Source organism: Phyllobates terribilis, unplaced genomic scaffold (assembly GCF_046119375.1).
Source record: "Phyllobates terribilis strain yellow unplaced genomic scaffold, ASM4611937v1 Scaffold_7__3_contigs__length_470593459, whole genome shotgun sequence".
NCBI classification, from domain to species: Eukaryota; Metazoa; Chordata; class Amphibia; order Anura; family Dendrobatidae; genus Phyllobates; species Phyllobates terribilis.
Genome location: NW_027362767.1, coordinates 269,396,155 through 269,684,512, shown reverse-complemented (window position 1 = coordinate 269,684,512; position 288,358 = coordinate 269,396,155). Strand labels below are relative to the sequence as shown.

Here is a 288,358-nt window from a genome sequence, read left to right as displayed (position 1 = left end):
AATCTTGCAGCCTCATCTAGGCTGAGTGGTTTTCTATCTGCCACCCATTCTTTTAAATTACCTGGGAGCTTTGACATAAATTGTTGCAGCATGATTATATCCATTACATGTTCTGCTTCCTGAGCCCTCAGTCCTTCTATCCACCGAGTGCATGCCGTATGTAGTGTCTTGGCAAACTCCCGAAGTGTGTGCGCAGCGGGCTTGTCAGTCTCCCGAAACTTCCTCCGGTAGGTTTCCGGCGTGACCGCATGCCTCTCTAGTAATGTGCTGCAAATGGTAGAGTAACATCTCAGATCCCCAGAAGACAAGTTATTAAAAGCTTCTCTTGCTTTTCTGGTCAGGCCAACACTAAAAAATCTGGGCCAGTCACTGACTGATACCTCATGCAGCATACAGAGGTTCTCAAATAACCGGAGATGTTCATCAATATCCGAGGTGTCCTCATTGAACTGTGGTATATCCCGGTACCTTAAAGATGCGGGCCCATCTCTCCTGTTATCCACTGTCCTCTGCAATGGGGCGGGTTGGGGTACTGCTACATGCACACTCAGATATTTGCTTAACACTGCCGCCCGCTCTAACTCCGTAGCCCGATCTTCTAGCGTGTCCAGCATCCGCCTCAACTCAGTCGGTCGATCCTCCACCATCTGGATGACAGCCCTGGGCTGTTGTCCCTCATCCACGTCTGAACTGACCTCCTCATGTGGTTGTTCCTGGTCCCAATCGTCCAAGCGTTGCATTAGGGTTGCCCGATTGTCCTTCGGCAACCACTCTAGTTCTCTCTCAGAGCAAAGGGCTCTCAGATCCTCTTTCTTGAGCCTCTTGTAACATAGCAACATAGTTTTTAAGGTTGAAGGAAGACTAAGTTCATCTAGTTCAACCCATAGCCTAACTTGTTGATCCAGAGGAAGGCAAAAAAAACCCATGTGGCAAATACTAAGCTCCACATTGGGGAAAAAAATTCCTTCCCGACTCCATACGACAATCAGACTAGTTCCCTGGATCAACGCCCTATCAAGGAATCTAGTATTTATAACCTGTAATATTATACTTTTCAAGAAAGGCATCCATGCCCTTCTTAAATTTTAACAGTGAATCACTCATTACAACATCATGCGGCAGAGAGTTCCATAGTCTCACTGCTCTTACAGTAAAGAATCCCCGTCTGTGATTATGATTAAACCTTCTTTCCTCCAGACGTAGAAGATGCCCCCTTGTCCCCGTCTCAGGCCTCAGAGTAAAAAGATCAGTAGAAAGGTCTTTGTACTGTCCCCTCATATACTTGTACATAGTAATAAGATCACCCCTAAGCCTTCTTTTTTCCACAGTAAATAACCCCAAGTGTAATAACCTGTCTTGGTATTGCAGACCCCCCAGTCCTCTAATAACCTTGGTCACTCTTCTCTGCACCCGCTCTAGTTCAGCTATGTCTTTCTTATACACCGGAGACCAGAACTGTACACAGTATTCTAAGTGTGGTCGCACTAATGACTTGCATAGAGGTAAAATTATGTTCTCCTCATGAGCATCTATGCCTCTTTTAATGCATCCCATTATTTTATTTGCCTTTGCAGCAGCAGCCCGACACTGGCCACTAAACGTGAGCTTGTCGTCCACCAATACACCCAGGTCTTTTTCAGTTACAGTTTTGCCCAGTGTTTTACAATTAAGCATATAATTATACATTTTATTTCCTCTGCCCAAGTGCATTACCTTACATTTATCCCCATTAAAGCTCATTTGCCATTTATCAGCCCAAGCTTCTAGTTTACATAGATCCTCCTGTAATATAAAATTGTCCTCCTCTGTATTGATTACCCTGCAGAGTTTAGTGTCATCTGCAAATATTGAAATATTACTCTGTATGCCCCCTACAAGGTCATTAATAAATATGTTAAAAAGAAGGGGGCCCAATACTGACCCCTGTGGTACCCCACTGTTAACTGAGACCCAGTCTGAGTGTTTTCCATTAATAACCACCCTTTGTTTCCTATCACTGATGGAGTGTGCCATTTCTTCTGCCAAGTCACCTCTCTGTAACTTTCCCTGGTATGCTGTCCAGAGATAGGTGATCCCACCTGCTGCCACCACTTGTAAAGATCTGAGGTTGTGGGTTGTAAGTAATCAAATAGGCAGGTTAACGATGCAACAATATTTTATTGATCACAGCCATGGTAATAAAGCAATTTCAGGTAAATGGCCAAAATACAGTTCTCTCAGTCCTCAAGTTCCCAATCTAGGTTCAGTAGTTCCACTGGCTTTGTATAAGGCATTACTCACTGTCTCCCAACTTTTGGTTGGCCCACAGATTTCGTATCTCCAGCCAGTATAGTCTGTAGCCACAATCCATGATCTTCTAGATGGCCGATAAAACGATGAAAGCACAGGTATCCAGTAGCAGCAGTCCTTTTAGGAAAGTTGAAATCCAAGTGACATAATCCATAATGGTAACATGTTTATCAATCCATCCATCCAAGTCCATGGTCTCCATCCTCTTCCTTCAATCCTTCCACACAACTCTCTCTAAAACATGTCTCTCCTTTCTTCCACTGGGATCAGTCCCCTCCCACGTCAGAAGTGATCACCCCCCCCCCCCCTTAAAGATTCACTGTTCGCTAAAACAATGAAGAATATTCTAGAAGCCTTCATCTGAGACTGCCTGTAAGACCCCCTGTGGTGACGGCTCCACTGTGTCTCAATCTACACTCACCTAATGAGATTATTGGCTGTTGAAACATTGGACTCCTGAGATAAAGATGAGATTAGTGCAATGCTGGACATTTTACAAGCGAATCTTACATACTGACAAGTAAGCAGAACTATATAAAACATAACAAGTAAATCACTAATAAAACACAGTAATAATATTGACAAAAATGGTGGTCCGTTGCTGGAAAAGTATCATAGTCTTTAGTAAGTGAGCAGCTCCTCACAATTAGTAAATCCAGACTCATGAAAAGCTGATGGAAATGTGACAAAGCAATGAAGGAATTGTATATGTTTGGTGGAGTTGCCTTAAAGACGTAGATCCTGTGATCTTCAACTGCCTCACACCCAGTAGACAGGAAAATATCAGGCAAAACAGGAAAGTTGCTTCTGGGTTAAGAATCATCCCTGTAATAACTGGCAGATTGCAGTGTCTCCGCCATTGGCACAGCTACTGTAAGTGTAATAGTCAAAGGTTTATGACAACCATAAGGACTATTTAATAGTTATCACAGCTATTTGCCTCTCATGTAGAAACACATTAGCTGTGTAAGAACTGATGACGTCCCAACTGGGGTTAACATGCTAACTGCTTTATTGTGACTGATAAGACATGTAGAATAGAGGCCACCATGATTTATGCGACATGTCAAAGTAAACAGAGTAAGAGGGTCATGGGGTCAGTAAGCATTTATCAGCAGAATTATTATTGTGGGCTGCCAAAATGAACCTGGAAAGCATTGCAATGAGTTATGGCATCATCATGTTCAATTCCAATGGTCTGGCAATCCAGCTGATAGTCAAATGATCCGGTGTACACATGAAAAATTAAAAAGTTTAAGCTTTAATGCAAAAACTGTTCCTATTTCTAATCATGTAAAAATCTATAGAACAAAGACAAATGGCTTGTGGCTCCAGATATTTTTTTTATCTCATCTATAAACTTTGCTTTGATACAATGAACAAGATATATTATTTCTTCCTCTGCTGGGAAGATAAGGATGACAAAGCTGTGAGAGAATGAGTTGTTTATAATCCGAACTGTGACATCCTTGTGGGTAATATAGTTGTATTGTGGCATCACTGTGTGTAGTGTCATTGTGTTGTGACTTCATTGTATGTATTATCCTTGTACTGTGACATCACTGTGTGTATTATCCCTGTATTGAGAAATCACTGTGTATATTATCCCTGTATTGTGACATCACTGTGTGTATTATGCCTGTTCGGTAACATAACTGTGTGTATTATCTCAGTATTGTGACATCACTGTGTATTAATCCTGTACTGAAACATCACTGTGTGTATTATCCTTATACTGTGTATTACCCTGTATTGTGACATCACTGTGTGTATTTTCCTTGTACTGTGACATCACTGTGTCTATTATCCCTGTATTGTGACATCATTGTGTGTATTAATCCTGTACTGAAACATCACTGTGTATTATCCTTATACTGTGTGTGTATTACCCTGTATTGTGACATCACTGTTTATTTTCCTTGTACTGTGACATCACTGTGTGTATTACCCTGCACTGTGACATCACTGTGTATTTCCCTTGTACTGTGACATCACTGTGTATATTATCCCTCTATTGTGACTTCACTGTGTGTATTATCCCTGTATTGTGACATCACTGTGTATTATCCCTGTTCTGTGTAGCATCGGCGTCTCTGCCCCGTTCTAGGCAGAGACGCCGTCCCTCTCACCTCCCCGCTCCTGGCGCGGCGTCCTCCAGCGCTGCTCTCCCCGCTGCTTCCGGCACGCGCTCCTTACCCGGCAGTGTGCTTAGGGCACGCGCGCTCCCCCTCTCTTAAAGGGACCGCGCGCGTCGTCCTAAGGAGTCCCCGGCCAATTGCCGGAGGACCTCCCATATAAAAGGCACCTCCTCCAAAATGGAGGTGCCCGAGCAATGTTGTAGCACTGTTCACTACTCTGCTTCAGCCCTCAGGTCCCGTTGCCAGTTACCTGTCAGATACCTGCCAGATTCCTGCCAGTCTGCTGTCTAATTCCTGCCTGATATCCTGCTACCTGCCTGCTAGCCTGAGGTCCGACGGTCTGCCTTACTACTCCTGTCAGTCTGTCTAAGGACCAGCTTGCCCGCTCACCTGGGAGCGCACATCAACTACCTGCCTGCTTGCCTGAGGTCCGACGGTCTGCCTTCCAACTCTTGTCAGTCTGTCTATGGACCAGCTTGCCCGCTCACCTGGGAGCGCACATCTGCTACCTGCCTGCTAGCCTACCTGGAGGCTCTGCCGTCACGTGCTGTGACCACCTGCCTGTCCAGTGACTCCTGCCCGCTCACCTGGGAGCGCTCATCTGCTGCCTGTCTGCTAGCCTACCTGGAGGCTCTGCCGTCACGTGCTGTGACCACCCGCCTGTCCAGAGACTTCTGCCCGCTCACCTGTGAGCGCTCATCTGCCGCCTGTCTGTTGGTCTTCCTGGAGGCTCCGCCGTCACATGCTGTGACCACCCGTTTATCCAGAGACTCTCGCCTGCTCACCTGGGAGCTCACGTCTACCATCAGCCGCCACAGGTCGTACCAACCCTTTACCCAGAGACTGCCCCGGTCACTTGCCGTGACCATTTGCCCGTTCACCCAGAGACTGCCCCGGTCACTTGCCGTGACCATCTGCCCGTTCATCCAGAGACTGCCCCGGTCACTTGCCGTGACCTCCTGCCCGTTCTTCTAGAGACTGTCCCGGTCACCTGCTGTGACTGCCTGCCTGGTCGCCACCCGCTCCCTTACAAGGACCGCCCCCGTGTATAGTAGCTCAGAGGTTCCGCCTCCCAGACCCGTTACATTCTGTAACATAACTGTGTGTATTATCTCTGTATTGTGACATCACTGTGTGTTTTAATCCTGTACTGAAACATCACTGTGTGTATTATCTTTATACTGTGTGTGTGTGTGTGTGTGTGTATTACCCTGTATTGTGACATCACTGTGTGTATTTTCCTTGTACTGTGACATCACTGTGTGTATTACCCTGCACTGTGACATCACTGTGTATTTTCCTTGTACTGTGACATCGCTGTGTATATTATCCCTGTAAGGTGACATCACTGTGTGTATTAATCCTGTACTGAGACATCACTGTGTATACTATCATTGTACTGTGACATCAGTGGGTGTATTAGCCCTGTATTGTGACATCACTGTGTATATTACCCCTGTATTGTGACTTCACTGTGTGTATTTTCCTTGTACTGTGACATCACTGTGTGTATTTGTCGCACCCCAGGGGTCTGGTTTTCCACAGTAACAGCAATGTTATGTCTGAGAGCAGGTGGGAGGTCTCTTGGTCAGGGATCCTATGCATGCCACACCTCCTGCCCAGTCCTGGGAGGGGAAGAACTTCCCCTATATAAACCTAGGGCTGAGGCAGGGTGAGTGAGTAGAGAAGAAGCAGAGAAAAGAAGCAAATATAGGAAGAAACAACAGGAGCTCTGTGGGAGCAGTGTTACAAGGAGTCAGGGGCTGGCAGCTGCAGAGCTCGCCCTGACTGAGAAGTTATCACCGGACCCGGAGTCCGAGGCTGTGGGGACTAACTCCTATCCAGCAGCAGAAACCGACCGGCAGGGGATTGCAGGTCCTCTGGCCCAGAAACCCGAAGGCCCCGAGTCACCGGCCATACGGGTGAGCACCACACGGTACACTCAGGGACGTGGGCTACTTATACCCACCTCTAGCAAGGTAGCCAGAAGAGTATCGTTAGTTTGGGAGGCCTACAACTCCGCCTGGCCAGGGGAGATCCCATCTGCTCAAGGACTGACCAGGCCCCAATCGCTAGCCAGTACTCCGGGAGGGTCTATCTTTGTCACCAGTAAAGACCCTGAACTACACAGTACCGTCTCCGAGTGGTTCCTGCTACCCCCATCATCCACGTCGGCTGCCCTGAGGCCATACCCCTCCCGTTGGGGGTTATACTATCACGCTGCACAATCCTACCACCGGCCTCAGCGGTCTGCCCTGCAGCAGCAGCTCCTTAGCTGTACTCAACGGGTGGCGTAGTCATCCAACATCTACTGCTAATACGGCGCCACTTAGTCTGACTCCCTGGGCACGGACCGGATCACCGCCACGAGACTACAACCCTCAACAGATCCGGCTCCGGGTAAGCTCCCGCGTGCGCAACGCAGCGCGACACAGGCCCAGGGGCGCGTCAACTTTTGGCGTAGTCGGCAGGATCTCGTGCCCGCAACCACCGGGTACTGCGTGCCTGAAAAAGACTGTGAAAACTTACCCGTGGTGAAGATTCCCGCCATCCGGCGCCATCTTCCGCTTTCTTCCCGCCATCGGTGGAGTTTTCCCGCCATCCGGCGCCATCTTCGGCCTTCTTCCCGCCATCCGTGGAGTTTTCCCGCCATTGGACGCCATCTTGAGGACGCCGCGCGGGAAGAAGAGGGGCGTGGACTCCGAAAACGCGCGAGAACTGAAGCTCCGCCTCACGTCCGGACGTTGCGTAAGGTCCTGGAAGGAGCCCAGCAGACGCCGACGTCACAGGAGCGCGACGGAAGGTCCTCAACCCTGACGATCCACTGCGGAGCCGCGGCCTACGGAAGAGGATCATCGCAAGGTAGGCCACGGTCCACTAGGGGGGAGAAGGATGTCGGATACGGAGGAGAGCTTCACCGCTCCAACCCCCGCCAGCGCCACCGCTGTTGCGGTCATGCCTTTCACCATGCCCTATATCCCGGAGGCAGCCTGGCTACCCCAGTACTCAGGGGAGTCACATACCCTGCAGGACTTTAAAGAAAAACTGGATAGCCTCTTCCAGGTGTACCCCCTCACAGAAGAGCAAAAAGTAAGCATCCTGGTGGCCCAATTAACCGGGGCAGCCCAAAGGGAGGTAAAGTCCTGGCCACCTGGGGGGAGGACTGTCGCAGGGATACTAACCCGGCTGAGGGACACCTTTGATACCCGCACCTCAGCCGAGATCAAGCTTAGATTCTACGGGTGCAAACAGCGGGCACATGAGAGTATAAGGGACTATGCCCTGAACCTACAAGAGGCCCTGAGAGCCATTAAGCAGACCGACCCTGACGGCGTGGGAGACGAGGACAGGCTGTTAACTGAACAATTTATAGAGGGTTTATATTGCAATGCCCACCGAACCCAGTTGCGGGCAATGGCCTTACAGGACCCTCATCTGGGATTTGCACAGTTCAAGGACAGAGCCATCCGGGTGCTCCGAGAACCGGCACCAGGTGGCGTTGTGACCCACAGACGCCCCACTACCACCTACCACCAGGAGGCGGCGCCCTTGTCGGCAGGGCCTGTGGGAGCTGATGCGCAGGCTTTGAACAATGACTCGGCTCCAGACCTGCACCATCAGGTCCAAGAGCTAGCTAAAAGCGTTGCTGCGCTAACCCGAACTGTGCAGTCTTTACAGGTTTCCACTCCAGGGAAGATCCAGCTGGCATCCGGACCGGAGGACATCCCGTGGCGTCGACCAAGGAGGACCCCACCGGCCAGAGGAAGACCCAGCGACCGATACAACGAGGACGGACGACCCATCTGCCGCCGCTGTAATCAACCCGGACATATGGCAAGGTACTGTCCTTTAAACTGGCACAACCTAGGGTAGAGGGCCAACCCCTAGGAAAAAGATCATCAGGCCCATCAAACTGGCGCGACAAATATGTGGGAGGACGTCCAGTCTTGCCTGTGGTACTGGATGGCATTCCTATGAGTGCCCTACTGGACACCGGGTCACAGGTCACCACCATCCCGTACATGCTCTTCAAGCAGTACTGGAATGACTCGGATATTACCCGCTACCCTGACGACGACTTGAGTATCATCGCCAGCAATGGTCAGCCCGTGCCACAGATCGGATTTAAAGAGGTGACCATTAAAATTGGTAGAGTTGAACTGGCAGCACAGGGACTGATCATTGTAGACATTGACAAACACGAGAGTCACCCAAAGATAACTCTAGGAACTAATGTAATTGAAAATTGTCTTGCAGAGGTGATTTTCCTTTTAAAGCAGGTTGCCAAGAACGCCAGCTCCGGCGAGCAGCGAGTGCTCCAAAAAGAGATCCGGGCACTGATGCGACGGCAACAGGTGGAACTCTCCGGCGGTGAGATTGGTAGCGTGAGAATGTGTGACCCTTTCCCTATTGCCATGCCCCCAAAAAGTGAAATGATGATTTGGTGCCGGGCAGCTATTGGTCTGAGAGGTAGAGATTACCAGGCAATGGTAGAACCAGTTTACTCAGACAGTAGGCCCACCATCTTGACAGCACGGGGGGTGGTTAATGTACGCCATGGGAGGGTGCCCGTTCGCATAATCAATATCGGGAAGAGGGAAGTGTACCTGCCCCGGTATGCCACGCTAGCCAAATTATATACCATTAACCAAAATGCTATACAATCTGTGGAACCCTTGCCTCCATCTCACCCGGAGGAAGGTAACGGCTCTAAGAAAACAATGGAGGACTGGTGTCAGCAACTACATTTGGGTACTGACTCCACTCCCTCACATCAGAAACAGGGAGTCTATCGGGTGGTTCAAGAGTACGAGAGAGTGTTTAGTAAACACCCGTTAGACTTCGGGCGAGTCAAGGGGGTAGAACACCACATCCCCACGGGAGACCATCCTCCCATAAAAGAGAGGTATCGACCCGTACCCCCTGCACACTACCAACACGCCAAGGGGATGCTTAGAGACATGAAGGAGGCTGGGGTGATCAGGGATAGCTGTAGCCCCTGGGCAGCTCCACTAGTCTTAGTCAAAAAGAAAGACAACACCATGAGGATGTGTGTAGATTACCGGAAAATCAACCGTATCACACACAAGGATGCGTACCCCTTACCAAGGATAGAGGAGTCTTTGGCTGCTTTAAGATCTGCTAACTTCTTCTCTACCTTGGATCTCACTAGTGGGTACTGGCAGGTTCCTGTAGCAGAGGCGGACCGGGAGAAGACCGCATTCACCACCCCGATGGGACTTAGCGAGTTTACCTGCATGCCGTTCGGACTCTGCAACGCACCAGGAACCTTCCAACGATTAATGGAGTGCTGTCTGGGCCATAGAAACTTCGAGACGGTCCTGTTGTACCTGGACGATGTCATCGTATATTCTAAGACTTATGAGGACCACCTGAAACACCTGGCGGAAGTGTTCGAAGCTCTGGCAAGCTACGGCCTAAAGGTGAAACCCTCCAAGTGTCACCTCCTGAAACCAAAGGTGCAGTACCTGGGACACGTGGTGAGCGCTGACGGAGTGGCTCCCGACCCTGATAATATCACCGCAATTAAGGAATGGCCAAGTCCCTCCAGTGTAAAGGAAGTGCGGCAGTTCCTCGGGTTGGTAGGCTACTACCGCAGGTTCATCCCCGGTTTCACCAAAAAGGCAGCTCCTATGCAGGACCTCCTGATAGGCCAGTCCCGGAAGGCCAAGAACCAGAAGCCGCCCTTCAGATGGGAGAAGTTGGAAGAGGAGTCCTTCCGCCAGCTGAAGATGGCCCTCACGGGGGATGAAATCCTGGCGTACCCGGATTACAGCCAGCCCTTTATCCTCTACACCGACGCAAGTAACATCGGGCTAGGAGCCGTGCTGTCCCAGATCCAGCAGGGGAAAGAACGAGTAATCGCTTACGCCAGCCGAAAACTGCGACCCACCGAGAGAAACCCTGAGAATTACAGCTCATTTAAGCTAGAGTTCCTGGCAGTGGTGTGGGCAGTCACCGAACGCTTTAAGCACTACCTCGCTTCTTCCCGGTTCGTCGTGTACACGGATAACAACCCGTTGACACACCTGGACACAGCAAGACTCGGTGCCCTAGAGCAGAGATGGATGGCCCGTCTGTCCAACTACGAGTTCACAATCAAATACCGGGCAGGACGCTCCAATACCAACGCGGACGCCCTGTCCAGGATGCCAAACCTACCGGACGTAGGAGAAGATCCAGAGGGACTGGAAGAAGTCGAACTCCCTGCGTTCCACCGGCATGGGACTATCCAGTATTCCCACCGGGTAAGGAGTAAGCAAGCCGCTACGTTTAACCCCTTGCCTCACTACAACTGGGAGGAAACGCAAGACAGTGACCCTGCCGTCCGACTGGTGAAGGAGATGCTGACTCGGCCAGAGGCTCGCCTTGACCCAGACGCTCCGGAGGAAGCCAAGCAACTGTGGGCTGAGAAGAGTATATAAGGGGAAGTTGTGCCGCAGAATGGTTAACTCCCGGACGCATGAACTAATCTGGCAAGTAGTGGTGCCACGAAGAGACGCAGCCATGGTGATGGAGGCATAACACGACGGGGCTGGACACTTCGGATGGAAGAAGCTGGAGTTCCTGCTGCGCGAGCGGTTCCACTGGGTAGGCATGAGGGGAACCATCGAGAGGTGGTGCAGAGACTGTGGCCCGTGCAACCTAAGAAGGAAGGACCGTGCCAGCCAGAAGACTCCCCTGCAGTCCATCGTCACCCGGCAGCCGTTGGAACTGGTAGCCTTGGATCATGTAAAACTGACCCCAAGCAGAAGTGGCTACGTCTACGCACTAACCATCGTGGATCACTACTCCCGGTTCTTGGTTGTCGTCCCTGTCAAGGACTTAACAGCTCGAACAGCAGCGAGAGCCTTCCAGCAGCATTTCTGCCGTCCACACGGGTACCCGGACCAAGTGTTGACAGACCAGGGACCTGCCTTTGAAGCGGAGGTCTTCCAAGAATTCTGCACTCTTTATGGCTGCCGGAAGATAAGGACGACACCCTATCATCCGCAAACTAATGGACTTTGTGAGAAAATGAACCAGGTGGTAATGGATCTTCTGAAAACGTTGCCCCTGGAAGAACGCAGTCTGTGGCCTGAGAAGCTGCCCGATCTGGTGGACCTATACAACCACATCCCGGTAGGTTCCACCTACTGTACCCCGGCTTACCTAATGAGGGCGAGACCTGGTAAGTTACCTGTTGACCTGGAAATGGGGGTCCTGACACCTGAGGACACTTCACCAGAAGCAGACTGGGACACAGAGAGGCAGCAGCAGTACCGGAGAGTACAGGAGAGCGTGGAGCGAAGTCTCTGTCAGGCTAGGGAAAGACAAGAGAAAACTTACAACCAGTATGCTCCCGCTGTTCCCCTGGTACCCGGAGAGCAGGTCTTGAAGAGAAAAAGACGGCTCCACAAGTTGGACGACCAGTGGGAGAAGGACCCGTACACCGTACTGCCCTCAAGCCACGACAACCCAAAGGTCTGTACCATCAGTAAAGACAGAGGGGAAACCACAACCATTGTATCCCGGGATCACCTGAAGAAGTGTCCCGAACAGCTACGGAACCCTGAAGAGGAACAAGAAGACCCTCGACCCGTAGAGGAAAGGGAAGACATGGTTAATACTGTGCTCGGAGACTTCCCTCGGTCTTGGACTCAAGTCAATGGTGCAGTTGTGGTACCCGTACTCACCTTCCTCCAACCAGCATCCCAAGCACCTACGGAGCAACAGGTAGAGCTGGAAGAACAGCCGGTCCAGGAGGCAGAAGACCCCACACCAGCAGACCAGGAGGATCAACCCTCTGCTTGCAGTGAGCCTGCCATATCCCTAGTGAGCCAAAGGGCCCGTAGACCGCTGCCCAGTTTACCCTTAACAGCTCCTACACCCTGTAGTTCAGGGCCAGACAGTCAGCTCCGTAGGTCCACTAGGGCCACTAGGGGCCAGTTACCCGCACGTTGGAGGATTTGAAGTGTATAAATTGTTTTATTTGTGGTTACCTGTTTATTGTTGCTTGTGTATAATTATGTGTTTCTAGTTATTTTTAGGAGTCCTTGGTGGATTTACCGGGAATCCTTTGTACATAGTTGGAGCGTAACCCAGGACGGACTAAAGACTGTTAAGGACTCGGGGCAGGACAGACCCCTACCTGGTTACGTCTCCCTGTTTTGGTGAAATGGACACCTTGCTTTCTTCAAAGACTGCACCCGGTTACGGACATGCCGTGACCACCTTTATGTGTTTCCTTATTGTTATTGTTATATCTTGTTATGTTTTTCTAAAATATGTTTAGTCCCGGAGTACTAAATTTCACTAGGGGGGAATGTGGCACCCCAGGGGTCTGGTTTTCCACAGTAACAGCAATGTTATGTCTGAGAGCAGGTGGGAGGTCTCTTGGTCAGGGATCCTATGCATGCCACACCTCCTGCTCAGTCCTGGGAGGGGAAGAACTTCCCCTATATAAACCTAGGGCTGAGGCAGGGTGAGTGAGTAGAGAAGAAGCAGAGAAAAGAAGCAAATATAGGAAGAAACAACAGGAGCTCTGTGGGAGCAGTGTTACAAGGAGTCAGGGGCTGGCAGCTGCAGAGCTCGCCCTGACTGAGAAGTTATCACTGGACCCGGAGTCCGAGGCTGTGGGGACTAACTCCTATCCAGCAGCAGAAACCGACCGGCGGGGATTGCAGGTCCTCTGGCCCAGAAACCCGAAGGCCCCGAGTCACCGGCCATACGGGTGAGCACCACACGGTACACTCAGGGACGTGGGCTACTTATACCCGCCTCTAGCAAGGTAGCCAGAAGAGTATCGTTAGTTTGGGAGGCCTACAACTCCGCCTGGCCAGGGGAGATCCCATCTGCTCAAGGACTGACCAGGCCCCAATCGCTAGCCAGTACTCCGGGAGGGTCTATCTTTGTCACCAGTAAAGACCCTGAACTACACAGTACCGTCTCCGAGTGGTTCCTGCTACCCCCATCATCCACGTCGGCTGCCCTGAGGCCATACCCCTCCCGTTGGGGGTTATACTATCACGCTGCACAATCCTACCACCGGCCTCAGCGGTCTGCCCTGCAGCAGCAGCTCCTTAGCTGTACTCAACGGGTGGCGTAGTCATCCAACATCTACTGCTAATACGGCGCCACTTAGTCTGACTCCCTGGGCACGGACCGGATCACCGCCACGAGACTACAACCCTCAACAGATCCGGCTCCGGGTGAGCTCCCGCGTGCGCAACGCAGCGCGACACAGGCCCAGGGGCGCGTCATATTATTCCCATATTGTGACATCACTGTATGTATTAATCCTGTACTGTGACATCATTGTGTATAATAATTGTACAGTGACATGACTGTGTATATTACCCCTGTACTGTGACATCTCTTTGTGTATTTTCCCTTGTACTGTGACATCACTGTGTGTATTATCCCTGTATTGTGACATCACTATTAATCCTGTACTGAGACATCACTGTATATACAATCATTGTACTGTGACATCAGTGGGTATATTATCCATGTACTGTGACATCACTGTATGTATTATCCCTGTACTGTGACATCCCTGTGTATTATCCCTGTATTGTGACATCACGGTGTATATTACCCCTTGTAAGGTTGCAGCCGGACAGGTCGTGCACGTGCACATAGGTATGTGTCCCCTAAGGTGCCATGACATAGGACTCGGAAAAGCAAGCTCCAGCACACATAGTGCTGAGAGGTGTTGTTTAATGGGCCCGGATTATAGGGCCGGGTTTTACGAGCAGCTGAAAGAGCTGGGAAAGGGGGGGGGGGGGGAAATCAGCTGCTCACTTACCTCCAGTCCAGGTTTTGGAAGGCCTTATTTAAGACAGCTGTGCCTGTCTCAGTGTGGCTGTGTGTTGTGTAAGGTGAGCAAACCTTGCATGTGCTGCTCAGACTCTGCTGGGGGCAGAGAAAGGCACTTTATTTAAACAGCTGAGGCCGTGCTGTATGGACGGGTTATTTTGAGTTTTGCTCAGTAATATCTTTTTGTTCCAGAAATAGGGTGTTATGTTTTGTTTTTCCTGACTGGTTTATGGACATTTAATAAACCACCAGTTTGTTTTAAACCTGCAGACTGCATTCCTGTGTGAACCTGCGTCTACCCCAGAGCTGATCCTTCACAAGTTGGTGCTAGAAGCGCAGGCACAAATCCCAAGGGGCAGAGCGGCTGCTATAGGAAACCGTATATGTCCTGGGTAAAGGTCGCCAGCCAGGAAGGTTCGTCCGGCAGTATGGAGGCGCTGATAAGACAACTGGTGCAGGCGAATATGCAGCAGCAGCAAGCTCAGCAAGAGACCAACAAATTGTTGATACAGCAATTCCAGCTTCAACAGCAACAAATGCAGCAGCAGGAACAGATGACACTCCTGGCGGATGCCGTCCATGTCAGAGAAACCGCACCACCTCCAGGCCGAAGCGACGAGACCCAGGTGGGGAAAACCATGAGAGGGGCGTTGCAAAAGATGACTTCGGGGGATGATGTCAAGGCATTCCTGGCCGTGTTTGAGAGGGTGGCGGACCGTGAGAGACTACCACCAGAGCAGTGGGCATAAGTTCTAGTGCCATATCTGACCAGGGAACCACAGAAAGAGTATTTTGATTTGGCCCTGCAGGACGCTAAGGAGTATAGTAAACTTAAGCGTAACCCTGGCAGTCAAGGCACAACGGGTCCACCTATGGGACTTCCACAGGGACAAACCTCCTCGGTCACAAATGTTTGACTTTCTGCACCTAGTCCAGAAGTGGCTGCAGCCAGAGACTTGTTTCCCAGCACAGATGGTCGAGAGAGTCGTCATGGATCGGTTTATCCACGCTCTGCCGAAGCTGATTCAGTCCTGGGTTGCCCGGGGAGATGCCGAAAATGCGGTAGAGGGTTCCTTGAGTGGTCAAGCGAGGGTTAGGTCACCTTTCTGGGGTTCCCAAAGGGGGGATGGCTCACAAAAGAAGGGGACTAAATCCTCACTGGGTGGACGTCTAAAGTCCGTGGAGCCGCTGAATCACAAATGGGGAATCAGTCCCATTCCATCCTCTGTTGGAGGTGTCATGCCCCTGGCCATATAGCCACCCGGTGTCCCATGAACTCTGAGCCAATCGACTGCAACATAGGCCGCCGATGCTCCTATTTGGCCTACCTCGCCTGCAGAGCAGTTCCTCAACCTGGTGAGGGCCCTCAGGTATTCAGTGTCCGTAAATGGGATACGAGTTAGTGGACTGTTGAACACAGGAAGTCTAATGACTCTGATAAGGGCCACACTCCCTCATCGGTGGGTTCCTGGGAAGGTGGTGGGTGTCCGGAGTATCAATGCGGACGCTAAGAACTATTCTGTGGCCCAGGTGGATGTAAGCACAGACTGTGGCACCGCGTCTCATGAAGTGGGGGTCATCCAGGACTTATTGCACCCCATAATAATTGGACAGGACTTTGTATTGTTTTGGGACATGTGGAGGAAAGCGGGGATGCCTGCTTGCTCGAATGACAGTCATATCACCCCTAAGGAAACCTCGCCGAGGACCATAGTAGACGAATTTCCCATGTGTGTGCTTGTTGGCGATGAGGATGAGGCAGCATCCCCTGATACCAATATCCCTGAGCTGGAGGTGTCCGAGGGAAACGTTGGAACTGCCCAACTCAGGGATTTAACTCTTAAAGGGACATTTGAAAATGTTACAGTGTTAAATAGGGTGCCTCAAGAGCCAGGGGCCGAAGGTCGGTTCCCTTACTTTGCTGTGAATGGGGATTTGCTGCATAGAGTAACCAAGCCAAGGGGTGAGGTGATAGAGCAGTTGTTGGTGCCAGGGCTCTACAGACGCAGGGTGTTAGACATGGCTCATTCCCATGTGTTGGGTGGTCACCTGGGTGCAAATAAGACCCAGGAACGGATCCTCAAGAGATTCTACTGGCCAGGATGCTACAGGGAAATAATGAGATTTTGTCGTTCCTGCCCCACATGCCAGCTAATCTCCCCGGCGGCCCACTTCCGCAGTTCCCTAATGCCGCTACCTGTCATCGAGGTCCCATTTGAACGCATAGTGATGGATCTAGTGGGGCCCCTGGTCAAGTCCGCGCGAGGACATCAGTATATCCTGGTGGTGTTAGATTATGCTACACGGTATCCAGAGGCCGTACCAAACTCCTCCGCCAGGTGTATAGCCTGGGAGTTGGTCCATATATTTTTCAGAAAGGGGTTGCCTAAGGAGATCCCAACGGACCAAGGGACTCCATTTATGTTGAAGGTCATGAGGGAATTCTGCAAGACACTGCAGATTGCACAACTGAGAACATCTGTGTACCATCTCCAGATGGACTTACTGGTCGAGAGGTTTAACAAAACCTTGAAGGCCATGTTGAGAAAAGCAGTGAAGAAGGATGGCCGAGACTGGAACTGTCTGCTTCCCCATTTGTTGTTCTCCATCATGGAAGTCCCCCAAGATTCCACAGGCTTCTCCCCGTTTGAACTACTCTATGGCTGACACCCTCGAGGACTCCTGGGGTTGGCGAAAGAGTCCTGGGAAGTAGAGACCACTCCCTATAGGAGCGTGGTGGAGCACATTGCCCAGATGCAAGAGAGGATTGCCAACGTAATGGCCATTGTGAAGGAGCACCTCCTCAAGGCACAAGAGGCACAGTCCAGGGTGTATAATAGGTCAGCCAAGTTGAGTCAGTTCAACCCAGGAGATCGAGTACTTGTGCCAGTGCCCACAGTGGAGAGCAAATTCATGGCCAAGTGGCAGGGCCCCTATGAGGTGGTAGAGAAAGTTGCGGAAGTCAACTATAAAATCCAACAACCGGGGAAGAGGAAGCCCTACCAAATTTGCCATGTTAATCTGATTAAATCATGGAAGGACAGAGAATCCATGGAAGCTCCTTATCTGAAGGCTGAGGCTGACGCCGACTTGAAAGAGGTCAAGGTGGCAGAGTCGCTGTCGTGTGCCCAAAAGCAACAGTGCAAAGAGTTGCTAAATCGGAATAGAGACCTATTCTCAGTGCTACCCAGCTGTACTCAGGTCATAGAGCATGAGGTTCTTACGGAGCCTCATGACCGGGTAAACTTGAAGCCGTATCGGATTCCTGAAGCCCGCCGAGAGGTGATCTTGAAAGAGGTGAAGCGGATGCTTAGCCTGGGAGTCATTGAAATTGTATTGTGACATTAGTGGGTGTATTATATTTGTACTGTGACATCCTTTTGTGTATTATCTTTGTACTGTGATATCACTGTGTGTATTATTCTTGTATTGTGACATCAGTGGGTGTATTTTAATTGTACTGTGCTGTATTATCCATGTACTGTGACATTACTGTGTGTATTATCCCTGTATTGTGATATCAGTGGGTGTATTATCAATGTACTGTGACATCACTGTGTATTATCCTTGTACTGTGACATCACTGTGTATATTATCTCTGTATTGTGACATCAGTGGGTGCATTATCCATGTACTGTGACATTACTGTGTGCACTATCCCTTTTTGTGACACCACTGGGTGTATTATCTCTGTACTGTGACATCGTTGTGTGTACTACCCCAGTACTGTGACAGCTGTGTGTGTATTATCCCTTTACTGTGACATCTGTGTGTATTATCCCTATACTGTGACATCTGTGTGTATTATCCCTATACGGTTACATCACTGTGTTTATCTCAGTACTGTAACATCACTGTGGGTATTTCCTTGTACTGTGACATCACTGTGTGTATTAACCCAGTACTGTGACATCATTATGTGTATTTTCCTTGTACTGTGACATCACTGGGTTTATTATCCTTGTATTGTGACATCAGTGGGTGTATTATAATTGTACTGTGACATCGCTGTTTGTATTATCCTTGTACCGTGAAATCACTGTGTTTATTATCCTTGTATTGTGACATAAGTGGGTGTATTATCCCTGTAATGTGATATGACTGTGTATTATCCTTGTACCGTCACATCAGTGTATTAATCCTGTTTTGTGACATCACTGTGTGTAATACCCGAGTATTGTGACATCTGTGTGAGTATTATCACTTTACTGTGACATCAGTGCGTGTATTATCACTGTATTGTGACATCAGTGGGTGTATTATCCCTTTACTGTGACATCACTGCATGTATTATCCCTCTATTGTGACATCAGTGGGTGTATTGTCCCTGTTCTGTGACAACATTGTGTGTATTTTCCTTGTACTGTGACATCACTGTGTGTATTATCCTTGTATTGTGACATCAGTAGGTGTATTATAATTGTACTGTGACATCTCTGTGTGTATTATCCCTGTATTGTGACATCACTGTGAGTATTATCCTAGTATTATGACATCACTGTGTGTAATATCCCAGTACTGTGACATCTGTGTATTATCACTGTATTGTGTTATCAGTGTGCATATTATCCCTGTACTGTGACATCACTGTGTTTATTATCCCAGTGCTGTGTAAAGCAGAGGTCCCCAACCTTTCTGACCTTGAGAGCCACATTCCATCATGAAAGAGGGTCGTGAGCCACATCCAGCTCTGAGAGAGGGCCACAAGCCACATTCAGCTATGAGAGAGGGTCGTGAGCCACATTCAACTCCTGCCCCACTCTCAGTAGTGACACTCAGTGCCCCCTATTACCGGTATAATGACAGCCAAAGCTTTTCCACTGAAATCACACCTAGGCAATATGCCAAGCTCCAGGGTTTCCCATCTTACCCCCATTCAGATCTGTCCTTCTGTGCAGGGCTACACACAAAAATCCCCATCTAAAGATCTAATCTTAATCCTGCTGTACTGTTTGGATCTATTTGACCCGAAAAAAATTTTGTGAAGCTGCAGATTATTTATTATGAGGATCTGCAAATCGTGGTTAAGTGAGTTTGTTTATGGATAGGTGTTGTCATAATGATTGTGTTACATACGTATTGTTCGGGTCAATATGACCCGATAGTGTTTTATACAGATTTCCGGCCGTATTTTCAGTCACATAAACAATTTATAATATCATTGTGGATTATCCTTCAATAGAAGTCTTCAAACAAAGGCTGGACAGACTGAGATGATTTATTGAATCTTGCATTGAGCAAGGGGTTGGACAAGATGACCCTGGAGGTCCCTTCAAACTCTAACATTGCATGAATCTATGATTTATTGCATCTACTATTGTTTGTCAATTTTTCCAGTTCAAGTCAGTCCGTGCACTTGATACATTTGCAAGTTACAGCATATGGATGGGCTTTGAGTACAGGTCTGTTTCGCTGTAGTATATAAGCTCTTATTTTTGCTATACTGGTTAGTGTTTGCTGCAATTTTATTATTGTTGTTTATTTATATAGTGCTATTTTATTCCACAATGCTGATTTTATCCCATGAAAGTGGTGTCCATTATTTCGAAAGTTGTATAAAAATGTGGTAAAGACGTCCATTGAGTGAAACTGAATTGTAAAAGCTTGCCAATGCTTCAGATTCTGAAGAAGATATCCAACTGGAGAAAGTGTCCGCAGATGAAGACCACGTACGTAAGTGGCTGGGAAAGTGATTATCAGAATTCTGATTCTAAAGTTGAATCTGACGAGGCACATGATACCCAGACAACTAGTCTAATGCAAGCAATTCAGTCTAAAAATGTAATTTTGAACTTACAGCCTTCTGCAGGAAAATTGTCCTCTGCTAACATCAGATAACACTCTAATAACTAGCCGCTATTAGAGAAGTTTGGCCTAAATGGATAGAGATTCTTCCAAAATTATACAATACTGGTGAAAATGTCACCGTGGGTGAACAACTTGTGGCATTCCGAGGTAGGTGTTTTCCGTTAAAACAATATATACCGAGTAAGACACCAAAGTACGGCATCAAGATATGGACACTTTGTGATAGCAGCAGTTCATATGCTCTAAACGCTAACGTATTTACAGAAAAAAAGGGTGGAGAAAAACCTGAAAAGAATCAGGGTACGTGAGTTGTTTCAGATTTGACATATGGACTAAGTGTTACGCAAGGTGTGGGAAAGACTTAGTGTAACACAAAGGGAAGAGGGGCCCAGACTCTAGGGAAAGGGGGGAAGTGGAGACCTCCTAGGTTGATCTAGTGTCATTCTGTCTCCCCTAACATCCCTGTATTGGCTCTTCACCAATCGCCGTACGTGTGCCTTGCCCTGTCTTTCCCTGGCGTATGGCTAAGGCTAGGGAAGGGAGGAGATGAGCACTTGTCAATCTCCACTAAACACTGAACAGGGGTGGACAAACAGGGGGAGATTTCTTAGCTTTAGACGAACTTCAGACAAATGCACACACGTCCTCAAGCTCCAGAGAGGACGAAGTACTTCTCTTGCTAAAGGCTTCATAAGTAGGAATGAATACCGACACACCTATGACACTAAGAGGACAAAATGTGACGTGTGATAACTTTTTTACATCGCACCAACTGGGGCAGCTATTGCTAAAACGAAAACTTACAATGCTGGGCACTGTAAGAAAAAGCAAGTTTGTGCTGCCACGAACCCATGGCTTCCACCAGCACTGGAAAAAGACTAAAAAGGAAAGGATGCAGCATTTGTCCATCTTCGCATGATAAAACAAATATTACATGTTCTAGTCGTAGTAAATACTTATGTAGAGCATATGTCAGTTATTTCTATGCAGAATGTAAGAATGCCTGAACAAAGCAATAAGTGAACCTGTACAACCTTTTTCTAAAGAAAATAAAGCAAACTGAAGTTTTGATTTTAATTTATTTTTTACCAACCATGTTCACATATAGTTAAATAATGCAACTGGTATTCCCATAATACGCTTACAGTAGCGAAATGTCAAAATTAACAGACTTAATAGGTCGGGTCATATTGACCCGAACAGTACAAGTGTATAGGCAATACGAACAGAACAGCAGGGTTAATATCTGTTTGCTACACCTGGTGCTAATGCACCAAGTTGGCAGACAGCCACGAGCACCACATTGCTCTCGAGCTACAGGTGTCACGCCAGGTGTGAGTGCACAGAGGGAAAAGGGAAAGGGAGCCCAGACTCTAGGAAAAGGGGGAAAAGGTGACTTTCTAATCTGGACTAGCGTCACCCTGTCTCCCTCTAACGTCCCTATACAGCCTCCGCAGCTGTCGCCAATCACATGCCTCGCCCTGCTATCTCTGGCGTAAGGCTATAGCTGGGGGAGGAAGGAGATGAGCACTACTCAACCTCCACTAGCACTCTAAAGACAAAAGGGGAAGACAACACAGGGGAACAACAACTGAACTTTAGAAGAACTCCAACAGGGCACACGGCCTAAGACTCCAGGGAGGACGTAATGCTGCTTCAGCCAACTTCCAAGTAGAAATGAGTATAAGCGGCGACGCACACCTAGACACACCTAAACACACAAGGTATATATACACCCAGACTAAAGGGAGGTAGTCGCTGGGTCCTAAACACAGCCTCCTATCTAGGCAGCTGTCTGCATTGCCAAACGTGGAGATCTCCTGCAAACCAATGCAGGGCGACTGTATCACCTCTGACACACCCGTGACAGTACCCCCCTCTATGAGTGGCCTCCGGACACTCAGGACCGGGTTTCTCAGGAAAAGAGGTGTGAAAAGAGCGAACCAATCTGGGAGCGTTCACCTCTGACGCTGAAACCCACGTCCTCTCCTCTGGACCTCAGACTTTCCAGTGCACCAAGTATTGCAGAGAACGACGTTGGAAACGAGAATCTACTATCCTCGAAATCTCGAACTCCAAATTACCATTAACCATTACTAGGGGCGGTGGTAGAGGTGAGGGCTCAAGACGTTCTATGTACCTTTTGAGTAAGGACCTGTGGAACACATTGTGAACCTTAAGAGCCTGAGGAAATTCAAGACGAAACGCTGCTGGGTTAATGACGGCGGTAATTTTGTAGGGACCAATAAACCTAGATCCCAGCTTCCAAGAAGGAACTTTCAATCTTATATTCTTGGTAGACAACCACACAAAAGTCATTCACATTCAGGTCCGGACCTGGCAAGCGTTTTCTTTCAGCCATACGTTTATACCTTTCACCCATGGTCTTCAAATTACACAGAACACCCTGCCACACCGAGGAGAGCGCTGAAGCAAACCGTTCCTCTTCAGGAACTCCTGAAGCTCCTCCCCCACTGAAAGTACCAAACTGTGGATGATAACCGTATGCACCAAAAAACGGTGATCTGCCAGTGAATTCTTGACAATTATTATTGATGGCAAATTCTGCCAGCGGTAAGTAGGATGCCCAATCCTCCTGATTTTCGGGGACGAAACACCTGAGGTATGTCTCCAAGTTCTGATTGACCCACTCGGTCTGATCATTCGACTGAGGGTGGAAGGCAGAGGAAAAGGACAGCTGTACCCCCAATCGAGAACAGAATACCTTCCAGAACTTGGAAATAAACTGGGTACCCCGATCAGACACCACATCGGAGGGAACCCCGTGAAGCTTCACAATCTCATTTATGAACACCTGAGCAAGTGTCTTAGCATTGGGAAGTGCAGATAAAGCGACAAAGTGAACCATTTTACTGAACCTTTCTACTACTACCAAAATCACCGTTTTGCCTGCAGAAACCAGTAGGTCAGTAATAAAATCCATGGACAAGTGTGTCCATGGCCTGCTAGGGATAGGTAGCGGAAGAAGAGTACCAGACGGACGGGTGTGCGAAACCTTAGAAAACGCGCAAATACTACAAGCAGCTACGTGTTCAATTACATCTCGATGCAACCCCAGCCACCAAAAAGGACGAGAGAGGAGGTCCGCGGTTGCCTTACCACCAGGATGCCCAGCAAGCACAGAGTTATGATGTTCCTTGATAACTTTACGGCGCAGATCAGGTGGTACAAATAACTTTCCTGAAGGACAGGAGGCAGGGGCGTCTCCCTGAGCCTCCGGCACCTCACCCTTCAGTTCAGGAAAAAGAGCAGAAATAACCCCCTTTCTGCAATATCGGGGCAGGATTCTCATGGTCCCACCAGGGAAGCTCCGGGACAAAGCATCAGCCTTGATGTTTTTGACCCCTGGAAGATAAGTGACAACAAAATTGAACCTAGTAAAAAACAGGGACCATATGTCTTGCCTAGGGTTGAGACGTTTAGATGACTGGAGATATGACAGGTTCTTATGGTCAGAAATAACAGTAATAGGATGGACAACCCCCTCCAACCAGTGTCACCATTCCTTGAACGCCAATTTTATCGCCAAAAGTTCCCTATTAATCAAGTCATAATTTCTCTCAGCCGGAGACAATTTTTTAGAAAAGAAGGCGCATGGACTCCATTTACCAGGGGACGAAGCCTGAGACAACACAGCCCCAACCCCGACATCCAAAGCATCGACCTCCACAATAAAGGGTTGAGAAACATCGGGTTGACTAAGAACAGGTGCAGTGGCAAAATGATTCTTTAGGGAAGAAAAAGCCTGGAGGGAAGCCTCCAACCAGCTGGAAAAATCAGACCCCTTCTTAGTCATGTCAGTAAGGGGTTTCACTACCACTGAGTAATGTTGGATGAATTTCCTGTAAGAATGAGTAAAGCCCAGAAAACATTGTAGGGCCTTCAGGTTCTCGGGACGTTCCCAGTCAAGGACTGCACGAATCTTCTCCGGATCCATCCGAAAACCTGAAGATGACAACAAGTACCCCAAAAACTGCACCTCCTGAACAGCAAAAACACATTTTTCTAGTTTGGCATAAAGTTTCTTATCCCTTAATATCTGGAGCACCTGTTTAACATGCCCCCGATGGGTCTCAAAATCAGGTGAATAAACCAAAATATCGTCCAGATAGACCACCACAAACCTCCCCACCAAATGATGAAAAATATCATTTATGAAATGCTGGAATACCGCAGGTGCATTGGTCAAACCAAAAGGCATAACCAAACTCTCGAAATGACCTTCCGGGGTATTGAACGCTGTCTTCCATTCGTCCCCCTCTCTGATTCTAACCAGAGTGTAAGCTCCCCTTAAATCCAACTTGGAAAATACCTTAGCTCCCACAACCTGGCTGAACAAATCAGGAATCAGAGGAAGAGGGTATGGATCACGGATGGTAATTTGATTTAATTCCCGGAAATCTAAACAGGGACTTAGACCGCCATCTTTTTTCTTCACAAAGAAGAACACTGCCGCCACGGGCGGAGATGAGGGTCTAATATGTCTCTTCTCCAGACTTTCCACAATGAAAACCTTCATGGCTTGTCTCTCAGGGCCAGAAAGATTATATAGTCTGGACTTTGGTAGTTTAGCTCCGGGGGTCAGGTTAATAGGACAGTCATAAGCACGATGAGGAGGCAAATCCTGACACCCCCTTTCAGAAAAAACGTCCTCAAAACCAGACACAAAAGCAGGCAGCATCCCCGTAGAGACAGCAGCAGTGGAAACATTCAGTTCTCATGGCAGTAATCTCCCCATTCAGTAATCTCCCCGGTTTGCCAATCCACTAACGGATTATGTTTAACAAGCCAGGGAATACCTAAAACAACCGGAGTAGGGAGATTTTCCAAAACATAGCAAGGGACAATTTCACAATGAACTGACCCCACCCTCAGTTTTACATTATGTACAATCTGAATAAATGCTTTCTGTGCAAGTGGCGCCGAGTCAATGGCAAAGATGGGAATAGGTTCAGCTAAAGCACATCAAGCGAGATCATGAGTTTTCACAAACTCAGCATCAACCATGCTAACCCCGGCTCCACTGTCAAGAAACACATAAGTTTTTTCAGTTTTGCTCTCTAGCACCACCTCTGCTGTCAGGACAAAGTGGGAACTGCAGTTTGGCCACAAATGCACCCCTTGTTTATCAAAGTCCAGACTACCGAGAGTTAATCGAGTCTATTTTTGTTTAGGAATTGAAGGACAGGTCCCAACAAAGTGTCCCTTTTTCCCACAAAAAAACGTACACCTTTTTTCTTGCAAATCTCCGGGGAGATGTATGATGTAGAGACACCCCCTAACTGCATAGGTTCCTCCACCTCCCCCAGTACTGGTTCACCCCCAGACCGCTCCCTTGGCAAAGGTACACAACGCCGACAAGAAGGCCCCGGAGTAGAAGGTTGCACCCGTCTATCCCAAAAGGCGCCTATCCAGGTGTATGGCCAAAGACATGGCAGCCTCCAAGGACTTAGGGGTATCATATAAAGCCAGGGCATCTTTCAACCTTTCAGTAAGCCCCTCACAAAATTGACTTTTAAGGGATGAGTCATTCCATTTGGAATCTGCTGCCCATCTACGGAATTCCGAACTGTACGTTTCCACTGACCGAATACCCTGCTGAAGGCAACGTAGCTTAGACTCAGCCAAAGCGACTCGGTCAGGGTCATCATAGATGAGGGCAAGAGCTCCCAAAAAAAACCTCCACAGGCTGGAGACAAACTGAGTCCTGCAGTAACGAAAACGCCCATGACTGAGGATCGCCCTGAAATAGAGAGATCACAGTACCAACCCGTTGCTCCTCATTACCGGAGGAGTAGGGACGAAGTTTGAAGTACAATTTACATGCCTCCTTAAACACAAAAAACTTGTCCCTACCTCCTGAAAACCTGTCCGGGAGGGCAACCTTGGGTTTAGGCTGGACAGGCCTACCTGCAGAGACCCCCACATTGGCGGCCTGTAACCGCTGCTGAACCTCACAACGGAGGTCATTCACCTCCAAGCTCTGCAACTGACCCCATACTAAAAGGAGTAAGGAAAAAAAAAGTGCAAGCCCAAAAACACACAAAAAAAAAAAATGTCAATCTTGTGCAGTTTTTTTTCTTTTTTTTTTTCTTTCCCCAAAACGTGCTCGGCCGGTTATAATGTCACGCCAGGTGTGAGTGCAACACAGAGGGGAAAGGGAAAGGGAGCCCAGACACTAGGGAAAGGGGGAAAAGGTGACTTTCTAATCTGGACTAGCGTCACCTTGTCTCCCCCTAACGTCCCTATACAGCCTCCGCAGCTGTCGCCGATCACGTGCCTTGCCCTACTATCCCTAGCGTAAGGCTATAGCTGAGGGAGGAAGGAGATGAGCACTAGTTAACCTCCGCTAGCACTCTAAAAACAAAAGGGGAAGACAACACAGGGGAACAACAACTCAGCTTTAGAACTCCAACAGGGCACACGGCCTAAGACTCCAGGGAGGACGTGATGCTGCTTCAGCCAAGTTCCAAGTAGAAATTATATAACCGGCGACGCCCACCTAGACACACCAGGTATATATACACCCAGACTAAAGGGAGGTAGTTGCTGGGTCCTAAACACAGCCTCCTATCTACGCAGCTGTCGGCATTGCCAAACGTGGAGATCTCCTGCAAACCATTGCAAGGCGACTGTCTGTCACCTCTGACACACCCGTGACAACAGGTTTGGGACCCCTGGTGTAAAGCATCTATACACTATGGCAATATAGACTTTGTGTAGAAGTGAGGGGACAAAGTGGGGAGAGTGCTCTGGAAGCGATTAACCATAGATGTCTGTGTTACATTCTGAAGGGAGGAATCATGCCTGGAAGAAGTTATAGCGGTCTATGCCGATTGAAGAGGAAAAGAGAAAATGAGTGCCTGTAATTGGAGACGTCATTGTCGAGTCACTGGATTTACCTGTACTGTGCACACATATATGCTTCAGTGTGCCTGTATACAACTGGTATCTTTAACTGGTTACTTTATGAGGGCGATATTAGTATTAGTGACAGTGGTTTTCGTTAATGATTAGTATGGTGGTATTATTCTGTTACTACAGTATGTGTTTGCAATTTAAGATCATGGTGTGGCTGTATTATTTATCGTTTATATGTGGTAGTATTGGTACATTTGCCTTGTTATAGTGGGCTTTGTTCGGTAACAGTATGGTGGAATTATATTTAGACTATAAATGGTGGTAATACAAGTGCTTCTCACTAAATTAGAATATCATCAAAAAGTGAATTTATTTCAGTTCTTGAATACAAAAAGTGAAACTCATATTATATAGAGTCATTACAAACAGAGTGATCTATTTCAAGTGATTATTTCTGTTAATGTTGATGATTATGGCTTATGTGGCGCCCCTGAGGGTTCAGTCGCCACAGGGGTACTGCACCTCAGCTTGAGGTGTGGTATCTCCTCTTCCAGGTAATGATGGAGCACTTCTCGGGACCCTACTTCACCACTCAACACTACACCACTCCTGTCCTGTAGGGGGCCTAAATGCACCAGGGTGCAGCCCTGGCCCGGGATACAGGAGATGGGGGGAACCAAAGATAGGGGGAACCATGTAGTGGGTGACGGTGGAGGACACACTTTTAAGAAACACTTATTCTTTCATATTTAATCTACGGCCATCTTGGGTTCAAGGTCTTTGATTGTGATCTTCATCAGTGATGGTGGTCTCCGTCTCTGATTGTGGTCACCCACCAGAGTTCAGTAATAGGCCTCATCCGACTGAAGATACACGATCCTCGTTCTCTGGCCTTGAGGCGAGGAGCGGGTCAGAGTTAACCACTGTCTCTACCCGGTCAAGGTCCCTACCTAAGAAGGCCTGGAGGGGAGCAGAGGAGACAAGCTCCACAGGCAAAAGGATCCCAGGGGGATACGGACGGAGCGGCATACGCCACCTGTATTTCTTACTCTGGCCTAGTCAGAGGGACTCCTGCTGCAAGAGGGGTGACCGGCCCCCGATATCTGACTTTGTTACTTGAAATCTCAGTCAGAAAAGCCCGGAGGCTTAGTGGATCCCAGGAGGGATACGGACGGAGCGGCATACGCCACCTGTACCTCTCTACCTGCGTTTATCCAGTGGGACCCGGCCTTACACCTAGTTCTAACAACACATACAGTCAGGAGAAGACTTAGTGGGAGAACTCACCAAGGAGGGGAACAAACACCAGAGGGGTCTCGACAGGTGCTCCTGATCTACCTGGAAAGTGCTGGACCCCCTTCCCGGTGGCCGCAGTACGCCGCGAGGAGCAGAGGGAAGCTTTGCGGCTAAAGTTCATCTGAATGTGAGTAAAAACCCTGGATAACTTCACACCCCACTTCAGCCAGTTATTTCCAGCGCGGCACTGCACCCGCCATACCACTCAACCCTGAAAGCCCATTAAATCTTTTATGTGACCGCCCTGGGCACGGACCGGGTCCGGGCCACGACTGCAACCCCGAGACACCTACACTGACCCGGCTCCGAGTAACCCCATTTCCCAGGGAGGGCTGTGAGCGTCACACTTACAGCCAATGAAAACACAAAAGTCATTATCTCAGTAAATTAGAATACTTTATAACAGCTTGAAAAATGTTTTTAAAATACGAAATGTTGGCCCACTGAAATGTATGTTCAGTAAATGCACTTGTGGCACCCGAGGGGTCCGGTTACCACAGTAGCATTGCCTCCCTCACAAGCGGTGATGCCATGCCTGGAAGCAAACAGGGGTCCCCTAGTCAGGTATACTAGCATGCAACACTTTCCTGGCTCCAGACTAGCAAGGGAAGCTCCTCCCCTTTGCAACCGGAATCTGGAGGCAGGGTTAGTTAGAGATAGTGAGGAGTTGAATACAGGACAGCAATGAGGAAAGACCTGGGGAGTGAAGCTGCACAGCAGTTCACCCAAGAGAGGAGCGTAGAAGAACCGGACACCGAAGTCCGAGGTTGTGGGGCACTGAAGGCCCAGCAGCAGAAACCGGAGGGCAGGAGACTGCAGGTCTCCTGGCCCCATCAGACGCCCGGAGGCTCAGCAGCACCATAGGGCCCAGCACCGCCACGTGGGAGCGACCCTCCAGGAAGGCCCGAGCTGCCTGCCATACGGGTGAGCACAAAGACGTTTTACTCAGGGACGAGGGCCACAGCATAGCTATAAGCAGCAGGGCCAAAGAGATTAGCGCAAAGGGAAGGCCTCCAACTTCACCTGGCGAGGTGGATTCCCAACTTGCTTCCAGGCCGACTGGACCTCTACTACCAGCTAGTACCCGTGCCCCGGTCTGCCTAACCACCGCAAGTAAAGATAAGAGGATACCGCCATTAAGTTGTGGACTGATTATTAACTGCGCCATCCCCTGCACTAGACTGCACAGCAACATCTATAACATCACCATTTCCTGCCCTGGAGCTAAGCTCTGCCTGTGGAGAGCTGAACCAACTCTGCTGCGTCATCATCAGCTCCAGAGGATCTTCACCGCAGCGGCGGCTCCATATAGCCGCATACCACAGGTGGCGTCACGAACATTATATATAGAAACTCTATTCCCTTTTCTTTAAAACCTCTTGTATTGACCGCCCTGGGTCACGGACCGGGTCACCGCCCCTGTGACATCCCCCAGCATCGACCGGCCCAGCTACCGAGTACCCCACGGCCCAGGGGGCGCGTCAACTTGACGTCACGAACAGGATTCGAAGCCCGGTATAAATGGGTCCTGTGTGCCACAAAGACTGTGTATAACTGTATAAACTGCAGCCGCTACTGTAGCACATGCAGAGTTAATGATATGTGGGGTGTCCCAACGTGGGCGGAGCCTAGGAAACGGCGCCAAAATAGGCCCCTCCCACTTGCATAGACAGTACCAGAGCTGTCTGTCACTCAGGCTGAAAGGTGCCAGCCTTCCCCTTTGCATCAGACTGAGGGGGGAGATTGTCGCCTCCCCCTGCAGAGGGCTGTGTGATCCCATCCATCCATCCCAGCTGGCGAGACAAGTACGTGGTAGGACGTGACAAAAGAGAAAAAATATTCAGCTCACCTGATTGCTGTAGGCTTTAAATGAAGGGAAGCACGGATACGTGTGGCCTCACGTGTTTGCACAGAAAAAGAAGAGAGGAGAAACCAGCTTCCAAAAGTGCAAAAATTTATTGAGATTAATCCACGCAGTTTAAAATATCCAAGTTACATAGGGGAATCTCACATAGAAAAAAAAACGCAACGCGTTTCGAACACAGACCTGTGTTCTTTGTGTAACTTGGATATTTTAAACTGCGTGGATTAATCTCAATAAATTTTTGCACTTTTGGAAGCTGGTTTCTCCTCTCTTCTTTTTACGTGGTAGGACGACCAGTCCTACCTGTAGTGCTGTTATGATGTGCAACAAGAACTAAGGAAAGATAGGGGAAAGCTGTCCCTACAGTAAGACTAAGCTGAATCCCTACGATGTAGCGGGCTGCCTGTTCCTAGTGAACAGACCCACCTTCGTCCTCGGCTAGTCTGAACGAAGACCTATAGAATTAAGGGAGGGGTCCCTAAAAGAGCTAACGACTGGGACAAAAATGGGACACCTCCTAAACAGAAATTGTTGTAGAACACAAAAGACAAACTGACAAAAAGTACTAGAGGTCCAAGAGGACCAAGCAAACTGACAGAGACAGGCACCAAAGCACCAGGCTAGCAAAACAGTCAAACAACACTGAAGTCCAGTAAAGCCAGAAGGGCGGAGCTGGAATATATAGGCAGATGGTCACGTGACCGCAAAACACAAGATAGAAAAAACTAAAAAACTAACAGGAGGGTTCTAACAGTACCCCCTCTTTTATGAGGATCCTCCGGATCCTCCAAGCCCAGGCCTATCCGGAAAACCTCCTGTGGAAAGCTTTAACAAGCCTAGGAGCAGAGACATCATCCGTCCTTACCCAGGAGTTGTGTAGCCCAGGGGATGGGGAGGACTCGGCGCCCGGGCCTTGTTGTGGCCTGACCTTGGGGGATGTCACAGTAGTCGGCTCCCGGGGCCGTACCCTGGGCCTCTCTTTTAACCCCTTAACCCCCGAGGGTGGTTTGCACGTTAATGACCTGGCCAATTTTTACAATTCTGACCACTGTCACTTTATGAGGTAATTACTCTGGAACGCTTCAACGGATCCCCCTGATTCTGAGACTGTTTTTTCGTGACTTATTGTACTGCATGATTGTGGTAAAATTTCTTCAATATCACTTGCGTTTATTTGTGAAAAAAATGGAAATTTGGCGAAAATTTTGAAAATTTTGCAATTTTCAAAATTTGAATTTTTATGCCCTTAAATCAGAGAGATATGTCACACAAAAGAGTTAATAAATAACATTTCCCACATGTCTACTTTACATCAGCAGAATTTTGGAACCAAAATTATTTTTTGTTAGGGAGCTATAAGGGTTAAAAGTTGACCAGCGATTTCTCATTTTTCCAACAAAATTTACAAAACCATTTTTTTAGGGACCACATCACATTTGAAGTCACTTTGCGAGGTCTTTATGACAGAAAATACCCAAAAGTGACACCATTCTAAAAACTGCACCCCTCAAGGTGCTCAAAACCACATTCAAGAAGTTTATTAACCCTTCAGGTGCTTCACAGGAATTTTTGGACTGTGGAAGGAAAAAATGAACATTTAACTTTTTTCACAAAAATGTTATTTTAGACCCAATTTTTTTTATTTTCACAGGGGTAACAAGAAAAAATGGACCCCAAAATTTGTTGTGCAATTTCCCCTGGGCACGCAGATACCCCATATGTGGGGAAAAAACACTGTTTGGGTGCACGGCAGGGCTCGGAAGGGAAGGAGCGCCATTTGACTTTTTGATTGTAAAATTTGCTTGAATAATTAGCAGACGCCATGTTGCGTTTGGAGAACCCGTGGTGCCCAAACATTGGAGCTCCCCCACAAGTGACCCCATTTTGGAAACTAGACCCCCCAAGGCACCTATCTAGATGCATAGTGAGCACTTTGAACCCCCAGGTGCTTCACAAATTGATTCGTAAAAATGAAAAAGTGTTTTTTTTTTCACTTTTTCATTTTTACGAATCAATTTGTGAAGCACCTAGGGGTTCCAAGTGCTCACTATGCATCTAGATAGGTGCCTTGGGGGGTCTAGTTTCCAAAATGGGGTCACTTGTGGTGGAGCTCCAATGTTTGGGCACACAGGGCTCTCCAAACGCAATCTGGTGTCCGCTAACAATTTGAGCCGATTTTCCATTCAATTTGTTAGCGGACACCATGTCGCGTTTGGAGAGCCCCTGATGTGCCTAAACAGGGGAGCTCCCCCACAAGTGATCCCATTTTGGAAACTATACCCCTCAAGGATTTTATTAAGGTGTATAGTGAACATTTTGAACCCAGAGGTACGACACAGAATTTGATAAAATTAGGTCATCATATTGAATAAGTTGTCATTAGTCTTGAGCGCAAGTGCTCGCTACTTGAGTTTGCATCGGGTACTCAGGTATGCACCATGTACTGCGTGTGCTGGAGTGACATGCTCGAGTCCCCGCCCGGATGTTTCACGGTTATTAGACACCCAAAAAAAAACATGCGGGGATCGCTCGTGCATGGCAGGCAATCCCCGCAAAGTTTTTTGCCCCGTGAAGCATATGGGGCGGAGACTCGAGCATGTCACTCAAATACCCACGATACTCAATGCATACCAGAACACCCGATGCAAACTCAAGTAGAGAGCACTTGCGCTCAACACTAGTCGCCATATCGTCATCTTTTTTTCTTACTTTTGAAAAAAATCCCAACCCCATCACAATCCTAACCCCAACCCCAGCCCTAACCCTAACACAACCCTAACCGTAGCACAACCCTAACCTGAGAGTTTATTTTTTACGCCGTTCCTCGTGCGGTATAAGTGATTAGACGACCTTATTCTTCGGGTCGGTGAGACTACAGCGATACCAGAATCATATGGGGTTTTTATGACTGACAGCTGTCACACACTAAAAGTCGCATTTTTTGTAAAATCTAGTTTTTGCATCGCCATATTTTGAGAGCTATAATTTTTCCAGATTTTGGCAGACAGTCATTTGACGGCCTTTTTTTTGCGGGTTGAGTTGACGTTGTTATTGGTGGCATTTTCAGGCACGTGACATTTTTTGATCGCTTTCTATTCCGATTTTTGGGAGGCTGAATAAACAAAAACCAACAATTCAGGAATTGTTTTTTTTGTATTCTGTTCCGCGTGTGGTAAAATTGATAAGGCAGCTTTATTCTTCGGGTCAGTACGTTTACAGCGGTACCACATTTATATCGTATTTCTATGTTTTGCACTTTTACATAATAAAAGCAATTTTATAGAAAAAATAATTTTTTAGCATAGCTTTATTCTGAGCGCTATAACTTTTTTATTTTTCGGCTGATGGAGCTGTATGGCGGCTTGTTTTGTGCGGGAGGAGATGACGTTTTCAGCGGTACCATTTTTATTTATATTTGTCTTTTTGATTGCGTGTTATTCCATTTTTTCTTTGGCGGTATGGTGATAAAGCATTGTTTTTTGCTTCGTTTTTTATTTATTTTTTTTACCGTGTTCACTGAAGGGGTTAACTAGTGGGACAGTTTTATAGGTCAGGTTGTTCCGGACGCGGTGATACCAAATATGTGTACTTTTATTGGTTTTTTTTTTTTTTTTTTATAATAATATTTATTGATGGGTACATTATATTTTTATTTTTGGTGGATTATTTTTTTTATTTATTTTTTTTTTTTATATTTTTACAATTTTTTTTTTTTTTTCCACTTTCTGAGAGTTTTTATACTTTATTACTTTGTCCCACTGTGGGACTTTCACTTTTTTTTCTCTGATCGCCTGCATGGCACAGGAATGCAGCACCATCCCTGTGCCATGCAGGCTGTCAGCGCTGGACAGGGAGAAGATTGTTTGGAGATGCACTGCGCATGTCCAAAAAAATCTTCCTGCTGTCTGGTGACCCGGATGTTGTCATGACGACATTGGGTCGTCATGGCAACATCCTGGAAGCCACGGCAGTCAGCGCTGGAAGCCGGAAGAGGAGGTGAGTATCTGCGATCACCTCCCCTTGCCACCGCAATGCTGCGATCGACTTCGATCGCAGCATCGCGGGGGTTAATGTGCTGGGAGCGGTGCAGGACCGCTCCCTGCACATAGTACCGGGTGTCAGCTGTGACAATCAGCTGACACCCGGCGGCGATCGCACCCGCACAGCCTGTGTGCGCGCGCGATCGCCATGACGTACTAATACGGGTCTGGCTCTTAAGTCCCAGGGCACAGACGCGTATTAGTACATCAAATGTTGTTAAGGGGTTAAAAAGTGGATAACTATGTATAAGTTCGTGAAGCCACCTGTGGTGTCTGGTGAGGATCACCAGCGCTGCGGCAGCCCACTGAGGCCGGTGTTAAGGCAGCCTGGGTGGTATAGCTCCCCACAGGTGCAGCATGGATGTAAGGATGCAGGACAGATGGGACCCAGCCGGGCCAAAGTAAGAACAGGGACAGACACGATAGTCACTTCAGTACCTTTTACTGATGGAAATTCAGGCACATCCCGGAGCACTGTAGGGTGAAGGGTGCATATCAGGATCCTCCCCAGTGAGCGGATATAGGGCCTCCTGTTTCTTGCCTTTGTGTAGTAAGTTTCTGACCTGCCTGGAGCTAGGCCTAACTTTGTCGCTGTCCTGCACCGGCTGACTTTGTGGTAGGGCCTTCTCTTGGAGTACGCGCTCCCAGCTTGCGGGGCCTCCGTGACTCCTGGCTCTGGTACATATTAGCTCTTGGGTGATCCTGGGACTTGAAGTCTTCCAGGGGTCTCCGCTTGTCTCTACAGGTTGGGGTATACGACCCTGTAGACGCGGACCCGGTGTCCGGTATATATTTTTCTGGGGTGAGCTTGTACAGCTCCTCTGCCTCCAATGTTACTCACTCCTCTAGCCTTCGGCCTACTCGGGGCCCTCACTAGGCTATACACACTGGCAGCTAGCTGGCTGCTTCTTCTGCCGCTCTCTGAGTGTCGGCACGCTCCTAGCTCACTAACCTGAGCTACAGCTGAGTCTGACTAAACTGACTGAGCTCGACTCTGTATTCAGATCTGTACTTGCTGAACTCTTCAGAGGAACTTCTAGACTAGACTGAACAGCCTAGCTCCACCTTCCCTATTTATATCCCTAACGGGCTCCCTCTGGTGGTCTGAGGTGGAAGGTGGAGGTGTGTGTGTGCTGTGGGGGCCTCTTGTGGAGGAATCCGTTTATGCACCCCTCTAGGATCTGTGGCTCCAGGGCGCCACATTGTCTTCGGGACCGAAACCCTTCCAGGAGACAAGATACTGTAATCTCCCTCTATGCCATCTAGAATTCAAGATACGCGAAATTTCATATTCGCCGTCTTCCACCACAGGAGGAACTGTGACAGTGACGTCCCTATCACATACGTCAGCCTTTTTCAAGAAGGAAACATGAAAAGCACAGGATTAATCTTCCAGGAAGTAGGGACATCCAACCTAACAGCAGACTGGTTAACAACCTGAAGCACTTTAAATGGACCCACAAACTTAGGACCCAGTTTTTTAGAGGGATTCCTCAACCGCAGGTTCTTCGAGGACAACCAAACCATGTCACCCACAGTAAACAAAACCTCTTTACGTTTCCTGTCAAAATACTTCTTGGACTTTTTGTTAGCCTCTTGAAGGTTACAACGTACATAAGTCCAAACTCTCTCCAAATCACCGGAAAAATTCTCCTCCTCAGGCACCACCGACCCCAATTTGGAGAACAAACCAAAAGACGGATGTCTCCCAGTACAACAAAAAAAAGGAGAACACCCAGCAGAGGAGAATGTATGATTGTTAAGAGCAAATTTTGCGAGAGGCAGAAACTCCGACCACACCTCTTGATTGTCCGCCACAAAACAACGCAAAAACTGCTCAACATCCTGGTTCTTTCTTTCAGTCTGTCCATTAGACTCAGGATGATAACCAAATGAAAATGACAAATGGACTCCCAACCTGTCACAAAAAGCAAGCCAAAAGCGTGCCACAAACTGAGGTCCTCTATCAGAAACAATATCCGTGGGAACGCCATGGAGCTTGACAATCTCCTTAACAAACGCCTTAGCGAGTGTCTTGGCGCAGGGCAACTTAATGAATGGAACCAAATGACACATCTTACTAAAACGATCCACGACCACCCAGATGACAGTAAAACCCTCGGACACGGGCAGATCAGTAATAAAATCCATAGTGAGATGCGTCCAAGGCGCACTAGGAACCTCCAGAGGGCAAAGCAACCCCGCAGCAGGAGTATGTGAAGCCTTTGACCTAGCGCACACAGTACACTGACGCACCCACTTGATGACTTCCTTCTGCCATACAGGCCACCAAAAACTGCGACTGATCAGTCTCTTAGTCTCTGAAATTCCTGGATGACCTGCCAACAGAGACTCATGACACGCCACAAACAAATCTCTCCTAAAGGCTCTAGGCACAAACAACCTCCCATGAGGAGTGTTAGATGGAGCATCATCTTGAGCTTTCAGAATCCCATTCTCCAAAACGGAGTCCAATGCAGCCACCACAACTCCTTTCTGTAAAATGCTCTCCTCCTCCTCGGCACCGACCGTAGGAGAGAAGCTGCGAGATAAAGCATCGGCTTTAACATTCTTAGTACCAGGGATATAGGCAACAGAAAAATGAAACAGAGAAAAAAAAAGTACCCACCTAGCTTGACGGGCATTCAAGCGCTTGGCAGCATCCAGATAGATCAAATTCTTATGATTTGTGAAAACCTGAATAGGAAATCTAGCGCCTTCCAAAAAATGACGCCAATGTTCAAAAGCGAGTTTAATAGCCAGCAACTCCCGATTTCCAACATCATAATTCAGTTCGGTTTCCGAAAATTTTTTCGAAAGAAGGCACAAGGATGTACTCCACCCTTGTTCTCCTGAGACAAAACTGCTCCGACCCCCACCGATGAAGCATCGACCTCGACCAAAAAAGGCTTGGTCTCATCAGGCTGCATAAGGATAGGGGCAAAACTGAACCTCTCTTTGAGATACTCAAACGCTTCAATGGCCTCAGTAGTCCACTGGGCCGTATTCGCACCTTTCCTGGTGAGATCAGTTCGAGGTTTAACAATTACATAAAATTCTTAATGAATTTCCTGTAATAATTGGCAAAACCTAAAAATCTCTGTATAGATTTCAAACCAATAGGCCTAGGCCATTCCTGCACAGCCTGAACCTTCACCGGGTCCATCTCAAAGCCCTCGCTGGAGACAATATAGCCCAAAAAACTAATTTTCTGCACAGCGAACTCACATTTCCCCAGCTTAGCAAAGAGTGAATTATCACTCAATAACAGCAAAACTTCACGTACACTCTGCCAATGGGACTCCAGATCTGGTGAATAAATCAAAATGTCATCCAAATACACAACCATATTCTTACCAATCAGAGGTCTCGGGATGTCATTAATAAGGTTCTGAAAAAATGCAGGTGCATTAGTAAGACCAAAAGGCATCACCAGATTCTCAAAATCACCTACCGGAGTGTTAATAGCAGTTTTCCATTCATCACCCTCCTTCACACGTAAAAAATTGTATGCCCCCCGGAGATCAATTTTGGAGAACCACTTGGTTCCCACTAACTGGTTAAACAAGTCACGAATTAACGGTAATGGGTAGGAATTGCGTACGCTAATCTTATTAATTTCACGAAAATCCAGACATGGACGTAAACCGCCGTCCTTTTTTTTTTAACAAAGAAGAATCCAATTGCCACAGGCGACTATGAAGGTCTAATGTGACCAGCAGCCAGGCTAGTCTGTATGTACTCCTCCAAGGCCTTTCTTTCAGGGATAGTCAGATTAAACAAGTGACTTTTGGGAAGAGTAGCACCCGGAACAAACTCAATGGCGCAATCATAATCCCTATGAGGAGGTAAAACTTGCGACTCCTACTCAAAAAAAACCCTCTAAAAATCTTGAATAGGTACAGGTAATTCCACTTTTTCCACAGCCGCAATGCGACCATTACAACATTTATCATTGCACTTCGGACTACAAGACTTAATCACATTAGTAGACCAGTCCAATAAAGGATTGTGCAGTTTTAACCAAGGCAATCCCAGAACAACTGGAGAGGGTAAATTATCCAAAACAACCAAGTCCAAAATTTCTTGGTGAACTCCATTGATAGTGAGAGGAAATGCAGCAGTCTTGTGAGTAATACATTTCAAAGGAGTGTTATCAATTGCAACCACAGAAATAGGTGATGACAAAGGTTTGGATTTCAATTTAAGGTTTTCCAAAAACCCTTTATCAATCACATTAAGTGTTGAACCACAATCCACAAATACCTGAAATTCAAATCTCCCTGCAGAGTAGTACTCCCAAAAAGAAATACTCCTGCAGAGTGTAAGCAAGCTATAAGGGCGTAACTGACCTTTTTTTTTTCTTTACTTAAACAACGCTCACAATACTTAATCAAATGGTCACCTTTACCACAATAAAGACACAATCCCTCGGCGAATCTCCAGTCTTTTTCCTGAGAGCGGAGTGACATCCCCCCAACCTCCATCGGTTCCCCACCGTCAGAGCAGATTTTCTGGGGACTAGGACCTGACATTACAAGAGTCTTTATCTCATTGAGCCTGCACCTCAGTCTCCTGTCTATACGAATAGCTAACTGTATAGCTTCCTGCAGAGTCTCAGGTGCAGGGAATGCAATTAGCAAATCCTTAACCCTTTCACTCAGACCAGCAAGAAATAAACATCTCAGCACCGAATCATTCCACTTAACTTCTAAAGCCCATCTCCTGAAGTGTGTGCAATAATTTTCAACATCATCAGACCCCTGATTCAAACGTCTAAGTTCTGATTCAGCAGATGAGATTCGATCAGGATCGTCAAATAATAGCCCCATAGCAGAAAAAAAATCTTCAACAGAACTTAAACACGGATCATTAGGCTGGAGAGAAAACGCCAAACCCTGTGGTTCTTTGAGCAAAAGTGACATAATAAAACCAATGCGCTCAAACGAAAATATAACAAACAAGCATTTTTAAAGGAAAAAAAATCTTGCTGTTTACCATAAAAAACATCAGGCAGTCCTACCTTCGGTTCCACAAAATGCGCTCCAGGACAGCTACTCACGTGTTGCTGAAGCTCGGCCACCTCCAGAGACAATCCCTGCAGGCGTTGAGCCAACTCCTGGACGGAAACCATACTGATCCCCGAATTTCTTTCCTTTTAGTTTTTTTGGGCTGGACTTACTGTTATGATCTGCAACAAGAACTAAGGAAAGATAGGGGAAAGCTGTCCCTACAGTAAGACTAAGCTGAATCCCTACGATGTAGCGGGCTGCCTGTTCCTAGTGAACAGACCTGCCTTCGTCCTCGGCTAGTCTGAACGAAGACCTATAGAATTAAGGGAGGGGTCCCTAAAAGAACTAAGGACTGGGACAAAAATGGGACAACTCCTAAACAGAAATTGTTGTAGAACACAAAAGAAAAACTGACAAAAAGTACTAGAGGTCCAAGAGGACCAAGCAAACTGACAGAGACAGGCACCGAAGCACCAGGCTAGCAAAACAGTCAAACAACACTGAAGTCCAGCAAAGCCAGAAGGGCAGAGCTGGAATATATAGGCAGATGGTCACGTGACCGCAAAACACAAGATAGAAAAAACTAACAGGAGGGTTCTAACAAGTGCTTGATGGCATCCCGATGAATGTGTTGCTGGACACGGGTTCCCAGGTGACAACGATGCCATATATCCTTTATAAACGATACTGGACTGACTCAGACATTACCCACAGTCCAGATGAACAGCTTAGCATCTATGCCAGCAATGGTCAGCCCTTGCCTCAGGTGGGGTACAAAGAGGTGACCATAAAGGTTGGCCGAGTAGAATTGCCATCGCAAGGAATGATTATTGTTGATATTGATCGCCGAGAAAGTCATCCTATGATAACCTTAGGCACTAATGTGATAGAGAATTGTCTTGGGGAAATTATTGTTTTGTTGCAACAGGTCGCAGAGACTGCCAGTTCCAGTCAGCAGCGAGTTCTGCAGAAGGAGATCAGAGCCCTGATGCAGAGACAACAGGTAGAGCTGTCTGGAGGAGAAATTGGCAGTGTCAGAATGAGTGATCCATTCCCCATTGCAATGCCCCCTAGGAGTGAAATGTTAATATGGTGTCGGGCAGCAATCGGTCTCAGGGGTCAAGATTATCAGGCCCTGGTAGAACCCGTGTACTCTGATAGAAGGCCCACCATCATGACGGCCAGGGGGGTAGTCGATGTCCGCACGGGGAGAGTACCGATATGCATCCTGAATTGTGGGGATAAAGAGGTCCATTTACCCCGGTATGCTACCCTTGCTAAGCTGTTCACTGTCAGTAACAACGCAATAAAGGCAGTGGAACCCTTGCCTCTGTCCAAACTGGTGGAGGATAATGGCTCCAAGGGGCAGATGGAGGATTGGTGTCAGAAGCTACAAGTGGGCACTGACTGCACCCCTTTGCACCAAAAGCATGGTGTATACCGGGTGGTCCAAGAATACGAGTGAGTCTTCAGCAAACACCCACTAGACTTTGGGCAGGTAAAAGGGGTCCAACATCATATCCCCACAGGAGATCACCCGCCCATTAAAGAGAGGTACCGGCCTGTACCCCCAGCTCACTATCAATGTGCCAAAGGAATGTTACGGGAGATGAAGGAGGCTGGGGTGATCAGAGACAGTTGTAGCCCCTGGGCAGCTCCATTAGTTCTCGTTAGAAAGAAAGATGGTACAATGAGGATGTGTGTTGATTAACCGCATTACACATAAGGACGCCTACCCATTACCCAGAATTGAGGAATCATTAGCAGCATGGAGATCAGCTAACTATTTCTCCACTTTGGATCTCACCAGTGGGTACTGGCAGGTTCCCGTGGCAGAGGTGGACAGAGAAAATACCACGTTTACAACACCAATGGGCCTCAGCAAGTTCAACTGCATGCCATTCGGGCTCAGCAACGCCCCAGGAACCTTCCAGCGGTTAATGGAGTGTTGCCTAGGACACAAAAACTTCGAAACCGTCCTACTGTACCTAGACAACTTAATCGTCTACTCAAAGACATATGAAGACCACCTGGAGCACCTGGCTGAGGTGTTCAAAGCACTATCTGGTTATGGCCTGAAAGTAAAGCCGTCCAAGTGCCACCTGTTAAAGCCCAATGTGCAGTACCTAGGTCAAGTGGTAAGCGGCGAAGATGTAGCACCAGACCCTGAAAAAGTCACTGTGATCAAGGACTGGCCAAGACCCTCCACTATCAAGGAAGTGCGGCAGTTCCTCGGGCTGGTAGACTACTACAGGAGATTCATCAAGGGTTTCACCAAAATAGCGGCACCCATGCAAGACCTCTTAGTGGGCCAGTCCAAGAAGGCCAAGAACCCGAAACCTCCATTCAAATGGGGTAAACCAGAAGATGAATCTTTCACTCAACTGAAAATGGCTCTTACTGGAGAGAAGTCCTGGCCTACCCCAACTATGGCAACCCTTTATAGTCCATATGGATGCCAGCAACGTGGGATTGGGAGCGGTGCTGTCCCAGGTACAGCAGGGCAGAGAGAGAGTGATTGCCTACGCCAGCAGGAAGCTCCGTCCTACAGAAAGGAACCCCGACAACTATAGTTCCTTTAAGTTGGAGTTTTTAGCCATAGTCTGGGCTGTAACAGAGCTCTTCAAACACTACCTCGCCTCTTCCAGATTAACTGTCTTCACAGACAACAACCCGCTGACGCACCTGGAGACTGCGAAGCTTTGTGCCCTAGAGCAACGATGGATGGCCCGACTGTCTAACTACGAGTTTACCATCAAGTATCGGGCGGGGCATAAAAACAGCAATGCTGATGCGCTGTCCAGAATGCCCAACTTGCCAGAGAAGAGGGGGAGAAGACCCGGAATATCTGGAGGAGATAGAGCTACCTGCTTTCCATCGCCACTGGGTTGACCCAGTGCTCCCACTGTGTGAGGGACAAGCACTCCGCCAACAGAGAGGCCACGTTCAACCCATTGCCCCACCATGGATGGGCAGAGACGCAGGATAGCAACCCGGCTGTCCGCCTGGTAAAGGAGTTGCTGACGCAAGCTGACTCGCACCCTGATCCAGATGCTCCACAGGAGGTCCAACAATTGTGGAAGGAAAAGGGCAAACTGTTCATCTACGAGGGAAAGCTGTGTCGAAGAAGTATCAACTCCCGGACACATGAACTGGTCTGGCAGGTGGTGGTCCCGAGGCGGGATGCGCCAATGGTCTTAGAAGCGTACCACGATGGAGCAGGACCCTTCGGGTGGAAGAAGTTGTAAGTCCTGCTACGTGAGCAATTCTACTGGGTTGGCATGAGGAAAGCAATCAAGAGATGGTGTCGAGAATGTGGTCCATGCAACCTGAGACGGAAAGACCCTGACAGCCAGAGGGCTCCCCTGCAGCCCATAATCACCAAACAACCACTTGAACTGGTAGCCTTGGACCACGTGAAGCTAGCCCCAAGCCGGTCAGGCTAGGTCTACGCTCTCACCATAGTAGACCACTACTCTAGGTGCTTGGTAGTAGTGCCAGTGAAAGATCAGATGGCTCAGACGGCAACCAAAGCGTTTCAACAACACTTTTGTAGCCCACAAGGTTACCCTGAACGAGTGCTCACCGACCAAGGTCCAGCCTTTGAAGCAGAAGTGTTTCAAGAATTCTGTAACTTGTAAGGCTGCAAGAAAATAAGGACGATGCCGTATCATCCCCAGACCAACGGGTTGTGCGAAAAAATGAACCAGGTGGTAATAGACCTGTTGAAGACGTTGTCCCTTGAAGAACGTAGCCTGTTGCCAGAGAAGATACCAGATTTGGTGGACCTATATAACCACATCCCGGTGAACTCCACCAACTGTACACCCGCTTACCTGATGAGAGCAAGACCTGGCAAGTTACCCATTGACTTAGACATGGGAGTCTTAACTCCTGAGATGGCATCACCAGATGCAGATTGGGATACAGAGCGGCAGCAACAATACCGCAAGGTGCAAGAATATGTGGAGAGAAGTTTGTTCCAGGCGAGACAGAAGCAGGAGAAAACTTACAATCACTACGCACCTGCAGTTCCCTTATCACCTGGAGAACAGGTACTCAAGAGGAAGAGACGAGTCCATAAATTAGATGACAAGTGGGAGGTTGAGCCATACACCGTCCTACCCTCGAACTACGATAACACCAAAGTGTGCCTCATCAGTAAAGATGGAGGGGAAACTTCAGCGGCAGTCTCAAGAGACCACCTGAAGATATGCCCTGAACAGTTGAAACACAGGGAAGAAGACCAAGACAGCCCTCAGCCCATAGAAAAAGTGAAGGAAACGGTCCAGACAGTCCTTGGAGCATTTCCCCGGTCTTGGACGCAGGTGAACAGAGCAATTGTGGTACCGGTCGTGACCTTTCTCCAAGCGGCCTCACCGGAAGCTGCAGAGGCTCCAGAACAGCAGAGAGACCAATCGGCCCCACAGACAGATGCTTCATCAGCAGATCAGGAGAATCTGCCCTCTGCTAGCAGTGAACCTGTCGTATCCAGGGTGGGCCAAAGAATTCATAGATTACCCAGCCTACCGGTGTTACCTCAGACTACCTGTAGTGTAGTTCACACTGAACCCACCACACCAGGGGTAGACACTAGGGACCAGGGTAGGTCAGTGACAACAAATGTACTACGTAGATTGACCCGAAGTACTAAAGATCAGCTCCCTGCCCGCTGGAGGTACTAAAGTGTATGTTATATATAGTTGTAACCGTTAAATAATCTTGGATATATATAGTTGTTAAATTTATGGACAATTGTACCACAGGACTAGGTGTGGTCAGGACAATAATGAAAATAGTTAGTAAGTGGCCTTGAAAATAAACCGCAGGCATGGCCGAAGACCAGGCCCAACGACAAAGTGCCCTGAAGCCACGCCCAGGGACGGTACACAAAGTGGGTTGATGCGGTTCCCACCAGCCAAATTTCAATTATCCGGAAAAAGACAATCCCCGGATTGTGCCATAAAGACTAAGCGCCGCAGTGACTGCTTAAATTTTTCGTTGGGTTTTTTGTAATTTTTGACTTTGTAAACTATTTGTAATGTGAATTGTTATTGTTCATTGTTAATTCAAAAAGGTATCCTCAGTCCGGTAGTACTGAAGTTAACTAGGGGGGAATGTGGCACCCCAGGGGTCCGGTTGCCACAGAGGCATTGCCTCCCTCACAAGGGGTGATGCCATGCCTGGAAGCAAGCAGGGGTCCCCTAGTCAGGTATACTAGCATGCAACACTTTCCTGGCTCCAGACCAGCAATGGGAGCTCCCCCCCTTAGCAACCGGAATCTGGAGGCGGGGTTAGTTAGAGTTAGTGAGGAGTTGAATACAGGACAGCAACGATGAAAGACCTGGGGAGCGGAGCTGCACTGCAGTTCACCCCAGAGAGGAGCGTAGAAGAACCGGACACCGAAGTCCGAGGTTGTGGGGCACTGAAGGCCCAGCAGCAGAAACCGGAGGGCAGAAGACTGCAGGTATCCTGGCCCCATCAGACGCCCGGAGGCTCAGCAGCACCATAGGGCCCAGCACCGCCACGTGGGAGCGACCCTCCAGGAAGGCCCGAGCTGCCTGCCATACGGGTGAGCACAAAGACGTTTTACTCAGGGACGAGGGCCACAGCATAGCTATAAGCAGCAGGGCCAAAGAGATTAGCGCAAAGGGAAGGCCTCCAACTTCACCTGGCGAGGTGGATTCCCAACTTGCTTCCAGGCCGCCTGGACCTCTACTACCAGCTAGTACCCGTGCCCCGGTCTGCCTAACCACAGCAAGTAAAGATAAGAGGAAACCGCCATTAAGTTGTGGACTGATTATTAACTGTGCCATCCCCTGAACTACACTGCACAGCAACATCTATAATGTCACCATTTCCTGCCCTGGAGCTAAGCTCTGCCTGTGGAGAGCGGAACCAACTCTGCTGCGTCATTATCAGCTCCAGAGGATCTGCACCGCAGCGGCGGCTCCATATAGAAGCATACCACAGGTGTCGTCACGAACATTATATATAGAAACTCTATTCCCTTTTCTTTAAAACCCCTTTTATTGACCGCCCTGGATCACGGATCGGGTCACCACCACTGTGACATCCCCCAGCATCGACCGGCCCGGCTACCTAGTACCCCACGGCCCAGGGGGCGCGTCACACTCAATATGTAGTCGGGGCTACTTTTGCATCAATTACTGCATCAATGCGGTGTGGCATGAAGGCGATCAGCCTGTGGCACTGCTGAGGTGTTCTGGAAGCCCAGGTTGCTTTGATAGCAGCCTTCAGCTCGTCTGTATTGTTGGGTCTGGTGTCTCTCATCTTCCTATTGACAATACCCCTTAGATTCTCTATGAGGTTAAGGTCAGATGAGTTTGCTGGCCAATCAAGCACAGTGATACTGTTGTTTGTAAACCAGGTATTGGAACTTTTGTCAGTGTGGACAGGGGCCAAGTCCTGCTGGAGAATGAAATTTCCATCTCCAAAAAGCTTGTTGGCAGAGGGAAGCATGAAGTGCTCTAAAATTTCCTGGTAGACGGCTGCGCTGACTTTGGTTTTGATAAAACACAGTGGACCTACACCAGCAGATGACATAGGTCCCCAAACCATCACTGATTGTGGAAACTTCACACTAGACCTCAAGCAGCTTGGATTGTGTGCCTCTCCACTCTTCCTCCAGACTCTGGGACCTTGATTTCCAAATAAAATTAAAAATTTACTTTCATCTGAAAACAACACCTTGGACTACTGAGCAACAGTCCAGGTCTTTTTATCCTTGGCTCAGGTAAGACGCTTCTGGCGTTGTCTATTGGTCATGAGTGGCTTGACACAAGGAATGCGACACTTGTAGCCCATGTCCTGGATACGTCTGTGTGTGCTGGCTCTTGAAGCAATGACTCCAGCAGCACTCCACTCCTTGTGAATCTCCCCCAAATTTTTGAATGGCCTTTTCTTAACAATCCTTTCAAGGCTGCGGTTATCCCGGTTGCTTGTGCACCTTTTTCTAGCACACTTTTTCTTTCCACTCAACTTTCCATTAATATGCTTGGATTGTCACGGGTGTGTCAGAGGTGAAAGACAGTCGCCCTGCAGTTGGTTGCAGGAGAGCTCTATGTTTGGCATTACAGACATCTTAGAGGCTGGCTGTCTCTAGGACCCAGCGGCTACCTCCCTCTGGCTAATTAGCTCCCTGGCCTGAGTGTATAAATGCCTGGTTTGTCAGAGAGGGAGGTCCCGGCGATATTCATTACTACTTGTGAGGCTTTAGCAAGACCAGTACTTCGTCCTCTCTGGACCTTGAGGCCGTGTGCGCATTTGGCTGGAGTCGTCTAAAGCTAAGCAATTTCCCCCTGTTTGTCTAACCTTGTTGGCTATAGAGTTTAGTGGAGATCGACTAGTGCTCATCTCCTCCCTTCCCTAGCCTTAGCCATACGCCAGGGAAAGTCAGGGCGAGGCAGGCGTGCGGGGATTGGTGAAGAGCCAATATAGGGATGGTAGTTGAGACAGGTTGACACTAGACCAGACTAGGAGGTCTCCACTCCCCCCTTTCTCTGGTGTCTGGGCTCCCTTTCCCTCTGTTTTGCACTAAGTCTTTCCCACACGCTGCGTGACATGGATACAGCACTCTGTGAACAGCCAGCTTCTTTAGTGGCCTTTTGTGGTTTACCCTCCTTGTGGAGTGTGTCAATGACTGCCTTCTGGACATCTGTCAAGTCAGCAGTCTTCCCCATGATTGTGGAGCCTACTGAAAAAGGCTAAGGGACCTTTTTAAACACATTGGAAGCCTTTGCAGGTGTTTTTTGTTAATTATTCTAATTTACCGAGATAACAACTTCTGTGTTTTCATTGGCAGTAAGCCATAATCATCAACATTAACAGAAATAAACACTTGAAATAGATCACTCTGTTTGTAATGAATATATATTCACTTTTTGTATTGAAGAACTGAAATAAATTAACTTTTAGCTGATATTCTAATTTAGTGAGAAGCACTTGTATATGGTCTTTGTGTGGCCATATTATTTTGCCATTGGATAGTGATATTGGCAATAATTATCTTGGCATAGTGCATTTGTTCAGTAACAGTATAATGATAGTACAGGTATCTGTTATTTGGGGAGACTGTTATTTAGAAGTATTACTTAAAAATTTAATTCTTCCTGCATGAGCTATTTATATTATGTTTGTATTGATATATTTTTTATTTATTTTTATAAGTGGTAACCATGACAAAATTTGCTCTGGAGTTCATAAGACTTTAGTTATGCTACTTGTCAGACACAATCACAGAGAAATAATGATAACAGCCCTGTTTGGTGTTCTGTCCTCCCTTCATAACTAGAAAAGAGTCATATTGGCTCGCAGAAACAGTCCAACCTGACCCTAAAGTCATCGACAGAAAATTGTGTTCTGCGGCCTGTAATTATGGTACATGCCGACCTTGTCAGATGAATGAAACATCAGGAATGTAACACAATAAACAGCAACAGATCTGTCTGCAGCTAAATACTAAGGCCAGGACTTATTCCTGTTTATCACAACGTACAGGAGTTTCCGCTGTAACACATTTGTTGGAAAATGTATACCAACTTATCGTTTTAAATGAAAATTTCACCCACAAAAATAAAAAGAAGTGTGTGAAAACCAAAAAGCTGAGAACATTATACTTTGTGTCCCTCTTTGTGAACTCTTCAATCTTTCATTTTTTTGAGGAAATATAATTTTTTGCTGCTACCCTATATTTTCATAACTTATGTATTTTTATTTCTATATATTATACGAGTGTGTGTGTGTGTGTATGTATGTTTATGTGTTCACTATTCTCAAGATCTTTGCTAACAGTCAGTGAGTGGAAACATTCAAGCCTCCATTCCAATCATGGGCTTGGCTAGTTACTATGTATAGATCCTGAAGTGATAATTGAATGTAAGGTTGCAGAATGTTTCATGATACAGTGAATAAAAAAAGCTACCTTCCCATAATAATAACTGGACCCTAAGTGCAAAGAGAAAATATTTCTCAGAGGACCAGTAGGATTTGACAGGAATCATTTTAGTTCATTGTTCTAACCCTGAGGATACAAGCTTTACTGGACTATTCTACACTAGATTTAATAGGCCGGTGTTGTTACCGTCTGCTGCCCCTTGATGAAGGAGGGAATTCTGGGTGTGCCCACCAGTCTCCTTGGTGGGACCACAGCACTGTCTTGTTGAGAGAGTTAAAAATATTGATGTCTCTGAAGATAAATGAAATAAAAATACCCAATGTTCCTGCTTGCTGTAGTAAACAAGGCTGTGTGTTTTGAGAGCTGCTGTCAATAGAAATTACCAGATAACAAAAAGCTGGAATGGTGAAGTCTGGCTGCAGCAAGCACTTAGGCGAGCTGGGTCTATTTCTGACTCTCGATGCCGCTCTGTACATTCTTTTTTTTTTCGTTCCCATCTCTCTCGTTCTTTCTGTGCAGTGCTAAGTGTTGAAGCATTTAGAGAAGCAGGCACAAAACACTCATGGCTCTGTCATTGCCATCCTCTGCTATGCCAGGCTATTTTGGGCTTGTTTTCCTACTGGGAAAATGACATTTGGTAGCTACTTTTTTTTAACTCACTGTCTCCCAAGAGCTGCTTGTATTGCATGGTAGAAGGGACAGGGTATTGATTGGAATCAATGATGTGTATATATATGGAGAGTCAGGGAAGCTGAATACAATGGTATGAATATGATTTTCTGCAACCCATTTCACATATAGATAAGGGGACCTACTAAGGGGATCTCACTACATACAGTTATACAGACACCACTGGGGAGGCTCACTATATACAGTTATACAGCCACCACTAGAAGGAGCTCACTACATGCAGACTTATACAGCCACCACTAGTGGTAGCTCACTATATACAGTTATACATCCACCACTAGAGGGAGCTCACTACATAGTTATTGTAGCGCCGGCATCCCTGCACGCTTCCCATCCTCCTCCCCCGGCAGGGACGACGACTTACTCACCGCCCCGGCCCTCCGAGCGCACTGCCTCTTCCTGCTCCTGCTTCCCGCGGTCTGTGCACGCCTGGCAGATCCCCGGGTACTGTGCTTAGGGCGCGCGTGCTCCCCGTCTCTTAAAGAGACAGCGCGCCGTCCTAAAGTGTCCACAGCCAATGGCTGGCAGCCACTTATTATTTAAGGCACCTCCACCTGTTGAGAGGTGCCTGGGCAACGTGAATACTCTGCTTGTTTGCATGCTTGCTAGTTCTCAGGTCCCCTGTTCTAGTTTATCTTCCAGTACCTGCCTGCATCTGCCGTGCCTGCCTGTATACCAGCTGTCCCTGCCTGCACCTGCCGTGCCTGTCTGTATATCAGCCGTAGCTGCCTGCATCTGCCGTGCCTGCCTGTATACCAGCCTTACCTGCCTGCACCTGCGTGCCAGTCTGTATACCAGCCGCACAAGCCTACATCTGCCGTGCCTACCTGTGTACCAGCCGTACTTGCCTGCACCTGCCGTGTCAGTCTATACCTGCCTTGTCTTCCAGTATTCCTACCGTGCCTGCCTGCTCCAGCCAATTCTAACCGTTCCTGGCTGTTCCACCTACCTGCCCCTTTGGGGGTCAGCTGCCATGGTCTGTCCTGGAGTAGCACTTGGCGTCCATCCGGCGCCAAGTCTAACTCCACCATCAGGGGCTCTAGCAAAGAGCCAGGTGTTGGTCTAGCCACACCCCTCCAGGCTCTCCTCGGTCCACGGCACAGTGGTTCCACCACTATTCCCCGTTACAGGTATACAGTCATCACTTGAGGGAGCTCACTACATATGGTTATATGGCCACCACTAGGGAGAGCACACTACATACAATTATACAGCCATGACTAGAGGGAGCTCACTGCATGCAGACTTATACAACCACCAGTAGAGGGAGCTCACTGCATACAGTTTGTTATAACTATAATTGTAAAAATGTATCAATTCTCATATTAACATTGAACCGTGGATTAAGTGGAGCAAAAAGCTGGTTATTGGCATTTATATGACCCTAGGATTGGGCTGAGACCATCCAACTCCTCCTCTCCTGAAAAGAGGTAATTAAAGTTGGAATCTGATGGATAGCAGATACCCCAGCTTGCCTAAGAATGCGGAGGTGTTATGCACATGTGGCAGTAAACACAGGCTAAAAGGATCTAACTATGAATAAAATGCAGAAACCCCACCCAGTTCCTGTACAGACTAAAGTATCCAGTAATGCAGGCTTTAACGGCTTTGGCGCAAGCTGGATAACCCCTACAGTTAAAACTAGAGGTGACCACTCGGACCTGGCTCCATGAAAGGCCGTCGAGTAATTCTTGTACCTTCTAAGAAACCAGGGGAATGTGAAGCGTAGAAAATAAACCCCAGCAGCACACTTATCTGACTGGCCAAGATTACCAGGAGAAAGGTAGGTTGAGAACTCCAAGGTGAATCCACTAAAGACTATCACCAGCAGAGGAGACCAACGGGGGGGGGGGGGTTTAAATTGTAGCAGGGGGGGGTTTAAATTGTAGCACCTGAAGTGATAGGCCAGATAACGAATGAAAAACACCTACTGTCTGAAAGGAATGGACAAAGGCTAAAGGTAATTAGTACCCAGAGATCAACAGAACCTGTTGCGGCTCAGTGGACAGAGACGCCAACAGAAGAGCACAGGACCGCTAGATTAAATCTTGAGACATGACAGGAGGGTGACAGATTTATGGCCTTGTCTACATGTGTCTCAGAATTTCAAACAGACTGATGTGAGCATCTTTGTTTCTTTGTTCCAGTCAAATTATTATGAATCTTGACGTTTTTAGGAATGGCATAGATATGATAGAGATGAAAGTCATATTTTCAGAGTCGTGACGAAGTGGCGAACGTAACGCACTGTCTTACGTCACTGGGTTGGGACCATAACACCTTCAAATTAATGTCGACCAGATGGATGATGCTATCCATGCCATGTTGCCTATCTATATAAAGATGAAATCGTGATATGAAACATGACAGTAATATCTCCCACCTGAGACCTCCAGGGGTGAAGATATCGTTGAATTTGGGAGTCTCGTAATTTTTTACCACTGAGCCACATCCTATGGCTTTCTGAAGACCAGCCATGTTGTGAGTCACCGGAGGGGAGGTATGTGGGTGTAACTTGTGTTTAAAAAAAACAAATGCCAAATTATCATTTTTGTCAGTCCTGAAAAATGCAGTTTACTATAGTTATGTACGCTGCCCCACAAAACCGAGGAGCTCCCCTTCATAAAATCCAAAGCCAACCCTGCGACATCAGGTTTTAGTACATTTCTTCTATTTATCCTTTTTATTTTATATAATTGTATATGCTGTATTGTTTTGTCCATTCTGCAACATCTTTTGTATATTTTATAAACACTGCCTACCTTTTATCCGGATTAAATATATAAAATGTAATAGGTTCGTTCCTCTTGCTCTATAAACCGCACCCCTAAAGCCATACACTACCCAGGGGCGTACATAGGAATCATGGGGCCCCATAGCAGAAGTTCTAATTGGGACACCTCCCCCGAAATAAATGTAAATAATTGTCGGGGTCACAGAAGAGCAGATCTCACAACCTTCCAGCCTTTACATAGTAATTTTTCTCCTGCTGAAGTCCTAGATTCCTTTTTCATTGCCCCATAAAGTGTGATGCCAACAAAAGTGCCCACCCTAAACACAGTATGATACCCCCATGGTGAATTCCTCCACATGGACAGTATAATGACCCTACTGTACTCCACCTCAACTCCCAGGGCAAAGTATGGAGACCCCAACTGTGATCCCTACACAGCTCTCCATGCAGTATAATGGGCCTACATACAGTATAATGACCCCACACCTCTCCACACTCCACAGAGTATAATGCACTCCCCATGGTCCTCCACACAGTATAATGCATTCCCCATGGTCCTCCACACAGTATAATGCACCCGCCATGATCCTCCATACAGTATAATGCACTCGCCATTGTTAGAATCTATGTTGTTTTACTATCGGCCATCTTGTTGTGGTTTGCTGGCTTCTAGTCTTTTCCTCTGGTGCTGGGTTTCTTGGTCACGTGATCTCTGAACTCTTTATTACCCAGTACCTGGCCCCCATTCCCTGCTGGACATCAGTGTTGTAACGCTCGTGCTCTGGCTAAGTAGCCTGGTTTACTTCTTCTTGCTTTGGACAATTGTTATCCTGGGACTTCTTGTTCCACCAGTTTTGTTTCCTTTCATTTTTGTTTCTGCAACTAACTTTTCTGTTAGGAGGTCTCCGGCTTTTGCTCCCAGTCCTTAGATCTTTAAGAACCCCTTTCCCTTTCCTACAGGTCTTCGTTTGAGTTCAGTGCAGGAGTTTCGCTGGGGTTATTCATAAGGAATAGGGCACCCCAGCGTAAGGTAAAGCTGAGTCTCAGTGCAGGGACAGCTTTTACCTCGTATTCCTTAGTTCTAAGTTGCAGAACATAACAAACATGGTCCTTCATACAGTATAATGCACTCACCATGGTCCTCCACACAGTATAAGACACTCGCCATGGTCCTCCACACACTATAATGCACTCGCCATGGTCCTCCACACAGTATAATGCACTCGCCATGGTCCTCCACACAGTATAATGCACTCGCCATGGTCCTCCACACAGTATAATGCACTCGCCATGGTCCTCCACACAATATAAGACACTCGCCATGGTCCTCCACACAATATAAGACACTCACCATGGTCCTCCACACAGTATAAGACACTCGACATGGTCCTCCACACAGTATAAGACACTCGCGATGGTCCTCCACACAGTATAAGACACACGCCATGAACCTCCACACACCATGGTCCTCCACACAGTATAAGACACTCGCCATGGTCCTCCACAAAGTATAATGCAGTCCCTATGATCCTCCACACAGTACAATGCAGTCCCTATGGTCCTCCACGCAGTATAATGCACTCCATATGGTCCTCCACACAGAATAATGCATCCCCATGGTTCTCTATGCAGTATAATGAACTCCCTATGGTCCTCCACGCAGTATAATGCACTCTATGGTCCTCTGCATAGTATAATGCAGTCCCCATGATCCTCCACACAGTATAATGCACTCCCTATGGTCCACCACGCAGTATAATGCACTCCCTATGGTCCTCCACACAGTATAATGCACTACCTATGGTCCTCCACACAGTATAATGCACTACCTATGGTCCTCCACACAGTATAATGCACTCCCTATGGTCCTCCACACAGTATAATGCACTCCCCATGGTCCTCCACACAGAATAATGCACTCCCCATGGTCCTCCACGCAGTATAATGAACTCCCCATTGTCCTCCATACAGTATAATGCACTCCCCATGGTCCTCCATGCAGTATAATGAACTCCCCATGGTCCTCCACACAGTATAATGCACTCCCTATGGTCCTCCACAAAGTATAATACACTCCCCATGGTCCTCCACACAATATAATACACTCCCATGGTCTACCACACAGTACAATGTACTCCCCATGGTCCAGCACACAGTATAATGCACTCCCCATGGTCCTGTACGAGGTATAATGCAGCCCCCCATAGGGTAAAATGCAGCCTCCCCCCTACCATAGGGTAAAATGCAGCCCCAGTCCTCCAGTATTATCAGTACACACTGATTTAAAAATAAATAAATAAATAAATAAATACACACTTATCACTCCTCATACTTCGCTGCTTCAGTCTCTGCAGCGCGTCTCTCTCATCACCTCAGGAGCTGACAGCTCCACTGTCGGACAAAGTGTGGAGCGTCTTCATGCCGCTGCGTCAGACGCAGAGGAGGAATGATGGGAGAGGGAGTGTCACATGATGCTCCCTCCTCCATCATTGCTTTCAACCAGGGCCGGCTCCAGGTTTTCGTGGGCCCCGGGCAAAAGAGTCTCAGTGAGCCCCTTTAACACATACCATCATTCATGATGCACAGATACGGCAGAAAAATATAGGTATACAACATAGGTCCCAACCTGTCCCCTCATCCTTCATATATGCAAACACACACACAGTACGCAGACACGCACGTACACACACAGTATGCAGACACGCACACATACAGTACGCAGACATGCGCGCACACACACAGTACGCAGACGCGCGCACACACACAGTACGCAGACATGCGCGCACACACACAGTACGCAGACATGCGCACACACAGTACGCAGACATGCGCACACACAGTACGCAGACATGCGCACACACACAGTACGCAGACATGCGCACACACACAGTACGCAAACATGCGCACACAAACAGTACGCAGACATGCGCACACACACAGTACGCAAACATGCGCACACACACAGTACGCAAACATGCGCACACACACAGTACGCAGACATGCGCACACACACAGTACGCAAACATGCGCACACACACAGTACGCAGACATGCGCACACACACAGTACGCAGACATGCGCACACACACAGTACGCAGACATGCGCACACACACAGTACGCAGACATGCGCACACACACAGTACGCAGACATGCGCACACACACAGTACGCAGACATGCGCACACACACAGTACGCAGACATGCGCACACACATAGTACGCAGACATGCGCACACACACAGTACGCAGACATGCGCACACACACAGTACGCAGACATGCGCACACACACAGTACGCAGACATGCGCACACACACAGTACGCAGACATGCACACACAAACAGTATGCAGACATGCACGCACACACAGTATGCAGACATGCACGCACACGGTATGCAGACATACGCACACACACAGTATGCAGACATACGCACACACACGGTACGCAGACATGCACGCACACGGTACGTAGACATGCACGCACACGGTATGCAGACATACACACATGCACATGGTACACAGGGGCTCTCCAAACGCAACATGGCGTCTGCTAACAATTTGAGCCGATTTTCCATTCAATTTGTTAGCGGACACCATGTCGCGTTTGGAGAGCCCCTCATGTGCCTAAACAGTGGAGCTCCCCCACAAGTGACCCCATTTTGGAAACTATATCCCTCAAGGATTTTATTAAGGTGTATAGTGAACATTTTGAACCCAGAGGTACGACACAGAATTTGATAAAATTAGGTCATCATATTGAATAAGTTGTCATTAGTCTTGAGCGCAAGTGCTCGCTACTTGAGTTTGCATCGGGTACTCAGGTATGCACCATGTACTGCGTGTGCTCGAGTGACATGCTCGAGTCCCCGCCCGGATATTTCACGGTTATTAGACACCCCAAAAAAAACATGCGGGGATCGCTCGTGCATGGCAGGCAATCCCCGCAAAGTTTTTTGGGCCGTGAAGCATATGGGGCGGAGACTCGAGCATGTCACTCAAATACCCACGATACTGAATGCATACCAGAACACCCGATGCAAACTCAAGTAGAGAGCACTTGCGCTCAACACTAGTCGCCATATCGTCATCTTTTTTTCTTACTTTTGAAAAAAATCCCAACCCCATCACAACCCCAGCCCTAACCCCAACCCCAGCCCTAATCCTAACACAACCCTAACCGTAGCACAACCCTAACCGTAGCACAACCCTAACCGTAGCACAACCCTAACCCTAGCACAACCCTAACCGTAGCACAACCCTAACCCTAGCACAACCCTAACCCTAGCACAACCCTAACCCTAGCACAACCCTAACCCTAGCACAACCCTAACCCTAGAGTTTATTTTTTACGCCGTTCCTCATGCGGTATAAGTGATTAGACTACCTTATTCTTCGGGTCGGTGAGACTACAGCGATACCAGAATCATATGGGGTTTTTATGACTGACAGCTGTCACACACTAAAAGTCGCATTTTTTGTAAAATCTAGTTTTTGCATCGCCATATTTTGAGAGCTATAATTTTTCCAGATTTTGGCAGACAGTCATTTGACGGCTTTTTTTTTGCGGGATGAGTTGACGTTGTTATTGGTGGCATTTTCAGGCACGTGACATTTTTTGATCGCTTTCTATTCCGATTTTTGGGAGGCAGAATAAACAAAAACCAACAATTCAGGAATTGTTTTTTTGGGTTTTTTTTATTCTGTTCCGCGTGTGGAAAAATTGATAAGGCAGCTTTATTCTTCGGGTCAGTACGTTTAGAGCGGTACCAAATTTATATCGTATTTCTATGTTTTGCACTTTTACATAATAAAAGCAATTTTATAGAAAAAAATATTTTTTAGCATAGCTTTATTCTGAGAGCTATAACTTTTTTATTTTTCGGCTGATGGAGCTGCATGGCGGCTTGGTTTTTTGCGGGACGAGATGACGTTTTCAGCGGTACCATTTTTATTTATATTTGTCTTTTTGATCGCGTGTTATTCCATTTTTTGTTTGGCGGTATGGTGATAAAGCATTGTTTTTTGCTTCATTTTTTTTTTTTTTTTTCCGTGTTCACTGAAGAGGTTAACTAGTGGGACCGTTTTATAGGTCAGGTTGTTCCGGACGCGGCGATACCAAATATATGTACTTTTATTGTTTTTTTTTGTTTTTTTGTTTTTTTTATAATAATATTTATTGATGGGTACATTATATTTTTATTTTTGGTGGATTCTTTTTTTTATTTTTTTTTTTTATATTTTTACAATTTTTTTTTCCACTTTCTGAGAGTTTTTATACTTTATTACTTTGTCCCACTGTGGGACTTTCACTTTTTTTTCTCTGATCGCCTGCATGGCACAGGAATGCAGCACCATCCCTGTGCCATGCAGGCTGTCAGCGCTGGACAGGGAGAAGATTGTTTGGAGATGCACTGCGCATGTCCAAAAAAATCTTCCTGCTGTCTGGTGACCCGGATGTTGTCATGACGACATCGGGTCGTCATGGCAACATCCTGGAAGCCACGGCAGTCAGCGCTGGAAGCCGGAAGAGGAGGTGAGTATCTGCGATCACCTCCCCTTGCCACCGCAATGCTGCGATCGACTTCGATCGCAGCATTGCGGGGGTTAATGTGCTGGGAGCGGTGCAGGACCGCTCCCTGCACATAGTACCGGGTGTCAGCTGTGACAATCAGCTGACACCCGGCGGCGATCGCGCCCGCACAGCCTGTGTGCGCGCGCGATCGCCATGACATACTAATAAGGGTCTGGCTCTTAAGTCCCAGGGCACAGACGCGTATTAGTACGTCAAATGTTGTTAAGGGGTTAAAAAATAAAAAACTCAAACTGCACTCAAAATGCATGTTCCAAATTATTATGCACAGCAGAGTTTCCAACCTTTTCATTTTAATAAAGAACAAAAAAAATGGTCATTTTTGAAATTATAAGCATTAGCAGGTTATTACAAACTGAAATCAAACAGTTTTCAACTCAAAACTTTATTCTAGGTGATGTTACATTTGCACATAGGACCCCTTGTTCGAAAGGAGCTTCTGAACTCTCTCGTCCATTGAATTTGTCAGGTTTTGGATGGTTTCTGCTTTAATTGTTTTGCATGAGGACAGAATACCCTCCCAGAACAGTTGCTTAGATGTGAACTGCCTCCCGCCATCATAGACACTCCTTTTGATGATGCTCCAGAGGTTCTCAATGGGGTTGAGGTCAGGGGAGCATGGGGGCCACACCATAAGTTTGTCCCCTTTTATGCCCATAGCAGCCAGAGATGCACATGCGTTATGTGCAGCATGAGACGGGGCATTATCATGCATGAAATGATCTCGATGGTCCAGATGGATGGAGTGGAGGATGGCTGGTTGATGGACACCCCATGCAAACACGGCTACGGCGCTAACAAGGAGGAGGTGGAGTAATGTTTTGGGCTGGAATCATGGGGAGAGAGATTGTCGGCCCTTTTAGGATCCCTGAAGGGGTAAAGATGAACTCCATAATGTATGTTGAGTTTCTCAAACAGCACTTCCTTCCATGGTTCAAGAAGAAGAACCGTGCATTCCGCAGAAAGATCATTTTCATGAGCCGTTCATCTCCCCGCTCAGCGACGCAGGACTTCAGAAAAACATGGCGGCCGTTAGCGGCTCATCTGCAGGACGGAGGTCAGTGGCGATGCAGCCGAGAGATGACCGGCGCGAGGTGCTCATCTCCCGGCCGCTAGCAGCAGAAGGACCCCGACCGGCGGCGCCGCTGACCTCTATGCGGCTACCGTCGGGAGATCAGCGGATAGGGCCGCTGATCTCCCGACGGCAAGTGTGAAGGGAGGACCGGGGGGCGGCGCTGCCGGTCAGGATACTTCTGCTGCGAGCAGCCGCTCACCTCCTGGCCTCTCGCAGTGGAAGTAGCCGCACAGGCAGCGCCGCTCCCCGGTCCTCACTAATACTATTCGCTGATTGGTCGCGGCCTCCTCCCGCGACCAATCAGTGATCTTGGCGCAAAATTTAAACACCGCTGTGCTGATTGGTCGCGGCCGCTGCCAATCAGTAATCTTGGCGCCAAATTTAAACACCGCTCTGCTGACTGGTCACGGACGCCAGCCGCGACCAATCAGCGAGGTTGGCGCCAAATTTTAACGCCGGCGGCCACGACCAATCAGCGATTTTGGCGCCAAATGTAAACACCGCTCTGCTGATTGCGCCTGGTCGGCCGCATACATGTTCTACAATACCCGATGCGTTCGAATCGGGCCACCATCTAGTAAATATATAAATACAGTCATACACACAAGACACATTGGAAATATATTTAATATGGGGATTGGGGACAGTACGCAGACACGCACGTACACACACAGTATGCAGACACGCACGTACACACACAGTACGCAGACACGCACGCACACACAGTACGCAGACACGCACGCACACACAGTACGCAGACATGCACGCACACACAGTACGCAGACATGCACGCACACACAGTACGCAGACATGCACGCACACACAGTACGCAGACATGCACGCACACACAGTACGCAGACATGCACGCACACACAGTACGCAGACATGCACGCACACACAGTACGCAGACATGCACGCACACACAGTACGCAGACATGCATACACACAGTACGCAGACATGCACACACACAGTACGCAGACATGCACACACACACACACAGTACGCAGACATGCACACACACACAGTACGCAGACATGCACACACACACAGTACGCAGACATGCACACACACGGTACGCAGACATGCACACACACACGGTACGCAGACATGCACACAAACAGTATGCAGACATGCACACACACGGTACGCAGACATACGCACACACAAACAGTATGGAGACATGCGCACACACACAGTATGCAGACATGCGCACACACACAGTATGCAGACATGCACGCACACGGTAAACAGACATACACACATGCACATGGTACACAGATATGCACACATGCATTACGCAGACACGCACATACACAAAAGGATACACAGATACGTACACATACAGACATACGCACATATTTGAACGCTCTTAAAAACACATAAAACAGACAAATATATAAATACAGTCATACACACAAGACACATTGGAAATATATTTAATATGGGGATTGGGGACAGTACGCAGACACGCACGCACACACACAGTATGCAGACACGCACGCACACACACAGTACGCAGACACGCGCGCAGACACACTGTACGCAGACATGCGCGCACACACACTGTACGCAGACATGCACGCACACACACAGTACGCAGACACGCACGCACACAGTACGCAGACACGCACGCACACAGTACGCAGACACGCACGCACACAGTACGCAGACACGCACGCACACAGTACGCAGACACGCACGCACACAGTACGCAGACACGCACGCACACAGTATGCAGACACGCACGCACACAGTATGCAGACACGCACGCACACAGTATGCAGACATGCGCGCACACACACAGTACGCAGACATGCGCGCACACACACAGTACGCAGACATGCACACACACAATCATCAAGAGAATGCCAAGAGTGTGCAAAGCAGTCATCAAAGCAAAAAGTGGCTACTTTGAAGAACCTAGAATATAAGACATATTTTCAGCTGTTTCACACTTTTTTGTTAAGTATATAATTCCACATGTGTTAATTCATAGTTTTGATGCCTTCAGTGTGAATGTACAATTTTCAAAGTCATGAAAATACAGAGAAATCTTTAAATGAGAAGGTGTGTCCAAACTTTTGGTCTGTACTGTACATTCACTGTGAGCGCCCTAATATCCGGCCTAGTAGTGAAAGTGGCCGCGGCCTCGTCCATCAATCGTCAGCCAATTGCGTAATTGTCTTGACGACTGGAGGCGGTGGAGTGCTGGTTCGTGAGCATCTGCACGTTCTCCCGACTATCGTTCTTGACACAGTTATACAGCCACCACTAGGGGGAGCTCACTACATACAGATTTATACAATCACAACTAGGGGGAGATTACGACATACAGATTTTTACAGACACCACTACAGATAGTTTAGTACATACATATTTATACTGCCACCACTAGGAGGAGCTCACTATATGCAGATTTATACAGCCACCCTTAGAGGGAGCGTAGTATATACCTATTTATACAGCCGTCACTAAGAGGAGCTCACTACACACAGATTTATACAACCACAAGTAGGGGGAGATCACTATCTGCAGATTTATACAGCCACCCCTAGAAGGAGTGTAGTATATACATATTTATACAGCCACCACTAGGAGAAGCTCACTACACACAAATTTATTCAACCACAAGTAGGGGGAGATCACCACATACAGATTTATACAATTATACAGCCACCACTGGGGGGGACTCACTTCATATAAATTTATAAAGCCACCACTAGGTGGTGCTCACTACATACAGATTTATACAACAACTAGGGGGAGATCACTACCTACATGTTCATACAGCCACCACTAAGGGAGCTTAGTACATACATATTTATACAACCACCACTAGGAGGAGCTTACTACATACAGATTTATACAGCCACCACTAGGGGAGATCACTATAAACAGATTTATACAGCCACCACTAGAGGGAGCTTAGTACATACATTACATATTCACACAGCCATCACTGGGGAAGGCTCACTGTGTATTTTGTTTATACAGCCACCGTTGACCTCAATAATGAAACTTTAATAAGCTCATAAGCTCCCTCTAGTGGTGAATAAAGACATCACACAATGTTATTATGTAAGGAGCTCTTTGAAGATGTTTTGGAGCTCTGTATCAGAGTATCTAACTTCTCAGCCTATAAAGTATTTGGAAGAAATTAATTAACAAAGGATTTTGAGTCTATTTTGATAAAAAGAAAGAAACTTACTGAGAGAGATTTATAAATATACAGTGAGCCAGTATTTTATCCCACAGAGCTCTGCCTACTTTTACCAAGGATCATTTTTTCAGTGCGTAGATAACCTACTTAGAGGGCCAGAAAAAAACTAAAAAAATGGTGCGAACAAGGTGCGGTAAATAGTTTATGGCCTAAGTTTACAAAGCAGCGTACAGTAGTTTTTAACATAAAGTGAAGCTAGGTTTATCACACGTCATCACTTGTCCTTTTCTCATTGTTTGACAACTTTTGAAATTTCTCAGCCAATCCACATCTTTTTGACCATTTTATGCCAATTTTGTGTCTGTGCTGAGTTTGAAAACAAAGGTGTAGTTAAAGATAAAAAGAATTTACACATTTTATAACCCCTTCCCAATCAGTTGATTTTCCATTTTTTTCTCTTCCCTCCTTCTTCTAGGAGCTATAACTCATTATCTATTCTGTCGGCATCTCCATATGACAACTTGTTTTTGCAGGATGAGTTATAGTTTTGAATGACTGACACTTCCATTTTAATATTCAATGTACATGAAAAACAGGAAAAAAATCAAAGTGTATTAAAATTGCACAAAAAAAAAGTTATTGTTCATGGTTTCATTTTATGATGTTCATTGTGTGGTAAAAATTACCTGGCAATATAGGTCAGTCCAATTACAGCGATACCAAACTTTTATCGTTTTTTATTTTTATTTTAAGGGATGAAAAAATATCTGTTTAAAAAAAATTGCTTGTATCACTATTTTCCAAAACCTGTAACATTTTACATTTTCTGTAGTTGGAGCGGTACGACGGCTTGTTTTTTTTTTGGGGAAAAAAAAGTAGAAAAGGCAATCGACCTATGTAAAGGCTTTCAGTCGATTGTATAAAGCATAGCATTTATTTAGCCATTAAAAAGATGTTCCAAAAACATAGTCTTTTCACAGATTATTTTGCCCATCGTGGAGTTGGTTACACGAAAGGGGAAATGCTCTGAATTTTATTACTCCTTTCACCATTTTTTATAGATGTGAACTCACCTTTATGATGTCCTGACCATTTTATGAGCCATTTCCAGTCACAACTTTTTATAGACGCCATTTTCAGTCACTATAAAGGAAAGAAAAAACGAGGCTTATGATACGTCAAAAACAAAACCAACGTGACTTATCTTCTCATAAACCTGTGCTCTACATATAGATAAAACTACCAAATCAATCACTAATCTATACCCGACCTCCATTATTGACTTCTCTGAGGTAAAGAGTCAACTCAATATACAAAATGTTCTCAGATATATGACAGAATCATCTCCAGGATAGGCCTGAATGTAAGAATGACGACGACTACCTCATTATTTTATCTGTCACCTGTCTTACCGCCATTGTTTTCTCTGAGGTTAAAATTTCCCTTAATAGTAAAAATCTTCGCAGAGATCAGACAGAATAATCTCCATAGTCTAGTCTGAACGTAATAATAACAACCACTACCACTACTACCTCATCATCTTTCCAGTCAGCATCTTCCCACCATCTTCTCAAATCTGCAGCTCCGCCCCCTTTACCTCAGACAGTAAGGTTCTAATGTGTGCAGTTTCAAGTCCCCCCAACTCTCCTGTTGTTTCTCATTGGACTAATTCATAGGTCACAAAATCCAGGTCGGCTGTGGGCGGGGCGTAGAAGTAGGTCTTACCAGCATGTTATGCCCCGCCCTCAGCCACGCCCATAGTGTCCTTAGGATTTGGATATGAAGTCATCCAGTCAGGAAATACTGGAGAGTGGAGGGACTTGAAACTGCGCCTGACATGAAAACCGGGCTGTCTGAGGTAAAGGGGGTGGAGCTACAGATGGTGAGAAAATGGCGGGAAGACGACCACAGGAAGTTGTGGCTGGCAGGTTAGATGATGAGGCATACCTCATAACTTTTGCAGAAGAGAAAGCGAGACAAACCATGCCACGCGTGAAGCGCATCACATCAACGTTTGACCACGTCCCTAGCCACACCCCAAGCCACAACTATTCACCATTTCTTTCTAAAAAAAAAAAAAACAAAACAAGTTTTTTTACGTGTGATTTTTTTTTTTTAGGTTTCACATAGAAGCCTCTAGAAAAACAAAAAAAGCGCAGTTTAGCAGCGTCTTTACACCACACGGGGCACAATTCTCATGAAATCACATCTACTTTGCTTGGACAGTTAAACACCACAGAATTTCTGTGCAAAAAAAAAAAAGCAGAAAAAATGCAGCACTTACCCTATATGTGAACATGGTCTAAATGTCCAAGCAAAGTGGATGTGATTCCATGAAAACTCCGCCCTCGGTGCATGTAAAGACGCCGCTGAACTGCGATTTTGATGCATTTTTTCTCTATAAGCTTGAATGACGAGCCTGAAGAAAACGCTTATTAAAAAAAAAACTCTTGCATTTTTAATGCTTTTCTGTAGAATTTAAAAAGGCAATAAAAACGCAGCATCACATCTGCACCCAAAAAACATCAAATAAGGGGGAAAACGCATAAAAGAAATGCCGCAAACATGCTATAATCAGAGAACATTGTTACTTTGTCGTATGGTGCGGAAACGTGCTGAAAAAAAGTAGTTTAAAAAACGCAGCATTTACGCTACATGTGAACACGGCTTCAGCATTACATTATATTTTTTATGTGTTTTATAGAGAGAAAAAAAAATAGCGCTATTTACTGATCACCATAAATAATCTGATGACTGTGTTGTGCGGGTTGTTACAATTACAGGGACACAAATATGTCTGTTATTTGCTGATTTGTGATGTTTATTTTATTTTTTTAAAAGCGCAGTAAAAATAGTATAATTGTAATTGTTCTTATTATTTTCTAATACTTTTGTAGGAAGAAAAAAATGTGAATATTCCTTTCCTTCCAGAAAACGCTTAAAAAACGCTGGGTAATACGTGCCCCATGGTCCACAATGACAATCCGCATGTGCTGTGCACATGTTACGGAAATTTCCGCAGCGGATTATCATTGCGGAAAAATATGCAGCATGTCCATTATTTTTGCAGAAACGCAGCGTAATTGCCACCATTGACTTGCATTAAATTGCATAATATCCGCATGACTACATGTGCACATGCGGATATTAAGCGATTCAATGTGCGGATGGTACCCGGGTCTGGAGAAGAGGAAACTCTCCTCCAGACCTGGGTACCATAGTACCTGTTAAAAAAAAAGAATTTAACCCCTTCGCAACCTTGGGTTTTGTCGTTTTTTGCTCCCCTTGTTCCCAGAGCCATAGCGTTTTTATTTTTTGGTCAATATGGCCGTGTGAGGGCTTATTTTTTTGCGGGACGAGTTGTACTTTTCAACGCCATTACTAGTTTTACCATATCGTGTACGGTAAAACGGGGAAAAAATTCCAAGTGCGGTAAAATTGCAAAAAAAGTACAATACAACAGTTGTTTTTTATTTTTATTTTTTACCACGTTCACTGAATGCTAAAAATGACCTGCCATTCTTATTCTCCAGGTCATTACGAGTTCGTAGACACCAAACATGTATAGGTTCTTTTATATTTAAGTGGTGAAAAAAAAATCCAAAATTTGGTAAAAAAAAAAAAAAAAAATAGCACCATTTTCCGAGACCTGTAGCGTCTCCATTTTTCGTGATCTGGGGCTGGGTGAGAGCTTATTTTTTGCGCGCCGGGCTGACGTTTTTATTGATAACATTTTGGGGTAGATCCGATGTTTTGATCGCCCGTTATTGCATTTTATTGCAATTTTGCGGCGACCAAAAAACGTAATTCTGTCGTTTAGAATTTTTTTCTCGTTACACCGTTTACCGATCGGATTAATTCTTTTTTTATATTGATAGATGGGGCGATTCTGAACGCGGCGATACCAAATATGTTTATGTAGGGTTTTTTTATATATATATATTTTATTTTGAATGGGGCGAAAGGGGGGTGATTTAAACTTTTATATTTTTTTGATTTTTTTTATATTTTTAAAAACTTTTTTTTTTTCACTTACTGCATGCTTCAATAGTCTCCATAGGAGACTAGAAGCAGCAGTTGTCTGATTTTTCTCTGCTACATACAGGGGACGAGCAGATCCCCTGCATGCTGCAGAAATGGTCCTGTGCTGTGAGCGCCGACCACTAGGTGGCGCTCATAGCGACCAGATCATGACAACCACAGGCATCTGCTGCAGACCCTGGGTTGTCATGCCCACCCATCGGTGACCCGCGATCACATGACGGGGTCGCCGATGGGCGGGGCTTATGACGCGCAACCCGGAAGCGCGCGTTAAATGCCGCTGTCGGAGATTGACTGCGGCATTTAACATGTTAACAGCCGCGGGTGGATCGCGATTCCACCCGCGGCTGTTGCGAGCACATGTCAGCTGTAAGAATCAGCTGACATGTGCTCATTTCAGTGAGGGCTCAGCGCAGCAGCCCTCACTGAACGGGGGGTACGCAAATGTGCGTACTAAGACGTCATGGGTTGGAAAGGGGTTAAAATAAAAAATAAACATTATACTCACCTTCTGATGGCCCGTGGTCTTCTCTCCGGTGCGTCCTGGCTCCCCAGCGGCTCGCAATGGTGTAAAAGGACCTTCCATGACGTCATTTAGTCATGTGACAGGTCAGGCGACCGCTGACGTCGGCGGTCGCGTGACCTGTCACATGACTAAATGACGTCATGGAAGGTCCTTTTACACCATTGCGAGCCGCCGGGGAGCCAGGACGCACCGGAGAGAAGACCGCGGGCCATAAGAAGGTGGGTATAATGTTTTTTTTCTTCATTTTTTACCATTTTTATTATTTTTTTAACTATTAACTTGGTCACACTATATAAATCCATTCCGGTTGCATGGATTTATATAGTGTGACCAAGTTGTCAAGCACTTTTCCAAGTGATGCTAAAATCGCTTGGAAAAGCGCTTGATAACCTGCATGCGAAAATGCATGCAAAAGCGCTTGACACATGCGTTTTTCCTGCCAGGGAGATGCAGAGAAAATCAGCATCATTTCTGCATCGTGGGCACTTAGCCTAATACTGCTTCTATGTACAAGAGTATAACTACTATAATACTGCCCCCTATTTACAAGAATATAACTACTATAATACTGCCTCTATATACAAGGATACAACTACTATAATACTGATCCTATGTACAAGAATATAACTACTATAAAACTGTCATTTATGTATAAGAATATAATTACTGTAATACTGCTCCTATGTACAAGAATATAACTACTTTGGTAGATCGACTCACTCGGCTGCTTAAAGAGTTATTTACTGGAACACTTTCCGTTTAAGTTTTCAACTGGTTACATTAAAACCGTACTGCATAAATCAGTCCAAAATTAGGTAAAAAAACATGGGCCTTCTGGCATAACAGGAAGAACAAAATAGCATACAGTACAATTCTCTTTAACACAAGCACAGCTCTGGAGATCTCATCTTCAGACACACCAAACACTGAATGAGTCCAAAGGCTCCATATTTACATTCTGGACACCCTGGGGTGGAGATATGGTGAACTGCCTCCCACCTACTCTTCAGCTGTTCACAAAAACCCAGCCCTTAATATGGCCGATTAACCCCTCTTAGCACTTATGCTGAAGCATTTTCCAGGTTCATATCACTGAGGCTAACATCCTGAGTGACACAAATCTCCCCTCCAGTATTTTACCAGTGACCTTCTCACACTACTATAATACTGCCCCTATGGACAAGACTGTAACTACTACAATACTGCCCCCATGTACAAGAATATAACTACTATAGTATTTCCCCCTATGTGCAAAAATATAACTACTATTATACTGCCCCTATGTACTAGTATAACTACTATAATACTGCCCATATGTACTACTATAACTACTATAATACTGCCCCCTATGTACAAGAATATAACTACTATAATACTGCCCCCCATGGGCAAGAATATAACTACTATAATACTGCTCCTATTTCCAAGATTATAATACTTTTTATCTGAATATAGTTACATTTCAAATGTACAGTATTTTCTTTTTATTATAATGGTTATTGGGATCAATAAGTAAAAGTAATTTGTATCACTGTCATCATCTATGAGGAATCATTGTTTCCTGTTCCCCATGCAGCAGTAATGTGTGTGTGAGTTGTAACAGGGTCCGTGTTGCTCTATAAATTTATATCCTTGCATATGGCACATGAGATCGGAGCAGCCGTCGGGCTAATTTACTCAGCACTGCTCAATCATCTCTGTTCTGTGTGACTCCTGCTGCGATCTTCCTCTTCACTCTAGTGCGTAGGTCTCGTTCCCAGCCCCGGCAGACAGAGACGCTGAGAACAGGTGGATTGTTCTGTTATTACCACATCTCAGCGTGGCAGCTTTTCAATATTTGCAGACGGTAGCGTCTCGCAGCATATGACACCATTCAGGATAATCGCGCATTGCGCAGGGAATGATTCCCCACCGCACACTGTAATAGTAAAAATTATTAATAACAATCATGGCGTGGGAAGCAGGAGTTGTGTTTAACCTTTAAACTGCTGGATTAAATTGCAATCTTTAGAAAAGTAATAATTTTAAAGGGGAAATCCACATTAAAAAAAAATCATTTTAATAAGACACAAATGTAGAAATTGCATTGGAAGTTTCCAGTGATGGCTATGTAAGTACCATGGTCCTTTCAGTTTAGGAATGTTTGGAGATCTATGACTACTATCAATGGTTTTAGAGGCATAAAGAGGCATGAGAGAATTCTTCCTGCCCTTAGAAACCCCTAAATGGAGCTCCCTGTAGGCAGAGATATATGATAAGATTCTGTCTGCATCCACCAGTAGGGGGAGCTCCATGTGTGCAGAGATACATAAGATTCTGTCTGAATACAGAGATACATGATAAGAGACTGTCTGCAGCTATTAACTAGGGGGAGATCACTGATTACAGAGATACATGATGCCTGAGTACAATGGGCTCCGGATGCTGCTGGCAGAGATAATTGGATAATCTGGAAGATTTTATCGGAAAAAGATGGCTCCAGGTATTACACTTATATAATATGACATAAAGTAGCACAGAATTTTGGCCCTGTGTCTCTTCTTATTTTGCTTGCTCTTATTTGACACTGATGACCAGGAACAGTGCTGGGATCTTGACGAGGCTGAAGTTGGTTTCTTATTTGTCCAGTTTCTTATTTAGGACTGAAGTTGATTTCTTATTCGGCAGTTTCTTATTCTGCAATTTTTTTTCTCTTTTTTACAGGTTTAAAAACAAAAATAAAAAAAAAAAAACAATAATAAAATACAATGCAGCAGGTGCCCTCATGTGAATATACTTAAAAGCAGCTACAAAAATTATAGGACTGGTGCAAAAATGGGCATCAAAGTATTGAAAGAGTTAATTGACTTTAGGCCACTGATCTCACAATGGAGACACACAGATAGTGATGCCCCACATCTAACTCAGGTTACTCCAGCCTGGCCCAAATGGGTTCTGGGCATCAGAACTGGTATCAGAGTGGACAAATAGCCAATTCTCCCAGATTTGAATAAGTGACTGGTGTTTTTAAGGGGTTAAATGACTTTGGGCCACTGATCTTACACCACCATTACATAGATTGTGATGCCACACATCAAATTCAGGTCACCGCAGCCTAGGCTAAACGGGTTATGGGCATCAGAATTGGCATCCAAGTGTGCAAATAGTCAATTCTCCCATATTTGAATAAGTAACTGGTGTTTTTAAGGGTTTAAATTACTTTGGGCCACTGATCTCACAATGCAGCAAGGTGTCCTGATGTGAATACACTTAAAAGCAGCTACAAAAATTATAAAATTGGCACAACAATGGGCATCAAAGTGGGCACTGATGGGCAGTATTGAAAGGGTTAAATGACTTTAGGCCATGACCTCACAATGCAGACACACATATAGTGATGCCCCACATCTAATTCTGCTCACTCCAGCTTGGCCCGAATGGGTTCTGGGTATGAGAGCTGGCATCAAAGTGGGCAAATACAATTTTTTCCCAGATTTGAATAAGTAGCAGATGCTTTTAAAGGGTTATATGACTTTGGGCCACTGTTCTTACAGCACCAGCACAAAACAAGAAGACTCACATCAAAAACAGTTTTTTTTTTAAGGCTAACGGAGTGGTTACTGGTTACAGATCGAAAAAGCTGGCATCAAAGTGAGAAAATTGCAAATTTGTACTGATTTGAATAAGTTACTGGTTTGTTTTAAATTTTAAAGGGGTTGCCTGGTCTTAAGCTACAGGTCTACTGTCATTATATGTGACCACAGACATGTGAATCCTCACATCACGTATACTGTTCACTGTGAGCATTCTCCAGCGCCGACACTAGGAGCGGCGGGCATGTGACCGCAAGTATGTTATTTGCATACATTCGGTCACGTGCAGCATAAATGGGCGCGGCCTCGCTCAATACAAGTGTGTAGAGCGAGGCCAGACATATCTAGTCAGAATGTGGCCGTAAGTGAGCAAATCACATTCTTGCGGTCACACTCCTGCCGCTCCTGGTGCTGGCACTGGAGAATGCTCACAGTAAGCAGTACGCATAATGTGAGGATTCACAAATCTGTAGTCACATAGAGTGACTGCAGACTTGTAGCTTAAGACTGGACAATCCCTTTAACTCTTAAAATAAACCAGTAACTTATTAAAATCAGAGGAAAGTTACAAATTGCCCTCTTTGCTGTCAGCATTTTTGATCAGTTACCAGTAACCACTCCTTTAGCCTTAAAAACACACCCTGATTCTTATGTGGGTCTTCCTGTTTTGTGCTGGTGCTGTAATACCAGGTCACTTAACCCTTTAAAAACATCAGTTACTTATTCAAACCTGGGAAAAATTGCTATTTGCCCACTTTGATGCCAGTTTTGATGACCAGAACCCGTTCGGGACAGGCTGGAGTGAGCTGAATTTGATGCGGGGCATCACTATCTGTGTCATGGTCATGTGAGATAAGTGGTGCAGAGTCATTTAACCTCTTAAAAACACCAGTTACTTATTCAAATCTCTGAAAATTGCCTATTTGCCCACATTGAAGCCAGTTCTGATGCCCATAACCAATTTGGACCAGGCTGGAGAGAGCTGAATTTGATGCGGGGTGACGATGGTGTGAGATCAGTGGCCCAAAGTCATTTAACCCTTTAAAACATCAGTTACTTACTCAAATCTGTGGCTATTTGCCCACTTTGATGCCAGTTCTGATGTCCAGAACCTGTTTAGGCCAGGCTGGAATGACCTGAATTTCATGTGGAGTATCACTATCTATGTGTCTCCATTGTGAGATCAGTGGCCCAAAGTAATAATAATCTTTATTTTTATATAGCGCTAACATATTCTGCAGCGCTTTACATACATTATCATCGCTGTCCCCATCAGGGCTCACAATCTAGATTCCCTATCAGTATGTCTTTGGAGTGTGGGAGGAAACAGGAGAACCCGGAGGAAACACACACAAACACAGGGAGAACATACAAACTCCTTGCAGATGTTGTCCTTGGTGGGATTTGAACCCAGGAGCCCAGCGCTGCAAGGCTGCAGTGGTAACCACTGCGCCACCCTTTCAATAATGCTCTTCAGTGCCCACTTTTATGCCCATTTTTGTGCCAGTTTTATAATTTTTGTAGCTACTATTAAATGTATTCACATCAGGGCTCCTCATTGCATTGTGTTTTATTATTGTGATTTTTTTATTTTTATTGTTAAAACTAACTTCAGCCCCAAATAAGAACCTGGATGAATAAGAAACCAACTTCAGCATTGTGGGATCATGGTGGTGAGCATCTGTCCTGAAAAATAATCCTAAAAGCAAAGGGGGGTGGGTGCACAGAGAGATGCCAGGGGTCTACTACATGAGTGATTACCATCTCCAGGGAGCCTCTGGCTAATACAGCTTAATGTTACTTAGTAGCTAATAGGAGCTGACACATTGCTCTGGGAGACGGGTCCAGCAGCTCAATTAACTAATTATCTTTTAAGTCATTTTCTCTGGAAAGGCGATCATAGCAGAACATTGGAATTGTTGTTGCATTATACATTTTGTTGGAGATATTGTAACATGACCCGCAGTCCTATGTAAACGGAGCTTCATCATTGTATAATGAAGTTCTGCACTTTTCTAATAGACTTTGGTCCCTATTCGTTTGCATTTTTTTAAATCATTTTTTTGTCCTGTCTTTCTTTTTGCACTGGCAAATTTTGTGCGAAATTAATGAAAATGGTACATGATTTTTATATGAATTTGGTGCGAATTCTAAGATTTTTTTTTTGTTCTTTTGTGCCTTATTTTGTAAAATTTTGCACAATCCTTTCTATAATCTTCAAGATACCTCATGTTAAATTTCAACTGCACACACACAAAAAATACAGATATTTTGATTTGGACTCCACTAGGGTATGAGAGTACAAGTGCACAAAAATGATGCAACATTTCAAAAAGTGTCAAATTATGAATTAGCCAAAAAATACCTGGATAATGAAAACCACATTCATGGTGTCAAACAAACCCAAAACATGATGAGGACTGAAAAAACTAGCATAACAATGTCACAAGAGCCATAATGAATTTGGCGCAAACATAAAAGTGCCTAAAACCCACATTTAAAAAAATGCACAAAATGATTAATCAGGCCCTTTGTGTTTCAATACCTGTTTTACATCTATAAACTATAGGTAATTATATACAATTCTTCTCATAGCTAAGGATTTGTTACAATTATATTCACATGTAAAGCGCTATGGATTAAATGGCACTATAATAATAAATAATAATAATTATATCTAGACAATAAAATCTTCTGTAAAGTACATATGCTGGACTCCAGTCTAACTCTGTTTAGACTGCGTTCACATTGTTTTAATGTCCTCAATTTAACAAACACAGAGAAAGGGTCCTGACATGTACGTCGGATATATGGTGTTAGAACCCTCCTGTTTGTTTTTTCCATCTTGTGTTTTGCGGTCACGTGACCACCAAACTTTATATTCCAGCTCCGCCCTCCTGGCTGTGCTGGACTTCAGTGTTGTTTGACTGTTTCGCTAGCCAGGTGCTTCGGTGCCTATCTCTGTCAGTTCGCTTGGTCCTTCTGGGACCTCTAGTACCTTTTTGTCAGTTTGTCTTTTTGTGTTCTGCAACAAATTCTCTGTTTAGGAGGTGTCCCATTTTTGTTCCAGTCCTTAGTTCTTTTAGGGACCCCTCCCTTTATACTATAGGTCTTCGTTCAGACTAGCCGAGGACTAAGGCGGGTCTGTTCGCTAGGAACAGGCAGCCCGCTACATCGTAGGGATTCAGCTTAGTCTTACTGTAGGGACAGCTTTCCCCCTTCTTTCCTTAGTACATGTTGCAGATCATAACATTAAGTCCAGCCCAAAAAAAAAAAAAATTAAAGGAAAGAAATTCGGGGATCAGTATGGCTTCCGTCCAAGTTTTGGCTCAACGCTTGCAGGGATTGTCTCTGGAGGTGGCCGAGCTCCAGCAACACATGAGTAGCTGTTCTGGAGCGCATTTTGTGGAACCCAAGGTAGGACTGCCTGATGATTTTTTTTCCTTTAAAAATGCTTGTTTGTTATATTTTCGTTTGAGACCAAGGTCCTCTGGGAATGAATCACAGCGCATTGGTTTTATTATGTCACTTTTGCGCAATGAACCACAGGGGTGGGCCTTTTCTCTCCAACCTAATGATCCATGCTTAAGGTCTGTAGAAGAATTTTTTTCGGCTATGGGTCTATTATATGACGATCCTGATCGAATCTCATCTGCTGATGCAGAACTCAGGTGTTTGAATCAGGGGTCAGGTGATGTTGAAAATTATTGCACACACTTTAGAAGATAGGCTTCAGAAGTCAAATAGAATGATCCTGCTCTGAAATGTCTATTTCTTGCTGGTCTGAGTGAAAGGGTTAAGGATTTGCTAATTGCATTCCCCGCACCTGAGACTCTGCAGGATGCCATGCACTTAGCTGTTCGTGTGGATAGGAGGCTGAAATTTAAGCAGAATGAGGTAAAGACTCCTATAATGCCAGGTCCTAGTCCCCAGAAAATCTGCTCTGACGGCTGAGAACCGATGGAGGTTGGGGTGAAGTCGCTCTCCTCTCAGGAAAGAGACCAGAGGTTCGCCGAGGGATTGTGTCTTTATTGTGGTAAAGCTGACTATTTGATTAAGTATTGTGAGCTTCGTTTAAGTAAAGAAAAAAAAAAGGTCAGGTACGCCCGTATAGCTTGTTTACTCTCTGCAGGAGTATTTCTTTCAGGGAGTACTACTTTGCAGGAAAATTTGATTACATTTCAGGTATTTGTGGATTGTGGTTCAACACTTAATATGATTGATAAAGGGTTTTTGGAAAAACTTAAATTGAGATCCAAACCTTTGTCATCACCTATTTCTTTGATTGCAATTGATAACACTCCCTTGAAATGTATTACTCAAAAGGATGCTGCATTTCCCCTCACTATCAATGGAGTTCACCAAGAAATTTTGTACTTGGTTGTATTAGATAATTTACCCTCTCCTGTCGTTCTAGGATTGCCTTGGTTAAAACTGCACAATCCTTTACTGAACTGGTCTACTAATGTGATTAAGTCTTGGAGTCCAAAGTGCTATGATAAATGTTGTAATGGTCGCATTGCGGCTGTGGAAAAAGGGGAATTACCAGTACCTATTCAAGATTTTTGGAGGTTTTTTTCGGAGGAGGAGTCACAAGTTTTACCTCCTCATAGGGATTATGATTGCGCCATTGAGTTTTTTCCGGGAGCTACTCTTCCCAAGAGTCGCTTGTTTAATCTGACTATCCCTGAAAGACTAGCCTGGCTGCTGGTCACATTAGACCTTCTAAGTCGCCTGTGGCAGTTGGATTTTTCTTTGTTAAAAAAAAGGACGTGGGTTTATGTCCATGTATGGATTTTCGTGAAATTAATAAGATTACCGTATGCAATTCCTACCCATTGCCGTTAATTCCTGACTTGTTTAACCAGTTCGCGGGGTGCCAAGTGGTTCTCTAAAATTAATCTCCGGGGGGCATACAATTTGTTACGAGTGAAGGAGGGTGATGAATGGAAAACTGCTTTTAACACTCCGGTAGGTAATTTTGAGAATCTGGTGATGCCTTTTGGTCTTACCAATGCACCTGCATTTTTTCAGAACCTTATTAATGACATCCTGAGACCTTTGATTGGTAAGAATGTGGTTGTGTATTTGGATGACATTTTGATTTATTCACCAGATCTAGAGTCCCATTGGCAGAGTGTACATGAAGTTTTGCAGTTATTGAGTGATAATTCACTCTTTGCTAAGCTGGAGAAATGTGAGTTCACTGTGCAGAAAATTAGTTTTTTGGGCTACATTGTCTCCAGCGAGGGCTTTGAGATGGACCCGGTGAAGGTTCAGGCTGTATGTTCTGGGTGTTCTCCTTTTTTTTGTTGTGCTGGGAGACATCCGTCTTTTGGTTCATTCTCCAAATTGGGGTCGGCGGTGCTGGAGGAGGAGAATTTTTCCGGTGATTTGGAGAGAGTTTGGACTAATGTACGTTGCAACCTTCAAGAGGCTAACAAGAAGTCCAAGAAGACAGGAAACGTAAGGAGGTTTTGTTTACTGTGGGTGACATGGTTTGGTTGTCCTCAAAGAACCTGCGGTTGAGGATTCCCTCTAAAAAACTGGGTCCTAAGTTTGTGGGTCCATTTAAAGTGCTTCAGGTTGTTAACCCGTCTGCTGTTAGGTTGGATGCCTCTACTTCCTGGAAGATTAATCCTGTGTTTCATGTTTCCTTGTTGAAAAGGCTGACGTATCTGATAGGGATGCCACTGTCACAGTTCCTCCTGTGGTGGAAGACGGCGAATATGACATTTCTCGTATCTTGAATTCTAGGTGGCATAGAGGGAGATTACAGTATCTTGTCTCCTGTAAGGGTTTCGGTCCCGAAGATAACTCCTGGGTAAGGGCGGATGATGTCTCTGCTCCTAGGCTTGTTAGAGCTTTCAACAGGAGGTTTCCGGATAGGCCTGGGCTTGGAGGATCCGGAGGATCCTCGTAAAAGAGGGGGTACTGTTAGAACCCTCCTGTTTGTTTTTTCCATCTTGTGTTTTGCGGTCACGTGACCACCTGCCTTTATATTCCAGCTCCGCCCTCCTGGCTGTGCTGGACTTCAGTGTTGTTTGGCTGTTTCTCTAGCCAGGTGCTTCAGTGCCTATCTGTGAGTTCGCTTGGTCCTTCTGGGACCTCTAGTACCTTTTTGTCAGTTTGTCTTTTTGTGTTCTGCAACAACTTCTCTGTTTAGGAGGTGTCCCATTTTTGTTCCAGTCCTTAGTTCTTTTATACTATAGGTCTTCATTCAGACTAGCCAAGGACTAAGGCGGGTCCGTTCGCTAGGAACAGGCAGCCCGCTACATCGTAGGGATTCAGCTTAGTCTTACTGTAGGGACAGCTTTCCCCCTTCTTTCCTTAGTACTAGTGATGAGCGAGTATGTTCTGTTAACCCTTTCGGTGAGTATGCTCGGGCCGAGCACCGAGTAGTTACAGCTGCTCGGTGTTATGTTTGAATCACTCCCGTGTGCATGATTTGCGACTGTTTGACAACTTTAATACATGTGAGGAATGTGTAAAAAATAGACATTTCTTACATGTACTAAAGCTGTCAAACAGTTGCAAATCATGCACACGGGAGTGATTCAAACATAACACCGAGCAGCTGTAACTACTCGGTGCTCGGCCCGAGCATACTCGCCGAAAGGCTTAAGAGAACATACTCGTTCATCACTACTTAGTACATGTTGCAGATCATAACATATGGAGGCTGTGATGGAGGAATGGCATCGGTCACCCATGGTCAAACATCAAATCTGTGTATTGGTTAGTCATGAAAGCTATTAACTCCTTAGTGACTGAGCCAATTTTGACCTTAATGACCAGGTCAAATTTTTGAAATCTGACCAGTCATTTTATGTTGTAATATCCCTGATATTACAATGATGCCATTGATTCTGAGTTAATTTTTTCGTGCAACATTGTACTTTATGTTATTGGTAAATTTAGGTTGATATGTTTTGTGTTTATTTGTGAAAATATTGGAATTTTGGTGAAAATTTTGAAAAATTTGCAATTTTCAAACTTTCAGTTTTTATTTCCTTAAATCAGTTTGTCAGGCTGTACAAAATAATTAATAAATAACATTTCCCGTATGTCTACTTTATATCTGCATAATTGTTCAAACATCATTTTATTTTGTTAGGATGTTAGAGGGGTTAAAAGTTTAGTAACAATTTCTCTTTTTTTTTTCAAGAAATTTCAAAACCTGTTTCTTTATGGACCTACTCAGATTTAAGTGGACTTTGAGGGGTTTATATATTGGAAACTTTACAAAAAATATACCATTTTAAAAAATACACTACTCAAATACTTCAAAACTGCTGTCAGGAATTTTTTAACCCTTCAGGTGCTACACAGAAATTAATGCAAAGTGGAATGAAAAAAAAAATTTAATTTTTCCTCCAAAATGTTTTTTTAGCCCCAATTTTTTTCACTTTTACAAGGAATATCACGACAAAATGGACCCCACAATTTTTTACCCAGCTTTATCTGAGCAAGCTAATGTTGTCAGAAACCTTTTTTTAAACAAATGGCAGGGCTCGGAAGGGAAGGAGCACCATTTGAATTTTGGAACACAAATTTGGCTGAAATAGATTGTGGGCGCCATGTCGCATTTGCAAGGCCCCTAAGGTACCTGAACAGCATAAACTCCACCACAAGTGACCTCATTTTGGAAACTACACCCCTCAAAGATTTTATTCAGGGGAATAGTGAGCAATTTGAACCCACAGTTACTACACAAAATTTGATAACATTAGGTCGTCATAATGGAAATTTTTATTTTTTTCACGAAAATGTTTCTTTAGCCCTAAGTTTTTCACTTTTGCAAGAGGTAAAATAAAAAAGTGGACTTCACAGTTTGTTACCCCTTTCTTCTGTGCATGGCGATACCTCACATGTAGTCAAAAGTTCTGTTTCTGCACATGGCAGGGCTTAGAAGGGAAGAAGCGACATTTGGTATTTGGAATGTAAATTTGTCTGGAATAAATTGCAAACACCATGGTCTCATTTGCAGAGCCTCTGATATACCAACCCCTACAAGTGACCCCATTTTGGAAACTAAACTCATCAAGAAATTCATCTAGTGGTAAATGTGGATGTGAAAACAAAAATTCATTTTTTTTCACTAAAATGTTGTTTTTAGTCCCAAATTTGTAATTTTCACAATGGCTAACAGGAGAAAATGGACCCCATAATTTGTTATACATTTCCTCCCAAACGCAATTGTGGCACCCCAGGTCTGGTCGCCACAGTGGCAGCAATGTCATGTCTGAGAGGAGGTGGGAGGTTCCCTGGTTAGGGACAATTAGCATGCAGCACCTCCTGCCTTAGTCCAGGGAGGGGAGAAACCTTCCCTTTATAAACTGGATCTGGGGCGGGGTTAGAGAGACCAGTTAGAGAGAAGTTCCAGACAAGTTGCAGATAGGAACAGGTCAGCAGCAGGCTGAGGAGTCCCTGTAGGCAGAGGAGGAACACGAGGCCAGGAGGGGAGCTAGAAGAGCTCATCCTGGCTAGAGACTTACAAAGCCGGACACTGGAGTCCGAGGCTGTGAGGGTTATAAGCCCAGCAGCAGAAAACCACCACGCAGGGGACTTCAAGTCCTCTGGCCCAAGGAAGCCCGGAGGCTCAGCCACACGAGAGGGACCACTACTGCCCCGGAGGGGTGAGAGGTACGGAAGGCCCGAGTCGCCAGTCATACGGGTGAGAACAACACGGTACACTCAGAGACGTGGGCTACCACTACACTACAGCGGGATAGCCAAGAAAGAGTGGAGTCAGCACGGTAGGCCTACAAACTCCCCCCGACCAGCGGGATTTCCCAGTTGCTCTCAGACTGACCAGGCCTCCATTGTTAACCTGTATTCCGGACGGGTTCCTTAATACCGCCAACAGTAAAGACCCTGAATTGCATGACAGACTCCGTGTGGTTACTGCTGCTCCCGCGCACCATCACCACCAACATCCCTATTTGCTGCCCTGAGGCTATACTCCTCCTGTGGTCAGTTATACTATCCTCTGCTGCACCCACAACACCAGCCTCAGCGGTCTGCCCTGCAGCGGCGGTTCACTATGACCGCAATCCACGGGTGGCGTAGTCGGACATTCAGCATATAGACTGCCATTTGGGTTGACCACCCTGAGCCACGGGACCGGGTCCCCGCCACGCAAGGACTACAACCCCCAGCATCCACAACGGGGCCGGTTCCGGGTATCCCCACACACACACGGCCCAGGGGGCGCGTCACAATACTATCACATATGTGGTCAAAAACTGCTGTTTGGATACATGGTAGGGCTCAGAAAATAAAGAGCGTTATTTGATTTTTGGAGCGTAAATTTACCTGGAATAGATTGTGAATGCCATGTTGCATTTGCAGAGCCTCTGACATACCAAAACAGCAGAACCCATCCCCCTTCCCACAAGTGACCCCATTTTGAAAACTTGATGCCTCAAGGAATTCATATAGTGATGTACTGAGCAATTTTAACCTACAGGTAATTCATGAAACTTTATAACATTTAGATGTGAAAACAAAAAAAATATTTTTTTTTCCACTAAAATACTGTTTTAGCATCAAATTTACAATTTCCATGAAGGGTAATAGGAAAAAATGGATCCCATAATTTTTTTTCCAATTTCTACCAAACACAGTGATAACCCATATGTAGTCAAAAACTAATGTTTGGGCACATGTCAATACTCAGAAAGCAAAGAGCGCTATTTAAATTTTGGAACGCAAATTTGGACACAGTGTTGCATTTTCAGAGCCCCTGAGGTACAAAAAAAGAAGAAACATCCACAAGTTACCCCATTTGGCAAACTAAACCCCATAAGTTTTTCATCTATTGGTGTGGTGAGCATTTTTAACCCATAAGTTGCATCATAGAATTGGGCCGTAAAAACGAAAAACTTAGGGGTTTTCGCTAAAATTTTACTCTAGCCTAAAAGTGTTAATTCACACAAGGTATAATAGGAGTAAATGGACAGGACATTTTGTTATGCAATTTTTATCGAAAGTGGCAGTACCCCATGTGTGGTTGCACACTACTGTTTGAGCACACAGCAGGGATCGGATAGGAAGGAGTGCAAATTTTAGAACACAGATTCCCTTTGAATAGATTGTGAGCACAAGTAGGCAAGCCCCTGGGGTCCCACTACTGACCCCATATTGGAAACGTCACTGCTTAAGGAATTCATCTAGGGATGTAGTGAGTATTTAGAACCCACAGGTGCCTCACAGACTTTTCTAACATTGGGACCTGGAAATATAACATTTTAGTGGTAAAAATTATTATTTTTTTTATTGCTGCAAATTTGTCAGTTACACAAGGGTTAATAGGTGAAACTGGACCCCACAATTTATTGATGCCCTATATGTTGTCAGAAACTACTGTTTAGCCACATGTCAGGGCTGAGAGGGCAGGAGCGCTATTTGGCTGTTGGCGCAAAGATTTTGCTAGAATAGTTTGAGGGCGACATTTGCAGAGCCCTGAAGGTGCCAGAACAGCAGAAAAACCTCATTGAAGAAATTGTACCTCTAAATGAATTAATCTACGGCTGTATTGACTATTTTGTAACATCCACACTGTGCTTTTTTTCTGAAGAATTGCAAATCTGCCAGTTTAGTGCCCATACATTGTGCCTAGCTTGTGCTTCTGGAGGCATGCACACCATAAATTGTTAAGTGTCTTCTCTCCACTGCAGTAATGACAAACATGTGGCCACTTACTGCAGTTTAGGAACAGTGGGGCTCAGAAGGAGGGGGGAATTTGGATTTGGGAGCACAGATTTCACTGGAATTTAACTGAGGGGCAGGGGTGTACATAGAAATCATGGGGCCCCATAGCAGAAGTTCTAATTGGGCCCCCCCCCAAAAAAAAAAAAATATAACAAAAATTAAATAATTGTCGGGGTCACCGAAGAGCATATCTCACAACTATCCATCCTTTACATAGTAATTTTCCTCCTGCTGAAGTCCTAGATTCCTCTTTCATTTCTACCATAAAAAGTATGATGCCAACAAAAGTGCCCCCCCTAAACATAGTATGATACCCCCATGGTGAATTCCTCCACATGCACAGTATAATGACCCTACTGGGGAAGATAGTGCAGATAGTGACCTGGGCACAAATAAATAAATTGGGGGTGGGGTTAGAAGAGTCAATATAGTAAGAAGGAATAGAGGTACAGAGGGAAACATAAAATGCATGTACACTAATGCAAGAAGCCTCACCAACAAAATGGAGGAATTAGAATTAATTTTGTTGGAAAATAATTATGACATGGTGGGGGGATATCTGAGACGTGGCTGGACAGGAGCCATGACTGGGCAGTTAATTTACAGGGCTATAGTCTGTTCAGAAATGACCATACAAACAAGCGAGGGGAGGGGGTGTGTTTACATGTAAAATCATCCTTAAAACCCATCTTGCGTGAGAATATATGTGAATCTAATGAAAATGTAGAGTCCCTGTGGGTGGAGACAAGGGGAGGGGGAAAAAATAATAAATTACTGATTGGGGTTTGTTATAAGTCTCCAAAAATAATGGAAGCAGCTGAGAATATCCTCATTCTGCAAACAGATGAAGCAGCGACTCAAGGAGAAGTCATTATTATGGGGGACTTCAACTACCCTGAAATACGTTGGGGAACAGAAACCTGTAGTTCAAGCAAAGGTAATAGGTTTTTGACAACTTTGAGAGACACAGAATAATAAGTTTTCATTTATCCTTTAATTAGATGTGTAGTAGAGGGGTTACAAGGACACTAAACTTCAGGAAGGCAAATTTCCAATGGTTGAGAGATGATCTTAGTGCAATTAACTGTGACGATATCCTGAGACATAAAACTACACAAAGCAAATGGGAGACATTTATTAGCATCCTGAATTGGACCTGTGCACAATATATACCCTATGGGAATAAACATGCTAGAAATAGGAGGAAACCACTATGGCTAAATAGAGCTGTAAGGGGCGCAATAAGTGACAAAAAAAAGCAGGTAGTGATGAGGCATTAAATAAATACAGAAAATTAAATAAATTCTGTAAAAACCAAATCAAGCCAGCAAAGATTGAGACAGAGAGACTCATTGCCAGAGAAAGTAAAAATAATCCCAAAATATTTTTTAACTACATAAATAGTAAAAAACTAAAAAATGATAGTGTTGGCCCCCTTAAAAATAGTTTGGGTGAAATGGTGGATGAGGATGATGAAAAAGCCAATATGCTAAATGATTTTTTTTCAACAGTATTTACACAAGAAAATCGCATGACAGAAAATATGATTAGTGATGACAAAAATTCTCTATTAAATGTCACTTGCTTAACCCAGCAGGAAGTACGGCGGCGTCTAAAAATCACTAAAGTTGACAAATCCCCGGGCCCGTATAGGATACACCCGCGAGTACTGCAGGAATTAAGTAACGTCATAGATAGACCATTATTTTTAATCTTTAAAGATTCCATAATAACAGGGTCTGTACCACAGGACTGGCGTATAGCAAATGTGGTGCCAATATTCAAAAAGGGGACAAAAACTGAACTTGGAAATTATAGGCCGGTAAGCTTAACCTCTACTGTGGGTAAAATCCTGGAGGGTTTCCTAAGAGATGCAATACTAGAGTATCTGAAGAAGAATAACCTCATGACCCAATATCAACATGGGTTTACGAGGGACCGTTCCTGTCAAACTAATCTGATTAGCTTTAATGAGGATGCAAGTTCCGGACTGGACCAAGGAAATGCAGTGGATGTTGTGTATATGGACTTTTCAAAAGCTTTTGATACGATTTCACACAAAAGGTTGATACATAAAATGAGAACAATGGGGATAGGGGAAAATATATGTAGGTGGGTTAAGAACTGGCTCAGTGATAGGAGACAAAGGGTGGTTATTAATGGAACACACTCAGACTGGGTCTCAGTTAACAGTGGGGTACCACAGGGGTCAGTATTGGGCCCGCTTCTTTTTAACATATTTAATAATGACCTTGTAGGGGGCATACAGAGTAGTATTTCAATATTTGCAGATGACACTAAACTCTGCAGGGTAATCAATACAGAGGAGGACAATTTTATATTACAGGAGGATCTATGTAAACTAGAAGCTTGGGATAATAAATGGCAAATGAGCTTTAATGGGGATAAATGTAAGGTAATGCACTTGGGCAGAGGAAATAAAATGTATAATTACATGCTTAATTGTAAAACACTGGGCAAAACTGTCACTGAAAAAGACCTGGGTGTATTGGTGGACGACAAGCTTACTTTTGGTGGCCAGTGTCAGGCAGCTGCTGCAAAGGCAAATAAAATAATGGAATGCATTAAAAGAGGCATAGATGCTGATGAGGAGAACATAATTTTACCTCAATACAAGTCACTAGTGCGACTACACTTAGAATACTGTGTACAGTTCTGGTCTCCGGTGTATAAGAAAGACATAGCTGAACTAGAGCAGGTGCAGAGAAGAGCGACCAAGGTTATTAGAGGACTGGGGTGTCTGCAATACCAAGACAGGTTATTACACTTGGGGTTATTTATTTTGGAAAAACGAAGGCTTAGGGGTGATCTTATTACTATGTACAAGCAAGTATATGAGGGGACAGTACAAAGACCTTTCTACTGATCTTTTTACTCTGAGGCCTGAGACGGGGACAAGGGGACATCTTCTACGTCTGGAGGAAAGAAGGTTTAATCATAATCACAGATGCGGATTCTTTACTGTAAGAGCAGTGAGACTATGGAACTCTCTGCCGCATGAAGTTGTAATGAGTGATTGAATACTAAAATTAAAGAAGGATGCCTTTCTTGAAAAGTATAATATTACAGGTTATATATACTAGATTCCTTGATAGGACGTTGATCCAGGGAACTAATCTGATTGTCGTATGGAGTCAGGAAGGAATTTTTTTCCCCAATGTGGACCTTGGGGTTTGCCACATGTTTTTTTTTTGCCTTCCTCTGGATCAACATGTTAGGCTATGGGTTGAACTAGATGGACTTAGTCTTCCTTCAACCTTAAAAACTATGTTACTGTGTATGTTACTATGTTATTGTACACCAGCTCAACTCCCAAGGCAAAGTATGGTGACCCCAACACAGTATGATCCTCCGACTGTGACCCCCACACAGCCCTCCATGCAGTATAATGGGCCTACATACAGTATAAAGGCCCACACTAGCCCTCCAAACAATAAGATGGCCCCCACACAAACTTTCACACTGGATAATTGCTTGCACACAGTATAATGGCCCCACATAACCCTCTAAATATTATAATGGCCCCACATAGCCTTCCATATAGTATAATGCACCTCCCATGGTCCTCCATGCAATAAAATGCACTCCCATGGTCCGCCATACAGTATAATGCAACCCCATGGTCCTCCATACAGTATAATGAACCGCCATGATCCTCCATGCAATATAATGTGGCCCCCATGGTCCTCCATACAGTATAATGCACCCCTATGGTCCTCTATACAGTATAATGCACCCCCATAGTCCTCCATCTGCCGATACAGTTGAATGTGGGTCGGGGGGCGGTTATGGCTGTGCGGGGGCACTGACATCAGGCCCCCTTGGCTCGCAGGCCCCATAGCAGTCGCGTGGCCTGCCGCCATTGGCGGTACGCCACTATTGAGGGGATAGGAGCCTTGTTGTTTTTCCAGAGTCTTTGTTTTACAATTAATGTGGGAACCCCTATAGTTCCAGTGACAGACCTTAGTGGGGGCTAATTTTGGTAGGGATTCTACTGTTAACATTTTGGGGTACATAATATTTTTTGATCGCTTTGCAGATGGAGTCGCTGATGTACAGTGGGCCTTGCAAATAACATATTCTGGCATGGACGATAATCGCTATGCTGTGACAACATTTTAAACGCAAATAACAACTTGTTGTTTTTTTTTTACAAAAAATAGGGAAGGGTGGGAGGGTACACAACGTTCAAGGTAAGGTAGCCTTTGGCGCCTTTTCCCTCCTTTGTAAAACTTTAAAATGCCACACCACTTACATTTGATGCAGCCCCTACATTTTCCCACATGTTTAATATTAACCCCTAACTGAGTTCCTTAGGGTATGTGCACACGGTCCGGATTTGCTGCGGTTTTGATGCTGCAGAATTTCGGCACCATTTCCGCACCTAATATGCAAATTAGGTTAATTGCAGTTTTTGGTGCGTTTTTTTACATGCTGTTTTGCCACATGCGTTTTTTTTATGCATGCGTTTTTCATGTCTACATGTCAGTTCTTAATAAAGGCTATTGAAATTTGCAGAGCTTCAGAGAATAGTTTTTTTTTTAACAAACTTTATTGATCATCATGTAGCGTTTTTGTGTGCGTTTCCGCTGCGGAAACACTATTGAAACACAAATGCGGTTTTTTGCATGCAGATTTTCCTCATCTCATGCAAGTCTATGGGGAAAATCCGCATGCTTTTTCACAAGAGAAATTGACATGCTGCGGTCTGGAAAAACGCACCTCATGTCAGTTTCCGTGGGTGATCTGCAGGTGCACAAAAACGCATAGTGGGCATGGGATTTCCAGAAATCCCATTGACTATGCTGTAACATCTGCCGCTGCGTATTTGATGCTGCATAAAAACTCAGCGTCAAAACCGCAGCAAATCTGGACCATGTGCACATACACTTACAGTCTTAGGCCCTATCCTTACACAGTGCAGGGCCTGCTATAAGCTTAGCAGTATTGTCTGGTAAGGTCTGAGGTAGTTTCATATCCAGCTCCAGAATCCTATGCTACTGTCCTATCTCGCTAAACTTTAAACTGCAGCTCTGCTTGAGTAGCAAATGATACATTTTGAATGGAGCTGTGCTTTAGAGCTCAGTTTAGTGGACTTCATCAAGATTAGCGCTTTACACACCAGTGCTGGAGTAAGATGTGCCAAATTCATTAAGAAGTGTGTGCCTCCGCCAGAAATTGTCTCTTCAGAGAGGAAGAGGACTAGAACTCTAGTGCCACCTACATGAAGTAGCAATCCTAAAAGTCAATAGTGACCCTTTAACGAGCCTTATCACATGACTTAGGATAAAAGCCAATACCGGAAACTCAATTTGCAGACACTGTGTTTCGGGGTACTGCCCCTTGTCAGTGCAAAGTGTGAGTTCTGGTTTGGCTGGATGAGAGGTGTCAGACCGGTATCTAGGGGTAATATTTCTCCTTGCGGAGAGTGGTGTGTTAAGCACGTCAGGTGAGGAGACTTTTAAAGCCTCAATGCTCCTCTGGGAAGTATGCAAATTGTCTCTTCAGAGAGGAAGAGGACTAGAACTCTAGTGCCACCTACATTACACCAGTCAGGAGCTGACATATATTTATGACATAATTTGTACCCCTTTTGTGGTGTAAATTATGATGAATTTGCCAAGTACAGTTCCTTGGTGAAATTATGTCTGATTATGGTTATACAATGAATCTAGCAGAAATGGCGCCAGTAATAGCTTTAAAAATAAACCCTCATCTACAGTTGGAGAGCTTAGGAAAATGCTAGGGTATGTGTCTCATTATCGGATATATATTAAGAATTTCTCTCTGATTGTGATCTCCTATCTGCAGAATAAAGTTCACTTTCAACCATAGAAACGAAAGCAAAGAAAGGGAACAGACCTAAACTGAACGGCAAAGGTCAAATTCCTGCCCATCAATTGGATTGCTCATCATCAAGAAATACGGAAAACACTGATTCAGCCCCTAGTGATGGGGTATCCTGATTTTAACCTGCTATCAATACTTCATTGAGATGCATCCAGGAAGAAATTGGTGCCATCAGAAGCAAAATGGCAAGTTGAGAGTTATCGATTAGGAAAACTTGCATTCTGGTAAAGTTGAAATCTTAATGAAATTGGCAATATGCAAGTATTTTAGAGATTACGCGTACTGAAGTCCATCATTTGTGCTATACATAGACAAAAATCCACATCTCATCACAAAATTAAAATGGTCATAGGTTACTGATGGGTTGTCTAGAAGGCCAATGTATCCTAAGAAGAACATTCAACAATGTGCTTAAGAGGTCATCCTGAAAGCTAGTGTTAGCACCGTGCAAGCAATTCAAATGCAAAAGAAAGAATGCATACCATGCTGGTGTCCACAAACCATAAAATGTGCAACTATGGAAGTTAAACTAATAGTGTTACAGCAAACACCAATCATCTTCTAAAAATAATCAATGGGAAAAGCTCAAGAAGAAGAAAAGATTATAATGTTTATCGGGAGTGCTGCACTACAAAAGCCATAAAAGATTTCCAGGTAAGATGGAGCAAAAAATACACTTACCTGCTTAAGTCAAGGTCACACAAGCATAGATTCTCTCATGCGAGAGAAACGGATTGATTATGTAAGTTACACTCTGATCAAACTCTGATCTCTGATTAGAGTTTGATCCGAGTGTGAGCTTAGTGAGATCCAACATTCTTGGATGAGAGAGAGTAGCACACTTAAGGAGAAGATGGAGAACAAGACTCCATTGTGTGAGTCCACGTAAATTGGACTGCACTTTGATGTAATCCGATGCAGTCCAATGTTTTCCACGCACTCATAGACTTGAATGGGAGAGGACTATCCGATTTGTGCAGCAACTCATGGCTTGCTGTAATTTTTTTCTCATGCCGAATCAGCATGAGAAAAAACACTGATCAGCACTGCCTCACAGAATAACATTTGCCCGAGTGCTATCCAATAAAACATTTATATTGCACACGTCCTTTGGGCTCACTCGCACTAGTGTATAACATGGCCAAGTGCTATCCAATGTTTTATTGAACAGCACTCGGAACCAATGTTATACTATGGGGCAGTGCAGATCTGCAATTTTTTCTACTGACCATATCGGTCTGTAGAAAAAAATCCCAGCAAGCTGCAAGTGACTCCGCAATTCGGATCACGCGCACACGTTCAAGTCTATGGGTGCATGTGAAACATCGGCCTGCAGTCAGATGACATCCGCGGGGATTCAGACAATGAAGAAGATGGAGAAATTAAGTTCTCTATCTTCTCCACACCTGTGCTCTGATTTTCACATGCGAGAAAATCAGATCACAGCAACCGACACTCGGCCCAAACTCGGAGTAGAGTTTGAGCCGAGTGTCATTAGCATAATTGAGCCGATTCTCTTGCAAGAGAGAACATACGCTCGTCTGACCCCGGCCTAATTCTTAAAATGGCCTAAATTATCCCACAATTCAGATGGTACTCTGTATAGGAAGACTTTGCAATATTTAGAGAACTCTACAAGCAAAGGGGACATTTGGGAGTAGAAAGAACTGTCAGTCTTGTCAGAGAATGTTACTTCTGGCCATACACGCAGAAGATTTTTGAGCATTATTTCACCAGAGAATGTAGCTGTCTAAAGGATAAATGTCCCTAAGAGCCAACTAGAGCACCATTAAGAAACATTGTCACAACTTATTCTTTTAACATGGTATCCACTGACCTTTTTGCGTGTAGAAAAGTGTAAAGCTCTTTATGAGTACATCCTTGTTAGGTATGGATCATTGTTCAAGATTTGCACATGCATACGCTACACAAACAAATATGGTAGGAAACAAATATCTAATGATTTTGCTCTAACATTTGGCTTTCTAGCTAAGTGAAACCAGTATGTTTGAGAAACATCTATTTGTCAGGCTTGGAAAATACTGCACAATTCAGAATTGTCATACCAAAGCATATAGCACAGAAGGTAAAGGACAGGTGGAGCGTTTCAATTGTCAACTATGGCAATTTTGTAGACAATGAATGGCGTGTAGGTCGAATATGTGAGCCTTCACTTTATTAAAGATGGAGCTCTGCAGATCTTGGACCCCAGCAATCAGTAAGTTATCTCTCATTCCGTGGATGGGTGATAACTTTATATTTTGGGAATAACCCTTCAAGTCCCAGTGAAAATTGGAAAAACTATTTGTCAAAAGTTGCCCATTCTTAAAATTCTACAAATTATGAAGCAAGATCGAATTCCCCATTCTCTCTATTGTATGGTCAATTTTCATGACTTCTGAATTACAAAAAGTTTGACACCCCAGTGTGAGAAGTACAAAACATACTCAAATTATGTTACTGCATGGAAAAAGACTGTCAGAAACCTATCAAATAGCCTCAATAACAGCAAACAAATCTGCAGTCAAAAGCAAAGAACACTTTGACCGCAAAAAGTCCCAGAGCAGAACTTATTCCAGGAAGTTGTGTCATAGTAAGGAATTTAAATGAAAAAGGTGAAATGGGAAAACTTTGCTCTCATTGGGAAGATGAAATGTATTTGGTTGTTAAAAGGAAACATGAAAACAGTATGAAGTGAAACCAGAGTCAGGAGGTAACAGATCAAAGATCCTGGATCATAATCTTTTATCAACTTATGACTATCTTCCACTTGAGCAGCAGACTGCTGAGATGTCAGATCTACAGAGACCCTCCAAAAAGAGACAGTATGAGCCAAAATCACATGTGGAATGTGAGATTGACAGCTCTGATGAACAAAACAAAATGTGTTCACCAACTTCAGATGACAACTCTATAGCACAAAGCAGTAAACTGAATCCAGAAACAGCCGAATATGAACAACAGTTAATCAGAAATTTTGGTATCACTAGAAAGCCTGCTGTCAGATTATGAAGAACCAAGAGTTCCAGCACTAGAAAAAGCAGATACTGCAGATCTGTAGCCATTGAGATCTTCTGTTGTCAGAGAGATGAAAGCTTTCTTACAATTCTATCAGTGAACCAAGTAGGGTTCAATAACCTTCAATGCTCATGTGACCGTGTGTGGTTCGACACATGTCATTAACTTGAGTTACACCTCATGTGACATGGTGGGTCCTAGCTAAGAACGGCAATGCTAGAGACCCAGAACAAGAAGGTAGAAGAGCCGATCTGAGGAGAGGTATGGATAGAGCCAAGTAGAGGTGAATATACATTTTTTAAAGAAGTACTCCCATCAAAGTTTTTATCCTCTTAATATATTGCAGTCATAATATTATATAGCACTGTGTACTTACAATTGCTCATTTTGCCTTTCTACCCAGTTAATTCTTCTCTTTTCTCTGCTCTACATAGAAACAGGAAGTCTCTTGTCCCTGGATGACTTATTCCCCTCTTCAACTCCTGACCCAGCTGCTCCACTCCTCCCCTCTGCCAGGGACTTTTGCAGTGACTCATGACTTGTGTAGAGAAAATTAACCTCCTGTTTCTACATAGAGCTTAGAAGGATTTTGCTAATCACGTTTTGCTAATTAGTTTTCAATCACATGATTTAATAGCCCTAATAAAAAACAGAAGAATTAACTGGATAGAATGGGCAAAATGAGCAACTGTAAGTACACAGTGCATATAATATAATGACAGCAATATATTAAAGGGGTTTTCCCACAAACAAAAGTTAATTTTAATAAATAAATCTTGGAATAATAATAATTTCCACAATTGGATGTGTTTAAATAAAATGTTCTTGTGCTGAGATAATTCTATAAATGTGCCCCTGCTGTGTACTGTGTAATGGCTGTGTCTTAAAGTACAGGAACATGGTCTGATCATACCGCAGCTACTTGTTCAGGCTGGCCTTTGATTCTCCTGTCCTAAGCATGACAGCTGCATAGAAATACATGCGGTCACACTCAGGTTAGGAGAGCCATCTGCCAGTCCGAGAATTGTGATGCGATCCTCGCGCGAGTAATATGGCAGTCTGACTGCACCCTAAGAAAAGTAAGACCTGATCAATCTCTAACTCTTACCAAGGGGTTTAGGCATGGTAAACAACATTGTTATGCATGGTGGCCCAATACTACTGAAAACCAGTGTTAAGGCTGGGACCTCTATGTCTCATATCTAGCAATGTACTTAGAAGCAACTTGTGACATTTTCCATGGGAGTATGTCACAATGAGGCATTGACCTCTATTGAAAATTTAGCCACAATCTCATTAGCACAACATTGTGTAAGGATTTATTTATTTTACTCACTTATATAGCACCATCAATTCCACAGTGCTTTACAGACAATACTGTCCCCATTGGGGTTCACAATCTAAATTCCCTATCAGTATGTCTTTGGAGTGTGGGAGGAAACTGGAGTAAACCCTTGCAAACACCGGGACAACTTACAAACTCCTTGCAGATGTTTTCCTTGGTGGGATTTGAACCCAGGACCCCAGTGCTGACCACTCAGCCACTGTGCTGCCCATGGTAAAAATGTGGAGTGTCAAGGATGACATTATTGAGTGGGGGACATCTATAGCTATCTGAAGAACAACATACAGGTCTTGTTATTACCAGAGTGGGACCAGTCGCCTTAGAGGAGTCTTTCTGGTGGGAAACTGACCCACTTAGACACACCGATCCAGGCCATTAAGTGACCTCTGATCGGCTACTTATAAGACCATTAGCAGGAATTTACTGGCCTGTGTACAAAGCCCGACAAATCAGTGATGGGGACAGATTGATTGCTGACCCAAATATGTACAACTTCATGTTATCTGCTGCACATATAATAGGATGATTGCAATATAAAAATGTTGATGATTGCCGGCCTGATTACACAGGCCAATAATCGTTATTGAGTGTTCCTCATATTATTACCTTGGTTAAATGGGCCATAATTGTTCTGCATACCAGATTACTAGGAGAAAGAAGGTCCTAATCTTCATCTTTGTCTCAAATTCTTTATTTATTGCAGATGAATGGGAGATTAAAGAATCTAAATGCGAACCACGCCAGTGTTAATGCATTAGGTCTGCAACATCTGGCTAAGCAGGAATATATATATATATAGGAATTATGTATATATAAATTCTTTTTGCAAAACAACAAGCCAATACATTCCCTATCTTTCCCCAGCAAAGAGTTAAACAAGTCCAATCACACATCCCTTCACATCCAGCAAGAGTCATTCTGTGCCCTGTGCTACGTTATTCCCAATAATAGCTGCACTTATCATTGGCTGCAAGGCAAATATGTCCTAACAGAAGAAGCAAATCGCATACTCGAAAACATGAAAAAATCTGCTCTAATGAATAGCACATGGTGGTAAAGAGGCCCCAACAAGAAAGAAAAATACATCTATCTCACTGCTCCAATAAAAACAGCAAACTGTCTCCTGCTAAAGCAATCCAATGGGATTGTGAGCGGCAATTAAATAGAGGTATTCAGCAATCGCCCGGCTATTAACCCCTGATGAGCATGGAAGCCTCCAACTGCTCTGTTATTTTAAAGTTATCACTTTCCCAACAGTATAATGTTGCCAATAAAGATTACAAGGCAACTTCTAGCTAAAAAGAGCATTTATATTATAATAGAAAAAATTGTGGAGCTTCTTAAATTGAGGTGTGCAATTTGGGGGTTTCCTACAATTTCAGTATTTTTTTTTTACTTGCGCTACCAATTTTCACTATTTTGCCTGTAGCGGGTATTTTCAATAGACTCTATTGCAACATCGGCCCCTGTTTCAAAAATCTGCTTTCTCTAGCAAGCAATAGTAAGCAATACTCCCCAAAGGGCAAACATTTCATCAAGAAGAAAACTTGAAGACACATATGTACATAGTTTGCACAATAGTACACGTCACACATATATATACACATTAGATGTATATACTTATTGCACACGTGGCATATTTTCCTGGAATTTCTATCAAAGAACACTAAAAAAAACACCCTGAACATTCAGAGCCATAAAAGCCCTATTTTTTTTATTTTTGCATAAACTTTATTATTATTATTATTATTATTATATGAGAATAATGAGGTCTTGTTTTTTTGTAAGACGATCTGCAATCTTTTTTAGGCATCATCTTACCGTACACTTATATATAAGTGTTACATTTATATTAACTATTATTATGCTTTCAATGAAGGAAAAAAACGATTGCGCCATTTTTATTTACAGGATTTAACGTAAATAATACTTTGGGTATCAAATTGCTCCTTGTTATTTACCAGATTGCAAAAAAAAAAGTGTATTACAAATATGTTTTTTTCTAATTGTTTTTCTTTATTTTTTAACTTTATAGAGAAATAAAAGAGAGTTTTGTTTTTCACCTTTTTTAACCCATATTGTACTGGTATTTAGGGATGGAGCTCTATATACTAGTACCTTATGCCGGTAAAGAAAAAAAAATACCATTAGATCTTTAGGCAGAGAAAATTCTCTTACACTTGATGAGGACCTTTCACTGCATTTTTTAAATTACACTGAGTACCTAATCTGGTTCACTGATTCTGAATCAGCTTTTCTTTTTATTCCGTGTGTCACACTGTTCCACAGTTATACCACCTTATAATAAAGATGCAAATTGTTTTTTTTTAAAGCAAACTGGGCATATACTAGAGAACGTTTGTCATAGAGGAGAAGAAGCAAACACTTGCAGAGAAGTTCTGTGGTACATGACCTCTTGGTTATAGAAAAGTTTGCATCTTTATTACCGGGAGCCATAACTTCGGAACACAGGGGAGCAGAAAAAAAAAACTGTTCCAGAATCAATGGTACAGCAATATCTGTAGGAGGTGCTAAATTTAAATTAAAAAATCCAGTGAAAAGTCCTCTTTAGTGCAGGCTGTGGCTCACTGATAATGTTTCTGCCTCCCATGCTGGAGGTTCTTCCTCAACCTTGTTAGGACCCCATTCCCCAAGGAACCCTGTACAGCTGAATCAGTTGGAAATGTGGAATGTCCGCCCTTGTATCCAAGGGTGTCATATATTTATGCTTCATCTGATAAGTGTGTTACTTGTAAAATATGTCGACGTTACATAGCCTCTTGCATTATCATATACTATTGCTGCAGTGGTCATCAATTGCAATAATTTCCAGCTAAAATTTTCAAGCTCCCAACCTTTTTCATTATTGTCGAGAATTTATAGGATACAGTTTCATATCTATACTAAAAGATGTGAATAATACTGCATATTTCAAGGAAAGTCCAACTGCTATGGAGCCACGCGTTTCTCTGAGTTGACTCCCAGCTCCATCCCAAATTGATGGGGTTAAGTGAAGGTCTGTCGATCGCATGTTTTTAGCTGTGATTCTCCCTTAATATTTTATATCTCTCCCCATAGGCCACACACCACAGAAATCTCTACAATGTGACCTTTTCCCACTTTGCTTCTCTATTTCCCTTTTACATGAAAGGATTTAAGTAGGAACTAGTGTTCGTCACACAATGCCTTCCCGACCCCGGTGTGACCTCACCATGAAATCTGGAGTTCATAGCCCCAGCCTTGAACCCTGTTCTGTGTTTTCATTTGGCCCCTGTATTTCCTGGGGTCAGGATGCCACCGCTCCATTAGCGAGAGGCATGCATGGGGATCATTTGCCAGAAATGACATCCTGGGAAAATTGTGATGAATTTATGGATTGGAGAAGCCAAGGGAAGGCACAGTAGTGAGAGGCCGGCCTGAAGTCTGTTGTGTCCTGCTGATCACACTCCGCTATAAGCAATGCTATGTACAATAAAGAAGCTACACACGGCCACCATGTACTCACTGTACTGGCCGACATCCAGGGAACCTTGTAAAACATCCAGCAGATGTTGCTTTAAAAACTACTAAAATATCTGGAATTTGTAAACTTACAATTATATTTTGGTTTTATAGCTGCAAATTACCGTACATATTTTACAACTGTATATAACACAAGGGACTAGAACTGAGCATTTTATATGTTCCAGGGCTCAATGTATATCTGGCACCGGATACTGTAAGAACCACCAGGTCATTACCATCAGTAAACTCCAATTGTAAATGAAACTGTATTAGGAAATGAAAAATGATGCATAGAACCACTAGACCACCAGGGAAAAATCACTCTCTTGGGCAGGAGGACCTTGGAGAGTGTACATACTACATATACCATTTGGGACCAAGAATTGTGAAATTTATATGTTTTTGGATTCAATGTATTTCTGGAACTAGACACTGTAAAACCCACCAGGACATCACTGATCAACCTATGTCAGTGGGCAGAAGGAACTTGTGCTTACACAGTACATACTGCGTGATCAAAGGATCACCATTCTCTGTATCAATGGGCATATATGACCTTGGCATTATAGTGTAGTTGGACTACGATCAGGGAATGTTTGACTAATGTACCACTGGACCATCAGGGAGCAAAAACCCTACAATCATCTATGTGCCACGTATCAACAGGACCGTTATGCTATACATGCGATTGGTCATTATAGACTAGGCATCTTATATACCATTATGTCATCAGAGATTACATGCTGTTTAGAGAATGGTGACTATACCCCCAGCTCACCAGGGAACAGTTATTATATAGACCGTGACTCTGATCCTGTTTGTGTATTGTGCATGCAATAGGGCACTGTATATACCGCTAGAACACATCCTTGCTTTGGATGTGACTAGGGTTATACCTCTTGCATATGATTATAAGATCGCCCCTGGGCCCCACAATGTTCAAAGCCCAGGGGCCCATACATTACACTGGGCTCACACCTTATAAAACCTGTAATGTATCCTGCGCTGAAGGCCCCCGCTAATAAGTCACAGACATTGTTAGTCATGTTAGGAGCATGGCAATCTCTTAATTAAGTGCTCCCTGCCATTCTGGACTAATGGGAGTTAATTACTATGGTAATCAGCTAATGTCCTGTTCACCGCCAGGCGCTCTTCGCTCTTTTTCCACTAATTTGCAGAAGAGTTAATAATGCGCCATTAGAGGCTTAAAGAGTTTATTTTGGGCTAATAAAGCCGTGGAAACGTCTGCCGAATGGAAACTTTTAAAGAATTAAATCTTTATGTTCGTCTTAAGTAAGAAAAAAAAAAATCTCCCCGACTTTACATGAAATAATGATGAATAAAATTAGGTCATACTCCTCGCAGATGCCAAGAGTCTGATTAAATGAACTGCAGGAAAATCTGTTTACCATACTAAGAAAAAAAAATTCGGCCCTCCCAAACATTTTCCATGGTTGCTAAGGAACCTCACGGAGAACGCATCGCTCCTAGGAATCTGCTCTGCCAGAACGGCTAGTCCTATACATATTCATACCACATCAGTAAGAGGAAAGTGGGACTGATTAAAGCTATAGGAGCAGGGGAGAGGCCTTAAAGCCCCCAAAACACACCGTTCCCCAATATCACCCGATATCAGAAGTGATGTCGTAAAGGTGATCATTGTTCATATACATTCACCAAACCCAAAATGTGCCAAAGCTGCTCACCCATAAATATCATCTTCAGATGGATCTAATCAAAGAAACTGAAGGGAAGGTTGACTGTAAAGTAGGAAATGTAGTGTATTATTTTCTGTTATCAGCATTTCAGGCTGGAGAGGGCTAACTGTAGGACAGTTGAATACAATCTATTGTTCTCTGTTATAAGGTAACTGATAACCAATATTGTCGGTATTAAAAGTGTCACAGGGATTGTCATCCAGCTTTCCCAGACCTCTGAATGACTCTTTATTCAGTGATACATCTTATATGCCATACCGTTGCATCAAGAATCTAGTGTGACGATCCTACAGGAGTTATTATGGCGGCCATAATGCTGGTGAATGTGACTGACTGTAATCGGTCCTGCAGAGCCTGGTGTAATCAGTGGGGTGCTGCCCTCATACTTTTCAGACTTATGACTAAGGCTATGTTCACACATAGCCTTTTGACGCAGCGTCTTACAGTTCCAGCAAAGTGAATTGGATTTATAGAAATCTCCTGCCCACTGTGCTTCTTTTTAATGCAGTGTAAACTGACCTGCGGTGCTAATTTCAAATCCACAGCATGTCAATCTCTCTTGCAGGTACGCTGAGTTTTCTGTGCGGATTTTCCCTATAGACTTGCATTAGGTGAAAAAATTCTGCAGGTAAATAATGCACATGCATTTATTGCATTTCCGTGGTGAAAACGCATCAAAAACGCATGTCATTTGCACCTAAATATGTCAATAAAGTTTTGTCAAAGCCAAATACCAGGAAGTATCAAAAACAAAGCAGCTTTATTTAAAGCATGACAAGACAAAAATCGAAGCATCAAAAACGCGATAAAAAAGCAGGTTCAAAAGCTGCACAAAAAAAAACGAAATAAAAAAGCAAGCAACCTACTGTAATTTATATAATGGATGCAGAAACTCTGCAACATCAAAAACGCACCATAAGCCCATTGTGGGAACATAGCCTTAGGTCTTGGATGGAAGTGCACTGGGAAGTGTCCATGCACTTGTACTCCTTCCATTGTTCCCTCAGTGCACTTTCAGCTTGGTTTGAATATGGTCTCTATGCTAGATTTTTTTCAGGACTGGCATACCAGATTGAAAAAGGTTCCTTATTTTTAGGGGACAAGCTCATACACCGCCATGCCACTACTTCCAAATGTTCTGACTGGTTCCTTATAACATTATATGAGTATGAGAAGTTGTCTCCCTTTAAGAGACTTTGTCATCATCGTCTCAATTAAAGGCGCAAGATTCGACATGAGAGTTAATCCATCTCTGCTCGACTCTCAGTGATCGATACAGATTCTTCCCAGAGGGACGAACGCTTCGTGAGCTAGTGAAGAATTCTTGCATTTAAATGAAGGGACTTCAAAGGAGGCTAACGTCATATAAGATCCAGCCGTATTTATGTAGGACAGAAGCGAAAAGCCATTGTTATCCGACTGCTGAAGTTTTTTGGAAAATAGACCTGAGAATTCTGCCTAGAATATATATTTTGTTAACCACTTCATGGCGTCTGTTATGGGGCTGTTGGGACATAAGACATCTTCAGCTTCTTATTCTTCCTCGTGTTAACAGGATTAGATTTGGGTTACATTTTGTAAATCCAAAACTCTTCTTTCTTAATGTTCCATAAAATCCCAACATCTAATTGTTAAGACATATTCAAGAAAAAGCTCAAAGTTTTCTTTCTGCAAACATAATTTTCATCTTGGGAGGTTTGCAGTGCCTATATATGTACAAGTTGATGTAAAGGTTTAGTATTTTATAGTTACAGCAACACAGTATTTAAGGAGAGGAGTGTGCAAAGCTTGTGAATAGTGTAAAAATTTGAGTTCCATATTAAAGGTCACAGATGTAGCGTTGCATATTGAAAGGAGCAAGATCCACAGCAGCACAGGATATTTAAAGGGGTTGTCTGGTGCAAATCGATAAGTCTGCGACTGCAGACTTATGAATCCCTCCCTCACACGCACTGTGCACTGCGGGGATTCACCAGTTACTGACCTGGGACCGAAGGGTATGTATGAGTTATACATACCCCTAGCCAGTGGGCATGGCCTCGCTCTCTATACACTTGTATGGAGCGAGGCCATGCCCACTAGTTGACCACGCCCACTACATAGCCGCATCACTAGACAGGGCGTGGCCTCGGCTCAATACAAGTGTGTGAGGCCCTCCCTGAGAAATGGGGTTACTCGGAGCCGGGTCAGTGTAGGTGTTATGGGGGATGCAGTTGTGGCCTGGACCCGGTCCGTGCCCAGGGCAGTCACATAAAAGGATTTTAATGGGCTTTCAATTAAGAGTGGTATTTTTCGACTACGCCACCTGCGGTTTCCGGTGATGGGCACCAGCGCTGCTTCAGTCCACTGAGGCCGGTGTTAGGGTCAGCTAAGATGGGACGGCTCCCCAAAGGCGGAGCAGGCCTCAGAGCAGTGTGAGGAAGAGAGTGGTGGGTGCAGTGCCGCGCAGGAAATAACAGGCTGAGGCGGTGTGTGAAGTCATCCAGGGTTTTTACACACATTCAGATGAACTTTAGCCGCAAGGCTTCCCTCTGCTCCTCACGGCGTACTGCGGCCACCGGGAAGGGGGTTCAGCACTTTCCAGGTAGATCAGGAGCACCTGTCGAGACCCCTCTAGTGTGTGTTCCTCTCCTTGGTAAGTTCTCCCACTAAGTCTTCACCTGACTGTTTGTGTGGTTAGAACAAGGTGTAAGGCCGGGTCCCACTGGATAAATGCAGGCAGAGAGATACAGGTGGCGTAAGCCGCTCCGTCCGTATCCCCCCCTGGGATCCACTAAGCCTCCGGGCTTTTCGGACTGAGACTTGAAGAAACAGAGTCAGATATCGGGAGCCGGTCACCCCTCTTGCAGCAGGAATCCCTCTGACTAGGCCAGAATAAAGAATACAGGTGGCGTAGGCTGCTCCGTCCGTATCCCCCTGGGATCCTTTTGCCTGTGGAGCCTATCTCCTCCGCTTCCCTCCAGGCCTTCTTAGGTAAGGACCTTGACCGGGTAGAGACAGTGGTTAACTCTGACCCGCTCCTCGCCTCAAGGCCAGAGAACGAGGACCGTGTATCTTCAGTCAGCTGCGGCCTTATGCTGAACTGGCGGGTGACCACAATCCGAGACGACCACAATCACAGACGAAGATCACAATCAAAGACCTTGAACTTAAGATGGCCGTAGAGTAAATATGAAAGAATAAGTGTTTCTTAAAAGTGTGTCCTCCACCCTCACCCACTACATGGTTCCCCCTATCTTTGGTTCCCACCATCTCCTCTATCCCGGGACGGGGCAGCACCCTGGTGCATTTAGGCCCCCTACAGGACAGGAGTGGTGTAGTGTTGGGTGGTGAAGTGGTGTCCTGAGAGATGCTCCATCCTTACCTGGAAGAGGAGATACCACACCTCAACTGAGGTGCAGTACCCCTGTGGCGACTGAACCCTCAGGGGCACCACAAGTGCATGGAGCGAGGCCTCGCTCAGCAGCCGGGGTTATGTATAACTCATACATATCCTCTGTTCCCGGGTCTGAAACTGGCGAATCCCCGCAGTGCGCAATGCGTGTGCGGGGGGGGGATTCATAAGTCTGCAGTCACACAGAGAGACTGGATACTTATTGGTTTAGACCGGATAACCCCTTTAAGTAGAGAAATGTGTTGAGCTTTTCAGAAGTTACAGACCTATAGAAACATGGTGGAAGGAGCGTGGTCAACAGCATTAGAGTACATCTGGAGAAAAATGTTCTGAGAGGTTACAGTCTGAGAGTTAAAAAGTTGAAAAAGCAGGGCCCCAAGTACAAGAGAATTTTTGGAAAGTAAGGCCACGTTCACATGTTCAGTATTTAGTCAGTATTTTACATCAGTATTTGTAAGCCAAAATCAGGAGTGGAACAATCAGAGGAAAAGTATAATAGAAACATGTCACCACTTCTCCATTTTTCACCCACTCCTAGTTTTGGCTTACAAATACTGATGTAAAATATAAAACCAAATACTGAATGTGTGAACAAGGCCTAAGAGTAAGGCTGGCCATACACATTAGATGGCTGTCAGCCAAATGGTTCCTCGGCCTATCGTTTGTCCAGCAGCCATCTCGGCTGTCTCTCCCATACATAGGTGTCCTCGTTCAGTTGAATTGTAATGTGTTCTCTGTGAGTAATCTGCCAACAGACTCTCTGCTGGTGGCTTATCTCCTGGAGAGCAAAAGAATTGTCAGTCCAAAATCTGACATGAACCACCGACATCTTCCCTGACCATCAGCCCCTGTACACATTAGGGTATTGGCTGAGCACATTGATATCAGCGGGGACTGTCAGACACTGGTCTAATGTGTATGCGGGTCTTCATGTTGCACAAAAATATTGCAACATTTGAAGTTTTTTTACACCATAATTCTAATGAAAATATATTCATGAATCAGGCCCTAAGTGTTACATAGTGGAAAAAAACAGAGACTCCGGTAGCACAAAGTATTTCAGGAAAGGAGTGTGCAGTACATGTTAATCAACTTATATTAAAAGGTATCAGAAGTGTCAACAAGTGCAAATTTTTATTCTTATAGCATCTAATTTTTTTGGCCCCATTGGGAAGTTGGCGGTGGGAGGAAAATAACATCAAAATCTTGATCCTCGTGTAGCTGCAGATTTCCTGAGGTGGGTTCAATGCGAATCATCAGCCGGCTTTATAATATAGATTTTCTAATAGCAAGTACCAGAGGTGAGAATTGAAGTCCTTCATCAATCCAGGAGTCCCTTTCTTATCCTTCCTGATCTCTCACCTCAAGATCTTTCTACTGAAAGACAAGAAAAGTTACTGCATACAACTTCACAACGAAAAGAGTGAACCATTAGGCTATGTTCACACAGGCTTTTTTTGAGGTTTTCAAAAGACACAATTTTTTTTTCAAGAAGAAAGTGCTTCAGGAAACGTTCCATTTTGGATTTTTTTTTATTTTGTTCCTTTCATGAAGTGTTTCTTGAAGTTGTTTTTGAGCACCTTTTGGAACATTTTTTTTCTGAAGCGTTCTTTCTCTTTGCAGTGGTTAGTTTGGAGAGGTTTCCATCAGGTGCTGCTTTTTAGGGTTTGCTCACACTAGCGTATAAATCGGATCATAGGCGGATTATAATGAGGGCAATCTGGGCTACCCCCCGGGGCTCCAGGGGGCCCGGGGCTCCGGGGGGTCCATGGCCAGATTGCCCTCATTATAATATGTGCGGCGCCGTGGCACATACCGGCAGTCAGAGGTGGGGGGGCCCCCGGACCGCTCCTCCAGCAGCGGCGCACCGCCACTGCTTCTTCGGCCGGGCCAGCACTGCACCTGTTAACTTCCCTGTGTGCTGGCCTGGCCGCGTCACTGCTAGGAGACACGGCCCTGTGCGCGGCCGTGTCTGCTAGTGTGACCTCATGCAGTGCGCGCTGCACTGCTGCACCGGAAAGGAGCTGGAGAACTGGAGCTGAGCAGGGGATGGTGAGTGTGAGTGTGTGTGTGTGTGTCAGTGTGTGAGAGTGTGTGTGAGTGATTGAGTGAGTGAGTGAGTGTGTGTGTGCAGGCAGATATCATTGTGTGATGTCTGTTTATATATATTTTTGTGTTTGAAATGTGTTTATGCGTGTATGTATATGTCTGTATATGTTTGTGTGTGTGCGTGACTGCGTGCGGCCTCCCACTGTGTATAGATGGCGCCGTGCGGCCTCCCGCTGTGTATAGATGGCGCCGTGCCGCCTCCTGCTGTGTATAGATGGCTACGTGCAGCCCCCTGCTGGGTATAGATGGCTATGTGCGGCCTCCCGCTATGTATAGATGGCTACGTGTTGCCCCCTGCTGTGTATAGATGGCTGCGTGCGGCCTCCTGCTGTGTATAGATGGCTACGTGCGGCCTCCTGCTGTGTATAGATGGTTACGTGCGGCCTCCTGCTGTGTATAGATGGCTACGTGCGGCCTCCTGCTGTGTATAGATGGCTACGTGCGGCCTCCTGCTGTGTATAGATGGCTACGTGCGGCCTCCTGCTGTGTATAGATGGCTACGTGCGGCCTCCCGCTGTGTATAGATGGCTACGTGCGGCCTCCCGCTGTATATAGATGGCTACGTGCAGCCTCCTGCTGTGTATAGATGGCTACGTGCGGCCTCCTGCTGTGCATAGATGGCTACGTGCGGCCTCCTGCTGTGCATAGATGGCTACGTGCGGCCTCCTGCTGTGCATAGATGGCTACGTGCGGCCTCCCGCTGTATATAGATGGCTACATGCGGCCTCCCGCTGTGATGTGCGGCCTCCTGCTGTGTATAGATGGCTACGTGTGCTCAATATTAAGCCATACAATTAATGAAGGCTATGTGCCCACGATGCAGAAATGCTCCGGATGTTTTTTGAGCGTTTCTGCTCTCCCTGGCAGAAAAAACGCATGCGGATTGTACATGCGTTTTTCCTGCCAGGGACATGCGGATGTGAAGCGTTCTTCACTTGCATTTCCGCATGCGGGTTGTCAAGCGCTTTCCAAGCGATTTTAGCATCACTTGGAAAAGTACTTGACAACTTGGTCACACTATATAAATCCATGCAACTGGCATGGATTTATATAGTGTGACCGTAAAAGAATGGTAAAAAATAAAAAATAAATATACAGTTAGGTCCATATATATTTGGACAGAGACAACATTTTTCTAATTTTGGTTCTAGACATTACCACAATGAATTTTAAACAAAACAATTCAGATGCAGTTGAAGTTCAGACTTTCAGCTTTCACTTGAGGGTATCCACATTAAAATTGGATGAAGGGTTTAGGAGTTTCAGCTCCTTAACATGTGCCACCCTGTTTTTAAAGGGACCAAAAGTAATTAGACAATTGACTCCAAGGCTATTTCATGGACAGGTGTGGGCAATCCCTTCGTTATGTGATTCTCAATTAAGCAGATAAAAGGCCTGGAGTTGATTTGAGGTGTGGTGCTTGCATTTGGAATGTTTTGCTGTGAAGTAAACATGCGGTCAAAGGAGCTCTCCATCCTTAAGCTGCAAAAACAGAAAAAAACCATCCATGAAATTGCTACAATATTAGGAGTGGCAAAATCTAAAGTTTGGTACATCCTGAGAAAGAAAGAAAGCACTGGTGAACTCATCAATGTGTAGCACCCTGAGGATTCGGCTGCTACAGGGGTATTACACCTCAAGCCAGAGGTGTGATATTCCACTCCCGGGTAAGGATGGAGTGTGGAACTGAGCTCAGTAAGCTGCATGCACTACACACATCCCATTTCCGGGGAACAGACCGATGGTACTCCCACTAGAGAAATGTGCAGGTACGACAGTGTCTGTTCCTGGCTGGAGTGGGAGGGGGGTGGAACATCCCAGTAGTGTAGGGGCAGATAGGGGGAGCAGTCTGGGTAGTGCTAGGAGCTCATTGGGTGCTGGTCACCTGAGCTCACACATAGAGGGAGTATATAAGGTGGGAACCATCTTAGATCAGGGTCAGTCTTTTGCAGAGTGAGGTCAGTATGTCAGAGCAGAGGAGAAGAGCAGCTCCAAGGCCAAGAGAGAGAGAGAGGAGAAAGAAAGACCCAGAGGGGGAGAAAGAAGGAACTCCAAGAGCCCAAATTAGACCAGAGGGTGAAGAGTTGGCAACAGGGTACCGGATCCCAAGCTGGCAGAGGCTACAGCACACCTTAGCCAGGAACCGGAGGTCGTGGGCAGGACCGATCTGCCACGATCACCCACTAAATCCACCCGGAAGGCAGACCAGGAATAGGGTCAGGGAACCCAGAGACAAGGGTTTACCACCAAGAGGCCCGAGGGAGCCGGACATAGGTGGATCCCTGGTGGGGAAGGCCAGAGAAGAGGACAGGACAGAAAGGGAGCTCAGGACCACGCTCCAGAATCACCTGGGGGTTGGCTGAGTCCAGGACCTGGTGGACGCAGCACGGCTCGGGTGGTCACTTAAGGCCGGAGTGACCAGAACAACTGCAGTAAGTAAACAAACCCTGAACTGCACAGCCCGACTCTGAGTCTCATTTCCATCCTCGCTGCACCACCACAACCCCCATCCTCTGCAACTGACCCCCTGAGGCTATACCCCTCCCGTTGGGGGTTATACTACCTGAGCTGCACATACATCACCAGCCTCAGCGGACCCTGCTGCAGCGGCGGCCGTATTGACCGCAATTCAACGGGTGGCGTAGTCGACACAAAAGAACATCTAGTAACATCATAAGGACTGCCACACACTGAGCTTGACACCCTGGGCACGGACCGGGTCACAGCCACTCGGAGACTACAACCCCCATCTGATCCGGCTCCGGGTATCCCCAACAACACTGGCCCAGGGGGCGCGTCAACTTTGGCGTAGTCGGCAGGATCACGTGCCCACAACAACCGGGTACTGCGTGCCTGAAGAAAAGTTCACCGTTACCTTAAAAAGAAGTCTCCTGCCGGTTCTGGAGGGTCCCCGCCAACGGACCCCATCACAGGTCGTTTCCCGCCGGTTGTCCGCCATTTGCAGCTTTTTCCCGCCATCCATGGAGTTTCCCGCCACTGGGAGACGATTCCCGCCATTTCCGAAGATTTCCCGCCTTGGAAGAGCGGACGCCATTATGGGCGTGCCAGAGGGTGGCAAGAGGTCACCTCCCATCGTGGGCCAGGTCGAAGAATGGCGCCAAAAGCGGAAACCGCCCCCACCAACAGAGACTGTGATGCTGGAAGTGTCCATCAGCGTAAGAGAACTGCCCCTGGAACTGAAGCTGCCCCGGGACCACCCTCGATGTGGGCGGAGACAGAAGAAGAGAACAAAGATGGGTGTCGCCTGGAGCAGTCTGGAGAAAGCGCACCCGGAGACAAGACGTCTGGAAGAGAGTCCAGAGAGAGCCTACCCGGAGATGGAGGGAGAGTCAGGCAGCACCGACCCAGTGGTCAGGAGCCTGTTGCAGGTCGCCACTCCAGAAGGCCTGCTGGAGATCCTAGCACAGCTCCCCCGAGACCGGGAGTGTGCACAGACCGCGTTGGAGAGCCTCGCACGGAGGATGGCCCGGGTGCAGCGAGAGACGTTGGCGGAGTGGAGCCGAGAGATGGCCCAGCAGACCGAAACCCGTCAGTGGAGCACGCCACCCGAGACGAGGAGACAGACCGCCTCTGAGGATGGCGCAGGAGGAATGAAGGCAGGAGACGGCGCCGAGAAGGGAGCTGAACGGACGGAGGCAGGTAAAGGGGACGTCTCTACCCCGAGCCGGGAAACCGCGTGCCTGCCCCAGCTCCCCGTCGCAGAGCCCGAAATTCCCCCTGCCGTGCCCGTCGCTGCACCGTCACCGCCGCCGACTAGGCCTCAACCGGAAACCGCGGCCGCGACCCCTGTGACGTCACACGCCTCGACCTCGAGCGTGGCCAAGCAGGAAATACCACCGGCCTGGTCGCAAGGCCTAGTACCCTCGGGCGCCGCAATACCAACAGCGCCCCCTACCTCCGCGGAGCCACCGGCCTGGTCGCAGGGCCGAATAACCCAGGGCGCCGCCGTTCTTACGGTGCCCTTTGCCTTTAAGGTGCCCCAGGCCTGGTCGCAAGGCCTGGTTAACCCGGGCGCCGCTACCAGCAGCGCGCCCTCAACATCTAGAGTGCCGCACCTGGGTGAAGATCTATTCGCCCAGCATACGTGCCCGGATGGGCAGCCCTTCATATGGCCCCAGGAGTACATTCAGCTGGAACTCCAGAGAGCAAGGCCCATGTGCGAGCCCCTGATTCCGGCTCCGAAGCCCGTAAAGAGGACCTCGCCCCCGCTGGAGGAGGCACAGTTCGAGTGGGACCCCACCGGAGAAGACCTCATGGGGTTCACTCTGGAGACTCGGGCGGCCGCAGCAGAGCGTGCAGAGTGCTGCCGGCAGCAGCTCGAGGTCTTTGAGAGGGAGCGGAGAGAGAGGCGGGTCCGGGAACAGCAAGCGCAGATAAGGAGCGCGGAGCAGAAGAGCCGGACCAGGAGGAATCCCCGTGCAGCTCATGGTCCCCCTTCCACCGGGACTGTGATAAAATTCAACATGCAGCACGGATGGGGCTTTATTAGAGACCATCAGACCCCCGGCGACGTCTTTGTAACCCGCAGAGACGTAGAAAGCCATCTGCCGGAGGGACACAGAGGTCGTGACCTGTATGTAGGGGACGAGGTCACCTTCACCCGGCACAAGTGTGCCAAAGGACCCTACGCCCTCCATGTGCATCGCCTGACGGAGGAGGAGCTGCGGTGTGAGGAGGAGCAAGAGGACCCGGACGGGTCTGAAACTGAAACCAACCAACAAGAAAGAGCAGGAGGACTCCGTCGTTGAAGTACGGTAGAGAGAGACTGTATAAAGTTACCCGTCAGGGTATAAGAACTGTTACTTAGTTAAAATATAGTCCCCGTTGGGACCAGCCAAGAGTGAACTGTTAACCCCGTGTGTCCCTATTCCCACTGACCGAGGACTGAGAGCGGTCAATCCTCCCTAATACCTGGCCGAGGACTGAGAGCGGCCATATTCCCCTGGTATATAGTTGCGCTTCCTAAAGCGCCCCCTACCGGTTTTATAGGAAACTGTTTTATTCCAAGAGAGACTGTCGCACTTTACCCGGTCACAAGTTGCACCGTGACCGGAGGAACCAGAAACAAGAATGTTTATATGAAAAGTTTATTGCTGCTGATGATGTTTTATATGTTTTATATGTTTATGTTTTATGAAAAAAAAAAAAATGTATGTTTGTGGATGTTTATATCTTACAGCCCGAGGACGTGCTGTGATTTACCAGGGGGGAATGTAGCACCCTGAGGATTCGGCTGCTACAGGGGTATTACACCTCAAGCCAGAGGTGTGATATTCCACTCCCGGGTAAGGATGGAGTGTGGAACTGAGCTCAGTAAGCTGCATGCACTACACACATCCCATTTCCGGGGAACAGACCGATGGTACTCCCACTAGAGAAATGTGCAGGTACGACAGTGTCTGTTCCTGGCTGGAGTGGGAGGGGGGTGGAACATCCCAGTAGTGTAGGGGCAGATAGGGGGAGCAGTCTGGGTAGTGCTAGGAGCTCATTGGGTGCTGGTCACCTGAGCTCACACATAGAGGGAGTATATAAGGTGGGAACCATCTTAGATCAGGGTCAGTCTTTTGCAGAGTGAGGTCAGTCTGTCAGAGCAGAGGAGAAGAGCAGCTCCAAGGCCAAGAGAGAGAGAGAGGAGAAAGAAAGACCCAGAGGGGGAGAAAGAAGGAACTCCAAGAGCCCAAATTAGACCAGAGGGTGAAGAGTTGGCAACAGGGTACCGGATCCCAAGCTGGCAGAGGCTACAGCACACCTTAGCCAGGAACCGGAGGTCGTGGGCAGGACCGATCTGCCACGATCACCCACTAAATCCACCCGGAAGGCAGACCAGGAATAGGGTCAGGGAACCCAGAGACAAGGGTTTACCACCAAGAGGCCCGAGGGAGCCGGACATAGGTGGATCCCTGGTGGGGAAGGCCAGAGAAGAGGACAGGACAGAAAGGGAGCTCAGGACCACGCTCCAGAATCACCTGGGGGTTGGCTGAGTCCAGGACCTGGTGGACGCAGCACGGCTCGGGTGGTCACTTAAGGCCGGAGTGACCAGAACAACTGCAGTAAGTAAACAAACCCTGAACTGCACAGCCCGACTCTGAGTCTCATTTCCATCCTCGCTGCACCACCACAACCCCCATCCTCTGCAACTGACCCCCTGAGGCTATACCCCTCCCGTTGGGGGTTATACTACCTGAGCTGCACATACATCACCAGCCTCAGCGGACCCTGCTGCAGCGGCGGCCGTATTGACCGCAATTCAACGAGTGGCGTAGTCGACACAAAAGAACATCTAGTAACATCATAAGGACTGCCACACACTGAGCTTGACACCCTGGGCACGGACCGGGTCACAGCCACTCGGAGACTACAACCCCCATCTGATCCGGCTCCGGGTATCCCCAACAACACTGGCCCAGGGGGCGCGTCAAATGCAAAAAGACCTGGGCGCCCACAGAAGACAACAGTGGTGGATGATCGCAGAATAATCTCCATGGTGAAGAGAAACCCCTTCACAACAGCCAACCAAGTGAACAACACTCTCCAGGAGGTAGGCGTATCAATATCCAAATCTACCATAAAGAGAATACTGCATGAAAGTAAATACAGAGGGTTCACTGCACGGTGCAAGCCACTCATAAGCATCAAGAATAAAAAGGCTAGACTGGACTTTGCTAAAAAAACATCTAAAAAAGCCAGCACAGTTCTGGAAGAACATTCTTTGGACACATGAAACCAAGATCAACCTCTACCAGAATGATGGAAAGAGAAAAGTATGGCGAAGGCGTGGTACAGCTCATGATCCAAAGCATACCGCATCATCTGTAAAACACGGCGGAGGCAGTGTGATAGCTTGGGCATGCATGGCTGCCAGTGGCACTGGGTCACTAGTGTTTATTGATGATGTGACACAGGACAGAAGCAGCCGAATGAATTCTTATGTATTCAGAGCCATACTGTGTGCTCAGATCCAGCCAAATGCAGCCAAACTGATTGGTCGTCGTTTCATACTACAGATGGACAATGACCCAAAACATAAAGCCAAAGCAACCCAGGAGTTTATTAAAGCAAAGAAGTGGAATATTCTTGAATGGCCAAGTCAATCACCTGATCTCAACCCAATTGAGCATGCATTTTGTAGCGTCGGCGTCCCTGCCTCCTGCTAGGCAGGGACGCTGTTCCCCTCACCTCTCCGCTCTGTGCCCGGCGTCTTCCTCCCGCTCTGCTGGCAGCACGCGCTGCTTCCCGGCCACGGTGCTTAGGGTGCGCGCGCGCGCTTCCCCTCTCTTAAAGGGGCCGCGCGCGCCGTCCTAAGGAGTCCCCGGCCAATGGCCGGAGGACTTCACCATATATAAGGCACCTCCTCCAAAATGGAGGTGCCCGAGCAATGTTGTTGCAAAGCTTTCACTCTGCTTCAGCCCTCAGGTCCCGTTTCCAGTTACCTGCCAGTCACCTGTCAGATTCCTGCCTGTTACCTGCCAGTCACCTGTCAGATTCCCGCTTGATACCTGCCAGATATCCGTTTACCTGCTTGCAAGCCTGTGGTCCGACGGTCTGCCTTCCGACACCTGTCAGTCTGTCTATGGACCAGCCTGCCCGCTCACCTGGGAGCGCCCATCTGCTGCCTGCCTGCTAGCCTACCTGGAGGCTCCGCCGTCACTTGCCGTGACCACCTGCCAGTCCAGAGACTCTTGTCTGCTCACCTGGGAGCGCTCATCTGCTACCTGCCTGCTAGCCTACCTGGAGGCTACGCCGTCACTTGCCGTGACCACCTGCCTGTCCAGAGACTCTCGCCTGCTCACCTAGGAGTGCTCACCTGCTACCTGCTTGCTAGCCTACCTGGAGGCTCTGCCGTCACTAGCCGTGACCACCTGCCTGTCCAGAGACTGTCCCTGTCACTTGCCGTGAGTACCCGTCCCTCTACCCAGAGACTGTCCCTGTCACTTGCCGTGACTACCTGCCCTGCTATCCAGAGACTGTCCCTGTCACTTGCCGTGACTACCTGCCCTTCTACCCAGAGACTGTCCCTGTCACTTGCCGTGACTACCTGCCCTTCTACCCAGAGACTGTCCCTGTCACTTGCCGTGATTACCTGCCCATCTTCCCTGGGAGCCATCCGCTTCCTTACAAGGACCGCCCCCTTGTATAGTTGCTCAGAGGTTCCGCCTCCCAGACCCGTTACAGTTTGCTCGGGCCATGGAATCCGGTGGCACCCAAGCTCCCTCGCTCTCGGACCTATGTCATGAACTATCCCGTCAGAGGTCCCAACAGGAGTCCATCCTGAGTCACCTGCGGAGTGTCAACTCTCGCCTGGACACTTTGTCTGCTCCACCTGCAACCACCGCTAGTGTCATGACTCGCAACCCGGCAGCGCCGCTGCCCACCAATACCATGGTATCCTGTCCCGGACCCCGGCTTTCTGCACCTCCTCGTTTCGGAGGTGACTCCGCTCAAGCTCGGGGCTTCATAAACCAGTGCACCCTGCACTTTGAACTCTTGTGCCACCAGTTTATCTCCGACCGGTCCAAAGTAGCCTTTATCATGTCCCACCTCACGGGGGAGGCTCTGGCTTGGCTAAATCCTCTGTGGGAGAGAGGAGATCCCCTGGTGTCCGACCTGCCAGCCTTTCTCACGGCTTTCCGGAAAGTCTTCGACGAACCCGGACGGAAGACCTCATCCGCATCGTCTCTGCTACGCCTCCGTCAAGGAGATCTCACCGTGGGCCAATATGCCATACGGTTCCGTACCCTTGCTTCGGAGCTGGCCTGGGATAACGACGCTCTGGTGTCTGTCTTCTGGGAGGGTCTGTCCGGCCGTATTAAAGATGAACTCGCCGGTCGGGACATTCCTACCACTCTCGACGACTTAATAACACTGGCCACCCGGATTGACATCCGATTCCAGGAGCGCGCCAAAGAGGTCACCCGTGAGAGGAGGTTTCCACGTCTAGCCCCCACCTTCCAGAAACCCGTCACTCCCTCCGTTACTCCCCAGGCACACTCACCTGAGCCTATGCTGGTCGACCCGACCAAGATGGTCAAAACCCGTCAAGACTTACGCCGTGCCGAGGGGAGCTGCTTCTACTGTGGCAGTAAGGAGCACCGGATCCGTTCCTGCCCAGAGAGGTCGGGAAACGCCTGTGTCTAGGATCGCTCAGAGAGGTCGCCCTAGACAAAAGTAAACCCTCTCCATCTCTGATGCTGTCAGTCTCTATCACCTGCGGAGAGAACCGCTATTTCGAACTGGCTCAACTTGACTCAGGAGCTGCTGGAAATCTCATTTCTCAGTCTCTGGTAGAGAAATACCGCATTCCCACCAAACCTCTGGCAGTACCTTTATCTGTCGCCGCCGTGGATGGGGGCCTCTTACCACATCCCATCCAACTCATCACCGAATCCATAACTCTGCAGGTGGGAATGCTGCATTCTGAGAGCATCTCCTTTCATGTTCTGCCTGGACTCCCTCACTCACTCTTGTTAGGCCTACCTTGGCTCCAGAAACATGCACCCGTGCTTGACTGGCAGACCGGAGAAGTCCTTCGCTGGGGACAGGACTGCCATAGGACTTGTCTAGTTCCCGTTCATCCTGCTCATCCTTCTCCTACCCCAGTCAGTCTACCCGGTCTACCGGTTCCCTATTGGTCTTATGCGGATGTCTTCAATAAAAAAGAAGCAGAGACATTACCCCCTCATAGACCATACGATTGTCCAATCGACCTGATACCCTGCTCTACTCCTCCCCGTGGGCGTATCTACCCTTTGTCCGCAGCGGAGACCCGGTCTATGTCAGAATATATTGAGGAGAATCTGGCCCGGGGATTTATCCGGAAATCTACCTCCCCGGCGGGAGCAGGCTTCTTCTTCGTCAAAAAGAAGGACGGCTCACTCCGTCCCTGTATAGACTATAGAGGCCTTAACCAGATCACGGTGAAGAATAAATACCCCCTGCCGCTCATTCCGGAATTATTTGACCGTCTGAGGGGGGCTAGAATCTTCACCAACCTGGACCTCCGTGGGGCGTATAACCTGGTCCGTATCCGTCAGGGGGATGAGTGGAAGACGGCATTCAACACCCGGGACGGCCACTATGAATACCTGGTAATGCCCTTCGGTCTCTGTAATGCTCCTGCCGTCTTTCAAGAGTTGGTCAATGACATCTTCCGTGACCTTCTCTACTCCTGCGTGGTGGTGTACCTGGACGACATCTTGGTCTTCTCTCTGGACCTTCCTACTCACCGGAGGGATGTTCGTCAGGTCCTGCTCAGGCTCAGGCAGAACCACCTCTACGCTAAATATGAGAAGTGCATCTTTGAGCAGACCTCTCTTCCATTTCTGGGCTACATAATCTCTCAGACCAGCCTACAAATGGATCCTGAGAAACTGTCTGCCATCCAGAAGTGGCCCCGACCAGAGGGGTTGAAGGCTATTCAGCGGTTCCTGGGCTTAGCCAACTATTACCGCCTCTTCATACCGCACTTCTCTTCCCGGACTGCCCCTATCTCTGCGCTCACCCGTAAGGGTACTAATCCCAGAAGATGGCCGCCCGAAGCTGAGGAGGCCTTTCTTTCCTTAAAACAGGCCTTCTCCTCCGCCCCGATGCTGCATCGTCCGGACGGCAACAAACAATTCTTCCTAGAAGTTGACGCTTCCTCCTCCGGAGCCGGGGTGGTACTTACCCAAAAGTCATCTTCCGGAAGAATGGTAATCTGCGTTTTTTTCTCCAAACTCTTCTCCTCTTCTGAGCGCAACTATTCTATTGGAGACCGTGAATTGTTAGCCATTAAGCTGGCACTGGAGGAGTGGCGTTACCTGCTCGAGGGGGCTCTTCACCCGGTAATAATTTACACGGACCACAAGAACTTAGCTTACCTTCAGAGCGCCCAGAGACTTAACCCGCGCCAAGCCCGGTGGTCCTTGTTTTTTGCCCGCTTTGATTTTGTTCTTCATTTTCGCCCGGCAGACAAAAACATCAAAGCTGACGCCTTGTCCCGATCCTTCCTGGTATCTGATCTAGAGGAGGAACCTAAGCACATCATTGATCCCGCCAGAGTAATGCAAGTGGCTCCCGTGAATCTAAATCGTCTTCCTCCCGGTAAGACGTTTATAACTGTACCTGATCGGAAGAAGGTCCTACACTGGGGTCACTCGTCTAAGCTAGCTGGCCACGCCGGTCAGAAAAAGACCCTCCAGCTCATTACCCGGCATTACTGGTGGCCTACCCTGCACAAGGATGTAATAGACTTTGTTTCTGCCTGTGTGTCCTGCGCCCGCAACAAAGTTCCGAGACACCTGCCTGCCGGGCGCCTTCTTCCTCTTCCAGTACCTGCTGCCCCGTGGCAGCATATTGCTATGGACTTTATAACGGATCTTCCTGTCTCTGCCGGTTGTACGGTCATTTGGGTGGTCGCTGATCGCTTCTCCAAGATGGCGCACTTCATTCCCCTGCCGGGTCTCCCGTCTGCACCCGAACTGGCTAAAGACTTTATCCGCCACATCTTCCGTCTCCATGGCCTGCCCCTCCACATCGTGTCAGATCGTGGGGTTCAGTTCACCTCACGCTTCTGGAGAGCCACATGTAAGTTGCTTGACGTCACTCTGGACTTCTCCTCCGCTTACCATCCACAGTCCAATGGTCAAGTGGAGCGGATCAATCAGAACCTGACCAGTTACCTCTGGCACTTCATTAATGCCCACCATTCGGACTGGGTGGATCTCCTACCATGGGCCGAGTTCTCTTATAATAATCACGAGAGCGAATCTTCCTCCAAATCCCCGTTTTTTGTAGTCTTCGGTCAGCATCCTCGGATCCCATTTCCCGTCTCCACCTCGGTGGTCAATCCGGCTGCGGAATCTCTCGTTCGCAAATTCTCCTCCATTTGGGAGAGTACCCGATCCGCACTCCTTCAGTTGTCCGAACGGATGAAAAAACACGCTGACAAGAAACGCCTGGATCCTCCACAATTCCGTCCTGGAGATAAAGTCTGGCTCTCGTCCAAATATGTCCGGCTCAAGATTCCCTCCTACAAGTTAGGGCCTCGGTTTATCGGCCCACTGGAAGTTATCAAACAGATCAACCCGGTGGCCTATAAATTAAAACTCCCGGCCAACTTTCGGATCCCTAACTCCTTCCATGTATCTCTCCTCAAACCCGTGGTACTTAACTCTTTTTCCAAGTCTACAGGTACGCCTCCTGCTCCGGTTTCCGCTGAGAACGAGTTTGAGGTAGAGAACATTCTGGCCACCAAAAGGGTAAGAGGAAAAACCTTTTTTCTGGTAGATTGGAGGGGGTTTGGTCCTGAGGAGAGAACGTGGGAGCCCCGGGAGAACATCCATGCCCCTCTCATCCTTGATAAATTTCTCTCTGGCCTAAAGAAGGGGGGGGGGGGGTATTGTAGCGTCGGCGTCCCTGCCTCCTGCTAGGCAGGGACGCTGTTCCCCTCACCTCTCTTCTCTGTGCCCGGCGTCTTCCTCCCGCTCTGCTGGCAGCACGCGCTGCTTCCCGGCCACGGTGCTTAAGGCGCGTGCGCGCGCGCGCTCCCCATCTCTTAAAGGGGCCGCGCGCGCCGTCCTAAGGAGTCCCCGGCCAATGGCCGGAGGACTTCACCATATATAAGGCACCTCCTCCAAAATGGAGGTGCCCGAGCAATGTTGTTGCAAAGCTTTCACTCTGCTTCAGCCCTCAGGTCCCGTTTCCAGTTACCTGCCAGTCACCTGTCAGATTCCTGCCTGTTACCTGCCAGTCACCTGTCAGATTCCCGCTTGATACCTGCCAGATATCCGTTTACCTGCTTGCAAGCCTGCGGTCCGACGGTCTGCCTTCCGACACCTGTCAGTCTGTCTATGGACCAGCCTGCCCGCTCACCTGGGAGCGCCCATCTGCTGCCTGCCTGCTAGCCTACCTGGAGGCTCCGCCGTCACTTGCCGTGACCACCTGCCAGTCCAGAGACTCTTGTCTGCTCACCTGGGAGCGCTCATCTGCTACCTGCCTGCTAGCCTACCTGGAGGCTACGCCGTCACTTGCCGTGACCACCTGCCTGTCCAGAGACTCTCGCCTGCTCACCTAGGAGTGCTCACCTGCTACCTGCTTGCTAGCCTACCTGGAGGCTCTGCCGTCACTAGCCGTGACCACCTGCCTGTCCAGAGACTGTCCCTGTCACTTGCCGTGAGTACCCGTCCCTCTACCCAGAGACTGTCCCTGTCACTTGCCGTGACTACCTGCCCTGCTACCCAGAGACTGTCCCTGTCACTTGCCGTGACTACCTGCCCTTCTACCCAGAGACTGTCCCTGTCACTTGCCGTGACTACCTGCCCTTCTACCCAGAGACTGTCCCTGTCACTTGCCGTGATTACCTGCCCGTCTTCCCTGGGAGCCACCCGCTTCCTTATAAGGACCGCCCCCTTGTATAGTTGCTCAGAGGTTCCGCCTCCCAGACCCGTTACACATTTCACTTGTTAAAGACTAAACTTCAGACAGAAAGGCCCACAAACAAACAGCAACTGAAAACCACCACAGTGAAGGCCTGGCAGAGCATCAAAAAGGAGGAAACACAGCATCTGGTGATGTCCATGAGTTCAAGACTTCAGGCAGTCATTGCCAACAAAGGGTTTTCAACCAAGTACTAGAAATGAACATTTTATTTAAAATTATTTAATCTGTCCAATTACTTTTGGTCCCTTTAAAACACGGTGGCACATGTTAAGGAGCTGAAACTCCTAAACCCTTCATCCAATTTTAATGTGGATACCCTCAAATGAAAGCTGAAAGTCTGAACTTCAACTGCATCTGAATTGTTTTGTTTAAAATTCATTGTGGTAATGTCTAGAACCAAAATTAGAAAAATTTTGTCTCTGTCCAAATCTATATGGACCTAACTGTATACTTACCTTCTGATAGCCTGCCGACGTCAGCGGTCGCGTGACCTGTCACGACTAAATGACGTCACCACAGGTCCTTTAGTCTACCGCGAGCTGCCGGCAAGCCAGGACGCATCGGATAAAGACACCGGGGGCCATCAGAAGGTAAGTATAATATTTATTTTTTTATTTTATTCTTTTTTTTACAGGTTCTATGGTACCCGGGTCCGGAGGAGAGTCTCCTCTTCTCCAGACCCGGGTACCATCCGCACATTGAAACGCATGGAATCCGCATGTACAGATGCAGTGATGCGGATTCCATGCATTCCAATGCAAGTCAATGGCAGCGAAAACTCCGCGCTTCCGCAAAATAATTGGTAGTGCTGCGGATTTTTCCGCAATGATAATCTGCAGCAGAAATTTCCGCAGCATGTGCACAGCACATGCGGATTATCATTGGGGAGCATGGCAGACCTTCTACCAAGCGTTTTTTAAGCGTTTCTGCAGCGGAATTGTCACTGTGGAAATGCTTAAAAAACGCATAGTGGGCACCCAGCCTAAAAAAAATTATTATAATTAATATATTAATACTGTGCCAAATTAATTTCACGTGAACTATCACATGATCTATCACAGGGGATCATGTGACATGTGATACATCAGGTGTGTGTGTGTGTGTGTGTGTAGTGGGGGTGGGGGGCCGCAAAAATCAGATTTCACTCTGACCAATGTTTTCTTTGTTGTCCTACAGCAGCAGCACCAATGGGGGATTTTATCCTCCTGGAACAAAGGACAGATGATAGCATTTAGTTTAAATTGTCTTCCGCCTAAATACACCTACTAGTTCCCCTCCTTCCCTTGTATTTTTTTCTTCTGTCTACCTGAAGGAACAGTGGTCAGAAGGTATCAAAAGTCTCCTTATCCAGATGGTTGAGGCAGACTATTAATATTTGCTGTGAGCAAGCAGGCTGTTAATGTCTCTAGGCTATAAAAGCCCACTCAACTAGAGCTACAGTATGTCCACCTCATGGGCGGAAAGAAGTTGCATACCTATTGAGCAGATCTGTTGTACAGCCTCTTGGAGTTTGGGCCTTACCTTCATGGAACATTATAGGCTGGACATCCAAGGTTCTGGAGAGTCAGCCTTTGGTACAGCTGTTCTACTATCCGCGGTTAACAGTACCCACCCAAAGGATGGTTAATTGCTATATCCCTATTGGTGCTGCTGCTATAGGACAAGTAAAGTGTAATTTCTTACTGTAAATTCTCTTTCCTTTAGTTCAAAGCAGCAGCACGAACTTTCCTTCCCAATAAAGTTGTGTGTTTTCTGCAGTTTTTCTAGGCCTAAGGCATGTTCATTTATATGTGATAACTACACAAAGGAAATAGGGTAACTAGTAGGTGTATATGACGCGCCCCCAGGGCCGTGGGGTACTCGGCAGCCGGGCCTCTGGTTGCCTGGGGATATCACGGTGGCTGGCCCGGTCCGTGACTCAGGGCGGTCAGTAAAAAGGGGAACTTCTATTTATATGGGGTTTTTGGGAAAGTTTGTGACGCCACCTGTGGATTGCGGCTAAAGGGTGCCGCCGCTGCGGAGCAGTTCTCTGGAGCTGGTGTTACGGCAGCAGGGATGATGTGGCTCTCCACAGGTAGAGCTAGCTCCAGGGCAGTGTAGGATTTGTAAGGTGCGCTGGGCGTTGTAGTGCAAGGAGGGAAAGATGGCGCAGATGATAGAAGGGACGGAGGCAGTGCGGTGCAGTCATTCGAGTCTTTACTCACAGTTCTTATGACGGTTCCACTGGTGCACTGTACAGGTGTCAGCCTCCCACGTCGCGCTGCGTTCACCAGGCAGGGGTTCAGTACTTCCTCAGGTAGATCAGGGGTACCTGGCAGAACCCCACTTTCACGTGTTCCTAGCTAGACCAACTTCACACTGGGTCTTTCTCCCTCCTGCCCTGCGCTGCCCACTCTCAATCCTGTTCGGGTGCTCTGAAGTCCCTCCTGTCCGTCGGATCCCGGACCTGCTTGACCCTCCTGGGGATTAGAATGCGGCCTACGATCCCTCTGTCTTCTGACAAATTCGGGGCGTACGGGTGCCTTCCTGCACTCGCCGTACCCCCTTGGACCCCTTCTTAGAACGGAGCCTACTCCCTGCTCCCCTCCTGGGCCTCTGACACTGGGCCCTACTTGTGGAGCAGAGCTCCTACTGAGACTCTGCTCCCGGACTGTTCTTCTGAACTGTCCCGAGGTGTTCTTCTGAACTGCTCTCCTCTACTCAACTTCTCTGCCACCCTAAGATGGCCTCCCTTTTTATACTCCTACCAAAGTGCTCCCTCAAACTACTTCCTCCACCCACACCCACTACTGGTTCCCCCTACCTTTGGTTCCCCCCACTCCAGCCAGGGTCAGGTCTCAGCAGGAACATACATTGCGTCTTGCCCTTCCAGCTGGCCTGGAGCAGTGTAGTGTTGGATGCAGGTGTTGGGGTTCCGGGCAGCACTCCCTCCTTACCTGAGAGAAGGAGACACCACACCTCTGGGTGAGGTGCAGTACCTCTGTGGCAACTGAACCCTCAGGGGCACCACATATATAGACAGAAGACAATTTAAACTAATTGATATCACCTGTCCTTTGTTCCAGGAAGATAAAAATCCCCCTTTGGTGCTGCTGCTTCGGACTAAAGGAAAGAGAATTTAGAGTAAGAAATGACACTATTCATTGAATCTGCTGAGGAAAAAATTGCAGCATGCTGCGTATGGCCATGTATATCGGACGAAACTCTCTAATGTAAGTCAATGGGTCTGAGAAAAAAACGGACGACACACGGACCATCCATATGCCATCTGATTTTTACGCACCCATCTCAAAGGAACCAAGAAATTGCATCAGCCAAGCACACGAAGTTCACAGGCAGAACCCTCAGAATACATAGATAAATGAATGGATAAATAGAATAGATAGATATCCTGTTGATATATAATTTCACAACCTCCCTACATGTTATAAACTTGCACCCTTTAGTATCTTTGGGCTTTACCAGCAGCCACTCCCGGTTCACCCTGCACTCCATGAGAACTGGCGGCTCTGAACAGCGGTGACGTCAGTACCGTTACCCCTCATCAGAGTCGCCAAGTCATGCTGCCCCCTGTGCGACTCTTATGAGCAGTATCGTTACTTTCCTCACTGCTATTCAGAGCTGCTGGAAGTGGCTGCTGCTAAAGTCTGTGGAGCCTCAGAATGAGGCTCCATAGGCTTTATACGACAGATTCGAGGAATGTTTTAGAAGTCCTGGCTTACGTCGAACCTGCGTGGGACCATGTTTTTTATAATAACTTGGTGAATGAGGGACAGTGTCTCATTTTTTTGTCTCTCTCTGTTTATGTTTTTCAGACATCCATTTGTGGACTACGTTGGATCCCATGTACTATGGCAGACCTGCATGTTTTTTTTTTTTTATAAATTGGTGAACCAGGGAAAGTGTCAGATAGTGTTCTTCAAATAAAGTATTTTTGTGTTTTTTTATTTTAACTACTGGCTTAGCAATGGGGGTGTCTGATTGACATCTCTCCATTACTAACACCAGGGCTTGATGTCAGCTGTGTTTTTGGACAATTCACAGCTGACATCAACCCCAAGCCCCATTACTCCGATTGCGAAACACCAGGGCAATCATGAAGAGCAAAGGCAAAGCGCCAGAATTGATGCATCTAATGTGATGGGCCACTTCTGGGGCAGCTGCGGGCTTGTATTTTTAGGCTGGAAAGAGCACAATAACCAGGGACCTTCCCAGCCTGATAATATTAGCTCACATCTGTCTGCTTTACCTTTGCTGGCTTCATAAAATAGGGGGGACCCATGTAATTTTTTTCTATTAATTATGTATTAGGTTAAACAAGCCAAGAAAATCTGTAAAATAAACTCCACATGAAAGGCACTAAAGGGTGTAAGTTTACAATATGTAGAGGGCTTGTGAAATTATATATCTGCAGAATATCTACCTATTCTGTCTATTCTCTTTATCTATTTATTATCTAATATCTTTCTATCATCTATATATGTATATAAGATTGCTTAATAAAGTTTTGTAATCTAGCTTTAAGTTTACATAGAGTATTACAGCATGTAAAAGATTATGTAACAAAGCGAATAGCATACGGATGTCATACGGATGCTAGGTGAGAAAAAAAGTCGCACACTTGCATAGCACTTGCACGATAAAAGGTAAACGATACGGATTCCATTTGTCCAACTTTTTGGAATGAATATCGGAGCGATTTTTAATACGCTGATTGGAACGAACCCTAATAAGTGACATGCACTTTCAAAATCTCTTCAAGAAAAAAAATAACAAAAAAAATAAAAACCTCCTTATATGAACAACAAAGCAGATTTTCTATAGAAATACACAGGAAAAGTTTTCCAATAGTTTTTTTTTTTTATTTTTGAGGAAAATTCTGTGTGAATATAGCCCCATATGATGGCCTCACTGAGCTTTCTTCACATCACCCACACTGATATTGTTTTGTCAGCCCCTAAAATCACAGCAGCACAGCCTACACTGCCAACTGATTATACAGCACTCACACATCTAGAACATATCTATAGTTATATTTACCCTGATCCATGAACAGAATTCCAGATATGCAGTGAAGACTGACACCGAACAAGGCTGAGCATAGAGTACCTAACGTAGCAGATTTATATGTTAATAGGAGTCTATGGAAATTCCAAGTAGAACTTTCATGGAGGCTATTGGTGTCATTTAGAATCCGTGAACAGCTATTTGGGCAATGTAACGGCAGCACTTTACATTTTGCATATAAAATGTATCCTGGATGTATGTTTATTGGAAACAGTTTGATACATTTCATTCTCTGCGTATCACAGCCCAGGAATCTAGCGACTTTCTTTTGACTCAGGGAAGATTCCAGAAAAAGACAATAAAGCTTGAATAAAGAAGGAGGCGGAGGAGCTGGACCTGGGAGGGGATCACTTCTGATGAGTCCAAGAGATTACAGGAGTCTGGGAAAGTAGTCGGGAAGTGTCTGTGGGATTGCTGGGATATGGGATTGTTAATGGGATTTCCTTCCTAATTGCACAGTAGCCAGCCCAGTAACATTGGGCTGCTGTAGGCGGTATCATCCATCATGGCTGGAGGCTGCAGGGGGTGACATGTGAGATGTGGCCCTCTGATAAATTGATTAGTGAGATTAAAGAGCTGTGGCTGGTAAGTGATAAATCTCCTCTAAGAGGCCAAAGTTTGAGGGCCCCCAACTAATAGCCATAAAGGGAAGCAGCAAAAAGGTTTAGTACCGGACCCCATTGCAGTAGTGTGGTCTGTTTCTGTGGAAGGCAGGCACTGGGGCAAGTCATTTAGTATATGAAGATTGTCTGGCGTTCTTCAGTGTGCAATATGACACAAATTATCAGAATCAATTCCACTTGCAAAAAGACTGACTCCTGTAATCATACTACATGGAAGAATTGCTAAATGTGTAATTCCCTAATATAATAATGGTATCAAAGCAAAGTGGACACATTATGGCTTACAAAGAAAAAGAATGCATTGCTGTAGAAACGCCAACATTTTTTGCCCTGGAATGAAATCCCAAACTAGAGAAGGGTGTAACTGCATAACATCGAAGATCAGCTCAACACTTCATCCCAGATCTCCAGCATTTACACTGCACAATCATTCCTGTCTTCTCAGCTCCCTATTATTATCAGCAGGACAAAGACTGCGAAGGGTCCATTTACATGGCCCAACCAAAGGCACTAAACGTCCGCCAATTGGAAACCTTTACTAATCGGCGTTCATTTAATAGCTTGTTTGTGTACTGAGCGATCTGTAATAGACCTGTAATAGATCGCTCGGAGCATATAGGCGGCCATAGTTCTCAGCAGTGCTAGTCCTGATTACACAGGGTGATGCACTGAAAAGAATGATGATCTTTTGCGCTGTACAAAAGATAATTTCACCAGATGAGCGAGCATTTTGCTTGTTCATCAGCAGATTGGCAGCCTGTTTACACAGCAAGATAATCGTGCAACAATTATTTTTTAGTGTAAATGCAATTGAAATCTTCAGACTGTCCGGACTTGGACTGAAATTCAGCCCGAGCATTTGAAAGCACATCAGGCCATGCTGGCCCTCCCCTTACTTAGTCGGGGGTCTCTATTATTAATATTATACTGCCTAGAGGAAATCAAGATTTACTACAAGACCAATATTTCCAATAATACAGCTTTAGAAAATTTACTACCAATAATAACATTGCAATATACAAGTGCATCTCATTAAATTAGAATATCATCAAAAAGTTAATTTATTTCAGTTCTTCAATACAAAAAGTGAAACTCCTATATTATAGACAGTCATTACAAACAGTGATCTATTTCAAGTGTTTATTTATGTTAATGTTGATGATTATGGCTTACAGCCAATGAAAACACAAAAGTAATTATCTCAGTAAATTAAATGCTGTATAACAGCTTGAAAAATGTTTTTAAAATCTGAAATGTTGGCCTACTGAAATGTATGTTCAGTAAATGCACTCAATACTTGGTCGGGGCCCCTTTTGCATCAATTACTGCGTCAATGCGGTATGGCATGGAGGCGATCAGCCTGTGGCACTGCTGAGGTGTTATGGAAGCCCCGGTTGATTTGATAGCAGCCTTCAGCTCGTCTGCATTGTTTTGTCTGGTGTCTCTCATCTTCCTCTTGACAAGGTCAGGCGAGTTTGCTGGCCAATCAAGCACAGTGATACTATTGTTTGTAAACCAGGTATTGGTACTTTTGGCAGTGTGGACAAGTGCCAAGTCCTGCTGGAGAATGAAATTTCCATCTCCAAAAAGCTTGTCGGCAGAGGGAAGCATGAAGTGCTCTAAAATGTCCTGGTAGACGGCTGCCCTGACTTTGGTCTTGATAAAACACAATGGAGCTACACCAGCAGATGACATGGCTCCCCAAACCATCACTGATTGTGGAAACTTCACACTAGACCTCAAGCAGCTTGGATTGTGGCCTCTCCACTCTTCCTCCAGACTCTGGGACCTTGATTTCCCAATGAAATGCAAAATTTACTTTTATCAGAAAACAACCTTGGACCAGTGAGCAACGGTCCAGGTTTTTTTCTCCTTGGCCCAGGTAAGACGCTTCTGGCGTTGTCTATTGGTCATGAGTGGCTTGACACAAGGAATGCGACACTTGTAGCCCATGTCCTGGATACGTCTGTGTGTGGTGGCTCTTGAAGCAATGACTCCAGCAGCAGTCCACTCCTTGTGAATCTCCCCCAAATTTTTGAATGGCCTTTTCTTAACAATCCTTTCAAGGCTGCGGTTATCCCGGTTGCTTGTGCACCTTTTTCTACCACACTTTTTCCTTCCACTCAACTTTCCATTAATATGCTTGGATACAGCACTCTGTGAACAGCCAGCTTCTTTAGCAATGACCTTTTGTGGCCTACTCTCTTTGTGGAGTGTGTCAATGACTGCCTTCTGGACATCTGTCAAGTCAGCTGTCTTCCCCATGATTGAGGAGCCTACTGAAACAGACTAAGGGACCTTTTTAAATGCTTAGGAAGCCTTTTCAGGTGTTTTTTGTTAATTATTCTAATTTACTGATAATGACTTTTGTGTTTTCATTGGCTGTAAGCCATAATCATCAACATTAACAGAAATAAACACTTGAAATAGATCACTCTGTTTGTAATGACTCTATATAATATATGAGTTTCACTTTTTGTATTGAAGAACTGAAATAAATTAACTTTTTGGTGATATTCTAATTTAGTGAGAAGCACTTGTAACAAATACCACCAGACCATAACCAAATCTTACCAGCACATACAGTAGTGATAATACCGCCATACTGACATTAATCAAAACCACTGTACTAGGCCTGGTATTACCACCATACAGTGACCATATAATGGTAATATCAGTTCTACTCCAGTGTTCTGCAGACCAAATATTTATATGATAATGTACAGGTTCTCACTAGCGGTGTGCTTGTCTAGCATAGTCACTCATTTCCTTTCTCTTTTTCATTTGGTCCAGACTACCATGACCACTTCTTCCACAGAGACATCTATAGCTTACTGCTTTTTTAACCCCCTCCTCACATTTTATCAACTCAACACAAGCCATGTTGTGCTATAACCAGTGCCCTAGACAGTAATATTCCCTCTGTACTTCTTTGTAGTAATAATGCTCCCCTAGACCTCCTTATAGCTATACAGCACCCTATATAAATAATGTCCCCCTGTGTCTCCTTTAATAATAATCCCCCTGCGACCCCTTATAATAAGACCATGTACCTTCTTATAATAACACCCCCCATGCTTTCTTATAAATGCTTCCTGTGCTTTCACTATAATGATAATGATCTCCCAGTGTGCCTCCTTATCATAATGACCCCCCAAGCCTCTTTATTGTTATAATGCCACTGAACAGGGGTATACACTGGCATGTAAAAGTTTGGGCACCCCTGGTTAAAATTACTGTTATTGTGAACAGTTAAACAAGTTGAAGATGAAATGATCTCTAAAAGGCCTAAAGTTAAGGATGACACATTTCCTTTGTATTTTAGGCAAAAATATACATACTGTATAAGCCGAGTTTTTCAGCACATTATTTGTACTGAAAAAGCCCCCCTTGGCTTATACTCGGGTATATTTTCGAGTATATAGAAATTCCGGTGGTGGATAGTGGTGGTGGGCGGGGGAGGAATTTGCGGTGGCGGAAGAGCAGGTCACATGCAGTAGCCGCTGCTGCAGCTACCACGTGTGCCTGCTGCTAAAGGGAAATTAATATTCACTCTTCTCCACTCCCATGGGTCTGGAGAAGAATGAATATTCATTATCTTTAGTAGCGGGCACAGAGGAGCGCTCAGCCGCAGCTTATGCTGACAGTGCCCGCTACTAAAGAGAATGCATATTCACTCTTCTCCATGCACATAGTCCGGGCATGAAGAGGAGTGAATATGCCGGCAGCTCACTTCAGCGTCTGAGGTTGCATGGCAGTGATGCCATGTGCTGCTCAGATGCTGACATGAGCTGCTGCAGCAGAACAGGACCCAGCGCTGAAGCAGAGGTGAGGAAGGAAGGTGAGTATAAGTGTTTATTTTTTTTATGTGTGCAGTGATGGGGGTGCCATACATATCAGGATTGGGGGATGAAGGGGCCATGCATACCAGGATTGGGGATGAGGGGCCCATGCATGTCAGGATTGGGGATGAGGGGTGCCATACATACCAGGATTAGAGGATGAGGAGGCCATGCATACCAGGATTGGGGATGAGCGGGCCATTCATATCAGGATTGGGGATGAGGGGTGTCATACATACCAGGATTGGGGAGGAGAGGTGCCATACATACCAGGATTGGGGATGAAGGGGCCAGGCATACCAGGATTGGGGATGAGGGGTGCCATACATACCAGGATTGGGGGATGAGGAGGCCATGCATACCATGATTGGGATGGGGGGTGCCATGCATACCAGGATTGGGGATGAGGGGCCATGCATATCAGGATTGGGGATAAGGGGTGCCATACATACCAGGATTGGGGATGAGGAGTGTCATGCATATCAGGATTGGAGATGAAGGTGCCATACATACCAGGATTGGGGATGAGGGGTGCCATACATACCAGGATTGGAGATGAGGGTGCCATCATACATACCAGAATTGGGGATGAGGGGGCCATGCATACCAGGATTTGGGATGAGGGGTCCATGCGTACCAGGATGGCGAAATTTACCAGTAGCTGCTGTATTTCCCACCCTAGGCTTAAACTGGAGTCAATAAGTTTTCAAATTTTTTTGTGGTAAAATTAGGTACCTCAGCTTATACTGGGGTCAGCTTATACTTGAGGCTATACGGTACATATATTGTCATTTTTTACATTTACAAAAAGGAAAATGGGCCAATGCAAAAGTTTGGGCACCCTTAGAGATTTGTGTGCTCAGATCATTTTGACCAACGTTTTAGACCTTAATTAGCCTGTTAGGCTTATGGCTTGTTCACTATCATCGTTAGGAAAGGTCAGGTGATGCAAATTTCCTAGCTTTATTAATATCCAGCCTCCTCTAGCCTTCTGCCAAAAAACAGCAGCCATGGTTTCTTCTAAGCAGCTGCCTAGCACTCTGAAAATGAAAATGAAAATGGTGGAGGCACACAAAGCAGGAGAAGGCTATAAGAAGATAGCAAAGCATTTTCAAGTTACCCTTTCCTCAGTTCGAAATATAATTAAGAAATGGCAGTTAACAGGAACAATGGAGGTCAAGATAAGGTCTGGAAGACCAAGCAAAATTTCAGTAAGAGCTGCTCATAGGATTGCTAGAGACTCGAGGCGAATCAGAACCCCCGCGTGACTGCAAAAGACCTTCAGAAAGATTTAGCAGACTCTGGAGTTGTGGTACATTGTTCTACTGTTCAGGGGCACTAATACTGCCCCTATGTACAAAAATATAATCACTATAATACTGCATAAAAAGGAAAAAATCCAGCTCAATGAACTTGTGAACAAACTTCTTTCTTTATTCACCAAAAAGTGCTCAGAGGAGGACAAACAGAGCCAGTGATGGTTACATGATATGTGCATCGACGCGTTTCAGGTGATTGCGCACCCTTAATCATGAGGACTTTTATTTGTTTCACTATAATACTGCCCCTATGTACAAGAATATAACTACTATAATACTGACCCCTCTGTACAAGAATATAACTACTATAATACTGCCACCTATGTACAAGAATATAACTACTATAATACTGCTACCATGTACAAGAATATAACTACTATAATACTGCTTCTATGTACAAGAATATAACTACTATAATACTGCCCCCTATGTACAAGAATATAACTACTATAATACTGCTTCTATGTACAAGAATATAACTACTTTAATACTGCCCCTATGTACAAGAATATAACTACTGTAATACTGCTCCTAGGTGCAAGAATATAACTACTATAAGGCCACAGCCCCACTATCAGTATTTGGGCAGTATTTTTTCTCAGGAATGGTAGACAAAACCAGGAGTGGGTGATAAATGCAGAATTGGTGACTTGTTTCTATTATACATTTTCTCTGATTGTTCCTCAGCTGGGTTTGGCTCCCAATCCTGAGACAAAATACTTACTGAATACTGACCAAATACTGATAGTGGGGTCGTGGCCTAATACTGCTCCTATACACAGGAATATAACTACTATACTTCTGCTCCTATACACAGGAATATACTATAATACTGCCCCCTATGTACAAGAATATAACTACTATAATACTGCCCCCTATGTACAAGAATATAACTACTATAATACTGCCCCCTATGTACAAGAATATAACTACTATAATACTGTTCCCTATGTACAAGAATATAACTATGATAATACTGCTCCTATACACAGGAATATAACTACTATAATACGGCCCATAGGTATAAAAATCATCTCTGTCCCATTGCACACACGTTTGCGAGCAGCAGGGATGAGCCAGGAGACTTATGATGTGCAGTATATCAGGATGAACACACAGCAATCATCTCTCTCCAGTATTACAGAATCTTCAAAGCCTTCTCGCTGACATCCATAGCTCAGATTCTCTGGCGTTTGTTTTTTGTCTTGGTAAGTGTTGAGGATTAGGAAGCTTTGAGGAGCTGCAGTCTTGTCTGTCTTATCTCATTTCTCTCTATGGAGTGAGGTAATTACAGGCTTGTCACACTAAATCTTGGTTCTGGCTGCTGACAGTTCAGCTGTCACATAGTCTTCACCCGCTCCAAAACACATCCAGATGTTTGTTAGATTGGGAACCCCAAATCTGGGCCAAAATACTTCACATCAGACAAAGAGCAACCTCTTATTAGCAGTGCAGGTGAATGCAATATATTGGCCAATGTTATAAGCCTATGAAGTTTCGTAAAGGGAATGTGCAATCAGAAAAGTACATATTGTTTAAATCAGGATTTTGTGTTTAATCATTTTTTTTTGCCAATTATTCACCCCCATCACAATCTTTATCAAAGGGAACCTGTCTCATTGTACTTGCAGTTCAATCTGTGGACAGCATGGTATAGAGAAGAAGCTGAGCAGTATGATATATAGGTTTGTTGGAAAAGATTCCAGATAACTTGTATTTAATTCTCTGGTGTGTTATGTAGAGTGGGCGATCCAGTTAGGGCAGTCCTGCTAGTGATTGACAGCTATCTATGCAGGCAGACATACTAGGAAGACTGTCAACTGTCAGTCATTGAATTGGCCCGCTCACTGGACTCATATACATACAAACACCATGGATTTCAATGAATAAAATAAAAGTTTTGCTGAAACTATTCCCACAACAAAACGTCTATCAATCTGATCAGCTTGTCTGGCTCTATAACATCCTGCCTGCAAAACAGATACCATTTTTACAAGACAGATATAAATAATATTTCAAAATACAAATGATAAATCTTGCAATGTAAATTTTGCAGTTTTCGCACTGGTCATTGGGCCTTTTTTTAGACTTATGCTCCCTGTTTCAGGAAATTAACATTAGCTGCAATAAACAGACTCAGAACGCTATATTTTGTATTATAGCATCTAATGATCATGTGCAAAGGTTATTATGGAGGCAGGGGGAGCCGTGACATCGCTTATTAATAATAGCGGATCTTGTGGTATCAGCTTTTTAAAGAGGTGTTATCATTATACAGGAGGAGGGGGAGACGAGCTGTGACATAACACAATATCCAGCATTCACAATTGGTGATCTACTGAATACAGAGGTGTTATCATTATACAGAAGGAGGTGAGCCTATTGTGATTGGTGGATCCTGTTATTTCCTGTGTATAGACGTGTCATTAGTCATTGTACAGGAGGAGGAGGTGATCTATGATATCACCTATTGTGATTGGTGGATCCTGTTATCTACTGTATATAGAGGTACATGATACAATGTACATGTACAATGATGTCATTGTACAGGAGGAGGACGTTATCTATGATATCACCTATTGTGATTGGTGGATCCTGTTATCTACTGTACTTAGAGGTACATGATACAATGTACATGTACAATGATGTCATTGTACAGGAGGAGGACGTTATCTATGATATCACCTATTGTGATTGGTGGATTCTGTTATCTACTGTATATAGAGGTACATGATACAATGTACATGTACAATGATAAGTCACTGTACAGGAGGATGAGAGCTGTGATATCAGCTATTGTGAATGATGAATCATTTGCTATATATAGAGGCATTACCTGTGATTGTAATCCTGCCTCTGATGATAAAGAGTCTATAGAAAACTGTTCCTAAAAGGAGAGGAGGTATGAATCTAAATTAGCCATAGAGATCATGATATGAAAAGAACAAAAACTAAACACAAAACCGGATTTAACCAATCAGTCATTTAATGATGACACATTTCCCATACACATTACATGTTTGACATATCTGTCGGCCAACCATCCGGTGTGCGGAGGGCTCTTTACACATCATTTTGGGGGAGAGACACATCAGGCACATTTAAACACAAAAAATTATAATTTCTTCCACCGAGAGATGAGCCACTTCTGGAGGAGCCTGGGGGGACATCGGTGTCTAAATCCCTCTTCCCATGGATAACACACATTCTCAGCCAGCAGCTATTGAAGGTGTATGGGCACTTTGTGACAGGAGGGGTAGATGTTTTTGCCACCTTGAAACAACTTATGTCACATATCTCCAGTGCTGAGAACCTCCAGAGACATACTTCTCTCATCTGTGAGTGTGCAGCAGTTTGGGGCAATGCAGGAATCTCCCAGCCACATTCCAGCATAGGTGGCATTCCTTCCATCACTAAAGAGCAGCATTTTCTTCCTTGGGCTCACAGTAGAGTCCACCACAGGGAGGATATCATTAGTAAAGCAGCAGAATATTCCGAAAGTGCAACCAAGCCAAGATCCCACCCCTCCCCCACCCTGCAGTTAAAAGAGCAGCTACAGGGCAAAGGTGAAAAAGTTCAGGGGGCTCATGAGTCTAGTTATCAGCCTCATAGAGGTGGATGGTGAATGAATGGGGGATAACACAACACTGCCATCTTGTGGTAAAGTAGTGGTAAGACAGCATAACATCAAATTCATTGCTTTATTATAATAACACAGGTCTGTAAGGGTAAAATTGTTTGAAAAGTAAGAGGTGATTTTTATATACTTTCAATCGCTGAACTCAGTAAAAATATCGAAAAAATTCCATCACGCACAGTTTTTTCACAAACTTACTAGGCTTTTTCTTGCACCATATTTTGACCCCTTTGAGTGACCTTTAGTGGATGATTTTGGTGTCATTAGATTGGTTAGAAATGTTTTTTTCATGGTACAAAAACAGAGAAAAGGAATTCCTTCCATACTTCTCTGAAGACGGTGCTCTACTGTATTGCATTGATGTTCCTGGACTGATAGACAAATGTAACATTGAGAACAATGTGAGCGAATGGAGACTCTTTGTTGATTCAAGATTAAGTGGAAGATAAATGCATAGGAAAGTCATAGGAAACTTGCCGTAACCTGGTATTCAGCTCACCCATGTACCGAGGATCTCCTCTGCACAGACAGTCTTGTAGTATAGCAAGGAACAATGAAGAGAAAAAGAAGGTACATCCAGCACTGGGTCCTCATAAAAAATTATTCTTTATTGCAAATCCATAAAAACTCCAGATATAGAGTAATGGCATACGCGTTTCAGACGGTTACGTCCTTAGTCATTGCATGTATGCAATGACTAAGGACGTAACCGTCTGAAACGCGTATGCCATTACTGCAATGACTAAGGACGTAACCGTCTGAAACGCGTATGCCATTACTCTATATCTGGAGTTTTTATGGATTTGCAATAAAGAATAATTTTTTATGAGGACCCAGTGCTGAATATACCTTCCTTTTCTCTTCATAAATGCATAGACACCTATTTAGCCGCTTTCAGTTGCCTGAATTCAGAGAAAACACAATTTTAGCTCTATGTAAATGCAGTATTAAGTGTGCTTTTCGTGAGAAGGCACTTAGAGGGGTTTTCCCATGACCAGAGGACCCATTTTACTGTTGCCCCTGTTCTCATCCACCACAGCAGTCTAGGTCTGCCCCTCTGGTACACCAATGGTTGTAGCAAACAATGAATTTTTGCTTCAGTGTTAGGCTATGTGTCCACGTAGCGTTTTTGCGGCGTATTTACGGCCGCGAAAACGCCGTGAAAACGCTTGTAAAACAGTCTGCCATGCAAAGCAATGTGACTTCGGATGTGCTGTGCACATGATGCGCTAATTTGCGCGCCGAATTCGCATTGGTTTGCAAAACGCAGAATGACCATTTCTACTGCGATTACGCTGCAGCGTAATCGCTGTGCGTGTGGTACCTGGGATGAAGAGGAGACTACAACTCCTCTTCATCCCGGCTACCATGCGGTGAAAAAAAGAAATAAAAGTTGAAAATAAACAAAACCTGTATATTCACCTCTCCAGCGGCCCCCGGTCTCCTCCAGTCTGCTCCCGGCCGCGTCTTCTCTCTTCAGCGTCCCGCAGTGTACTGTCAGGACCTGCGGTGACGTCATTTAGTCACCTGATGGTCACGCGACCGCTGACGTCGGCGGTCAGGTGATGGTCGCGTGACCATCAGCTGACTGACGTCACCGCAGGTCCCGACAGTACACTGCGGGACGCTTACGCGGCCGGGAGCAGACCGGAGGAGACCGGAGTGCAGACCGGGGGCCACCAGAGAGGTGAATATACTGTTTTTTTTTATTTTTAACATTTTAATTCTTTTTTTTTTTACTATAGATGCTGCATTTAAAGCATCTAAGTTGTTCACATATTATAAATCCATGCCGGTTGCATGGATTTATATTGTGTGATCAACTTGTCAAGCACTTTTCCAAGTGATGCTCAAAATCGCTTGGAGAAGTGCTTGAAAAAACGCATGCGAAAACGCATGTAAAAATGCTTCTCTCTGGCAGAAAAAACGCATGTAAATCTGCATGCGTTTTTTTCTGCAAGAGAGAGGCAAAAACACTCTGCATCAAATCTGCTACGTGGGCACATAGCCTTAGGAGGTAGAAAGCAGAGACCTGGGAAACTTCCCAGTTTTCTGACCCCTCAGGGCCTGGTCAGAAAGAGCTGCAGTGCTCAGAAACACACTGCCAAAGCGACCAGAACAAACCTAGTGCTGATTTCCCCTCTAGTCTCTGTGTGCCGTCTAAGTCTTCTTCTCATCGGCTAATGCCCACAACAGAAGCAATTCTACAAGGCAATCATAGTAAGAGGCGTCATTATGTTCTGCCATTATAGTAAAAGCAGCAATTACCTGTGCAGGTCACAGACTGCGTGTTCCAGACACGATACAAAAACGCAGCCACTTTATCAACGAGAATAAGAGATTAAAGAATGTTCTTAGCTCAACTGCAGGAGGAAAGAGCCGCCGGTGCCGTGTGCGGAGTGAAGAAATTAACTTAAAGTAAACTCCACAGCACTTTACATCAGACTTCAGTGCAAACTTTACCAATTGTGTGCTGGATCCGGTGTTTACTACTCCATTCACAGTCAAAACTAATCAGCTGGCTTCCATTGTTTGCTCCATTATGAAAGCTGCTTTGGATGTGATTGGAAACATAGCCATAAAAATTAAGACTGATACATCACTGGAAATATAATGGCAGCCAATGAGGCCAGGAGCTTAGTTGCTCAGCAAAAACTTTAAGAATAAGTAGTGTGGTGGTCTCTGAACCCTGGAACCTGAGGGGATTAAACCGCACTTCACTCACATCATAACCGGTCAGCAATGATGGCGAGGGGCCCGGTAGCCAATACTGAAGGTGGGACAATATTTTTAATTTGCAGAAGTGGAAACAGAAAAAAATTCATTTTTCTGGTCGTAAATGAAGAAAATGATTGTAAAATAAAATGGAAATAGATTCATGTAACAAATAGTATAAAATACTTTATTGGGACATAAAAAATAAATAAACCATCAGTAAATAATGAAAAGTAGTATCCAGCAGCCTCATACCACACATCCTTATTATTAAAAAAGAATTCCCCTCCTGCACCTTGTGCCCTGATTTGAAGTAGTGCCTAGCCCTCTTTCTCATATTCTATAAGAATATAGGAGTCCCTTGCTGCACTGGGTCCAGGGGCAGCAAAACAATAGAGGGAGCCCATGAGAAGTAGGGAGCAAGAACTCTGTTACCTATAAGCCTGCATAGAGACCACCTACATAAAATGAGAGCACCATAAGCAAACACTGGGTTATAGGATTACGTACAGGGCCCAAATTGTCAGGTCAGCCTTTCCTGTCAGGTGTGGTGTACCGAGAAACGCCTTACTGTGGCTACCAAGTACACATGAATTGGCCAATTTATGCGCTAAGATTTCACAGTTATTTCTATTTTCTACAGCAGTAATGCTATTCAAATTTCATATATTTCATGTTCGCATACTTAATGTTGCAGAGTGCTACTTGATTTGTTAGTTAGAGAACACAACCACTGGAAAACCATAGAAGAGCACTAGTATATAGAGCTCCAGTCTGTGGCATAAGATCCAAGATATGGAAATTAGCACTAGGACCGTAGAATGGCAGACCATGGGGGTGTGTGTGTCGCGCAGTTGCAGACACCTCAGGTAATCGTCAGTCTACTCTCTCCTTGCTGGTACCCCTCTCAATATTGATTTTATCTGTGGTTCTACTATTTGGGACCCATCCTATGTATATCTGGGATATTTTGCCTAATAGAAGATTACTCTCATATTTACTATTGCCAACATAGTGTATCAAGGACAGTATATAATGAAATTACAAGTGTATACAGAAACTATGTTGTAGGCAGGTAATGTAGGGCAGCGGGTTGTTCCTACGCATATCTATTTTCCAATTACTTTTTGTGGGCTGATATATAGTACACGGACCTTTCTGCTCAGATCCAACTACCTGTATACTACGGGTATCTTAGGGAGTTAATTACATGTGACATCATGTCTGCTCATTTTGTCTTTTACCAGGATTATTTTAGGATGAATCATGTCATTGTATCCTGCCCGTGCACTTTTTCTGTTTTCTGTAGTACCACTTTGCAATAAAGGTATTTTATTCATTAATATTACTGACAGGTTTCTTTGATGTACTCTTTGGGACCTTTAGTTCAGCTTGTCCTTTTTTTGTTATTTATTTGTTAGCTGTATATGGAGGTAGCTGCTCCTAGTAAGCACCTGTACACACCTATTTCTCTTGTTTTGGATGTGCCGGTCTGTTTTTTTCTGTGTATATGTAGCGGCGTTCTGACTGAGCACTCCACCTATAGGCCACAGGCGGTTTTAATTGCAGCAGGATCTTGCTTTCCCATACACATGCAGACTTTTGTCTCTTAGAGAGAAGTTCACATTGGCAGGGTCCTGGTATCGAGAAACGCCTCATTGTGGCTACCAGGTACACATGAATTGGCCAATTTATGCGCTAAGATTTCTCAGTTATTTCTATATTCTATAGCAGTAATGCTATTCAAATTTCATATATTTCATGTTCGCATACTTAGCGTTACAGAGTGGTACTTTTTTTAGTTGTATATGGGGGTAGCTGCTCCTAGTAAGCACCTGTACACACCTATTTCTTGTTTTGGATGCGCTGGTCAGTTTTTTCTGTTTAGGTGTGGTGTACCAGCAGGGGACCTCTTTGTGATTTTTGGGATCCTGTGTGTACACCCCTGTGGGTTACAAGACATAGAAGCCAGTAAAGATCAGACCTCATAAGACTCCCTGAGAGAGGCACAGATGTCAGCACTTTGCAGCATAAAGAGCTCCATGTGTAAACTCCATTATCAAGAACCTAAACTCACTTATGTACAATCATCCTCTGTCACTGTGTATTAAGGCTCTGAATGCAGGATTTACTATAGCACCAAATGTCTGTCATCATTGGGGTGCAGCCTCTTCTGCTGCAGGGAGGTGCCCGGCCCCCAGACCTATGACTGGCACATAGTCTCAATGACTGGTAGGAGAGGGCCAGTACCTTATAGGTTCCCTTATTGCTACTGGCACGGTGTATAACATTAAAAAACAATTGTCCATGTCTAGTCTTTACATAGAGGGAGGTTGCTGTATATGGACGATGGACTCCACAGTTTAGTAGGTCCTTGACTAGCCAAGGTGGTGACCTTGGGATCAGTAAGGATATGGAGAGACAGAGATGAAGATGATGAAAACGCTCTGATACCGTAACCCCTGCTGCTCGCTGTGAGACGCCGCCTGTACTTTTATTCGGTAAACTCCTGAAGTGTCCAGAGAACGTAAGGTGTAGATGATACCATGACCTCCATCATCACGAAGTGCAAAGGGGCTGCCCAAATCTTGTTCCACCGAAGTGAATGTCGTTTGGTTTTGGTGAACGCCTCCTTCAGAAAAGGCGCTGAGGCGAACGACATCTTGATTTGGAGGTATCCCAAAAGGCAGAGTCAGCAGCTTGTACTGCAAAGTATAGGGGCCACCCGAACTGCAGTCTGTTAGACACCGGCGATAACATGTCCTATAGAAGGGGGGAACAATGCATTAATTTATGGAGTCACTGTGGACATATATTACATTACTTATCTTGTACCAATCCTGAGTTACATCCTGTATTATACCCCAGAGCTGCACTCACTATTCTGCTGGTGCAGTCACTGTGTACATACATTACATTACTGATCCTGTACTGATCTTGAGTTACATCCTGTATTATACCCCAGAGCTGCACTCACTGTTCTACTGGTACAGTCACTGTGTACATACATTACATTACTGATCCTGTACTGATCTTGAGTTACATCCTGTATTATACTCCAGAGCTGCACTCACTATTCTGCTGGTGCAGTCACTGTGTACATACATTACATTACTGATCATGTACTGATCCTGAGTTACATCCTGTATTATACCCCAGAGCTGCACTCACTATTCTGCTGGTGCAGTCACTGTGTACATACAGTGGTGGCCAAAAGTATTGGCACCCCTGCAATTCTGTCAGATAATACTCAGTTTCTTCCTGAAAATGATTGCAATCACAAATTCTTTGGTATTATTATCTTCATTTAATTTGCTTGCAAGGAAAAACACAAAAGAGAATGAAGCAAAAATCAAATCATTGATCATTTCACACAAAGCGCCAAAAATGGGCCAGACAAAAGTATTGGCACCCTCAGTCTAATACTTGGTTGCACAACCTTTAGCCAAAATAACTGCGAACAACCGCTACCGGTAACCATCAATGAGTTTCTTACAATGCTCTGCTGGAATTGTAGACCATTCTTCTTTGGCAAACTGCTCCAGGTCCCTGATATTTGAAGGCGCCTTCTCCAAACTGCCATTTTGAGATCTCTCCACAGGTGTTCTATGGGATTCAGGTCTGGACTCATTGCTGGCCACCTTAGAAGTCTCCAGTGCTTTCTCTCAAACCATTTTATAGTGCTTTTGGAAGTGTGTTTTGGGTCATTGTCCTGCTGGAAGACCCATGACCTCTGAGGGAAACCCAGCTTTCTCACACTGGCCCTACATTATGCTGCAAAATTTGTTGGTAGTCTTCAGACTTCATAAAGCCATGCACACGGTCAAGCAGTCCAGTGCCAGAGGCAGCAAAGCAACCCCAAAACATCAGGGAACCTCCGCCATGTTTGACTGTAGGGACCGTGTTCTTTTCTTTGAATGCCTCTTTTTTTTTCCTGTACACTCTATGTTGATGCTTTTTCCCAAAAAGCTCTACTTTTGTCTCATCTGACCAGAGAACATTCTTCCAAAACGTTTTAGGCTCTCAGGTAAGTTTTGGAAAACTCCAGCCTGGCTTTTATATGTTTCGGGGTAAGAAGTGGGGTCTTCCTGGGTATCCTACCATACAGTCCCTTTTCATTCAGACGCCGACGGATAGTACGGGTTGACACTGTTGTACCCTCGGACTGCAGGGCAGCTTGAACTTGTTTGGATGTTAGTCGAGGTTCTTTATCCACCATCCGCACAATCTTGCGTTGAAATCTCTCAATTTTTCTTTTCCGTCCACATCTAGGGAGGTTAGCCACAGTGCCATGGGCTTTAAACTTCTTGATGACACTGCGCACGGAAGACACAGGAACATTCAGGTCTTTGGAGATGGACTTGTAGTCTTGAGATTGCTCATGCTTCCTCACAATTTGGTTTCTCAAGTCCTCAGACAGTTCTTTGGTCTTCTTTCTTTTCTCCATGCTCAATGTGGTACACACAAGGACACAGGACAGAGGTTGAGTCAACTTTAATCCATGTTAACTGGCTGCAAGTGTGATTTAGTTATTGCCAACAACTGTTAGGTGCCACAGGTAAGTTACAGGTGCTGTTAATTACACGAATTAGAGAAGCATCACATGATTTTTCAAACAGTGCCAATATTTTTGTCCACCCCCTTTTTTAGGTTTGGTGTGGAATTATATCCAATTTGGCTTAAGGACAATTCTTTTTGTGTTTTTTCCTTGCAAGCAAATTAAATGAAGATAATAATACCAAAGAATTTGTGATTGCAATCATTTTCAGGAAGAAACTGAGTATTATCTGACAGAATTGCAGGGATGCCAATACTTTTGGCCACCACTGTACATTACTGATCCTGTGTTACATCCTATATTATACCCCAGAGCTGCACTCACTATTCTGCTGGTGCAGTCACTGTATACATACATTACATTACTTATCCTGTACTGATCCTGAGTTACATCCTGTATTATACTCCAGAGCTGCACTCACTATTCTGCTGGTGCAGTCACTGTGTACATACATTACATTACTGATCCTGTACTGATCCTGAGTTACATCCTGTATTATACCCCAGAGCTGCACTCACTATTCTGCTGGTGCAGTCACTGTATACATACATTACATTACTGATCCTGTACTGATCCTGAGTTACATCCTGTATTATACTCCAGAGCTGCACTCACTATTCTGCTGGTGCAGTCACTGTGTACATACATTACTGATCCTGAGTTACATCCAGTATTATACTCCAGAGCTGCACTCACTGTTCTGCTGGTGCAGTCACTGTGTACATACATTACATTACTGATCCTGTGCTGATCCTGAGTTACATCCTGTATTATACTCCAGAGCTGCACTCACTATTCTGCTGGTGCAGTCACTGTGTACATACATTACATTACTGATCCTGCACTGATCCTGAGTTACAACCTGTATTATACTCCAGAGCTGCACTCACTATTCTGCTGGTGCAGTCACTGTGTACATACATTACTTATCCTGTACTGATCCTTAGTTACATCCTGTATTATACTCCAGAGCTGCACTCACTATTCTGCTGGTGCAGTCACTGTGTACATTACATTACTGATCCTGTACTGATCCTGAGTTACATCCTGTATTATACCCCAGAGCTGCACTCACTATTCTGCTGGTGCAGTCACTGTGTACATACATTACATTACTTATCCTGTACTGATCCTGAGTTACATCCTGTATTATACCCCAGAGCTGCACTCACTATTCTGCTGGTGGAGTCACTGTGTACATACATTACATTACGTATCCTGTACTGATCCTGAGTTACATCCTGTATTATACTCCAGAGCTGCACTCACTATTCTGCTGGTGGAGTCACTGTGTACATACATTACATTACGTATCCTGTACTGATCCTGAGTTACATTCTGTATTATACTCCAGAGCTGCACTCCCTATTCTGCTGGTGCTGTCACTGTGTACATACATTACATTACTGATCCTGAGTTACATCCTGTATTATACTCCAGAGCTGCACTCACTATTCTGCTGGTGCAGTCACTGTATGCATACATTACATTACTTATCCTGTACTGATCCTGAGTTACATCCTGTATTATACTCCAGAGCTGCACTCACTATTCTGCTGGTGCAGTCACTGTGTACATACATTACATTACTGATCCTGTACTGATCCTGAGTTACATCCTGTATTATACTCCAGAGCTGCACTCACTATTCTGCTGGTGGAGTCACTGTGTACATACATTACATTACTTATCCTGTACTGATCGTGAGTTACCTCCTGTATTATACTCCAGAGCTGCACTCACTATTCTGCTGGTGCTGTCACTGTGTACATACATTACATTACTGATCCTGAGTTACATCCTGTATTATACTCCAGAGCTGCACTCACTATTCTGCTGGTGCAGTCACTGTGTACATACATTACATTACTTATCCTGTACTGATCCTGAGTTACATCCTGTATTATACTCCAGAGCTGCACTCACTATTCTGCTGGTGCAGTCACTGTGTACATACATTACATTACTGATCCTGTACTGATCCTGAGTTACATCCTGTATTATACTCCAGAGCTGCACTCACTATTGTGCTGGTGCAGTCACTGTGTACATACATTACATTACTTATCCTGTACTGATCCTGAGTTACATCCTGTATTATACTCCAGAGCTGCACTCACTATTCTGCTGGTGCAGTCACTGTGTACATACATTACATTACTTATCCTGTACTGATCCTGAGTTACATCCTGTATTATACTCCAGAGCTGCACTCCCTATTCTGCTGGTGCTGTCACTGTGTACATACATTACATTACTGATCCTGAGTTACATCCTGTATTATACTCCAGAGCTGCACTCACTATTCTGCTGGTGCAGTCACTGTGTACATACATTACATTACTTATCCTGTACTGATCCTGAGTTACATCCTGTATTATACTCCAGAGCTGCACTCACTATTCTGCTGGTGCAGTCACTGTGTACATACATTACATTACTGATCCTGTACTGATCCTGAGTTACATCCTGTATTATACTCCAGAGCTGCACTCACTATTCTGCTGGTGCAGTCACTGTGTACATACATTACATTACTTATCCTGTACTGATCCTGAGTTACATCCTGTATTATACTCCAGAGCTGCACTCACTATTCTGCTGGTGCAGTCACTGTGTACATACATTACATTACTTATCCTGTACTGATCCTGAGTTACATCCTGTATTATACTCCAGAGCTGCACTCCCTATTCTGCTGGTGCTGTCACTGTGTACATACATTACATTACTGATCCTGAGTTACATCCTGTATTATACTCCAGAGCTGGAGTATAATACATTACATTAATTATGATGTATTGAACATCACTGAAAAAGAGAAAAGGCAGCCATACTTGCACTACCATGTCCAGACACAAATGCCCAAACAGGATGCAGCAGGTCCCCCGTGATAAAGGGGGGCAGCACAGGTGCAAAATACTAATAATGCAACCACTTACTAACACATCAAACATCCATGGGTTGGGTGCACAGTATTATAATTGCACACAGGCTTGCATAGGGTGTCATTCACACCATTACGCGACATGCACCTCTATCCGTATAACAGCCTATTACCAACAGTAAAAGAAATGCCAAGCGAGCTCGCCGAAAGGGTTAATGATATATACTTGCTCAACACTAGTCCTGATCAATGTGGCTGCAGCATTGTATGTGGCTCTTACCCTGGGCTGGGGCCCTTGGTGTAGGACACAGGGCAGGGGGTGTCCAGACACTGGTAGCCTCCTCTGGTGTTGAAGCACATCTGGTTGGCTCCGCAGCTGATTCTCTGCTCTGAACATTCATCTATATCTGGAGGGAGAAGAAAGATTGCAAAACAGTATATACACACTGCCTTCATGAACTCGATGTTCTCCTGAAATACTCCATACATTATGGAATTCGCAGTGTATGACCTTTCATGATTACTTCTCCTCTCCTGACATGCTTTGTGCTGCTGGGTATCCTGCTCCTTCATCTCTTAATCTTATGACCTTCTGCATAATGAACATTAACATATATCCTGAAATACTCTGTGCAGCTGTGGACCACTTTCCCTGTCATATGCAGCAATGTTTCTGGGTAAACACAGGATTTTGGGTTGCACTAACGCATGGCATTTACCTTGGCAGTTCCTGTTGTTGGGCAGCAGCCGGTACCCTGACGGGCACAGACACTGGTAGCTGCCCTCTGTGTTTCTGCATTCATGCTGGCAGGGACTGCGCTGGCGGCATTCATCTACATCTGTAAGAAGGGAACAGAGCATGACCCCTGACCTGTACCCCACGGGAATCATTATTTGTAGTGGTCACAGCTCATAGATGGTGGGACATCTCCCAGTTTACCTGCACAAGCCCCATTCCTGCGGACATATCCTGGTGGGCACCGGCCTGGGCTGTTTTGGCCAATCAGGTTGCCGTTTTGGCTGTAGGACAGCCAGGTGTATACGTTGTTCCCATGAATACGTCCATTGGTGACCGGCCGCTCATATTGGGCTCCCGTGAGACCAATGGCAGAACTATTACCGAGCCTCTCCAGTCCTGCACATGAGCGCCCATCCCCCAGGAGCTGTTTGCCAGGTGGGCACAGGCATTTGTAGCTGCCAGCGAGATTTTGGCACTGATGTGCACAGGGTCTGGGCACCTGCTGGCACTCATTAATATCTGGGTGCAAAGAACAGTGAACATTTCATACTCGTACATTCTCCAAAACCACAGGCCCCAAAAATCCTATATACCCCCAAGTGATAGTCATAAATACACCTACCTAGACAAGGCCTCCCAACACCCTGGGTCCTGTACCCCCGAGGACATGTGCAGCGGTATCCACCCACAGTGTTCTCACACAGCTGGTTGTAGCGACACATGTGGGACCCATCCCGACATTCATCTACGTCTGAGAAAGTAAAAGAGAAATTATGATTATTGCTGATGGACGTATCATTGCCAACAGCAACAGTGAATGAAACGCAACCATAGTTCTCCAAAAGGTGAAACCAATATGAAGAGCGTTTCCCTAATGGGGCCCTCTAGCAAAACAGACTAATATATGAGAAACATGTGCTTCCTGTAGCCACCATCAGGGGGAGCGGCCCTAGCGCTGGCTGTATATACATACGTATTTATGTAGTGAGCTCCCTCTAGTGGTAGCTGCAGGTAGTCTCTAGGATTATGTCATGGAAAACTGCATGATATGCAGTTGCAATCATAATTATCCCACCTCCATTGAAAATTTGGTTTATTACATAAATTTACAAACTTTCTGCTGTTTGCAATAAACCAGTAAAACAAAAACAATGTAAATTGCTGAAAAACTAATATAAAGAGGTTTCTCCAAATTCAACACAAAATCACAATTTTACTGACTCAGACAGTCTCAGGATTAATCTCCCATTCATGACCAGCGTCTTTAGTATTTACTGCCCCTCTGGCTGTTATAACCTGCTGCCCCACTGGCTGTTATGACCTGCTGCGGATGGGATACATATCCAGATACCGGCTTCTGGCAGCTTTCCTGAGGAATCTCAGCACATCCCTCATGAATAATGGCAACCAGGTGATTAATATTACCGCACCTGCAGCCGCCACTTTTTTCACATCCCACCAAACAATTTCTATGGGGTTCATGTCAGGTGACTGATGGCCACTCCAGAATCTGCCAGGACAACTTCTAACATAAAGCCTTGGTGGACTATGAGATGCTGGGATCATTGTCCTGAAGGAAGGTCCTCAAAGAAGGCATGAAGCTTTTATTCTATGATTTCTTGATACTTGTTTGAATTCATCTTGTCAAGTACATACTGCAAGTTTCCAGACCCAGAACATTGCCGAGCCCTCGCTTCCCTGCAGGCAGGGTGTTCTTTTAATAATGATAATAATAATTTAACCTTTATTCTTCCTCCTCCAGACACCGCTGATCAATAGGCCTTTAAAGTGACTGTTTTGTTTCTTCACTGCACAGAACAGAATCCAAGAACCTCTGTGGTTATATACAGGTGCATCTCACTAAATTAGAATATCATCAAAAAGTTGATTTATTTCAGTTCTTCAATACAAAAAGTGAAACTCATATTATATAGAGTCATTACAAACAGAGTGATCTATTTCAAGTGTTTATTTCTGTTAATGTTGATGATTATGGATTACAGCCAATGAAAACACAAAAGTCATTATCTCCGTAAATTAGAATAATTAACAAAAAACACCTGCAAAGGCTTCCTACGCATTTAAAAAGGTCCCTTAGCCTGTTTCAGTAGGCTCCACAATCATGGGGAAGACTGCTGACTTACCAGATGTCCAGAAGGAAGTCATTGACACACTCCACAAGGTCCCAGAGTCTGGAGGAAGAGTGGAGAGGCCACAATCCAAGCTGCTTGAGGTCTAGAGTGAACTTTCCACAATCAGTGATGGTTTGGGGAGCCATGTCATCTGCTGGTGTAGGTCCACTGTGTTTTATCAAGACCAAAGTCACCGCAGCCATCTACCAGGAAATTTTAGAGCACTTCATGCTTCCTTCTGCCGACAATGTCATTCTCCAGCAGGACTTGGCCCCTGTCCACACTGCCAAAAGTACCAATACCTGGTTTATACACAACAGTATCACTGTGCTTGATTGGCCAGAAAACTCGCCTGACCTTAACCCCTTAGAGAATCTATAGGGTATTGTCAAGAGGAAGATGAGAGACACCAGACCCAACAATGCAGATGAGCTGAAGGCTGCTATCAAAGCAACCTGGGCTTCCATAACCCCTCAGCAGTGCCACAGGCTGATCGCCTCCATGCCACATTAATAATAATAATAATCTTTATTTTTATATAGCGCTAACATATTCTGCAGCACTTTACATACATTATCGTCGCTGTCCCCATCGGGGCTCACAATCTAGATTCCCTATCAGTATGTCTTTGGAGTGTGGGAGGAAACTGGAGAACCCGGAGGAAACCCACGCAAACACGGGGAGAACATACAAACTCCTTGCAGATGTTGTCCTTGGTGGGATTTGAACCCAGGACCCCAGCGCTGCAAGGCTGCAGTGCTAACCACTGCGCCACCGTGCCGCCCTACATTGCTGCATTGATGCAGTAATTGATGCAAAAGGAGCCTGACCAAGTATTGAGGGCATTTACTGAACATACATTTCAGTAGGACAACATTTCGGATTTTAAAAACATTTTTCAAGCTGTTGTTATAAAGTATTCTAATTTACTGAGATAATGACTTTTGTGTTTTCATTGGCTGTAAGAAATAATCATCAACATTAACAGAAATAAACACTTGAAATAGATCACTCTGTTTGTAATGACTATTTAATAGGAGTTTCACTTTTTGTATTGAAGAAATGAAATAAATTAACTTTTAGATGATATTCTAATTTAGTGAGATGTATCTGTATATAGTTTGAGCTCATCGGAGGCAACTTTTATTTTGCTTTTTGGTCAGTAGAAGTGACATCTTGGAGTTTGGGCATGGAAATCTTTAGCGTTTAGTACAGGTCTCCCCAGGAATCCAGTGGCAGCTGGTGAGAGCGTCCTCTTCTTGCCCACATCCAAAATGACAGCTGTTCATAACAGCCAGAGAGACAGCAGGTCACAACAGCCAGAGGGGCAGTAGGTTATAACAACCAGGGGGGCTCTACTACACTGGTCAGGTGGGTGTCAGTATAAGTGTCATTTTGTGGTGAATTTGGAGAAACCACTAGATGTATTCGTTGTTCAGATATTTTCATTGTTCTTGTTTCATTGGTCTATTACAAACAGAAGAAAAATTGCACCAATAACCAAATTTACTTTGGAGGGGGGATATTTCTTTTTTCAGCTGTAGCTGATTTATGCCCTGGTTGAGCTGGTCTCCATGGTCGGCAGAGAGTGCATGTATTAGTTTTCTCCTCTCACCATTGCAGGCTCCAGATTCGGCTCGTGTGGTCCCCGCGGGGCAGCTGTCCATACATTTGTAACTGCCCAGGGTGTTCTTACATTGTTGCTGAGATTGGCAGACTCCTCGTAGACACTCATTGATATCTGACGTCAAAGACAACATCACATAAGATCACAGAGGCAGTGTCGTCCCATAATAATCATCTTCCATCCATTAGAACCAGCCTGCATCAGGTGATTCAGAATAAAAATTGAAATGGTGTTCTAGTTTTATATAAATAATTAATCAAGGTGAAATGGAACCAGAATCGTGAGGCTGAAAACCATTCTGACTTGACTGTACTCACAGCTGAGGGATTGTTACAGTTGCACCCAGTCCTGTCAATCCTCTGTGATCAGACACATTGAAATAAACCATCAGGACAGGAGAGATTTCTGCTGCTGATGTGTTTACCTCACAGAGGAGTGTAACAAACCCTCAGCTTTGAGAAGTAAGAGGCCAGGCTTCAGTGTGGATAGACACAAGTGTTGCTATTCCCTGACAACAAGACATTTTGTTTCAAACCAGACAACCTGGTGTGGGAACCCGTGATCTCCCTCACCTATACACCGGGTGTCCTTCAGCTCATAGCCAGGGTCACATGCACAGTGGTACGAGCCAATCGTATTCAAGCACCTCTGCTGGCACGCAGAGGATTGGCTGCACTCGTCCACATCTAGAAGAGATAACAAAGTACAGACCAATCGGACGTGGCGGTCTCTCAGCACCAGGCGTAGCGCCACTGTCTTCTCTGCCCCCCTCTAACTTAGAAAGTTGCAAAACTTCAACCCATCTCTCATTGAATCTAAGGCATTTTGCATTTCAATCCTTTTGCATGATCAACATTTATACTTGCAGTAAGTGAACAGAAACATTCTTCTTTACATCCCAAGTCTAAGAAATACAGTGGGTACGGAAAGTATTCAGACCCCTTTAAATTTTTCACTCTTTGTTTCATTGCAGCCATTTGGTAAATTCTAAAAAGTTCATTTTTTTTCTCACTCTGCACCCCATCTTGACTGAAAATAAACAGAAATTTAGAAATTTTTGCAAATTTATTATGAAAGAAAAACTGAAATATCACATGGTCATAATTATTCAGACCCTTTGCTCAGACGCTCATATTTAAGTCACATGCTGTCCATTTCCTTGTGATCCCCCTTGAGATGGTTCTACTCCTTCATTGGAGTCCAGCTGTGTTTAATTAAACTGATAGGACTTGATTTGGAAAGGCACACACCTGTCTATATAAGACCTCACAGCTCACAGTGCATGTCAGACCAAATGAGAATCATGAGCTCAAAGGAACTGACCAAGGAGCTCAGAGACAGAATTGTGGCAAGGCACAGATCTGGCCAAGGTTACAAAGGAATTTCTGCATTACTCAAGGTTCCTAAGAGCACAGTGGCCTCCATAATCCTTAAATGGAAGAAGTTTGGGACCACCAGACGTCTTCCTAGACCTGGCCGTCCAGCCAAACTGAGCAATCGTGGGAGAAGAGCCATAGAGAGAGAGGTAAAAAAGAACCCCAAGATCACTGTGGCTGAGCTCCAGAGATGCAGTAGGGAGATGGGAGAAAGTTCCACAAAGTCAACTATCACTGCAGCCCTCCACCAGTCGGGCTTTTATGGCAGACTGGCCCGACGAAAGCCTCTCCGCAGTGTAAGACATATGAAAGCCCGCATAGAGTTTGCTCAAAAACACATGAAGAACTCCCAGACTTTGAGAAATAAGATTCTCTGGACTGATGAGACGAAGATAGAACTTTTTGGTGATAATTCTAAGCGGTATGTGTGGAGAAAACCAGGCACTGCTCATCACCTGCCCCATACAATCCCAACAGTGAAACATGGTGGTGGCAGCATCATGCTATGGGGGTGTTTTTCAACTGCAGGGACAGGACGACTGGTTGCAATTGAAGGAAACATGAATGCGGTCAAGTACAGAGATATCCTGGATGAAAACCTCTTCCAGAGTGCTCTGGACCTCAGACTTGGAGAAGGTTCACCTTCCAACAAGACAATGACCCTAAGCACACAGCTAAAATAACAAAGGAGTGGCTTCAGAACAACTCTGTGACCATTCTTGACTGGCCCAGCCGGAGCCCTGACCTAAACCCAATTGAGCATCTCTGGAGAGACCTGCAGATGGCTGTCCACCAACATTCACCATCAAACCTGACGGAACTGGAGAGGATCTGCAAGGAAGAATGGCAGAGGATCCCCAAATCCAGGTGTGAAAAACTTGTTGCATCATTCCCAAGAAGACTCATGGCTGTACTAGCTCAAAAGGGGGCTTCTACTCAATACTGAGCAAAGGGTCTGAATACTTATGACCATGGGATATTTCAGGTTTTCTTTTTTAATAAATTTGCAAAAATTTCTACATTTGTTTTTTTTTTCAGTCAAGATGGGGAGCAGAGTGTACTTTAATGAGAAAAAAATGAACTTTTTAGAATTGACCAAATGGCTGCAATGAAACAAAGAGTGAAACATTTAAAGGGGTCTGAACACTTTCCATACCCACTGTAAATCTAATCATCACACAAGAGCAGGGCTCATTACAAGAGAGAGCTCTGATACTGCAATGTCCCCGGCTTCTGTGTCAATAGAATGGGATCTGCCTAGGCATGTTATCAATTAATAAGTCCATTCACTGACAGCAAGTTCCTAACCATTGGAATTTTTACACTTGAAGGTGAAGCCTCTGCATACAGAAGAACTACATGATTTCTTCCACTTTCCATACTATTCTCATTAAAGTCTCGCACCGACCTCGCCCCGTCCCTGATTGATTCATACCCTCACAGAACGACCCCACAGCATTAGGTCGAAAGCCGGGTCCGCAGCGCAGCAGACAGCGGTGTGATCCGGGGGTGTTGATACATTCCTGGCCGGGGGGGCATTGGTGACTTCCTAGCCTACATTCATCCAGATCTGTAAGAAGAAAAAAAGTCATGCAAAATGAGATGAAAAAATTTTGCAGCACCACATAGCATCACATACAACAAGATAATTGCACAATACTCCCTCCCAATAGATTTTGTCTCAATTCCTTTCCATACATGAGATCTCTGCTTACTATCAGTGAATAACACCCTTGTATCCATCCTGAAGCCCCATCCTAATCATGTCCAGCTGGATTCCAGTGCACGTTACAATGTATACATGTGTAGACAGGAAGCTTCTATTCGCTGACAGCAAGCAGAGATTTTTAGGTTCCTAATATGGGCCACACCGGTCTCCAGTAGATATATATCTCCCCACCTCGGCAGTTGCGGGTATCCGGCGCCAGAGTGTAACCGGCGGGGCAGGAGCAGGAGAAGCTTCCCAGAGTATTCTGGCAGGTGTGAGAGCAAGGCCGGCGGAGGTCACACTCATCTATGTCTGCGAGAGAGGTCACAGCATTAATATGGCCTCAAATTAGTCCAGATGATGGATACGTTGCTCTCATTATCTATAGACTGTAGGAAAACACCCATCATCTCTGTATCTAAAGCTCTTACCAGTACAGTAGGAGTCTCCGGACAGTACAAAGCCCGCAGGACACGCTCCCCCATTCAATCCTGTAAGACGAGAACACAAGGTGTAAGCTGTGAATATTAAGTCATACTGACCCCATTGTACTCCCATGGATATATATAGAGATGATCAGACTGAAAACCACCGTTCTTTACCCAGCAGGTTGCATTTAATGATGTAGAAGAGAAAAAAGGGTTTGTAATAAAAAGTAAAGTCTGTTTCATTAACCTCCTTGAAGTGAAGCTGTGAGCTGAAATTGCAGTTCTTCCAGTTCAGGAATATATGAGGATTGGAGGGAGCTAACGTGCAGCCTCTGGGCATTCTTTATCTGACGGCCCAGGGGTGGGTTGTACTCCACCGTGTGGTTACAGCGGAGGGAGAGAAAACTGCCATCCTTGGTGAAGGCTGGTGAAGCCCAGGCATTGATCTGTCCCGCGCCTGTCTGCACATAGGTCTCTGTGAACTCCTGGGGAACAGACCAATATACGGAGGTCAGGAGACCACACTAAATATACAGCACAGGTCCAGATCACGCTCTTTGTCTCCCCCCAGCCCTCGGTCTTGAGTTTATGACATCGCCGTTACCTGAAAGACGATATCAGAAGAGGCGAGAGACTCCGGTATAAATCCATTGATCACTATATCAAACCACAGGGTCCCGTCAGAGTCCAGCCCTCGAGCGATGTGAGTGATCCGCAGCTGTTCGCCTGAAGCACAAGATTATCAATGACCTTCTAATCTCATGATTGATGCCGGGAGGAGACTTAAAGGGGTTTTCTGTATATTAAAGCTCTACGTATAGAAAGGACTCCACCACACAGACAAGTTCCATTGGAGGCTGAGGACTTACCTGTTGCAAACTCCACCTGAGACTCTTTCCTAAAAACTCCTTTTGTGAGGCTGAAACCATTAATGGTGCCATCATAGGGGAATGCAGCAGACCAATATAGGGGGGCGATCATGGAAACCAGCACTTTCATCAGGGGTCCTGGACGGTAACATATAGAAATTACTGTCTTTGTGGATATAAGGCAAATGTCTGGATGAGCAGCATTACCTCTACAGCGCGGTAGGTTTGCACATAACGATGGCTGCACTGACCTATGGAAGGCGGGATGTTCTCAATGCTGCTGCTGATTGTGGTGGCTCGGGCAAGTGGGTTCTCCGTCATGTTGGCACTGAGTGACGAGAGTCCGAAATCCTGATCGTTAACGATGCCAATTAGACTGGCGCGAACTCTAGAGGCAACAGCTGAGAAAGGGAAAAGCAGTCATCGAATCAAGAAGAATTCAACAACTTTCTAATTTACTTTGTGTTTCTTTCAATTATTCATTGTTACAAGAGCTTTGCTTGCTGCCAGCAAATGGAAACTTTCTTGCCTGTATCCAGAGACATGGCACACCCCTGCAGGTAAATATGAATTTACTGTCCAGAGTCCCAGAGTGTCTATCAGCCATATCCTCCTTCTTCTCCTCTCGCTTCCTCAAGCTCAATGTGGACAAAACTGAACTTATCATCTTTCCTCCATCTCACGTATCTTCCCTACCTGATCTATCTATCACAATAAACGACATCACGCTTTCCCCTGTACCGGACATCCGCTGCCTCGGAGTAACCCTTGACTCTGCTCTGTCCTTCAAACCCCACATCCAAGCTCTCACCACCTCCTGTCGCCTCCAGCTCAAAAATATTTCCAGAATCCGTCCTTTCCTCAACCCTCAATCTACTAAAATGCTCGTGTATGCCCTCATCATTTCCCACCTAGACTACTGCAACATCCTCTTCTGTGGCCTACCTGCTAACACTCTTGCACCTCTCCAGTCAGTTCTTAACTCTGCTGCCCGACTAATTTATCTCTCTCCTTGTTACTCCTCTGCTTCCCCCCTCTGCAAATCCCTTCACTGGCTCCCATTTTCCCAGCGTACCCAATTCAAACTACTAACACTGACCTACAAAGCCATCCATAACCTTTCTCCTCTATACATCTCTGAACTAATCTCCCGATATTTTCCCTCACGTAATCTCTGGTCCTCCTAAGACCTCCTTCTCTCCTCCACACTTATTCATTCCTCAACTAATCACCTCCAAGACTTCTCCCAAATATCCCCCATCCTCTGGAATTCTGTGCCTCAACACGTCCGACTATCCACCACACTTTGATCCTTCAGACAGAACCTGAAAACCCATATCTTCAAGAAAGCTTACAGCCTGCCATGACCCCGCTACCTCCTCAAAATGACAGGATCTGCTGTCTTACCAACACCGGACTTGTGCCTCACCAACACCGGAGCTGCTGCAACCCCCCACCTACTGTCGCCTTCCCCACCATCCTGTAGAATGTAAGCCCGCAAGGGCAGTGTCGTCCTCCTTCTGTACCAGTCTATCATTGTTTATTTGTTACTGTAAGTGATATCTGTATTTAGTATGTAACCCCTTCTCATGTACAACACCATGGATTCAATGGCGCTATATAAATAAATAATAATAATATACGCTCAACAGTAAGAGACAGGAGCGTCCATCCCTCCCACTGCAGCAACACTGGCATGTTCAGGCGGCTTTTTGGCTTCTAAGAAACTATTTATTAGGAGAGTGATAACAATGGCAAATATTCCTTTTCTTCATGGTGATTGGATCAGTTTCTCTGTTATTCATCTCTCCATAATAATGACTGTGATACCTCGGCATTGAGGCAGCTGACACGTCTCTGTTTCTGTGTCCTTTCCGAAACAGGATTTCCCCCCATTTTGTGGCGGTGGGGAGAAGCAGGATCGGGTGCGCTGTCTGGATCCTTCGCCACAGGATGCCGAACACTGGGACCAACTGCTCCAACCAGTCCACCCTCCGTCCACTGAGAGGCAAGGAAAGAAATCCCTAAATTACATATCAATCAGGTGCAGCTGGGCAATGCGTGTCCTCACTGCAGCATGCGGTACCTGGGCAGAAAGGCAGGCTGCAAGCTCTCACATCCACGTCTCTCCCCATGCATGGTCTCCCTCCATTGGCTGGAGGGGGGTTATTACAAGTGCGGACTCTCTCTTGTACGCCCTGGCCACAGGTTCTAGTACAAGGACCCCATTCCTGCCATTCGGAGAAGCCCCCATTAACTGGATGACGACAGAAAGAGCAAATTCAAATTCTATCACAGATACAGCACTTACTGCCAAAACAACGCAAACCATTATGTAACCCCACAAGTCAATTGGGGTTCTTTTGTCCCTGGTGGCATCAGTTATGCAATGGGGGTGGCGCTGCATCATGTTTTCCAGTATAATCAGAGACCACTAATGTGGAAAGGGGGCAATACTCTAGAGCTGAACTCTCAATTCTGCTGGTTGTTACTGAAAACAGTCAGCAAGTTTGTAAACTGCCACCCCAAAACAATAAGTTCCTGTAATGTAGAGGGTAGCTCATTTTTCCTACATTACATGACTATAGAGTGCCTGGTATAAAGTCTTCACTATTCAACATGAAAATCACCATTGATGCAGACACTGAACAAGCAGAGAATGCTGGGAGATTTCAGGTCTGAAGCTGCAACATTCTGAATATGTCGGAGGCAGTAACTCAGGATCAGTAGAAGTAATGGAAAGTAATAATAAAATGATTCTACTTTTATCTTAGTTCAGTTTGGCTTCACTATTTATTACCGTAAACTCGTAGTTCCACCCCGCGACGAGCCATTCCTGCAGAGTTAGAGACTGTGCAGAGATAATATCCCGAATCCTGCAGAAGAGTCTGTGGGATGCGCAGGGAGCCGTCTTCAAGAAACTCGAGTCTGGAACAAGAGGTGAAGTCTTTTTAGTATTATATGCGACGGTTGATGGAGAACTCTCAGGGACTGCAGTATTTTACCTGGACATCTCCTTGGAGAGAAGGCTGCCGTCCTTTTTCCAGGTCACGGCTGCCTGGGGGAGCCCCTCAGCCCAGCACGGTAGTAAGGCTGTTTGGTTGACAGAAGCACTGACCACGGAAGGTCCCGGTAAGATGGAAGGTGCAACTACAATGTAACGTGTCACGTGAACATCTTTGCTGTGAACATATAAGACATGGTGATACAACCGGTGGTATTGTGTACACTTACTGTGTATTTCCACAATGAACTTCAGGCTGGTGCTGCCTATTGGGTTGGAGGCGATGCAGGAGTATTCCCCGCTGTCAGAGGCCTGCAGGCTGTGAATCTGAATGTAACGGCCCTTAGACAAAATCTGGACACGTCTGTCCATCTGCAACAACAGGAAAAATGTGCATCAATGTAATTTTATTATCATATCTAGAAATATATGGACCCCATAGGACACAGCAGTCAATAGGATCTCTGTGTAGAACGCTCCCTTTTTAACTGATGTTATAAGGGAAGCTTCACTGCTGCCCTGCCAGGGCTTTTCACACAGTGACAGGTACTTTTATGTGTCACATTGCTGAAATCATGGAGACATCAATTATCCTCATCATACCTGGAGGGGTGTTTCTTCTCTAAACCACTGAATAGATGGCACAGGGTCTCCTTCTACTCTACACTCCAGGACCAGCTGTCCTCCAATGGACACTGAGAGTGAGCGAGGTTCATCAGGACCAGTGACACTGGGAGGTACTGTAAAAAAAAGGATTCAGATCAGAAAAAAGAGCATCACGGCTCGGCTTTGACTGGCACTTCAGAGCCATAGACCTGAGGTGCGATACCATACACACCCTGTGAACGGGGGGGCAGCGCTGTTTTTGGAAGAAACTTTTAGAAAACAGCTCCACTTTTTGCATTTGAATTGTAGAAGATATGCACAAGATATTTCATTAATTTACAAAAAAAATATTCACCTTTCAGTCGCACCCAGGTTGCCCTGGTGTCTCTTCCGGCCGTGCTGCTTGCCACACAGACGTAGATTCCAGCATCTTCAGCCTAAAGCAAAAGATATATACCATTGTAAATCTTACATCCTCATAAAAAGGACGAGTAGCCAAGAACCATGCAATAAACTAAAAGGTGCATTATAAAACTACTAACCGCATACAAGTGAGTGCAGACACGGTCATAGGAAAAGCTTTACTACAGTCCCTCCAGGACCTCTCACACAGTGACATGATTATGCATTGGCTCTAGGATGTGTCAATCAAAAGCAACTCACACTGTGATTGGCAGGAGGAAGAGGGGTCCAGGGGACTAAGAAAACAAGCAGCCTGTCCATCATGATATACCACAAACATCTCCTGCTGTATAGCATAAAGCTGCGCCTTGTGGCCTTCATACACGTTACATAGCTGATAATCATCCGACAGCTATGTGTCCCAACTATGGAGTGTTCCTATACGCAGAAACGAACAGCTTCAGCTGAGCGTTCCTCTGTTCTCTATGACAGCGGCTGCCAGACTCCTCTGTCCTCCTCCTCTACACTCCTCCAGCACCAACATATTTCTAGCAAGAACAAAAGGATCATACTGTGGAATTCAGCAGGCCAGATCCTTCTCTACACTGAAATTATCTGGTGTCGGAGAGTCAAGAGGTACAGTTTAGACGATTATTATTTAAAGTGTGTGGGAGCCTTTAAAACAGAAAGATGTCCCTATTTCCCTCAGAACCAAACTGTGCTGCATTGATTGAAAACAGGTTCAAGACGGGACACGAGTAGGAATGAGCAGACCGGTGGAAGTTCGAGTTCAATGAGTTCGGCCGAACTTTAGTCCAAAGTTCTATTCGGGTACCAGAACTTGACCCCGGACCCAAATCCCATATAAGTCAATGGGGACCCAAACTTGGGTGCTGTAAAATGGTCGTAGTAAGGGCTAGGGGGCTGAAGAAGGAAGCAAAATGTAGGTAAGGGAAGGACAATTGCCCTTCAAGCAAATGTGGATAGGAAAATTACTTAAAATAACATAGCATAAAAAAAATAATAATCTTGAACCAGGAGGCGGAGGTCCAAGTGGAGGAGTGCCTTGCATCAGTAGTTTACTGTATTTGTTAATAAATAAAAAAATAAATGAAAAAAATAATGTGGGGTTCCCCTTATTTTTTAATAACTAGCCAAGGGAAAGCAGACAGCTGTGAGCTGGTCTTATTATGCTGGGAAGAGGCCAATATCCATGGACCTTCCCAGCCTATTCTTATTAGCCACCAGCTGTCTGCTTAGCCTTAGCTGGTTAATAAAAATAAGGGGGGGGACCCCACATCATTTTCTTTAGGGTCCCCTTATTCTTAATAACCAGCAAAGGCAAAGCAGACAGCTGGGGGCTCATATTAATAGGCTGGGAAGATCCATGGATAGTAATAATAATAACAATAATTTTTATTTATATAGCGCCAACATATTCCGCAGCACTTTACAATTAAAATATTGTCCACTTCCCAGCATAATAAGACCAGCTGTCAGCTGTCTGCTTTCCCTTGGCTGGTTATTGAAAATAGTGGTGACCCCACATTGCTTTTTTAATTATTTATTTATTTTACACTGTCCCTCACGCAAGCAGCGTTGCCACCCGTGGTCCGGCGGTTATACAGGACGGGTCACGGGTGGCACCGGCCAATCACTGCCATGCCAATACTTGGCATGGCTGTGATGGCTTTGGAAGTGCCCACAGCCTAAAAGCTTGTTGATTGGCTGCACTGCAGCCTTTCAACAAGCTTTATTAAGTATCCAAACAGTAACAAAGACTTCCGGGAGAAGTCCATGTTCAGAGTTCAGCACCGGACACTAGGTGTCCAGTATGAACCCCGAACTTTACAGTTCGGGTTCTCTCATCCCTAGACACAAGGCTTTTATGGACCTTTAATGGACCCAGGTCTACGCACCTTCACTCTTTCGATTCTTAGGACTGTCCCGTTTCTTGCAAGCAAATTTGGCCGTGATAAAGGTCGTCCATCTTTTTCCCAAGTCACTTCTGGAGTGGGAAAGCCGACTGCATTGCACGTCAGTTGCAGAAGTTCATTCACGGCAACTGCGACCTCTGTTGGGTTAGGAGGACCCTCGATCGTCGGTGGTTCTAGGACGCAGAACATGAACACCCTGGTTATCGAACTGTATGATTCTCAGATATAATATAGACAGCGTGCATGTCAAAATGATCTGTCCAAGGAACTGGAGGGAGGAACTGATGTAGTCAGGGGCTGAACAAATCAGATATTTGAAAAGTTTATTCAATGTACTTACCCAGCACTATGAGACGGAAGTGTTTGCTGACCTTTCTGGCCGCATTGAGGGCTGTGCAGGAGTACAGCCCCGATTCCCCAGCATGGACGGACTCCAGGTAGAGTCGGGTTCCTAGCCCGTTGGGCAGGAAGTTACTCTGAAGATTTAGCGGCTCGCCATTTTTCTCCCACGACAGTGAAGGTAACGGAGAACCATGAGCTTCACAAGTGAATGTGACAGAAGATCCCTGGATAGCGGTGACCTCCTCTGTACTCTCCGATTGCTCCACCACTGGAAGGGCTGACAGTGGCACATATAGTATAGTATTAGAACACATGTATCATGAAGGGGCAGCACCGGTAAAAACATAAAATGGATGGGTAAAGTCTGTTTTTCTAGTATCACGGCTGCTTTAGATCACGCCATAAAGAGAAATTGTGCCAGTCTCCAAAATACTGAAGTTTGACAGAGTATTGTACTCTGCTCTCCTAGCTCCCCAGCTCAGTAGCGCCACCAATTGGTCATTTGCAGACATTCTTGTGATGTTGTTTCTAATAACATTGAGCAGAATTGTGACTGCAGCTTTGAAGCATAACCCACAGAATACATCTATTCTACAGCATGAGCCTCAGAATTATCACTGTAGGAAGCATCTACAGCTAACTAAACCCTTTATGGTACATGCACAGCTCAGTACTTACTCTCTACCAGAAGGGTGAAGCTCTTCTCTGCTGTTCCAGCGGGGCTTGATGCTAGACATGTGTAAACTCCTGCATCTGACACTTGCACCTGGGATATCCTGCCAGAGAAAAGGAACAATACGTATCAGGACAAAGAAGCATGCCTCCTAGAGAGCTTGCATGTTACAATGGTTATGCTGATGCTTTTGCACTCTTTCACATTAGTTATAGCACCCAGAGGTGCTCACAATAGGATGTAAGCATGTCACTCCTGCTCTGCACAAATATTGTGCTGAATGTAACCACTGCGCAGCACGGTGGCTCAGTGGTTAGCACTGCAACCTTGCGGCACTGGGGTCCTGGGTTCAAATCCAACCAAGGACAACATCTGCAAGAAGTTTGTATGTGAGCCCCAATGGGGACAGTATTGTCTGTAAAGCGCTGTGGAATTAATAGCGCTGTATAAAAGAGTAAAATAAATTAAAAAAAAAGCAGCTGAATCCGATTCCGTACCGGAGACTTCGCCCTCCTGAAGAGATTCTGAAGAAGCGAGAAGCAGGCAGCTGATTTCCATCCTTCATCCAGGTCAGCTGCATGGGCAGGGAGCCGCTGGCATGGCATTCAAGGGTCACCTGTGATCCAGGAACACTGCTGAGAGTCTCCGAGACATTGTCACCAGATTCAAACACTGGAGGGGCTAAAAGTGCCAAGATAAAATAAAAACACATTTCAGACATAAATAATTTTTCTGACCTTTCCCAATGATGGTGGCGACATCTGACAATAGTCATCTCACTCACCAAGAATGTTCAGGACAAAAACCTTTGTGTCTTCTCCTGCGATGTTACGTGCCAGACATGTATAGCGCCCGGAGTCAGCGGCTTGAACGGAGGTGAGGACCAAGGATCGTCCGTCTGGAGAAAGCCTGGGAAAACAGCACAAGGAAATAAACTTACAGGCAAGTGTGCGCTCAGCTCAGTCCTACCGATTCCTAATCTATGCATCTCCATAGGATCGGTCCAGTAAATGAAGTTTAATTATTGTATAATGAAAAGTTTTGCAATGTTTTATTATTTTGTGTTTTAAAGGCTTGCTCGGGGTTTGTTACAATGTATCAATATAGACAGTCTCTCTGATTTATTGATGCCCTGAAGGAACTAGATCTGATGGAAATAAGATGGTTCCTAAGCACTGACAGCAAGCAGAGATCTGTGAACTAGAAGAAATGTAAAGACAAAGCAAATTTACTTAGAACTGAACAATCCAACTACAATGACACTACAATATCCTCACCGGATGTTTGGAAAAGAGAATAAATCTAGGGGTCCCCCATCCTTCAGCCATAATATTTGGGGTGTCGGAGTGCCCTCCGCTGGACACTCCAGTGTTACTTCCCGTGTAACCTGGATAATCCGCTCACTGGGAAGGTCGGAACCGAAGATTCTTGGGGCCACTGCAAAATAGAAATACTAAGTGATGACACCATATAATGACAGACGTTATAGTTTAGGTGTAAGCACCAGTGTTCATGCCCAACCTTGTATCAGCAGCTGGAAGTCCTTGTGAGCCTCGGACAGGGCGTTCTGTGCCAGGCAGGTGTACTGTCCCGCGTGGGCAGGTTGTACGCGGTTGATCTGTAGGCGGCTTCCAGTTATGATCACTCCCGTCTGACCGGCATTTTCTGCAAACAGTATGGAAAAAACATAATTACAATAATAAAATACCAACACCAAATGTTAAACAGCGGAGGACAGGAAACTACACATTACAGCACAGGGCAATTATAACCTGTGGGGTAATTACATGTCATAAGTAACCTCCACACTCAGAGCTGTGCAGTGGGTGTATCTAATCCTATCCTGTGTGATACTGTCTGCTGAGCTGTGTATCTAATCCTATCCTGTGTGATACTGTCTGCTGAGCAGTGTATCTAATCCTATCCTGTGTGATACTGTCTGCTGAGCAGTGTATCTAATCCTATCCTGTGTGATACTGTCTGCTGAGCAGTGTATCTAATCCTATCCTGTGTGATACTGTCTGCTGAGCTGTGTATCTAATCCTATCCTGTGTGATACTGTCTGCTGAGCATCTAATCCTATCCTGTGTGATACTGTCTGCTGAGCATCTAATCCTATCCTGTGTGATACTGTCTGCTGAGCTGTGTATCTAATCCTATTCTGTGTGATACTGTCTGCTGAGCTGTGTATCTAATCCTATCCTGTGTGATACTGTCTGCTGAGCTGTGTATCTAATTCTACCATATGTGATACTGTCTGCTGAGCTGTGTATCTAATTCTACCATATGTGATACTGTCTGCTGAGTTGTGTATCTAATCCTATCCTATGTGATGCTGTCTGCTGAGCTGTGTATCTAATCCTATCCTGTGCGATACAGTCTGCTGAGCTGTGTATCTAATCCTATTCTGTGTGATACTGTCTGCTGAGCATCTAATCCTATCCTGTGTGATACTGTCTGCTGTGCTGTGTATCTAATCCTATCCTGTGTGATACTGTCTGCTGAGCTGTGTATCTAATCCTATTCTGTGTGATACTGTCTGCTGAGCAGTGTATCTAATCCTATCCTGTGTGATACTGTCTGCTGAGCATCTAATCCTATCCTGTGTGATACTGTCTGCTGAGCTGTGTATCTAATTCTACCATATGTGATACTGTCTGCTGAGTTGTGTATCTAATCCTATCCTATGTGATGCTGTCTGCTGAGCTGTGTATCTAATCCTATCCTGTGTGATACAGTCTGCTGAGCTGTGTATCTAATCCTATTCTGTGTGATACTGTCTGCGGAGCATCTAATCCTATCCTGTGTGATACTGTCTGCTGTGCTGTGTATCTAATCCTATCCTGTGTGATACTGTCTGCTGTGCTGTGTATCTAATCCTATCCTTTGTGATACTGCCTGCTGAGCTGTGTATCTAATCCTATCCTGTGTGATACTGTCTGCTGTGCTGTGTATCTAATCCTATCCTGTGTGATACTGTCTGCTGAGCTGTGTATCTAATCCTATTCTGTGTGATACTGTCTGCTGAGCATCTAATCCTATCCTGTGTGATACTGTCTGCTGTGCTGTGTATCTAATCCTATCCTGTGTGATACTGTCTGCTGAGCTGTGTATCTAATCCTATTCTGTGTGATACTGTCTGCTGAGCAGTGTATCTAATCCTATCCTGTGTGATACTGTCTGCTGAGCATCTAATCCTATCCTGTGTGATACTGTCTGCTGAGCTGTGTATCTAATTCTACCATATGTGATACTGTCTGCTGAGTTGTGTATCTAATCCTATCCTATGTGATGCTGTCTGCTGAGCTGTGTGTCTAATCCTATCCTGTGTGATACAGTCTGCTGAGCTGTGTATCTAATCCTATTCTGTGTGATACTGTCTGCGGAGCATCTAATCCTATCCTGTGTGATACTGTCTGCTGTGCTGTGTATCTAATCCTATCCTGTGTGATACTGTCTGCTGTGCTGTGTATCTAATCCTATCCTTTGTGATACTGCCTGCTGAGCTGTGTATCTAATCCTATCCTGTGTGATACTGTCTGCTGTGCTGTGTATCTAATCCTATCCTGTGTGATACTGTCTGCTGAGCTGTGTATCTAATCCTATCCTGTGTGATACAGTCTGCTGAGCTGTGTATCTAATCTTATCCTGTGTGATACTGTCTGCTGAGCTGTGTATCTAATCTTATCCTGCGTGATACTGTCTGATGAGCTGTGTATCTAATCTTATCCTGTGTGATACTGTCTGCTGAGCTGTGTATCTAATCCTATCCTGTGTGATACTGTCTGCTGAGCTGTGTATCTAATCTTATCCTGTGTGATACTGTCTGATGAGCTGTGTATCTAATCCTATCCTGTGTGATACTGTCTGCTGAGCTGTGTATCTAATCTTATCCTGTGTGATACTGTCTGCTGAGCTGTGTATCTAATCCTATCCTGTGTGATACAGTCTGCTGAGCTGTGTATCTAATCCTATCCTGTGTGATACAGTCTGCTGAGTCGTGTATCTAATCCTATCCTGTGTGATACTGTCTGCTGAGCTGTGTAGCTAATCCTACGCTGTATGATACTGCCTGCTGAGCTGCGGTACCTGCCCCTTATATGACATCCATTTGGACTATCCTTGTGTCTTTACCTATATGTTTGCCATCTTTGAGCCATGTGATCCTGGGAGGGGGGAAGCCTTCGGCCTCACAGGACAGCACTATGGAGTTGCCAATCATCAGTTGGACGGTTTCATTCTGTGGATGAATGATGGATGTCGGCACTGCACACGGAGAGAATAATCACAGGTATCAGAGGTAGCGCCATCTCCAGAAACCTCACATATACAGAGGGACATCCTGACCCGGACACATTGCACTCACCTTGTATGATCACTGTGTAGCTCAGCTCAGCGTCTCCAGCCAAGTTGCTCATCTTACATGTGTAAAGTCCTTTATCTGATGCCTGAGGAATAATAGACAATCAGTAAGGCATATACACATTTTAAGATCTCTGCTTGCTTTCAGTGGATTCTTTATTTATATTCAGAGGCTAAAAACCTGCTCTGGAAATGTGCTGCGCGAAGAGACGCAAGACATGAAATGTCCTCCAGGACTAGATCACAGCAGGTTTTATGCTGCTAAAGGTAAGAAGACTCTTCCCGTTAACTAACAGCAATCAGTGAAAAGTATAAGAGCTGCAGAACAAACAATTAATTATTTGGTAGTAATTATTTTAAGATGAAAACTCTCTCACCTGCACGTCTCGGATCTGGAGTCGCTGACCGCTGTTCTGGATGGAGATGCTGCTGCCCTCGTTGAGTGGTTGCCCGTTTTTAGACCACGTGATGGTGGACTCCAGCATGGCGTCAGGCTCACACAATAATGTTAGGGTGCCTCCAAGACGGAGGGTGGTCTCCTTGATCCCAGGTGGCGGCTCTTTGATACTTGGTGGAGCTGCATATAATAAGACATGGTACCAAGATTTATTCCAACCTCGTTAATAGAAGGTATAAGGCCATGTGCCCACGTAGCGTTTTTGTAGCGTTTTTGTGGTGTTTTTACGGCTGCGAAAACGCTTGTAAAACAGTCTGCCATGCAAGACAATGTGAATTCGGATGTGCTGTGCACATGATGCGCTAATTTGCTCGCCGAATTCGCATTGCGTTGCAAAACGCAGCATGACCATTTCTACCGCGATTATGCTGCAAATTGAGGAACATTGAAACGCAGCAAACCCGCAGGTATATGTGGATTTGCTGCGTTTCAATTAACTTCAATGGCCGTGAATTTGCAGCGTAATCGCGGTGCGTGTGGTACCCGGGATGAAGAGGAGACTACAACTCCTCTTCATCCCGGCTACCACGCGGTGAAAAAAAGAAATAAAAAAGTTAAAAATAAACAAAACCTGTATATTCACCTCTCCGGCGGCCCCCGGTCTGCTCCCGGCTACGTCCTCTTTCCTTGGCGTCCCGCGGTGTACTGTCAGGACCTGCGGTGACGTCATTTAGTCACCTGATGGTCACGCGACCGCTGACGTCGGCGGTCAGGTGATGGTCGCGTGACCATCAGCTGACTAAATGACGTCACCGCAGGTCCTGACAGTACACCGCGGGACGCCAAGGAAAGAGAGAAGATCGCAGGATTGCCGCCGGGAGGAGACTGGAGGAGACCGGAGAGGTGAGTATACAGGTTTTTTTTTATTTTTAACGTTTTAATTCTCTTTTTTTTACTATAGATGCTGCATTTAAAGCATCAGTTGTTCACACATTATAAATTCATGCCGGTTGCATGGATTTATATTGTGTGACCAACTTGTCAAGCACTTTTCCAAGTGATGCTCAAAATCGCTTGGAAAACTGCTTGAAAAAACGCATGCGAAAACGCATGTAAAAATGCTGAAAAAACGCTTCTCTCTGGCAGAAAAAACGCATGTAAATCTGCATGCATTTTTTTCTGCCATAGAGAGGCAAAAACGCTCTGCATCAAATCTGCTACATGGGCACATAGCCTAAGGCTCCTTCCGATGAGCTTATCATACATACGTGGGCTGAACAGGTTAATATCAGGTATCACATTCACCGAGGTTATTGCACAGGGCTGTCCATGGGGGAGTCTTTTCACACGGACTGATTGTCCGTGTGAAAAATAAAGTCTCAGTATGCACTGGGCTCTTCCGGATGAGACTCACACATTCATGTCTATGGGTGCGTAAAAAAAAATGGCTCCTATGTGGATCATCTGTGTTGCATCCATTTATGGATACATTGCTGTTATTAACATAAGGAACTTATAAAAAATGGACACGTGGATGACACTCCAATGGCATATGGATGTAATACAGATGACGATACTGATGGAAATCTGACAAACTTTCAGACGTTCATCTGAACCCAACGTTATGGAAGCAAAGGGTGCAATCGTTCACCCCTTGGCAGCTAGGTCTTTGGAGGATTAAAGGGTCCTCTGTCCCATAAAAGATAAGCAGATCTACCACCTTGGGGGTGGTTATCTGGGCTGAGGTCTATCACTTACCAAGGACTGTGAAATATATAAGTTTTTCTGCAGATCCTGCTGGATTTTGTACTTTGCATGTATAGGTTCCCTGGTTTGAGAGCTGGACGCGAGCGATCTGTAAGACCTGTCCCCCTGAAGAATGAACGGAAGGATAAATATATGGCTAGAAGGTTACTCAGATAGTACATGACAGGGATACATGGGTCAAGAGCGAGCTGTGTATATCAGTATGGAGCTGTCTGCTATGGACAGAGGGTTTATGCAGGGTGCTACACCAGCACCAGCTGATCACCCCAATGCTGTGGCCCCAGGCAATCAGCGGCTACTGCCCCCTCTGCAGTCCTGCAGGATGAGCGAAGTTGCACCCGCTCAATGCCCTGAGTGACATCGAAGGGTTCCCCTACATTACTTCTATAGAGCATAATTTGTTTTGCAATAATATAAATAGTAAAACTGTATAAAATCTGACCAAATTCTTTATATGTTGCAGCAGTTGGAGGGCCACATCACACCTGTGTATGGATGGTTCGGGAGCGCAGCGTATAATGTGTACCTGGCATAATGAGGAATCCTTTGCCGGGCTGAAGGCTCTGCCCGTCTTTGTACCAGGTCACCTCCGGAGAGGGATGAGACTGCACGTCACACACCAGCGAGATGGAGCCGTGCAGGATGGCGCTGACGTTTTCAGTTCTTGCTCCAAGTATTCTGGGAGGAACTAAAAAGAAAAGGACATAAATAATATAAGGCAGCCTGATCCAGCAAGTGGGGCAATACCAACGACCCGAGTGCTGCAGGACAGCAGTGACAGCCATGTTCTCACCATGAACCATCAGGGTGAAAAGTCTCTCTGCAAATCCGGCTGTATTCTCCGCCACACACACATAGCTGTCTATATCCGTCACCTGCACCGAGTGGATCTGTTAGAAGAGAAAATACGACGGCGGTGAGTTCACAGGAACATATCGTGCTAGTGAGGCAGAAAATTATTGAGACTCAACAATCCTTAGATCTGCTAAAATACACATTTCATCACCTGGGGAAGACAAGGCAACTCATCTATACTCGTCCTGAAAACCAGCCTGTACATCTTGTGTGAGGTTGTCGCCCCGACATCATGAAGATCCCAGTCACCATGAGCCTGAACTATGGTCCTACCTGTAGCCTTCGTCCTTCCTCCAGGACTTCATACTGGTCCGCAGTTGTCAGGGTCAGTCCATTCCTCAGCCATGTGATGGTTGGTGGGGGGATGCCTGTAGCGTCGCAGTGTAACTCAGCTGTTTGGTTGTATATAACAGAGACCTCCTGTATCAGTCTGTCCACCTCTTCAAGCAAAACCGGAGGACCTGGAAAAGTCATCATGAGACATGGAAAATGAGGATCCATGGACAGGAGAAGAATCACCTGATCGTCACACTCAGTAATCAAGCAGAATTGTGAGAATGTGATGATACAGTTAGAGAACTGGAAAGGTCACTCACTCAGAACCGCAAGGTCATAATGCAGTCTGTCATCTCCGGCTTCATTAGTCGCCTCACATGTGTATTTCCCAGCATGCTCTGCATGAGCGACGGAGATCTGCAGGATGCGTCCATCTGAAAATGACAGAACATTGCAAGTTAGGTGATCCAAGCAGGGAATAAATACACATCAGGCTTAGAGTCGGGCTGCATAGTCCTTTGAGACAGATTATTTGCTAGGGATGTACAGTCTTTCAATGGGACCTCCAGCGATCTGCATTAATGAGCAAAAACCTGCCAGTGAGGGTTCATTTTCTCTGCAGCGCCCCCAGAGGGACAGTGAAGCATTGCACAGCTCTCAATAAAATCAGTGAATTATCTGTGTCATGACGGACAGGACGGGTACTCCAGAGAGAGATGATGCTCTTTGTAAACGCTCTTCCTTTTTGATACGGCTCCTAAAGAGAAGACTCTCCGTCTTATTACTTTTCTAAAGTGGAGAATCCCTTTAAATCAGTGCTTAGGACCATTTCCTCAAGCCTTCCTTCTATTATAGATGTTGCTATACTGAGCTCCTCTTACCCAGCAGTACCAGTGTCCCGTCGGACTCAGACACCGGCTTTCCGTCCTTGTACCAGGTCAGTGTCGGGGGTGGGATGGCGTTAGTATCACAATATAAAGAGATGGGATTGGAGGCGACCACCTCTCTATGTTCTGTGAGTTCCACATCCTCGTCTTCGCGGAATGCCAGCTCAAAGGCAGCGCTGGAGCCCCCTGGCCTGTGAAATATTGGGGGGACTAGAGGAGAGGCAACACATCAGAAAGGAGAGTAGTATAAAATAGTAAGAACACAAATTGTATCAAAGTCAGAACTAGTCTAATATCCGCCTCTGTCGCATCTGAGACTTATCTGTCCTTGCTCCATACTGTACACTGCAGCCTTGCTTGTTCAGCTAGCTGTTGTGTAGGAGTCGGTCAGCAGGAAGCCAGTGAGCGATAGAATTAATTATGAACCACCCCCCTGGAGACTGTGCAGGGCTGTGGCCTTAATAAAGGGGAGACTGGAAATCATCAATGCCAATAAAAAGTAATGACACCCATTGTATGTATAAATATGGCCGACACTAACCCTGGACATTCACTTGAAACTCTCTCTCGTCTTCTCCAGCGACATTTGTGGCCACACACGTATAGCGCCCGGAGTCGATTAGGCGTATAGGTTGGATCTGGAGCACATGTCCGTCACCTAAGATCTGCCTCGCACCATAGGTTTCCAGCAGCTGAAACGTAAAACCTCATCTTGTTCAATATTAAATGTGATGGACAGCAGAGATGGTGGAATATGTAAGAGACGTCTGACCTGTCCGTCCTTGTACCAGTGCACAATGGGTTTAGGCACCGCCCGCGACTCGCACTGAAGGGTTAAAGTGCTGTTCACCTTGGTCTTCACTTCCTTGGCGCCATGATTCTCCCTGGCATCCCTTGTGATTTGGGGAGGAACTAAGGATAAACATTAGTCTGACATTTTTGTTCCGAATCCCGTTTTGCAGAGCCCTAATAATCAGTGTTACTGTACAACAACCCGGGATGTTAGCCTCTCTCTGCTTATTGTCAGTGAATGGAAATATTCTTTTTTTTACTTCCAGTAGCTGAAAAGTCGCACAGACCTCATTTTATAAAAGGTGAGAAACTGCAACACAAAGGAGGAATATATCACAAGGGAATTATTGAAGTCAGTTTTGCTTGTGGCTACTATGGCAAATGTGGCACAACGTTCGATAAATTACATGTAACACTTCTGTCTCGGGCGGTTTCTACTTTTTACATCACCCTGGAGTGAGATTTGTGACTTTTAAACAAGTCGCACTTCATAAATCTGGTTAAAGGCCCTTCTACACGGGTTCATAGGAACGCTCGTTCCCGATTCTCTGCATTACATGCTGCCGATACCAGATGAACGAGCCAAATGCTTGTTCCATAAGTGATTGGATTGTTAATGGTGGCACAAAATCATCGCTGTTGGCAGCACGGCGTACCTTGTGCTGCCGACATGTATGATGATAGAGTGTAAGTGTAAATGGAGCGCCCTCATATCATCAGAAGGGTGAACTGTGATCCCTATTTTCCCCGGCCACACCGCTGTAGTCTTAATGCACATCGCTTATTTTTTTCCATCAGTGCCATAGATGTGGAGCAGCAGGGCTCATACTTCAACGTCACTTCATTCAAAGTCCATCCATTTGTGGCTGGGGAGAATGGGGTCTCATTCTGGTGATCTATAAGGATCTCTGGAGGTCAGATCCCCATTGATCAAGTGGATGGGTGATAAGTACTTCTGACTGGAATATCCCTTTAAACATCATATACACAGAAACTGGACACCCCTTTAATACGTTATTTGTTGGAAATAACGTAACAACTTACTGAAAACTTTAACTTCATAATTCCGGACGGCTTCTCCGATCTCGTTGGTTACCAGGCATCTGTACTGACCGGCATCTTCTTCCTGAGCATTCAGAATTTGCAGACCATTACCTCCTGGGAGAAAAGAAAAAAAACTAAATGGAAAAAACCCTTCATTTTGAACATACTGCCTGACTACTGAGGTTTTTTTTAACATGGATACAGAACTGAAGCAAAGGCATTGTTACCAGGAATCATCTTTACGTTGTCCGACTCTCGGAATTGTTGGCCATTTTTCAGCCATGTAACAGTCGGTACTGGAAATCCCAGAGCTTCACAGATGAGTGACAGTGGGTTGTTGACAATGACGATGACATCCTCGTCCACAGCATCATCCAGGTTTCCAGAAATGGTGGGACTCACTGGACACATAAGGGGATGACAAAGTTATGTAAAATCAAAGTCCCTTTTATTAGACCTCATTCACATTAACATTATGGTGCCCGCATACAATGTAAACTTACCCAAAACGGTTAACAAAAAATACTTGCTAGTCTCGGCAACAGGATTGATGGCCAGACAGGTGTAATGTCCTGCAGTGAAGACACTGGCCGCTTCGATGAGCAGCTCGGACCCATCCGCTGAGATATGGATGCCGTCTCCTTTGTGAACTGGCTGGGAATCTCTGAACCAGGAGATACTGGGCGCTGGATGTCCTGATGGGGCAGAAAACACTCCAGTGACTACCCCAAGTGTCCGCACCGCCCTTCTACTATCAGACAAAGTAATGAGCTTAAAAACTGTTGTTGAGTGCCAACATTTCTGAACCCATGGTGCATTATAATTATATGGTCGTGTTTAAAAAGTTGAGCCAAATTTTTTGTGCAAAAAAGGAAAATCTTAAATGCCATATGAATTTGGTACAATTTGCACTATTCTTTACTTACTGCCTAAAACTTGCCTTTCAGTCTTCAAAAAAAAAATTAAAAATCCTATTACCTGAAGCTCGGCAGTGGAGACGAATGGGCTGACCTTCCGCTACTCGAAAATGTTTGTCATCTTCATCATCTTCAATGGTCGGTGGGACTGGAACAGAAAAGATACATCATTGGAAAGCAATTCTTGTAAAGAACATTTCTTCATAACTTTTCTTGCACCATCACTGTGTGCTGATTTCTTGCTCTGCAGCCATTTTTAGTAGCCATCACTAGTCACTCAGTCACCCGGGCTGCACTCGGCAGCACGATCTATTCTCTCAAAAATGGTTACACGAGTCAGAATAACCTCGCTAGATATGGTGGTGAGAGAATATGACGTGTGATCATAGTAGACATTGCATGAGATCTGCACACCGGACACAGACGTCACACCTAAGATATCGACCATGAATTTCTTCCTGGCTTCTCCGGCTGCGTTAGACACCACACAAGCGTAGACTCCGCTATCTTCTTTCTGTGCATGTAGCACCTTGAGGACCCGACCGCCTGGTTAAACAAGGGAAATCGATTATCATCACACTATTCAGGGGTTATCACAAGTGCGAATACAGGTATTCGTGCAATCACAGAGAAGAGAGAGTTCTTTACATGACAGGGCGTCTGCTAACATATCCATATATTTGGGGTCAAGTACCCATTGCTGGATTGGACAGTCGGACCCTTGTCCCATAGAAGTATGGTCATAGCCAGGCTTTCCATCACTTGGGCCAATATTTAGTTTACTGCCTTAGCTCTGTATCTAAGTACCCTGACCATAGCAGAATGGGTTGTTGGCACCCGCCCCTTGCACCCAGCAAACGCACCCCACGAGCCACCCCATCAGAAACCTTATTACCAATCTCTATGGACCATCCCGTTGGGTACAATAAATCAATAACATCTTCCAAATTCATAATGCAGACCCCAGATCATAGACAAGGACATTACCTGACTGCACTTGAGTATTCGCCTGTGGGGTCAGCGGGACCTTATCTCTGTACCACATGATTGATGGCGGAGGGATCCCGTTGGCTTCACAGATGAGCGTGACGGGGCCATGCAGAGTGACAGACACATTCTGGGGCTCTGACGGGATGTTTGCAATTTCAGGTGGAACTGGAAGTAGATGGAATATAAAAATGGATGTCAGCGGGAGGAAAAGCATGGATGACGTCCAACGGTAATCCATTTCATCAGTTCACCTTGCACCGTGAGGTCGTACTTAATATCAGTCTGTCCAGCCGCATTCACGGCCACACAAACGTAGCGTCCCGAATTTTGCGGATCAGCGCGGGTTATGGTCAGCAGCTGACCCTTGTTCTTCAAGATCAAGTCTGGTCCGCTTCCTACTGGGAAGCCATCTTTGAGCCACGTCACTGATGGTGGTGGCTTCCCACTGACGATACATTCTAGGGTGATCGGGCCGCCCCTTGTGGCTGATATCTGTCTGGGGACGTGGCTGCTTCCGGTTATTACTGGCAAACCTGGTGACGAAAGTGAGAGATTTCAATAAATCAGTGCAAGTTGTAAAGTGGTTCTCTATCCATTTGCTATAGGGATGCAGCAGTGAGTCAGTGGTGAATTATACCATGGTGATCCATGGTATCACTGCACTGAACTGAAGGGGTAGATTATGGGAACTGAAGAAAGGACAATGCCAAATTTTCCTTGACGCTTACCGTACACTTCCAGTAAGTAATCCAGCTGGCTGCTCCCGGCCTCATTGCTGCACACACAGCTGTAGACCCCTTCATTGGATACTTGGACCCTGCTGATCTGCAGCAATCGACCTCCTGCGGCAACCTGGGCACGCTCCTCATCCATTAAGGAGGACCCTGGAAAATGAGATTTGCAGTGTCTTGGCCATTGCATTATTTTACATTGTAGTGAATGGATAATTTTAGTAATGTGGACATAATATATGGCTTGTGCACTTACCGTTCTTCATCCAGGTGAGCACAGGCAGTGGAAACCCCTGACATTCACAGGTAAAGCTGATCGGCTGCCCCTCAATGACTGACATAGGAGACTCCGGGGTCACAGGGAAATTAGGAGGAACTAGAAAAGAGAGAGATATCACAGCGAGTGAGAAATGTTCTAGTTGACATATATTAATATTTCACCTATCCGGCATTTACCCCAGATGGCGACATTATAATGCTTCTCAGAGCGGCCAGCGTCATTGGAGGCCTCACACGTGTATCTCCCCGCATCCCGCAGCTGGGACTGGTCAATCTATGAGGAGAAGACTCACACTGTAACCGAAGTCATATACTGACCGGAGTAACATATGTACCAGACATAGCACTAGGCGGACACTACAGAGATATACACTTGGGACAGTGCGCCGCTGAGCTGTGCATCTACGCCTGAAGGATGCTATCATGTGTGATACTGTCTGCTATGCTATGTATCTAATCATATCATGTGTGATACTGTCTCCCAATCCTTACCTGTAGGTAGCGCCCGTTCTGTATAACTCGGATTCCTGCTCTTTTAGGAAGTGGCCGCCCGTCCTTCAGCCAGGTGATGGTCGGGGGCGGGATGGCGCTGCTCTCACACTCCAGAGTCACGGCCTGGTTAATGGTGGCAGAAGTATTGAACTCTTCTCCTAGGATGTTCGGGGGAACTGCACAAAATGATGAATGTAACAAACGGTCATTAAGACATGAACCCAGAAGTCTGACAACTCAGCAATGTACAGTCATGGCCAAAAGTATTGAGAATGAGACAAATAGTAATTTTTCCAAAGTTTACTGCTTCATTTTTTGTAATGGCAATTTGCATATACTCCTGAATGTCAAAGAGTGATCAGCTTAACAGCAATTACTGTACTTGCAAAGTCAATATTTGCCCAGAAAATGAACTTTAACCCCCAAAACACATTTCAACATCATTGCAGTCCTGCCTTAAAAGGAGCAGCTAACATCATTTTAGTGATTGATCCATTAACACAGGTGTGGGTGTTGATGAGGACAGGGCTGGCGATCAGTCAGTCATGATTAAGTAAGAATGACATCACTGGACACTTTAAAAGGAGGCTGGTTCTTGGTATCATTGTTTCTCTTCAGTTAACCATGGTTATCTCTAAAGAAACACATGCAGCCATCATTGCACTGCACAAAAATGGCCTAACAGGGAAGAGTATCGCAGCTACAAAGATTGCACCTCAGTCAACAATCTATCGCATGATCAAGAACTTCAAGGAGAGAGCTTCCATTGTTGTCAAAAAGGCTCCAAGGCGCCAAAGAAAGACCAGCAAGCGCCAGGACCGTATCTTAAAACTGTTTCAGCTGCGGGATCGGACTACCAGCAGTGCCGAGCTTGCTCAGGAATGGCAGCAGGCTGGTGTGAGTGCTTCTGCACGCACTGTGAGGCGGAGACTCTTTGAGCAAGGGCTGGTTTCAAGGAGGGCAGCAAAGAAGCCACTTCTCTCTAGAAAAAACATCAGGGACCGACTGATATTCTGCAAAAGGTACAGGGAGTGGACTGCTGAGGACTGGGGCACAGTCATTTTCTCTGATGAATCCCCTTTTCGATTGTTTGGGACATCTGGAAAACAGCTTATTCGGAGAAGAAGAGGTGAGCGCTACCACCAGTCTTGTCTCATGCCAACTGTAAAGCATCTTGAAACCATTCATGTGTGGGGTAGCTTCTCGGCCAAGGGAATCGGCTCACTCACAGTCTTGCCTAAAAACACAGCCATGAATAAAGAATGGTACCAGAATGTCCTCCAAGAGCAACTTCTCCCAACCGTCCAAGAGCAGTTTGGCGCCCAACAATGCCTTTTCCGGCATGATGGAGCACCTTGCCATAAAGCAAAGGTGATAACTAAATGGCTCATGGAACAAAACATAGAGATTTTGGGTCCATGGCCTGGAAACTCCCCAGATCTTAATCCCATTGAGAACTTGTGGTCAATCAAGAGACGGGTGGACAAACAAAAACCAACAAATTCTGGCAAAATGCAAGCATTGATTATGCAAGAATGGACTGCTATCAGTCAGAATTTGGTCCAAAAGTTGATTGAGAGCATGCCAGGGAGAATTACAGAGGTCTTGAAGAAGAAGGGGCAACACTGCAAATATTGACTTGCTGCATTAACTCATTCTAACTGTCAATATAACCTATTGGTACTCATAATATGATTGCAATTATATTTCTGTATGTGATATAAACATCAGACAAACACTAATAAAAACCAGAGGCCAGCAGATCATGTGAAAATATAATTTTGGTGTCATTCTCAAAACTTTTGGCCATGACTGTAGCTATAATGTGGAAGGTGTGTGACCTGCAGACCGGTGTGGATGCGTCTGCACATCATACAGCACTACACTTATTATATTGTGTTAATACCTTATTTTTACTCTTGTATAACGTATGTACATATTATTGCCCCAATTGCTCACCGTACACCTGCAGATCTATGGTCCGGCTGTCCTCGCCTGCAGAATTCACAGCTACACAGGTGTATATCCCTGAGTCGGAGACATGGACTGTGGATATGGACAGGATCCTTCCCTGCTCCAAAATCTGACGATAAAGAAAGAAAGAAAGATAGATGTCCTGATGTGGCGAGGACAGAGCAGCACTATTAACTAATAAAGTCAAGGCTATAACAACTATTGGTGGGAGAGGCAGATACACTGTATATATATTACATACATATATATATTTCTATTATATATCTGCTTAATGTCTTCATCACCAGGTAGAGATAATAAGCCTTGACTAATGTACGGGGTGATCAATCTGGGGTGATACCAGTACTGACCCGCAGTCCAACCCTCGCTGTGGAGACAGGGACTTTATCTTTCAACCACATGAGATTGGGTTGTGGGAATCCCGTGGCATTACATTCCAGCCAGACATGGTCATTCACCAGGAAGGTGGCCAGCTCAGTCATGGACACAATCCTGGGTGGCACTACAGGGGGCAAATGATGGAGGAAATTATGAGATCCTTTATCCCAGGAACCTCAAATATAAATATGTGACCCCCAATTAAAGTTAGACCATCACCATGGACCTCCAGAGTGTAGATCACTTCAGTGCTGCTGGCAGAGTTAGATGCCACACAGACGTATTCTCCAGCCTCCGAGGTGCCCACTCTCTCAATCTGTAGGGTCCTGCCCTCATTTAGCAGGGTGATACCAGGCATGGATGAGAGCAGCTCGCCCCCTCTGTACCAGGACACCACTGTAAGGACAAAACACCGATATCCTCAGTTCTGCCAACATGAAATTATAGAATATTCTAGGACGTCAGATATCACACAGGGCAGTAACGCCACAAAGTCTGGTGATTGGAGACCACCCATGTACATCGTCCTGTCACTTACCAGGTAAAGGGCTTCCTGATGCCAGACACTCCAATGTGGCCGAGAGGGTCTCCACCACAGTAAGGTTCACATCGGAGGGCTCGATATTAGGGGGCACTAGAATAATAGTCATAGATATACTGCAAAAAGAATACTGCTGAGCTGTGTATCTAATGTTATCCAGTGTGATACTGTCTGCTGAGCTGTGTATCTAATGCTATTATTTGTGATACTGTCTGCTGAGCTGTGTATCTAATCCTATCCTGTGTGATACTGTCTGCTGTGCTGTGTATCTAATCCTATCCTGTGTGATACTGTGCTGAGCCGTGTATCTAATCCTATCCTGTGTGATACTGTCTGCTGAGCTGTGTATCTAATCCTATCCTGTGTGATACTGTCTGCTGAGCTGTGTATCTAATCCTATCTGTGTGATACTGCCTGCTGAGCTGTGTATCTAATCCTATCCTGTGTGATACTGCCTGCTGAGCTATTTATCTAATCCTATCAGGTGTGATACTGGCTGCTGAGCCGTGTATCTAATCCTCTCCCATGTGATACGGTATCGCTCACCCAGCACGGTCAGCAGCACGTCCTGCCTCCCCTCTCCGGCCTGGTTTGCAGCCACACACGTGTAGACGCCCTCGTCATCGATGCGGAGTTCCCGGATCTGTCAGAAGATTATACTTCGGTTCCATCACAGATGATATTCATGAGAACACATGTCGCATAGTGTGACTATTCTCCAGGGCATAATGAGAGTAGTAGTACAGGCTCCCAGAAGAGGAGGTTGAGATCATAGAATGTTAGAGTTGGAGGAGACCTCCTGGGTCATCTGGTCCAACCCCCTGCTCAATGCAGCATTCACTAAACCATCTCAGATCGGTATGTATGAGAGGACTGGGTGACATGTACAATATTCATCATGGACCTTAATCTTACTTTTAATGGAGAATTTTTATCTTCGGCCGAGCAAACTGCAAATGTTTCATGAGAGAAATCCGCTGTCACGCTGCACTGCGCTGATTCCCCTGGGGTCTTACCTGCAGACGGGATCCTTGTGCTTCCACCTGCCGCCCGTCCTTCCACCAGGTGACAGTCGGGGGTGGGGTGCCAGACACTTCGCACTCCAGGGTCACAGGCTCACGGAGTCTAGCAGACACGCTGCTGCCCCCAGTGATGGTCACCAGTGGGAGCGCTGGTATAAAAGACGATATTTACTACAGATGGATATACTGGAGGTCTCGTTACATTATATCATCTCAGTAATTAGTGGGGTCAATGACCTGAGACCACCAGGAAGAAGGGGCTGCTGTGAGTACAGACCCTTGATTTGGGTTTGCATTAATAAATGCTGAGAGCAATATATTCTGGGGGTGCAGGATCACTGGGGTTGTGAGAGGTCTTACCTTGTACCAGCACATCCACAGCCGCCTCGGCCGTCCCAGCTTCACCTTCCGCTTTGCACAAGTATCTCCCGCCATGTCCTGGCTGCACACGACTGATAGCCAAGGTTCTCCCGCTATCTAACACTTCCAGCCCGTCCTGATTTGTGAGCGGGTAGCCATTTCTCAGCCACCTGCAGCAAGGAAAAATCCCATAAGAAAAGATTATTCTGCTTCTCTGGTCCTATTGAAAGCATCCACAACAGCTGATAACAGGGAGCAATAGACGGTAATCAGATGCACAGAAAACGCCGATCTCTTACCAGACTCTGGGTGTTGGGTGTCCGCTCACAAGACAGGAGAGGTCCAGGGCCTCATTTACGGTCACAGTCACCTGTCCTGAACCGTCGCCGATCTGAACATTGGGAGGAACTGAAAAGAAATAGCCATTTTTAGAGCTTGCCAGAACTGGGTGTTCGCCCTGTGCGGAGGTTACCCCAATTCAGAGACTATTAGACTATGCACCCCACATCTTACTGAGAACGTCCACAGAGTAGCGCAGGGTGGTCTCTCCCGCAAGGCTGATAGCTATGCAAATGTAATCCCCCTCTGCACTTTCAGTCACTGCTGAAAAATGTAGAGTCCGACCGCCATCTTTAATCTGCAGACCGTCTCTGTTGGACACCAGCAGTCCGTCTTTGAGCCAGGACAGGACTGGAGGGGGATGACCGGTGGCAGAGCAATCCAAGTCCAATGGATGACCCAACGTGGCCTTAATGGTCGGTGGTTTCGCTCCTGCTCCTTCTATATGAGGAGAGACTGAACCCAAAGGAAACAAGTGTAAGTAGATTTCTGTTAGAACAATGCATAGACCTGCAGCTTTCTGATACACTTTATGCTCAATTCTTCATCTACGAGCTGTCATTGGAAAGAAGTAAAGTCTGGATCAAAAACTGCTCACGGCTGAGGGTTTGTTACAATATATTTTTTTAGGAGAATCAGGTTTCTTTGATACAATGAATAAATAGAGGTGATAAATTAGGAAAGAGATTTGTGCTGCTGATGTGCTCAGCTCATAGAGAATCAAAAGGACTGGATGCAATTGTTACAAACCCTCAGCTATGAGAGCTATTAGGCCAGGGTGGGTTTACTGACTGCAAGCAGAGCTCTTGATGGGGGTTAGAAAGTGGCACACAAAGGCTATGTTCACACAGAGTCTTTTCATATTTTTTTTTTTGCAAGTGGAAACCGCTGCAAGGAACGCTCTTCTAGAGAGTTTTTGGAGGAGTTTTTTCTTTTCCTGAAGTGTTTTTTTTTGCAGCCCTCTGATTGGACAGTGCCTAGTTTGGAGAGGTTTCAGGATATGCATTTTTTTCTCCATACATTTATAAAAACCTCATAGGTACAGGAAAGTGGATTTTCCATAGAAATAAAGAAAAGGGTTTTCCGACTGTTTTTAAAGCTATTTTTGAGGAGGATTATGGAGTGGATCTGCTAGAAAAAAACTCCTCTAAAACCCAGTGTGATCATAGTCAAGAGTCTATCAGAACGTTGTGGACCTTTACATGACTCTGAGGTCAGTGACTACAGGCTGAGCTGCTTTTGTAGTGTATAAACGTTTCCCCCATGACCAGGGGACACACGTACCATAAACCTCCAGCAGATAGGATTTTTCTACAGTGCCGGCATGGTTATTGGCTCTGCAGGTGTATGCCCCGGCGTCGGAGAGCTGGACCCTGCTCAGCTGCAGGCTTCTCCCCCCGTCCTTGTATGTGGATTTGGGGCTGGACACAATGGGGCGCTTGTCCTTATACCAGGTGATGCTTGGAGGAGGAGATCCTTTCGCTTCACACTTTAACTCCACAGACCTGTGGAGGAGAGAGGCCACTGACGTTGTCTCATTGGACGACCAGACTGTGGGGGGCGCTATGGAAAGACCAAAAGATACAAATTTTAGTACAGTTGTTTAATAATAGGGGACATTTCCTAGAGTTGTGTATATATATATATATATATATATATATATATATATATATATATATATATATATATATATATATATATATATATATATATATGTGGATTCAATCAATCTGATAATCTGGCACATATCAGGTTTCATTAATGTCGGATTAAAAGGAGCTTCATTGTATTTTACCTTATGTTGCTTTACTGCAGAAAACTGCAGCATGTTATTCATCACATGGCCAGCAGATGGCAGACTGACAATGAGAATCTGACGGAAGCACTTACTGAGGATCTTCAGGCTGAAGTCTTTGACTTGTTGACCTGCGTGATTGAATGCCAGACACTGGTATCTGCCCTGATGCCAGAGCCGCGAGCTGTTCACCCTCAGCACCTGTCCGCCTTCTAGGAGCTGAATCTGAGGGTCCCCCAGTGACAGTGGCCTGCAGCGGAGAGATCACAGTGACATCTACAGATCAGCAGCGAACGTTCACAGTGCTGCACCATGTAAAAATACGTAAGAGATCACATCTGTAAAATAATAAAAAACACTTTTCCTTTTGGACTTCGCAAAGACGTTTGACAGCATCCCATACAGATGCCTAATGAGTAAATTAAGGTCTATAGGATTAGACTTGTAGATCAGACTAAATAACAGCATGAAATGCCAATCAGCTGCTTCTAAGGCCAGCAGGATATTGTTGTGTAGCATAAGAGGTGCAGACTCGTGGGACGGGGATGTGATACGACCACTTTACATAGCGTTAGTGCCACCTCATCTGGAGTATGCAGCTCAGTTCAAAGGAAGGAGGCGCTGGACCTAGAATAGGTACGAATGAGAGCCACAACACTGATGGGGCATGGAGGAGCTAAGTTATGAGGACTAAAGAAATCACATTTATTTAGTCTTGGGAAGGCCACGTTCACACGTTCAGTATTTGGTCAGTGTTTTACATCAGTATTTGTAAGCCAAAACCAGGAATGTAACAATCAGAGGAAAAGTATAATAGAAACACGTCACCACTTCAGTATTTATCACCCACTCCTGGTTTTGGCTTACAAATACGGATATAAAATACTGACCAAACACTGAACGTGTGAACGTGGCCTAAGGGGAGACATGATTAACTGGTACAAGTACATAAATGGCCCATACAAAAAGTACGGTCAAAATCTTTCGCATAAAATCCCCACCGCCTGGAGAAAGAAAGGTTCAATCTTCAGAGTACACAAGGCTTCTTTACCATGAAAAATATTAGGGCTCATACTCATTTGCGAGAAAAAAGACGGTCCGATGTTGTTCCTGAAAAGTAGGACGAGTGTCATGCGAGTAAAATGCGATATTTTTTCTCACATAGCATCCGTATGACATCCGTATGCAATGCGTTTTTTTTCTCTGCAACTATTATTCTACAATCATTTACAGGACCATTTACAGTGCTCTAAGCTACAGAATGGTAATGTATCTGTAAAAATCAGATGGCATAAAGATGGTCCGTATGCCGTCCGTTTTTTCTCTCTGAGCCATTGACTTGCATTGGCAAGTCTCGTCCGAGATACACGGCAAAACGCAGCATGCTGTAACTCATAGATTAACATTGGTCAGAGTGCAATCTGATTTTTTATCAGATTGCACTCGTCCGTTTTTCTCGCAGATGAGTATGAGCCTTAAGACCAAGGCCCCATTATCAGTATTTGGTCAGTATTCGGACAGTATTTTTTCTCAGGAGTGGGAGCCAAAACCAGGTGAGGAACAATCAGAGAAAAGGTATAATAGAAACAAGTCACCAATTCTGCATTTATCACCCACTCCTGGTTTTGGCTCCCACTCCTGAGAAAAAATACTGACCGAATACTGACCAAGTACTGATAGTGGGGCCGTGGCCTTAATTTGAGGAATAGCCGAACTCAGGAGCTGGTTCTCTACTGTAAGAGCGGTGATAACATGACCAGTTGAACTCAGGAGCCATCACAGCAGGAACTGTTGATGATTTCAGAAAAGGTTGAGATGCTTTTTAGATGATTAAAATAACATAAATAATGATGTAAATGTGTAAAGTTTTCTATTTGGTCCAGTGGGATCAGGAGGGGACGCTGAGCTCTTCTGCAGAGCACCGGACCATGCTTTGTGGTTGTTCTCTTTTCTGTCATCTTTTCCCCTTCCCTTGGTTGATATAGATGGACATTTTTTTTCAACTGTATTAGCTATGTAACTATCTGCTGTGCTGGAATATCTGGGTGCCAGTTTGGTCACCATTACACTGGCCACTGGTCTTGTGTTTCCACGGATCAGGGTGGAAGATTATAGCAGGAGAATATGAGGATTTGTCTTGGTGGCAGATGCTTGTACGGCCGCCCCCTCCCTCCTCTGTACAGGGACCACGCGGATAAATGGCTGCCAGGAGGGCCCCTAGGGCCACTCTGTTTTGATGCAGTTTCTAAGGAGGGTCAGATTCCGGATGACAGCAGCTGCCGGATTTCACAGGTGCAGGGTCCCCACAACACTTCACAATCACTCCCATCCTCCTCTGCTGCCCTGTCCTATATCACCCCATTACATAGTGGAAATGCAGCTGGAGACTCCGCTCCGACTCCTTGTGCATTCTCGACAGTCGCCTCAAGAAATCTGCAAGTTGCTTTTTGTGCAGCAGCACATGCTTATGGAATTGGTCCATACACCACTGGAGTACATAGGAGCCCCAATGCAAAAATGTGGGCCCTACTGGTTATTGCATCCATAAAGGGGCGGAATAGCCTGTAGATGTCCACATGGGTATAAATGGATGGAATTAGGAGCAGATTATAATATAATGCGACACATTCTAGTTTAAAAAAAGAAAATGCAAGTTTTAAAACTGGAGAGTGTGTGAGCTGCGAGATGAAGTGAAAGAAAAAAGCCAGAGGAGCAGAGGTGAGAAGGAAAAGTGGGGAAAGAAAGTCCCGAGCCGAATACTGGATAATGATCTCATTGCTTCCTATGGCATTAGTCATGAGCACATATGCAGAGCGCACTCCTCATATGTCAGACCCCTCATATGTCAGACCGACATACATAGCGGATCATGCGGATCCGGCTGTCTCTCTCACCTCCTTAATGACACCTTGATGAGTGAGAACAGGTTCCCATGAAAGAAAGCGCTGTCCTACACAAGGACCAGATGATGAATGCACCCAGATGTGGCTGCTACGGACCATGTGTGCGAGGGTTAACCCTTCCCGAGCACAAAACAAAGAGAAGAAATATGGCACTTTCACGTGGAGCCGTCACACGCCTGCATATGGACTAGCGTAACACTCGGTGGCCCTGCGCTTTCACGTGGCCCTTTACTTAGTGGTCACTTACTGCTCGTCCTTTGTCCACTCCACGTGGGGGGTTGGTAGCCCCGATGTCAGACAGTGCAGCTCAACCTCTGCTCCTTCCTTTACAGTAAGTTCTTGGAGAGATCCCGCTCCAAAAATCGTAGGAGGGACTGAAAATAATAAGAGTAAAATGAAGAAAAAAAAGAGCATAATTAGCAAAAGTCAGTGCAGAAATCAGACTTTATATTGAGACTGGGAAGAGTTTGGGTTACGAAGTTCCCCACAAAGTTACACCGCCACTTGCAGATCATAGGGTGCTATTACAATTCCACAGAAAAAAATGCTAAAGGTTTACTCATAAGCTCTGAGACACAAGCCTTGCTGTTGTGAATTTCTTTTCGATACTCACCGAACACCATAACATTGTAGGTGCGTTGGGCCTTCCCAGCGCGGTTTACTGCTCTGCAAGTGTAGGACCCCGAATCATCCTTACGTGTACGGTGAAATCGGAGAGACTGGCCGGAGGACTGGAAGCTGATCCCCGGACCTTCCGAGAACTGGCAAAATAGAAAAACTTTAGATACCTTGTACTAAAAACGCTGGGTTATAGGAAGCTGCAGTCACAAGAGCTGATTACTCAGTTACTCCATTCATCAGATATATGTGGCCTACACCTTAAGACATTAGCACAGGAACCAAATCATTTTCTTTTCCAGATTGTGTCTCACTTTAATGTTCCACAGAGGCCGTGGCACAAAGGCTGTCTTTACACTGAGATCATTGAGGAGTTTTTGAGAGTTTTCTTTGATTCGGATCCTGATAGAATCTGCTTCACACTAGGCACTGGCCAATCAAAAATGAAAAAAAAAATGCTTCTAGAAAAAAAACCTTACAAAAGCTAATCAGGAAAAGATAAACTCCTCCTCCTAACAAAAACGTTTCTCATCTTCATGCTATGATACTGCATTTGAATATTTTATTAACAGCTATTATATGAAAGGAATATAATGCGTTTCTTGATCCTTATATTGTCTGCTTTACGAAGTATCCTTCTTTCCCCCTTTTTTTCCTATTTGTCCCTTGTTTCCCTATGCTTTTCCTAATGACTTCCCCATTTCTTTTTTGTACCCCATTCCCCCATAATATTTGAAAAAAACTTTCAATAAAAACATAGTGAACAACAAAGTTGTTTCCACTGGAAAAATTCATCATTTTAGAAAGCCTGGAAAAAATGTAAACTTTGTCCGTCAGCTAAGAAAACAGTATGAAAAGAGTAGCTAACTGCAGTATGACCACCTGGTGGAGACATTCCCTTCTCCTATGTTGTGCCGTTTTGCTCCGGGGCCTCTGCCTCCCGCTAATTATCATGACTGTGGTGTTATTACATTGCATTGGGCACGAGTGTTTGGTCGCTCTTACAATCCTTTCGTCTTTGTTCCAAGTCACAGTAGGAAAAGGAACCCCGCTGACTTCACAACCCAATATCAAGGGCTGGTTCGCCATCAGGGAGATGTTGTGGGCTTGTCCATTCTCCAGGATCCTGGGTGGGGCTGAAATGTAAATTATAGGATTATTATGGGACTGTGGAGCAGGGATGATACAGATATGGCAGCCATAGTGATATGCACCCTCACCGTACACCACCAGCTTTGTCTTCCTCCTCGCCGAGCCAGCTTCATTAGTTGCCAGGCAGATGTAGTCACCACTGTAACTTGGGACAGGCGACTCAATCAGTAAGGAGCCGTTGACCAGCTGGGTGACCCCTGGCAGGTTACTGCTGAGGACTACTCCATTTTTTAACCAGCGGATCATTGGAGTTGGAGTCCCTGGAAGGTGGAATAGGGAATATACACAATAGAAGCAAAACTTGAAGCAATGGGCAAATCTCATGTAGGAAGGTGATCCTCACCTTGTACTGGACATGTCATGGTCACCGGGTCATATGTAGTATGTTCCAACAGGATGTCGGAGTTCTCCTTAAAATTTGGTGGCTCTAAACAGAAAACATTGTCACATCGGTGTGGTCTCCATATTGTGTGGTGTCCATACTGTGGGATATGGGGTAACACTTACCTAAAACCTCCAGGCGGAAATCTAGGGAATCTTCTCCGGCGCTGCTGAAAGCCACACAGCGGTACAGACCAGAGTCCAAGAGCTGCACCTCCTGAACACTGATGGTGCCATCTGGGCCTGGCAGGGAGTCCTGGTCTCCTACCCTTAAGGCTACACCGTCCTTATACCAACTGAGCCTGGGCATCGGGTCTCCATGTGCCACACAGGGGAGGGCCAGGGAGCGTCCCAGGAGAGTCTTCAGCAGCTTCGGTCCAGGGTGGACACGTGGGGGAACTACAGGGAAACAACATGTGTCAATGGCCCCAGCGTATCAAAAAAATGTGGAATGGAAACTGATGGAGGAACTGAACCAGTTGTTTCCCACCAGTGTGGTGCTGCATGGATGCAGGTGCCTGTCCGGATCACAACTCCTAATGCAGCATTGAGACCTGCCCCGGAGGAAATGGTGAGAAAGGGTTTTCTGTTTCCTTCTTTACATTAGATGGGATTCGTATATGTATCCTTAATGGTGTGTCCCTGTCTGCTCTGCACCACATCTCTGCTGCTGTCAGTGAATAGAAACATATTTATGTCTGAAGGCTGAAAATCTGTACAGACCTACTATGTCTCACAGCTGAGGATTTGTGCCAATTGTATGTACACTGCTCAAAAAAATAAAGGGAACACTTAAACAACAGAATATAACTCCAAGTAAATCAAACTTCTGTGAAATCAAACTGTCCACTTAGGAAGCAACACTGATTGACAATCAATTTCACATGCTGTTGTGCAAATGGAATAGACAATAGATGGAAATTATTGGCAATTATCAAGACACCCTCAATAAAGGAGTGGTTCTGCAGGTGGGGACCACATCTCAGTACCAATGCTTTCTGGCTGATGTTTTGGTCACTTTTGAATGTTGGTTGTGCTTTCACACTCGTGGTAGCATGAGACGGACTCTACAACCCACAGAAGTTGCTCAGGTAGTGCAGCTCATCCAAGATGGCACATCAATGCGAGCAGTTGCAAGAAGGTTTGCTGTGTCTGTCAGTGTAGTGTCCAGAGGCTGGAGGCGCTACCAGGAGACAGGCCAGTACACTAGGAGACGTGGAGGGGCCGTAGGAGGGCAACAACCCAGCAGCAGGACCGCTACCTCCGCCTTTGTGCAAGGAGGAACAGGAGGAGCAATGCCAGAGCCCTGCAAAATGACCTCCAGCAGACCACAAATGTGCATGTGTCTGCACAAACGGTTAGAAACCGACTCCATGAGGGTGGTATGAGTCCCCGACATCCACAGATGGGGGTTGTGCTCACAGCCCAACACCATGCAGGACGCTTGCCATTTGCCACTGAACACCAGGATTGGTAAAGTCGCCACTGGTGCCCCGTGCTCTTCACAGATGAAAGCAGGTTCACACTGAGCACATGTGACAGACGTGACAGAGTCTGGAGATGCCGTGGAGAGCGATCTGCTGCCTGCAACATCCTTCAGCATGACCGGTTTGGCAGTGGGTCAGTAATGGTGTGGGGTGGTATTTCTTTGGAGGGCCGCACAGCCCTCCATGTGCTCGCCAGAGGTAGCCTGACTGCCATTAGGTACCGAGATGAGATCCTCAGACCCCTTGTGAGATCATATGCTGGTGTGGTTGGCCCTGGGTTCCTCCTAATGCAGGACAATGCCAGACCTCATGTGGCTGGAGTGCGTCACATTGAAGCTATGGACTAGCCCACCCGTTCCCCAGACCTGAATCCGATTGAGCACATCTGCGACATCATGTCTCGCTCCATCCACCAACGTCACGTTGCACCACAGACTGTCCAGGAGTTGGCGGATGCTTTAGTCCAGGTCTGGGAGGAGATCCTACAGGAGACCATCTGCAACCTCATCAGGAGCATGCCCAGGCGTTGTAGGGGGGTCATACAGGCACGTGGAGGCCACACAGAACAAAGTATTCAATGAGAATATTTCATTCATTCAGATCTAGGATGTGTTATTTGAGTGTTCCCTTTATTTTTTTGAGCAGTGTATTTTATAGGCCCTTTTGTCAGCTTCAGACTGACACATTGTAACAAACCGTACAGACAGGAGATGTGCTCCTCTACACAGGTACCTTTAGGTCAGGACTTGCTTCCATTCACTCACAGAAAGTTTTGTAAGTCTAGAAAGGTGCAGAAAATGTTATTTTTGGACAATTCCTTTAATTGCAGCTTTGTAGGATTTTGGCCTTAGTAAGTATAAGGAAAGTTGATGGATAGGAGTGTGGAGGATGAGTGTGAGGACATGAGGGCGGTCAGATGTCGTCGGCACAGGACTAGCTGCCTCTGCATCACCTGCTCGCACTGTTTGGCCTGTGAGACGATGGATGGGAATTCCCCAGGAGATCACGGCTCATACCCTCGGGCCGACCATTATTGGCCTCTGTATTATGGGAAGGGTCCGGCTACAATCTGTACCACACTTACTAATGTAGCAGAGTTACATTAGCGCAGGGCTGGGGAGTTCGCATGTTCTTCTGGGCTTCTACTATGTTATATCTGTTTTCTGGAAAATCTGAGTGACAACCAATATGTCCGCACTGCCATGACGGCTCCCACAGGGGCTATCACCCAGCTTGCCTAAAAAACCATAGGAAAAAAAAAATGTCCTTATAAATGTTCCCTGCTCCATAGTGATAGGAGGGAGCTATCACTGCGGATTTGACTTCGATAGGTCCAGTGTGATTATTGTCAGCCACTTGTCTGGCTCAGTTCCCCCTTTGTGCATGAGTCGATCTGGAGTGTGTCAGACCGTGTGTCAGACCCTCCGACGTGAGGTCCAACCTCGGGATGGTCTACAATAATACCCATTATCAGTGAAGGCAATATCTGTAACTCTCGCATGTCCGGCAAGGTGCCCAGCCAGGAAGTGAAAGGGGTTAATGTGGGATGACGGCATCTGTAGGAAGTGGAGCAGATCGCTGATACTTGTGAGGAGGAAGAGGCCAGATGTCTCCTACTTCTGCTTGGCACTTTTATCCTTTGTGAAAACTTCCTATCTCCCCGCAGTTATGTGATAATTGAATGGCTGGATCTAAGATCTGCAGCTCTGAGGGCTTCTGTCTGACCCCTCAGGAATAATAGCAGCTTCTTATGGGGTCCTGCCAAACCCTCTGCACTCAGCAGGGCTCCAGTGTATTAAAGGGGATCTGAACTTTTACCCATAAATAGGCACTTTGTTATTAAAAGCACCTTTTTTTGCAATGGTCTCTGAATGCAACCTGCAGTGTAAAGAATGGAGGTTTTCAATCTGGCTGCTCCTGGCAACCTTGGCCCAGCATCTTCTTGGGAACCTTGGTCGCTCCATAGACCCCGCAATGCCATGACGTCACGTGAGGCCTCATAATTAGTCAGGACGTTGTGAGGCCTAGGAAGCTACTGGCACGTCCTGGAGATGCCGGGCCGAGGATGCGGGTCACAAGCGTTAAGTCCGGAGCTGAGGTCAGAAATGGACACTACAAATATATTTATTAAGCAGAGTTCATGATTTAGAGGAATTGCTATGCAATTGCTTTTAGTACCTTGCACCTCCAGGCTGTAGGTGACTGATGCATTTCCCACAAGGTTGGATGCCAGACAGGTGTAGTATCCGCTATCCATCACCCGCAGCTCGGACAGTCGGAGCGTCCAGGAAGGAAGCAAGTGATGTCTGTAACGAAAGGGAGCCGAGAAAACGACACGTGATTATTCATCCTGCAGAGCTGACGCTCTAATACTCCTCCCGCATACCCATACACCTGCCAGGTCTAGGCGGTAGATAAGGTAACTATATGTATATAACTACAAGATGTATATTGCAATTACAGGGTTTGTCTATTTTGGAGTTATCTACTAAAAATTTAAAGATTTTTCTGTATTTTCATGACTATGAAAATTGTACATTCACACTGAAGGCATCAAAACTATGAATTAACACATGTGGAATTATATACTTAACAAAAAAGTGTGAAACAACTGAAAATATGTCTTATATTCTAGGTTCTTCAAAGTAGCCACCTTTTGCTTTGATGACTGCTTTGCACACTATTGGCATTCTCTTGATGAGCTTTAAGAGGTAGTCACCGGAAATGGTCTTCCAACAATCTTGAAGGAGTTCCCAGAGATGCTTAGCACTTGTTGGCCCTTTTGCCTTCACTCTGCGGTCCAGCTCACCCTAAACCATCTCGATTGGGTTCAGGTCTGGTGACTGTGGAGGCCAGGTCATCTGGCGCAGCACCCCATCACTCTCCATCTTGGTCAAATAGCCCTTACACAGCCTGGAGGTGTGTTTGGGGTCATTGTCCTGTTGAAAAATAAATGATGGTCCAACTAAACGCAAACCGGATGGAATAGCATGCCGCTGCAAGATGCTATGGTAGCCATGCTGGTTCAGTATGCCTTCAATTTTGAATAAATCCCCAACAGTGTCACCAGCAAAGCACCCCCACACCATCACACCTCCTCCTCCATGCTTCACGGTGGGAACCAGGCATGTAGAGTCCATCCGTTCACCTTTTCCGCGTCGCACAAAGACACGGTGGTTGGAACCAAAGATCTCAAATTTGGACTCATCAGACCAAAGCACAGATTTCCACTGATCTAATGTCCATTCCTTGTGTTCTTTAGCCTAAACAAGTCTCTTCTGCTTGTTGCCCTTAGCAGTGGTTTCCTAGCTGCTATTTTACCATGAAGGCCTGCTGTACAAAGTCTCCTCTTAACAGTTGTTGAAGAGATGTGTCTGCTGCTAGAACTCTGTGTGGCATTGACCTGGTCTCTAATCTGAGCTGCTGTTAACCTGCGATTTCTGAGGCTAGTGACTCGGATAAACTTATCCTCAGAAGCAGAGGTGACTCTTGGTCTTCCTTTCCTGGGGCGGTCCTCATGTGAGCCAGTTTCTTTGTAGCACTTGATGGTTTTTGCAACTGCACTTTGTAGCATCGGCATCTCAGCCCCCTGCCAGGCAGAGACGCCGTCCCTCTCACTGCCGCGCTCCCCACCCGGCATCCTCCAGCGCTCCTCTTCCTGCTTCTGCCGGCGCACGCAGCTTCCCGGGCACTGTGCTTAGGGCGCGCGCGCGCTCCCTCCCTCTTAAAGGGGCCGTGCGCGCCGCCCTAAGGAGTCCCCGGCCAATTGCCGGAGGTCCTCCCATATATAAAGCACCTCCTCCAATATGGAGGTGCCCGAGCAATAGTTGATGCACAGTGTACTTACCTCTGCTTCAGCCCTCAGGTCCCGCTGCTAGCCTGACTACTAGTCCTGCCCGCCAGCCTGACTATCAGTCCAGTCCGCCAGCTTGACCACTCTCCAGCCCAACAGTCTGTCTTCCGTTCACTCCCCCAGTCTGTCTATGGGCTTTGCCAGCCTGCTTACCTGGAAGCACCTGCCTGTTACCTGTCAGCCTACCTGGAGGCTCCCGCCTGTCACTTGCCGTGACCACCTGTCTGCCTACCTGGAGGCTCCTGCCCGTCACTTGCTGTGACCACCTGACAGCCTACCTAGAGGCTCCTGCCTGTCACTTGCCGTGACCACCTGACAGCCTACCTAGAGGCTTCCGCCTGTCGCCTGCTGTCTCTGCCAGTTCATCTACCCGGATCTCTCGTCAGCCTGCCTGCTGTGCCCATCTGCAGTATCGGTCAGTCCCAGCCATCTGACCCGTGGGAGTCACCTGCTCTCTTACAAGGTCGTCCCCAGAGTAGCACCTGGTCCCTCTGCTCGGTCCCTCCCTGGTCACGGAGTCGTTAGCCGCCGTACGACCTAGGTCGGTCCAAGTTGATACTTAGTTACGCCCCTCTTGGTCTCTCCTTGCACCGCAGCACAGAGGTTCCACCACCCGGATCCGTAACAGTTTGCTCGGGCCATGGAACCCGGTGGCCCCCAAGCTCCTTCGCTCTCTGAGCTGTACCAGGAACAGGAAACCATCCTGAACTTCCTGCGGAGTGTCAACTCCCGCCTGGACACACTGACTGTTCCACCTGTGTCCGCCTCGAGTCGTGCGACTCCCGCTCCGGCAGCGCCGCTGCCCACCAATACCACGGCATCCAACCCAGGTCCCCGGCTTTCTGCACCTCCTAGTTTTGGAGGCGACCCCGCTCTAGCTCGGGGTTTCATAAACCAGTGCACCCTGCACTTTGAACTTTTGGCACATCAGTTTCCCTCCGACTGGGCCAAGGTGGCGTTCATCGTGTCTCACCTTACTGGAGAAGCACTGGCATGGCTAAATCCCCTGTGGGAGAGAGGGGATCCCCTGGTGTCCGATCTATCGTCTTTCCTCGTTGCTTTCCGGAAAGTCTTCGATGAACCTGGATGAAAATCCTCTACTGCCTCCTCTCTGCTTCGTATCCGCCAAGGGAGTCTCACCGTGGGCAAATATGCCATACGGTTCCGTATCCTTGCTTCTGAGCTTGCCTGGGACAACGAGGCCCTCGTGTCCATCTTCTGGGAGGGCCTTTCCGGTCGGATTAAGGACGAGTTAGCCGGCCGGGACATTCCTACCACCCTGGATGACCTGGTGTCGCTAGCTACACGGATTGACATCCGTTTCCTGGAACGTGCTAAAGAGACTACCCGGGAGTGAAGATTTCCTCGTCTTGCTCCTACTTTCCAGAGACCTGCCTCTCAATTAGCAACTCCCCCCGGCACGCTCGTCCGAACCCAAGCAGGTCGACCAGACCAAGATGGTCAAATCTTGCCAAGAGTCACGCCGAGCCGAGGGGAGCTGTTTCTACTGTGGCAGTAAGGAGCACTTCATCAGTTCCTGCCCGGTGAAGCCGGGAAACGCCAGTGTCTAGGACCGCTCGGAAAGGTCATCCTAGGCAAAAGTAAACCCTCTCCTTCCCTGATTTTGTCTGTCTTCATCTCCTGGGGAGAGAACCGCTACTTTGAAATTGCACACCTAGATTCCAGAGCTGCTGGGAACCTCATTTCCCAGTCCCTGGTAGAGAAATATCACATTCCCACCAAACCTCTGGCTGAACCATTGGCAGTCGCCTCCGTGGATGGAAGACAATCCTGCTCTTCACAGAACCTATAACCCTGCAGGTGGGAATGCTGCACTCTGAGAGGATCTCCTTCCATGTGCTTTCCGGTCTCTCTCACTCCCTATTGCTAGGTCTACCCTGGCTTCAGAAACATGAACCTGTGCTGAATTGGCAATCTGGTGAAGTTCTCCGTTGGGGGCAGGATTGCCATAAGACCTGCCTAGTCCCGGTCCGCCCGGTTTGTCCTCCACCCACCCCGGCTAATCTACCCGGTTTACCGGCACCTTACTGGTCCTATGCAGATGTCTTCGACAAAAAGGAAGCAGAGACACTGCCACCTCATAGGCCATATGATTGCCCGATCGACCTGATATCCGGAGCCACTTCACCCCATGGGCGTATTTACCCGTTGTCGTCGGCCGAAACCCGGGCCATGTCGGAGTACATTGAGGAAAATCTGGCTAGGGGATTCATCCGGAAATCTACCTCCCCGGCTCTAGGCGGATTCTTCTTCGTCAAGAAGAAGGATGGCTCGCTAAGCCCCTGTATTGACTATAGAGGACTCAATCAAATCACGGTCAAAAATAAATACCCCCTGCCGTTCATCTCCGAGTTGTTTGACTGCCTTAAGAGCGCCAGGATCTTTTCCAAGCTGGATCTACGTGGGGCGTATAACCTGGTCCGGATCCGTCAAGGAGACGAGTGGAAGATGGCATTCAATACCCGGGACGGTCACTATGAATACCGTGTGATGCCCTTCGGTCTCTGCAATGCTCCCGCCGTCTTCCAAGAATTAGTCAATGACATCTTCCGTGACCTTCTATATTCCTGCGTGGTGGTGTACCTGGACGACATCTTGGTCTTCTCTCCGGACCTTCCCACACACCGGGAGGATGTTCGTCAGGTCCTGCTTAGGCTCAGGCAGAATCACCTCCATGCCAAATTTGAGAAGTGCCTCTTCAAGCAGACCTCCCTTCCGTTCCTGGGCTATATTATCTCCCAGACAGGTCTACGAATGGACCCCGAGAAGCTCTCTGCCGCCTTAAAATGGCCCCGTCCGGAGGGGTTGAAGGCGATTCAGCGATTCCTGGGCTTCGCCAATTACTACCGTCTCTTCATCCCGTACTTCTCTTCCCGGACTGCTCCCATCTCTGCGCTCACCCGTAAGGGAGCAAATCCCAAGGTATGGCCACCCGAAGCTGACGAGGCCTTCCTTTCTTTAAAGCAAGCCTTCTCCTCTGCCCCAGTGCGGCACCATCCGGACTGCAACAAACAGTTCTTCCTGGAGATTGATGCTTCCTCATAAGGAGCCGGAGCGGTGCTCACCCAAAGATCTTCATCCGGGAGAATGGTAACCTGCGGCTTCTTCTCTAAACTCTTCTCCTCGTCTGAGCGCAACTACTCCATAGGAGACCGAGAACTGCTAGCCATCAAATTGGCGCTGGAGCAGTGGCGTTACCTGCTTGAAGGGGCTCTATACCCAGTGATCATCTATACTGATCACAAAAACCTTGCATATCTCCAGAATGCCCAAAGACTCAATCCGTGTCAGGCCCGGTGGTCTTTGTTCTTCACTCGCTTCGACTGTATCCTACATTTCCGCCCGACGGACAAGAATGTTAAAGCTGACGCCTTGTCCCGATCCTTCCTGTCCTCCGATCTAGAGGAGGAGCCTATGCACATCATTGACCCCTCCAAACTGATGAGTATGGCCCCCTTAGATCTGACTCGTCTCCCACCCGGAAAGACGTTTGTAGCGGTTCCAGATCGGGAGAAGATTCTTCACTGGGGTCATTCATCTAAACTAGCCTGCCATGCCGGTCAGAAGAAAACTTTCCTACTCATTACCCGGCATTACTGGTGGCCTACCCTGCGCAAGGATGTGGTAGACTTCGTCTCGGCCTGTTCGTCTTGTGCCCGCAACAAAGTTCCAAGACATCTTCCAGCCGGTCACCTCCTGCCTCTTCCCGTACCTGCTGGCCCTTGGCAACACATTGCTATGAACTTTATTACAGATCTCCCTGTTTCTGCCGGCTGTACAGTCATTTGGGTGGTCGCCGACCGCTTTTCTAAAATGGCCCACTTCATCCCTCTGCCTGGTCTCCTGTCTGCATCAGAGCTGGCTAAGGACTTCTTCCTTCACATCTTCCGTCTCCATGGCCTACCCCTCCACATTGTGTCGGATCGAGGGGTTCAATTCACCTCACGCTTCTGGAGAGCTACGTGTAAGCTGCTGGATGTCACCCTGAATTTCTCCTCCACTTACCATCCACAGTCCAATGGCCAAGTGGAGCGAATCAACCAGATCCTTACCAGCTACCTCCAGCACTTTGTTAATGCTCACCATACCGATTGGGTGGACCTCCTACCATGGGCCGAATTCTCTTACAACAACCATGAGAGCGAATCGACTTCCAAGTCCCCGTTCTTTGTAGTCTATGGTCAACATCCCCGGATTCCGTTTCCCGTCTCCGCTGCTGTGGACAACCCTGCCGCGGAGTCTCTGATCAGCGAATTTTCCACCATTTGGGAAAATACTAGGTCCGCACGTCTTCAGACCTCCGAGCGGATGAAGAGATATGCTGACAAGAGACTTCTGGATCCGCCTCAATTCCGTCCGGGAGACAAGGTTTGGCTCTCCTCCAAACATGTTTGGCTCAAAATACCCTCCTACAAGTTGGGTCCTCGGTTCTTCGGTCCATTTGAAGTCCTCAAACAAATCAACCCAGTGACCTACAAGTTAAAACTCCCGGCCACCTTACGGATTCCCAACTCCTTCCATGTATCTCTCCTCAAACCAGTTGTGTTTAATTCTTTTTCCAACAGTCCAGGTACTCCCCCTGCTCCGGTTTCCGCTGAGGACGTTTTTGAGGTAGAGAACAGTCTGGCCACCAAGAGGGTAAGAGGAAAAACCTTTTTTTCTGGTGGATTGGAAGAGGTTTGGCCCAGAGGAGAGAACTTGGGAACCCAGGGAGAACATTCATGGCCCGCTTCTCCTTGAAAAATATCTTTCTGGCCTAAAAAAGAGGGGGCGTAAAGGGGAGGGGGTACTGTAGCATCGGCGTCTCTGCCCCCTGCCAGGCAGAGACGCCGTCCCTCTCACCGCCGCGCTCCCCGCCCGGCGGCCTCCAGCGCTCCTGTTCCTGCTTCTTCCTCTTAAAGGGGCAGCGCATCGCCCTAAAGAGTCCCCGGCCAATTGCCGGAGGTCCTCCCATATATAAAGCACCTCCTCCAATATGGAGGTGCCCAAGCAATAGTTGATGCACAGTGTACTTACCTCTGCTTCAGCCCTCAGGCCCCGCTGCTAGCCTGACTACTAGTCCTGCCCGCCAGCCTGACTATCAGTTCAGTCCGCCAGCCTGACTACTCTCCAGCCCGACAGTCTGTCTTCCGTTCAGTCCCCCAGTCTGTCTATGGGCTTTGCCCGCCTGCTTACCTGGAAGCACCTGCCTGTTACCCGTCAGCCTACCTGGAGGCTCCCGCCTGTCACTTGCTATGACCACCTGACAGCCTACCTAGAGGCTCCCGCCTGTCGCCTGCTGTCTCTGCCAGTTCATCTACCCGGATCTCTCGTCAGCCTGCCTGCTGCGCCCATCTGCAGTATCGGTCAGTCCCAGCCATCTGACCCGTGGGAGTCACCTGCTCTCTTACAAGGTCATCCCCAGAGTAGCACCTGGTCCCTCTGCTCGGTCCCTCCCTGGTCACGGAGTCGTTAGCCGCCGTACGACCTAGGTCGGTCCGAGTTGATACTTAGTTACGCCCCTCTGGGTCCCTCCTTGCACCGCAGCACAGAGGTTCCACCACCCGGATCCGTAACACACTTGGGGACACTTTCAAGTTTGCTCAATTTTTCAGACTGACTGACCTTCATTTCTTAAAGTAATGATGGCCACTCGTTTTTCTTTATTTAGCTGCTTTTTTCTTGCCATAATACAAATTCTAACAGTCTATTCAGTAGGACTATCAGCTATGTATCCACCAGACTTCTGCACAAAACAACTGATGGTCCCAACCCCATTTATAAGGCAAGAAATCCCACTTATTAAACCTGACAGGACACACCTGTGAAGTGAAAACCATTTCCGGTGACTACTGTTATGATAGGCTACAAGCACCAAGGAAAGACAGGAGATCTGTCCCTACAATAGAACTAAGCTAGATCCCTACGATGTAACGGGGAACCTGATCCTGCGATCAGACCCGCTAAAGTCCTCAGCTAGTCTGAACGAAGACCTATAGATGTGAGGGAGGGATCCCTACAAGAACTAGGGACTGGGAGAAAGATGGACACCTCCTAGCAGAAATTGTAGCAGTAAAAAGACAAAACACACAACATAGAACATAAAGGTCAAAAGACCTAGCTAAACTGACTGAGAAAGGTTACAAAGCACCTGGCTAGCTTAAGAGTAGAAATTACAATGAAGTCCAGCATAGCCAAAAGGGCGGAGCAGGATTAAATAGGCAAAAAGGTCATGTGACCAGCAAAATAGAAAAAAAACTAACAGGAGAGTTCTAACAGTACCCCCTCTTCTAAGAGGATCCTCCGGATCCCCTAGGACCAGGCCTATCAGGAAATCTCCTATGAAACGCTCTGACAAGTCTGGAAGCAGAAACATCATCCGCCCTCACCCATGAGTTATCCTCGGGACCGAAACCCTTCCAAGCGACGAGATACTGCAAACTCCCCCTATACCATCTAGAATTAAGGATGCGGGAAATTTCATATTCCCCGTCCTCCACCACCGGAGGAACAGTGGCAGTGGCGTCTCTATCTGATACATCAGCTTTTTTCAATAGAGAAACATGAAACACCGGATTAATCTTCCAGGAGGTAGGAACCTCCAACCTAACAGCAGTTTGGTTAACTAAATGAAGCACCTTAAAGGGCCCTACAAACTTGAGACCCAATTTTTTAGAAGGAATCCTCAACCGCAGATTCTTAGAGGACAACCAAACCATGTCACCAACCGTAAACAAAACCTCTTGACGTTTCCTGTCAAAGCACCTCTTAGATTTTTTGTTAGCCTCCTGAAGATTACCACGCACATCCGTCCAAACTCTCTCCAAATCACCGGAAAAACTCTCCTCCTCAGGCACAGCCGATACCAATTTGGAGAATGACCCAAAAGACGGATGTCTCCCAGAACAACAAAAAAAAGGCGAACACCCAGCAGAAGAGGATGTATGGTTGTTAAGAGCAAATTCAGCAAGTGGCAGAAACTCAGACCACCCCTCTTGATTGTCTGCCACAAAACAACGCAAGAACTGCTCAACATCCTGGTTCTTTCTTTCTGTCTGGCCATTAGACTCAGGATGATATCCGGATGAAAACGACAAATGAACTCCCAACCTGTCACAAAAGGCACGCCAAAAACGAGCCACGAACTGAGGTCCCCTATCAGAAACAATGTCAGTAGGAACACCATGTAGTCTGACAATTTCCTTGACAAAGGCCTTAGCGAGTGTCTTAGCGCAGGGCAGTTTGATGAAGGGAACCAAGTGACACATCTTGCTAAAACGGTCCACGACCACCCAGATGACCATGAAACCCTCAGAGGAGGGAAGGTCAGTAATAAAGTCCATAGCCAGATGCGTCCAAGGTGCACTAGGAACCTCCAGAGGGCAAAGCAACCCCGCAGCAGGAGTATGAGAAGACTTAGATCTAGCACACACAGTACATTGACGCACCCACTTAATGACTTCCTTCTGCCATCCAGGCCACCAAAAACTGAGACCCACAAGTCTCTTGATCTCAGAAATTCCTGGATGACCTGCCAACCGAGACTCATGACACTCAACAAACAAATCTCTCCTAAAGGTCCTAGGCACAAACAACCTCCCATGGGGAGTGTTAGATGGGGCATTCTCCTGTGCTTTAAGAATCTCATCTTCCAAAACGGAGTCCAATGCAGCAATCACAACACCTTCTTGTAAAATGCTCTCCTCCTCCTCAGCACCGACCATGGGAGAAAAGCTGCGAGACAAAGCATCAGCTTTAACATTATTGGTACCCGGGATGTAAGTAACGGAAAAATTAAACCGCGAAAAAAAAAGTGCCCACCTAGCCTGACGGGCATTCAAGCGCTTGGCAGCATCAAGATAGATCAGATTTTTATGATCAGTGAAAACCTGAATGGGAAATTCAGCACCTTCCAAGAGATGATGCCAGTGTTCAAATGCGAGTTTAATAGCCAGCAATTCCCGATTACCAATATCGTAATTAAGTTCAGTCTCAGAAAATTTTTTGAAAAAAAGGCACAGGGATGTACTCCATCCTTGTTTTCCTGAGACAACACCGCACCGACCCCCACAGAAGAAGCATTAACCTCAACCAAAAACGGCTTAGTCACATCAGGCTGCATAAGGATGGGAGCAGAGGTGAACCTCTCCTTTAGAAACATAAACGCCTCAATGGCCTCAGTAGTCCACTGAACCGCATTAGCACCTTTCCTGGGGAGATCGGTCAGTGGTTTAACAATAATAGAAACATTTTTAATGAATTTTCTGTAATAATTGGCGAAACCCAAAAACCTCTGTATCGATTTCAAACCAATAGGCCTAGGCCATTCCTGCACAGCTTGAACTTTCACCGGGTCCATCTCAAAGCCCTCGCTGGAGATAATGTAGCCCAAAAAACTAATTCTCTGTTCAGCGAACTCACATTTCTCCAGCTTAGCAAAAAGCGAATTGTCCATTAATAACTGTAAAACCTCACGTACGCTCCGCCAATGAGACTCCAGGTCAGGCGAATAAATCAAAATCTCATCCAAATACACAACCACATTTTTGCCGATCAAAGGTCTAAGGATGTCATTAATCAGATTCTGAAAAAATGCTGGTGCATTGGTAAGACCAAAAGGCATAACCAGATTCTCAAAATGACCCACAGGAGTGTTAAAAGCAGTCTTCCATTCATCACCCTCCTTCATGCGCAACAAATTGTATGCCCCCCGGGAGATCAATTTTAGAGAACCACTTGGCCCCCACTAACTGGTTAAACAAATCAGGAATCAATGGCAGTGGGTAAGGATTACGTACAGTAATTTTATTAATCTCGCGAAAGTCCAGACAAGGACGTAAACCGCCGTCCTTTTTTTTAACAAAAAAAAATCCAACAGCCACAGGTGACTTAGAGGGTCTGATATGACCGGTGGCCTAACTCGTCTGTATGTATTCCTCCAAAGCCTTTCTCTCAGGAATAGTAAGATTAAATAAACGACTTTTAGGAAGAGTCGCTCCAGGGACAAATTCAATGGTACAATCATAGTCTCTATGGGGAGGCAAAATTTGCGACTCCTCAGAAAAAACTTTCCAAAAATCCTGAATAGGTACAGGTAAATCCCCTTTACCCACAGCAGCAATGCGCCCGTTACAACACTTGTCATAACACTTCGGGCTCCAGGACTTAATTTCATTAGTAGACCAATCCAGTACAGGATTGTGCAATTTTAACCAGGGTAACCCCAAAATTACTGGAGAAGGCAAATTATTTAATACTACCAAATCCAAATTTTCTTGGTGAATACCATTAATAGTGAGGGGAAATTCATAAACCTTGTGAGTAACACATTTCAAGGGAGAGCCATCGACAGAAACCACGGCAATAGGGGATGACAAAGGTTTGCGTTTTAATTTAAGTTTTTCCAAAAATCCCCCATCAATCACATTCAGAGTAGAACCACAATCCACAAATACCCGAAATTCAATCAATTCCTCCTGGACTGAGGTGCTTCCAGAAAGAAATACCCCCTTAGTGTTTAAACAGGCAATACGGGCGTAACTGACCTTTTTTTTTCTTTGTTCATACGAAGCACACAGTTCTTAATAAAGTAGTCAGATTTTCCGCAATAAAAGCACAAACCTTCAGAAAACCTGCGGTATTTTTTCCTGAGAGCGGGGTGACCGCCCCAATCTCCATCGGCTCTCCAATGTCAGTACAGACCCTCTCAAGACTAGGAGCTGACATGGCAAAGGATTTACTCTCATTAACCCTTGCACACAGTCTCCTGTCCACCTGTATAGCTAATTGCATTGCCTCCTGCAAGTTCCCAGGTGTAGGATAAGCAATGAGCAGATCTTTAACCCTTTCACCTAGCCCAGCAAGAAACAAACTTTTCAGAGCTGAATCGTTCCACCCCACCTGAGCAGACCACCGATGGAAGTGAGTACAATAATTTTCCACATTACCTGATCCCTGCCTCAAAAGTCTCAATTCCGTCTCAGCTGATCAGACACAATCAGGATCATCATACAACAACCCCAAAGCAGAAAAAAAACTATCTACTGATCTAAAGCACGGATCACTAGGTTGGAGAGAAAAGGCCCATCCCTGAGGTTCTTTGCGCAAAAGTGACATTATGAATCCTATGCGCTGTGATTCATCCCCAGAGGATCTGGGTCTCAAACGAAAATACAATAAACAAGCATTTTTAAAGGAAAAAAAATCTTGTTGTTCACCAAAAAATAAATCAGGCAATCGTACCTTTGGCTCCACAAAATGCGCTCCAGAACAGCTACTCACGTGTTGTTGGAGCTCGGCCACCTCCAGAGAGAGTCCCTGCAGGCGTTGAGCCAAATCCTGAACCGACACCATGATGGAAACTGGAGGTCTTTCCTTAGAGATATTTTTGGGCTGGACTTACTGTTATGATAGGCTACAAGCAATAAGGAAAGACAGGAGATCTGTCCCTACAATAGAACTAAGCTAGATCCCTACGATGTAACGGGGAACCTGATCCTGCGATCAGACCCGCTAAAGTCCTCAGCTAGTCTGAACGAAGACCTATAGATGTGAGGGAGGGATCCCTACAAGAACTAGGGACTGGGAGAAAGATGGACACCTCCTAGCAGAAATAGTAGCAGTAAAAAGACACACACACAACATAGAACATAAAGGTCAAAAGACCTAGCTAAACTGACTGAGAAAGGTTACAAAGCACCTGGCTAGTTTAAGAGTAGAAATTACAACGAAGTCCAGCATGGCCAGAAGGGTGGAGCAGGATTAAATAGGCAAAAAGGTTATGTGACCAGCAAAATAGAAAAAAAACTAACAGGAGAGTTCTAACAACTACCTCTTGAAGCTCACCAAGAGAATGCCAAGAGTCTGCAAAGTAGTCATCAAAGCAAAAGGTGGCTACTTTGAAGAACCTAGAATATAAGACATATTTTCAATTGTTTCACACTTTTTTGTTAAGTATATAATTCCACATGTGTTAATTCATAGTTTTGATGCCTTCAGTGTGAATGTACAATTTTCAAAGTCATGAAAATAAAGAAAAATCTTTAAATGAGAAGGTGTGTCCAAACTTTTGGTCTGTAGTGTACATCTAAATTCTACTTGGATACAGCCTGTAGTGTAAAGAATGGAGGTTTTATCATGGTTGCCATGGTGACTTCATTTAGGGTGTTACTCTATTGATCCAATTTATCATTATGCTTCTTAGAAAATGTATCGTAATGTATGTAAAATAGAGTACGTATCCTGCATAGATGTAGCCATGACAACCAGAAAGAAAACCTCCATACTTTGCACTGCAGCTGGAAAATATAGCAAAATAAGTTTACGTTACACAGACACTTATCTTCTGATTGTGTCACTAGATAACTAGATATATAGAAAGTTAAAGCCCCTCTAACTCCATATATCCTGGTGCAGGGCCTGGAGTGGGGGATTCAACGGGAATAACACAAATCATAGGATTTCTAGGACCCTCGAGGGGATGACCCACCGCTGAGCCGCATTCCCTAGACACTGAGATTAGTCAGGAATATCCGTGAAGGCATTTCTGAAGCAGATGACGCACACGCGTCCCCGATCAGTGTCCTGTGCGATGGCTGCGTGTATACGCTATATACTACGTGGTATGTAGGGCTGAGATGTTCTGGGGCTGGAGTGTTATCTGCCTACTATAGAGATGTAGCAGAGCGGAGTTTGTCCATAAAACTGCTTGTAACCCAAATAAATGATCACAGAGCACAATCCCTGCTCTTCTACATCTGGATATTTGATGTGGGACAGTGTCAGCCCAGACTATTAGGCCCAGACTAGACAACATCTAGGCCATTTTGATTTTTTCTTTCTGGAATGAAAGAACAGATATTCTGAATCATCGAACAAGTCACAGTAATGCCTATTCCATGCCAGAATATCAGACTTTCCAGATGATGCCGCAATGTTCCTACTTGTTGTGCTCCAGCCTTTCCTTTATACCCGAGCTTGAAGGGGCTAAGCCCGCCAGCGATCTGCCGGCATAAATAAATTATTATTGCCAGATCAAAGCATCCGGCGGGATCCAGATGTCAGACTGAACGTCGTGACTGCTGCTGACACCTGGTGGAGATTCGATAATACGGGCCAAGGAAATGAGACGAATCTGCAGACGATGTTGTACCTGGGGCAGATCCAGAATATATGGCAGTAAGTCTGGGAAGCAGCGTGGCTCACGGAGGGGCAGGAACCCAATGTCACTATGGGGCCACCGGAGCGACAGCTACTCTCATCTGTATCGGCTTGCGGAGGGAGACAATACAGTTACGCCCTGAGCACCCTGCCTCCCCCACTCTTTGCTCTGTATGATGCCAGCGTACCAGCACAGGTGGTGACGTTACCACACCGATCTGACGGCACTTTTCTCTTTATTTTCTGGGGCACTATTTCTTTTTTGTGGGGTTGAATCAGAGAGCATTATTTTGGTGGGGCACTACTGGGAGTATTATTACTCTTTTGGGGCATTAGTAATAGGTTAGGTACACAAAGAGGGAATTACTATTTATCACAGTGGGGGCATTATTAGTATGTGGTGCACAATGGGGGGCATTATTAGTATGTGATACATAGTGGGGGTATTTTTAGTATGCGGGGCTCAATGGGGGCATTATTAGTATGTAGTGCACAATTGGGGGCATTATTAGTATGTGGTGCACAGTGGGGGCATTATTAGTATGAGGGGCAGAATGGGGGGCATTATTAGTATGTAGTGCACAGTGGGAGCATTATTAGTATGAGGGGCAGAATGGGGGGCATTATTAGTATGTAGATCACAATGGGGGGCATTATTAGTATGTGATGCGCAGGGGAGGCATTATTAGTATGTGGGGCAGCAGAGCAGGTATAGTAATAGGTAATAGTCATGTAATCACCTGTATTTCAGCTGAACTGCCATCTACCACTATCCAGTTGCTGTATGGCGGTAACAGCTACACCCTTAATCTTGGTGATTTTTCATTCTGAATTTTGGGATTGATGTTAGATGTAAAACTGTCTTATGGAGTAAAAGATGGAGCAGTGGAACTGCTTTTCTCAGAGAGAAATGTTTCCTAGTTTATAGCCTGTAGATGTATTGGATTGAACTGTGATGTCTTGCAGTCTTATGTTTCTCCACTAGGTGGCAGACGTGTAAATGCTGCTGGGATCTGTAGATGATACAGCCAGTTCAGCAGATCTGTGATTGGATGAGCAGGAGTCATTGTGATCTTGTCAGGTCAGAGCATTTTCTATTTGCATAATTTCGGGGAACGATATCTTGAATTTAGCGAAGGCTGGTGAATAAAGATGTGGGAGTGAAGACATAATATGGCAGAGACTGGGCAACTCTCATACCTCCTGCTGAATGATGACGTTAAAAAAATCCACAAATGTGACGTAAGCTGAATATACATATATGAGTGAATGTAACCATAACTTACCTGGCAGAGACTATGGGGAGGGGCAGCGAGTCCTTCCTCCAGGAGACAGTGGGAAGAGGCGACCCCTGCACGTCACACAGTAAAGTTATCTCTGCTCCCAGGGCGGCAACCACATGGATTGGTGTGCCGAGGTCATGGGATCCATTCAGGTTTATTCTGGGCTTTGCTGAATAAGAGATTTACAGTGATGGGAAAATAGAAAACTGTACACTTCAGAAGGAAAATGTCATTTCTGGTGCATGCAGCACCTCTCCTCACCACTGATAACATTGCATAGACATCAGGGCAACAGCGCCCCCACCACAATGAGCAGTTAATATATAAATCTTAAAGAAGTACTCCCATCTAAGTTTTTATCCTCTTAATATATTGCAGTCATCATATTACATAGCACTGTGTACTTACAATTGCGCATTTTACCTTTCTACCCAGATAATTCTTTTGTTTTCCATTAGGTCTATGACATTACGTGATTAAAAACTCACTAGCTGAATCCATCTAAGCTCTATGTAGAAACAGGAGGTCAATTTTCCCTGTATGACTCATATTTCACTGCAAAATTCAATGGAAGGGGTATGAAGGAGCAGATTGGTCAAGAGTTGAAGGGGGAATGATTTCTGAAGGGACAAGAAACTTCCTGTTTCTACACAGAGCAGAGAAAAGAGAAGAATTAGCTGGGTAGAAGTAGAAAGGCAAAATGAGCAATTGTAAGTACACAGTGCTGTATAATATGATGACTGCAGTATATTAAGATGATACAAAATTTGATGGGAGGAGGAGTGCTTCTTTAACAATCAAATAACTGTTGGACCATGTTTTTCAGAGATTATTTACGATATGTCTCATTATGATCAACGTAAGCTGCTCAATCAAATGAAATAATTAAGGATATTCCTGACACCGTCCCTTTAAATGCAATGAAAATCCTAATAATAAATAGAAATGGGGTCACTTACTGTGCACTATAAGCTGGGACACTCGGCTGGTGGCCCCCACCTGATTTGTGGCTGTGCAGGTGTAATCCCCGGAATCGGCAGCAGAGGGCAGCGTGATGGTGAGGCTCCCGTCCCCGCCGATCTGGTAATAGCCGTTCTCTGGGGACAGGAGGTCTTCCCCCTGACGGTGCAGACAACACATGGAGGATCAGACATGGGACATAGGAACACTGCAGACGGTGTAGATTTGTGCCGGGGGCATCCAGCAATTTTTGCATTTTCTCTCATGGCTGACGTTAGTACATTGAGCGTTTGGTTTATCTGGTTGCACACGATATATCCTGATGTCCACTAACACCAGGAGCTCAGGCAAGAGGGGAAACATGGCGAGGAAGGCGTAACTAATTGTGAGAAGCGCTGTGGATTCGGTGCATGTTCAGTAAAACTTGCGCCAATTTAGTGCCCTATGACTGGCGACGCGGCCGGCTCTGATTACCTTTGTCCAGGTCACCAGGGGCTGTGGGTGTCCTTTGGCGTTACACGGTAATGTGACGGCCCTCCCCTCATGGGCGATATGTTCTGTAGGTCCGGGTGCGATGGCTGGGGCCACTGGGATATGGAAATAACAAAAACATGACATTGATGTTGTGCAGATGCGGAGAACAAGCTTCTTGCCCAGAGACAGGCGTTTAGCTCATCGTTGGGCGATTGTCAGTTGCTTTGGACAATAATGGAGCATTCCCGATTACCCGTAGGCTGTACAGAGACCCTTGTGACCGCTGTGCCCACGTAACGCTGCACATTGTCCTCCCTCCTGGTGGATTTCTATCTCTTAATTTGTGACAAACTTCTCCCCGCAAACAAACAGAACAGTTTGCTCCTCACTTTGGACCTGCAGACGGACGCTGTGATTGGTGGATCCTGCGGCATTGGAGAGTTCGCACACGTAGCTCCCAGAATCCTCTCTGGTGGCCGGTTCCATGCGCAGCCTGCCGGCGTTATCGATGGAGTGACGCCAAGAGAACTGAAGCTGGAGGGGGAGAGGAGAACAGATGGAAGTGCTGCGGCCGCCGCCTGTTTGTGTTTATTCTTCAAAGACGCCGAAAGAAAATGACTGCAGATACCTGGAGCAGACGAGCAACATGGAGATGGGCTGAAGGTATCACTGCGGCAAGGGCACGATGGGAAATGTAACCCCGACACTGCTGGACGGGTACATTGTAGAGGTGCACGAATGGGGTAACGGGGCGTAGAGGGTCCAGAATGGGGCCACAATGCTTCGCTATATGAAATGTGTCACTGCTGATCTGTTCTAGTGCCCCCACGACAACACTGCTGGCCTGTGCATTGCCAGTGAGGATTATCACAGGGACATCACTTGGTTCCTGATCTCCAGCCATATCAAGGCCTGAGTAAGCTTTTTTTTTTTTTTTTTTTTTTTAATAGTACAACACAGCCTACGCCTGCCCAGATTGAATTGGGCTCAGCTCCTGAGTCTACACCATACACCTGTATCCGACCGAGGATGTACCATGGTCACTCCAGGCAGGATGTAGATGTTGGATATGACCCTATGGCAAAGCCGTACTTGGCAGCCAGGAGACAAAGTGTTAAGTCACCATCAGCCCTCCTGTTATGTATGGGTTAATACAAGAGCTCCGATGCTGTCATCCATGGGCTGCATCCTCTGTTACTAAGCAGTGGAGTCTCCCTTTAACTCTGAGGCCTGTGGCCCTCCAGGCCTGGTACTTACAGGTTTCGAGTTCTTCAGCCATCGCTGCACAGGAAGAGGGTTACCAGCAGTGACGGTGCAGGGCAGGGACACAAGATCACCTTCAAGGACTGTCATCTCAGATGGGGCCACAGCGACCTCTGGGGCCACTGGTGAATACAAAGGGTGAAGCAGTTATCAAAAACAAACTGCATTTACTAAACTGCACAGATCGGGTGATATGGGGATCCACCTACCGAGTCCAGTGACCGTGAGCAGGATCTCAGCCTGGATCCAACCAAAGGGGTTCCTGGCCTCACACACATACACGCCGGTGTCCTCGGGTCGGGCAACTTAAAGACAAAAGTGAGCAGAAATGCTCAATGACTGGAGATAGTGAGGACTCGCAGTCTGCACTGGATTCCCATCATCTACGGTCATACCAGCAGCCGCCATTGTGACCGATGCATGGACAGTAGCGCAGCCGTTGGGGCAGTGATGGCTTCACTGGATTCTCGGCACATTAACTATATGGACAGCAGCGTCCGGGGAAAAAGATTACAAATTTTGACCGATTTCTCTCATTTCCAATTTGTTTTGTTGTTCGCAGCCCATTAGAATGTGCCTGAGAGCCAGAGTTTAAAGAGTTAAAACAACTATAGCTGCTTTCTTCCTGAAACCGTGGCTCCACTATATATGACACTATACGTCCTCCACTATACATGACGCTATACGTCTGACGCTGCAATACCGCACACACCCTGTGGACCGGTGTGGCGCTGTTGAAAGACAGGAGCCACATTTTCTTGTAAGCAGTGATCGTACTTCTAATGTAGACGGTGTTTGAGCCGAAGCCGTTGATGATTTCTGTGGTTCCAGTAGGCAACACTGGGCCTTCATCCTGCCGGAACCAGGAGACAGTGGGAACGGGGCTCCCCTCGGCACTGCATACAAGCTGCACACTCTCCCCGACATCCACTTCCACATCCAGAGGGAAATCCACAAACTGTGGTGACGCTGCAAGACATAAAGGATGCACTCAATAAGTGACCGACTCCTGACAACCAATGGCATCTAGTAAACCTCTAGATGCACATTGTCAGACTAAAGTCAGTATCTGCTCTACTGTATGAAGCCTGAAGATGCAGCACTCCCATTCAGCCAGTAAGGGGCAGCACAGGTAACTGTGACCACTCATATTTACTCGCTTTTTGCCAGAATCCACACACAGATCGGCTTACTCCTTTATAGACCCTTTGGACTCATTAAGTGTGGTTGCTCATGTGGAGCCTCAGCAACCAATCATAGCACAGCGTTCACTCGTCCTAATGATAAACCCTGCACTCTGATTGGTTCCCGCACACGTAAGTGTTTTCTGAAATATTCTGTTAGGTAAATCAGCTGCTGAAATCCTTATTTCATGTGACATCACATCCCAGGATCTCGCTGCCAGCCGCCACATTATAGGCCATATAGGTCACCATGGGCTCGCCTCCACCCTATAAACCCCCCGGAGAGGAGACAGGGAAACTACCCCAAACCGTCATGTAACAGCTCCTATGCCACATGTGAACACACTGTTTTATGAAGAACTAAGGTCTGAAGTGAGTGTCCCCATGACAACACTGCCTGTCCGGAACACCAACGCAAGGACCTTGTGTAGCTCCATCCTTATCAGGACCACCGGTAACATCGATGTCCCAATGACTATGCCAGATTCACCAAGAGCTCAGAACAGGAAGTGTTGTCATGTGCAGGAAAGAGATGCTGGTGAATCTGGCAGGAGGTCACAGGGGGCAGACGCCTTTGCTCCATCATAGTCCTATTACCTGCGGACGGGTGACAAAATCATCTCTATATTACAGTGATCGTCCCCCTCTGCTCTGTGCGCTGCTCTCTGGGGGTCTCAGGCTGCTGACAATCTCCTTAATGTGGGGGACCCGGCGTCCAGCAGACAGTGACTCACCCGCCCCCACCACTCCGCTCTCCTGTACTGGTGGGGGCGACATTGTGATGCTGTGATGTCACTTCTCACCGGTTATTAGGGTGATGTCATCGTGTCATGTGTCTGAGTATGTGAGCAGGGATGCACAGCAGGACCGCAGGTGTTACCAAAGGCTTCATTATTAACCATTTCTAGCCCAGTTATACACGGACACCTGCTGTATACAGCGCTGATATCAGGTGACAGGACTGTACGAGGGGCATCAGAGAGAGAGCCTGAGACACCGCAGGGGATGGGAATACATTCTATTACTCCCTGTTATCAGCCATTACTGGGGAGAGGTGACTGTAGGACAGGTGACTACAATCTATTACTCCCTGTTATCAGCCATTACTGGGGAGAGGTGACTGTAGGACAGGTGAGTACATTATATTACTCCTTGTTATCAGCCATTACTGGGGAGAGGCGACTGTAGGACAGGTGAGTACAATCTATTACTCCCTGTTATCAGCCATCACTGGGGGAGGTGACTGTAGGACAGGTGCCTACAATCAGTAACTCCCTGCTGAGAGTAGCACCTGCCTCGTGAGCTCCAGGACTTCCAGGAGGAGGGTCGTCGTCTGCCTCTCTTCTCCCCAGGGAGAGGCAGGCTTACTGGGAGGCCAGCATGGCTTCCCAGCCTTCTGTTCTCCGGTCTATGCCGGTGGGGGACAAGGAGCCACAACAACCGGCCCAAGAGGGAGTGAGGAGATCAGGAACGGTGAGGAAGACCGTACCCACCTACTCCAACCCCAAGACGGTTCATCGCCCGCCCAGAGAGGGAGACCGGGGTGCCCCAGGCTCCAGGAACAACAGCCCAGCAAGATCCTGGGGGAGATGAGCTCCAGCGAGTTCCCAAGTTCCTTCTCCTCCCGAGTGATCGCCATGTTGCGAGAATACGAGGACGCCGATAAAGCACTAACCCAGCTGAAAGAGGAGCTGCGGGAGGCCCGGGTCCTGAAAACCAGGGCGTCCAAGGAAAGACCCGCGACCTCCCAGAGGTTTAAAGCCCTCAGAGACAAGGTGGTCAGGTTAGTGCTCCTCCGGGAGGGGATTGAGAAAAGCGCAGCTCCCTTCCTGGAGAGGTTTAAGAACCAGCGGCGGTTCTCGGAAATGAAGGGGTTAAAAACCTCAGGAGAACTCAGGTGTCCTTAGCAAAGAGGAGGAAGATGAAGAGGTGACTAGAGTCCCAGCTGCTGGAGCAAGCAGGGAGAGTGAGGGGCAGAGCCAGAGACCAAGTGGTCTCCCTGCAGGGCAGAGGACTCCGACAGCAGAGGCTGGAGTGTCGGGGAGGAAGAGGAGGATGAATGTGGATTGCTGAGGGAGATCCGACTGCTGGAGTCTCCTGTAGACCTGACTAAGTTTTCTTTTGGTGAGGACGATCCAGTGGAGGAGACGAAGAAGAAGAAAACCGGAGGAGCTGCACGGGAGGTGGTGAGTTACAAGTATGTATCATTGTCTGATGTTGCGCCTGCCACCTCCTGTGTAGACTCCACCAAACCTAAAAGCATGGGCTCTGCAGTGGGTCCGAGGCAGAGGCAAGGTGGGGAGAGGAGGACGTCCGGCTATGCGGCCATCAATGCGGGGAACAGTGCAGGGGGCGAGGTTGTGGAGGTGCTCACGGCGCCGGACATAGGAAGTTCTGTGGAGTTTCCCTCCTTGCCCTCTGCGGCTAAGTCGTTATCACTGGGGCCGGGGAGGCCGGGAGGGAGGGGGGCGCACGGCATCGGGCAATGCGGCTCCTGGAGCGGGTGAAGTGAGGCGCACAGCAGTGACCGGGGCGCAGTGCGCTTCAACGGAGGAGAAAAAGCGTGCGGATGGGACAGGGGAGCCGTCTGCCAAGAATGTTGCTGCAGACTAGCAGCAGAAAAAAACATCTGCAAGGAATACTGCTGCGACAGGGGGGCAGTGTGCCCCAGCGCCCAAAAAGGACACTAAGGCCCCAAAGTCTGTGGGTACAGGGCGGGCAGCGGTGCCCAACAAACAGTCTGCCCATGATAGGGAACAAAATGCTGCAGTAGGGGGCAGGGCACTCCAGGAGAGGACCTGCAGAAAGTCAGCAGCAACCAAAGAAAAACGGGTGTGGTGCTGCAGGGAAAGGAGTCTCTGGAAGTGCACCCTTCCGCCGATCCAGCAGGTGTGAGTGCAGAGACACCGGACAAAAGGGAAGAAGGAATGGATGTGACAGTGGAAGGTGCAGAGAACAGTGGACTAAATGGTGGTAATGGGGTGACAAGAAAAGGGAATGAAAGTAGTGGTGCAGTGAATGGTGGGAGTAATAGGGGAGTGAATGATAGGAGTAGTGGTGCAGCAAATGATGGGATTAGTGGTGGAATGAATGATGGGAGTAGTGGGAATGGTGGGAGTAGTAGTGGAGTAAATGATGGGAGCAGCACTGGTATTGGTGGGGAGGAAGTAGACACTGGTACCGCTGCCCCCCCAGCATTGGTGGGGGCTTCAGCCTAAAGCTATTCAGGAGCTGTCAATACTGGGAGTAGTAGTGCACCCTTGTCTGGTGGCCCTGGGGATCGTGACTTGCAACAGCAACTCCTAGATGCCCTGAGGAGAGGGGAGAGCTCCATCACTGTAGAGGGGAGGGAGGTTGATCTGTCTTTCTGGATAGAGAGACATGGTCTTTCAGCCTTCCGAGATAGAGGGACAGAGACTGTCTGGTCTCTGCCGACAACGGGGCAGAGGAGTAACCGTAGGAACATGGCCTGTCTCCAGTGGGTAAGCAAGGATGCCTGTCCTGATAGGTCAAAGGTGGTTGAGCTCCTGCTGGGGATGGGCTTTGCGTCATATGACATCTTTGCCTTGATCCATCCCTACGGGACCTCCTACTTCGATGTAAGCTTCATGAGACCGGAGGACCTTGAGGTTTCTGGTCTCGCCATGAGCTGGCTCGGGGTCGCCCCGAATGGCAGAGTTTCTTTCCCCTGGCAATAACCCGCCAAAATTCAGTCAGGAAGGTGACCGTTTTGACTAGTAATAAGTCGCTTTCCTGTATGGACATTACGACCTGGGTGAGTCGATACGGAGAGGTCACCAATATTCCCCAAAAGAATCTCGATGACCATGGTATCTGGTCAGGGGCCTGGACTTTCATGGTGAAATTGAAGGTTTTGGGAAACACTGTTATCCATATCCCCTCATTACCTTTTTGGGGAGGGATAGGATCTTGATTTTCTACCGGGGGGCAGCCTAAGATCTGTCACAGGTGCGGTAGCCCCACATACTTTAGTGCGCAGTGTACCAGACAGAAATGCGCACTGCGTGGGGACCTGGGTCATCTTGCTGCTGCCTGTGACAGGATTAGGTGTAACTTGTGTGGTGACCTCGGTCACCCGTTCAGTCGCTGTCCGCGTTCCTTCGCCAATGCGGTCCAGAAAGCGGCGAGTGCGGGACAGGCGAAAGCTGGGACTAATCTTGCCGGTGAAGGGACCAGCAGAGGCGGGGGAGGCAGGGAACCGGTGAGGAGCAAGCTGCCACCATCCAACATCAGGCAGCAGGAGCAGCGCCGTGAGGACAGGGGGCAGGGAGTAAAGTCCTTAAATTCTGACCCAGGTACTTCACTTGCAGCTGAGGATCCTAAAGACAGCGAATTGAGCGAGGAAGTCAAGAGACTTGAAAGGGAAGAGGCAGAGGATGCCATGTCTTCCCAGGAAACCTCATCTGGTGACAGCCTTGATGAGGGAGCGGGGTAGTGGTCACAGAAAAAGGGTAAAACCTTTTTTATTTTCGAGTCGACAGGTGGTCTTTGGAGGGGATTTCAACAATGTCACAAGATCCTGTGATAGAGGAGGTTCCAGAGACCAGCTGGCTTATGACTGCGTCGCGTTAAACAGGATAGTAAGTGAGGCTCGCCTGTTGGATGTCCACATCCGGCACAACCCGGGAGACACGGGATTCACCTTTTTTTAGAGGTAGTCAGTGCAGGTCTAGGATAGACAGGTTTTATTTGAAGGAGGAGGCCGTCTCTTCACCGTTGTCGGTTGTGGAAGTGGTGTTCTCCGATCACTGTTTGATTATGTTTTCTCTGAACGTTACAGAGACAAATTGTCGGCTCAAATTGTTAGCGGACACCATGTTGCGTTTGGAGAGCCCCTGTGTGCCCAAACATTGGAGCTCCCCCACAAGTGACCCCATTTTGGAAACTAGACCCCCCAAGGCACCTATCTAGATGCATAGTGAGCACTTGGAACCCCCAGGTGCTTCACAAATTGATTCGTAAAAATGAAAAAGTGAAAAAACCCAACCAAGTCGAGCTCTGCAGGTTGGGTTGAGTTTGTTAAATTCTAGCAGGATCCCCAAGAAGTACTGGGACTTGACTTGACGCTGCTTCCAAGGTAAGTTGTATGTGAGGGACAATTTGAAGTACAGGACCTCCGAGGACAGGAATTGCCCCAGTGAGGCTTGTGCTAACATGCTGGAAAGCATGGAGCACTTCCTGCTTCATTGTCCCTTCTTTTTTTTTAATCAGATACTTTTTATTAAAAGACTTTTTTAACATTACACATAAACAATATTGAGGCATCACCCAACTGGCAATGCCCTTCAAAACCCACCCCCATTACACCCCCAAAAACCATATGGCAAAGACAAATTTAATTACAAACCGCATATTATCATATAGCTTATCTAACTGTTAAAGCATTGATAATTTGATCCATGGATACAGAGTATAATATCTAATAGTCAGTGATTAGTTAAGTAGAACCTGAGAGACCACAACATTTCAAACTCAATTGATATTTAAAATGGACATAATATGATAACCATGAAACGTGCTCCATTTACCCCAGATTTTATCAAATTTACGTATAGCCTTCCGCTTTTTGTACACTCCCTCTTCTAATCTTAATAAAAGACGCATTCTATCCAAGAATTCCTGGAACCTGAGAGGGGAGGGATCCAGCCAATGTGAAGCTATAAGCTTTCTGATCTGATATAGAGTCCTCTTAACGGCTATTATTTCATCCTCTTCACATCCTATTATTGCTACATGGCCCAACACACACACTTTAGGATATAAGGGTAGATTACACTCAAACACATTATTAATGTACTGCACACACTCATTCCAGAGTACCGCGACCCTCCTACACGTCCACATCATATGCATAAGATCTGCTCCTTCCTCTCCACATTTTGGACACACACCGTCATTCCTTGCCCCAATGCGCTGTAAAAATTTGGGAGTTCTATATACCCTATGCAATAAGTACAACTGTGAGAGTCTATGTGCCTCACATGTAGATAGTATCGGAACGCTCCCCACCACATCTTCCCATTCTTCCGAGATTATAGTACCAATGTCACGTTCCCATCTCTCCTTAACATTTAAGGGTCTGTCCCACTGAAATTGCTGCATAAGTATCCCGTAGATTCTGGAAATCAATCCCTTCCCACCTCTATGGCATAATAATGTCTTAAACAGTATATGATGTTGAATTTTACTCTGCATATGTCGCGGCTGTACAAACAATGCATGCCTCATTTGGAGATAAAAGTAGAAACTAGTTTGTGGTATACAGTATTCTTCTTTCAGCTGTTGTTCATTGTCACTTTAATACAGAGATGTACAACAGGGTGGGAGCTTCCATTGGTTGGCCGCAGCTGGCTACTCTGTCCTATGCCAGGTGGGCCTATGGAGCGTTCAGGGACCTTGGGAGAAGGGACCGAACCACTTTATTCATAGTAAGCGCAGGTATTTCACGTGGAACGCACGAGTTTTAGTTTCGACGCAGAGTAAAATCCTCCATGTAGATGAAGTTTGTAGGAACATCCTAGGTGACCTGGTGAAGGTACGTTCTCTGGAGTATGAAAGACTGGGTGCCCGGAGGGCGGGCCCGTCTCTGGAGGGGCTTTTCCTTCAGGGTGCCTTAGTCCGGTAGTACTCCTATATCCTGGTGGTGGGCTGATGTCTTTGCACCCTAGATTTTTGTTTTGTATTTCTGTCTCCTGAATAGAAGGTTTGCCGGCATCGAACTTGAGCCTTGGATGGTGAGTGTGTAGGTTGTGTTCTGTATATATTGTATATAATGTATAATAGGGGTTTTTAGTTAGGTTGGGTGGGGGATTTGGGGGTGTTTTCATCAGCGGTGATAAGAGGACTGATCTGGCCTGGCCTAGGCCCCTCCTGGGGAAAAACTTTGGGGCCTGATCTTAGCTCGGAGTATCCTGAACTTTGTGGCCAGAGCTGGATCAGGGGTGGCAGGATGTAACATCCCTGGCGGCGTGCTGGTATGGCTTACCATCTCCCACCATGCAAGACCGCCAACTTACCTATCAGTCCAGGCTGCACACCTTGCTCCATTACTTGCTGTGTGCATGTCTCTTGTCTGATTGCTTAGGGCGGCGGCGCTGTGGCTTCTTGTTTCTTAAAGTTACAGTGTGCAAAGTCCTAATGCGTCCCCAGCCTATTGCTGTGAGTCACTGGATACTTAAACCCCCTCCACCCAGTAGGAGGTGCCTGAGCAACGCTTTCTTTCAGTGTGTTCTGTGCAACTGAGTTGCCAGGTCCTGTCCTGTATCTTGTCCGTTTCCGCCACCCTGGGGGCTGAATACCCAGGCCTGTTACCTGTATCTGTGACTTCTAGTCTGTTTCTGCCTCCCTGAGGGCTGAGTACCCAGGCTCGTTCCTGTAACTTGTTCCAGGTTCAGTTCCTGTCTGAACTGTGTCCTAGCCCGTTACCTATTTGTCTCTATGTCCGATCCTTTCCTTTTCCTGCAGTGTCTGTACCTGCACCTAACTCCAACTCGTTGCCTCTGTACTTCTGTGTGTGAGTTTTGTGTCCACTCGTTACTCCATTACAAGTACCTTGTGTGTATCTGGTTCTGCTTGTCCCGTTTCCCTGCCTCCGTTTCTACCTCCTGTGTTCTAGCTATCTTCCTGTGTTTCCCAGTCTGTTCCATGTGAACAGAGCCCTGTCCTGTCTGCCTGCACCTTCTGCTCTGCGGTTACGCTCTGCTCTGTTCTGCCTCGCTTGTCCTCCGTACCTGCGGTTACACTCTGCTCTGTTCTACCTCGCCTGTCCTCCGCACCTCCGGTTTCGCTCTGCCCTGCTTGCCCTCCGCACCTGTGGTTTCGCTCTGCTTGTCCTCCACACCTGCGGTTTCGCTCTGCTCGCCCTCCGCACCTGTGGTTTCGCTCTGTTCAGTTTGTCCCTCGCACCTGCGGTTTCGCTCTGCTCTGCTTGTCCTCCGCACCTGCGGTTTCGCTCTGCTTGTCCTCCGCACCTGCGGTTTCGCTCTGCTCTGCTTGTCCACCGCACCTGCGGTTCCGCTCTGCTCTGCTTGTCCACCGCACCTGCGGTTTCGCTCTGCTCTGATGTCCACCGCACCTGTGGTTCCGCTCTGCTCTGCTTGTCCTCCGCACCTGTGGTTTCGCTTGCCTCTGCTTGTCCACCGCACCTGCGGTTTTGCTCTGCTCTGCTTGTCCACCGCACATGCGGTTTCGCTCTACTCTGCTTGTCCACCGCACCTGCGGTTTCGCTCTGCTCTGCTTGCCCTCAGCACCTGCGGTTTCGCTCTGCTCTGCTTGTCCTCCGCACCTGCGGTTTCGCTCTGCTCTGCTTGTCCTCCGCACCTGCGGTTTCGCTCTGCTCTGCTTGTCCACCGCACCTGCGGTTTCGCTCTGCTCTGCTTGTCCACTGCACCTGTGGTTTTGTTCTGCTCAGCTTGTCCACCGCACCTGCGGTTTCGTTCTGCTCAGCTTGTCCTCCGCACCTGCGGTTTCGCTCTGCTCAGCTTGTCCTCCATACCTGCGGATTTCGCTCTGCTTGTCCTCCGCGCCTGCGGTTCTGCTCTGCTTGTCCACCGCACCTGCGGCTCGGTTCCTGTATCTCAGTCTATACTGGTCCCTATCCAGCCTGCGTTCCTCCCTGCCAGTATCTGCCTGTCTACATTCCGGCCGTGCCTGCCAGTACCCTCCTGTCAGCATACCAGCCGTGCCTGCCAGTACCCTCCTGTCTGCATACCAGCCGTGCCTGCCAGTACCCTCCTGTCTGCATACCAGCCGTGCCTGCCAGTACCCTCCTGTCTGCATACCAGCCGTGCCTGCCCGTTCCTGCATTCCCCAGTGTGGGTCAACAGCTGTAACCGGGGTCTGACCTGGAGTAGCACCTGGACCACCTCCCACGTTCCTCCTCGGACCACAGAGTCGATTAAGCCGCCATGTGTTCGTGGTCGGATCTGGCAAGGCCCCTAGTCATGCCCCTCCAGGCACTCCTCGGTTCGTGGCCCAGTGGGACCACTAACCATGCTCACGTCAGTCAGTCCGGGCGTGAGCGTAACAGTTTGCTCAGGCCATGGTCCCCGTTGAGCCCCACGGCCCTTCGCTCTCGGAGACATTTGAATCCTTGTCTGGCAAATACGTGCACCAAGGAAAAAATTTTTCTCAAGCTGAGGCCCAGGCGATTTACACACCAGCCCAAATGGAGCTATCAGCACTCGATCCTGCGGATCCACCACGGTACTATGGGGATCCAAAACAAAGTCGTGCGTTTGTGGAACAATGCATGCTGTATTTCAAATTCTATGCTCACTATTTTCCCACCGATTGGGTTAAATTAGCATTTCTGATGTCCTACCTAGCGGGTGATGCCTTGAATTGGATCACCCCCCCATGGGAAGCATGGGATCCTATAGTCTCTGACCTGCAGGCCTTCCTGGTGGCCTTTGTAATGGTCTTCGATGACCCTAACCCTGAAGCTTCTGCTAAAGCTTCCCTTCCCAATATCCTGGAGCAGTCCCGATGGGTGATGCGTGTAGGTAGCCCACCAATTCCCCAGCCTGAAGAGGCTTCTGCCCACGCAGAATCCACACAGGATGACAATGCTCCGAAGAATACTTCTCTTCCCAACCTCAAGAGGCAGTCCAGACGTGCAAGGTGTAGAGGTAAACAGTCACGTCAGGTCCTGTCCTCCCAAAGACCTCCTGTTCCCCAGCCTGTAGAGACAGCTACCCGCACAGAATCCATGAAGGTTGACCATGTTTGTCAGGCAAAGCAGAGGCCGGAACTCAGTCATAAGATCGGATTGCGGACCCGCTGCAGTTGTTTGGGACATCCTGACGGTCTTTGTCCAGCGAAGGTTGGAGAATCCTAAGACATTAGGCCTGTAGGAGAGGCTGCCCTTGGCGTTAGTGTTTCCTCTCCACAGATGACCATGACTGTCTCCGTGGCAAGTGAAGGCCTCGGATTAACCGGAAGTTTCGGGCTTAAAGCCTTGAAGAATCTGTGTCTGATTTCTGTCCAACAACTCTAGAATCCGGTTTGGGCAGTGTCAGCGGAAGGACGAGCCCTACTCAGAAACAGTCAAAATATGTCTGTTCAAATTAAGCTCCAGATTGGAGCATTACACATGAAAAAGTTCACATTCCAGGTGCTGTCTGGTTTACCCACAGGTCGTCCAGAGCCGAGAGATCTAGTGCCCGCTCAGGTCTGGAGATCCTGCATGGTGTTTCCTGGGGGACTGCTGAGGTACAAGGGGTGTCCAGTCCCCATACCTTCAGGACAGTCAGCAATGTCTTCTTCTTCACCAGATCTGCTAGTCGCTGACTCGCTGTGCGCTGAAGTCTCCGAAGGGCGGGAAGCGGAGGCAATGTCCCCACACAGTCTCGACGATTGTACCAATGATCTGGCTTCAGGTACCGCCCCGCCTCGCAGACATGTCATCTCAGAAACCAGACTGAAGATGGTCCCAAAGCAAGTATCCTCTATCTCTAATAAATCTGGCAATAAGTCCATCAAGGCGGTGGCTACCTCCAAGTCTCTGCACTCCTCCAACCAGGCGGAGGACCTCCAGTTGTCTCCTAAATCCTCCGGGGTGCTACCTGATAACAAATAGAGAGAGACTTTCCTACACCCTGTACCTGGTACTTCGCCCACTTCATCCAGTAAGCTTGGCAAAGTGTACGTCAAGGCGGTGGTTACCCCCGAGTCTCTGCACCCCTCCAACCCGGTGGAGGATCTCCAGTTGTCCCGTGAATCCTTTGGGGTTGTACCCGATATTAACAAATGGAGAGAGACTTTCCTGTGTCCTGTTCCTGGTACTTCACCCACTTCATCTGATGCTGAGGATGGCTCGATGGGAGGAAGCATCCTAGTCACCAAGATGGTGAGACCAGTCTCATTCCCTCTAGTGGACAGAAGAGGTAATCTTCTTGAAGAGAAGAATCGGCCTCCAAATTCTCAGCAGAAAATCCTTGCAGACTTGAAGAAGAGGGGGTGTAAAGGGGGGGAGTACTGTAACATCCCTGGCGGTGTGCTAGCATGGCTTACCGTCTCCCACCATGCAAGACCGCAAACTTACCTATCAGTCCAGGCTGCACACCTTGCTCCATTACTTGCTGTGTGCATGTCTCTTGTCTGATTGCTTACAGTGTGCAAAGTCCTAATGCATCCCCAGCCTATTGCTGTGAGTCACTGGATACTTAAACCCCCTCCACCCAGTAGAAGGTGCCTGAGCAACGCTTTCTTTCAGTGTGTTCAGTGCAACTGAGTTGCCAGGTCCTGTCCTGTATCTTGTCCATTTCCGCCACCCTGGGGTCTGAATACCCAGGCCCGTTACCTGTATCTGTGACTTCTAGTCTGTTTCCGCCTCCCTGGGGGCTGAGTATCCAGGCTTGTTCCTGTATCTTGTTCCAGGTTCAGTTCCTGTCTGAACTGTGTCCTAGCCCGTTACCTGTTTGTCTCTATGTCCGATCCTTTCCTTTACCTGCAGTGTCTGAACCTGCACCTAACTCCAACTCGTTGTCTCTGTACTTCTGTTTGCGAGTTTTGTGTCCACTCGTTACTTTATTACAAGTACTTTGTGTGTATCTGGTTCTGCTTGTCCCGTTTCCCTGCCTCCGTTTCTACCTCCTGTGTTCTAGCTCTCTTCCTGTATTTCCCAGTCTGTTCCATGTGAACAGAGCCCTGTCCTGTCTGCCTGCACCTTCTGCTCTGCGGTTACGCTCTGCTCTGTTCTGCCTCGCTTGTCCTCTGCACCTGCGGTTACGCTCTGCTCTGTTCTGCCTCGCTTGTCCTCTGCACCTGCGGTTACGCTCTGCTTGTCCTCCGCACCTGCGGTTTTGCTCTGCTCTGCTTGCCCTCCGCACCTGCGGTTTCGCTCTGCTTGTCCTCCGCACCTGTGGTTCCGCTCTGCTCTGCTTGTCCTCTGCATCGACGGTTTCGCTCGGCTGTTCTTGTCCACCGCACCTGCATTCCGGCCGTGCCTTCCAGTACCCCTTCCAGTACCCGCCTGCCTGCATACCAGCCGTGCCTGCCAGTACCCGCCTGTCTGCATACGAGCCGTGCCTGCCAGTACCTGCCTGTCTACATACCAGCCGTGCCTGCCAGTACCCGCCTGTCTGCATACCAGCCATGCCTGCCAGTACCCGCCTGTCTGCATACCAGCCGTGCCTGCCCGTTCCTGCATTCCCGGTGTGGGTCAACAGCTGTGACTGGGTTCTGACCTGGAGTAGCACCTGGGCCACGTCCCTCCTCAGACTACGGAGTCGATTTAGCCGCCGTGTGTTCGTGGTTAGACCTGGCGAGGCCCCTAGTCACGCCCCTCCAGGCACTCCTCGGTTCGTGGCCCAGTGGGACCATTAACCATGCTCACGCCAGTCAGTCCGGGCGTGTGCTTAACACAGGATAGTTAGTATTGGTGTGTGTGTGTGTGTGTGTGTGTGTGTGTGTGTGTGTGTGTGTGTGTGTGTGTGTATATATATATATATATATATATATATATATATATATATATATATATATATATATATATATATATATATATTTAAAAAATGTCCATGTCACTATTGTATATATTGCTATTTTTGTTTAGCTGTGGTGTGAATGAGGTGCAGTAAGGGTGTGACTGTAAGGTAAGGCAGTGGGACCAGTAGGTTAGTATTAGTTTCCGGTTGTATATACGTTGTGTGTTACATTATATTTAGGTTTAGTGTTTTGTGTTTATAGTGGTTTTATTGTATATAATATTGTACATAGGACGGCGTGTTTTAAGTGTATATAGGACAGTGTGAACGTTGTGTGGGATTGTATATAGTAGTATGAATGAAGCTGGGCCGGTGGTTTTATAGGTTTTATAATTTTTATTTATTGTTTACAAAAAAAAAAGTATATGTATATATACAGTTATATGAAAAAGTTTGGGCACCCTTATTAATCTTAAGCTTAATGTTTTATAAAAATTGTTGTTTTTGCAACAGCTATTTAAGTTTGATATATGTAATAACTGTTGGACACAGTAATGTTTCTGCCTTGAAATGAGGCTTATTGTACTAACAGAAAATGTGCAATCTGCATTCAAACAAAATTTGACAGGTGCATAAGTATGGGCACCCTTATCATTTTCTTGTTTTAAATACTCCTACCTACTTTTTACTGACTTACTTAAGCACTTTTTTTGGTTTTGTAACCTCATTGAGCTTTGAACTTCATAGCCAGGTGTATGCAATCATGAGAAAAGCTACTTAAAGAGGCCACTTGCAAGTTGTTCTCCTGTTTGAATCTCCTCTGAAGAGTGGCATCATGGGCTCCTCAAAACAACTGTCAAATGATCTGAAAACAAAGATTATTCAACATAGTTGTTCAGGGGAAGGATGCAGAAAGCTGTCTCAGGGATTTAACCTGTCAGTTTCCACTGTGAGGGACATAGTAAGGAAATGGAAGAACTCAGGGACAGTTCTTGTTAAGGCCAGAAGTGGCAGGCCAAGAAAAACATCAGAAAGGCAGAGAAGAAGAATGGTGAGATCAGTCAAGGACAATCCTCAGACCACCTCCAGAGAGCTGCAGCATCAACTTGCTGCAGATGGTGTCACTGTGCATCGGTCAACTATACAACGCACTTTGCACAAGGAGAAGCTGTATGGGAGGGTGATGCGAAAGAAGTCGTTTCTGCAAGCACGCCACAAACAGAGTCGGCTGAGGTATGCAAAAGCATATTTGGAGAAGCCAATTTCTTTTTGGAAGAAGGTCCTGTGGACTGATGAAACCAAGATTGAGTTGTTTGATCATACAAAAAGGCATTATGCATGGCGGCAAAAAAACACAGCATTCCAAGAAAACCACTTGCTACCCACAGTAAAATTTGGTGGAGGTTCCATCATGCTTTGGGGCTGTGTGGACAATGCCGGCACCGGGAATCTTGTTAAAGTTGAGGGACGCATGGATTCCACTCAGTATCAGCAGATTCTTGACAATAATGTTCAAGAATCAGTGATAAAGTTGAAGTTACGCATGGGATGGATCTTTCAGCAAGACAATGATCCAGAACACCGCTCCAAATCTACTCAGGCATTCATGCAGAGGAACAATTACAATGTTCTGGAATGGCCATCCCAGTCCCCAGACCTGAATATCATTGAACATCTGTGGGATCATTTGAAGAGGACTGTCCATGCTCGGCGACCATCAAACTTAACTGAACTGGAATTGTTTTGTAAAGAGGAATGGTCAAAAATACCTTCATCCAGGATCCAGGAACTCATTAAAAGCTACAGGGAGCGACTAGAGGCTGTTATTTTTGCAAAAGGAGGATCTACTGAATATTAATGTCACTTTTCTGGTGAGGTGCCCATACTTATGCACCTGTCAAATTTTGTTTGAATGCAGATTGCACATTTTCTGTTAGTACAATAAACCTCATTTCAAGGCAGAAACATTACTGTGTCCAACAGTTATTACATATATCAAACTGAAATAGCTGTTGCAAAAACACCAATTTTTATAAAACAATAAGCTTAAGATTAATAGGGGTGCCCAAACTTTTTCATATAACTGTACCTGTGGTGATGGTTATTTTGTTTCTTTAATTTTCACATTTTTGTTTTTTTTCTCAGTAGGTCGAATCTTCTCCCCTTTCTGGTTGATTTATTTTGCTTCTATTTTCTGTGATTTGTGTCGGGTTTTGTCGTCTTTTTCTGTTCTGCAGTTTTGTTCTTCTGTTTTGTGTCCTGTAATGTTTTCTTCTATAAATAAAAAAGACCTACAATCTATTACTCCCTGTTATGAGCCATTACTGGGGAGAGGAGACTGTAGGACAGGTGAGTACAATCTATTACTCCCTGTTATCAGCCATTACTGGGGAGAGGAGACTGTAGGACAGGTGAGCACAGTCTATTACTCCCTGTTATCAGCCATTACTGGGGAGAGGAGACTGTAGGACAGGTGAGTACAATCTATTACTCCCTGTTATCAGCCTTGTAATGTCCACCTTTTACAATGATCTAGGTCCGGGTCAGTATCTCACCCCCTTCAATGTTCTGAGAATGTGAAGCAGATGGGCGCTGGGGCTGTATAGTCCTCATACAATCTATGACGTACATACAGGCATCTGCCCGACAGCGATGGGTCTAAGAAACTGGATTCAGATGCTGGGAAGTAAACGATATGGCACCACTGTCCGTCATACAGTAACACTGAGCAGATAGATACATATATACTCTGCAAATAGCAAACAGACAGCGCGTCCAGGAGGGGAAGTGGGAGAAAACAGATCTCATGAGCAATGCAACCCTCCCAGCAAAGCGGGCTAATGGCAGATTAATACGGAACCCCGCTTTCATCCCAGATATCCACAACAGAGGTAAAGTTAATCCCCCAAAAATGCAGTTTCACAACTTCTTATACTTCGTGTCATAATTTGTCAACAGTTTGAAGATATTAGTTTGCTGTCAGTGAATGAGAACTTGTGTGTTCACAAGCCGCACTCAGCAGAGGTTTGCTACAGTTGTATCTAGTGTGGACAATCCTCAGTGAGAAGTATTAGGCTATGTGCCCACGATGCAGAAATGCTGCATATTTTTTACGCTTCTCCCTGGCAAGAAAAACGCATGCGGATTTTAAAGGCGGTTTTCCCGCCAGGTAGAAGCATTTGTGAAGCGTTTTTTGCAGCATTTCTGCATGCGGGTTATCAAGCTTTTTTCTAAGCGATTTTAGCATCACTTGGAAAAGTGCTTTACAACTTGTTCACACTATATAAATCCATGCAACCGGCATAGATTTATAGTAGTGTGACCAAGTTAGTTAAAAAAAAGAATAAGAATGGTGAAAAATAAAAAAAATAAAGTTTATACTCACCTTCTGATGTCCTTCGGGTGTTTTGTCTGCTCCGTCCGGTATCTTGCACTGCTTGCGGGGGTGTGAAGGACCTGCGGTGACGTCATTGAGCCATGTGATGGGTCACATGACTCAGTGACGTCATGGCAGGTCCTTCACATCAACGCGAACATTGCAAGACACCGGACGGAGCAGACAAAACACCAGGAAGACATCAGAAGGTGAGTATAAACTTTATTTTTTAGTTTAAATTCTTTTTTTACAGTTTCTATGGTAACCAGGTCTGGATGAGAGTCTTCTCTCCTCCAGACCCGGGTACCATCCGCACATTGAACCGTGTGATATCCGCATGTGCAAATGCAGTGATGCGGATGCTACGCGGTCCAATGCAAGTCAATGGCGGCGATTACGCTGCGTGTCCGCAAAATTAATGGACATGCTGCAGATTTTTGAGCGCAGCATAAACGCTGTGGAAAAATCCGCAGCATGGGCATTGACATTGCGGTTTGTCATTGGGGACCATGGGGGGCGGATTACCAAGCGTTTCCGAAGCGTTTATGTTGCGGAAATTCCGCAGCATAAACGCTTGTAAAACGCTACGTGGGCACCCAGCCTTAGGGTATGTGCCCACGATGCAGAAATTAAGCAGAACATTTCTGCAGCGTTTCTGCATGTTCTTGGAAGTCAAAAACAAAAACGTTTGCGGATTTTACACGCATTTTTGACGCGTTTTTTACATGCAGATTTGACTTGCGTTTTTTAAATGCATTGGGACCTCAAATCTGCGTGCAGAAACGCACAAATAATGGACATGCTGCAGATTTTTCCGCAGGGAAAATCTGCTGCGGAAAATTTCGCAGCATGGGCATAGAACATGCAGATTTTCATTGGGGATCATGGGGCACGGATTACCAAGTGTTTTGAAAGCGTTTACGCTGCGGAAATTCCGCATCAAAAACGCTTGAAAAACGCATAGTGGGCATGCAGCCTCAGCTCTCCCTGCTGCTTTGTTACATTGTATCGGTGCCAGCTGTGGAGCTTACAGAGCTTTGGCTGCACTGGATTCAACTGTATCACTTCTCACAGTTTTTTCCTATTTTATAGGTTTCCATGTGATTTGTTAATCTTGGGGGTAGTACTGCAGTAAGTGCAGCTGGGATTGGGGGGCTGCCCTGCCTGTACCTGGGGGGCTAATGACTGACAGCAGGGTGAATTGTACGGATACCCCGCCAGCAGCTCTCAGCTCTGAATATAGACGCCCTGGTTAAGGGATCTCTGTGCATTGATCCTTAGAGCAAAATTATCCTTAAATCTAGGCTTGTCTTCTGATGTATTATCGCAGTGTGGGAAAAATAAGCGCAGCCCCCGGGGGACACCAAATCTCCCACTTTACTGAGCTTAATTATGTTGTTAAAGTAGTTTTGTGTGGGCCGCGGGTAATGACTATGAGTGGTCTTTTCCTCCTTTCTGGCTTCAAAGCATCTCCCTTCTATTAACTGCTTGTGAAATTGGCGGAGGAGTGTTACGTTGTGATCCAGTGCCCCCAGCATAGAAGATTCGCTGACAACAGGCCCCGGGAGTGTGTGTGGGGGGGGTGCTAAAGTGCTATTTCATCCTCCACTAATTATTTTCAGTCATATACTGTCAAGAAGAGAAGACCCCAGAGCTGAGGATTAACGGTCGCCAGGATAGACCCCGCTAAATGTGCTACAGCCGAGGGCGATACTATGTACAATTGGGACTTGGAAATTACCCCTCACCTCTGAGTCAAGGGGGGTGGTCATTTATTCGGACCTCCTTATTGGACTTTGGTGGGCCTGGCTTAAGACTTGGGCTCTGATCTTGCGATCCCCAGTGGGATGTATGTGCAGGTGCACATGTGGAGTCAAATGTGCACGTGTTTGGCCAAATGAACCATTGCAATTTGATGGATGACATCTAATAAATTCAGTTTGACAAATGATATCTGTCAAATGCAATCTATCCAATTTTGTGTGTTCAATTCAATCTGTTCAATATGATCTGTCCAATGTATCGTGTGCCATACAATCTGTACAATGCAATCTGTTTATTAGATCTGCATTTTGCAATCTGTCCAATATGATCTGTCCAATGTATTGTGTGTCATACAATCTGTACAATGCAATCTGTTTATTAGATCTGCATTTTGCAATCTGTCCAATATGATCTGTCCAATGTATTGTGTGTCATACAATCTGTACAATGCAATCTGTTTATTAGATCTGCATTTTGCAATCTGTCCAATATGATCTGTCCAGTGTATCGTGTGCCATACAATCTGTACAATGCAATCTGTTTATTAGATCTGCATTTTGCAATTTGTCCGATATGATCTGTCCAATGTATCTTGTGCCATACAATCTGTCCAATATGATCTTTCCAATCCGATCTGCCCAGTGCAATGTCTGCAATGCAATCTTCTTACTACAGTCATATTTGTAGATCCTGTTTGTTCCCCCCAGGTGCTGACAGCCGACCACCTGGATGAAGCTGTCAGTGCAGAAGCCATTTCTCCATGTTGCGATCCTCTGTCTCTCAAAGCGCTGTCACCTGGATGAACGCACTTGTCTTTACAATTGGCAGCGGATGCGGTAGCTCATCAGTCAGCGCCAGAACACAACACGCATTCCTCAGAGACAAGCGCATTTATCACAGGAGGGAGAACCTATTACCGTACACGAGGCTGCGGATCTGGACATCTGCACAACTAAATGACTTTCTCTCTTTTTTTTTTTTTGCAGAGCACAGATATTAAAGGCGAACTGCACCAGAATGTAGCATCTAGAAATCTGATGAAAGCCGCATTCACACATTGCTTTATTTGATACATGTGCGATGTGGATCAAACTCTCCAATACAAGACAATGAACAGGTGAAAATCAAAACAAAACTGATATGTTTACTAGATAAAAGAAGCTATTTTTTTTTTATATACACTACGGTTCAAAAGTTTGGGGTCACCCAGACAATTTTGTGTTTTCCATGAAAATGAGTTGCAAAATGAATAGAAAATATCGTCCAGACATTGACAAGGTTAGAAATAATGATTTTTATTAGAAAGAATAATTTTCTCCTTCAAACTTTGCTTTCGTCACAGAATGCTCCTTTGCAGCAATTCCAGCATTGCAGACCTTTGGCATTCTAGCTGTTAATTTGCTGAGGTAATCTTGAGACATTTCCCCCCATGCTTCCTGAAGCCCCTCCACAAGTTGGATTGGCTTGATGGGCACTTTTTGTGCACCATACGGTCAAGCTGCTCTCACAACAGCTCAATGGGGTTGAGATCTGGTGACTGCGCTGGCCACTCCATTACAGATAGAATACCAGCTGCCTGCTTCTTCCCTAAATAGTTCATGTATAATTTGGAGGTGTGCTTTGGGTCATTGTCCTGTTGTAGGATGAAATTGGCTCCAATCAAGCGCTGTCCACAGGGTATGGCATGGCATTGCAAAATGGAGTGATAGCCTTCCTTATTCAAAATCCCATTTACCTTGTACAAATCTCCCACTTTACCAGCATCAAAGCAACCCCAGACCATCACATTACCTCCACCATGCTTGACAGATGGTGTCAGGAACTCTTCCAGCATCTTTTCAGATGTTCTGCGTCTCACAAATGTTCTTCTGTGTGATCCAAACACCTCAAACTTTGATTTGTCTGTCCATAAAACTTTTTTCCAATCTTCCTCTGTCCAATGTCTGTGTTCTTTTGCCCATATTAATCTTTTCCTTTTATTAGCCAGTCTCAGATATAGCTTCTTCTTTGCCACTTTGCCCTGAAGGCCAGCATCCCGGAGTCGCCTCTTCACTGTAGACGTTGACACTGGCGTTTTGCGTGTACTATTTAATGAAGCTGCCAGTTGAGGAGCTGTGAGGCGTCGATTTCTCAAACTAGAGACTCTAATGTACTTGTCTTGTTGCTCAGTTGTGCAGCGGGGCACCCACTTCTCTTTCTACTCTGGTTAGAGTCTGTTTGTGCTCTCCTCTGAAGGGAGTAGTACACACCATTGTAGGAAATCTTCAGTTGCTTGGCAATTTCCCGCATGGAATAGCCTTCATTTCTAAGAACAGGAATAGACTGTCGAGTTTCACATGAAAGTTCTCTTTTTCTGGCCATTTTGAGAGTTTCATAGAACAAACAAATGTAATGCTCCAGATTCTCAACTAGCTCAAAGGAAGGTCAATTTTATAGCTTCTCAAATCAGCCAAACCATTTTCAGCTGGGCTAACATACTTGTGCAAGGGTTTTCTAGGGTTTTCTAAACATCCATTAGCCTTCTTACACAGTTAGCAAACACAATGTACCATTAAAACACTGGAGTGATGGTTGTTGGAAATGGGCCTCTATAGACCTATATAGATATTGCAATAAAAACAAGACGCTTGCAGCTAGAATAGTCATTTACCACATTAACAATGTATAGAGTGTATTTTTGATTCATTTAATGTTAGCTTCATTGAAAAAAAATGTGCTTTTCTTTTAAAAATAATGAAATTTCTAAAAGACCCCAAAACTTTTGAACGGTAGTATATATATATATATGAGAAAACCGTCTACGACAAAGGTTGTAATAACTGGCAAGCAGCCGAAAAATGGATCCAGTGCAAGGAAAAAATATGGCCCTGTTATTCACGTAAGAGAAAAATAACCAGCCCAATAGTGCAGACAGAGGTGACAAACACTCCGATATTACCACTGCAGATATGTAGGCAATTGTGCTTACCACCATACATAGATCTGTGTAAAATTCTGTATGTGGCCATTCAAACCAGAATATACACCTCCATGCTTTACAGTGCAGGCTGCATGGAAAAATCCGGAGAACATGCAAAATAAAGACTAGGCATCATGATGTAATACTCCATTTTCTCACTAAACATCTTTAAACAAAAGTGTCAGGTCCCTTTTAAGAACTGCTAAAATTATCTTTGCAGAAAAGGAAATGAGAGTTTGCACTTTTGGATATTTTATGCTAAGATTTACCGTAGTCATTGAACACCCACAAATGCTTAGAGCCCCAAGGGGCTGCATGAGGAGACCAGTGTTACCAATGGCCTGTGGTAGTTGGGGGCACTGGAGCCCCCGGATACATTTGCGGCCCACGCATTTCTCTCCCAGGTAGGCGATTCTACCTTCTATTCCCTGCACAGGAGCAGAGGCTGAGCAGCGGGGAAAGTGACGTTGTCCAGCTCCATGTGAGAACATAACAAAGCGGCAGCTGGATCATGACACAGCAGGCGAGGAATTTCTGGAAGAAAGATCAGGAGGAGGAAGAAGAGGAAACAGGAAAGTGCAAGGATGAAGTGTGTGGAAGAGATTAGCGAGAAAAAGACATGGAGGACGCCCGCAATGAAAAGCTTCTGCACCGAGAACAAGAAAAAATGCCCCCCGCCTCAGGGAATTAGGAACAGATGCCGGCAGACTCTCCGAGAGGTGGGAAATAAAAATCACAAAGAGATGGCAGCGGCGAGAGCGGCCGGGAAGGAGCCGTCCTCAGTCACCAAATAATCAGAGACTTCATAACAAATGTAAAGAAACAAAGAGAAGCAAAGTAACACTGAGCAGAGTTTATCTTATGTCATCTGTATCCATGGAAATGTATCCTAAACACAGGGAAGTGAGCCAACATGTCCAACCGAAATCATCCCAACTGTGTCACCATCCATATGTCTGACTGCGAAAACACATGGAATCTACTAAAAGAGCAGAGTCACCGGCTACAAGATCCCAAGATACATCCTGTATTGTACTCCAGAGCTGCACTCACTATTCTGCTGGTGCAGTTACTGTGTACATATAGTGGGGGAAATAAGTACTTGATCCCTTGCTGTTTTTGTAAGTTTGCCCACTGACAAAGACATGAACAGTCTAGAATTTTAAGGGTAGGTTAATTTTAACATTGAGAGATAGAATATCCCAAAGAAAATTACATTGTATAAATTAGATAATTGTTTTTGCATTTTGCAATGAGAAATAAGTATTTCATCCCCCTACAAACCATTATGAGTTCTGGCTCCTACAGACCAGTTAAACGCTCCTAATCAACTCGTTACCTGCATTAAAGACAGCTGTCTTACATAGTCACCTGTATAAAAGACTCCTGTCCACAGACTCAATTAATCAGTCAGCCTCTAACCTCTACAACATGGGCAAGACCAAAGAGCTTTCTAAGGATGTTAGGGACAAGATCATAGACCTGCACAAAGCTGGAATGGGCTACAAAACCACAAGTAAAACGCTGGGTGAGAAGGAGACAACTGTTGGCGCAATAGTAAGAAAATGGAAGAAATACAAAATGACTGTCAATCGACATCGATCTGGGGCACCATGCAAAATCTCACCTCGTGGGGTATCCTTGATCACAAGGAAGGTGAGAGATCAGCCTAAAACTACAAGGGGGGAACTTGTTAATGATCTCAAGGCAGCTGGGACCACAGTCACTAAGAAAACCATTGGTAACACATTACGCTTTAAAGATTTAAAATCCTGCAGTGCCCGCAAGGTCCCCCTGCTCAAGAAGGCACATGTGCAGGCCCATCTGAAGTTTGCCAATGAACACCTGGATGATTCTGCGAGTTATTGGGAGAAGGTGCTGTGGTCAGATGAGACAAAAATTGAGCTCTTTGGCATTAACTCAACTCGCCATGTTTGCAGGAAGAAGAAGGATGAGTACAACCCTAAGAACATCATCCGAATCATGAAGCATGGTGGGGGAAACATTATACTTTGGGGGTTCTTTTCTGCAAGGGGGACATGACGACTGCACCGTACTGAAGGGAAGATGGATGGGGTCATGTATCACAAGATTTTGGCCAACAACCTCCTTCCCTCAGTAAGAGCATTGAACATGGGTCGTGGCTGGGTCTTCCAGCAAGACAATGACCCAAATCATACAGCCAAGGCAACAAAGGAGTGGCTCAAAAAGAAGCACAGTAAGGTCACGGAGTGGCCTAGCCAGTCTCCAGATCTTAATCCCATAGAAAACTTATGGTGGGAGTTGAAGCTGTGAGTTGCCAAGCGACAGCCTCAAAATCTGAATGATTTAAAAATGATATGCAAAGAGGAGTGGACCAAAATTCCTCCTTACATGTGCGCAAACCTCATCATCAACTACAAAAAAAAGTCTGACTGCTGTGCTTGCCAAAAAGGGTTTTGCCACCAAGTATTAAGTGTTGTTTACCAGAGGAATCAAATACTTATTTCTCACTGCAAAATGCAAAAAAAAAAATATCTAATTTATACAATGTGATTTTCTTGATTTTTTTGGGGGGGATATTCTATCTCTCAATGTTAAAATTAACCTACCCTTAAAATTATAGACTGTTCATGTCTTTGTCAGTGGACAAACTTAAAAAACAGCAAGGGATCAAATACTTATCTCCCCCACTGTATATTCCATTACTTATCCTGTACTGATCCTGAGTTACCTCCTGTATTATACTCCAGAGCTGCACTCACTATTCTGTTGGTGCAGTCACTGTGTACATACATTACTGATCCTGAGTTACATCCTGTATTATACTCCAGAGCTGCACTCACTATTCTGCTGGTACAGTCACTGTGTACATACATTACATTACTTATCCTGAGTTACATTATGTATTATACCTCAGAGCTGCACTCACTATTCTGCTGGTGCAGTCACTGTGCACATACAGTACAGACCAAAAGTTTGGACACACCTTCTCATTTAAAGATTTTTCTGTATTTTCATGACTATGAAAATTGTACATTCACACTGAAGGCATCAAAACTATGAATTAACACATGTGGAATTATATACTTAACAAAAAAGTGTGAAACAACTGAAAATATGTCTTATATTCTAGGTTCTTCAAAGTAGCCACCTTTTGCTTTGATGACTGCTTTGCACACTCTTGGCATTCTCTTGATGAGCTTCAAGAGGTAGTCACCGGAAATGGTTTTCACTTCACAGGTGTGCCCTGTCAGGTTTAATAAGTGGGATTTCTTGCCTTATAAATGGGGTTGGGACCATCAGTTGTGTTGTGCAGAAGTCTGGTGGATACACAGCTGATAGTCCTACTTAATAGACTGTTAGAATTTGTATTATGGCAAGAAAAAAGCAGCTAAGTAAAGAAAAACGAGTGGCCATCATTACTTTAAGAAATGAAGATCAGTCAGTGCAAAAAATTGGGAAAACTTTGAAAGTGTCGCCAAGTGCAGTTGCAAAAACCATCAAGCGCTACAAAGAAACTGGCTCACATGAGGACCGCCCCAGGAAAGGAAGACCAAGAGTCACCTCTGCTTCTGAGGATAAGTTTATCCGAGTCACCAGTCTCAGAAATCGCAGGTAAACAGCAGCTCAGATTAGAGACCAGGTCAATGCCACACAGAGTTCTAGCAGCAGACACATCTCTTCAACAACTGTTAAGAGGAGACTTTGTGCAGCAGGCCTTCATGGTAAATTGGCTGCTAGGAAACCACTGCTAAGGACAGGCAACAAGCAGAAGAGACTTGTTTCGGCTAAATAACACAAGGAATGGACATTAGACCAGTGGAAATATGTGCTTTGGTCTGATGAGTCCAAATTTGAGATCTTTGGTTCCAACCACCGTGTCTTTGTGCGACGCAGAAAAGGTGAACGGATGGACTCTACATGCCTGGTTCCCACCGTGAAGCATGGAGGAGGAGGTGTGATGGTGTGGGGGTGCTTTGCTGGTGACACTGTTGGGGATTTATTCAAAATTGAAGGCATACTGAACCAGCATGGCTACCACAGCATCTTGCAGCGGCATGCTATTCCATTCGGTTTGCGTTTAGTTGGACCATCATTTATTTTTCAACAGGACAATGACCCCAAACACACCTCCAGGCTGTGTAAGGGCTATTTGACCAAGAAGGAGAGTGATGGGGTGCTACGCCAAATGACCTGGCCTCCACAGTCACCAGACCTGAACCCAATCAAGATGGTTTGGGGTGAGTTGGACCGCAGAGTGAAGGCAAAAGGGCCAACAAGTGTTAAGCATCTCTGGGAACTCCTTCAAGATTGTTGGAAGACCATTTCCGGTGACTACCTCTTGAAGCTCATCAAGAGAATGCCAAGAGTGTGCAAAGCGGTCACCAAAGCAAAAAGGTGGCTACTTTGAAGAACCTAGAATATAAGACATATTTTCAGTTGTTTCACACTTTTTTGTTAAGTATATAATTCCACATGTGTTAATTCATAGTTTTGATGCCTTCAGTGTGAATGTACAATTTTCATAGTCATGAAAATACAGAAAAATCTTTAAATGAGAAGGTGTGTCCAAACTTTTGGTCTGCACTGTACATTGCATTACTGATCCTACACTGATCCTGAGTTACATCCTGTATTATACTCCAGAGCTGCACTCACTATTCTGCTGGTAAAGTCACTGTGTACATACAATAGTGTTCAAAATAACTCATGTGTTTGAACACACTGCTATTAAGCACTAAGTTTTTATTCCCATGCATTGGGAACATTGCACACTGTTTTCTAATTCAAAACATGAGGAGAAGTGTATATAATTTTTAACTAATTTACAGAAAATAACAAAAAATTAACATTGGGCTGTTCTAAAAAATAGCAGTGTCTGCAATTGTCTTTACAAACTCACAATATGTATCTTGAGGATGTAGCATTCCTGTGAATCACTAACCTAATATTTAGTTGTATACCCACAGGTTTTTTTTTAGAGCTGCTTCACATCTATGTTGCATAGAGTCAACAAACTGCTGGCACCTGTCACCTGTTATTCCAGCCCAGGATGCTTTGACTACATCCCACAATTTTTTGGCATTTGTTGGCTTTGCCTCAGAAACAGCATTTTTTATGTCACCCCACAAATGTTCTATGGGATTAAGGTCCGGGGATAGGGATGGCCTCTCCATAACCTCAATTTTGTTGGACTGTAACCAAGATTTTGCTCGTTCTGGTGTGTTTACGGACATTGTCTTGTTGAAACACCCATTTCAAGGGCATATCCTCTTTAGCTATAAGGCAACATGACCTCTTAAGTATTTTAACCCCTTTCCAACATGATACGTACTAATACGTATCTGTGCCCTGGGCCTTATGGACCAGATACATATTAGTACGCATTGGCGATTCCGCCCGCACACAGACTGTGTTATCGCCGCCGGGTGTCAGCTGATTGTCACAGCTGACACCCGGTGCTATGTGCTGGGAGTGGTCCCGCACTGCTCCCAGCACATTAACCCCCGAAATGCTGCGATCGAACTCGATCGCAGCATTCCGGTGGCAAAAAGGAGGTAAGCGCTGGTACTCTCCTCCTCTCCGGCGTACCGTGGTGTCTGTGGCCGGGTCCCGTGGTTGTCATGTGACCCGGATGTCGCCATGACAACATCCAGGTCGCCATGACAACATCCGGGTCACCTGACACCAGGAAGATACTTTGATCATGCGCAGTGCACGATCACAGTATCTTCTCCCTCTGCAGCTGTGACAGCCTGTATAGCACAGGGATGCTGCTGCATTCCTGTGCTATACATGAGATCAGAATGTAAAAAGTGAAAGTCCCATAGTGGGACAATGTGTAAAAGTTAAAAAAGAATCAAAGTGAAAAAAAAATTTGAAAAAATATTTTAAAAAAATTAAAAAAATAATCCCCAGAAAATAAAAATATATTGTATCCATCAATAAATAGTATTATCAAAAAAAAAAAATTTTGGTATCACCGCGTTCGGAACGACCTGACCTATAAAACTGTCCCACTAGTTAACCCCTTTAGTGAACACGGTAAAAAAAAAAAAAAACGAGGCAAAAACAATGTTTTATCATCATACCGCCAAACAAAAAATGGAATAAAACGGGATCAAAAAGACGAATGTAAATAAAAATGGTACCGCTGAAAACGTCATCTTGTCCCACAAAAAACAAGCCGCCATACAGCTCCATCAGCCGAAAAATAAAAAAATTATAGCTCTCAGAATAAAGCGATACAAAAAATATTTTTCTATAAAATAGTTTTTATTGTGTAAAAGCACCAAAACATAAAAAAACTATATAAATGTGGTACCGCTGTAAACGTACTGACCCGAAGAATAAAGCTACCTTATCAATTTTACCACACGCAGAACGGCATAAAAAAAAACAACAAAAAAAAACTATTCCTGAATTGTTGGTTTTTGTTTATTCTGCCTCCCAAAAATTGGAATAGAAAGCGATCAATAAATGTCACGAGCCTGAAAATGGTACCATTAAAAATGTCAACTTGCCCCACAAAAAAACAAGCCGTCACATGACTCGGTCGGCCGAAATATGGAAAAATTATAGCTCTCAAAATATGGCGATGCAAGAACAAGCGTCTTTTAGTGTGTGACAGCTGTCAATAATAAAAACCCGATATAAATCTGGTATCGCTGTAATCACACCGACCCGAAGAATAAAGTCATCTAATCACTTATATGGCATGAGGAAAGGCGTAAAAAATAAACTCTAGGGTTAGGGTTAGGATTGTGCTAGAGTTAGGGTTGGTTTAGGGTTGTGTTGGGGTTGGGATTTTTTCAAAAGTAAAGAAAAAAAAAAAGTGAAGATATGGCGACCAGTGTTGAGCCAAGTGCTCGCTACTTGAGTTTGCATTGGGTGCTTGGGTATGCACAGAGTATCGCGGGTGCTCAAGTGACAAGCTCGAGTCTCCGCCCCATATCTTCGCGGCCAAAAAAACCTGGTGGGGATTGCCTGCAATGCACGAGTGATCCCCGCCTGTTTTTTTTTGGGTGTCTAACAACCGTGAAACATGTGGGGCGGGGATTCGAGCATGTTACTCGAGCACCCGTGATACATGGTGCATACCTGAGTACCCGATGCAAACTCAAGTAGCGAGCACTTGCGCTCAAGACTAACGACAACTTATTCAATATGATGACCTAATGTTATCAATTTCTGTGTCGTACCTCTGGGTTCCAAATGTTCACTATACGCCTTCATAAAATCCTTGAGGGGTCTAGTTTCCAAAATGGGGTCACTTATGGGGGGATTTCCACTATTTAGACACATCAGGGGCTCTCCAAACGCGACATGATGTCCGCTCTTGATTCCAGCCAATTTTGCGTTCAAAAAGTCACACAGTGCTCCTTCCCTTCTGAACTCTGCCGTGCGCCCAAACAGTGTATGTTCCCCACATATGGAGTATCGCTGTACTCAGGAGAAAATGCACAAAAGTTTTTGGGGTCCATTTTCTCCTCTTACCCTTGTGAAAATAAAAATTTGGGGCTAAAACATAATTTTTATGGAAAAAGTTAGATTTTTTTATTTTCATGGCTCCATGTTATAAACTTCTGTGAAGCACCTGGGGGTTCAGGGTGTTCACCACACAGCTAGATAAGTTCCCTGAGGGGTCTAGTTTCCAAAATGGTGTCATTTGTGAGGGGTTTCCACTGTTTAGTCACATCACGGGCTCTCCAAATGCAACATGGTATCCGCTAATTATTTAAGCAAATTTTACATTCCAAAAGTAAAATGGCGCTCCTTCCCTTCCGAACCCTGCCGTGCGCCCAAACAGTGGTTTTCCCCCACATATGGGGTATTGGCGTGCTCAGGAGAAATTGCACAACAAATTTTGGGGTCCATTCTTTCCTGTTACCCTTGGAAAAAATAAAAAAATTGGGGTCTAAAGTAACATTTTTGTGAAAAAAAGTTAAATGTTCATTTTTTTCTTCCACTTTCCAAAAATTCCTGTGAAGCACGTGAAGGGTTAATAAACTTCTTGAATGTGGTTTTGAGCACCTTGAGGGGTGCAGTTTTTAGAATGGTGTCACTTTCGGTTATTTTCTGTCATAAAGGCCCCTCAAAGTGACTTCAAATGTGATGCGGTCCCTAAAAAAAAAATGGTTTTGTAAATTTTGTTGTAAAAATGAGAAATTGCTGGTCAACTTTTAACCCTTATAGCTCCCTAATAAAAAAAAAATTTGGTTCCAAAATTGTGCTGATGTAAAGTAGATATGTGGGTGGGAAATTTTATTAACTATTTTGTGTAGCATATCTCTCTGATTTAAGGGCATGAAAATTTAAATTTAGAAAATTGCAAAATTTTCTACATTTTTGCCAAATTTCTGATTTTTTCACAAATAAACGCAAGTGATATCGAAGAAATTTTACCACTATCATGAAGTACAATATGTCACGAAAAAAACAATCTCAGAATCAGCGGGCTCCGTTGAAGCGTTCCAGAGTTATTACCTTACAAAGTGACAGTGGTCAGAATTGTAAAAATTGTCCCGGTCATTAACGTGCAAACCACCCTCGGGGGTAAAGGGGGTTAATATATGCAAACTGGTCCATAATCCCTAGTATGCAGTAAATAGGTCCGGCACCATAGTAAGAGAAACATGCCCATATTATGATGCTTGCACCACCATGCTTAACTGTCTTTAAAGTGTACTGTGGCTTGAGTGCAGAGTTTGGGGGTCGTCTGACGAACTATCTGCAGTCCTTGGACCCAAAAAGAACAATTTTACTTTCATTAGTCCACAAAATGTTTCTTCATTTCTCTGTAGGCCAGTTGATGTGTTATTTGGCAAATTGTATCTACTTCAGTACATGTCTTTTTTTAACAGTGCGATTTTGCAGGGACTTCTTGCTAAGAGATTAGCTTCACACACAGTACTCACAGGTAACTTGAGACTGTCTTTGATCATCCTGGAGCTGATCATTGGCTGAGCCTTTGCCATTCTGGCTATTCTTCAATCCATTCGAATCCTAGTCTTCCGTTTTCTTCCACGTCTCTCTGGTTTTGCTTTCCATTTTAAAGCATTGGAGATCATTTTAGCTGAACAGCCTATCATTGTCTGCACTTCTTTATAAGTTGTACCCTCTCAAATCAACTTTTTAATGAAAAGTACACTGTTCCTCTGAAGAATGTCTTGAACGACCCATATTTCTCAGGCTTTCAAAGAGAAATGCATGTACAACATGTGCTGGCTTCACCCTTAAATAAGGGCCATCTGATTCACACCGGTTTCTTCCCAGAGTGATTGACCTCACTAATTGAACCCCACACTGCTATTACTTTGAACACTTTCCCTTTCAATTAATTATTCAAATACACAGACTCAAAAACATGCAGATCATGAATGCGAAGTCTGGTGGTTTTCTTAGAATCTACTGCACCAACTGGTAAATTGTTTGACATGTGGAAATATAATTTATACCAAAACAGTGATTAATCTGTTTAGTCATATTGGACTGCTATTATTTTGAACACTACTGTACATACATTACTTATCCAGTACTGATTCTGAGTTACATACTGTATTATACTCCAGAGCTGCACTCACTATTCTGCTGGTGCAGTCACTGTGTACATACATTACATTACTGATCCTGTACTGATCCTGAGTTACATCCTGTATTATACTCCAGAGCTGCACTCACTATTCTGCTGGTGCAGTCACTGTGTACATACATTACATTACTTATCCTGTACTGATCCTGAGTTACATCCTGTATTATACTCCAGAGCTGCACTCACTGTTACAGGATGTAACTCAGTATCAGTACAGGATAAATAATGTAATGTATGTACACAGTGACTCCAACAGCAGAATAGTGAGTGCAGGAGGTAACTTAGGAGCTGTAAGTCATTTGTCAGCATTTTAGGATTGCACCCCTGTACTGCACAGTAGTAGATCAGATACTGAATCTGCAGGTAGATGTGAGTTTTTGGTACCTGGGGGGACAGCACGGTATATTATACACCCCCCAGTTGAATCAGCAGATGATGATTTCCTATCAGATGTGCAGCATCAGCCACCACCACAAATTGCCTATAGATTCTTTCAAGTCTACGAACTGGCAGAATCCTGATTCACCCTGTGAGTTACAAGCCTGTCTGCCGTCCTCATCTGCTGCAGTCTCCGTCCCCCGGGGCCATGTCCTTCCTCTTTCATCGTGTCGTTACAAGCCTACCATTACAGGCTCTAAACCGTTCTCCAGCTGTTCGCCATGGACCAGATTCAGTAACCAGATGAGAAGCCGCGCGTATTGTCAGGAGGGTGATAGGATGTTACACAAAGAAGATGGAAGTCGCGGTGACGTCACTGCTCAGGCATCCTCATCGCTCAGTTACCGGGAAATAATGCCGCATAATGGGGTGATAAGATAATAGCGCCACATGGTAATAAGGAAACCCAGTAAACTAAAAAAGTCCAACTCTCAAAGGCAGAAAAAATATACACTGCTCAAAAAATAAAGGGAACACTCAAATAACACATCCTAGATCTGACTGAATGAAATATTCTCATTGAATACTTTGTTCTGTACAAAGTTGAATGTGCTGACAACAAAATCATCAATGGAAATCACATTTATTAACCAATGAAGGCCTGGACTTGGAGTCACCCCCAAAATTAAAGTGGAAAAACACACTACAGGCTGATCCAACTTTGATGTAATGTCCTTAAAACAAGTCAAAATGAGGCTCAGTATTGTGTGTGGCCTCCACATGCCTGTATGACCTCCCTACAACACCTGGGCATGCTCCCGATGAGGTTGCGGATGGTCTCCTGTGGGATCTCCTCCCAGACCTGGACTAAAGCATCCGCCAACTCCTGGACAGTCTGTGGTGCAACGTGACGTTGGTGGATGGAGCGAGACATGATATCCCAGATGTGCTCAATCGGATTCAGATCTGGGGAACAGGCGGGCCAGTCCATAGCTTCAATGCCTTCATCTTGCAGGAACTGCTGACACACTCCAGCCACATGAGGTCTGGCATTGTCCTGCATTAGGAGGAACCCAGGGCCAACCATACCAGCATATGGTCTCACAAGGGGTCTGAGGATCTCATCTCGGTACCTAATGGCAGTCAGGCTACCTCTGGCGAGCACATGGAGGGCTGTGTGGCCCTCCAAAGAAATGCCACCCCACACCATTTCTGACCCACTGCCAAACCGGTCATGCTGAAGGATGTTGCAGACAGCAGATCGCTCTCCACAGCGTCTCCAGACTCTGTCACGTGTGTCACATGTGCTCAGTGTGAACCTGCTTTCATCTGTGAAGAACACAGGGCGACAGTGGCGACTTTGCCAATCCTAGTGTTCTGTGGCATTTCTTTGGAGGGCCGCACAGCCCTCCATGTGCTCGCCAGAGGTAGCCTGACTGTCATTAGGTACCGAGATGAGATCCTCAGACCCCTTGTGAGACCATATGCTGGTGCGGTTGGCCCTGGGTTCCTCCTAATGCAGGACAATGCCAGACCTCATGTGGCTGGAGTGTGTCAGCAGTTCCTGCAAGATGAAGGCATTGAAGCTATGGACCTGAATCCGATTGAGCACATCTGGAACATCATGTGTCGCTCCATCCACCAACATCACGTTGCACCACAGACTGTCCAGGAGTTGGCGGATGCTTTAGTCCAGGTCTGGGAGGAGATCCCACAGGAGACCATCCGCAACCTCATCAGGAGCATGTCCAGGCGTTGTAGGGCGGTCATACAGGCACGTGGAGGCCACACACAATACTGAGCCTCATTTTGACTTGTTTTAAGGACATTACATCAAAGTTGGATCAGCCTGTAGTGTGTTTTTCCACTTTAATTTTGGGGGTGACTCCAAATCCAGACCTCGATTGGTTAATAAATTTGATTTCCATTGATGATTTTTGTGTGATTTTGTTGTCAGCACATTCAACTTTGTACAGAACAATGTATTCAATGAGAATATTTCATTCATTCAGATCTAGGATGTGTTATTTGAGTGTTCTTTTTATTTTTTTGAGCAGTGCAAAAAAAAAAAAAAAAAGTATTTACAGAAAAAGTCCTGAAAAGTGCAGGGATTTGTAAGAAGGGTCCAGGCTGGAAAATCCTCTGTCTGGTCTACATGGGCGGCACAAACCTCTCTCCTGTGCATGCGATATTTATCTGTCCTGAGAGGCGACGGGGTCTCACTGCTGGTACTCCCATCTAACTCAGTAACAGAGCCCCTTCCGCCAGAGCGGTCAGTGGAGAAGTGTCCGTATATTCGCACCTCTTACCATTCATTTCTTTGGAAGTTCTGGATATTATCGGTTACTCCCATACATAGACATGGAAGTGCCACATGGGCAGACACCTCTCCCTGGACAGCACCGCTGGATGGGCCTGAGATAGATGAAACCAGTATGTATTTGATATTACAGGGGTTGTCCAGGCCCCCACAGATCTTATATCTTAAGCATAAGCCATCAATATGGGACATCCTGCTAATGTCCTAGATGGGATACCCCTGCACGTCCTGCATGAGTGGTTATAGAGCAGGTTTCTCTGAGGATGATGCAGATTCTTCTCCGGTGGTTTACCCCTATACATCGTGTAATTTCACAGCAATATGCCACGTCTGTATACCCCCCTGCGTGCTTAAAGATGGTCATGTCATGCCCCAATTACTGGAATGAATGGAAACCACAGGTTGTAGCAGTGGAGAAATCTGAGAGCCTCGGGTCGGTATTAAGTAAAGCAATGTGCAGGGCTTTTGTTTCAGTTACCGCCTGTGACATTTGAGTTAAAGGGTCAAGAGCAGAACCTTGTAATTATCTTCAGACCAAAACTGTGAAATGTCGGTGTATAAGAGCAGCCTAACTGCACTGCAAGGTCCTGGACGCTCTGGATGCCCTCCGGAGCAGACGGAAATCTGCTGCCAGCTCAGAGCGAGCAGCACAGTCAGGAAACATGCTACAGAATGATCCCAAATCAGTCTCCACTCTGGACGGAGGCGCTTTCCACTTCAGTAGAAGGAGCTTATTCCTCCGCACCCACAGGACAATAAAAGGAGCAGTCCTGATCCCTTCCTACTCCGGCTGTAATGTCCGGGGATTTAAAAGGGAGCTCAGGACGTCTATTTGAAAGTTGCAGAACTTTTCATTCAATGTTTCTTTTTATGAACTTTCTAATAGTTTGTGTTTCACTTCCTTACCATTTGTAAGAGCTGTCTGGGTGCCTGGGAACGACAAATCCCATACCGGCCTACAGAGGTCATGATCAGACAGCTGAGGGGTTGTCACAGTGTATCAGCATAAGTGCTATGAGCCTGCAGTGATGCATTGGGATTGGATTGACTATACAGATACATTGCCGCAAACCCTCCACAGTGTGAGGAAGGCTCAGGACAGGATTTTAGCCTTTGAATTGGAGACGTCTCTCACATATTGTGAAGAATATTGGGTTTAGGTGAATTAGAAAAGCTTTTAGGGTGAAGGATTAAGAATTATGGCTCTCACTTACTTCCCACTTCTACTAGAATGACATCCGATGATGACCCTGCCTCATTGGAGGCCACACAGGTGTAGTCCCCGGCATCCTCCGCAGTCACCTCCTGAAGGGTCAGAGTCTCACCATATGAGCCACTGACGGGGCCTTTAACCTCCTTGTCACCTGAAGATGCAGAATAATTCCCCATTATTAGAGATGCGGCAGATGTCAGTGTGGTGAAATGACGTCAGGGACATGGAGTGCTCACCTTTGTACCACGCCACTAGCGGGGGAGGCAAACCTTCAGTCCTACATTCCAGCACCACGTCATCCCCAATGGCTACATGTGTTGTAGATTTTACAGCAGTTGCTTTAGGGCGTTCTGGAATCAGACAGAAAAGGGTTAATCAGGTCTGTCTGGCGGTGACCGATCATTGCAGTTTGCAAGGCGGCGGACACTTACCTGTGTACATCAGGGTCAGGGACTGCTCCTCTGTACCTAAGCCATTAGAGGCCATGCAGCTGTAATTCCCAGAGTCCTCTGGGCTCGGGTCCTTGATCAGCAGGATGTTGCCTGTAATGATCCTATGTCTGTTTTCAGAGAGAAAATTTAGTTTCAGATGTGAGTACAGACGCAGACTGTACATTATGGGACAAACATTTTACAATTTCCACATTTTTTTCCTGCAGAATTTCATCATGTTGTTTGACGCTTTGTGACATTTTGTACAATAATTTGCAGCGTTATCCGCAGTAATAGTTTATGTATGACTAACGTCACTGACATTTCTTTGCATATGAGAATATCACGGTCCATTGTACTGGATCTGACATTCATACATTTTTTCTGGGTGTGTCCGTTTTTACCATCACACGATGCGGCATCCATTTTTCTCATAAGGAAAAAAAAAACCAATCTTCTCTTACCCAATTACACAGTAAAAAACGGACAACACTCTGAAAACTCACAGATGGTTTTCAGGTACCATCTTTTCTTACTGACCCATTCACTTCAATGGCTACGTGTTATCTGCAAATCAGATCAATATTAGAAATGCCTCCATTTTATTACTCTGGACAATCAGTCCACAATAAAAATGGAATGTGAACATCCCATAGGGTATAATGGGTCAGTGAAAAACACAGATAGATCATGTACATGTGAATGGGGCCTAAGCGACATCTCCACCCTAAATTCTCTTGGTAGAGATAACTGCTACATGAAGCTCAGTCTTGGTCTGGTTGTGCTAGGAAACATCCCAGAAAAAAAACCTACAGTTCCCAACCCTGTTCCAAGACACGCACTTGCCATCATTGTTCAGGAAGGTATCGCCATGCTTCCAATATATCTGCGGTTCTGGATACCCAGAAACATCACAGCGGATCTTCACTTCTCCTCCATGAGACAACTGAAAGGAATTTGATTCAATCTGGATGCGTGGAGGCTCTAGAGGACATGGGAGAGAATATAAGCAAATTTAGAATTTATTTTGCAGTTTTTTTCTAGTGATTCAACCCCCATATTCATTATAGAGTTATTCCCATAAAGTTAATTGTATAGTGGATAACTTGCTGGTCTCTGGGGTTTTTACCCCCAGTAATCCCAAGAACGTGACTGGACCACCGAGAACGGAGATCTGCTCTGCACACCATCCTGAATGTAGCGCAGGTGCACATGCGCGGCCTCCTTTCAATTCACTGTTTATAGGATGTGCATGCGCGGCCTCTGCACTATTCATTATCTGTGGGGTGCACATGCACAGCCTCCTTTCAGTTCATAGTCTATAGGGTGTGCATGTGCAGCCTCTGCACCATTCATTATCTGTGGGGTGCACATGCACAGCCTCCTTTCAGTTCATAGTCTATAGGGTGTGCATGTGCAGCCTCTGCACCATTCATTATCTGTGGGGTGCACATGCGCAGCCTCCTTTCAGTTCATTGTCTATAGGGTGTGCATGCGCAGCCTCTGCACCATTCATTATCTGTGGGGTGCACATGCACAGCCACCTTTCAGTTAATTGTCTATAGGGTGTGCATGCGCAGCCTCTGCACCATTCATTATCTGTGGGGTGCACATGCGCCGCCTCCTTTCAGTTCATTGTCTATAGGGTGTGCATGGGTAGCCTCTGCACTATACATTATCTGTGGGGTGCACATGCACAGCCACCTTTCAGTTAATTGTCTATAGGGTGTGCATGCGCAGCCTCTGCACCATTCATTATCTGTGGGGTGCACATGCGCAGCCTCCTTTCAATTCACTCTCTATAGGGTGTGCATGCACGGCCTCCGCACCATTCATTATCTGTGGGGTGCACATAAGCAGTCTCCTTGCCATTTACTGTCTATGGGTTGTGCATGCGTAGCCTTCTTTCCATTCACCATCTATGGTGCACATGCGCAACCTCTGCTCCATCCATATTATGTGGGGTGCACCTTTCCATTCACTGTCTATGGGGAGTGCATGTGAGACCTCCACTCCATTTTTTGGCTCTGGGTTGCACATGTATGTCCTCCTTTTGCAAAAAAATGGCCAGATTGCAGATCAGTCATACACAAGTCACTATGGCATGTGATTTGCATTGAAGTCTACGGAATCCGAGTCATGTGCAATTTGCGACCAGTGACAGAAAATCCTACACATTTGCATCTCTGTGTCTCCGTGCGACACCAAAGGAAATCATTGCAGGCCATGCCACAATGGGGCACTGCGATCTGAGTGTCACACAATACATGTTGCTGTGTAGCCCAAGTTTTATATTTACTTTGATCCCAACAGCCTAAACTGCAAATACCGACCTTGTACGGCAAGCCAGACGCTGGCGGTGGTGGAGCCATGGCTGTTCCTGGCAGTGCACTGGTAATGCCCTGCATCACTAGACTGCACAGTCTGAATTTGCAGGGATGAGTTTGCCAGGATCCATAGCCGCCCATCCTTCAGTGCTTTTCCATCATGCTCCCAGGTGAGGTTGTAGCGGACATCTCCAAAAACGTGACAAGAGAGGACTGCCAGCTCACCAAGTGACGCTGTGACATTAGGGTGGAGCGAGATCGTGGGCGGAGGATCTACAGCCAAACACAAGACGAGTAATATCATCTGCCACGTAGTCACAGATACGTGTCTGATAATGTAATGTCATCCAAACCGTCAGCTAAAGCAAACACAGATCTGCAGATCACAGCTCCGGGGTACTGCTCTTGTGCACAGGCTTCATATTCTATTCTATAGGTAGCAGAGACTGGGTGACAACCGATAATGGCTGACATGACCTAGCCAGTAGGGTTGTCACCCACTTAGCTACATAGTTAAACTAATGCCACGTGCTCCTTCTCTACCTCTAAGGGTTCGTTCACACTAGCGTATAAGTAATCGGTCCCATTCTCATCTCATCATTCTCAGAGTGGGATGATTTTTTTCTCACTTGTCATCCATGTGCTGTCTGTATACAATCCGTTTTTTTGTCCAAAGCTATTAATCTTTTACAGGACCATTTACAGTTTTCTATCTTACAGAATTGTAGTGTATCCATAATAATCTGATGCCACTCTGATAGTCGGTACAGCATCCAATTTTTTCCTCACATCCATCATATTTTGGAGTGAATTCACAACATGCTGTGAGTTTTTTCTCATGCCGAATACAGCTGAGAAAAATACGCAGATTTGCACTGTCTCATTTAATAACATTGGTCCTAGTGTGAGAAAAACCTAAGTATCAGTCTTCACTGTGTTTCTGGGATTATATTCATGCACTGGGAAGATGGAAGGAGCTCTGCTATCCTGCAGTGAAAATCTGAAATGAAAGTATAACGGAAGCAATTCCATATCTAAAATGTTCTTCTCCACTTACCCGCGATAGATACTTGGGTTTGAGCAAATCTGGCTCCCGCGTTACTGATGGCCGTACACTGATAAACGCCTTCATGGAGAGCAGAGGCAGATGGGATCTCGTAGGTAGCATTACTCGACTCCCTGGTGGTTATAAAACCCGTCACATCACATAATATACAGCATTACCGTCCAACTACACCAGACACTGGGGGTCATGTGTCAGTCGTCCATTTATGATGTGTCTATTTCTCAGACTATGGCATCAGCCGAATCCACAAAATGTTATACAGAAGCCCACAGTCCCCACGGATAGGAACGTGCACTCACGTGAATAGCAGCTCCTCCCCGATCCTCACACCATCCTTGGAGAACCGCACCCTGAAAGGGATATCGCTAATGACCAAGCAGGTTATGGTCACCGCCCGCTGGTGGTATCCCTGGATGAGAGGTGCCACGGTCACGGCAGGAACATCTGCAAGAAAGAATATTCAAGTCATACTGGCAAAAAAAAAAAATAATGACCCATACAACAACCCTGTCTATCACGTGCCACTAAATGCATCCGGCCATAACCAAGAGATTCATATAGATGGATCCTGCTACTGTGATCCGTGAATAAAGTCTGTGAGAACTGCCGGGCGGCCCCCAAATATTTCCAGCGGTCAGCGACATACAAGTGCTTCTCACTAAATTAGAATGTCATCAAAAAGTTAATTTATTTCAGTTCTTCAATACAAAAAGTGAAACTCATATAATACAGAGTCATTACAAACAGAGTGATATATTTCAAGTGTTTATTTCTGTTAATGTTGATGATTATGGCTTACAGTCAATGAGAACACAAAAGCCATTATCTCAGTAAATTAGAATAAAAGCTTCCGATGCGTTTAAAAAGGTCCCTTAGATTGTTTCAGTAGGCTCCACAATCATGGGGAAGACTGCTGACTTGACAGATGTCCAGAAGGCAGTCATTGACACACTCCACAAGGAGGGTAAGCCACAAAAGGTCATTGCTAAAGAAGCTGGCTGTTCACAGAGTGCTGTATCCAAGCATATTAATGGAAAGTTGAGTGGAAGGAAAAAGTGTGATAGAAAAAGGTGCACAAGCAACCGGGATAACAGCAACCTTGAAAGGATTGTTAAGAAAAGGCCAATCAAAAATTTGGGGGAGATTCACAAGGAGTGGAGTGCTGCTGGAGTCATTGCTTCAAGAGCCACCACACACACAGACGTATCCAGGACATGGGCTACAAGTGTCGCATTCCTTGTGTCAAGCCACTCATGACCAATAGACAACGCCAGAAGCGTCTTACCTGGGCCAAGGAGAAAAGACCTGGACTGTTACTCACTGGTCCAAGGTGTTGTTTTCAGATGAAAGTAAATTTTGCATTTCACTTGGAAATCAAGGTCCCAGAGTCTGGAGGAAGAGTGGAGAGGCACTTCATGCTTCCCTCTGCTGACAAGCTTTTTGGAGATGGAAATTTCATTCTCCAGCAGGACTTGGCACCTGTTCACACTGCCAAAAGTACCAATACCTGGTTTACAAACAACAGTATCACTGTGCTTGATTGGCCAGCAAACTCGCCTGACCTTAACCCCATACAGAATCTATGGGGTATTGTCAAGAGGAAGATGAGAGACACCAGACCCAACAATACAGACGAGCTGAAGGCTGCTATCAAAGCAACCTGGGCTTCCATAACACCTCAGCAGTGCCACAGGCTGATCGCCTCCATGCCACATTGCCGCATTGATGCAGTAATTGATGCAAAAGGAGCCCCGACCAAGTACTGAGTGCATTTACTGAACATTCATTTCAGTAGGCCAACATTTCGGATTTTAAAATCATTTTTCAACCTGGTGCTGTAAAGTATTCTAAGTTACTGAGATAATGACTTTTGTGTTTTCATTGGCTGTAAGCCATAATCATCAACATTAACAGTAATAAACACTTGAAATAGATCACTATGTTTGTAATGACTCAGTATTATATGAGTTTCACTTTTTGTATTGAAGAACTGAAATAAATTAACTTTTTGATGATATTCTAGTTTAGCGAGAAGCACTTGTAGAACTAGTAGGGTTAAACCATGTCCACGGCTTCCTCTGAGATAAGCGGCACTAGGAGTCTCAGCGGCCAGATTTGTGGGATGATGGTATTGTAATTGTGTGAAGTAATGGAGCAACATAAATTCTCGTGGTTTGGGTACTTACCTGGTACGATGCTGGTGTAAGCCACATTGGAGAGTCTCTGGAACTTATACCCATTCTGGTCTGTTCCATTAATTTTCATGAAGAAGCTTCCAGAGGGCGCCTGGAACAGAGGCACCGTCCACAGCTGCTTACTGCGCTTGTACGGTAAACGTGCCGCCGGCAGAGAGAAGAAGGATTCTCCAGACACCCGCAGCAGGTCCAGATGGTTCACCTGTCCCGGAGGAGTGAGACCTGTGCAGTTAATCAGCGCAGAGATGGGAATTCCTGAAGAAAATGAATACATTGTTTAATATATCTCAAGTTACAACATCCTGCAGAGGAATCAGTCTATACCTAGGACAAAAATGGATGGTACCATTTACCAGATGATGGGAGGAGTTGTATGAAAACATTGTTCCCTTTCATACAAGTGAAGAGACCTGTATTTAACTCCAGAGCTGCACTCACTATTCTGCTGATACAGTCACTGTGCACATACAGTCATGGACGAAAGTGTTGGCACCCTTGATATTCTTCCAGAAAATTAATTATTTCTCCCATAAAATTATTGCAATTACACATGTTTTGTTATACACGTTTATTTACTTTGTGTGTATTGGAACAACACAAAAAAACTGAAAAAAAGGCAAATTGGACATAATTTCACACAAAACACCAAAAATGGGCCAGACAAAATTGTTGGCACCTTTCCAAAACTGTGGGTAAACAATTTTCTTACAAGCATGTGATGCTCGTTAAAACTCACCTGTGGCGAGTAATAGGTGTGGGCAACATGAAAATCACACCTGAAACCAGATAAAAAGGGGACAAATTGACTCAATCTTTGCATTGTTTGTCTGTGTGTGCCACACTAAGCATGGAGAACAGAAAGAGGAGAACAGAACTGTCTGAGGACTTGAGAACCAAAATCGTTGAACAATATTAACAATCTCAAGGTTACAAGTCCATCTCTAGAAATCTTCCTTTGTCCACGGTGCGCAACATAATCAAGAAGTTTACAACCCATGGAACTGTAACTACTCTCCCTGGACAGCAGAGAAAAACTGATAGAAGGGTGCAACGCAGGATAGTCTGTATCGTGGATAAGCATGCCCAATCAAGTTCCAAAGAAATTCAAGCTCACAGTGCATAAGTGTCAGCGCGAACTATCCGTCAACATTTGAATTAAATGAAACACTATGGCAGGAGACCCAGGAGGACCCCATTGCTGACACAGAGACATAAAAAAGCCACACTGCAGTTTACCAAAATGTACGTGAGTAAGCCAAAATCCTCCTGGGAAAGTGTCTTGTGAAAAGATCAGACCATAATAGAGCTTTTTGGTAAAGCACATCATTCTACTGTTTACCGAAAATGGAATGATGCCTACAAAGAAAAGAACACAGTACCTGCAGTCAAATATAGTAGAGGCTCAAAGAAGTTTTGGGGTTGTTTCGCTGCCTTTGGCACTGGGTGCCTTGACTGTATGCAAAGCATCATGAAATCTGAAGATTACCAAAGGATTTTGGGTCGCAATGTAGTGCCCAATGTAAGAAAGCTGGGTTTGAGTCCTAGGTCATGGGTCCTCCAGCAAGATCATGACCCAAAACTCACTTCAATAAGCACCCAGAATTGTATGGAAACAAAGCGCTGGAGAGTTCTGACGTGACCAGCAATGAGTCTGGATCTAAATCCCATTGAACACCTGTGGAGATCTTAACCCCTTCATGACTGGGCCATTTTCAGTGTTTGCGTTTTCATTTTTTGCACCCCTTCTTCCCAGAACCATAACTTTTTTTTATTTTTCGGTCAGTATGGCCAAGTGAGGGCTTATTTTTTGCGGGACAAGTTGTACTTTTGAACGACACCATTGGTTTTACCATATCGTGTACTGGAAAATGGGAAAAAAAAATCCAAGTGCGGTTAAATTGCAAAAAAAAAAGCAATTCCACAGTTGTTTTTTTTTACCATGTTCACTGAATGCTAAAACTGACCTGCCCTTATGATTCTCCAGGTGATTATGAGTTCGTAGACACCAAACATTTATTTAAGTGGTGAAAAAAATCCAAAGTTTACTTTAAAAAAAAAAAAAAAGCGCCATTTTCCGAGACCCTTAGCGTCACCATTTTTCGGGACCTGGGGCCGGGTGAGGGCTTATTTTTTTGCGCCCTGAGCTGACGTTTTTATTGATACCATTTTGGGGTAGATCCGATGTTTTGATCACCCGTTATTGCATTTTATTGCAATGTTGCGGCAACCAAAAAAACGTAATTCTGGCGGTTTTAATTTTTTTCTCGTTACGCCGTTTACTGACTGGATTAATTATTTTTTTACATTGATAGATCAGGCGATACCAAAAATGTGTATGTGTGATTTTTTTTTATTATGTTATTTTGAATGGGGCAAAAGGGGGGTGATTTAAACGTTTATATTTTAAAAACTGCACTTATTTGATCGCCTCTACTACACACAGGTGATCATCAGATCGCCTGTGTGTAGCAGATTTACTCACTTGCTATGAGCGCCGACTGCTGGGCGGCGCTCATAGCAATCTGCCAATGACAACCGCAGGGGTCTCCTGCAGACCCCGGGTTGTCATGCCAACCCATCGGAGACCTGCAATCATGTGACGGGGTCGTAGATGGGAAGCGCGAGTTAAATGCCGCTGTCAGAGATTGACAGCGGCATTTAACTAGTTAACAGCCGCGGGTGGATCGTGATTCCACCCGCAGCTGTTGCGGGCACATGTCAGCTGGAACCCACACCAAACAGGGGGATCTGACGTGTGCCGTACTATTATGGCACACATCATATAGGGGTTAAAATTGCTCTTGGGACAAGGCGAATATGAAACCTGGAGCAGTTTGAAAAGAAGAGTGGTCCGAAATTCAAGATGAGAGATGTAAGAAGCTTGTTGATGGTTATAGGAAGCGATTGATTACAGTTATTTATTACAAAGGGTGCGCAACCAAATACTAAGTTGAGGGTGCTGATAATTTTGTCAGGCCCATTTTTATGACTGTGTGAAATTATGTCCAATTTGCCTTTTCTCAGTTTTTTTGTGTTGTTCCAATACACACAAAGGAAATAAAGATGTGTAATTGCAATAATTTTCTGGGAGAAATACTTCATTTTCTGGAATAATTTCAAGGGTGCAAACACCTTCGGCCATGACTGTACATTACATTACTTATTACTTATCCTGTACTGATCCTGACTTATATCCTGTATTATACTCCAGAGCTGCACTCACTATTCTGCTGGTACAGTAACTGTGTAAATACATTACATTAGTGATCCTAAGGTTCATCCTGTATTATACTCCAGAGCTGCATTCACTATTCTGCTGGTGCAGTCCCTGTGTACATACATTACATTACGTATCCTGTACTGATCCTGAGTTACCTCCTGTATTATACTCCAGAGCTGCACTCACTATTCTGCTGGTGCAGTCACTGTGTACATACATTACATTACGTATCCTGTACTGATCCTGAGTTACATCCTGTATTATACTCCAGAGCTGCACTCACTATTCTGCTGGTGCAGTCACTGTGTACATACATTACATTACTTATCCTGTACTGATCCTGAGTTACATCCTGTATTATACTCCAGAGCTGCACTCACTATTCTGCTGGTGCAGTCACTGTGTACATACATTACATTACTTATCCTGTACTGATTCTGAGTTACATCCTGTTTTATACTCCAGAGCTGCATTCACTATTCTGCCTGTTATTATTGGAAACCTTGTTTATAGACAGGCTTCAGTAATGAAAATATAAGTGCTTAATCATAAAGTGAATCCTATGTCCAGCCCTGTGTGTTTGTTGCCTATGGAGTACTTGTTATGTACATAGCTTCCTCCGTGCTACTGATTGTATACAGTAGGTTCATGTTCGTTATTGAATCAACCAAAATCCAGCCTTCATCGTGGCAGGACCTGGAACGTTAGTATGGCTCCTTGGTTAGTGGGTGACCTCTCTGCGAACTTCGAGGCGTATGTGACTGATGTTTGACAATGCACCGTACATGTGTGTGCCCGTATATACATCTGTATGTACGTCTTCACGGTGCACATATTTCTTATTACCTTTTATCGGACGCTCAATGACTTTCAGGGGATCTATAATGCCCGAAGTGGAGAAAGCGGCACGGAAATCCAAGGTGCTGACGCCGGTGACTCTGACGGTGTGACGACCGCTACTGCCGATCTGCAACACATGGAGAGATACAAGTTACGTGTCCGGCAGATGAACATGGATGAGGATGTAATTTACACTGTCGAACAAAAGGGTAACAATGTTTTGAACTTTTGACTTCCAAGCTCCACATCTCTCCATCCACTACTGCTTCCAATGTGAGACTACCATTATTTTATAGACAATCATCTCATACATAAATTTGACTTGCAACTATTTAGCATATGATTAGTTCTGCCGACTGGTGGACCTAAGCACCGGAGCAGTCAGCCTCAGCCGAGCTGGTGCACAAATCACTTGCTTTGCTCCAATATATAACATTTTTGAAACATTTTTTGAACCCAACTTGGTGAGAGGGGTGTGGCTTAATGGGAATTGGGCGTGGCTTGTTGTACTTGTAGACCACCATGCACAAAATATTGGTGCAAAGTTAGAGAAAAGTTTCTAAATATGAGCCAAGTTTATCATCCTGTACAAAGAGCTTTAATAAATTTGGCACCTTTTACAACCGTCCAGTAAATCCGCCCCGTTGTATGTATGCTGCTGCTCTGAACCCAGAATATTGTAAATTCATGGCGGAGTAGTATAAAAAAAACCACAAATACACAGAGGGCATGATCTAAATAACTTTATTAGTCCATTGTGTGTTATTCAATGAACAAAGCTTCTCTTGAAACCTCCAAATCGGTCCCAGCTGCCGCATTCTCACCATAAGAACCAGAGGAACATGGCGGATCGATGGGAAGGATTAGAGAGGTGAAAATCAAAGCCTACAGCAGCAGAAGGACCCGACATAAGAGGTAAATGAGGGGAGGACTCGCCACGTCTGTGTGAGGCAATTAGGATGACGTGAGGCTGTCTGATGTGCGGCTTCATTAGGGTAACGAGCTGCTTCTCTCAATGTTTGGGGGGAACTGACAGAGTGAAATGGAACAAACCCAAGTAACAATAAACAAAGTCACAAGCGGAACCGATTCCAGACATCAAAGGAGCGGCCAGGGCGGGGGACAGGGCTGAGGGGGCGCTACATTTTACCATCTTGCAAAAGAAAAACGGCACTATATAATGAATTGGTCAACATATAATCTCCTACTTCCTCTGCGTGATATGATTCTGACAGCTTTCCAAGCTGCAGACTGACATTGAGCATCAGAAGGAGGACGTATACAGGTATATATAACCCCTTCCCTGTGACTTTCCATTTTTGTGGTTCCATCCACCTGACCTCCTTTTCTCTTCTAAGAGCCATATTTTTTTTTCCCCATTATCATCACCGCATGAGAGCTTGTTTTTTGCAGGACAAGTTGTAGTTTTGAATGATTCCATCCATTTTACTATATTATGTACTGAAAAAAATGGGAAAAAATTCCTAGTGGAGTGAAATAATGAAAAAAAAAAAAAACGCAATACGACCATTTACTGTGCAGTAAACATGACCTAATAATGGGATTCTCTAGGTCAGAACAATTATGGTGATACCAAACGTGGAGTTGTTTTTTTTTTTCTTTTTTAAGTGGTGTAAAAAAATTGAGAATTATGTAAAAAAACAAAACAATAATTGTTTTGTGTCGCCTTCATTTTTCTGCGGATGGCACTGTGTGAGGGCTTGTTTTGTGTGTGCCGAGCAGTAGATTTTATTCGTACCATCCTCGGGTACATTGGATCTTTTCATTGTTTTTTTTATTACATTTTTGGGTAGAGGTGCAGCAATTGAAAAATACAATTTCAGGAGTTTTGATCCATTTTCTTTATACAGTACCTGCATGGGTTAGATTACTGTATAGTTTCGCAGATCAGACTTTTGTGGACGCAGCCATACCGAATATATTTATTTGTTTAAATTTTGCACAGGGAAGAGGGGGGGATATTTCAACATTTTAGTTTCTTTGTTTAAAAGTTTTCAAAACTTTTTTTATGCCTTTTTAGTTCCTTTAAAACCTAAAGCTGGGCTTCATAGGAGTATAAAGATGGCGGCGATAGGAGGGCACCACCCTGAGCCCGCTCCATACATCCCTGAGCCCACGCCATACCACCCTGAGACTGCTCCACACCCCCTTGAGCCCATGCCATACCCCCGAGCCCACACCATACCACCTTGAGCCTGCTCCACACCTCCCCGAGCCCATGCAATACCCCCCGAGCCTGCTCCATACCCCCCTGAGCCCATGCCACACACCCCTGATCCATGCCATACCACCCTGAGCCAGATCCATACCACCACCCTGAGCCTGCTCCACACCATACCCCCCTGAGCCCACAATGACATAGGACGTACAAGTATATCCTATGTTTCGAAAAGGATTAAACAGTTATTTTTTCTACTGGATTTCCCAGTTGTAAACCATTAGCAAATGCTCCGACTATGAAACAACAACTGTTGGCATCTGGAGAAAAAAAAATTGGAAAGAGATCGTAAACGACCCTGAAGTCATCGCCATCCGTACCTCCATGCTAATTTACTTGATCTGTTGTCATAAACGCAGCAATAAAACTGACTACAGACATATGACTGTCACTGGCAGGGTCAGGTCAGCTGAACTTGCTGTAAATCTCTGTGCTGACATAGTCCTGCTCACATGGGTGCAATTTCATGGTCTAGAGACTCTAGACAATCCTCTCAAGACTGATATGCCTTACCTGCACTGACACACTGTAACAAACAGACAGAAGTGAGATGTGAGCGTGCTGACTGCATGGAGGATTGTGCAAGTGTGACAAAAGATCAGCTGTGTGCATAGGACGACTCCTGGACACAAACAAGAATGTTTTCATCAACTGACAGCAAGCAGTGATCTTGAAAATGGTGCAAATTTAAAAATAAAGGGGAAAAATTAATAAATAATCTGAAAGATTACGCCAAATTCGTAATGGAATGTGATGTGTAATCCGTGTGACAACCACCCACAAAACACCTCGCACTGTGTGCAATGGGACATCTGCTCTGCTGTTCATCTAGACAGATTGTAAAAAACCTACTAGCTGTACAAACTTTCAGCTCAGAAAATGTTAAATTTGCAGCTTACCAACGCTTTTTACGGAGTATCACCACAGATTTCACAATGTGTAGGGTGAAATCAGCATGAAAATCAGCAACAAAATCTGTGTATTGCATGCAAATTTTGCTGCAAATCCGTGGCTATATCTGCAACTGATTTCATTTTGTCACATTTGTACGTCCCCTTATATGGACAGTTCTCACAGCAGAAAAACTAAGCAATCCTATAAGGGAATGTTCACACACCGTTTTTTATGTGGATTTTTCTGGCTGAAAAAAAAAAAAAATATTCAAAAATCTCAAACTACAAGCTTTTTGCACCTTTTTTGTGTAATTTTTTACATGACATTTGCAGATGTAGCATTTTTTTCCGATTCAATGTTCAAATTTGAAACATTTTTCCAAGCAGAAAAGCCTTAAGAATGGACATGTTTTACTTCTTTTTACACAATGAAAAAAAAATGGAAAAAAACATCACCATGTGCACCCTGGGTGTGCTTAATGGAAGTTCATTCAAGGAGTGTTTGAAATGTTTTTCCAGTGTCTATTTTGGATCAGAACTTGCCCCGAGATCTACATAACAAACTTCAGTGTGGACGTACCCTTACCTTTCGCTTATTGATTTTTTTTCTTCTGACGGTTTAAACTTTTTGTAAGAACATGCATATATGATAATCAGCGGTTTATTAATGTAACATTAATATTTTATGGTGTTTTTTTTATTTTGGCACATTTCCTATGTGCGTTTTTCCTGCCGTTATAAAAGTCTATGGGGAAAAATTGCTGAAAAAAAAGCGCATTTTGGAAAAAATAATAATATTGACGCTCTGTATGTGGGATTTTATATTTCACTGTAGACTTTAATGTCACTTCTGGCCACAAAAAAAAGATCCTGAAAAATGCCATAGAAAATGTGGTGTTTTTCTGCAAAGTGCAGTGTGTGCGCACAGTGTGATGCTGCACACAGTGGGACGCCACTCACCAGGGAGCACAATGCACAGAACGTTACCTTAATGACCCATATTCCAGACACTGTGGGTTTCAGTCCCAACACCAGAGCTGAATTAGGGATCCGGAGCAGCTCCTCCAGGCCCTGGCTAGCGGAGAGCACTTTCCCTGCCAGGAGAGAAAGAAGGGGTCAGCTCTGTCTCTGTGCGGTGATAGCCGCCAAGTACACAATGAAGATTACAGCAGAACAGGCCGGACAGGAACACGGAGCCCAGGGGGACAGAAGATGTCTCCAATCAGCGCATATTACTCTGAAATTTCACTGTTATGTTTCCAAAGTTACCAAGATTAAGAGAAGCTGAGGCAATCAAGGAAATGAGAAAAATTAGGCACAGATATTTCTGTAATTTGGCATCTGATTATCCAGAAATTCTTTCAATCTATCTCCTGTGTCAGAGTAGTAAAATAATCTGTGACATCACGAGATAATATCTGGATATTTTATATTATTTGTCTTCTTTCATTCTTTTATGACTCCAGTAATCCAGAGATTTTGATTGTCTGGCATAGATCAGAACCTGGATCGGCTCCAGACCAAAACCCATCATCCACCTCTTAGTAAAATGCCGGTATATTGCGGTATAATATAAAGGGCGTATTCACACTCACACCAGTAGACAGATGAGCGAGCTGCAGAAGAGAAGGTGGGATAAGGAATGGTCAGAACTCACCGGTGGGGTCCGTGATCTGGATGTGAGGATCAGGGCCACTGAGGGAGATGGTCACTTCTTTAAGGCTTGGGTCGAATGGTACCTCCCACTGTCTGTTCCCTGCCAACTCGTGGTCTGTGGACATCAGGTGAACCTTGGAGGCCTGGATCGCTTCCTCTACCCACTTCAGCACCTGGAAAAGCAGAAACAGCCATAACAAAGAGCAACAGATGTATAGCAGTGCCAAGAAAGAGATAAACAGCCACGTGTAAGAGAGCGTTCCTGGCTTTAAACTGCACTGTGGTCATCAGAGAGACTACAAACATAAGGAGAGACCATAGATATCAGGAGAGACTGCAGCCATCATCAGAGAGACCACAAATATCAGGAGAGACCACAGTCATCAGCAGAGAGACCACAGCCATCATCAGAGAGACCACAGATATCAGCAGAGATCACAGCCATCATCAGAGAGACCACAGATATCAGCAGAGACCATTGGCCATCACCAGAGAGACAACAACATCAGGAGAGACCACAAACATCAGGAGATAGACCATAAATATCAGGAGAAACCACAGCCATCATCAACGAGACCAAAGCTGTCATCAGAGAGACCACAAATATCAGGAGAGACCAAAGCTGTCATCAGCGAGACCACAAATATCAGGAGAGACCACAGCCATCATCAGAGACCAAAGCTGTCATCAGAGAGACCACAAATATCAGGAGAGACCAAAGCTGTCATCAGAGAGACCACAAATATCAGGAGAGACCACAGCCATCATCAGAGACCAAAGCTGTCATCAGAGAGACCACAAATATCAGGAGAGACCAAAGCTGTCATCAGAGAGACCACAAATATCAGGAGAGACCACAGCCATCATCAGAGACCAAAGCTGTCATCAGAGAGACCACAAATATCAGGAGAGACAACAGCCATCATCAGAGAGACCACAAATATCAGGAGAGACAACAGCCATCATCAGAGAGACCACAAATATCAGGAGAGACCACAGCCATCATCAGAGAGACCACAGCCATCATCAGAGAGACCACAGATATCAGGAGAGAGACCACAGCCATCATCAGAGAGACCACAAATATCAGGAGAGACCACAGCCATCATCAGAGAGACCACAGATATCAGGAGAGAGACCACAGCCATCATCAGAGAGACCACAAACTTCAGGAGAGACCACAGCCATCATCAGAGAGACCACAAATATCAGGAGAGACCACAGCCATCATCAGAGAGACCACAAATATCAGGAGAAACCACAGCCATCATCAGAGAGACCACAAATATCAGGAGAGACCACATCCATCATCAGAGAGACCACAGATATCAGGAGTAGTGTTGAGCGACTATGTTCTGTCCGAGTATGCTCGGGCCGAGCTCCGAGTATTTACAGCTGCTCGGTGATATGGTTGAATCGCTCCCGTGTGCATGATTTGCAACTGTTTGACAGCTTTATTACATGTGAGGAATGTGTAAGAAATAGACATTCCTTACATGTACTAAAACTGTCAAACAGTTGCAAATCATGCACACGGGAGCGATTCAACCATATCACAGAGCAGCTGTAACTACTCGGAGCTCGGCCCGAGCATACTCGGCGAAAGGGTTAATAGAACATACTCGCTCAACACTAATCAGGAGAGATAAAAGCCATCATCAGAGAGACCACAAATATTAGGAGAGACCACAGCCATCATCAGAGAGACCACAAATATCAGGAGAGACCACAGCCATCATCAGAGAGACCACAAATATCAGGAGAGACCACAGATATCAGGAGAGAGACCACAGATATCAGGAGAGACCACAGCCATCATCAGAGAGACCACAGATATCAGGAGAGAGACCACAGCCATCATCAGAGACCAAAGCTGTCATCAGAGAGACCACAAATATCAGGAGAGACCAAAGCTGTCAGAGAGACCACAGATATCAGGAGAGAGACCACAGATATCAGGAGAGACCACAGCCATCATCAGAGAGACCACAGATATCAGGAGAGATAACAGCCATCATCAGAGAGACCACAAATATCAAGAGAGAGACCACAGCCATCATCAGAGAGACCACAGATATCAAGAGAGAGACCACAGCCATCATCAGAGAGACCATAAACTTCAGGAGAGACCACAGATATCAGGAGAGACCACAGCCATCATCAGAGAGAGCATAAACATCAGGAGAGATAACAGCCATCATCAGAGAAACCACAACTGTCATCAGAGAGAGAGACCACAAACATCAGGAGGGAGATCACAAACATCAGTAGAGAGACCACAGCCCTCATCACAGAGACCAAAAACATCAGGAAAGAGATCACAGCCATCATCAGAGAGACCACAAACATCAGGAGAGACCACAGCCTTCATCAGAGACTACAGCCGTCATCAGAAAAACCATAAACCTCAGGAGAGAGACCACAGCCATCCTCACAGAGACCGAGAGACCACAGCCATCATCAGAGAGACCACTGATATCAGGAGAGAGACCACAGCTATCAAAGAGATCATAGATATCAGGAGAGACCACAACCATCATCAAAGAGAAAGCAAACATCATCAGAGAGACCATAGCTGCCATCAGAGAGACTACAGCCGTCATCAGAGACTACAGCTATTAAGAGAGACACCACAGCCATCATCACAAACCACAACTGTCATGAAAGAGACCGCAGAAAATCATCAGAGAGACCACAGACGTCATCAGAGAGATCATTGCCATCGGAGAGACCACCACCATCATCAGACAGACCACAGCCATCGTCCGAGAGACCACAGCTGTCATCATAGACCACAGCCATCATAAGATTGACCACCACCATCATCAGAGAGACCACAGCCGTCATCAGAGAGGCCACAGCCGTTATCAGAGACCACAGCCGTCAGAGAGACCGCAGCCATCATCAGAGGCCATAGCCATGATAATACTGGAGATGACCTTGCAGCAATGATTACCACTTGGACTCTCGTCATCTTCTTTCCCGGATGTTCCAGTTACACGGCTACAGATATATCGTCTCGGCGTCATATAAATAAGGAGAATGATCCGGAGCGGTCCATCATCCTCTCATTGCTATATAACCTATATTTCATCTGTGAGTGGTCTCGGTGGCAGCGGCTGACAGCACGGATGGGCAAATAAAAGTGCCACCACTCATGGGCGCCATTACTTGTGCAATGACTGGGTGTTCTACATTTCTATACATAAAGATAAAGGGAAGTCACAAAGCCCAGGGGCAGCGCAGCGGCGGAGGGTGCGGATGTGACCGTGTGATGGGATTAGGGCATCGTCTATAATCATAGCCATATGGGGCAAACTCCGCCAGCCGGCTGCAGACACTCAGGCTTCAGCTTCCTCTCTGTCATAAAAAGGAAACAGATGTGAGGCTGATGGGGGCCAGGGGTGTTCGGGGGCACAAAGCACCTCTGTTTGTAGCATTTGGCCACAGTAAATGTGGCATATAATAGCCGTCGTGTCCTGGGACTTCAAGGGGACGCAATGACATTACCCAAACTACAATGAGACCATTCAGAAGCAGAGCATTGCTCCTTCCTGTATACCAACGGACTTTAAAGGGGAACTCTACCCAGAAGGCTCGGGGGTCTGTAGGCTGGGACCCCGGCTGATTTGCACTCCTTAACATTTTTTTTCTAACGTAAACCAAACTACACTGTGTTCCAAATTATTATGCAAATAATATTTTCTCAGATTTTCCCAAATTATCCATATGAATTGCAGTCATTGTAATTTTCCAGTCAAATAACTATTAGAGTACAATTGAAAGGTTTTTGTACAAACTGCCTATAACAGTATATTTAAAAAAAAATAAAAAACTCAAACTGCACTCAAAATGCATGTTCCAAATTATTATGCACAGCAGAGTTTTCAACCTTTTCATTTTAATAAAGAACAAAAAAATGGCCATTTTTGAAATTATAAGCATTAGCAGGTTATTACAAACTGAAATCAAACAGTTTTCAACTCAAAACTTTATTCTAGGTGATGTTACATTTGCACATAGGACCCCTTGTTCGAAAGGAGCTTCTGAACTCTCTCGTCCATTGAATTTGTCAGGTTTTGGATGGTTTCTGCTACAATTGTTTCGCATGAGGACAGAATACCCTCCCAGAGCTGTTGCTTAGATGTGAACTGCCTCCCGCCATCATAGACACTCCTTTTGATGATGCTCCAGAGGTTCTCAATGGGGTTGAGGTCAGGGGAGCATGGGTGCCACACCATAAGTTTGTCCCCTTTTATGCCCATAGCAGCCAGAGATGCAGATGTGCTATGTGCAGCATGAGACGGGGCATTATCATGCATGAAATGGTCTCGATGGTCCAGATGGATGGAGTGGAGGATGGCTGGTTGATGGACACCCCATGCAAACACGGCTACGGCGCTAACAAGGAGGAGGTGGAGTAATGTTTTGGGCTGGAATCATGGGGAGAGAGATTGTCGGCCCTTTTAGGATCCCTGAAGGGGTAAAGATGAACTCCATAATGTATGTTGAGTTTCTCAAACAGCACTTCCTTCCATGGTTCAAGAAGAAGAACCGTACATTCCGCAGCAAGATCATTTTCATGCATGATAATGCCCCGTCTCATGCTGCACATAGCACATCTGCATCTCTGGCTGCTATGGGCATAAAAGGGGACAAACTTATGGTGTGGCACCCATGCTCCCCTGACCTCAACCCCATTGAGAACCTCTGGAGCATCATCAAAAGGAGCGTCTATGATGGCGGGAGGCAGTTCACATCTAAGCAACAGCTCTGGGAGGGTATTCTGTCCTCATGCAAAACAATTGAAGCAGAAACCATCCAAAACCTGACAAATTCAATGGACGAGAGAGTTCAGAAGCTCCTTTCGAACAAGCGGTCCTATGTGCAAATGTAACATCACCTAGAATAAAGTTTTGAGTTGAAAACTGTTTGATTTCAGTTTCTAATAACCTGCTAATGCTTATAATTTCAAAAATGACCATTTTTGTGTTTTTTTATTAAAATGAAAAGGTTGAAAACTCTGCTGTGCATAATAATTTGGAACATGCATTTTGAGAGCAGTTTGAGTTTTTTATTTTTTTTTTTAAATATACTGTTATAGGCAGTTTGTACAAAAACCTTTCAATTGTACTCTAATAGTTATTTGACTGGAAAATTACAGTGACTGCAATTCATAAAGGTAATTTGGGAAAATCTGAGAAAATATTATTTGCATAATAATTTGGAACACAGTGTAAGCTTGTTACCTTTCCCACAGAAATTAGTTTGGCGACATCAAGAAGTTGGTAGATGATCGGCCAATGGGAACGATGCGGAAAAGCAAAAACTAACCAGTTTGATGGCTGAGATTCTCCTGTGGTCCTTGACTCATTGGTCTGCGGGTAATCCAGCAATATACACTACCGTTCAAAAGTTTGGGGTCACCCAGACAATTTTGTGTTTTCCATGAAAACTCATACTTTTATTTATCAAATGAGTTGCAAAATGAATAGAAAATATAGTCCAGACATTGACAAGGTTAGAAATAATGATTTTTATTTGAAAGAATAATTTTCTTCTTCAAACTTTGCTTTCGTCTCAGAATGCTCCTTTGCAGCAATTCCAGCATTGCAGACCTTTGGCATTCTAGCTGTTAATTTGCTGAGGTAATCTTGAGACATTTCCCCCCATGCTTACTGAAGCCCCTCCACAAGTTGGATTGGCTTGATGGGCACATTTTGTGTACCATACGGTCAAGCTGCTCCCACAACAGCTCAATGGGGTTGAGATCTGGTGACTGCGCTGGCCACTCCATTACAGATAGAATACCAGCTGCCTGCTTCTTCCCTAAATAGTTCATGTATAATTTGGAGGTGTGCTTTGGGTCATTGTCCTGTTGTAGGATGAAATTGGCTCCAATCAAGCGCTATCCACAGGGTATGGCATGGCGTTGCAAAATGGAGTGATAGCCTTCCTTATTCAAAATTCCATTTACCTTGCACAAATCTCCCACTTTACCAGCATCAAAGCAACCCCAGACCATCACATTACCTCCACCATGCTTGACAGATGGTGTCAGGAACTCTTCCAGCATCTTTTCAGATGTTCTGCGTCTCACAAATGTTCTTCTGTGTGATCCAAACACCTCAAACTTTGATTTGTCTGTCCATAAAACTTTTTTCCAATCTTCCTCTGTCCAATGTCTGTGTTCTTTTGCCCATATTAATCTATTCCTTTCATTAGCCAGTCTCAGATATGGCTTTTTCTTTGCCACTTTGGCCTGAAGGCCAGCATTCCGGAGTCAGCTCTTCACTGTAGACGTTGACACTGGCATTTTTCCTCTACTATTTAATGAAGCTGCCAGTTGAGGAGCTGTGAGGAGTCGATTCCTCAAACTAGAGACTCTGATGTACTTGTCTTGTTGCTCAGTTGTGCAGCGGGGCGCCCACTTCTCTTTCTACTATGGTTAGAGCCTGTTTGTGCTCTCCTCTGAAGGGAGTAGTACACACCGTTGTAGGAAATCTTCAGTTTCTTGGCAATTTCTTTCATAGAATAGCCTTCATTTCTAAGAACAAGAATAGACTGTCGAGTTTCACATGAAAGTTCTCTTTTCTGGCCATTTTGAGAGTTTCATAGAACAAACAAATGTAATGCTCCAGATTCTCAACTAGCTCAAAGGAAGGTCAATTTTATAGCTTCTCAAATCAGCCAAACCGTTTTCAGCTGGGCTATCATACTTGTGCAAGGGTTTTCTAGGGTTTTCTAAACATCCATTAACCTTCTTACCCAGTTAGCAAACACAATGTACCATTAAAACACTGGAGTGATGGTTGTTGGAAATGGGCCTCTATACACCTATGTAGATATTACAATAAAAACAAGACGTTTGCAGCTAGAATAGTCATTTACTACATTAACAATGTATAGAGTATATTTCTGATTCATTTAATGTTAGCTTCATTGAAAAAAAATGTGATTTTTCTTTCAAAAATAATGAAATTTCTAAGTGACCCCAAACTTTTGAACGGTAGTGTATCTGCTCCATTAGGGTGTACAGCGGCAATACAGGGGGTCTCCTGGTGTAAGAGTGGTCAGACTGGCCTCAGCTGACTACACTGTTACTTTTGACCCCTCATCTCTGAGGAGAGTGCACGAGACTCAGTCCCTCTCCAGACTCCTCTGTCTTCATCCAGAACATCCTGATACCTCCACACTCCTCTATCCAACGCCACACTCCTCTATCCAACGCCACACTCCTCTATCCAACGCCACACTCCTCTATCCAACGCCACACGCCTCTATCCAACGCCACACGCCTCTATCCAACGCCACACGCCTCTATCCCCCCTCCACACTCCTCTATCCCCCCTCCACACTCAAGACGCCTCTGTCTCTCTCTCTACACTCCTCTATCCTCTTAAACAATCCTCTGTCCTCCTCTATACGCCTGTGTCCCCTCCACACGCCAGTGTCCCCCCCCCCCCCCCCCCCAGACATTCCTCTATCCCCTTCCACACTCCTCTGTCCCCCTCCACACTCCTCTGTCCCCTCCAGAAATCTCTTTCCCCTCCAGGAAACAAATCTACGAACCCCTCTACATCTCTAGGTCACAGCAAAATGTCTTACAGAGAAAGCATTCATACAGGACACTGGAGCTGGTAATCCAATATCCCGAGGTCTCCGACATCCCAAGACCCGGGTTACTCTCTCGTGGAAGTCAATTATCCTACAAGTCAGCTTTTGGATTGTGGATGAGATTAATGTGGTGAAGTAACACACTAAGAATCAAACTGGATGAATGTGTCTAATGTGAGGCTGATGACGGGGTCCCTCTGGTGAGGGGGCTCTCCTACAGTGACAATGGCACTGGCATCAAGTCTCACTATTGTTTTAAGACTAAGGAGCCCCTGAAGATGAGGCTCCAAGACGACGTGGACCCTGCTACACAACATGTCAAAGTATAATCAGCATTTTCTGGACCATCAGGTGTCATCAGGTGTCCGATAAATAGACTTTATATTCAGCTCTGTATAATCCCGGACTCACCTCGTTAACCTGCAGCTTATCCAAATGAAAAATTTGCCCGGAGCTAGTGGCAGCAATCTCCTCATACACGCGATATCCGGGGTGACTGCGATCCCCACAATCTCCGGTCAAGACAAACACCACCTGCAAGACAAAATAGAGGGCATGAATATTTACAGTTGTGCTCAAAAATTTACATACCCTGGCAAAATTTTTCCTTTCTTGGCCTTGTTTCAGTGAATATGAATGATAACAAAAAACTCTTTCTCCATTCATGGTTATTGGTTGGGTGAAGCCATTTATTTTCAAACTATCGTGTTTTCTCTTTTTAAATCTTAATGACAACCAAAAATAACCAAATGACCCTGATCAAAAGTTCACATACCCCAGTTCTTAATACCGTGTATTGCCCCCTCTAACATCAATGACAGCTTGAAGTCTTTTGTGGTAGTTTTGGATAAGGTTCTCTGGAACAAGGCCAAGAAAGGAAAAATTCTGCCAGGGTATGTAAACTATTGAGCACAACTGGATATGGAAGTCCATGAATGACCCTGGATGGACCAGCTTCTTGTCATATCCAGATTAGAAGATGTGACCGGAGGTTTCCTGGTTGACTGTATGGCGCTTTTGGCACCTTTCTTCAGTTTGGGTGTGCTACAGATGCCACTGCAGAAATAAGAGCGACTATATACCCCACAGGATATGAACCGACCTGAGACTGTTTGAGCTGGAGCAGCTGTAGGACCTCCTGCTTCTTCCTGAAATCTTTGGCCCGAGCGTCGGTGAAAACGTAGATGAAGGAACCCGGCTGAGAGACGTCCACGGCTGTTCTAATTGCTCCCACGCTCATCTCGGGACAGTCCCCTCCACCCTGCACAGTGGTAGGATTACAGAGGGAGATGAGGATTTATCTGTACCCGTTACTTGCCCACGAGTCACTCAGTGGTAACATCATCGCTCTACCTGGACGTACAGCTCCTCCAATTCCAGCTTGAACTTTTCCGGGTCTGTTGTAATGGTGACCGGTCCAATCTCTGCAGAGAGAAAGATAAATCAGTCTATGAGGTGTTAAAGCCCACCACACTCACACAACTGCAATTATAAGCCCCCTGCCGGATCTGACTCGTTATTCCCTCACCCCTCTGTCTATAGTTTGGACCCCTTCCCTAGTTAGCATTGAGATGTAATATAGAGGGGAGGAGCTCCTCATTGGCCATCAGTAAAGGGACATAACCGACCTGTAAGGGGTCCATCGCTCCATGGGACCCCGAATGTCCAGAAGTCTCCACAGTGAGAAGAGGCAAAGGTAGTGCCCAAAAGCACCGGACATACACAGTATATCACTTTACCCAACAATAATACAAATGACCTCAATATTAGTGAAAATGACACCAATAATCATATAAATTAACCAATTATTGCAGACATAAAATCTAAAGCATGACAAACCTTATAAATGTGCCACCAAATACAGAAAGAGCATAAAAAATGGTGAAATTGATCAGAGTGGTTGTAAAAGCCCCCGAGGGTAGTCATATGGATGGTGGGCAGATTTATTATGGAAGTTTGGCATAAGACAAGGTCTGGACACTGCTGTTTTTGCACGGCTGTAACTCTTCCTTTATTTTAAGCGCACAGGCCCTCCAGGGCGTCTTTCCCCAGTAAATATCCGGCACAGATGATTTTCTTTGAAGAGACCAGACATACCAGTGCTAGGTATGTGCATATCATGTAAAAATCCTGACACTATAAAATATATATATATATATATATATATATATATATATGCTTCGTTCTAGGAACACAAAGCACAAAAGATCTGACCTATATTCCCCCTGGGTCACCTCTGGCCATTGCAAACATCTTAAAAGCAAGGTTCCTTCATCCAAATGTCCATAGAGGAGTAAAATAGAAAACTGCAATAGCTGCGAGTTTGAACTGCTCGGTATGGCTTCCAGCCATTTATTTATTTATTTTACCTTTTTTGCTCTCTCCTCGGCACCGTCTCTGCTATTATTGGTGGGCTGCTGGGTGGTGGCACGTGACCCATTTCTCTGCTTTTTTGCCTACAACTCTCAAAACCCCTTGCACACACTTTATATTCTTTCAATTCCACCCATTCAAAATCACCAAATCAGTCTTCTTCCTCTGGCATCTGTAAAATATAGTCCCCGGTATGCTCCTAGCAAGTGTCTCCTTCCCTTCTGGCAGCTATAAATACAGCTCCCAGTAAGTTCCTCTGCAGATAGCTAATAATTGTACCATAGAACCTGGAGCAGTGATGAGATAAAGTAATTGCTTGCTTAGCAGTCAGTCAGTCAGTCCTCAGCAGGAGTCTTCTCAACTTTACTGTCATGTACAAGAGACACTAGAGGGGATCAGTCTCCTTCCCCCTCTGGAAGCTGATAAATATATATTTTACTCGCTTATACAGCGCTATCACATGCCACAGTGCTCTACAGACATCATTATCACTGTCCCCATTGGGGTTCACAATCTAAATTCCTTATTAGTCTGCCTTTGGAGTATGGAAGGAAACACACGCAAATAAGGGGAAAACATACAAACTCTTTACAGATATCCATGTTGGGATTTGAACCTAGGACCCCAGAGCTGCAAGACTACAATGCTAGCCACTCATAGTATAGTCTCTTATTACTTGTCATGTAGAAAGAGACTTAGGGCAGGGACATACGGCCGTATAACTCGTGCGGTGATCGCATCACAGCCATGTAATTCGTGTGATGATCGCATCACACTGAATGGACTGGCCCAAAACCTCTCCTGACCTGAGCATGACAGCATGATGGATTTCTATGCAGCTGTCAAGCTCAGGTCAGGAGAGGTGCCAGCCAGTACGTGGGTTATGATTGGATCCTCGCAAGAGAAATACGGCTGTGTCTCTGCCCTTAAAGCACCACTCCAGCATTTTTTTTATTTCACTACTGGAGTGATGCTTAAAGGGGTTGTATGGTCCAAATTGATAAGTCTGCAGTCACTCTGTGTGACTGCAGACTTATGAATCCCCCCAGTGCACACACTGTGCGCTACAGGGATTCGCCGCTTTCAGACCCGAGACCAGAGGGTATGTATGTGTTATACATACCACCGGCTAGTGGGCGCGGCCTCGCTCTCCATACACTTGTATGTAGCAAGGCTGTACTCTCTAGTTGGCCATGTCACTAGACGAGGAGCGACCTCAGCTCAATACAAGAGAATGGAAGTGAGGCCGCGCCCACCGGCCAGGGATATGTATAATTCATATATATTCTCCGGTCCCAGGTCTGAAATCGGCAAATCCCTGCAGTACACAGTGCATTCACTGGAGGATTCATAAGTCTGCAGTCACACAGAGTGACTGCAATCTTATCGGTTTTAACCAGACAACCCCTTTAAAATTCAAGTCCCCTGCTCCTGTCTGATACTCGCCTTCTGGCGTTTTCAACTGTTTTTGTCTCCATTCCAGTCCGTCTCCTACAGTTTGTGACCTGCCGGTTACTCCAGTGTTTCATGGAGCAAGCTGGAGGTCATCAATGTAAGTCTATGAGATCCTCGTTCTGGCTCTTAGACCTGCATTGCTCTTGCATTGAGAGCTTGTGACGTAGCTTGAGTTCCAGACACTCAGAAACTGCGTTCACAAGAAGGCACCGAAAAAAGGTGAAGACGCTGGAGGGTGAGTATATGACCAGGGGTAGAGGACTTATTTAGAGCACCACTCCAGCAGTGAAAAACAAACGCTGGAGTGGTGCTTTAACATATATCCTTCTACTGTATGTACTGCAGAGGCTCTGACACAATAAATCTCCTTTCCCCTCTGGCAGCTGACATTTCATTCCCTTCTTACTTTCCCTATAAAAATGTAACCTATATGGCCACCTACTGCAAACACTCTGCTCCTGTCCTGACAAGCAGGCAAACAGCTATTTATAATGGCTGCCCGACAGTGAACAGAGGATTAGTGAGCAGAGACCTGACTGTGTGAAGGGTGACTGAGTGTGTGTCCACCAGCACCCGGTTCAGTAGGTGAAGGTGACTGAGCATGTGTGTCCATCAGCACTTGACTCATTATGTGGAGGTGACTGAGCGTGTGTGTCCTCCAGCACTCTGCTCATTGGGTGAAGGTGACTGAGCATGTGTGTCCAACAGGACTTGGCTCATTATGTGGAGGTGACTGAGCGTGTGTCCTCCAGCACCCGGTTCAGTAGGTGGAGGAGACTAAGCGTGTGTGTCCTCCAGCACTCTGCTCATTAGGTGGAGGTGACTGAGCGTGTGTGTCTTCAAGAACACCCATTCCAGCTGAAGCCAACAATCTCCTGCAATAAAAGAAAAATAATAAACCAACATCATCCTTACCTTTCGATGGTTCCCAGGACAGCTCCAGCTCTGCTACATCGAGATGACAGGCTGGATCGCAGCAGAAAGCTGCCATCCAGCCTGTCATGCCGCAGGCAAACACTGAGAAGCGCAGGCATGCTTGCGCTCCTCAGTGTGAGGCTGTGACTGCATCCAGATGAGTCGAGTCTCTCACGCTCACCGCATGCGCAGGAGAATTCTCCCACACTGTCAGTGACGTGCATGAGGTGAGCCGAGTTCATTGTCGGCTCATCTGGATGCCATCACAGCCTGACACTGAGGAGCACAAGCATGCCTGCGCTTCTCAGGTGTCTGCCTGCGGCATGACAGGCTGGATGGCAGCTTTCTGCTGCGATCCAGCCTGTCATGTGAATGTAGCAGAGCTAAAGCCATCCTGGGAACCATGGAAAGGTAAGGATCATGTTGCTTTATTATTTTACTTTTATTGCAGGAGATCGTTGGCTTCAGCTGGAATGGGCGTGACGGTAAGTATGGTTTAATTTAGAACAATAAAGAATTGTGTGTTTATTTCAATTAAAGGACTTTATTCTGGGTGTTTGTGTTTTTTTTTAACTTTGACTATGGGGTTAGTAATGGGGGGTGTCTTATAGACGCCTCTCCATTACTAACCTGGGCTTGATGTCAGCTGGCATTATAAGCTGACATCAACCCCAACCCTATTACCCCACTGCCACCGCTACTGGGCAGTGGGAAGAGCGAGGCTAAGTGCCAGAATTGGCGCATCCTATGGATGCGCCATTTCTGGGGCGGCTGACGGCTGGTGTTTCTAGCTTGGGAGGGGGCTAATATTCATGGCACCCTTCCTGGGCTATTAATATCAGCCCCCAGCTGTCTACCTAGCCTTTGGCAGCTATTAAAATAGGGGGGACCCCACGTCATTTTTTTGGGGGTCCCCCATTTTAATAGCTAGTAAAGGCTAGGTATTCAGCTGGGGGCTGATATTAGTAGCCTGGGAAACTCCGTGGGTATTACCCCCTTCCCAGGCTTCAAACATCTGCCCCAGCCGTCTGCTTAACCTCCGCTAGAGACTAAAATTACGGGGAACCCCACGACAATTTTTTTTTTTAATCCTTTATTTTAACACTAAATGACAAGTACAGTAACCAACACTATCACTGTACTTATTATATATGTGACTCACCTGTTTCTATCTATCTAATCTATGTGTGAAGCTCTATTCTTTCTGTTCTAAATTGTCGGGTACCGGTATATGCCGCTGATGAATTGCCGGCTTTTCATGTTTCACTGTGAGCACTGTTCCCATCGATTTGGGCAACCACTGTAATGCCACAACCACCATGGCTGTGGCATTAACGTCTTAAAAAAATATTAATTCCTGCTATTCCATTTAATTGTAATGTAAGGGAGATAATGTAATGTCAGCGCTTGAGCAGGAGAATTCTCCCACGCTGGGATGGCATTCTGATGACAGGCTGGATCGCAGCTGAGCGCTGCCATCCAGCTTGTCATCCTTCAGAGACACTGCAGAGCGCAGGCATTATGTGAACTTCCGATTCCGGTATTCGATATTGTAAAAGTATCGGAACTCCGATACAGCGAATATCGATCGATACCCGATATTTCAGTATCGGAATGCTCAACACTACTTACATCACTGCTGCCGAAGGAGATGTCTGTTCCTCCTGACCGTCCACCAGTCAGGTACACTTAGCTTGGCCAAACATGCATGAGTTTTTAATAGGGAAAGGAGAGTAAGCTTCTGTTAGAGTTCTCCATTCTGACTCCATGATGTCCTGCTCCAGACTGCTCTGTCCTCCTCCTCCTCACCTGAGAACCCTCTGTTCTCCTCCTCTAGAGCTGACCCCTAAGTCCTCCTCTTCTTTAAGACCCCTCTGTCCTTCACTCCTCCTAACCCCTCTATCCACCAACTCCTCCTCACTCCAGACCCGTCTGTCCTCCTCCTCATCCAGACCTTTTGGTCTTCTTCCAGACTTCTTTGTCCTCCTCATGCAAACTCTCCTGTCTCCCTCCTTCAGACTTCTCTGTCGTCCACCTCCAGACCCCTCTGTCCTCCTCCTCCTCCAGACTTCCAGATTTTCTTCTCTTTCTCCTCCTCACTAAAGACTCTCTATCCTTCTCCTGCAGACGCCTCTATCCCCCCTCCTCCAGACTTTTCTGTCCTCCTACTCCAGACTTCCCTGTTCCCCTCCTCCAGACTCCTCTGTCCACATCCTACAGACTCCTCTATCCACCACCTACAGACCCCAGTGTCTCTCTCCTCCTCCAGACTCCTCCTCACTCCAGACCCCTCTGTCCTCTTCCTCCAGACCCCTCTGGCCTCTTCCTCCAGACCCCTCTGGCCTCTTCCTCCAGACCCCTCTGGCCTCTTCCTCCAGACCCCTCTGGCCTCTTCCTCCAGACCCCTCTGGCCTCTTCCTCCATAACCCTCTGGCCTCTTCCTCCATAACCCTCTGGCCTCTTCCTCCATAACCCTCTGGCCTCTTCCTCCATAACCCTCTGGCCTCTTCCTCCATAACCCTCTGGCCTCTTCACTCCATAACCCTCTGGCCTCTTCCTCCAGACCCCTCTGGCCTCTTCCTCCAGACCCCTCTGGCCTCTTCCTCCAGACCCCTCTGGCCTCTTCCTCCAGACCCCTCTGGCCTCTTCCTCCAGACCCCTCTGGCCTCTTCCTCCAGACCCCTCTGGCCTCTTCCTCCAGACCCCTCTGGCCTCTTCCTCCAGACCCCTCTGGCCTCTTCACTCCATAACCCTCTGTCCCCCTCCTTCAGACTTCTCTGTCCCCCCTCTTTCAAGTTCCTTTGTCCTCCTCCTCCAGATTCATCTGTCTCCTTCCTCTAGACTCCTCTCTTCCCCTCCTTCAGACTTCTCTGTCCACCTCCTACAGACTCCTCTGTCCTCCAGACTTCTCTGTCCTCCTGTTCCTCCAGACCCCTCTGTTCTCCTCTTCTTTCAGACACTTCTTTCCTCTTCTTCCTTCAGACCCCTCTGTCCTTCTCCTCCTCCCGACCCCTTTATTATCCTCCTCAAGACCACTCTACCCTCTTCCTCACTCCAGACTCCTGTCCTCCTCCTCTTCAAGACTCCTCTGTTCTCCTCCATACTCCAGACAATTTGGTCCTCCTCCTCCTTCAGACTTCTTTGTCCTCCTCTTCACTCCAGACTCTCTGTTCACCTCCTGAAAACTCCTGTTCCCCTCCTTCAGACATCTGTCCTCCTCCATCCTTCTCTGTTTTCCTCCTCACTCCAGACCCTTCTGTCCTCTTCCTCCTTCAGACTTCTCTGTCCCCCCTCTTTCAAGTTCCTTTGTCCTCCTCCTCCAGATTCATCTGTCTCCTTCCGCCAGACTCCTCTGTCCTACTCACTCCAGACTTCTCTGTCGGCAGCTTATCTCCTGATAGGGCATTGAATCCCACCATGCTGGATCCTTTTTTTCCCTGATACAGAGGAGAATATGGCTCTCATACAACTAATCCGCTTTCCTAAACGTTTCCTCCTTTTTCATGTTTTAAACATATGGTTCAGTTAAAACCAAAGTAATGATATTCCCATCTGCACATGGAGCGGACGGTAGAGGCAGAGAATCCCAGCCGACTGCCGGCCAGGAGTGCACAGCAAGACCCATCTACAGTACGACTGTCTACACGGTGACAGTTCAATATAAGCCTTAGGTACGTGCCCACGAGCTGGAGCAGCAGCGGTTTGGAAGCAGCTCACCTGCTCTGTGTCCAAACTGCTGTGTTGTACAGTAGAAGCACAGTGATTGGGATTTATAGAAATCCCATACCCATTGTGGTTTTATTTGCTGTTGCGTAAACTCACCTGTGGTATGGCTTTAGGAGTGGCAGAAATTTCCACAATAGAACGTATGCGGATTTAACTGCGTGATTAGAATGCAGATCTTTGGACACAGCGACTATAGGCTGCGTCCAAAGCGCTGCTACTTCCTGATCGTGGGAACGTAGTCTTTTAAATAAATATTTTAAATAAAATTCCACACTGTTTTAATTTTTTTTTTTTAATAATAAAAAACACTGTATACTCACCTAACGCCCAATCCCCGAAGCCCTCGTCTCCTGTAAGAAACCAAAAATAAAAAACAACAATATCCCTCACCTGTTCGCCGTGATGACATAATCCACAGTGTCCCACGACAATCCGGGTCACTTCTACAGTAGCCACATCAGCAATCACTGATGTGGCTGTTCTAGAGGACAGCACTGAATACACTGACAGGAGTGTAATCACTCCAGTCAGTGTATAGCGCTGTGCTGCAGGACAGAGGTCAGTGGAGTTTAATCAGCTGAAGATCAGCTGAGAATTCCGGAGACCTCACTTACTGCATCAGTGTTGCGTGAGAACATTCTCATACAGCACCTATGCCGTAAGTGAGGTCTCCGGAGCTCTCAGCTGATGAACTCCGGTAAACTGAGTCCCAGCAGCTCTGAGCTCGTGCTCCTGTCAGTGTATTGCCAGCTGCCGTGTGATTGGATTGCCAAAGGACACTCAGGGTATGGCGTACAGGTGAGAATAAGGTGTTTTTTATTTTAATATTGATTTTTTTTATTTTTTTTTTTTACACAGCGCACAAACGCTGGCTGAGGAGACTACTTCTCCCCTCGCCGTGCCTGCTTCCGCTATTATGAGCGGGTGCGGTTGTCGGATGATGGGAGGAGTAGTCTCCCGCGGGCAATTCTTTGTGTGTCTCTGCAGTGTTTTTCACCCATAGACTGGAATTGAGTCAGTCAAATACGCAGCAAACATCAGCAGCAAATCCGCAAATATTTTTATACCTGCGTTTTTAGCTGTGGATTTGACTGACTCAATTCAAGTCTATGGGTGAAAAACACTGCAGAAATGCACAAAGAATTGACATGCTGCAGATTTAAACGCAATGACAATCCTGATAGGAAAATTCCTGATCATGTGCACAGCACATCAGGATTGTCATTGCATTAGCCGGCACACACATTACCTGATTACCTAGCGTTTTTTGGTGCATTTCCGAGTGGAAAAAAGCGCTACGAAAACGCACCAAAAACGTACAGTGTGCACATAGCCTTATTATAACGGCATGGAGACAGGACGCATTGTGTGAAGTCCAGACTGCAGGAACATCGCCGGAAAGGATGCAGGTGAAGTGTTGTGCACTAGAGGAGGGTGATTCATGGGGCGGCCGCTCAGTGTGGGCGGTGCGGGACGAATGAGGCAATGTAGGTTCCTCAGATCACTCCTGGGTGACCATTATCCTGTGGGGGAGGCGCTGCCATCAGATGATCCCATGTGGTGGGACCGTAGAGTGTTTAGGTCGGTGGTACGTGTCACATCCACATGCTGCCAGCAAAACATCGCCCCATCACCCTGCAGATCGTCGTTCGCATCACCCTGCAGAACATTGCCCAGTCATCCGGCAGAACATCGCCTACATCACCCAGCAGAACATTGTCCCCGTCACCCTGCAGAACATCGCCCCCGTCACCCGGCAGAACATCACCTCTTTCACCCTGCAGAACATCGCCCCCATCACGCTGCAGAACATCGCCCCCATCACGCTGCAGAACATCGCCCCCATCACCCTGTAGAACATCGTCCCGTCACCCTACAGAACATCGCCCCCAACACCCAGCAGAACATCGCCCCCATCACCCTGCAGAACATCGCCTCCAGCAGCATGATGAACATCGCCCCCTTCACGCTGCACAACATCTCCTCGTCACCCTGTAGAACATCGTCCCGTCACCCTACAGAACATCGCCCACATCACCCAGCAGAACATCGCCCCCAACACCCAGCAGAACATCGCACCAGTCATCCTGCAGAACATTGCCCGTCACCCAGCAGATTGTCGCCCCCATCACCCTGCAGATCGTCACCATACAGAAAATCACTCAGCAGAACATCACCTCCATGACCCAGCAGAATATAGCCCCCATCACCCTGCAGATCATCACCCCGTCACCCTGCAGATCATTGCCCTTATCACCCTGCAGAACATCAGCCACATCACCCAGCAGAACATTGCCCACATTACCCAGCAGAACATTGCCCCCCACACACTGCAGAACAATGCCCCAGTCATCCTGTAGATCGTCACCCCATCACCCTGAAGAACATTGCCCTGATCACCTTACCTCCACCGGCTTGTCTTCTTCCCATAATGCATCCTGGTGTTATTTTGTCCCCAGGTAAGTGAGGCCCCCGACCATCCACATGCTGGAAATTGGGATTCATCAGATCCGACGGCCGTCATCCATCGCTCCAGTTCTGATAATCGTGCCCATCGTAGGCGCACAATGCATCGGGCTCAGCACAAGGAGACGCTGTTACTGGCTGCTCAGTCTCTTACATAGCAAGATGCGATACTCTGCGACACTTAAATATCACAGCAGTGACGTGATATCCGCTGTAATCGGGTACACCACACCAGGGCTGTGGAGTCGGTGAGCCAAACCTTTGACTCTGACTCAATTTCCATGACACCGACTCCGACTCCCTCATACACGGCTCATGTTTAAGTGATAAATTTACTGTAGCACAGATTCATCTCAGCTAAAAGTCTAGACCCTTAGATCAGGAATAGGACAGACATTTATAGGACATTTCATAACTTTCCCAAATTCTTATGAAAAAAATATTCCCCACAAACTGCATTGAATTACTGTACCCAATTTATTATATATTTTAGAAGTTGGAGTCGGTCCATTTTATACCGACTCCAACTCCGACTCCACCAAAATGGGCACCAACTCCGACTCCACAGCCCTGCACCACACATGACCCGTCGTATTCTGGGACCACCCCACAAGACTCCCCGTATACCGGGAACACCTCACAAGACCCTCCGTATACCGGGAACACCCCACAAGACCCTCCGTATACAGGGAACACCCCACAAGACCCTCCGTATACCGGGAACACCCCACAAGACCCTCCGTATACAGGGAACACCCCACAAGACCCTCCGTATACCGGGAACACCCCACAAGACCCTCCGTATACCGGGAACACCCCACAAGACCCTCCGTATACCGGGAACACCCCACAAGACCCTCCGTATACCGGGAACACCCCACAAGACCCTCCGTATACAGGGAACACCCCACAAGACCCTCCGTATACAGGGAACGCCCCACAAGACCCTCCGTATACCATTAACCATGTTATTGATATCACCTATGGGTGGATTTAATGTTCTGGTTGGTAGAGGTCCCAGACACCAGGGAGCCTATTTATGACTAAAAATGCTCGCACCGATCCCTACACCCTGATGGCCAATATCTCCCACCTCTGTAGCCATGGTAACTGCAGCACTCACCACAAGAACACACCATGTGACCAGCTGACCAATCAGGAGGCCACACACAGGTGAGTGAGGATGGCGGGGCTTGTCTGTGAGAAGGCGGGAAAGTCTGAGAGAAGATCACATCTATACTGTAGATGCAGGAATGGACACAGACAGGAGGGGGCGCTGTGCCAGAGAGCAGGTGCATGGGCCCGTGCAGCCCAGCAGGGCATCATAATGCACAATGAACCTGCTTTGGAGGTGTTAGTGGCCCCTCACCTCTTGGGCCCCTGCAGCTACACAGGTGGCACCAATGGTCTGTCTGCCCCTGAATATAATCTACAGATATACAGTGTGTATACAGATACCGGTCACTATATAATCTCTCATACACCATATACAGACAGACATGGCAGCAGGACCTTTGGATCTTCCTCTTATCTTAGTTTCTTTTCTTTTCTAGGACTTTAAAAGATGGAACAGTCCACAGTAACAGAGCCAGAACATCTGTCTACCCGGCCTTATAATCTGCACTGACAACTGTGAGTATTTTGTCATTTCTAGAGAAAGTAACTTTCTTATTTTCTTAATCTAAGTATAAAACTTCAAATTCCATTTCCATATACTGTATAAACATTACATTACTTATCACTCAAAGCTTGATATTATACTCCAGAGCTGCACTCACTATTCTGCTGGTGCAGTCAATGTGTACATACATTACATTACTGATCCTGAGTTACATCCTGTATTATACCTCAGAGCAGCACTCACTATTCTGCTGGTGCAGTCACTGTGTACATACATTACATTACTTATGCTGTACTGATCCTGAGTTACATCCTGTATTATACTCCAGAGCTGCACTCACTATTCTGCTGGTACAGTCACTGTATACATACATTACATTACTTATCCTGTACTGATCCTGAGTTACCTCCTGTATTATACCCCAGAGCTGCACTCACTATTCTGCTGGTGCAGTCACTGTGTACATACATTACATTACTGATCCTGAGTTACATCCTGTATTATACTCCAGAGCTGCACTCACTATTCTGCTGGTGCAGTCACTGTATACATACATTACATTACTTATCCTGTACTGTTCCTGAGTTATATCCTGTATTATACTCCAGAGCTGCACTCACTATTCTGCTGGTGCAGTCACTGTGGACATACATTACATTACTTATCCTGTACTGATCCTGAGTTACATCCTGTATTATACTCAAGAACTGCACTCACTATTCTGCTGGTGCAGTCACTGTGTACATACATTATATTACTTATCCTGCACTGATCCTGAGTTACATCCTGTATTATACTCCAGAGCTGCACTCACTATTCTGCTGGTGCAGTCACTGTGTACATACATTACATCACTTATCCTGTACTGATCCTGAGTTACATCCTGTATTATACTCCAGAGCTGCACTCACTATTCTGCTGGTGCAGTCACTGTGGACATACATTACATTACTTATCCTGTACTGATCCTGAGTTACATCCTGTATTATACTCAAGAACTGCACTCACTATTCTGCTGGTGCAGTCACTGTGTACATACATTATATTACTTATCCTGTACTGGTCCTGAGTTACCTCCTGTATTATACTCCAGAGCTGCACTCACTATTCTGCTGGTGCTGTCACTGTGTACATACATTACATCACTTATCCTGTACTGATCCTGAGTTACATCCTGTATTATACTCCAGAGCTGCACTCACTATTCTGCTGGTGCAGTCACTGTGGACATACATTACATTACTTATCCTGTACTGATCCTGAGTTACGTCCTGTATTATACTCCAGAGCTGCACTCACTATTCTGCTGGTGCAGTCACTGTGTACATACATTACATTACTGAACCTGTACTGATCCTGAGTTACATCCTGTATTATACTCCAGCACTGCACTCACTATTCTGCTGGTGCAGTCACTGTGTACATACATTACTTATCCTGTACTGATCCTGAGTTACATCCTGTATTATACTCCAGAGCTGCACTCACTATTCTGCTGGTGCAGTCACTGTGTACATACATTACGTTACTTATCCTGTACTGATCCTGAGTTACCTCCTGTATTATACTCCAGAGCTGCACTCACTATTCTGCTGGTGCTGTCACTGTGTACATACATTACATCACTTATCCTGTACTGATCCAGAGTTACATCCTGTATTATACTCCAGCACTGCACTCACTATTCTGCTGGTGCAGTCACTGTGTACATACATTACGTTACTTATCCTGTACTGATCTTGAGTTACATCCTGTATTATACTCCAGAGCTGCACTCACTATTCTGCTGGTGCAGTCACTGTGTACATACATTATATTACTTATCCTGTACTGGTCCTGAGTTACCTCCTGTATTATACTCCAGAGCTGCACTCACTATTCTGCTGGTGCTGTCACTGTGTACATACATTACATCACTTATCCTGTACTGATCCTGAGTTACATCCTGTATTATACTCCAGAGCTGCACTCACTATTCTGCTGGTGCAGTCACTGTGGACATACATTACATTACTTATCCTGTACTGATCCTGAGTTACGTCCTGTATTATACTCCAGAGCTGCACTCACTATTCTGCTGGTGCAGTCACTGTGTACATACATTACATTACTGAACCTGTACTGATCCTGAGTTACATCCTGTATTATACTCCAGCACTGCACTCACTATTCTGCTGGTGCAGTCACTGTGTACATACATTACTTATCCTGTACTGATCCTGAGTTACATCCTGTATTATACTCCAGAGCTGCACTCACTATTCTGCTGGTGCAGTCACTGTGTACATACATTACGTTACTTATCCTGTACTGATCCTGAGTTACCTCCTGTATTATACTCCAGAGCTGCACTCACTATTCTGCTGGTGCTGTCACTGTGTACATACATTACATCACTTATCCTGTACTGATCCAGAGTTACATCCTGTATTATACTCAAGAACTGCACTCACTATTCTGCTGGTGCAGTCACTGTGTACATACATTATATTACTTATCCTGTACTGGTCCTGAGTTACCTCCTGTATTATACTCCAGAGCTGCACTCACTATTCTGCTGGTGCTGTCACTGTGTACATACATTACATCACTTATCCTGTACTGATCCTGAGTTACATCCTGTATTATACTCCAGCACTGCACTCACTATTCTGCTGGTGCAGTCACTGTGTACATACATTACGTTACTTATCCTGTACTGATCTTGAGTTACATCCTGTATTATACTCCAGAGCTGCACTCACTATTCTGCTGGTGCAGTCACTGTGTACATACATTACATTACTTATCCTGCACTGATCCTGAGTTACATCCTGTATTATACTCCAGAGCTGCACTCACTATTCTGCTGGTGCAGTCACTGTGTACATATATTACATTATTGATCCTGACATCCTGTATTTACATTCCTGCTTGTTTTTACTGGGAACAGTCAGCAGGCTGGTTTATGACCACTAATTGTTCTCTTGAGCTCCTGTAATACCAATGTAGCAGAAAGTTGTAAGACTTTTCTTCATCCAGTTATTAAGTAAGATTGGAAAAGCCATTTATACACCTTCCAGAAGAAATTGATTCAAGACGTGACAATCTCTGTACAGTGCGCCCTCAGTGCCCGTCCTGGACTGTTCTGGAGCGTGAGCTCTTGGGACCAGTCTTAGTGATATAACAGATCAGTAGTGACACTAGTGAGGTGATGAACGGGTGTAAATATTGTCACTACTCAGAGGGACCCTCCAGCTCCAGATAAAGGGGCTGAGCTGCTGCTGAATCAAATTCCCCAGTGTCAAGGGAACAAACAGTGAGTGACAAAACACACAGACACAATGAGCCGCGTTTGATCTGGACATGTTGTATCCCACTGAGATGATAGTGATAAATCATGGGACACAAGTGTGAGCATGGAGGCTTGTGTGTCACATTTGCTGTTTGTGTGTCCCTCCTGGACTTGTGATTATGCAGATTCTGCAATTACAAAAGGACCTACCTGAAATTAGAATTCCCTAACGTGTTGCTGCGGGGACCTCTGACTTTAAGGCTCTGTTCACATGTCCAGTTGTCATTCGCTTCTAACAGATTTGGATACAAATGAAATAAAGATGGCGGCACATTTGGGTTTCTGTCTTGCTTCCGTACTTGTCCCATTCACAGTGGATCAGTTTTTACTGCAGTTGTCTATGGACACTTAGTACCTGGGCACGTCAGCGCTTACTGAAGGGACCCATTAGCGGGTGACATCACGAATGACCATCCGTTATTATCTACCTTCCATAGCCATGCACAAGCGTGCTCCAATTTGCTGACCACACTCATCGGTTCAAGCGTTGCATCTGTATGGTGACAAATTTTCACTAGGGCTAAGTTCACACGTCGCTGCTTCCACGGTGATTTACAGTATATAACAAGTAAATGGGTTTTTCAAAATCTCAGGAATAAAATCCACACGAAAATGAAAGCATGGAGCAATTCTTAAATCTGCAGCCTGCTCATGATTATGCATATTTTCATTGTGGTTTTCTCATATTCAATATTTAGTAAATGGAGTGGGGTGAAATCCACAAGTGACACATGCGGAATTTGTTTCCGGATTCCAACCAAATTTGCAGTGGGAATTTTTTGCAATGTGTGAAGAAAACCTAAAGGATGTTTCCTCCTATTATCAGTCTTTGTGCACAACGGACCACACAACATATGGACCAGTCACGCCTGCAGAATTCAGATCGTCTGAACTTGGCTTTAGGCAAAGGTCACACGAGCGCATTAAAAATCCTCAATTTTTCGGCCAGACATCTGTTCTTAACATTAAAAATGCTAAATAATAAAAGATAATTAATTTTTTCTATGAAATCTTTGCAATGGATACAGAGCAGGATATAAGAGCAGATACAATACGGAGTTTGCAGTGCATCTACATTTTGGCACAACCATTGAAATGTATGGGCCATATATATAACATGCTACTGGCAATGACTTGTCACAAGTATGGTATGATTTGATGTGACATGCCTTATAACGCTATAGGAAAGTACGTCTTTGTGATCCGCAGGTTTATGTGGATTTCCCCGGCGCACAGGACATCACTGATGGTATTTTAATTGGCTTCCTATGAAACCGGCCCCAGTCTGTGTCAGCGACCGGGAGAATAGATTGCAGCTTATTACACACGGCCATACGTTATTGGCATTAAATCATAGAAGTCTACGGTGATATGGACCTAATCCAAAGGAAACCTACAAGATAAGCAAACACGTCCCTTCAGTTATAAGCTGATCGCGGTGACGTCTATTCTCCCGTCTACGCCAGACGCTTGTTTTTAGGATCTTTAAAGTAAGATATTAACTGGCTTCTGAGTTCATAGGTGCAAGGTCTAAGGCCTGTAGGGTTTGTTTGGGGTTATAGGCTGTGACGGTGTCACATATAGTGATGGTATATAGACCGCCATTCTGTCTGATATCTATCGTTCTAGAAACATCCAACTTTCTGAAGTGCTGGTTATTATTGCCGCTTAGTATCGTAATATGGTGAGAATTCCCATTATGGATATTTCCTAGTAGTTAATGGGAAGCGATATCTCAGAACACAGCGAGGCGTGCATACATGACAGGTAAAGCTTTTATGTTCTATCTTATAGGGGCCAACATGTAACTACAGATGCCAGCCGTCTAGAAGACCTCGGTGGCGGATGGTTTCCTGGGACGCACTTTCTAAAAAACGTAAGTCCATTCCCCATAACACTACATACAAATTGTAGAGGTGAAACAGCACCAGCTGGTGCCAGACTACAGCTCCCAGCATGCCCCGGCCAGGGACAAACTCCCATAAGTCAGGACTTACCTGGGTCGTGGAATGGGACCAGTACGTAGGTGCTGATGGCTTTGGTCCTGCGATTCAGAGTGCGCTCCAGGATCCGATTGGCTCCTTCGATCACTTGTCTCAGGTCATCATACATAGAGCCGGTCACATCAAAGACGAAGGCTAAAGAAGGGGCAGCGCTATTCTCGGGGTCCCCACAGCTCACCTGAGCCAAGGCAAAGGTGAGCAGTAAAAGGTACACACCTCCCGGAGCCATAACCCCAAATGTGTCCGGATGCTGCGGGGCAGACGGTCCCTGTAGTGTCCTTATATATGGCAGGCTGCTGTACACCGCAGCTTACATGACCCCGTCTATTGCTCCTGCAGCCTCAGTGCAGCTTATAGGAGAAACCTGCCCCCACTGCTTCTTCTTACAAACTTTTGGAAAGAGAAGCTCAGCCCCTTACAGCAAACAAAGAGACCCCTCCCTGCCTCCTGCACGGAGCTGGCCCAGAAAAAGCCAAAGTCTCCGGATACCTGAGAGGGGGTGAATTAGGAACATGCCTCCGGCCTGATAGGGCACCCCCCACGGCTTCTCCTCACAGCACCCCGAGTCCAGAACCTTCTATCATACAAAGTCTTTGTGAGGAACCAACTCCACAAACCGCAGCAAGAGACTGGGATGAAAAGATTGATTAAAATATCATAAAAAAGCAAAGATTATGAGAAAATGAATAGAAAATACAGGACAACATGTCTGTTTCAATAGCTCCCAAATTGCGTTTTAGAAACGTTGAAAAGAAAAATGACAAAATTAGGAATAACTTTTTTTCTTTTTCCCCCACAGACTGCCATAATAAAGTGTCGATCACAGATGTGTGGATTAGGTCTGTGACATTAGAGCTTTCATGTGATAGCGCTTGATGTGCGACTGTCCGGTTTAATCCAGGAGATGGAAGTCACTAATGGACGAAAGGAGCTTTATAGGAAATGTCGTGTATCGTGCCCCAATTCAGATAAGGTTCAGCTGGGGTCATTTAGAGGGGCTCACTATTGGTTTCAGCCTGGACGCTCCTAAAATTAACCCCTGAAATTCTACATTTTTTTTCCCCTATAGAGAAGCACAGAACTTGGGGTGACCCTTGATGTCATCAATGCCACTGAGCGAAGGTAAGTGGGAGGGTGCTACTTTAATTTTAGGATAACGCTCCGACAACTTGCCTAACTGTGGAGGTTTTCCAATGACCCCACAGTAGTGGAGACCCTTGGACATATGTTCCCCCCTATATTCATATACCCCCCCTATAATCCAACCCTGCTTCAGATTATACTACATTAGTAAAATACAGCTGCCTTCTTCCAGACTTTAGCGGCAGACTTGTCCATCGGTGTAGGAGCTGCAATACCAGATACAACCTGTAGACAAGCGTGACATTGTCGTGTTTTTCTTCTTTTTGGAAAAAGGCAATCAAGTTTTTCTAATCCCATACAATCCCTTTAAATGGGCATGAAACAAGACAATTTAGCAATTTATTAGTTCATAAAAAATCCTCTCCGTCTTTAAAAAAACAGGTGATTTTCTTATTTCATTGCTTGTTTACTGCCTGTTGCCTATGTTACCGGCCACCTCTGAGGTCGATCAGTGGTGGCTGTCCTCCTAGGCAAGGAGAGCAGCACTTACAAGCTGTTTGTTGCTTGCACATGCTGCTCTGAAGCTGGATCCAACCCATCCGATGCTACAGAGGCAAAACAGCACACAGTTTGGGCAAGTGGCAAAGACGATGCCGCTAGCCTGAACTGTCAATCCAATGGGATTGCACCGCAAGTTGGATGCAGAGGAGCGCTGCGCTCCTATCCAACAACATGAGGCCACTTTATCTTATTCCCAGCATGGCAGGTTATTGCCTACCCCAGAGCAGCTCTGACGTCTCCTGTAGGAATGAAGCATGTACTATGGGACAGCTGGAGAGAACCCCGTCACAGACATTGGCACCACTGCTCCATCCCTGCCAGACACTTCATAGCCCCGTGTTCGACATCAGTGGTCGGACCCCCAGCAATCGGCAGTTAATCACCCACCCTGCGGAGAGGTGACGACCTCCATGATGGGAATAACCCTTCTAAATTTATCTTACAGACACTCTTGTGAACGTTTGTCTTGATTATTGGCTCTGCCTTTCACAGCACTAAAAGCCCCTCAAAATCGGATTATCCCAGAGCCATTGTGTTGTCATCGCCCTTCACCCGTGTAATGACAGGACAGCACACTCTCACACTACTGTGGCTTTTGGCATGTGTGTAGGCACCGCACTAATTGATCACATTGAGGATAATCGGCTCTTTATTGGCAGTCACAGGTTAACGCTTTCTGTGCAGTGTCTGTAGATTAAAGTATTGATGACACCTCAGATCTGGAGGCCGCGCACATCACTGATAATGGGGAGTCACTGATAATGGGGAGTCTGCATGGAGGACAATTTCTTACACAGGGCTCTCCAGATGTACTCAGTCACCGGCCGGCCGGCCATGTGCAACGTGATTTGTGTCAATGTGGAAATGGCCAGAGAGTCTGTTACCTGCATGTGGGTTACAGGGGTCACGTTCCAGGAGCCACGGGGCCCTGAGCCCAACCTCTGCCAGGCAAGAGCTGACATATGGCAGCCTTACACTGACACTGAAGCATTTCTGGGGGGCAGAGGGCTGATGAATCAGAGCAGCTAAATCTGTACGCACTCATTCAGTGTTTCTATGCAGAGTGCCCCCTACTCAGATTACAGTGAAGTACTGCCATGGCTAGCAGTATACACAATGCTGAGCGGATATGAGCACAGTGTGAGTGCCCCCTATAATGTCTGACACCGGGGTACACATACCACAGGCTGAGAGCCTATGACCTGAGGAAACCCACCAGGAATCCCTCTGTTCCCTTACTGGAGGATGGACTTGACCGTGCTTACCAGCAATATCCGCTACAGAAAGGAGCGAGGAATCGCTGGCATCTTCACAAGCATAACATTTTCTGATAGGCACGTGATGCCACGTATCGTCCTGTGCAGATGGGCAGGTGACTGCGTATCGTCCTGCGCAGACGGGAAGGTGACGCCGCGTATCGTCCTGCGCAGACGGGCCGGTGACGCCGCGTATCGTCCTGCGCAGACGGGCCGGTGACGCCGCGTATCGTCCTGCGCAGACGGGCCGGTGACGCCGCGTATCGTCCTGTGCAGACGGGCCGGTGACGCCGCGTATCGTCCTGCGCAGACGGGCCGGTGACGCCAATATCACAGTGTGACCGCTGCTGGTGCTTTTATAACCTTTGCTTGTTTTTGTGCTGATCTCCTGGCTTTTGTCCAGTAGAGACCCTGATCTGATGTATGGTAGTAAATGTGCGGGATATCACAAAGCATGTGTATGGGGGAGCCAGGGCGACTAACAAGCTCTATGGTGTATATCACTAGCCTAGGAGGTGTGGTACTGTCTGCTGAGCTGTGTATCTAATCCTATCCTGTGTGATACCGTCTGCTGAGCTGGGTATCTAATCCTATCCTGTGTGATACTGTCTGCTGAGCTATGTATCCAATCCTATCTTGTGTGATAATGTCTGCTGAGCTGTGTATCTAATCTTATCGTGTGATACTGTCTGCTGAGCTGTGTATCTAATCTTATCGTGTGATACTGTCTGCTGAGCTGTGTATCTAATCTTATCGTGTGATACTGTCTGCTGAGCTGTGTATCTAATCCTATCCTGTGTGATACTGTCTGCTGATCCAAGGATCTGTGCTTATGTGATACTGTCTCACTACTTTCCCCATCATTTTTTTATTGTGTCCTTACATTTCCTAAAATCCCATCTGCAGGGGAATCTAAACCCCGGTCCCGTGCGCCGGCTGGGGACATGTGTTCTGTATTACACTATAATAGAAAACCGGCCACAGATGATCACGGCCAATCGGCGTCTCCAGATCTGCACGACCTGAGCCCTGAGGAAGGAGCCACTCTGAGGACACAAGGTAAATCTCCTGATTTCTTATTCCATTTTCGCCCTCCAACTGGGGTTGCAGATTACCATAGTATTGCTGGTAAAATTACATACAGTATATGGAGAAAAGTATGTGCCCCGTCCACATCCACCTTCAGGAGCTTTTCTAACCTCCCATTATACATCCATAAACATTAGTGTGCCTCATCCACCAGACTCCAGATAGAGGAGTGTGATCCATCACTGCACAGAACACGTCTCCTCCAGAGTCCAGTGGTGGCGGCTTTACACCACTCCATCCGATGCTCAGCATTGTACTTAGTGATGTACGGCTGTATGTAGCTGCTCGGCCATGAAGCTCCCAGCAGGGGGCGCAGTGTTAGTGCTGATACCAGAGGAGGTCTGGGTTATGGGGTCAGCAGAGCAGTGGTGACTTTTCTGCCCTCTGCTCCTTAGCACTCGGCCCCCCGCTCTGTAATGTTACGGGGTCTCCACTTTGTGGCTGGGTTGCTGCGTTCCTTCCACTTCTCAGTAATATCACTCACAGGTGATGGGGAAGATCCAGAAGGAAAAAAATCCAGGAACGGAGTTGTTACATTGGTGGCTCCTATTACAGCACCGCGCTGGGGTCAGTGAGCTCTGCACCACCTGTCACAAGGCAGTAACGGCACATGACATGTTGGGGGGCCAGAGGTTATACACTGGGGGGGCGATGGGGCCGGATGTTATACCAGAGGTCATAGACCGGGGGTATTGGGACTGAAGGTGAAACTGGAATTCAAGATGCGGGGCACTACTTTTCTACGTGTAGCATATATATGCACCGAGACCCCTGGTTCCCGCAGCGTTACTGGCACGCTCGCGGATACTGCGTGTACTGAGGCCCAGGCTCCTCTATTCCTGATTTGCTTCTGTATATGAAAGACATTTCCTAAATACTCTGCATATTTCCTCTTTCCCTCCATATATTGCAGCTCTGGGGCAGTGCCCTGTTGGCGAGGTTTTCTCCACCTCGATATATATCTGCCAAAACTCTATCTTCTTTACTGCTGTAATTACAGACATAACCTCCGCATGTACAGCAGCCCCTCCGCCGCCGCTCTTTTACAGCTCCCCTCTGGCTGCTTTCTCTCTCCTGTCTCCATGTAACCCTCTCCCTCCATCCATCAAATCGCAGCCTCTCCCATCACGTCTCCATGATAAGGGCACTAGAAAACCAGATGGAAATGGAAAAATATATTCATTACGGCATTTTCCGCATATTAACGGGAGGGGGAGTTACAGAATTATATGCAAAAAATCACTAATAGGATCTGGGGGCTGGCTGACCACTCTTGTGAATAGCTAAGCCAGACTCCTTCTTATGTCTCTGCATTGTCCTTAGAGAAGGGTGCTGGCTGACCGTTCGTGTCAATAGGTAAGCCAGACTCCTCCTTATGTGTATGCATTGTCCCTAGCAGAGAATAGGGCTGGCTGACCACCCATGCCAATAGCAATGCCAGACCGCTCCTTATGTCTATTCATTGTCCTTAGCAGAGAAGGGGACTGTTTGGCCGTTCGTGTCAATAGCTAAGCCAGACTCCTTCTTATGTCTATCCATTGTCCTTAGCAGAGAAGGGGGCTGGCTGAATTATCGGTTGAGTAGCTGAGCCAGCCCCCTTCTTATGTATATAGGGGTAACCCCCCTAACTGCTATGAAATACGGACCACCTGAGTCTCGGTGATCATGTGATTATAGCCGACAGCGGTTCCCACCCAGAGGACTGTGATTTAATTTTACAGCTTATACGTCCCTATAAATTTGGCCGGTCTTTACTGCCTTGTGCTTTGGTCTGTACGTGAAGTTGCAGTTCAGCCCTTCATCTTGTCAGCGCACATCTGTTTGTGTAATGACTGTCACTCCCATGGCCTGGACTCTGACACCAGCAATGGCCGACTGTAGCAGAGCAGCTGCCGCTGAATTACCTCCCCTGTAATGCTCGCATAGCCGCCAGCAGGCACAGCTAGATGGGAGTTGTAGTCAGATTACATAAATCTATTGCACAGATTACATTTAACATTCCCGCCGGGGCTGCCGCTGACCCCCATGCACAATCTGGGTCTTCTCTCCAATCCATCCCTACAGCACCACAGTCTCTTCAGCCGCAGCTGCCCCTCCGTGCCCACCTTGTAACATCGCACCACAGGCTCCATCTCTGAAGGTCTGGATTCTGCACGAGATTAGGGGCACCTACAACTCCTTTCACGCTTTTTGGACAATTACATTGTCGACTTTTGGACATGTAGGAACCATGCACTGCTTGGAAGCCAGGATGACTCTAGGACTAATTTGTAAATTTAGTAACCATGAAGTGTGATCCAAAGAGACCTTTGTGGGCTGCCACCACTGCACTCAGTATGGTTACACTCCTGCCCTTGTGGACATGGGAAAACTTGACACCTATAGGTGTCATGGTACTACAGGTTCCAGCATGCACTGCCAGGCAAGAGAAGTCATACCTCAACTTATGTCTATCAATCTGCATCCCTGAAAAACATTTAGTACTACAATTTCCAGCATGTTTGCCCTAAATTATTTAATGTGAACCTCCAGTGCAAAATGTGCCGCCAAGATCTCTGCTTGTCTGCGACCACTGTGCCCCCCCCCCCAGCTCGGGCCTTTCTGTAGCCTGTGTGGCTGCTTTAGGCTGCTGCTATATGACAAGTATATCTATGGAGTATAGAGGTTCCTCCTGTTTTTTAGGATCCCCCGTATTCCACCAATACTTTCCGTCTGCCTTTTGTGTGACAGATACACCAGCACTCCCATCATTAGTCACTTTCATCCCCAGATTTGATACTAGACACACATTGTAAGGCAGTGGCCGGATTAATGGAGGCTAGGTCTGGCCCCCTGTGGGGTAAGAGCGGCCTCCTGTGGGGTAAGAGCGACCTCCAGTGGTCACTTCCCAATCTTACAGTTGGATGAAGTGATGGCCTGATCTTAGGACCAGTCTGAGTATCTCCTGTCTTCAGGACTTTGCAGGTTATCAGCAGCTCGCCCCTGACATCTACTAATTGCAAAAAACCTGGATTTTTTTTTTTTACACAGTTCCCAGCCTTCCTCATGTAAAACTCCGTATTAAGGGTGAGTGCCACTGACGTAATAATCAAAACCCATCATTATTACACCTGGTTCTGACCTTTAGGCTGTGTGCCCAATATGCATTTTTTAAGTGTTTCTGCAGCGGCAATTCCGCCATGGAAACGCTTAAAAAATGCTTGGTAGAAGGTCCGCAATGGTCCCCAATGATAATCCACATGTGCTGTGCACATGCTGCGGAAATTTCCGCTGCGGATTATCATTGCGGAAAAATCCGTAGCACGTTCATTAATTTTGTGGAAACGCGGCGTAATTGCCGCCTTTGACTTGCATTGAATCACATAATTTCCGCATGAGTACATGTACACTTGCGGATATTAAGCGATTCAATGCGCGGATGGTACCCGGGTCTGGAGAAGAGGAGACCATAGTACCTGTAGTTAAAAAAGAATTAAAATAAAAAAAACATTATACTCCCCTTCTGATGGCCCCCGGTCTCCTGTACGGTGTGTCCGGTGTCTTCGGCTTACGTCGGCGTACGCGTGACCTGTCACATGACTAAATGACGTCATGGAAGGTCCTTTTACACCACTGCGAGCCGTCGAAGACACCGGAGAAGGAGACCGGGGGCCATCGGATGGTGAGTATAATGGGTTTTCTTTATTTTTCACCATTTTATTCTTTTTTTTTTTTTTTACTATTGATGCTGTATTTGCAGCATCGTAACTTGGTCACACTATATAAATCCATCCCAGTTGCATGGATTTATATAGTGTGACCAAGTTGTCAAGCACTTTCCAAGTGATGCTAAAATTGCTTGGAAAAGCGCATTACAACCCGCATGCGGAAATGCATGCAAAAAAGCTTCACAAACGATTCTACCTGGCAGGAAAAACGCATGTAAAATCCACATGCGTTTTTCCTGCCAGGGGGATGCAGAAAAAATCCGCAGCATTTCTGCTTCGTGGGCACTTAGCCTTATACTCGTATTCTCATTTATGCTCCCCCCCCCCCCTAACTGAGTCTTAGTCACCCTACCTGGATCCAACGCTGAGTCTTCGCTGCTGCCTGTGACGGCGGTAGGTGTGGACTCACTGCGCCGCTGGCTGGGCTTACTCTGGAAGGGCATAGCTAAGTGACTACTTGGTCTTCACTAGCAGCCTCTGATGGTGAGGATAGGCTTGGGCCATTAGGGTAGTCACCAGATGCCACTCCAGGGCAGTCCCCAAACCTGCAGCAGCTGACCGAAGAGTCAGAGACACAGATGAGAAGCACCGAGGGCGTAAAACAGAGATGTGGTGAGAAGGTCCGGGGTCGAGGCAGGCTGCATAGGTTCAAAATACAAACCCGGGATTAGCAGCGGAGATGTCAGACAAAACGAGGAATTAAGCCGGTCAGTAACAGGAGAGACAAAACTATATTGCACCTTGACAGGGTACTAGAGACGTACCCCAACTAGGAACCTAAGTTCAGTAAAGGTGTGGAGGGAGGGGCTGCCTAATATATCCCAGGATAGGCCAGGGAAGCAAAACTCTGCAGGAATTTAACCCACTTTGTCCTGCAAAGCCTGGCCGCGCCTCCCTATAGCCAGGTGCAGACTCTCCAGCCACATGAGGATGCAGCAATGCTGGGAGTTGTGTAAGAGGCAGTTTAGCACGATGGCCTGACACAGGGGAGGAATAGAGCGGTGAACGCAGTGAGTAGGACCGCACTGAAAAGGTGTGCGAGTTACCAGCATGACACCGCCCTGAACTCTGTTGTTTGGCTGCATCACAGTGACAGCCATGCAGTGATTGGCTACAGCACTGTTGACATGACATTACTTCTGCAGCTGATCAGCAGAGCCCAGGACAGTGGCGGTGGCTTTTTACCCAGGGAGGGTGAGTAACAATAAGTTTTTTGCACACGTAACTGACATGGACTGAAGTTTGTTGAAAGCAGATAATCCCTTTTAAAAAGTAGTTGTGTGATGTGAAGACCAAGGCTCAGTCCACTAAAAGCCGCATGTCATAAAATGTTCAGTTTTCACTGGATTCAAAAGGACAATACTGGGGTTTTTATGGGATACATCTTTCATTCCCAATGGCTTCTGGTAGGTTAAAATGATAAACTCAGGTGTTACTCATCCTCCAGGTCCGGCGCTGCCTCTCTGCCGCTGCACTCATTTTTGTTGACATGCTGTAGTAGTGCATTGCAACTAAAGAGCCCTTAACCATTGCAGCAAATCAGTGGGCTCAGCAGCTCATGCCATCTACATAATCAGGGCCCACTGACTGGCTGCAGTGGTGATTCAAGTGAACTGTATTCATGATGTCACCGCCGCAATATGTCAACCAAGACAGGAGCAGCAGCACAGAGGCAGCGCTGGACACTGGGTGAGTAAGTAACACCTGAAAGAAAAAAGCAATTGTATAAATATATCATATGGGTCCCAAAAGTTAGACACCAAAAAGAAAAAAATTCTTAAAAAATAACTTTTATTATTAACTGTAGTGAAATATGTATCTGAGGGGATTGGATACAAGCTAAGGGTTAACTCAACAACACACACAGGTCACAATCTAAGCACAAGCCATCTTCCCAGTCACACTGACTCCAGTCTCCCCAGGGGGCGACCTACCACCAGGGGGCGTCCTACCACCAGGGCAATAAATCACACCTAGAGGGAGCCTCAAAGAGGAAGAGAATTGATAAGAGAGAGAAGCCATCTCAAATAGTGAACTTCAAACAAAGTTCAAGAGACCTAGTTAGAGGGACAAAGAACATTTGTACAACATAATATATGCACGGCTAAATTAGTGAGGGTCCAATCATAGACCCAGAATCAGAATGTTTAAATGGAAGGCTGGTGTAGAAATCTGACCCCCAGTCTGGGTCTATAACTGGATCCTCCAGGCTAAAATCTTATGTCATAGAGATGGGGCAGCCGAGCACTGCTGTGATCATCATCCCATATTTCCGCCTTCCCCATCGGGCTACAGAAGACCAAGTTTAGGGTTCTGTAAGTTCTCCTGTTTATTTTCATACTGTTTGCGTATCTGTATGTCACTTTTTATTTATATGTTTTATATCTTTTTATTATAAGCACTGTACCTTTTCTATTAAAGCTTAAAACTTTAATAAGCCTGAATCTTGTATGCACTAAAGAACCCATAACCCTAGGAAGGGTGTGATTTTGTTGATTGTCCGATAGTCTTAGTTTAGGGGACCCGTCGGCCCCAAATCCAGTGGGTGGTGGCAGCGTGTGTGAAGCGGGGTGCGCAGTCTGAGTTGGGGTGTGATTGATGCTCCCTTCAGCATAGGACAGAGGTCCAGTGCTGGATTGAGTGAGAGGAGAGAGATTAACCCTTGCAGGCGCAACCCCAAGTCACTTGCTGAGGAGCGGGTACGTGACATTAACACTTAAAAGCATACTAATATATGCAACACTCTTAAAAGCCGAAGTTGGACATTGAAGGGTTTTACATTTTTTTGGGGAGGTCCCCATTTTAATAGCCAGTAAAGGCTATGTATTCAGCTGGGGGCTGATATTAGTAGCCTGGGAAGCTCCGTGGGTATTACCCCCTTCCCAGGCTTCAAACATCTGCCCCAGCTGTCTGCTTAACCTCCGCTAGACTATAAAATTACTGGGAACCCCACGCCAATTTTTTTAAATAAAATCTTTAATTTAGCAATAAATGAAGTACAGTAACCAGCAGGGTCACTGTACTAATTATATATGTGACTGACATCTTTCTATCTATTTTATGTGTGTAGATCTATTCTATATTGTCGGGTACTGCTGTATTGTAACTGTTCGCGGCTGATGAATTGCCGGCTTTTAAAGAGACCAGTGCGTGAAAATCGGACACCACTCGATGGTCAGAGTGCTGTGCGTTTTTTTTTGTTGTTGTTTTTATTCACATACCCATTGACTTGCATTGGCGAGTCTCGTCCGAGATACGCAGCAATACACAGCATGCTGCAA

At 45.9% G+C, this 288,358-nt stretch overlaps 1 protein-coding gene across 1 annotated transcript; it reads right to left on the bottom strand.

Moving 5' to 3' along the window:
• Positions 1 to 131,934: 131,934 nt before the first annotated feature.
• On the bottom strand, positions 131,935 to 277,775 carry HMCN2 (hemicentin 2). The gene is made up of 90 exons (XM_073640738.1): positions 277,376 to 277,775; positions 260,842 to 260,912; positions 260,591 to 260,749; positions 259,900 to 260,022; positions 251,873 to 252,044; positions 251,203 to 251,309; positions 247,090 to 247,210; positions 243,015 to 243,278; positions 241,128 to 241,272; positions 240,820 to 240,941; positions 239,769 to 240,035; positions 238,278 to 238,419; positions 237,436 to 237,563; positions 237,241 to 237,354; positions 237,006 to 237,155; positions 202,565 to 202,756; positions 201,997 to 202,092; positions 201,782 to 201,909; positions 200,914 to 201,058; positions 200,525 to 200,637; positions 200,050 to 200,209; positions 199,094 to 199,259; positions 183,974 to 184,101; positions 180,435 to 180,707; positions 180,271 to 180,354; positions 179,996 to 180,187; positions 179,781 to 179,911; positions 178,771 to 178,918; positions 178,405 to 178,531; positions 175,350 to 175,504; positions 174,744 to 175,022; positions 173,634 to 173,915; positions 173,420 to 173,528; positions 173,121 to 173,290; positions 172,755 to 172,909; positions 172,285 to 172,381; positions 171,736 to 171,831; positions 171,417 to 171,593; positions 171,170 to 171,321; positions 170,805 to 170,928; positions 168,846 to 169,021; positions 168,531 to 168,627; positions 168,331 to 168,450; positions 168,072 to 168,227; positions 167,595 to 167,876; positions 167,341 to 167,508; positions 166,786 to 166,899; positions 166,415 to 166,501; positions 165,940 to 166,131; positions 165,664 to 165,837; positions 165,437 to 165,550; positions 164,373 to 164,512; positions 164,142 to 164,292; positions 163,595 to 163,810; positions 163,034 to 163,147; positions 162,711 to 162,898; positions 162,376 to 162,472; positions 162,109 to 162,270; positions 161,574 to 161,687; positions 159,796 to 159,995; positions 159,423 to 159,504; positions 159,191 to 159,322; positions 156,578 to 156,721; positions 156,334 to 156,493; positions 155,841 to 155,965; positions 155,554 to 155,737; positions 155,062 to 155,159; positions 154,382 to 154,660; positions 154,024 to 154,214; positions 152,058 to 152,139; positions 151,700 to 151,836; positions 151,327 to 151,468; positions 151,098 to 151,242; positions 150,893 to 151,020; positions 150,179 to 150,349; positions 149,923 to 150,093; positions 148,344 to 148,493; positions 148,093 to 148,230; positions 147,828 to 147,949; positions 147,471 to 147,708; positions 147,227 to 147,286; positions 146,988 to 147,107; positions 146,523 to 146,657; positions 144,284 to 144,397; positions 143,700 to 143,825; positions 140,575 to 140,703; positions 140,154 to 140,471; positions 139,933 to 140,052; positions 139,494 to 139,620; positions 131,935 to 134,531 (listed from the first exon to the last, which is right to left on the bottom strand). Exons 1-90 carry the CDS (start codon positions 277,608 to 277,610, stop codon positions 134,171 to 134,173), a joined length of 13,890 nt encoding a protein of 4,629 aa, XP_073496839.1. The 5' UTR covers positions 277,611 to 277,775; the 3' UTR covers positions 131,935 to 134,170.
• Positions 277,776 to 288,358: the final 10,583 nt, after the last annotated feature.

Bases quoted from the DNA above. Each gene is read 5' to 3' on its own strand.
- HMCN2 (XM_073640738.1), bottom strand. From the start codon at position 277,610: ATGGCTCCGGGAGGTGTGTACCTTTTACTGCTCACCTTTGCCTTGGCT. The intron at 172,382-172,754 runs GTAAGACCCCAG...ATCTTCTGACAG, and splicing joins CACAAGGATCCCGTCTGCAG to ATCCGGGAACTCCGCATCGA. The intron at 143,826-144,283 runs GTGAGGGAGATC...CTTTGACGTCAG, and splicing joins GAAGGACACCCGGTGTATAG to ATATCAATGAGTGTCTACGA.